This window comes from Rhinopithecus roxellana, chromosome 13 (assembly GCF_007565055.1).
Source record: "Rhinopithecus roxellana isolate Shanxi Qingling chromosome 13, ASM756505v1, whole genome shotgun sequence".
Taxonomy (NCBI): Eukaryota; Metazoa; Chordata; class Mammalia; order Primates; family Cercopithecidae; genus Rhinopithecus; species Rhinopithecus roxellana.
Genome location: NC_044561.1, coordinates 6,794,164 through 7,080,363, shown reverse-complemented (window position 1 = coordinate 7,080,363; position 286,200 = coordinate 6,794,164). Strand labels below are relative to the sequence as shown.

General features: G+C 50.4%; 1 protein-coding gene across 2 annotated transcripts; it reads left to right on the top strand.

Moving 5' to 3' along the window:
- Window positions 1-124,007: 124,007 nt before the first annotated feature.
- PHF21B (PHD finger protein 21B) lies at window positions 124,008-257,815 on the top strand. 2 transcript variants are annotated; one of them, XM_030913873.1, is made up of 13 exons: window positions 124,008-124,356; window positions 125,235-125,300; window positions 216,514-216,606; window positions 220,369-220,719; window positions 223,354-223,494; window positions 241,057-241,108; window positions 243,845-243,921; window positions 246,013-246,067; window positions 247,734-247,756; window positions 249,351-249,509; window positions 252,081-252,156; window positions 252,490-252,593; window positions 255,675-257,815. In XM_030913873.1, exons 1-13 carry the CDS (start codon window positions 124,303-124,305, stop codon window positions 255,891-255,893), a joined length of 1,470 nt encoding a protein of 489 aa, XP_030769733.1. In that variant the 5' UTR covers window positions 124,008-124,302; the 3' UTR covers window positions 255,894-257,815. The 2 variants fall into 2 exon arrangements, with proteins under 2 accessions (XP_030769733.1, XP_030769734.1); XM_030913874.1 differs by lacking the exon at window positions 124,008-124,356 and adding an exon at window positions 124,871-125,051.
- The last annotated feature ends 28,385 nt before the right edge of the window (window positions 257,816-286,200 follow it).

The following is a 286,200-nucleotide window of genomic DNA, read 5'->3' as shown; positions in this document are numbered from 1 at the left end:
CTTGGGAATGCAAGCGTACTTCAACATATAAAAATTAATGTCCTTTGGGAGGCCGAGACGGGCGGATCACGAGGTCAGGAGATCGAGACCATCCTGGCTAACACGGTGAAACCCCGTCTCTACTAAAAATACAAAAACTAGCCTTGTGAGGTGGCGGGCGCCTGTAGTCCCAGCTACTCGGGAGGCTGAGGCAGGAGAATGGCGTAAACCCGGGAGGCGGCGCTTGCAGTGAGCTGAGATCTGGCCACTGCACTCCAGCCCGGGCGACAGAGCGAGACTCCGCCTCAAAAAAAAAAAAAAAAAATTAATGTCATACACCACATTAATAGAATAAAGTGGAAAAAAACTATATGATTATCTCAATTGATACAGAAAAAGCATTTGATGAAAAAAAACTAATAGCTTTTCATGATAAAGACAGACAGCAAACTAGTAACAGAAGGGAATTTTGTCAACCTGATAAAAGGTCTGAAAAACTCACAATGAACATTATACTGAGTGTTTTCACCCTAAGATCAAGAACAAGACAAGGAATTCCGGGCACTCTTGTTACTTCTCTGCAACACTGTACTGGAATTTGTAGCCAAGACAATGAGACAAGAAAAAGAAATAAAAGGCAAGATTTCAATGGGGGAAAGAATAGACTTTTCAACAAATGATGCTGGTACAACTGGATATCCACAGGAGAAACAATGAAGTTGAGCCCCCACCTCCCACCATATACAAAAATGAACTCAAATGAATCAACTAAATGTAAGAGCTAGAATCACAGACGTCTTAGAAGAAAACATAGGCATAAATCTTCATCGCCTTGAATTAGGTTATGATCGCTTACATATTTATAACACCAAAAACACAAGCAATAAAAGAAAAAATTAGACTTCATCAAAACTCAAAACTTTTGTACTTCGTAAGATACCATCAAGAAAGTGAAAAGATAACCAAAAGAATGAGGGAAAATATTTGCAAATCATATATCTGATAAGGAATTATATATATATGACATGTTGGGACCAGGAGTGGTGGCTCACACCTGTAGTCCCAACAATTTGGGAGGCTGAGGTGGGAGGATTACTTAAGGGAGGGAGTTTGAAACCAGGCTTGACAATGTAGTGAGACTCCATCTCTACAAAATATAAAAAGTCAGCCCAGCTACTTGGGAGGCTGAGGCGGCAGGATTACTTAAGCCCAGGAGTTCGGGGCTGCAATGAGCTATGATTGTGCCACGGCACTCCAGCCTAGGTGACCAATTGAGAGCCTGTCTCTTTAAAAAAAAAAAAAAAAGTGTATAACTCAACAATAAAAAAGACAAAAAGCCCAGTAAAAATGGGCAAACTACCTGAATAGACGCTTCTTTAAAGAAGATATACAAATGGCCAATAAGCATATGAAAGATGTTCAACATCATTAGCAGGGAAATGCAAATCAAAACTGCAAAGAGGTATCACTTCACACCCACTATATGGATATAGTAAAACAGACAACAAGTGTTGATGAAGTAGAAAAATTAGAACCCTCATACATGGTTGGGGGTAATAAAAAATGGTGTAGCCACTTTGGGAGACAGTTTGGTAGCTCCTCAAAATGTTAAAAAACAGAGTTATGATATCATCCAGGAATGCCATGCCTAGGTATACACTCAAAAGAGTTGAAAACATGACCATAGAAAAACTTTTACACAAATATTTATGGCATTATTCATAATTACCAGAAAGTAGAAATACTAAAATATCCATAAATGAATGAGTGGATACATGACATATGGCATGTTCATACAATGGAATATTATTTGCAATAAGTAGAATGAAGTATTAGTACATCCTACAACTTGGATCTACCTTGAAAACATGCTAAGTGAAAGAAGAGAAGACCAGTCACAGAAGACCACATATTGTATGACTTTGTTTATATGAAATAGCCATTATACAGAAAAGCATGGAGATAGAAAGTGGAGTAGTGGTTGCTAAGGGCTGCAGGGAGGAGGAAATGGGAAGCAATGGTTAATGTGTTTGAATTTCTCTTTGGAGTGATAAAAGTATAGCATTTGATAGTGGTTGATGATTGCACAAGTCTGTGAATGCATTAAAATCCACTAAATTGTACACTTTAAAGGGTGAATTTTATGGTTTGTGAATTATATCTCAACAAAGCTGTTATTAAGAAAAAAATACGATGGGACTTGAAAGCAGATTAAGGAAGTATGTATTCTTTGTAATTTTCCAACATGCTGTTTGTTAGAGGTTCACTTCAGAACTACTCGTTGTGTTGGAGGGATAAATTGCAAAGATCTCTGGTGTTCCTTCATTTGTGCTTCTAAAAGCTTATTGAGGACAGGAACCACATCAGTTTTGTCTCTGTTTTCTAAGACTTTGGGAGTCCTGTGACATTAACCAAGAGTCTGCAATTACCCCTACGAGCCCCAGATGCACAAGTCATTAAAGACCAAGTCCTCACATCCTTCCTACTACAGCACCACTCACCAGGTTCTTTTTATCTGCCTTGTTTCAGTCAGACTGGATTGCTTATTCTCTATGTTGTTGTTACCACTATTTCTTTGTTCAGGCTTCTGTTTCTACCCAGAATGTTTCTCTGTCATCTCTACCTGTTAAAATCCTACCTACTATTCCTTATATCATCTCTTAATCATATGTTACTATTGTCTGGTATTATCATTTTTTATGACCTTCGTAGACATGATTATTCTTTATATTACCAATGTTTATTTATAGTTGCCCACACATTTATTACTTCTTTTTTTCATCTTAGAACTTCTAACTGGGAACTCTTTTCTAATGCCTAAAACACGATTTGTACTATTTCATTCAGTGAGGATCTACTGATACAGACTCTCAATTTTGTTTGTTGAAACGATTCTTATTTCATTTTAATTCTTGAAAATTTTCTTGGCAGTTATTTTCTTTGAGATGATTTCTTACACTGTCTTCTGATTTCTCTCACTGCTGTGGAAAATCAATCTAATCATCGCTTCTTTGAAGGGCATCCCCTCCATACACACTTTTACAACTTTTTTATTTGATTTTTTTTTTTTTTTTTTGAGACAGAGTCTCGCTCTGTCACTCAGGCTGGAGTGCAGTGGCGCAATCTAGGCTCACTGCAACTTCTGCCTCCTGGGTTCAAGGGATTCTCCTGCTTCAGCCTCCCAAGTAGCTGGGATTACAGGTGTCCGCCACCAAGCCCAGCGAATTTTTGTATTTTTAGTAGAGATGGGGTTTCACCATGTTGGCCAGCATGGTCTCGAATGACTGACCTCAAGTGATCCACCCACCTCAGCTTCCCAAAGTGCTGGGATTACAGGTGTGAGCCACGACACCTGGCCCTCTATGTTTTTATGAGTGGTATTATTTGATATCATTTTATGATTTTAAAATTTATACTGTGTGTACCTGTTATTCACCATTTTTACATATTTTTTAGGTTTATCATATTTGATATATTTAGGTCCTCTTTATCATTTTAATAGTAGTAGTAGGCTATTCTGTTTATCGATTTTATTTCTATTTATGCGTTCATCCCCCTATACAACCACTGGTGTGTAGCAAGCACTTAGTAAATGTCAGTTGTTGTTGATGGACATTTAGAAACAATTGTTTCTATTTGTTTTTATAAACAGTGGTTGGTTAACCATCCTTATCAGTGTCTTGGTTCCCATATGGAGCAGAGATTTTCTAGCACAGGCTCCTGGAAGCCAGATTTCTGGCTCCCAGGACAGACATTCAGACTTCACTACGTTTTGCCAAATTACTCCCCGAAATGGCTATTCCAATGTATATTCCCAGCAGCAGTTAAGAGTTTCTTTTTCTGAAAATCCTCACTGGCACATGGCATTACCAGACTTCTTTTTAAAATATGAAATATTGAGTACATAAAGACACGTGGAGGGCTGAGCGTGGTGGACTTCCCCTGTAATCCCAGCATTTTGGGAGGCTGAGGCAGGCAGATCTTTTGAGCCCAGGAGTTCGAGACCAACCTGGGCAACATAAACCTCTACAAAACAAAACAAAACAAAAAACACCACAAAAATTAGCTGGGTGTGGTGGCACATGCCTGTAGTCCCAGCTACTTGGGAGGCCAAGGTGGGAGGATCACCTGAGCCTGGGGAGGTCGAAGCTGCAAAGAGCTGAGATTGAGCACCACTGCACTCCAGCCTGGACAACAGAGCAAGATCCTGCCTGCAAAAAAAGAAAAGAAAAGAAAAGAAAAAGACATATGGGGAGTAAGATAAGGAGTTTCCATATTCCCTCTATCGAGCTTCAGAAATAAAACTGCAAATACAAATGGAGTCCTTTCTGCACCCCCTGACTTCATTTCCCTCCTTTGCCCTCACCGATGAATCATCCCAAGTTTCATGTTTTTTATTCCCAGGCAGATTTCCTTAGTTTATATCATGACACATGTATCTATCCATAAGTACGCCTTACAATATTGGCAAAATGATTTTAAACTGCATCAACTTTATGCCAGTAATAACACACCCTGCACAACTTTCTGTTGATTTTTTTTTTACACTGAACTTGAGCTCTTGAGGTTTATCTACGCTGATGACGATGATGACAATGATGATGTCATCCAACACTTACATAGTGCCTGGTATGCCAGGCACTCCTTGTCACAGCTATTAATCATGGTCCATCAAATAAGGGCACCACTGTTGATCTATTTTAAAATCTTTGCCATCATATGTAATGTTGCAGCGAGTGTTTTCTTGTCCATATATCCTTGTGGAAGTGTTTGGGTATATACCTACATAGAGTTGCTTGGTTATGTGGTACCAGCATCTTCGTCTACCAACTCTGTCCAAATGGTTACCCCAAGTGTTTGTATGACCCTGTCAGTATGTGTGAGGGTTTGTTACTCCACATTTCCTCCCAAAATTTTTTTTTTTTTTTTTTTTTTTTTTTAGATGGAGTCTCACTCTATCACCCAGACTGGAGTGCAGTGGCGCGATCTCGGCTCACTGCAAGCTCTGCCTGCCAGGTTCACACCATTCTCCTGCCTCAGCCTCCCAAGTAGCTGGGATTACAGGCGCCCACCACCATGCCTGGCTAATTTTTTGTATTTTTAGTAGAGACGGGATTTCACCATGTTAACCAGGATGGTCCTGATCTCCTGACCTCATGATCTGCCCGCCTTGACCTCCCCCTGCCTTTTTAATTTTTTTTTTTGAGACAGAATCTGGCTCTGTTGCCCAGGCTAAAGTGCAGTGGTGTAATCTCGGCTCACTGCAACCTCCGCCTGCTGGGTTCAAGCGATTCTCCCGCCTCAGTCTCCCGAGTAGCTGGGATTACAGGTGTGTGCCACCATGCCCAGATAATTTTTGTACTTTTAGTAGAGACAAGGTTTCACCATGTTGTCCAGGCTGGTCTCGAACTCCTGACCTCAAGTGATCTGTCCACCTCGGCCTCCCAAAGTGCTGGGATGACAGGCATGCGTCACTGTGCCCAGCCTCCTTGGAAACTTGATTGTGTCCAATTTAAGTTTTTCCTTTCTCCTAGGTATGAAAGGGAACCTCATCATTTTCATTTGCATTTCCTTGATTACCAGTGAGGTTGATTTTCTTGGCCTTTTTTTCCCTCTTCTGTCAAATGCTTATTTATATTTTCCCCAATTTTTCTACTGGAGTTTTTGGCCCTTATATAGACATATATGGATTATTATATATACATATATATTAGTTATATGTTATATAATTGTTATATACATATATATACATGTATCATATATCATATATATGATATGTATGCATAATTTTTTTAAGTTTTTTTTTTTTTTTTTTGAGACGGAGTCTCGCTCTGTCGCCCAGGCTGGAGTGCAGTGGCCCGATCTCCGCTCACTGCCAAACTCCGCTTCCCGGGTTTACGCCATTCTCCTGCCTCAGCCTCCCGAGTAGCTGGGACTACAGGCGCCCGCCACCTCGCCCGGCTAGTTTTTTGTATTTTTTAGTAGAGACGGGGTTTCACCGTGTTAGCCAGGATGGTCTCAATCTCCTGACCTCGTGATCCGCCCGTCTCGGCCTCCCAAAGTGCTGGGATTACAGGCTTGAGCCACCGCGCCCGGCCTAAGTTTTTTTTTTAATAGAGACGAGGTCTCACTATGTTGGCCAGGTTGGTCTCGAATTTCTGGCCGCAAGCAGTCCTCCAGTCTGGGCCTCCCAAAGCGCTAGGATTACAGGTATGAGCCACCACGCCTGTCCTTTATTCCTTCTAAACATTCTTTATATGTTTTGGAAGTGAATCCTTAGTCAGTTGTATGTATTGTGTATGTCTCCTGCTCTATAGGCTGACTTTTATCCCAGCAACGGTGACTTTGGTTGTAACAAAGTTTTATTTTTTTTATATCACAAACTTACCAACCTTTCCCTTACGGTTGATGTGTTTTGTCTATTCAGACCTTTCTTATCCTTGAGAACATAAGAATATTCGGTTTTCATTCCATTCTTCTATTTCAAGTTTTGCTATTTTTCTTGTCTCTCTCTTTCCTTTGATTTCAAGTTTTGCTTTTAGGTCTTTAATCCACCTAGGATTTATTTCTGTGAATGGTATTAGGAAGCAGTTCAATTTTTTTTTTCGTATAGAAAACCAACTGTGTCGAGCCCCATTTGTTAAATCCTTTTCCTTTTGTAATAACAGCTATCATATATTATCATACATTGTGTTTTCATATATGCATGAGTTTGCTGCTCTCCTTTTCAAATTTAATTTTTAATTCATGTATAATGTACATATTTATGGGGTAGAGTCATGTTTTGAGATGTATAATGTATAGTGATCAAGTCAGGTTTATTAGCACATTCATTATCTCCAACATGGATTATTTCTTTGTGTTGAGAACATTCAATATTCTCCTTCTATCTATTTGAGACTATGTAATATCTTATTGTTAACTACAGTTATGCTACACTGACATAGGACCCTAGAACTTCTTCCTCCTGTCTCCTTGCTAGTTGTAATTTTGTATCCCTTAAAAATCGACTCCCATTGCTCCCCAGTGCTCTCTATTCTCATTTACCGTATATTTATCTCAGTATCAATATCTTAACTTTAAGAGCGTCATAGTAAGTTTTGATAACTGGCAAAGGAAGCCTCACATTGTTTGAAATGTTCTTAGTCGTACTTGACTTCTTGCTCTTCCATATACATTTTGGAATCAGTTTACAAGTTCTTCCAAAAAAGCCTGTTGAGATTTTGTGCGAAACTGCGCTTAATATTAATATTTAATATTAGTTTTGAGAGAATTCTCCTCTAAATGGGAGGTTTCTCATCCATTTATGTTATTCAAGATGTGTTATAATTTTCAACATAAAGATTTTATACATCTTTTGATACATTCCTAGGTACCTTAAATACTTTGTAATTCTTTAAAAATGACAGTTTTCAGCCATTCGTTGTGAGCATATAGGCACACAATTGATTTTTGTATATTCATCTTATATCCTGCAGCCTAATTAAATTCTTTTCTACCTATGCCTTGCCTTTGATCTTCTTTTTTTGTTGTTGTTGGAGTCTTCTGCAAATAATGACAATTTTGTTTCTCCCTTCCTAGTGTAGTGTCTGTATATGTGTGTTTGTGTGTGTTGTCTCAGCATTGGTCAGGAGCGGGTAGTGTGGCACCATTGAGGGGATATTCTAAAACATTATTCCATCCTAAATGATAGTTGCCAAGTTTTTCTTTGACCCATGAGTTATAGTGAAGTTTATTTTTTAACTTTCCAATTGCATGGGCATGTTGGACTTATTTTCTGTTAATGATTTCTATTTTTATGAAATTGGATTTGAGAAATTGGTTTTATCAATTTTTGGTATTTGTTGAGTTTGACATTATAGCTTAGTATGTGACCAATTTTTGTAAATGTTCTTGGGAAAATGATATGTTCTTCGATTTTGATGTGGATTTGCCAATTTCTCCTTGTAATTCTGTCCATTTTTGGTTTATGTTTTGAGATTATGTTGTTAAGTTGAAAACAGGTTCAGAATTTTTATACTTTTGTGGGGAAATGCTCCTTTTATTATAGTCTCTTATTTCTGATGATACTTTTTCTTTCCTTTTTTTTTTCTGGGAATACTTCAGCCTCCTGAGTAGCTGGGACCACAGATGTGCACCACCACACCCGGCTCGTTTTTATTTTTATTTTTTTATAGGGAAAGGTCTCACTATGTTGCCCACCCTGGTCTTAAACTCCTAGGCTCAAGTGATCCTCCTGCCTTGACGTCCCAAGTGCTGGGATACGGGAGGGAGTCATCGCACCCAGCCCAACAGATTTTCAATGTATATGAAACAACATTATACTGCAAGAATATGCTATCTATTAACAGGACTTTTTTTTTTTTTTTTTTTTTTTTTTTGAGATGGAGTCTCACTCTGTCGCCCAGGCTGGAGTGCAGTGGCCGGATCTCAGCTCACTGCAAGCTCCGCCTCCCGGGTTTACGCCATTCTCCTGCCTCAGCCTCCCGAGTAGCTGGGACTACAGGCGCCCGCCACCTCGCCCGGCTAGTTTTTTGTATGTTTTAGTAGAGACGGGGTTTCACCATGTTAGCCAGGATGGTCTCGATCTCTGACCTCGTGATCTGCCCATCTCGGCCTCCCAAAGTGCTGGGATTACAGGCTTGAGCCACCCGCGCCTGGCCTTTTTTTTTTTTTTTTGAGACGGAGTCTTGCTCTGTCACCCAGGCTAGAGTGCAGTGGCGCAATCTCGGCTCACTGCAGACTCCACCTCCCAGGTTCAAGCGATTCTCCTGCCTCAGCCTCCCAAGTAGCTGGGATTACAGGCGCCTGCCACCACACACGGCTAATTGTTGTATTTTTTAGTAGAGACGGAGTTTCACCATCTTGGCCAGGCTGGTCTCAAACTCCTGACCTCATGGTCCACCCACCTTGGCCTCCCAAAGTGCTGGGATTACAGGCGTGAGCCACCGCCTAATAGGACTTTCATAGCTAGAAAGATAAGTCAGTGTTTGGCTTTGAACCCTCAAAGACAGGCTGACTCTCTTTTTAGGGGCTAGCGCAGCTGGTGACTTTAAGTTAAAGGCTGGGTTCATTTACTATTCCCAAAATCCTAGGGCCCTTAAGAATGATGCTAAATCTACTCTGCTTGTGCTCCAGAAACTGAACAACAAAGCCTGGATGACAGCTCATCTGTTTATAGTGTGGTTTACTGAATATTTTGAGCCCACTATGGAGACCTAATGCTCAAAACAATTCCTTTCAAATTATTACTGCTCATTGACGATGCACCTGTCACCCAAGAGTTCTGATTACAGAGCTGGGATTACAGGCATGAGCCACCGTGCCCAGCCCTTGAATTACTTTAGATCCTACTTTTTAAGGAAATATCTGGCCGGGCACAGTGGCACACACCCATAATCCCAGTACTTGGGGAGGCCGAGGTGGGTGGATCACCTGAGTCCAGGAGTTAGATACCAGCCTGGCCAATATGGCGAAACCCCATCTCTACTAAAAATACAAAAATTAGCCCGGTGTGGTGGTGGACGCCTGTAATCCCAGCTACTCAGTAGGCTGAGGCAGGGAGAATCGCTTGAACCCAGGGGGCAGAGGTTGCAGTGAGCCAAGATAGCGCCACTGCACTCCAGCCTGGGCGACAGAGCAAGACTTCGTCTTAAAAAAAAAAAAAAAAAGAAAGAAAATATTTGATGTTATTTCTGAAATGTATATGGTTTACAAATAAAGTTTACAAATGCTTTTACACTCCTTCTAGGCCACATTATTTTTCTGATCCTGAGGGGTGTGTGTGTGGATGTGGATGTGGATGTGTAGTTAACTCGTTATGAAAGAGAAGGCGCTAAAAGACAGCGGTCCTTAGGGTATGAAAGCAATACTGGCATTGATGAGAGAGGAGGCAAATGGAAAGCACCAGGTAATTCTGACAATCTCAAGGCAAATGAAAGCTAACTAGCTTGGAAAAGCCACCATCAATTTCGAGTGAGATGGTGAAGCTTTAAGGCCCAGGAAGTCTGCCAAAATGAGGGTGTTATGATGGCATTCTGAAGTCTCCGTGTCTGAAGCCACAGGCAGATCATTTCTGGGGCCGTGCAGGATCCAGAAGATTCCAGGTGGTGGGTAGATACTCGGTGCTTCTCCTCCTTCCTTCTGGCCTCCTTTCTCCCTTTTCACTCAGCCTGCTTCCCCCCAGTCTGTCACTCTCTCAGACACATACACATACGCTCACTTTTGTATTCAAAGCCAGGTTCAGGCCAGGAGCAGTAGCTCACACCTGTAATCCCAGCACTTTGGAAGGCCGAGGTGGTCAGATCACTTGAGGCCAGGAGTTCGAGACCAGCCTGGCCAACATGGTGAAACCCTGCCTCTACTAAAAATACAAAAATTCGCTGGGTGTGATGGTGCACACCTGTATTCCCAGCTACTCGAGAGGCTGAGGCTTGAACCCAGAAGGCGGAGGTTTCAGTGAGCCAAGATCACACCACTGCACTCCAGCCTGGGCGATAGAGCCGGACCCTGTCTCCGGATTAAAAAAAAAAGTCACTGGAGAATGGTAAGCCAGCCAGGGAGACTGAGGACAGCCAACTGAAGATAAAGGAAGAGAACTAAAAGGAGGCGTTTAGTGTTTCAAGGAAGGGAATGATTGGGGGGTCCCAAATGTTGCTGAAAGGGCAAGTAAGATGAAGATTTTACAGTATCTGTTGGGATTCAGGAAAAAGAAAATTGGTCATTGGTGACCCTGGAGAAGGCCATGTGCAGAAGGGAGGGTTGGGTTGGAGCCTTTTGCAATGAATCGGGAAGCGAGGACAAGAGGAACTGTAGAAATCATGAGTAAACAACTTTGCAGAAGTTTGGAAATGCAGACACACCGGATGTGTGGCAGTGGGGGCAAGGGGAGGGAGAGCATTAGGACAAATAGCTAATACATGCAGGGTTTAAATCTAGATGACGGGTTGATAGGTGCAGCAAACCACCAAGGCACATGTATACCTATGTAACACATTCTGCATATGTATCCCAGAACTTAAAGTAAAAAAGTAAAAAAAAAAAAAAAAAAAAAAAAAAAAAAAAAGTAAAGTAAAAAAAAAAAAAAAGAGAGAAATCTAGGATGAACAATGAAGGTTGAAAATTAGAACCTTAAGCTCATTCCTTAAATTTTTTCGAGACTGTATCTTTATGCTTTCCAGTTGTTCAAAACTTGAGGGGAAAAATTGTCATTTTTAAAATTTATTTTTATTTATTTATTTTTTTACTTCTGATCGTATTCTGCTTAAGCAGGAGATCTTAATCATTGAAACGAGCTGGGTGCGGTGGCTCACACCTGTAATCCCAGCTGGGTGCGGTGGCTCACACCTGTAATCCCAGCTGGGTGCGGTGGCTCACACCTGTAATCCCAGCTGGGTGCGGTGGCTCACACCTGTAATCCCAGCCGGGTGCGGTGGCTCACACCTGTAATCCCAGCACTTTGAGAGGCCGAGGCGGGCTGTTCACTTGAGGTCAGGAGTTCAAGACCAGCCTACCCAACGTGGTGAAACCCCGTGTCTACTAAAAAGAAAAAAAAAACACAAAAATTAGCTGGGTATGGTGGCACGTGCCTGTAATCCCAGCTACTCGGGAGGCCGAGGCAGGAAAATCGCTTGAACCTGGGAGGCAGAGGTTGCAGGGAGCCAAGATTGTGCCATCGCACTCCAGCCTGGGTGACGAGTGAAACTCCATCTCAAAAAAAATATATAGATAGATAGATGTCTCAGACTTCAAAAGCTTGGACCCCTGATCTCCACCTTTGACTCTGCCTCCCTTGTCTGCTTTCTTGGCAGTCTCTCCATCTTGGTTAATGGCATCCCCATAATACATACACACACACACACACACACACACACACACACACACACACACACATAATTAAAACCTCATTACCACATGTCTATCCAAAAAAAAAAAAAAAAAGTTTGAGAACAGAAGTTTACAAACTGGAAGAAAACTGGAGGGGGCTGGCCTGGTGCAGTAGCTCACGCCTATAATCCCAGCACTTTGGGAGGCTGAGGCGGGCGGATCATGAGGTCAGGAGATGAAGACCAGCCTGGCTACCACGGTAAAACCCTGTCTCTACTAAAAATACAAAAAAATTAGCTGGGCATGGTGGTGGGCGCCTGTAGTCCCAGCTACTTGAAAGACTGAGGCAGGAGAATGGTGTGAACCCAGGAGGCAGAGCTTGCAGTGAGCCAAGATCACACCACTGCACTCCAGCCTGGGCGACAGAGCGAGACTCCGTCTCAAAAAAGAAAAGAAAATTGGAGGGGGCCGTGGGGTGAAAGGGTGAGTTGTTTCATTTTTGTTTAAGTGGGAAACCCCTGGGCATGTTAAAATACAGAGGGGAAGGATCTAAGGAGAGGTCAGAGATAAGGAAAAGGGAGGCATAATAGAAAGAGTGCAGTTCTTGAAAAGGTGGGAGGGTCTGGGACCCGAGGCACAGGCAGAAGCGTTAACCCAGGAGGGCAAGAGGCAAGGAAGCTCGCAGGTGCAGGCGAGTTCAAGGAACAGCATTCCTTTCCTTCATGCCATGAGATGTTGCTACTGTCCTGTTCAGTTTGACTCATCAGACACTTGCTTAACCTGTGAGCTGGTGATACAAGTGGGTATGAATCTAAGGTTCTTACAGCATTACAGAGAAGTCGGAGAGATAAATAACCATGATCACAGCTAACATTTATGGAGCATGGACTCTGGGCCATGCAGCCATAGCATTTAGTTCTCACAACAACCCCAGGAAGTGGGCAGGAGTGTGATTCTATTTTAACATGAAGGAAAGGAGGTGAAGAGAAATGAGATGACTTGTCCTAGGTTAGAACTGCGGGACTAGAATGAAAACTCCGGAAAAGGACTCTGGGGGCTGTGCTCGTCGTGGAGACGTCACGCGCTTGTTCTTGTTCACAAACCACGTCTCTGAGAAACGACTGGCCATAATGCCGTGTGCCTGGGTGGCAGCAATTTTCCAGGGCAATTCTGATTTAGTATCACTTTCATCTTTTTAGCGAAGGCGATTCGTTAACTTTCCCTCCAGCCTCTCTTCAGCTGGCAGGCTCCTGCTCACCCCTCACCATCTAGCCTGGGTTAGCCCGCAGCCTCCTCTGCAAAGCTCATCTCCCTACACTTTAAGCCCTCTCGCGTTTTAATTATAGTGATTTCCCACATCCCAAACTGGGGCACAAAGGATTTGTTTTAATTTAGGAATTGTGTGGGAAATCTTACAAAAGGCTCATGGAGAAGATGATATGAGCTTTTTATCCAACCGGAGCCTCTCCCCTAAACTCCAGATTCATATATCCAGCGGCACCTCTATTTGGATGTCTAATAGATGTCTCAGACTTCAAAAGCTTGGACTCCTGATCTCCACCTTTGACTCTGCCTCCCTTGTCTGCTTTCTTGGCAGTCTCTCCATCTTGGTTAATGGCATCCCCCTATTTCCAGGTGCGTGGAGACAAAATCTCTCCTCCTTTCAGATCTCCTTCTCTCCTCCTCTCAGTGCACCCTGTTAGTTCTTCCTCCAAGCTATGCGTGTTCATGATCCAGCCATGTGACGAATGTTATGTGTCAACTTGGCCAGCAGTACCCAGATATTCGATTAAGCACTAGCCTAAATGGTACTGTGGAGATAGTGCTTTTAGATGAGATTAACATTTAAATCTGTGGGCCGGGCATGGTGGTTCATGCCTGTAATCCCAGCACTTTGGGAGGCTGAGGCGGGCAGATCATTTGAGGTCAGGAGTTCAAAACCAGCCTGGCCAACATGGTAAAACCTCATCTCTATTAAAAGTACAAATATTAGCCAGGCGTGGTGGGAGGTGCCTGAAATCTCAGCTACTCAGGAGGCTGAAGCAGGAGAATCGCTTGAGCCCGGGAAGCAGAGGTGGCAGTGAGCAGAGATCACACCTTTGCACTCCAGCCTGGGTGACAGAGTGAGACTCTGTCTCGAAAATCAATCAATCAATCAATCTGCGGATTTTCAGTAAAGTGGGCAATGTGGGTGGGCCTCACCCAATCAGTTGATGGTCTTTAAAAAAAAAAAAAAAAAAAAAAAAAAAGACTGACCTCTCAGAAGGAAAAGGGAGTTCTGCCAGCACATTTTGTTTGAACTCCAGCTGCAAACATCATCCCTATCCTGTCTCTCCAGCCTGTTGGCCTAGCCTGTAGATCTGGGATTTGCCAGCCCTCACAATCACGAGAGCCAATTTCTTAAAATAAAATCTCTCTCTGGAGAAAAGAAAGTGCTCATGACAGTGACAGCCCTTGGTTCTGTAACTGGGTATGTGGTCATGGCTGGTACATATAACTACCTTCTTCCACCACCCATTCTGCATTCCCAGGGCCCTCAGCAAGCACTGGCTGTGGTGCTTTACCTGGTGGGGTGTCCTGAACCCTCATTCCTAAGGGGTCTGGGCCATTCATAATCCTGCCTGGATTGGATTGTTTTGTTTTCCATTGACTTTAATCACAAGTTACGGTAATCCTAAGAGATAGCCTAAGGGACCTCCTGTCTTCCAGATATTGTCTTCCTTGCCTCTGCTGTGGAGTAGTCCAATATCCCCTTGGTAGTCAGGATCAATCCCTCCAGCCAGCACGAGACTTCCCTTTTTGCCTGTTGATTCAGTGGCACGAGGAGCCCAAAGTGACTGGGCAGTCTTAATTTCTATTCAATAGAACCACTGTTGTGTCTTCTAATGGAAGGAAGCATTCCTTCCTTTGGACCAAGACCTCTCAGCAGACCATAAAGCCGCAGGGACAGGAAGCAAAAATTTCGCTAGTGAGTCACTAGGGGTAATAGTGGGTAGTGCTACTCCCATCTTCACCTGTTGGTGCTAGACCTGTGAATGTGGCTACTAGGCCACCAAGGATCTGCTAACACATTCCATTGTTCTGTTTCTGTTTTCTTTTTGAGACAGAGTGCTGGAGTGCAGTGGTGCAATCTCAGCTCACTGCAACCTCTGTCTCCTGGGTTAAAGCTTGCCTCAGACTCCTGAGTAGCTGGGATAATAGGCACCTGCCACCATGGCCGGCTAATTTTTGTGTTTTTAGTAGAGATAGGGTTTCACCATATTGTCCAAGCTGGTCTTGAACTCCTGAAACTCAGGTGATCTGCCCGCCTTGGCCTCCCAAAGTGCTGGGATTACAGGTGTGAGGCACCGTGCCTGGCCTCTCATTTTTTTCATGAGCCTAGCCATGCATCTAAAATAATACTTTTTATGTTTAATATAGAATTTTAGGTGTTTTTAATGGAAGAGTGTCAAGGATAACTTGACCACAATTTTGCAGGACTGGAAACCTCTTGCAAAGCTTCTCCATCTTGTTTGCTGCAAAGAGGCACATTTCTTCTCTGAGCATTCTTTTATGACCATCCCCTCACCCCAAAAAAACCTGTTCCTTTCTGTGCAATTTATGCATCCAGGAAATAAGAAAAAAAAAAAAAAAAAGAACCAGTGTTTTTTCCTCCCCTTTGCCAGCTTAGAATATAAACACTTCAAGGGTGGAAATTTCCTTAGGAATGCTTTGTGTAGTGAGTAACTGCTCTTTTTTTTCTTTTTTTAAACAGAATCTTGCTCTGTTGCCCAGGCTGGAGTGCAGAGGCGCGATCTTGGCTCACTGCAAGCTCCGCCTCCCGGGTTCACGCCATTCTCCTGCCTCAGCCTCCCGAGTAGCTGGGACTACAGGTACCTGCCACCACGCCAGGCTTTTTGTGTCTTTAGTAGAGATAGGGTTTCACCATGTTAGCCAGGCTGGTCTCAATCTCCTGACCTCGTGATCTGCCTGCCTTGGCCTCCCAAAGTGCTGGGATTACAGGAGTGAGTCACTGCTCTTAATCATAAACTCCCATTTGTTTCCAATTGGCGAATTGGATGTTTCCTACTTGACTATGCTTTACGTGGACTGGGGAGCTGAACTACTAATTTAAAGGCATCTTTTATTGACTCCTTATTGTATACTAAAGGGCATGCTTTGGTTGAGTAAAAGTGCTTTGGACTGAATGTTTGTGTCTACCCCAAATTCATATGTTGAAACCTTAACCCCCAATGTGATGACATTAGGATATGGGGCATTTGGGAAGCAATTATGTCATAAAGATGAAGCCATCAGGATAGGATTAGTGCCCTTAGCAAGAGACAGGAGAGAGTTGGCTCGCTCTTTCTATGTGAAGACACAGCAAGAATGTGGCTGTCTACAAACCAGGAAGTGGGCCCTCCCCACATACTGAATCCGTAGGTATCTGGATCTTGGACTTCCCAGCCTCCAGAACTGTGAGAAACCAATGTTTGTTGTTTAGGCTACCCAGTCTCTGGTACTGTTATAGCAGCCCAGATTGACTAAGACAAGTTTTACAGATCATAAGAAATTTTGCTTAAAGTTTCTTATGATCTGTAAAAGGGATACTCTTGGAATTGCTCAACTGTATATGGATTTAACCAGTAGAAGATCGTATTAGTCTGTTTTCACGCTGCTGATAAAGACATACCCAAGAGTGAGCAATTTGCAAAAGAAAGAGTTTCCACGTGGCTGGGGAAGCGTCACAATCATGGCGGAAGGCAAGGAGGAGCAAGTCACATCTTATGTGAATGGCAGCAGGCAAAGAGAGTTTGTGCAGGGAAACTCTGCCTTATAAAGTCGTCAGATCTTGTGAGGATTTTTTTTTTTTTTTTTTTGAGACGGAGTCTCACTCTGTTGCCCAGGCTATAACACAATGGCGCAATCTCGGCTCACTGCAAACCTCTTCCTCCCAGGTTCAAGCCATTCTCCTGCCTCAGCCTCCCGAGTAGCTGGGATTACAGGTGTGTGCCAAATGCCCAGCTAATGTTTATATTTTTGGTGGAGACATGGTTCCTCCGTGTTGACCAGGCTGGTCTCGAACTCCTGACCTCAAGTGATCTGCCTGCTTTGGCCTCCCAAAGTGCTGGGATTACAGGTGTGAGACACGGTCCCCGGATGTCAGGTTTATTCACTATCACGAGAAAAGCACTCCAAAGACCTGCCCCCATGATTCAATGATCTATCACGGGGTCCCTCCCATAATACGTGGAAATTATGAGAGTACAATTCAAGATGAGATTTGGGTGGGGACACAGAGCCCAACCATATCAAAGATATTCTGTGGAAGTCTCTGTCATTATATTATTGGTCAATACGATGGCTCTCTCAAGTAACCCAGCAAGTATTGTCTGAATGAAGGGGATAAAGTCAGTTTCACAGCCTCATAGAAGCTGCCTTTTGCCTGTTGTCTTCAGCCTGAACAGGCTGCTGACCACATCAGGCTCACTGGCCAGGCAGGAAGCCACTGCTGCAAAGTCCAGTGTGGTGTGGCAGGAGGGTGAGGGGGCAATTGACATGCTTTGTTATCCTTAAGGGAACAGCTACTCATCACTCCTGGTTACTTCCAGGAATAGTCACCCTCCCTCATTTCTTTAAGTAACTAAGAGAATGCTGTCAGTGTGGAAAGCGTCCCAGCAGCATTTGCCATTTCACTGCATCATCCTTCTGGAAAGCACCACCAGCCTTTAGCTCATTCCTTCTACAGCAAAGACACTTGTTTACAGAGAGCAAGCGCTTCACTTGCCTGTGCCTCCCTGACACAGGCAGTGCATAGAACTCCCGGAGATGATGGGCAAACCCAGGAGCCCCATGAACAACAGGCCACAGAATTACTTAGGGAATTAGGAGTTGGAGAGGAGCTAAATGCTTCCAAGGCTTTGCAAATCATTCTCACAGACCTACAAAAGACAGCTAAAAGAGCTTCCAAATGAGAGTGCATAAAATAGTAAAGAACGAGATCAGAATGAATGGAAATGATCACGGCGGCCTTTCATTTTTGGAATCCTTCAGAGCTGCTCATTGCCTTTGTCAGAGCCAGGGATTTCAAGCAAAAGGTTCCCAGTTGCCAATTGTTCTAAGATGTTTAAAAAATGGATCTCGTGTTTCAAGGGTTTTTTTTTTCTTTAAAAAAAAAAAAAAGGCCCAACAGGGTTTTGATTTTGTCCCATCTTTATGTTATTTCTGAAAATCTAAGACCATTTAGACCTCGTGCAAGCACAGCAATTCTCACAATAACATGTTCGTCGGCGGAGCCAGTGGTGAGAGTAGCGGTCAGGCTGTTACCATCCACTAATCCAAATGATGGTCTTTAACAAAGCCGCTCCTCAGCTGCGCTTCTGATCCCTGGGTGTTGTTTCTTCTGCCTCCTTGGAGCATCTGCATGTGGAAAGCACCCTGGAGCTGCCTTTTCAGTGCACAGCACTTTCTGTCTTAATTAATGTACCCCATGTCTGTTGGGAGGCAGTGTCCTATAGCATCTGGCAGCAATGATACGGGTCACAGTCTAATTTCAAGCAGTTAAATGTCAGGAAGGCAGAGGCCAGCCCATTTTTTGTTCGTTGACTTTGAAGACGGGTGTTGTTGCCAGGCTTCCTCATCCCCCTTCCCGTTCCCTGTGGATTCTAACAGAAACCATCCCACAGCTGGAAGACATCTTAGCACATCATGGCAGTTTTCTTTTACTCCCTCGGGCAATGCAAAAATGTAGCGATCATAGGTTGTTTTTCAGGAATCAGTTCCTCCTGGGCAGAGACAACTAGGAAAAGGTTGAACTAGACCTTGAAATAGGAGAAAACATCAGGTGTGGAGAAGGATGTTTTCAGAGGGTTCTACTTCTGGCTGTGACAAGTACCTGAGAATAGACCAACTTTCCTAAAAAATATTAGCCAGGCGTGGGGGTGTATGCCTGTGGTTCTAGCTGCTCAGGAGGCTGAGGTGGGAGGACAGCTCGAGCTGGGGAGTTCGAGGCTGCAGTGAGCTATGATCACGCCATTGCACTCCAGCCTTGATGACAGAGCAAGACCCTGTCTCTTAAAAAAAAAAAAAAAAAATTAAAAAAAATATAGACCAACTTTCCTACCCAGACCCATCACAAAACCTGAATAATATTTCAAAAACACCTGTTTGAAGGCATTAGAGGCCAACCAAGTCAGCCAGGCTATCACCATTGTTCTCTTCAGGGCATTTGCTGATTTGTGCATGGAGTTCAGAGCCAGAGCAGAAGTGCTGCCCAGAGCTTTTCGCTCTCTCAAGATGCTGTGGAGAGTACTGGAGTTGACTGCCACTAAAGCAGTCAGGACAGGATGAAAGATTGTGGATGGTAAGCGGTTTTAGAATTCTGGTTTTAAAATTCAGTTTATCATTAACAATGAATGAGCAGGCCAGGCGCGGTGGTTCAGGCCTGTAATCCCAGCACTTTGGGAGGCCAAGGCGGGCGGATCACCTGAGGTCAGGAGTTGGAGACCAGCCTGGCCAACATAGTGAAACTTCATCTCTAATAAAATACAAAAATTAGCCAGGCATGTTGGTGTGCGCCTGTAATCCCAGCTACGCAGGAGGCTGAGGCAGGAGAATCACTTGAATTCGAGAGGTGGAAGTTGCAGTGAGCCAAGATTGCGCCATTGCACTCCAGCCTGGGTGACAAGAGCCAAACTCCGTCTCAGAAACAAAAAACAAAATACAAACAAAACAATGACGAGTGAAACTGTTCAGTAAAATCAAATTCTTGAGCAGTAGACTATACCTTCTCCCCTCTGGACAGATAAACCCACTCTTCAAGGGAAATCAAGTTCTAATCAGAAAGTTACTTGATGAGTTAGGGAATCAGATTATGGGGGTAGAGTTTGAGGCTGCAAGAAGCTATGGTTTAAAAAAAAAAAAAAAGAGTTGGAGGCTTCCAGTCTGATGCAGCCAGCCTGACGTGAGGGCTGGGTCCTCTGGGAGGGGCAGCTTGAATCCTGGAGCAGGACACCCTCTTCCTGGACAGTGCCCACACAGGGACCACACGTGTTGAAGGGACTAAATGCTCTGTGTATTTTATCACAATTTTTTTTTTTTTTTTTTTTTGAGACGGAGTCTGGCTCTGTCGCCCAGGCTGGAGTGCAGTGGCTGGATCTCAGCTCACTGCAAGCTCCGCCTCCCGGGTTTACGCCATTCTCCTGCCTCAGCCTCCCGTGTAGCTGGGACTACAGGTGCCCGCCACCTCGCCCGGCTGGTTTTTTGTATTTTTTTTAAGTAGAGACGGGGTTTCACCATGTTAGCCACGATGGCCTCGATCTCCTGACCTCGTGATCCACCCGTCTCGGCCTCCCAAAGTGCTGGGATTACAGGCTTGAGCCACTGCGCCTGGCCAACCATTCCTCTTTTTTTTCCATGATCACCTGTCTTTTAGTTTGCAGAGAAATCCTTCCAATGATTCCTTCCAAAGAAACCCAATGATTAATTGGGTTTCTGCTACTAACTTACACTGGTACTGCAGTCCCATCTTTTTAAGACTCACGAGTGTGCAGGAGCCAGCTCATGCCAGCTGGGGAGAACTGAGGGTACACGTCGCCCCCCCAACTCTTCATTCAGTTTTGTCAAAAGGGTAGCTTGATTGGCCATGGTGGGAGTGGTTACACCATGGAAACTGCCAAGCACGATGAATCAGGACTTCTTCCACAAAGAGCCAGTTGTTAAACATTTACCAGCACATCACCACCCAGACTTTTTGAGTGGAACTTGAGTTGAGGGTGGCAGGTTGGGGGTGGAGGCAAAAATGTTCCAAACTCTTGGGTCTCACTTTCACCGAAATTCCCAGGTTACTCCTGCAAATCATTAATGTCATCATTGTCCAGGGATTTTAGATAACATGAACAATCTTTTTTTTCTTTTTTTGGAGTTTCACTCTGCCACCCAGGCTGGAGTGCAGTGGCTCGTTGCAACCTCTGCCTCTCGGGTTCAAGTGATTCTCCTGCCTCAGCCTCCTGAGTAGCTAGGACTACAGACGCCTACCACCCACTTGGCTAATTTTTTGTTTTTTTTAATAGACACGGGGTTTCACCATGTTGACTAGACTGGTCTGGAAATCCTGACCTCAGGTGATCCTCCCACCTTGGCCTCCCAAAGTGCTGGGATTACAGGAGTAAGCCACCGTGCCCAGCCAAATATCTTGGAGAGCAATCTAATTTCCCTTACGTCTGGGTTCCATGGGGGGCACATTTCACTTCTGCCCCATGTACCAGCAGAAGACCAGGCTGTGACGCCTTGAACGGCAATCTAAGAAGAGCAACAAGGGAAGAGGAGTTAGAAAACCATCGTATCATTTAGCTGAAAGGTAGCAGAGGCCTGAACTGGCCATAATAGCTGTTTGTGGGGTCAGCTCATCTACCACCCAGAATGCAATTTCATTTGAGAGTCACGTTTCCATTCTATTAGGTTGGTGGGGCAAAAGTAATTGTGGATTTTGCCATTACTTTTTATTTAATTTTTATTTTTTTGAGACGGAGTCTTGCTTTGTTGCCCAGGCTGGAGTGCAGTGGTGCAATCTTGGCTCACCACAACCTTTGCCTCCCAGGTTCAAGCAATTCTCCTGCCTCAGCCTCCTGAGTAGCTGGGGCGTGCCACCAAGCCCGGCTATTTTTTTTTTTTTTTTTTTTTTAGTAGAGGTGGGGTTTCACCATATTGGTCAGGCTGGTCTTGAATTTCTGACCTCGTGATCCACCTGCCTCGGCCTCCCAAAGTGCTGGGATTACAGGCATGAGCCACCATGCCCAGCCACCATTACTTTTAATGTAGGAACCATCGCACAGAATAACTAAGGATCTCAAGGACTCTCAGAGTGCGACTACATATCAATTTACAACACATCTCTTTATTTATTTTTTTTTTTTGAGACGGAGTCTCGCTCTGTCGCCCAGGCTGGAGTGCAGTGGCCAGATCTCAGCTCACTGCAATCTCCGCCTCCCGGGTTCTCCTGCCTCAGCCTCCCAAGCAGCTGGGACTACAGGTGCCCGCCACCTCGCCCGGCTAGTTTTTTGTATTTTTAGTAGAGACGGGGTTTCACCTTGTTAGCCAGGATGGTCTCGATCTCCTGACCTCGTGATCCGCCCGTCTCGGCCTCCCAAAGTGCTGGGATTACCGGCTTGAGCCACCGCGCCCGGCCACATCTCTTTATCTTTCAATTAGTCAGCCTTTGCAGGGTTCTTGAATATCAGGAGATAGACATTTTCAGAAGCAGGCCCTTGGGTTTGTTAGGTCAAAACTAAGTAATATCAACCATTGGGAGGACTGGAAGCTTAAGGTCATGGAATAACAATTTAGCTGTTGATGAGAAGAATTCATGGTTTTATTGCATCTCTTTCTACAAAGACATCTCATATATTCTCATTAATATATATTAAAAGTCTATTATGTGTAACCTGAGATTTTGACTCAAGTACTGTAATGACTGTGTTCAGAACAAGCAAGGGTTTTGTTTGTTCTGTAACCCAAAGTAGGGCTCTACCAGAACTGTAGACAAGATCTTCCCTGAGTAATTATCTCAGTAAGCGCTGGTGGGTTGTGATTTGTAACAAACAAAAAAGAACAGTGGTTCACGCCTGTAATCCCAGCACTTTGGGAGGCCGAGGCGGGCGGATCACGAGGTCAAGAGATCGAGACCATCCTGACTAACAAGGTGAAACCCCGTCTCTACTAAAAAACACAAAAATTAGCCGGGCATGGTGGCGGGGCGCCTGTAGTCCCAGCTACTCAGGAGGCTGAGGCAGGAGAATGGTGTGAACCTGGGAGGCACAGCTTGCAGTGAGCTGAGATTGCACCACTGCACTCCAGCCTGGGAAACAGAGCGAGACTCCATCTCAAAAAAACAAAACAAACAAAACAAAACTATCGGAGACTGAGTAATTTATGAAGAAAAGAGGTTTAACTGACTCACAGTTCTGCAGGCTATACAGGAAGCACGGCTGGGAGGTCCTCAGGAAACTTACAATTTTGGTGGAAGGTGAACCGGAAGCAGACACATCTTACCACGCTGGAGCAGGAGGGAGAGAGCAAAGGCAGAAGTGCTATACGCTTTTCAACAACCAGATCTCGTGAGAGCGCACTCACTATCACGAGAACAGCAAGGGGGAAATTCTTCCCTGTGATCCAATCACCCCCCACCAGGTCCCTCCCCCAACACTGGGGATTACGAGTCAGCAGGATCTTTGGGTGGGGACACACAGCCAAACCATATCAGTTTCCTTTGAAACACGTAAGTTTTAAGTTTTGTTGAAGTCCAATTTATCTAATATTTTTTCTTTTGTTGTTTGTACTTTTGGTGTCATATTTAAGATACCAGTATCTAACCCAAGGTCACAAACATTTAACCTATTTTTCTTATAAGGGTTTTATAGTTTTAGTTATTACTTCAGAACTTTGATGTATTTTTTTCTATCCTTTTTTAGTTTTAAAAATTGTGATAAAAGGCCGGGCGCGGTGGCTCAAGCCTGTAATCCCAGCACTTTGGGAGGCCGAGATGGGCGGATCACGAGGTCAGGAGATCGAGACCATCCTGGCTAACACGGTGAAACCCCGTCTCTACTAAAAAAAAATACAAAAAACTAGCCGGGCGAGGTGGCGGGCGCCTGTAGTCCCAGCTACTCGGGAGGCTGAGGCAGGAGAGTGGCGTAAACCCGGGAAGCGGAGCTTGCAGTGAGCTGAGATCCGGCCACTGCACTCCAGCCTGGGTGACAGAGCCAGACTCCGTCTCAAAAAAAAAAAAAAAAAAAAAAAAAAAATTGTGATAAAATACACAGAGCATTTAGTCCCTTCAACATTTGGAAGTGTATGGCGGTAGCATTAAGCACATTTACATTGTTGTACAGCCAGTCACCACCACCAATCCCGCAGAACTCCTTTCATCTTGCAAAACTGAAACCGTTAAACAATACATTCCCCCCTCCCCAGTCCCCGGAGATCATCATTCCACTTTCTCCCTTGGAGTTTTCAGTACTCTAGGGACCTCATATAGGTGGAGTCATATTTGTCCTTTTGTGACTGGTTTATTTCACTTAGTTTAATCATGTCATCAAAGCTTACCTATGTTATAGCATGTGTCAGAATTTTCTTCCTTTGTAAGGCTGAATAACAATCCATTGTGTGGATATATTACATTTTTGTTTATTTATTCCTACATTCACAGACACTTGGATTGGCATCTACTTTTTGGCTATTGTGAATAATGCTGTTATGAACATGGGTATACAAATAACCTGTTCAAGACCTTGATTTTAATTATTTTGGCTATATGTCCAGAAGTAGAATTGCTGGATCATATGGTAATTCTATGTTTAATTTTTTGAGGAACCACAATACTGTTTTCCATAGCTGCTACACCATTTACATTCCCACCAACACTGCACGAGGGTCCCCATTGCTCCACATCCTTGCCAACACTTGTTAGTGTTTAAAAAAAATTTTGATAGTTGCCATCCTCATGGGTTTGAGGAGGTATCTCGCTGTGGTTTTGATTTGTGTTTCCCTGGTGAGCATGTTTTCATGTAATGATTGGCCATCTGTATATCTTTTTTGGAGAAATGTCTATTCAAGTTGTTTGCTCATTTTAAAAATTAAGTCATTTTGTTGTTGTTGAGCTGTAGGAATTCTTTATATACTGTGGATATTAATAACTTATATGATTTGCAAACTTTTTTTTTTTCTGTTCCCGGGCCATCTTTTCACTCTGTAGATTATGTCCTTTGATGAACAGAAGTTTTAATTTTTAAGTTTTATTTTGTTGTCTGACTTTTGGTGTCATTTCCAAGAAATCATTGCCAAATCTAACATTATGGAGTGTTTCTCCCATATTTTCTTCGAAGAATTTGATAGTTTTAGATCTTATGTTTAGATCTTTGATCCATTTTGAGTTAATTTTTTTTTTTTTTTTTTTTTTTTTTTTTTTTTTTGAGATAGGGTCTCACTCTGTCACCCAGGTTGGAGTGCAGTAGTGTAATCTCGGCTTACTGCAACCACCACCTCCCGAGTTCAAGCGATTCTCCTGCCTCAGCCTCCCAAGTAGCTAGGACCATAGGCATGTGCCACCACGCCCAGCTAATTTTTGTATTTTTTGGTAGAGACAGGGTTTCACCATGTTGGCCAGGCTGGTCTTGAACTCCTGACCTCAAGTGATTTGCCTGCCTCCTTCATTTTTGATGTAAGGAGGAGCTTACACCTTACGGTGTAAGGTAGAGCTTGGTTGCATTTTGAGGTTTTTTTGTTTTTTTTTTTGTTTTTTTGCTTATGGTGTGAAGTAGTAGTTCAGCTTCATCCTTTTATATGTGGATATCTAGTTGTTCCAGCACTGATTGTTGAAAATACCACTCTTTCCCTGTTAAATGGTCTTGGCACACTTGTTGAAATCAATTGACCATGAATGTGAAGCTTTATTTCTGGACTCTTAATTCGATTCCATTGATGTACATGACTATTCTTCGGTCAGCACCACACTATTTTTGTTACTGTAGCTTTGTAGTATACTTTGGAATCAGAAAATGTGGCCTTCCAAGCTTGTTGTTATTCAAGATTGTTTTGGCTATTCTGGGTCTCTTGCATTTCTGAATGAATTTTAGGTTCAGCTTGTCAATTTCTGGAGAAAAAAAGCAGCTGGAATTTTCACAGAGGTTTCGCAGTGAATCTGTGGATGAATTTGGGATACTCCCATCCTAACAATCCATGAACACAGCTGTCTTTTATTTACTCAGGTTTTCCTTAATTTTTTTCCAACAATATTGTAGTTTTCAGTGTACATTTCTGTTATTAAATGTTATTTCTAAGTATTTTATTTTTATCAATGCTATTGTAAATTGAATTTTATTCTTCATTAATCTTCAGATTTTTCATTGCCAATATATAGAGATAAAATTAATTTTTTTTTTTGAGACAGAGTTTATCTGTGTTGCCCAGGCTGCAGTGCAGTGCCATAATCTTGGCTCACTGCAACCACCATCTCCTGGGTTCAAGCTATTCTCATGCCTCAGCCTCCCAAGTAGCTGGGATTACAGGCACCTGTAACCACACCTGGCTAATTTTTGTATTCTTAGTAGAAACCAGGTTTCACTATGTTGGCCAGTCTGGTCTTGAACTCCTGACCTCAAGTGATCTGCCTGCCTCGGTCTCCAAAAGTGCTGGGATTACAGGCGTGAGCCACTGAACCTGGCTGAGATACAATTAATTTTTTGATATTGATCGTGTGTCCTATAATTTACTGAACTTCTTTAATTAGTTCTAATAGTTTTTGTGGGTTTCTTAGGAGTTTTTTTTTATTAGACTTTAAGTTCTAGGATACATGTGCACAACGTGCAGGTTTGTTACATATGTATACATGTGCCATGTTGGTGTGCAGGATTTGCTATATACAAGGTCATGTCATCCATGAATACAAATAGTTTTACTCCTTTATTTCTAATCTGGATGCCTCTTATTTCTTCTTATTGCCTAATACCCTGGCTACAATCTCCAGTAATGTGTTGAATGAAAGTAACAAGAATGGATATCCTTGTTCTTGATCTTAGGGGAAAACCATTCAATGTCTCATCATCAAGTAGAATGTAACTGGGCTGGGCACAGTGGCTCACGCCTGTAATCCAAGCACTTTGGGCAGCTGAGGCGGGTGGATCACTGAGGTCGGGAGTTCAAACCAGCCTGACAAACATGGAGAAATACCATCTCTTCTAAAAATACAAAAAATTAGCCAGGTGTGGTGGTGCATGCCTATAATCCCAGCTACTCGGGAGGTTAAGTTAGGAGAATTGCTTGAACCTGGGAGGCGGGCGGAGGTTGCAGTGAGCCAAGCTCACGCCATCGGACTCCAACCTGGGCAACAAGAGCAAAACTCCGTCTCAAAAAAAAAAAAATGTAACTGTGAGTTTTTCACGTATTATCAAGTCGAAGAAGTTTCCTTCTATTCCTCGCTTGCTGAATGTTTTTATGAAAAGGTTTTGGATTTTGTCAAATGCCTTTTCTGTAGCTCTTGAGATGATCATGTGATTTTTGTTCTTTATTCTATCGATACATTACATCATACTAATTTTTGGATGCTAAATCAAACTTGAATTGTTGGGATAAGAATATCATTTGATTCCTGGGATAAATCCCCATTTGGTCACAGCATATAATCCTCTTTATATGTTTCTGGATTTAATTTGCTAATATTTTATTGAGGATTTTTTGTGGTATATTCAAAAGAGATATTGGTCTTTAGTTTTCTTTTCTTTTCTTTCTTTTTTTTTGAGACGGAGTCTCACTCTGTCACCCAGGCAGGAGTTCAGTGGTTTGATCTCGGCTCACTGCAACCTCCGCCTCTTGAATTCAAGCGATTCTCCTGCCTCAGCCTCCCGAGTAGCTGGGATTACAGGCATGGACCACCATGCCTGGCTAATTTTTGTATTTTTAGTAGAGATGGCATTTCACCATGTTGGTCAGGCTGGTCTCAAACTCCTGACCTCAGGTGATCTGCCGACCTTGGCCTCCCAAAGCGCTGGGATTATAGATGTGAGCCACTGCTCCTGGCCTAGTTTTCTTTTCTTGTGATGTCTTTGTGTGATTTTGGTAGCAGGGTGACACTGGCTTCAGGGAATGAATTGGCAACCCTGTCTAGACACCATATTTAAGTGTATTAAGTGTATTAAGTGTAAGCGTACAATTCAGTGGCATTAAATAAATCACAATGTTGTGTCACTTTCAATTATCCACTCCCAGAACTTTTTCATTATCTCAGAGAGAAACTCTGTATCCATTAAACAACTCCCCAGCCCCCTCTCCTCAGCCCTGGCACCTCTATTAGACTTTGTATCTCTGTGAATTTGCTTGTTACTGATACTTTACCTGTGGAATCATCCAGCATTTGTTCTTTTGTACATGGCTTATTTCTCTGCATTCTTTTCTGTTTTTCCATGCCTGAAGGGTTTGTTTCATTTGAAAGTTACAACTTCAAAAAGTATTTAACTCACACATAGTGTAGTATTGCACCTTTGAACAAATTTAGTTGAAGATGCTTTTGAAACTAGTTTATCTTGTCTTTAATTATTACTTATAGGGTCTTTTGATATTACAGCTTTAAAAAAAGATATTTTATCACTACAAATGAGGTGCTTGGCAGAGTCTTTATTTTTATTTTTTTATTTTTTATTTTATTTTATTTATTTTGAGGCAGAGTCTTGCTCTGTCGCCCGGACTGGAGTGCAGTGGCCGGATCTCAGCTCACTGCAAGCTCCGCCTCCTGGGTTTACGCCATTCTCCTGCCTCAGCCTCCCGAGTAGCTGGGACTACAGGCGCCCGCCACGTCGCCCGGCTAGTTTTTTGTATTTTTAGTAGCGACGGGGTTTCACCGTGTTAGCCAAGATGGTCTCGATCTCCTGACCTCGTGATCCGCCCGTCTCGGCCTCCCAAAGTGCTGGGATTACAGGCTTGAGCCACCGCGCCCGGCCTATTTTTATTTTTTGAGAGAGAGTTTTGCTCTTGTTGCCCAGGCTGGAGTGCAATGGCCTAATCTTGGCTTACTGCAACCTCTGCCTCCCAGGTTCAAGCGATTCTCCTGCCCCAGTGTCCCGAGTAGCTGGGATTACAGGCATGCACCACCACACCTGACTAACTTTTGTATTTTTAGTAGAGACGGGGTTTCTCCGTGTTGGCCAGGCTGGTCTTGAACTCCTAACCTCAGGTGATCCACCTGCCTTGGCCGCAAAGTCTTCAATATAAAAGAAATGTATGTGACTTTTATCGGTAATTTGTATTTTCTTTCTGACCCTAGTATGGTTTTAAAATTTGTTTTAAAAATGTTTTCTCTCATTCACACCACCATCAGATTTACCTTTTTTTTTTTTTTTTTTTTTTTTTTTTCTGTCTTTCAACTGCTTTCCAATCTTAGCCAGTCAGAGCTCGCACGGTCTGTCAGAAAAATCAAATCCGTTCTCCCTCTTCTGAAGCCAGATCCAGTTAGCTGAGCATGGAGGCACTGGGTTGGCCACAGGCTGTAGGAGGGTGAGAGGCATTGAGGACAGAAAGTCCCCAGTGGGCTTGTTCATCCTGGGCTTAAAGAATGGCTCGGAAGAGCACAGAGAAGTCCATTCCTCAGCATCCTCTTCCCACCCCTTATACAGCCCCCACCCTGTTCTCTGAAGACCAAAATCAGCTGGTCCCCTGACTTTGCTCTGTGTGAAATAAAAAGAATAATCCCACATGCCTCTTGTCTAGAATGATAGGAAATTACCTCCCGCTTCTCATTGTATTATTATTATTATTATTCTCATCATCATCATCATCATCATGAGATGGAGTCCTGCTCTGTCACCCAGGCTGGAGAGCAGTGGCGCAATATTGGCTCACTGCAACCCTCCACCTCCTGGTTCAAAAGATTCTCCTAGCTCAGCCTCCTGAGTAGTTGGGACTACAGGTGCCCGTCACCACGCCAGGCGAATTTTTTTTTTTTTTTTTTTTTTGAGATGGAGTCTTGCTCTGTCGTCCAGGCTGGAGTGCAGTGGCGCTGTCTCAGCTCACTGCAAGCTCCACCTCCCGGGTTCAGGCCATTCTCCTGCCTGAGCCTCCCATGTAGCTGGGACTACAGGCGCCCGACACCACGCCTGGCTAATTTTTTGTATTTTTAGTAGAGACGGGGTTTCACCATGTTAGCCAGGATAGTCTTGATTTACTGACCTCGTGATCCGCCTGCCTCAGCCTCCCAAAGTGCTGGGATTACAGGTGTGAGCCACCGCGCCCGGCCCCCACTTCTAATTTTAAAATCAGCTTGAACTCAGCAGTCAGATTGGTTACTCCTGGACCCTCTCCCCCTTTCCCTGCTGGCCATCCTTCCTGCTAGGAGGCCATCAGGGCAGGGTCTGTGCCACTGTCCTGATGATGACCATGATTCTAGCTAACACTTACGCCTCTCTACCTTTACACGGTAGCTCATTTCTTTCTCACAACAACTCTAAGTGGTTAAAGAAACTGAGACATGAGAGATCAAGCAGTTTGCGCAGGTCACAAAACTAGTGTTCTTCCTGAGCCTGTGCCCTGAGCAGGAGCGAGCTCTCTCTGGGGCTTGTCCTACCATCCAGCACTCAATCTTGGTTTAATGGCTGCCTGAGCCAAAGTCCTTAAATATCATTCTCTCTCACTGGGAAAGAAAGGAGCCACTGAGGCCATTTGAGCATTAGCACATTTGCAACGACTTCAGGTGATTTTCTTTTTCGTGATTATAGCCATTTTTACACGATCAGTCCATGTCATCTACTTACCATGACCCTTGAATCCATAAATAGAATGCATCAAATGCAATAAAAATAAACACAATATATCCAAACAATGTTGTAAATGAACAGCGTATTTAAACAAATGAATACAATGACCAAGGGCCCCTAAGTGGATGCTCAACCTGGTTCTAGGGCATTCTCTAGTTTCAACACTTTCCTGGCAGAAAGTCTGAGAAGGAAGGAGCCAACATCATGTTTTTATTTCAATTCCTGTCATACTTTCTCTGTGCTTCCAAGAAATTTCTCTGAACGTCTCAGGCCCCCTTTCGCTCCCTATTGTATTGGAGTTGTTTATGTGCTAACTTCATTCCCCTGTTCCTTATACAAAACACCTGCAGGGCAGGCTGGCTCTTTGATTCACCTGTCTGTCCTCTTCCTCCTTTCCACCCACTGGCCTCTCCCTTCCCCAGACAGTGTCTAGCGCCACGTCTGGTCCATTGGAAGGGCTCAGTACATATTTAGTGGGTGAATGAGTGAAGTCTTCTTGTTGACAGCTGTTGTGAGAACTCAGTTCTTGTCTTCTTAGTTTAAAAGAATTTAAACAAGAGACACAGTGGAGGAGATGCAGTACGAAGTAATTTATTACAAGAGTAGAAGAATATTTTGAGTGCTGAGTGCAGTGGTTCACGCCTGTAATTCCAGCACTTTGGGAGGCCGAGGTGGTCAGATTACCTGAAGTCAGGAGTTCAAGGCCAGTCTGGCCAACATGGTGAAACCCCCTCACCTCTACTAAAAATAGAAAAAATTAGCCGGGCATGGTGGCAGGTGCCGGTAATCCCAGCTACTCGGGAGGCTGAGGTAGGAGAATTGTTTGAAACCGGGAGGCAAAAGTTGTAGTGAGCTGAGATCGCACCACTGCACTCCAGCCTGGGCAACACAGTGAGACTCCGTCTCAAAATTAAAAAAAAAAAATTTTTCAAGTGAAGTGCAGAATAGACATACCCTGGAGAGAAAGAGAGAGAGAGAATGCAGGGCGGGCTGCTCATAAGGATGAGACAGCATTGATGATTGCTGGGGAAACCCCTTTTGTGGGAGTCTTACATGGTTATTCATAAGGAGTTGGAAAGAGGTGTTACTAGGAAACATGTTCTGGGTGGTCCTCTGGGTGCGCATGCGCAGTAGCTGTACCTACTTGGTTGTACGTGGCGTGTCTCATTAGCATGTTAAATCTCCACCCAGGGGTGTGTTTTTTACTATTATAATGAGCAGAGGGTTGGTCTGAGGACAGGTAAAATCAAAATGCGCGTGTTCCCTACAGGGGAAATTCCCTGCGTGACATAGCTTTGCTTGGATGAGCTGCACTGCAGCGCCAGTGCTGGGGCTTATTGTGTTGAGGTCTGGTTGCCACAGTTGCCATGTCCCGAGGTCATGGTTACTTTCTTTCTTTTTTTTTTTTTGAGACGGAGTCTTGCTCTGTAGCCCAGGCTGGAGTGCAGTGGCGCAATCTCCACTCACTGCAAACTCCGCCTCCCGGGTTCAAGCCATTCTCCTGCCTCAGCCTCCTGAGTAGCTGGAACTACAGGCGCCCACCACCGCGCCCGGCTAATTTTTGTATTTTTAGCAGAGACGGGGTTTCACCATGTTAGCCAGGATGATCTCGATCTCCTGACCTCGTGATCCACCCGTCTCGGCCTCCCACAGTGCTGGGATTACAGGCCTGAGCCACCGTACCCGGCCTACTTTCTTGACTGTTTATTCTGCCTCATTCTTCCTAAGACATTGCCTGGTGGAAGAGATCCATAGACGCCCACCCATGCTTGTTCCCATGGTCCACATGAGAATTGCTCAGGATTTCCCCACTGAACTTTCATTTAATCAGAAAGGGCTTTTATTGTGTTATATTGTGTTTTATTGAGGTAACACAATTATGTACAGTAGAGTCCAAGTGAGATAGTCATGTGGTACAGATATTTGAAAGAAGACATTTAATTGGAACAAGAAGGATGTGGTTCTCGGTTCCACCACCACCACTCTCGAGTCCCTGCAGGCTTCCAGGGCCTCAGCGGCCATGAGGTTGTCTCCAGGGCCCCACCTCCTTTCCCATGTCTCTGTCTCCTGGAAGCTTGCTGTCCCACAGCCTCAGCTCTGAATGATCTGAAGCTTATGACACACAAATTTCCACCCCACGGGCTGATAAGTGCATTTTCTGCAGGAAGGTAATATTATCTCTCCATTAAAGCAGTAATGATTTATTACTTGATTGAAATTAGGACCGAATTCTGGACAGGAAGGGAAGGACTATGGTCTCCACCTCAAGTTTATATTCTCGTATTTTATTTTTGAGACAGAGTCTCACTCTGTCACCCAGGCTGGAGTGCCAGGTTGCAATCCCTGCTCACTGTAGCCTCCATCTCCTGGGCTCAAGTAATCCTCCAACCTCAGCCTCCTAAGTAGCTAGGACTACACATGTGCACCATCACACCCAGCTATTTTTTAAATTTTTTGTAGAGACAGGATCTCGCCCTGTTGCTCAGGCTGGTCTCCAACTCCTGGACTCAGGCGATCCTCCTGCCTTGGCCTCCCAAAGTGCTACGATTACAATCGTGAGCCACCACGTCCAGCCTCTCAAGAATATTTTAGAAAGAAGAGTAGAAGTTAAAGAGCAGCATGAGTTCCACAACGGTAGAAGGCAACAACGCAGGATATGTTCTGAATAGGACATGATGAGCTCATGAATGACAGGCCTCTGAATCCGGAGAATGAGGAAGTGACTCTGGGCAGAGCTGGCTTGGGAAGGCTCTACCCAGAAGAGGATGACCTTGTACGGCCATTACTAGTGTGCGGGAGGGCACCTCACTCTCACAGCAGCAGCCAGGCCACTGGTCAAAGACAACAGCAGGCTGGGCTCTGTTAAGCCCAGCATTCATGGACACACACATAGTGGAAATAGATGTATGGGATGATTTATACTTTCTATCCTCCAAACTAATTCCTTCCTTCCTTCCATCCTTCCTTCCTTCCTTCCCTCCCTCCCTCCCTCCCTCCCTCTCTCTCTCTTTTTCTCTCCCTCCCTCCCCCCTTCCTTCCTCTCTTTCTTTCTTTCTTTTCATTCTTTCCTTTTTCTTTTTTTTTTTTTTGAGACGGAGTCTTGCTCTGTCGCCCAGGCTGGGGTGCAGTGGCCGGATCTCGGCTCACTGCAAGCTCCACCTCCCAGGTTTACGCCATTCTCCTGCCTCAGCCTCCCGAGTAGCTGGGACTACAGGCGCCCGCCACCTCGCCCGGCTAGTTTTTTTTTTTTTTTTTTTTTTGTATTTTTTTTTTTTTTTTAGTAGAGACGGGGTTTCACCGTGTTAGCCAGGATGGTCTCGATCTCCTGACCTCGTGATCCGCCCGTCTCGGCCTCCCAAAGTGCTGGGATTACAGGCTTGAGCCACCGCGCCCGGCTCCTTTTTCTTTCTTTCTTTCTTCCTTTCTTCTCTTTCTTTTCTTTCTTGACAGGGTCTCGCTCTGTCACCCAGGCTGGAGCGCAGTGGCATGATCTCAGCTCACTGCAGCCTCAACGACCTCCTGGGCTCAAACAATCCTCCCACCTCACAAACTAATTTCTTTCTATTTCTTATTACTTGATGAATGAATCTATGAACTAATTAATAGCTATTACTTCATTCTCAGTAGCTTAACCTGCTGCTGAAAATTATGACGATGTTAAAAATGAACAATTGCCAAGATAGACTAATTATGTCTCAAGGGAAGTGCCCAAGATATTTAGATGAACTTTTTGCCACCATCATCACCTTCCCCTAGTGATTATGTTTGCTCTAATCACTTTTGAAGAAAGAAGTTACATTGTGATTTTAGCACCTGGGGGTCTGTAGTTATCAGAGCTAACAGCAGGATTCAATTTTGTTAGCAGAGTGGCAGTTTTTCAGATGAGACGTGCCAAGGCCTGACTCATTTTCATTCTCATAAGTCAGGAAGGATGCTCTCTGACATTGGTGAAAGGGGTAAAATCGGGCAGGTGGCTGGACTGGTACATGCATCCCAGCCCCTGATTCACAGCATCAACTCTTTCAACTCAAAAGGAAGAAGGTGAGGTGGGAGAAGCAACTGGTGGGCCAGTAAACATTTGGAGGGCCCTGTTTTTGGTATCAGTCGGCCAGTTTCTGTGCCAGGACCCCGCTGTATCAGAATCACTTCATACCATACAAGTGGCCACATTTAACATTCTGAGTTCATAGTGTAGGATGAAAAACCTTGGGTGGAACCCATGTGGATCCGATTTCTCATATTTTTGTTCTGATTTACTGTAAATAGAATTACGCTGAGTCTGTTGAAGTGTGTGACTTCCTACCTTATGCCTCAGCCTGCGTCTCTACATGCTGAGAGCTACTTCTCACAAGCACCTGTGTTCTGAGGCCCTGTTTTATGGCTCTGAGACCATGCTGGGTCTGGGCATTGGGCGAGGTGAGTCGGAAGTGCAGAAGAGTCAATGCCGGCCTGGTGCGGTGGCTCACGCCTATAATCCCAGCACTTTGGGAGGCCGAGGCGGGCGGATCACAAGGTCAGGAGATCGAGACCACGGTGAAACCCCATCTCTACTAAAAATACAAAAAATTAGCCGGGCGTGGTGGCGGGTGCCTGTAGTCCCAGCTACTCAGGAGGCTGAGGCAGGAGAATGGCGTGAACCCGGGAGGCAGAGCTCACAGTGAGCCGAGATTGTGCCACAGCACTCCAGCCTGGGGCACAGAGCGAGACTCCGTCTCAAAAAAAAAAAAAAAAAAAAAAGAGTCAATGCCCTGGAGGCCTCTGTCAGCTGATGATGGTTGGGGAGGAGGTGAAAAGCTCAGCTTCTCAGCCCCCATCCCTGCTCAGGGTTGGAGCAACTATGAGATGCGTTCTGTGCAGCAGGACTGAGCCCCAGTCACCCCATGGGTGACTTGCTTGATAACACTGTGTGTTGGTTCCTCTCTTTGCCACCCCATGTCCCCCAACCACCCCCACGGAGTTCCCTGGGATCACCTCCTATTTGGGGTTGGATTGTATTCCGCCAAAAGATATACTGAAGTCCTAACTCGTGGTACCCATGAATGTGACCTCATTTGGAACCAGGGTCTTTCCAGATTTAATCAAATTGAGATGAGATCATCCCAGAGTAGGGTGGGCCCTAGTCCAATATGACAGTTGTCCTTATCAAAAGAGGAGACCCAGAGACAAACACGCAGAGAGGAAAAGTGAAAACGGAGGCAGAGATTGCAGCGATGCATCTACAAGCCAAGGAGCGCCAAGGATTGCTGGAGCCACCAGGAACTGGGGAAGAGGCATGGCACAGACCCTCTTCCAGAGCCTTCAGAAAGAGCACAGCCCTGCTGACCTGGAGGTGGTCTATTTCACAGTACCATGCACCTGCTTCCCAAACGCATTTTGTGCCTTCGTGCCTTTGCTTTTGCACATGTCAGTTGTAATTCCTGAAATGTTCTGCCCTCTAATCTAAAAATGTCTATGTCCAAGCTGGGCACAGTGGCTCACGCCTGTAATCCCAGCACTTTGGGAGGCTGAGGCAGGCGGATCACAAGGTCAGGAGTTCGAGACCAGCCTGGCCAATATGGTGAAACCCTGTCTCTACTAAAAATACAAAAAATTAGCCGGGCGTGGCGACATGTGCCTGTAGTCCCAGTTACTTAGGAGGCTGAGGCAGGAGAATCGCTTGAATCCGGGAGGCGGAGGTTGCAGTGAACCAAGATCACACCACTGCACTCCAGCCTAGGCGACAGAGCGAGACTCCATTTCAAAAAAAAAAAAAAAGTCTATGTCCAAAACAAGATGCCACGACACACGTATTAGAATGGGCAAAATCCAGAACACTGACGATGCCAAACGCTGGCGAGGACGTGGAGCAGCAGGAACACTCATTCATTGCTGGTGAGAATGAAAAATGGCACAGCCACTTTGGAAAATAGTTTGTCAGTTTCTTACAAAGCTAAACACACTCTTACCTTATGTACCGGGAACCACAGTCCTTGGTATTTACCCAAAGGAAAACTTTTAAACTTACGTCTGTGCAAAAACCTGCGCATGGATATTTATAGAAGTTTTATTTGTAATTGCCAAAACTTGGGTTGACCTTGGTCTTGTTGGCCTGCCCTGTGGTCCTTCCTCCATCCCATCCCATTTCCCACTCCCTTTCACAGTAATCATGCTGGAGGTTTTCAGTCGGTATTTAGGGATGAGGTTGGACCTTTTAGATTTCAGGTTGAGACAAAAAGACTGAAGGTTGCCAGCCAGTCTGTTGTTTTCCACCTGTCCAATGGTTGGTTGGGTTTGCTGCATAACTGATCCATTGACTTCTGTGGCGATTGGCTGTGGGGTGGAACCAGCTAGACCATGAGCAACCCCACAGGTGTGCCACTAGGAAGGCCTCAGAGAAACCGCCTGTGCCTGTTAAGATGGGAAGCAGATATTGGCCAGGCACGGTGGCGCACGCCTGTAATCCCAGCACTTTGGGAGGCCGAGGCAGGCGGATCACCTGAGGTTGGGAGTTCGAGACCAGCCTGACCAACATGGAAAAACCCCATCTCTACTAAAAATACAGAATTAGCTGGGTGTGGTGGCGCACATCTGTCTGTAGTCCCAGCTACTCGAGAGGCTGAGGCAGAAGAATTGCTTGAAACCAGGAGGTGGAGTTTGCAGTGAGCCAAGATTGCACCATTGCATGTGAGCCTGGGCAACAAGAGTGAAATTCCGTCTCAAAAAAAAAAAAAAGAAAAAAAAGCAGATATTGATCTGGGCCAGTGAATCTCCATAGTGGCAAAGCTTGAGGGAGTCTCCATCTTCCTTCCTCAGGGACCTGCGGAGCTTCTGGCTCTTGGATCAGCTGTGGGGCTTTCACCAGTATTTCTGTGTGGGAATATCCATGTGGCCTTGGCACTAATGGGATACCATCAAGTACCCCGGGAAACATCCACACCCACCCACGGATGAGGAATGCCCAGGAACTGAAGTCAGCATATTGGGGCTGGGGTATGGCTTAAACCCTTTGTAGAATGAAGCAGAATACATCGAATAATAGGAGATTAGAGCTGGAGGAAGTCGTAGAAATCAAGTATTGCAATAATCTCATGTTGTAGATGATACCTTTAGCCTGCATGGATGAAGTAATTTGTTAAAATCTATAGTGCCAGTTAATGGAGGATTCTAATGAGAACTAAGAATGATTCGTGTTTGTGCGTATGTGATCAAGCTAGACAAAAATATATGATAAGACCTTTTTTTTTTTTGAGACGGAATCTTGCTCTGTTGCCCAGGCTGGAGTGCAGTGGTGTGTTCATGGCTCACTGTATTCTTGATCTCCTGGGCCCAAGTGCTCCTCCCACCTCAGCCTCTGGAGTAGCTGGGACTACAGGTGCTCACCACGCCCAGCTAATTAAAAAAAAAAACTTTAGAGAGAGGGTCTTCCTATAGTGCCCAGGCTGGTCTTGAACTCCTGGCCTCAAGTGATCCTCCCACCTCCACCTCCCAAAGTGCTGGGATTACAGGCGTGAGCCATCACACCCAGGCTGTGGAGACAATTTTTGAATAGTATCCTATTTTTTAAAAATGTATATTTTTAAGAATTTGATAAAATGATAAAATTTCACCAACAGTCATTCAACATCTAGCAACTGTTTGTTAATGGTCTACTTCATGCTTGGTACTGCTTTGGGTGCCAGAGATACAACAGGAACGGAGATGAAGTTTCCGGTCTTCTGAAGTTTACATTCTCATCACAGCAGAACCACAGTCATCAATCATAACAAGTTCATGGCAGACGATGATAAGCATCATAAAGGTAATAAAATAAGATCCGCTCTTGGTTCTTTCATTCACTTGACAAGTGTTTATTGAGCTTGGACTGTTTGCTGGGCACTGCCTTGGACCCTGGTGAAATGGTGGGGACAAGACAGAACAGGTGCCTGCGCTCTTGGAGATTTGCTTCTGGTTGGGAGTGATGCAATGATGCACAAGTACAAACAACCACTGCGGAGGAAGCTGCTATGAGGGAAGGAATGGAGGGATTGGTGTGATGGAGCAAACAGGGATTGGGAGATGGTGGGGGTTCTGTGGTGTGGATGGGTGGAGTGGGAAGATAGAGTGCTTCTTTTCAAGAAAAAATTTAAATATATAATAAAAAAAAAAAATAGAGATGGGGTCTTGCTGTGTTGACCAGGCTGGTCTCAAACTCCTTTCCTAAAGCAATCCTCCCATCTCAGCCTCCCAAAGTGCTAGGATTACAGGCATGAGCCACTGCACCCAGCCAAGCTTCAAGTGCTTCTAACAGCAGGTGCAAAGGCCCTGGGGTGGGAAGGGACTTGGCAGGTTTGGTGGAAAGGAGGCCAACATGGCTTCAACCTGGTGAGTGAGGGAGAGAGGGGAAGGAGATGTGGGAGCCAGATCATGCAGACCCTCATGTGCTGGGGAAGGGTTTTGATTTTTTTTTTTTTTTTTTTTTTTTTGAGGTGGAGTCTCGCTCTGTCGCCCGGACTGGAGTGCAGTGGCCAGATCTCAGCTCACTGCAAACTCCGCCTCCCGGGTTTACGCCATTCTCCTGCCTCAGCCTCCCGAGTAGCTGGGACTACAGGCGCCCGCCACCTCGCCCGGCTAGTTTTTGTATTTTTAGTAGAGACGGGGTTTCACCGTGTTAGCCAGGATGGTCTCGATCTCCTGACCTCGTGGAAGGGTTTTGATTTTATCCTGAGAGCAGTTGTCCAGGGAGCCCTGGAGAATGTAAGAAGGAGAACATCAAGGTATGATGTTTGTCTTTAAAAGATTGCAGGCTGCTGTGCGGGAAACAGGGTGGCTGCTGTGGGTGAGACTGGAAGCTGCCATGGAGTCAGGAGTCCCTAAGAGCAATCCAGGCAAGACACGGTGGTGGCCTGGACCTGGGAGTGGATGGTGGACGTGGTGAGCAGTTGACACATGGAGCAGATATTCTGAATGTTCTTCCTGGTGTTGCTGACGCTTCCAGCTCAGCCCCTGCCCTACAGCCACAAGAGCTTGGAGGTGGGACACTTGCCCATGGCATCTGAGTCACCTGGGATGGAACTGGAGAGGAGGACCCCCAAGCCACCTTGGCTGCCACCCTGTGCTCTGAGGGGACAGAGCAGCCTCTCCTCACAGGTGACAGCTGGGTTTCCAGGATGAAGTTGAGGAGCAGTGGCCAGGACAATCATAGGCTACCCGGGGTTGGCACCCACCCCAGTCTTCCCTTGCTTTGCTCCCCGCTAGCCTCCAGCATGCTCGTGACCATGCAGCCTCCTTGGCTCCATCAGCTCGGGCTATTATGACAAAAATACCACAGACTGGGTGGCTTCAACAACTGACATTTATTTCTCGCAGTTCTCAAGCCTGGGAAATCCAAGAGCAAGGTGCCGGCAGATTTGGCATCTGGGAAGGGCTCCCTTCCCGGTTTGCAGATGGCCATCTTCTGGCTGTGTCCTCATGGGGCAGAAAGAGCTGGAGAACTCCCTGGAGTCTTTTTTATAAGGACACCAATTCCACTCATGAGGGTTCCACCCTCGTGACCTAATCATCTCCCAAAGACCCCGCCCCAATACCATCACATTGAGGATTAGGGCTTCGACAGAGGAGTTAGAGGGGGGCACACACATTCAGTCCTTGGCATCCTCTAACCTCACATGGAGCACCAACCCAGGAGCAGAAGGCATGGGCTGCAGTCTCCACATTAACCCCAGCTGCCTTCATGTCTCGGGGGCAAGCTGGAGTATATTCATGGTAGAATGGCGAACAGAGTAAATGAATTCAGACGCCAAAACCTGGTGGGTATCACAGGCTGGTTCATCCACTCGCATTTCTACTCAGCAAATACTAACTCAACATTCATAGTTTCTGAATGCTGATGGGTGCTGGGATTGATGGTGAACAGGACCCAGGCCCTGCTGCCCAGCTGTCCAGAGGGCAATAGAGACCATGGCCACTCCCTGTGATCAGTGCTTGGATATGGAGGTGGGGGGACCCTGGAGGGGAACCCCACCGCGCTTTGGAGTCAGGGAGGCTCCCGAGGAAGTGACACTTACTCTGTGTTGGAAGAATGGGAAGAATGGGAAGGAAGGAGGTCTTTCTTCTCCCGTGACCACCCACTCAACACCAGGGCCCTTCAGTTCTCGCTCCCAAATGCCTCTCATCTCTCTCCTTCGCTGTTAGTGTCCACTGCTACCCCTTGCTTCAGACCCTCATTGTTTCTTGCCTGGGTTACTGCAGTGGTCCTGCCTCCTGCCTCCCAGTCCTTTTGCTTCCTCACCCTCTACGTTGTCTCTCGAATAAAATATACAGAACAACATCTGATACATCCGTCCTCTTAGTCCAACCATTCGTGTAGGATAAGTTCTGCTTGTTTTCCTTCTAGTACTTTACTGGTCCAACATTTAAATCTACCTACAAGTTATTTTACTATTTTAAATAACAACTTTATTGAGCTATAATTCACAAACCATAACACTCACCCTTTTATACATACAGTCCAGTGTATACAATTTTATAGATAAAGTTCCATGTTTGTGTATTCAGACTTATATAGTTATCACCACTATCTGAACGTTTTCATCAGCCCCCAAAGAAACCTCACGCCCATTGGCAGTCACCCCTCCTCCTGCCCCCACTCCAGCCCCAAGCGAACAGGAATCTGCTTTTCATCACTTCGAATTTGCCTATTTGGGACATTTTGTATAAACGGTCTTTTGTGACTGGCTCCTTCCGCTTAGCATCGTGTGTTCAAGATTCATCCATGGTGTGGCGTGTATTAGTGCCTCGTTCCTTTTTATTGTCAAATAACATTCCAACATGTGGCTAGACCACGACTTGTCTGTCCACTACCGAGGTGCTGGATGCTGACATTTGGACTATTTCTGCTCTTGGGCTCTCATGAGTGATGCTCCCGTGACCATCCCTGTCCCGGCATTCTGGTGCACACATCTCCAGTTCTGGGAGGATAACACTTTTGAACGATTCATTTTATTTTTCTCTCCTCAGTTCCTTTTGTTTACTCTTCCTCCTACTCAAGCAACTACGCAATCTGGCAGCACTGTAGCAAATGGATGCCTTGTTTTTCTCACTGCCTCCCATAGGGTGGGGCTTGGTCTTGATTTGTCCCTTGATGTTTACTTTGATCGCTTGACAATGGTAGTGTCTGCCAGCATCTCTTTTATAGAGTCATTCTTTCTTTCTTTCTTTCTTTTTTTTTTTGAGATGGAGTCTGGCTCTGTCACCCAGACTGGAGTGCAGTGGCACCATCTCGGCTCACTGCAACCTCTGCCTCCCAGGTTCAAGCGATTCTGGTGCCTCAGCCTCCCCAGTAGCTAGGATTACAGGTGTGTGCCACCATGCCTAGATACTTTTTATTAGAGATGGGCTTTTACTACGTTGGCCAGGCTGGTCTCGAACTCCTGACCTCAAGTGATCCACTCACCTCGGCCTCCCAAAGTGCTGGGATTATAGGCTTGAGCCACCGCGCCCGGCTAGAGTCATTGTTTTTTCATGTTCTCTGCCATTCTGTGGGTAGGTACTTTGAAACCCTGCAGATATCTCCATTCCTCACCAAATTCTCAGTGCATTCATTTATTGTTTATATCTGTATGGATTCTTGGGTTCCTGTTATATTCAATAGATCATAAATTTTTGTGACTATAATTTATTTTTATGTTCAGATTGTCCTGGATTTGGCCAGTGGTCACCTTTCCGAAGCAGCTTCTTGGTTTTTGACGCGTCCTTATTATGGTTTGAGCACTTCCTTCCTCTCTAAAGTCTCTCTCCACATGGCCTCTCATCTTGACCTCAAATTCTGGGATCAAAGAGGACAGAGTGTCCATCAAGTGTGTGTGATGTGCATGTGTGTGTGTGTGCGTGTGCATGTGTGTGCGTGCATGCATACATGAATGCGTGTGTGTGCGTGTGTGCTTGCATGCGTACATGAATGCATGTGTGTGTGCGTGCATATGTGCATGAGTGCGTGTGTGCGTGTGTGTGCGTGCATATGTGCATGAGTGTGTGTGTGCATGTGGGTGTGTGTGCATGCATGCATACATGAATGTGTGTGTGTGTGCTTGCATATGTGCGTGTGTGTGTGCGTGTGCACGCATGTGTGCGCACGCGTGTGTGTGTTTAATGCGCTGCTGGACCTGTGGCTAAAGCAAGTCACATGGTTCAGGCTAGTGTCCATATGGGCAGGGCCACAGAGGGACCCAGGTGGCCTGATCCACCGGGGCCACCAGTCCTACCTCTCACCACGCCATTGTTGGCAGAGGCGTAGATAAAAAGAAAATACTTTCTCCTATAAAAAAACAAGCCCCCAAAATTTTACAAATGCCAACTGAAACCCAGCTTCAGCTGGGTTTCTTCAGAAAATAGAGAGTTGTAGGGAGCTGGCAGGGAATGAAATGCTCCAAGCCAAGGTGGCAGCCCCTGTGTAGCCCCCGCTCGTTGTTGCTATGTAGGACATAGGACCTAGACCCAGCATTGCCAGATCTTCTGATTTTTTTTTTTTCAGAGAAACTGAAACTCTTAAGAGTTTGAGATGAAATTCAGATATTAAAGTATGGGCTCAAATGTTTAATCCTATGGGAGCCAACAGAGCCCACTGGGGCTGGCATGTGGCTGGCATGTGGCTGGCAGGCCACCATTGGCTCCCTCTGGTTTGTGCTTCCGGCACTTCCAGGCAGAGCCAGCCCCATACAGCCCCAGAAGGCTTCCGTTGCAAGGGGGCAGAAATCCCACCCAAGCTGGGTCTGAAATAGAAGGAAAGTTATCATTCAGTAAACAGTAACTGCAAGGGGCCGGGGCTTTACAGCATCATAGGAATTGGGAATTTTATTTATTTATTTATTTTTGAGACGGAGTTCCACTCTGTCACCCAGACTGGAGTGCAGTGGCGCTCTTGGCTCACTGCTCCCTCCACCTCCCAGGTTCAAGCAATTCTCCTGTGTCAGCCTTCTGAGTAGCTGAGATTACAGGCACCTGCCACCACACCTGGCTAACTTTTTTTTTTTTTTTTTTTTGATACAGAGATGGGGTTTCACCATATTGGCCAGGCTGGTCTCGAACTCCTGACCTTAGGTGAGCCACCTGCCTTGGCCTTAGCCGAGGCCAGCACTTTGGGATTACAGGTGTGAGCCATCTCTCCCAGCCAAACTTTTTTTTTTTCTTTCAGAGGCTGGAGCTGGCTTTGGCTATGCTGATGCTCAAGTGACATCCCAGGCCTCAGTTTCTCCATCTCTTTGCTCTGTTTTCTCATTAGCTGGCTTCATTCTCAGACAGACTTTCTCTGTGCAACATGGCAGCTCCCGGCTTCCGTGACCCTCAGCGCTTGAGTGGCCCAAAGGAGAGAAATTGCCTTTCCCCAAGTGTCCAGCTCTGCCAGGCTGCCATCTCCTCCCCACCCCATCGGGCACTACATCTGTGCTTTGGGGTCTGCTCAGGAGCCTGCCTGACCTGGGGGAAGCAGGGACATCCATGCCGAATTACACAGAGCAGGACAGCAGTCGGCACCAAAGGAAAGGGGAAGGAATCCAAGCAGGGAGAAGTAACAAGTATCAATCATAGGAGGTGAGACCAGCTTTTGCCTGCAATCAAGGGATGTGAATATTGAAATTCTAGGTCAGCAAGTGACTTGCTTTAGCTCTTACCTATAGGACAAGAACTCAAGAATCTCTTCTACTTCTTCACTCTGTGCTCTTTTTCCTGCCTTCCCCAACCTCCATCTTTTTTGAGATAGAGTCTTGCTCTGTTGCTCAGGCTGGAGTGCAGTGGTGCAATCTCAGTTCACCGCAGTCTCGACCTCTCGGGCTCAAGCTATCCTCCCACCTCAGCCTCCTGAGTAGCTGAGACTTCAGATGCATGCCACCATTCCTGGCAAATCTAAAAAACATTTTTTTTTTTTTTTTTTTTTGTAGAGACAGGGATTTCATTATGTTGTCCAGGCTGTTACTGAACTCCTGGGCTCAAGCGATCCTCCTGCCTTGGCCTCTTAAAGCATCGGAATTACAGCCACTGTGCCTGGCCCCTGCACTTTTTACTGAAATCTCTTGATGTTGTGAAGTTGCAGTCCTGATGGGACTTGGCCATGGCTTTCCCCAAGGCGTTAGTTTTGTTGCTAGAACTTGGACACATTGTCAGAGTGGAATCTTGAGAATTGTTTTCCTTTGTAAGATCTTATATTACTATTATTACTTTTATATTCATTGTAGAAAATTTTAGAAAATACAAAACCTCATAATCCAGTCTCTGAAAGGTAGCCACAGCCAACAGGTTGGCATATTTCTTTCTTTATAACTGGGTACGCTGGTGCTGTATGTACAATTGTATACCTGCTTTCTAAACTAAAAATCTCAAGCTCCTCAAGTTGCTAGCTTGATGACTGGCCTGGGACTTCTGAAGTTCCAGCCCCAGGATGGGCCAGGCCAGCCCGGGGCTGGATTAACTCTCCCCTGAGGATCCTGGGACTCATCCATGGGGAATGGAGAGAACAGGGCAAGGAGCCAGGCAGGTTCTGCAGCATTTTCAAACAGCCCAGCCATTGCAACCACAATGGTGCTTCTCTCTAAGACCATAACCCTGGGACCAGGTCAGCTAGCAAGGGGCACAGATGACTTCCCATTTCTGCCTGACTGTATGGCTCCTGATGCTTGGGCTCAGTCTGCAGATGTGACGGAGGAGGAAGGACACGTGCCTCCTTGCTCTATCTGCTCTCCTTTTCTCCCTGTGCCAGTCGGTGGCAGATGAGCAGGACATCCACAGTGTCCTTGATGTTTAGGTGCATGACCCCGACTCCCCACCCCCCCACCCCCCTCCTCAACCCCCCCGCCTCACCATAGAAGGATTTGTGAAGATGGCTTCTGAGTGTTCGACGGCCCTCTAGGCTGACAGCGGTGGGTCCCCCGCGACGGTTCTGGCACACACCCAGCCCATTTACGAAACGCATGCTGTTTACTCCACCGCGCTGAGTGGGCCCAAGGGGCTATTTTCCTCCATTGGGTAAATCCAAGCTTAGAGAAGTTTAGCGCACACCGATTATGCACTCAGCCGACTGAAATGATTTTCTGTTGCGATTACAGTCAATGATGAAAATCGCACACATCACTTTGTAAAGTAAATTATTTTTCACTTGATAGATCCTAATAGCTCTCCAGAGTAGTTAAGGCCTAACCAGTCCCTGGAGAGTTTGGGGAGCTAGGCGGGTGGGAGGCAGCGGGAGACGGAGTGGGTGAGGGGGAGGGGAGAAGGGGAGTCTCATCATTCCAGAAAGCAGGGCACAGGCGGACTGGCATGCACTTTTACTGGAACTCCAGTCCTTAACCACTTCTGTATTTAATGGGCTCGTAAATATCACCGAGTCCTTTTCTGTATTTCCGTGCACAACTTTCTGTTTGACTGATACCCACCTCTCACCTTTTCTGTCAACCCGTTGTCATGCATGTAAAAAACAGAGGATAGTGCCTGCTGTGAAGGTCATCATCGTGCACAGCTAGCTCCTACTCTGCTTTGAGGTTTAAATCAAGACCCACTTCTTGGTGAAACATGACCCTCTACAACCCCCTTTCCTCTGAACCCTGATGATGGTGGCCATGATGATTATTATGAAAGCAATGATGGTCATGATGACAATCAACACCCATTGGCCACTGTCTGTGGACCAGCACCACCTTCTTCAAGACCCTATTCTGAATCCTTTATTCTTTTTTTTTTTTTTGAGACGGAGTCTCGCTCTGTCGCCCAGGCTGGAGTGCAGTGGCCGGATCTCAGCTCACTGCAAGCTCCGCCTCCCAGGTTTACGCCATTCTCCTGCCTCAGCCTCCCGAGTAGCTGGGACTACAGATGCCCGCCACCTCGCCCGGCTAGCTTTTTGTATTTTTTAGTAGAGACGAGGTTTCACCGGGTTAGCCAGGATGGTCTCGATCTCCTGACCTCATGATCCGCCCGTCTCGGCCTCCCAAAGTGCTGGGATTACAGGCTTGAGCCACCACGCCTGGCCGAATCCTTTATTCTTATCAATCAATTTAATAGATGGTGTGTCAAGGGAAGCCAGCTGATGTTATCTCTGTTATATGAATCAGGAAACTGAGGCAGGAGAGGCTGAGTAACCCTCCCCGGTCAATATGGCTAGTCAGATGCAGAGCAAGGATCTGAACTCAGGCCCCAGGCCCTAGCGGGCGAGGCTGCGTCTCTAGGGATCATAGCACTTGGTTTGGCACTTGTACCCCTGCAGGAATTATAAGCTAACTGTCTCCACTGCTAATCTGCCTCTGAGTCTCAAGGCTAAAGAAACCCTCATCCCCAAAGTGTAGGTAGTAAACGCTTAACTAATGTGCAGCAGCTGGCAAAGGCCCTGGGGGCCGATAGGGAAGTGCTTTCATTTCACAGTAACAGGCCCTCCTTGGACTCCAAACATGTAACGGGAACTTTGCAGCCACACCCCAGGTCCTGCTGAACACTGGAAATCTGGAGATATCTGATCGGGAGGAACGGGGTGGACACACACATCTAAGGGAAGAGGGCAGGGATGGGTGGATAGATTGAGGCCCAGGCTGGGTCACTGGAGGAGACTTGATATGTTCAAAAGTGCATTTCGATTCTTCTCTCCCCAGACTTGCACCTCTTTCTGTCTTCCTCATCTCAGTAACTGAGCAGCTCCCTCCTTCCACAGTCTCAGGACAAAAGCCAAGGGCTTGGGAGTCGTCCTTGACCCCTCTTTCTCTCATCCACACCCAAGGCATCAGAAAACCCCATGCCTCCTCCTCTGGCACAGACCCAGAATCAAGCCCTCCTCACCAGCCGCATCTGCTCCTTTATCAAGCTCCCATCGTCTCTGTCTGGGTTTTGACAGTGGCCCCAACTGGACTTTCTATTTCTTCCTGTGCCCCTGAGTCCATCCTTTCAGAGTAGCCTGGACGACCCCCTGAAATTCGAAGTCTGATCATGCCTTTGCTCTGCCCAGGCCCACCTGAGGCTCTCATCTCACCCGTGGGGAAAGCCACTGTTCTCACAACGGAGAGCAAGGCCCTGCGTGGTCACTCCTGGCCGTCTCTCTGCCCACTCTGTCCTGCCTCACCCCGCCCCAGCACTCAGAGCGGGGTCCCCCTCCAGGGCCTGTGCTCCCCTTCCCCAACACCCAGGGCTCACTCCTTCACTGCCTTCACCAATGTCACTGAGTCAGAAAGCTCTTTCCTTCTGTTCCTATTTAAAATAACAGCACACATCAGCCAGCTACCCCTTGTGGGCAAAGGCAGGGCCACTTCTGAGGTCCTCCCTCAAATTTCCATTGTGTGACCTGGTGGGGGATGGGAGGAATCTTTGCACCAGAGACGTCCCAACTTTGCCCCCTTTGCCCATCAGCCATTTGCCATCACCCTCAAACAGCTCAGCTTCAGGGATCCGGGCGAGTAAGGGGAGGGGCCTCCCCCAGCACAAACAAGGAGCAGCTAGAGACAGGGTCTCTGTGCCATCATTCCCGGCTCCCTTTTCCCTTTGGGGGAAGAGGCTGCAGGAATACTTCAGCTTTTCTCTCCCCCGGGCAGATGGCAGAGGAGCACCCAGGGTCTCCTTTGCATATAGGGGGAGGGCTCTAGGTGCCTGCAATGCCTCCCTTGTCTCAGATGATGTGTCCAGCACTCAGATTGTTGTAAAGTTTTGTTTTGTTTTTGAGACAGAGTCTTACTCTGTCACCCAGGCTGGAATGCAGTGGTGTGACCTTGGCTCACTGCAACCTCTGCCTCCCAGGTTCAAGCAATTCTTCTGCCTTAGCCTCCCGAGTAGCTGAGATTACAGGTGTCCACCATCACACCCGGCTAATTTTTGCATTTTTAGTGGAGATGGGGTTTCACCATTTGGCCAAGCTGGCCTCAAACTCCTGACCTCAGGTGATTCACCCACCTCGGCCTCCCAAAGTGCTGGGATTACAGGTATGCCACCTTGCCTGGCCAGATTGTTGTAAACTTTTGTTTTGTATGAACAAAATTGTCTTTACTAAACAGATTTGATAGTTAAAAATAAAATAAAATAAAATAAAATAACAGCCCCCTCCCTCTGTTTTTCTCTACAGCAGGTATCATCAGCTGCCATATTAGATATTTAATTGATTTGTTGGTTGTTGTTGGTCTGTAGGCTCTGCCAGGTCAGGGAGTCTTGTCTGTTTGGTTTGATGTCAGATTTCCAGTGCCCAGAATGGTCCTTGGTATGTCATGGTGTCAGTGTTTGCTGGCGGATGGGTAAATGAATGAGTGAAAAACAAATGACCATCCCATTCCGGGGTGTGATCCTCAATTCAGTCTGACTCGGCACTTTGGACCTCACACCCAACTCTTCCTCTTTTTAGATCGTGATAAAATATACCTGACATAAAATTCACCATTTTAAGCAGTTTAAAGTGTACAGTTCAGTGACATAAGTACATTCACTTTGATGGGCAACCATCACCACCACCCATCTCCAGAGCTTTTCCATCTTTCCAGACTGAAACTCGGTACCCGGGAAACGCTAACTTCCTGTAGTCTTCTCCTGCCCCAGCCCCGGTAAATCTCAGTGCTACATTCTGTCTCTATGAATTTGACTATTCTAGGTACTTCATGTCTTAGTGTGTTTTGTGCTGCTATAACATATAGCAGAATAGCATAGATTGGGTAATTTATTTTTTTATTTTTTTATTTTTATTTTTTTTTTTTGAGACAGAGTCTCGCTCTGTCACCCAAACTGGAGTGCAGTGGCCGGATCTCAGCTCACTGCAAGCTCCGCCTCCCGGGTTTACGCCATTCTCCTGCCTCAGCCTCCTGAGTAGCTGGGACTACAGGCGCCCGCCACCTCGCCTGGCTAGTTTTTTGTATTTTTAGTAGAGACGGGGTTTCACCGTGTTAGCCGGGATGGTCTCGATCTCCTGACCTCATGATCCGCCCGTCTCAGCCTCCCAAAGTGCTGGGATTACAGGCTTGAGCCACTGCGCCCAGCCAGATTGGGTAATTTATAAAGAACATAAATTTGGCTGGGTGTGGTGGCTCACACCTGTAATCTCAGCACTTTGGGAGGCTGTTGGATCACCTGAGGTCAGGAGTTTGAGACCAGCCTGGTCAACATGGTGAAACACTGTCTCTACTAAAAATAAAAAAAAATAATAAAAAATAAAAAAAATTAGCCAAGTGTGGTGGTGTGAGTTATCTCAGCTACTCAGGAGACTGAGGCAGGAGAATCGCTTGAACCCAGGAGGTGAAGGTTGAAGTGAGCTGAGACTATGCCATTGCATTCCAGCCTGGGCTACAAGAGTGAAAGTAAATAAATTTATATCCTCACAGTTATGGAGGCTGGGAAGTCCAAGATCAAGGTGTTGGCATCTGGCAAATGCTTTTTGTTTTAGTCCGTTTTCACACTGCTAGTAAAGACATATCCAGCCGGGCGTGGTGGCTTATGCCTATAATCCCAGCACTTTGGGAGGCTGAGATGGGCAGATCATCTGAGGTCGGAAGTTCGAGACCAGTCTGACAAACATGGAGAAACCCCATCTCTGCTAAAAATACAAAAGTAGCTGGGCATGGTGGCGCATGCCTGTAATCCCAGCTACTCAGGAAGGCTAAGGCAAAAGAATCGCTTAAACCCGGGAGGTGGAGGTTGCGGTGAGCTGAGATCATGCCACTGTGCTCTAGCCTGGGCAACAAGAGCGAAACTCAGCCTCAAAAAAAAAAAAAAAAAAAAAAAAAGACATATCCAAGACTGGGAAATTTATACAGGAAAGATGTTTAAAGGACTCACAGTTCCACATGGCTGGGGAGGCCTCACAATCAGGGCGTAAGGCAAGAAGCAGCAAGTCACATCTTACCCGGATGGCAGCAGGCAAAGAGAGAGCTTGTGCAGGGAAACTCCTCCTTATAAAACCATCAGATCTCATGAGGCTCAGTCACTGTCACAAGAAGAGCAGGAAAGACCCTGCCCATGATTCAGTGACCTCCCACTGGATCCCTCCCACAACACAATGGGAACTGTGGGAGCTACAATTCAAGATGAGATTTGAGTGGGGACACAGTCAAACCATATCTCTTTCTGTGTCATCTCAAGGCAGAGGGTGGAAAGGTGAGAGAGAGAGAGACAGAAGGAGAGAGAGAGAGAGCAAGTTGGACTCATCCTTTCATAAGAAACCCACTCCAGGCCGGGCGCGGTGGCTCACGCCTGCAATCCCAGCACTTTGGGAGGCCGAGACGGGCGGATCACAAGGTCAGGAGATCAAGACCATCCTGGCTAACACGGTGAAACCCCGTCTCTACTAAAAATACAAAAAATTAGCCAGGCGTGGTGGCGGGCACCTGTAGTCCCAGCTACTAGGGAGGTTGAGGCAGGAGAATGGCGTAAACCCGGGAGGCGGAGCTTGCAGTGAGCCGAGATCCCACCACTGCACCCCAGCCTGGGCAACAGAGCGAGACTCTGACTCAAAAAAAAAAAAAAAAGAAAGAAACCCACTCCCACAATAACAACATTATCCATTCATGAATATCTTCACGAATGTATTTGTGAGGGGCAGGGACCTCATGGTCCAATCACCTCCCATTAGGCAGCCCCACCTCCCAACACTGCTGCATTGGGGATTATATGCTTTTTGCTAAACACGCTGAAACCATAGCACCTTATGTAAGTAAAATCACACAGCGTTTGTCCTTTTGTGACTGGCTTATTTCACTTAGCGTAATGTCCTCTGGGTTTGCCCATGTCAAAGCAAGGGTGAGAATTTCCCACCTTTTTAAGGCTGGATAATGTTCCGTTGTGTGGATAGACCTCATTTTGTTCACCCATCCATCTGTAGATGGAGCTACAGTTGCTTTCAGCTTTTGGCTATTGTGAAGAGTGCTGCTCTAAACATGGATATGCAAATATCTGTTGGAGTCCCTGCTTTCAATTCCTTGGGGTATTTACCAAAGTGGGATTGCTGGATTACATGGTATTTCTGGGTTTAATTTTTTGAGGAATCACCACACCTAACTCTTTCTCAGTAAAATACTTTGTTTTAATGTGAATTCCTACCTTTCAAGTCCCACCTCCTTGGTGACAGTTCTCTGACCATCTCTATTCCCTGGAACCTCTTATCTGAGGACTCTCCTCCATGTCCTGCTGCCTCCCAGCCATCTCTAATGCTCCATTGGTGTGGATTTGTGACAGTTTAGTCCTTCCTGACTGCGAAAAGCTCTGGTGGCGCCTCTCCCTGTCACTAGATGGCACTGGAGAGTAATTCGGGTTTGCTTCCTCCTGGAGAAAGCCCTCTCGTTTTCTTCTAGGCTGGGGTTGTGATTCCTCATGCCAGGCTGGGTGGGACTGCTTCTCAGCAATCCCTGCCTGGGGTCACATTGCCTTGAAACTTGGCCGTGGCTTGGGTTTCTATGTCTTTGGTTAGGGACACCTCCTCTAGCCTCTCTGAAAGGAGTAGTAGTACTGGGAAAACATTGGTACGTTGGAAAGAACATTGGATGGGGTGCCACAAGGACCTCCATCTGAGTCCTTGTTCATCGAGAACTCTGTGTGGCTTGAACAAGCCATTTGGGCTCTCCCAGCCTCAGTTTCCCTACTTGTAAAACCACGGTGTTGGATGAGTCAATGACTCTCACTTCCGCCAGGCCATGAGACTCCCCGGGGGAAAGAATATCAATGTGGGCTGAATCAGAAGCTCCAGGCAGAGTGCTTGTCAAAGCTCCCCAGGTGATTCTCATACAGCATGGTGGGGACTCCCTGGGTTCCATGGGCCCTGAGATCCCTTCTTGCTGTACAAGGCTCTGTGCCTTCCCAGCTGCGTGACATGGAGCAAGTAACTCCTTTAAGCTCCTGTTTTTTCATCTTATAAAATGGGAATAAAAATGGCACCTATCACCACTTAGGGTGTGGGGATCAGAGGTGAGGTGAGCATAGTGTCTTACACGTGCCCGGCACAGCCAGCGCTCAGAGGGCAGTGGATCTTCTAACTCCTAGATCGGCTCTTCTCAGGAAGTAGGCAGCAGGGGTGCAGCAAAATCACCTGGAGAGTTTTTCTCAAGACACCTGCCTGGGGATCCACATCCTGAACTTCCAAATCAAGGGAACTCATTCCAATTAGAGGGCCTGGGTAGATCCAGGCTCTAAGTTCTTTGAAACAGCACCCAACACCTCAGCACACTGCCTGACACTCATGAGACGCTTAACACGTTAGGTTAAACAGGTCATTTCACTAAGGGAAGCTTCTAGAAGAAAGTGTCCCTAGAGGCTGTGCACGGTGGCTCTTGCCTGTAATCCCAGCACTTTGGGAGGCCAAGGTGGGCAGATCACCTGAGGTCAGGAGTTCAAGACCAGCCTGACCAGCATGTTGAAATCCTGTCTCTACTACAAATACAAAAAAATTAGCCAGGCATGGTGGCAGACGCCTGTAATCCCAGCTACTCAGGAGGCTAAGGCAGGAGAATTGCTTGAACCCGGGAGGCAGAGGTTGCAGTGAGCAGAGATGGTGCCATTGCACTCCAGCCCGGGTGACAACAGTGAGACTCTGTCTCAAAAAGAAAAAAAAAGTGTCCCTGGAGCTGAGTTTTGAAGGCCAACGAGGAGTTAGCAAAGAAGGGTGGAGAGAGTTTTCTCACCAGAGGGAACAGTGAGTCAGATGAGAGGCTGAGGCAGCAAGGACTGAGTTTATCCATTCACGTGTCTTTCAGACCGCTGACCCTGCCCCAGGTTCTGGACAGAGAGCCAGGTGGGTGCATTCCCTGCCCCTGTGGAGCCTACATTCCAGTTGGGAAGCTGTGGGACATGAGACCCAAAGCCATATACTGAGAACGCAGAAGTCTGAGCTCTGTCCTGAGAGTTCTGAAGAACCCTGAAGGGTTTAAGGCAGGGGCTTGCCAGGGTCGCATGGCTTTGCCAGAAGCTCATGGTCCCAGTGGATGTTGGATTGGAGCCATGAGGGTAGCGGGGGAAGAGGGAGGAAGGAGATCTGTGGGGAGGTCACCATGGTAATCTAGGGAAGGATTGCTGGGGCAGTGGTGGTGAATGGAAGGGGCGAGGGGCTCAGTGACTGCATATGTCTGGTGAGGAGGAGGAGAAGGAAGAGGAGGAGGAGGAGGGGGAGGAGGAGAGGGAGGAGGAGGAGGGGGAGGAGGAGGGGGGGAGGAGGAGGGGAGGAAGAGGAGGAGGAGGAGGAGGAGGAGGAATACTGTGGATCCCACTCAAGCCAACTAGTATGGAGCTTGTCATCCTGCCCCGAAGGCAGTTCTTTTCCAGGCTTTTTGTCTTGGTGAACTGCTTCATCAGCCAGCTAGGTGCCCTGGCCTGAAGCCCACCACACCCTCCCTTATCTGCTCCCAGCCAGTCTGTCCCCAGCTCTGTGAGAACTCTGTATCCTCACCTCTCCCATCCATCCCTCCCATTGTGATTGCCTTGGTGCAAAGTCTCCATCATCTCTTCCCTAGACGAGCTCAACAGCTGGTCTCCTAATCACAACCCCACTACTCCTCCTAATCCATGTTCTAGAAGGAACTTTTCTTAACTGCAAATTCTCATTATCTATGAGAAAAACCAACTCTATGCTCATCTGCAAGGCCCAGGTGGCCCTGCAATATCCACCCTTCTGCTTGTCCTGTCCCGACCCTGGCTGCACCTGCCTGCACTTAGGGTGGAAGGACCCAAGGCCTTAGACTGTCCTCGGGGAACTGAATGTCCAAGTTATTGACTGCTCACAAACAACCCTACAACTCATCAGCTCTAAACAGCTGTTCTTTTCTCTTGAGTCTATGGCTCAGCCAGGTGGTTCTTCCGTTTATGGCTGGGTTCTCTCATCAGTCTGTGGTCAGCTGCAGGTTGAGCAGGTGGCTTTGCCTAACTTGTCTGGTCTCTTTCATGCCTCTGGAGCCTAGACTGGGACAGCTGGGCTGATTTGGCCCCGTTCCATGGGATCTCTCATTCCCCAGCTGTGTGACTTTGGACAACTCCCATAACCTCTTAAGCCTCAGAGTGAATAATGATGTCCATCTCATGGTTAGCCAGGCTTGTTCCATGGAGGTGGCAGGGTTCTGGCAGGCTTGCAACAGACACATGGTCACTTCTTCAACATTCTATTGGCTAAAACAAGTCATATGACCTACCTAGGGCAGTGTGGCAAACGGATTGTACCTCTCAATGGGAGGACAGCAATGTGCCATTGCAAAGGGAAGGGTGAAGAAATGGGGCATTTCTGCCAAACACCCCACTGAGGGATCTGAGAAGGGCTGTCACTTTCTCTCCTGTCTGACTCTTTCCAAAGCTACTGTTAAGAATTATAGAGGCAAATACAGTGAGTCAATTCGTAAAACAAAAGATCATCATCATTTCTGGGAAGAAGTTTTTGCAGTCATGACTGAGTCACCGCTGCCTGTGCAGGGGGGCAGGAGGGAACAGCTTACAGCCCCCCAGAGCCAAGCATGTGGCTCTGTTTTAATTTCACACCATGCACAGCTGTCTATGCCACTGCTGCTTTCTATTGAGCCAGTGGGTTGGAAAGGGAGGTTGGTGCCAATGTGACTAACAATTCTAAATTCTCTATGTGAGAGTCATGGAGAATAAAGCGCAAGGCATCACTGTCAAAGTTTTTTTTTTTTTTTTTGAGACGGAGTCTCGCTCTGTCGCCCAGGCTGGAGTGCAGTGGCCGGATCTCAGCTCACTGCAAGCTCCGCCTCCTGGGTTTACGCCATTCTCTCGCCTCAGCCTCCCGAGTAGCTGGGACTACAGGCGCCCGCCATCTCGCCCGGCTAATTTTTTGTATTTTTTTTTTTAGTAGAGACGGGGTTTCACCGTGTTATCCAGGATGGTCTCGATCTCCTGACCTCGTGATCCGCCCGTCTCGGCCTCCCAAAGTGCTGGGATTACAGGCTTGAGCCACCGCGCCTGGCCCACTGTCAAAGTTTTGAAGAGCATCGCTTTGGGTATTGCTATTGACTTTCGTGCCTCTACCACATGAGGTCTGGCCTTGTGCCAGGCAGAGCTGAGCTCTATGCGAACAGTATTTACTCCTACACAACCTCCTGAGATGGGCATTAGTGTTTGTTCTGAGGCTCAGAGAAGTCATGAGACTTGTCCAAAGCCACACAGCTGAAATGCAGAACTCTTGTCTGACCCCAAAGACAGTTTCTTTAACTTCCAGTGGAATGCAGTTTTGTCTCACCCTGGGCGCTGGACAGAGATCCATCTATTTGCTCAGACTACATTGTCAAATCAGTGGATGGGTTAATAGTATTGGGCATCTATAATGTGACAGGTCCTATTTGAGGCCAGGGAGAGACTAAGCTCTCAGAACAGGACATGCCTTCAAGAGGCCAACATTCTAGGTGGGGGGAGAAAATAAATGATTGGATGAAGCAGTTAACACAGACATTGATCCTGCTGTAAGGACAGTGAAACTAGGTCTGTGACAGGTGAGCGCTCTCCGGGTGGTCCAGCTGGTGCAACCTGGGAAGGCTTCTTGGAGGCAGTGACAAGGCCACTGAAACTGAGGACTGACCACGAGGCAGCAGCACAGCATAGCAGGCTGCAGTGGCCAGGACTGAACTTGCCTTCCTGGCTCCCTGACAACGTGGCTCAGCACTCTCTGCTTCCCTCCCGCTGTTTCCTCTTGGTCTCCTTTGCTCTCAGTCCCGCCCTGTCCCTGATTTCCATAATCTGAAATGGCACTGCCACTCATGCAGAAGCACAAGACCTTGGGGACCATCTTTCCCTCATCCCTGGGATTTTTTTTTTTTTTTTTTTTTTTTTTTTTTTTGAGACAGGGTCTCACTGTCGCACATGCTGGAGTGCAGTGCACTGGGGCAACCTTGACTCACTGCAACCTCTGCCTCCTGGGCTCAAGCCATTCTCCTTTCTCAGCCTCTCCAAGTAGTTGGGACTCCAGGTGCATGCCACCATTCCCAGCTAATTTTTGTATTTTTAGTAAAGATGGGGTTTCACCATGTTGCTCAGGCTCGTCTGGAACTCTTGAGCTCAGGTGATCCACCTGCCTCGGCCTCCCAAAGTGCTAGGATCACAGACGTGAGTCACCGTGCCCCACCTCCCTCATCCCTGGAATCTAATCCATTGAGTCCACCCCGATCCCTGACTCCCTTCACTTCTCCCTAAACTCTGCCTCTGTCTCTGTCCAAACTGCCTTCATCTCTCACCCGGGTCTCTACACCTGACTCCACTCCCAGGCTCTGCCCATGCCTTCCTGGGGCCCTCTTTGAGGCATGAACGGAATCATGTCACCCTCCTGCTTAACCCTCCTATGACTTCCCTCCAACTTAGGATAAAACCTGTGCAGCCTCCATCCCTCTCCCCAGCTAGTTCCCCGAGCTCACCCTACTCTACTGTTCTCAAGGTGTATCTGTCTGTCCCTCAAACACGCCGAGCTGCCCCCTCCCTTGGCCTCTGCACCTGCTGTGCCCTCTCCCCAGCATGCCCTTCCCCCAGATGGTGCCTTTCAACGCTGCTCCTCAGAGAGGCCTTCCCTGGCCTCCAAGCCAAAGCTTCCCCACCCTTGCTCTCCCTGACACCTGTTTGAGTTTCTTCCCGGCTCCATTGCCCACTGAGGTGTGTTGTTGGCATCCTCACCCACCCCCTCACTCTCTGTTAAACTAATAGCTCCATGAGAGCAGGCCCTGTTAGTGCTGTGCCCAGATGCACCCCTGCCAGTTATGGCCGTTCTATGATTATTTGTTGAAAGAAAAAGCAATGGACCTCAGTTTTCTCATCTGTGGAATGAGGAGTGTGTCCTGTAAGTCGTAAATGTCATCTAAATGTTAGTTAATACAATTAACCTGCCTTGTGTGAGACTGTTCCATACTCAAAGAAGGACAGGTGGCACTGTCGCCCAGCTGTTAAGATTCCAAGCACATGAGCTCACAGACCTGGCTGAGTCTCCACTTCATCTATCACAAGAGGTCTGGTGACGGTCTGGCCATTTAACCTCTCTAACCCTCATATGAAAAAGTAGAGATGGGGCAGGGCATGGTGGCTTATGCCTGTAATCCCAGCAATTTGGGAGGCTGAGGCAGGAGGATCGCTTGAGTCCAGGAGTTTGAGACTAGCCTGGGCAACATAGTGAGACCCTGTCTGTACAAAAAAAATTTTTTAAGTGGCCGGGCACGGTAGTTCATGCCTGTAATCCCAGCACTTTGGGAGGCCGAGGCGAGTGGATTACCTGAGGTCAAGAGTTTGAGACCAGCCTGCCCAATATGGTGAAAACCCATCATATTGGTGGGCGCCTGTAATTCTAGCTACTCAGGAGGCTGAGGCAGGAGAATCACTTGAATCCAGGAGGCGGAGATTGCAATGAGCTGAGATCATGCCACTGCACTGCATACTGAGCAACAAGAGCGAAACTCCATCTCAAAAACAAATAAATAAATTACCAGGTATGGTGGCACATGCCTGTAATCTCAGCTACTTGGGAGGCTGAGGTGGAAGGATCACTTGAGCCCAAGAGGTCGAGGCTGCAGTGAGCTGTGCTTGCGACACCGCACTCAACTTGGGCTACAGAGCAAGACCCAGTCTCAAAAAAAAAGTAGAGACAATAACAGTTATTTACAGAGTTGTTCTCGGAATTGAATGAGCAAATGTATCTAAAGTACTTGGCATAGTCCTTGGCACTTGGTAATCTCTTAAGATGTTATAGCTAGTATTATTTCATTATTGTTGTGATGATGATGATGATGATGATTTGGGTCTAGAAAGGTGGCAAAGCTGAGGACGTCTCCATGAGGTGGTGGCATTTGATCTTAACCTTGGACAACTGGATGGATCAGAACGCTATTTCATTTTCAGAATAGTAATGCTGCTGTCAGTTGTCTGGTATCCACCAAAGGCCAGAAGCAGGGAGGTCATATCACCATCTTACAGTCAAATAAATGGAGACTTGGAGTGTTTAAGTAATTTGCCCAGTGGCAGAACAGGGACCGTTCTTGGGCCCATGCTCTTCCCACATGTGAACATTTTCTGTTTGGTGATTTGCTTCCCTTCAGACTGGAAGCTGTTAGAGGCAAGGCTGGCCCACACCATTGTTTGCACGACTGGTGTCCACATATACCCACTGCCTGTGTGCTGAGCTGAAGAACTGGGCCCCCCGGAGCTTCATCACTGGCCACATCTGTCAAATGATCATGATGACATCTACCCCCCAGAGTGACTGAGAATAAAGTCAGATCATGATTATGAAGATGGCTAGTACGGTGTGTGTGTGTGTGTGTGTGTGTGAGAGAGAGAGAGAGAGAGAGAGAGAGAAGAGTGGAGGAGAGAGAAAAACTGGGGCAAGGCTGGACTGTGGAGGGCCAGGTGTCATGAGCCTCCAGAACTTTGCACGTGAGCCTGTAGGCAATGAGGAGTCACTACAGTTTTTAGAATTGAGGTATAGCATACACACTGTAAAGTGCATAACCTGACCCACTCTTAAATTGACATGTCGATGACTTTTTACCTATGTGTTCACCCATCTAATCATCATCAGCTCACGATGTAGAACATTTCCAGCACCTAGAACGATTGTTTCTCCTCTTTCCCCATCAACTACCCTCTCCACAAAACGCAGCCGCTCTTCTGACCACTGTCATCATCGACTGCTGTGGCTTGTTTTATACTTTCTGCAAATGGACTCATGCTGCCTGCTCTCTTCTGGACTGCCCTTTTTTTTTTTTTTTTTTTTTTTTAAACAGAGTTTTGCTCTTTTTTGTCCAGGCTGGAGTGCAATGGCACAATCTTGGCTCACTGCAACCTCTGCCTCCCAGGCTCAAGAGATTCTGCCTCAGCCTCCTGAGTAGCTGGGATTACAGGTGCCTGCCACCATGCCTGGCTAATTTTTTGAATTTTTACTAGAATTTTACAACAGAGTTTCACCATGTTGGCCAGGCTGGTCTCAAACTTATGACCTCAGGTGATCCACCTGCCTTGGCCTCCCGAAGTGTTGGGATTACGGGCGTGAGCCACAGCACCTGGCCTGAGCTGCCTTTTTTGCTTGTCGTGACGTCTGGGAGATCCATCCAGTTTTTTGCATGTAGCGGTTGACCATTCTTTTGTATGCATGATGTTCTATTACATAGATGTATCACACTTTATTTTTCCATCGATAGGCATCGAGTTTATTTTCTTGGCTATTATAAACAAAACTGCTATGAACATACTTGTGTCCGTCTTTTTGTGGACACATGTGCTCACTTCTCTTGTAGAAAAACACCCGAGTGGAATTGCTGGATCATGGGCTAGGCGTATGTTCGGCTTTCGTAGATATTTTCAAACGCTTTTCCGAAGTGGTTGAACTGCTTTTTTGCTCCCGCCAGCAGTATATGAGAGTCCCAGGGGGTGACAGAGCCAGTCTCTAGCAGCTCCTGGGAGTGGATTTGGGGATTAGAAATGGAGACAGACAGTGGTGGTCTGCATGGGGGACTGGCACATGGGGACCGCCCCGAGGGTGGCCCCATTGGCTTTGCTGAAAGCCTCCCAGGATGGTGCTTACAGAAACCCGAAACCCGTGGATGCTTCTCCCACCACAGTCAGAGCCCCACCTGCCCCAAGGTGACAAATACCCAGTCACACCCCTGGGAAATTCTGCTTCCAGAGGTCTGGGGTGTGGATGTAGCGTCAGATACTGAAGAAGCAATGCATGTGGTTTTGTGCACAACTGCAGGGCTCTGACACCGGTTAAACCCGCGGGCCGCCAGCCCCGCTCCATCCGCTCTCTGTTCTGATGCTGGTTAAACCCGCGGGCCGCCAGCCCCCCTCCATCCTCTCTCTGTGCCAATGGAGAACTGGGAACTTGCTCAGCCTCTCCCTCCCCAGTCCAGGAATGCGGTGGGTGGGCTTGGGTTGCCTGATGACCCTAGGTCTGCCCGCCTCAGTCTCCCCCGGCTCCACACTCCCAGCTTTCCTCGGGACCACCTGCTCCCAGGCCCACTCTGCATCACTGCTCCCATTTTTCACCCGAGGAGGCTGAGGCTTGGAGGTGAAGCTTGTCCCACTACCCTGCTGGTCCAGGGCAGAGCTGGACCGGAGCTTCTAAGCTGGAGGCCTTCTGCTGCCGTGCATGGGGCTTGTCCCTCTACCCCCTGCTTTGATGGGAAGGTGAGTTCTGCCCTGTATTCTCTCTGCCTTCTTTGCTCCTGGTGATGTGGGAGCCCCTGGGGTCACCGTGTGGCTTCAGCCTGTCAGACTGACCACAGTCCAGGCTGTGGCCACGAACTGACTTGAGTGAGACCCAAAGGGACCGGAGAAGGGCTCCAAAGCTAACTGGGGCTGGGGAGGCTGTTGGCCTGGGTGGGAGGGTGGGAGGGGCTTCCTTGGAGCTGGACGCCCCCACCCCTCGGTCTACCGTCTGTGCCTGGGATGGGGGCCAGTGGAGCAGCTTCTCAGGCGGCTCTGTCAGCTCTTTCCTCGGCAGGAAACCACACTGCAGCGATTGTTAATCCCCACTCATGTGAAGGAGACGAATTAAAACCACCGTCGGGCTGCACAAGTGGCTGCAGCCAAGAACACAGCCGCGTGGGGCATTTCCAGATGGCTGTGAGGGGAGAGGGGACAACGGCACGGACAGTGGACCTGGAAGGGGCCTTCTGAGCATCTCGTCCAGGGATGACGTCACAGCAGAGGGACGCTGAGATCCAAGGAGTCTCAAGGGCTCTAGGTGGGACCAGACACAACGAGACTGGGATGTTCCCCAAGACCTTGGAGCTCCAACACTCTCCACTTCTCCATCCCTGGTGCCCAGACACTAAGCCCAGGTGACATCTGCTGTATCTCAGAAATGCAGAGTGAGGGGACCATGCCCTTAGCAGACCTGCTGAGGCTGCTTCCAACCGCAAGCTAGCTCATCATCATCAGTGTCCTGGGGTGCATCCTCCCAGCCACAGTGTCCCCATTAACCATCCTCCCAGCCACACACTGTCCCCATGGTTCATATTCGCATCCACACACTGTCCCCATGGTTCATATTCGCATCCACACACTGTCCCCATGGTTCATATTGCCATCCACACACTGTCCCCCATGGTCCATCCTCCCATCTACACAGTGTCCCTGTGGCCCATCCTCCCAGCCACACAGAGTCCCCATGGCCCATCCTCCTCCCAGCCACACAGAGTCCCCATGGCCCATCCTCCCAGCCACACAGTGTCCCCATGGCTCATCCTCCCAGCCACACAGTGTCGCCATGGCCCATCCTCCCAGCCACACAGTGTCCCCATGGCTCATCCTCCCAGCCACACAGCGTCCTGTGGTCCATCCTCCTCTCCCACACTATGTCATGTGCAGAGATAGAATGCAGATAGACAACTACAAAGATCTATGTTGGGGACATGAATATCCTTGTTAAGGGGGTTGTTGGGCTGGTGACAGAACTTATCCCACAGAATTGTCACTTCCTTTTTGGAATTTAGGGGATGCTAGCCAGGCCAGATCCCAGATCAGAGTCCAGAGCCGGCTCTGGTTCGTTTCCTTGCACTGTGGGGCCCCGGGGGGAATTCCACTGCAGCTGCTTGGTCCACCTGGAGAAGCAGCCTCGAAGCCTGCAACATTCTTCTCTGCTGGGTTTTCTTCCCTTTGAGCTATCAATGTTACACTCTCCCAGATATAAGCTGCAGCCTGCATAGCTCTGGAATGGGCAGGGCCTGCTTGGTCTTCTGGCCCCTCCCTCCCAGGTGGAACCGCCTCCCTGCCCCAGCACGGCCTCTTGCTCCCCAGGTGAGATGGGGAAAGACTAGTTTTCTCGCAAGGTTATTGTGAGCACAAACTGAGTACCACAGCGCGTGGGGCTTACACTCCTGTTGGGTGCCCCTGGCTCATCCAAAGCGCTCCAGAAACGTGAGCTGTCAGTCTTGGGAGCCTCCTGTGTTTTCTTTCTCTTTGGCTTTGCCAATCCAATTTGCCAAGACAATGAATTTGTCTACCCTATCCTCTAGATTCCGATCCTTCCAAACTCTCTGCTTCTCCAAGCTCTCCCCATCCCAGACCCTGACAGGCCCACAGCACCCTTCAGGGAGGCAGAGGGTACTCCCTGCACACTCCGCCTTCTGGAAGCTCTCCCTAAGGCACATCGAGCCTGCAACAATGTGTGGATGGGCACCCGCCACAGTGAGGTAAATATTTCTCTTTAGTGAATTCATTCATTTGCTCACTCACTCATTCATTCTCTTCCACCTCCCTACTCTGGTACCATCTCTACCAATAGACGACCATGCTCAAGTGTTTAAGTCTTTCTATGCCTAGGAAATGGGTATTGCCATGTGCATGCCCCTATTTTTAATTTACGTTCATGATGTCATGTTATCTACCTCATTCATTTTCTTGCTTTTCCACCAACCCTGATGTTTCTTTGCCACCCGTGTTCCTATGTGTATATCTCATTTGACTTTTTCTAGCTGCCAAACCACCCTGCAAGGTGTGTGTCCACCAAGACCCACCCTCCCAGTGCTGGGCATCCACTTCGCGCTGCAGTGAGCAGTTGGGACCTGTGTGAGAGTGTCTGGGGGGAGATGTTGTTAGGAGGGGAACTGCTGCATCTCAGTCCTGCACTTCCTTCATCGTACGAACACACCTGGAGGCCCTTCCCAAGGGCCACCCAGCCCACCCTCCCAGCAGAGTGAGGGAAGTCTCCTGTATTACATCATCTAACTGTGACATCACCAAGCTTTCAGACTTCTGCCAGCCTAAAGGTATAAAGTGAACCTTCACTGTGATTTTAATTTGTTTTCTCACATTAGCAATGCTTTTGAGTGTCTTTTCTTCTGTTTGTTAATGTCTTGGATTTCCTCTTCTGTAAATTTATACCCTTTGCTCTGTTTTCTTTTCTTTTTTTTTTGAGATGGAGTCTCGCTCTGTCGTCTAGGCTGGAGTTCAGCTGTGCGATCTCGGCTCACTGCAACCTCTGCCTCCCAGGTTCAAGCGATTTTCCTGCCTCAGCCTCCCAAGTAGCTGGGCCTACAGGCACAAGCCACCACACCTGGCCAATTTTTGTATTTTTAGTAGAGACAGTATTTGACCGTGTTGGCCAGGCTGGTCTCAAATTCCTGACCTCAGGCCATCCACCTGCCTTGGCCTCCGAAAGTGCTGGGATTACAGGCATGAGCCATGGTGTCCAGCCCCTTTGCTCTGTTTTCTTTTTTTTTTTTTTTTTTTGAGACGGAGTCTTGCTCTGTCGCCCGGGCTGGAGTGCAGTGGCTGGATCTCAGCTCACTGCAAGCTCCGCCTCCTGGGTTTACGCCATTCTCCTGCCTCAGCCTCCCGAGTAGCTGGGACTACAGGCGCCCGCCACCTTGCCCGGCTAGTTTTTTGTATTTTTTTAGTAGAGACGGGGTTTCACCATGTTAGCCAGGATGGTCTCGATCTCCTGACCTCGTGATCCACCCGTCTCGGCCTCCCAAAGTGCTGGGATTACAGGCTTGAGCCACCGCACCCGGCCTTTGCTCTGTTTTCTATAGAACTGCAGTCTTTTCTTATTAAGCTATACCTTTTTGAAATGGATTTTTCTTTTAACTTTGCCATTTTAAAAATATTTTAAACCAGTCATGGTGGCTCTTGCTTTTTATTCCAGCACTTTGGAGGTGGAGGCAGTAGGACTGCTTGAGCCCAGGAGTTCGAGACCAGCCTGGGCAACATAAGGAGACCCTCCCCCCGCCGCCGTCTTTACAAATAATTGTAAAAATTAGCCAGGCATGGTGCCACACACATGTAGTCCCAGCTGGGAGCCTGAGGCAGGAGGATCACCTGAGCCTAAGAGGTTGAGGTTGCAGTGAGATGTGATTGTGCCACTGCAGTCTAGTCTGGGTAACAGAGAGCCCATCTCAAAATAAATAAATAAAAATATTTTGTCATATATATACATTGTTTGTAATCTCAAAATCATTTTATAGGCTGTTACAGCTCATAGGGCCTGTGGCACAGTGCTAGAGATATCACTAATAAAATGTATTTGACAGTTTATGTGTTTTGAACATTTGTTTGTCAGATGCTCTTCTACAGACTTACCTAGAAAGTCAGTCTTCACACCTCCATCAGGTAGATATCATTGCCACGACTATTTCTATCTCTCTTTCTCTATTACTGTGACTTCCACTGCCTCTGTTACTGTTATCCCGCCTGACTTTCCCAACGTGGCCCTGAGGCATGGAGTAGCCGGTTCCTAGGCAAGGCCACTGGGCCTGGCAGAATAATGTCCCCTGCCCCCACCTAGGATGTCTGCACTCTAATCCCTGAAGCATGTGAGTGTGTCACCTGACAAGGCAAAGGGACTTTGCAGAGGGGATTAAGGATTTTGAGATGAGGAGAATACTCTGGATTAGCCAGGTGGACCGAATATAATTGCAAGCGTCCTTATAAGGGAAGAAAGGAGGCAGAACTGTTAGAGTCAGAGAAGGAGATGTGACCGGAGAGAGAGAGATTAGAAGATCCTGGGCCACTGACTTTGAAGACAGAGGAAGGGGCCATTAGCCAAGGAATGGGGGCGTCTCTGGAAAGGGATCCTCCCCTAGAGTGTGCGGAAGAAACCAGCGCTGTAGACACCTTGATTTTAGGACTTGTGACCTCCAGAATGGTAAGAGAATTAATCTGCGTTGTTCTAAGCCCCCAGGTTTGTGGTCATTTGTTGCAGTGGCCACAGGAGGTGAGTTAGGCCACACAACCAGGGATGTGGCAGAGCTGGTGTGCAGCCCAGGGATGGCCCCAGCACAGCTCCTGCCCGCCATGGCGGCCGTGGGGAAGTGGCCCTGACCGGGCAGGAAGCTTTCCAGGTCTTGCTCAACAGCGTGTCTCTGAGCCTTGGCCGCAGGCCTGGAAGCTTCATTTCTGTCTCCCCAGAATCTTACTGAGCAACCTGGCAAACATTCACAGTAGCAAGGTTTGATAACCTTTGCAATTTGCAAAGCAGCAAATTTCATGGCTAAGACCTTGGCTCTCAGATCTGGCTGGGCATGTGAGCACAAGGAGTTTTTAAAAATCCAGGTGCCCAGGGCCCCAGCCCTCCAGGTGTGAAGCAGGTGTCTGAAACAGGATGGAATGGCTTCTGATGTGCTGTGTGGCTGACAGCAGCTCACTCAGGGCGGCCACTATCTCCTGGCCTTCATGGAAGTTTTTACCACTGAGATCACAGCTATGATCGGCTCTGTGGGAAAAGCATTTTACCAAAAATAATTCTGAGGCCACTTTTTAGCCAAAATGCATCTAGTCCACACACTGATGGTCTCTGCCAGGGCATGTATGGGCTCGCCCGTTCATTCATTTTGTGCCTAGTGTGTAACCAGCCATCCAGACATCGGGCCATGGGCAGGCTGTGCAAAGCCCTGCCCCCGTGGAATTTATAGTCCAGAGGGGAGATAGTCCAGGAATCCCAAGAGCAATGCCACGATGTGACGAGGAGATGGAGAAGCAGGTGCGGTCCTATGCAGAAGTGAAACAGGGAGACCTAATTTCCATTTGGGGCTCAGGGAGAGTCTCTGGGAGTGCTGGCCATTCAGGTTATGCAGTGCCTGTGACTGTGCTGGGCCCACAGTAGGCCTCAGGGGCCATTTGTGAACCAATACAGGCAGTGACCAGATGAGGCTGGAAGTGGCTGAGCCCTCAGGGCTTTGCAGCGAGAGGCCGTGGGAGTGAACCTTTCGAATCTCATCTCAGCCTCTTACTGACTGTGTCCGTTGCCTAGTTTCTTTACTTTCCAACCTCAGTTTTCTCACCAATGAAATGGGGGTGCTCACAGAACCTACCTCCCAACGTTGCTGTAAGGATTTGAAAAAAAAAAAAAAAAAGCCATGTGTAGAACGTGAGTGAAAATGGAGAGACGAGGGCAGACTGGTGCCAAGGTCGAGGAACAGCGAGTTGGACAGAAGGGATCCTGTGTGCAGAGGCCTGGCGATGGGTGTGGGGTACCCTCGGGACTTAGTGGAAAGTCTAAGCCTCTAAAACACAGCCTCACCTGCCCAGGATTCCTCCAGGAGTCTCCTGGCGGCTGTGGGGACGGAGGGAAGGAAGCAGGCAGATTCCAGATGCATTTAGAGGGGCAGTTACAAGATTCTGGGAGCTGTGGCAGGGGAGTAGGTGGACTTGTCAGGGATGACTCTGGTGTGAGTAATCAGGTGGGCGGTGCTCCATTTACTGAGGTGGGAAGACCAGGAGGGAAGCAGAGACCAGCAAAATACGGCAAGGTTCAGTTTGCGGCAGTTTTGGAGACAAGCGCATAGAAATAAATGAAACGACATTTGGGGCGGGGGAAGCTCTGGAATTTTTAGGATTTGTGGCTTAGGGCCTTTGGCTCCTATAAATGTGTATACGGGGTGGGGGTGGGAGGGAAGGACGGGATCCCTTCCCAAAGGGTTCCCGTTTATGCAAAAAGGGCTATAATTGTGTTCAAGAGAGGAGCACCTAACTAAGACTTTGTACAGATGCCGCCAGAAAAACCGAGAGCACTTGGGAGGGAATTAGGGACATTTGCGTGTTTGGAACAGAGCCTATCCCTTTGGAACCCGGTGCTGAGGACAAGGGGACTGCAGAAAGGATCAGTGGAACTGTGGGGCTGGGAATGGGAATTGACTCTGCAGGAGAGGAGGCAGTGTGGTAGGTGCTTTTTGTGAAAACCACCAGGCCTGCAGGTGGACTGAGTCGAGGCGCAGTCCCCCTGCCCCGCCTCCGCCCCCCACCCCGCAGAGGGGCGAGTTTTCTTCTCTTGCTCCTCTTGGCCGCTTCACGGCAGCCCTGAGCAGTGCCATGCAGCCAGGAAGAGGCTTTTGCAGCTGCCGCTGCCACCTGTCCCTGCGTATCTGGCCAAAGAGCACCTTCCCCAGAGTGCAGTGGAGGGGGAGCCACCGGCTCAGAGGCTGGAGGGGAGGCCCACCCAGCCACCAGGAGGCCACCAGGCACAAGGCTGGCATTCCCGCTGCCCCCAGCCCACCAGGACAAGGGAGCACGAAGTCTTCAGAAAGTCACCTCCCCCTCGCCTCCCCACCTCTGCCCTGCCTCCTCTCTTGGCCCTCCCACCTTCTCCCTTGCTGTCCTTTCCTTCTGGTGCCCCCTGCTCCCTCTCCTTGTTCTACTCTCATTCGCTTCTTCTGTCCCTTTCCAGGTTCTTCTCTTCCCTTCTGTGTGCCCTACCTGCTCTCTCTCCACCTCTACCTGGCCCGTGGCTCCCTCATTCATGCACTGTTAGTAAATACCTAGTGTGCCAAAATACCAGGTGCCCTGCAAGGTGCCAGGGACCGGGGCCGTGACAGCAGACACAGTGCCTGTCCCCGCAGGGCTGAAAGTCTAGGAGAAGAGACAGTAATCAAACAGCAATGCCAAACAAGGAAGAACAGCAACCTGGAAGGATGATCAGGAGGAGGGCACAGACCCAGGGAACATGCAACAGGGGTCTGACGTGGGCTGGGCATCAGGGAGGAGTTCTCTCCGGGAGCTGCTCGTGTCAGGAGGGTACAAAGAGCTTGATAAGGTGAACAGGGCCCAGGAAGTGGGAATGTTGGTGTGCCTGAGGCTCACAGGTAAGGCCTCTTCCTAAACCAACAGAAACACGCTGGGCTTAGAAGGCGGTGGGAACTCCATCACAATGGCTTTTGGAGACAGGGCTCAGGTGAGCTGGCTGTAGGGGAGCCCTGGGGTAGGAGCAACATAGAATGGACCAGCGGTCTGGACCCGGGCCCTGCAGGTGGCAGGGCCACGGACAGTGAGGTCTGAGAGGCACACAGGAGTGCCATCTAAGGCGGGACTCACTCTCAGGGCTGTCCCGGGCGGTGAGGTCTGAGAGGCACGCAGGAGTGCCATCTAAGGCGGGACTCACTCTCAGGGCTGTCCCGGGCGGTGAGGTCTGAGAGGCACACAGGAGTGCCATCTAAGGCGGGACTCACTCTCAGGGCTGTACAAGGCCGGGGGTGCCTCCTCTAGTGCTGGCCCAGAGTGAAGGTTAGGGCACGGGTGGGGAGACCCTGGGGCCGGGGTGTAAAGTGACAAGGAGGGGCGGTGAGGCAGAAGGCAGTGTCCTGGGGGTGTCTAGGCCTCTGGCTTGAGAAACTGCAGAGAGTAGGCAGGACTTCTACGTGTGGGGTGCTGGTGACCTGAGGGGCTTTCAGGAGGCCCCATGGGGCAGGGGCAGGGGCAGTGACAGGGACCCTGAGGCCCTGGGTGTCTCCAGCCCTCCGCTGTCTCCTCCTTCCTCTGGTCAAGTTTGCTTCTGGAAGTCCAGGTTCAGAGGGATTTTGGCCTGGGGACAGCACGAAGATCATGAGCCCTGGGGGCAGGACAGGGGCTTCCCGCCCAGGCCCTTGGTTGCTTCTCCCCACAAGCTAGGCCCCACCTGCTGGAATCTTCCCCAGGACCTTGCCAGTTGGCTTCCCCTGGCCAACCAGCCTCTGTGCTGGCAGGGATGGTCCAGGCAGGGCGAGCCTCAGCCCCAGTTGCTTCTGCCTCGTTCTCTGCATGACACACTCCACTTGGAACCTTAGAGGGCCGCGGCCGGGGGCAGAGGAGGCAGATCAGGCTGCAGGGGTTGGGGTGTGTGTTTCAAGGAAAACTTTTCTGTTGAGACAGTAATACACACTCACCTCCACCCCTGCCCCGTCCTCCCCACATCGCTGGTGGAGGATGACTCCGTTAACAGACTCTCTACCGGAAAGGTTAGCAATACCTGCCCCTCTTCACCCAGGCCTACCGCCGGCCTCCACCACCAGCTTCAGCTTCACATGCTCCTTTCCCATGAGCCAGTCTATCTCTGCCCAGGAGGAGTCAATGACCGATTGTGGGGAAGACAGACACAAATGCAGGAGCCCATCACTGTTCTTTCTTTCTTTCTTTCTCTCTTTCTCTCTTTCCTTCTTTCTTTCTCTTTCTTTCTTTTCTTTTTGAAATGGCGTTTTGCTCTGTTGTCCAGGCTGGAATGCAATGGCACGATCTTAGCTCACTGCAATCTCCGCCTCCCAGGTTCTAGCGATTCCCCTGCCTCAGCCTCCTGAGTAGCTGGGATTACAGGTGTCTGCTACCACGCCTGGCTAATTTTTTGTATTTTAGTAGAGACAGGGTTTCACCATGTTGGCCAGGATGGTCTCAATCTCCTGACCTCATGATCCGCCTGCCTCGGCCTCCCAAAGTGCTGGGATTACAGGCATGAGCCACTGCGCCTGGCCTCATCACTATTCTAATGTGGGAGAGCAGGTGCTCCGGTGGAAGTGTCTGTCTGTCTGCTGTGGGTGCCCAGAGAGAGCCCCTGACTCAGCCCAGAGCAGGGAGGGTCTCCTGGGGCAAACTTTTGAGCAGACTCAAAGCTGGAGTGAAGGAGAGGTATCCCAGGCAGATGAACAGATGCACTTACCATGAAAAGTGCCTGGATAGATGAGCTGGCAAAGGTATGGGACCTTTGCAGGTATTCCAGCATATTCCTGAATTATGGCTCATGGAAAGTAGGCTAAATGGAATACACCACTTCTGTGTCTGGACCTGACCCCTCCAGTGAGATCCTCTCTACTCTCTTTCCCCTCATCTGCTGGTTGAATGTTGATGTCTGAGATGACCTTGTTAAAGGTCCGCTGGGGTCCCTGAATGACTGCATGGAGCAGAACTCTCCTCCCCATGCTGCTACAGGTACGCCTTTATGTGAGCAGAAATGAGGTCCTCAATTTATATTGTGTTGAGCTTCTGAGATATGGGGTTATCTATTACAGTCATAGGCATTATCTTAACCTGGACAGTAGGGAAAAATGGAGTGTCACCTACCGTATAGCTTCAGAGGGATGAGTGGGAAGGAATGAGGAAGAGACAAAATAAGAACAACTGTTTGAAATCAGACTGGGAAGGACCATGATGTTTAGACAGTAGATTTGGACTTCATCCAGTGTTGGGCCCTTGAAAGGTTGTAAGTTGGAGAGTTATGTGATCAGGACTGAAGTTGTGAACTATACCTCTGTTATTAAACAAATTAAAACACATCCGTGTATCAAAATTCTCAACCATTAAAAATAACAATGTAAAACAATTGTTTTTGACCTGAAAAGATGTCTACAATCCATTACGTGAAAAAAATGTAGCTTGAGAAATAGTATTACAACATGAATATGCTTTTATTTCAAAAAGATCCACCTTATCTGTGGTGGATTACGTAACTAGCCCAGGTCTTCATCCTTTCCTGGATCCCTGCTCCTTTCCTTGTAATCTGCACTGCTCCCCAGCTGTGGGTGAGGTGTACTTCCTTGTCTCTTGGCTGCGGTGATGTGGTTTGACTGTGTCCCCACCCAAATCTCATCTTGAATTGTAGCTCCCATAATCCCCACGTGTCGTGGAAGGGACCTAGTGGGAGGTAACGGAATCATGGGAATGGGTTTTTTCCCATGCTGTTCTTGTGATACTGGATAAGACTCCAGAGATTTGATGGTTTTATAAACGGCAGCTCCCCTGCACACACCCTCTTGCCTGCTGCCATGTAAGACATGCCTTTGCTCCTCCTTCACCTTCCACTGTGATTGTGAGGCCTCCCCAGCCATGTGGAACTATAAGTCCATTGAACCTCTTTTTCTTCATAAATTGCCCAGTCTCAGGTATTTTTTCATAGCAGTATGAAAATGGACCAATACATGGGGTTAGCCATGTTAAATTATTTTATCCATAGGATGAGAGAAGTGATGGGTGTACCAGTTCTGGGAGTGGTTCCACTTGGTCTCTTTTTCTCATGAGAAGAAAATTCTTATGCTACCCACTGGTCTCAGGAGGTGAATGAGGGATACATCGTGCAGAATTAAGTCACCAGCCTCAATCAGCCAACCCACGGCCAATTCCCAAAGGAATGAGTAAGCCCAGCCAAGATCAGCAGAGGCATCCACTGAGCCCAGCCTACATCAGCCAAACTATGACAATCTGCAGCTCATAAAAATAGACGATTGTTTGAAGCCAGTAAGTTCTAGGGTGGTTTGTTACATAGTATTTTTTGTGTGTGTGGCAATTGCTAATTGGTACAATCTCTATATGTGAATGAGCATTAAAAAGCCTTGAAGAAGTTGAATTTTGCATAATATCGTTTCTTTTTGAGTATTATTTGAATTTATTTTAATGAGTCCATATAACTTTAATGAATAATAATGAAAAATAAAGTAATATTTTGAAAATATCTGGGAATGGCCTGGAGAAGAGATTAGCTGGGGAGAGACTGGAGCTAGGCAGCCCATCAGGAGGTTGGTGCATGGTTTTGCTTGTTTGTTTGTTTGTTTTTTGTCTTTTTTTTTTTTTTTTTTGAGACAGTCTCACTCTGTCACCTAGGTTAGAGTGCAGTGGGATTACAGGTGTGAGTCACCGCACCTGGCCTGTGCACTGTTTTTGTTTGTTTGGAGACAGTCTTGCTCTATCATCCAAGTTGGATTGCAGTGGCACGATCTTGGCTCACTGCAACCTCCACCTCCTGGGTTCAAGCAATTCGCCTGCTTCAGCCTCTCTAGAAGCTGGGATTACAGATGCACACCACCACACCTGGCTAATTTTTGTATTTTTAGTAGAGATGGGGTTTCACCATGTTGGCCAGACTGGTCTTGAACTCCTGACCTCAAGTGATCTGCCTGCTTCGGCTTCCCAAAGTGTTGGGATTACAGGCATGAGCCACCACGCCCAGCCTGTGCACTATTTTTTAACGGGGCTGCTGAAGGCCTGAGCCAGAGCAGGGTTCCCACTTCCCTACAGAATCACATGTCTGTGTTTCCTCTCCACACCCTCCTTCTCTTTAAGAAACTAGTTTCGGCTGGGCGCGGTGGCTCACGCCTGTAATCCCAGCACTTTGGGAGGCCGAGACGGGCGGATCACGAGGTCAGGAGGTCGAGACCATCCTGGCTAACACGGTGAAACCCCGTCTCTACTAAAAACACAAAAATTAGCCAGGCGTGGTGGCAGGCGCCTGTAGTCCCAGCTACTTGGGAGGCTGAGGCAGGAGAATGGCGTGAACCTGGAAGGCGGAGCTTGCAGTGAGTGGAGATCGCATCACTGCACTCCAGCCTGGGTGACAGAGCAAGACTCCGTCTCAAAAAAAAAAAAAAAGAAACTAGTTTCAAAGTGAGCAGTGTTGCTGATAAGAGAAATAATAAACTGCCTCTGGAAACTGGTAACCATAGATGGCTCCTTTTAGGAGCATCTGCATTTTAATAGGGACAGGGAGCAATTCTCCAATGATGGAAGTTTGTGGGTCAGAAAGCAGAAAGATGTATTTGGAAAAGTGCTTTCTTATGCCTTCCCAGCTCATTGCATGGGTCAAAGCCAACACCGTCCCTGCCACCCACGCATGTAGCCATGAGCTCCTGATTCTCCTCTGTAACCCTGGAACCATTAGCACCCAACACAGTGCACTCCCCTGTGGTACCAGCTAAGTGGGGAGAGAGGGACACTGTGAGTCGGGAAGCCTGGGGGAGTGAGTGCAGGAGACATGACACCTAAGCCTTTCATGTCTGGGGCTAGGGCACGAGCTGACCCAGATGGAACTTGCTGGAAGGAACCAGCCTTGCTGTCCTGTGCTCTTCCCCTTGGTGGCCTGTCTCCTCACCAGAGTATAACATGCTTCTCAAAAAAAATGTTGGTTTTGGAGACAGGGTCTCGCTCTGTCACCCAGGCTCAAATTTTTTATTGTGGTAAAAGACACGTAAGATTTACCATCTTGCACTTTGGGAGGCTGAGGCGGGCGGATCACTTGAGGTCAGGAGTTCGAGACCAGTCGGGCCAACATGGTGAAACCCTGTCTCTACTAAAAATACAAAGAAATTAGCCAGGCGTTGTGGTGGGTGCCTGTAGTCTCTTCTCCTTCTCCTTCTCCTTCCCCTTCTTCTTTTTTGAGACAGAGTTTCACTCTTGTTGCCCAGGCTAGAGTGCAGTGCATGATCTTGGCTTATTGCAACCTCCGCCTCCCGGGTTCAAGTGATTCTCTCAGCCTTTCGGGTAGCTGAGACCACAGGTGCTTGCTACCATGCTTCCCAAAGTGCTGGGATGACAGATGTGAGCCACCATGCCTGGCCCTGTCATCTTTCTAGAGGAGAAAACACTCAGTGAGGCAGAGAGCATGACTGTCCTGTTTCTCACCAATACCCTTGGGACCTAGAATGGCTCCTGACACAGAAATTGCTCAGTAAATGCTGGTGAACGATCGGATTTCAATGCTACAGGAGAGAAGACAAAGCACAGCAGTGTGGTGCCGTCTGCAAAGTCACGCCGCGTCCATCCCACAGGGCACCTGAGTCCAGGGCTCTCCTTTCAGGGAGCCAAGCCACCCCCTCTGAAAAGACAAAAGGAAAAACAGAGATACCGTAAGGGAGTTTATATGCTCCTGAAACCAACATAATATTTGTGGAAATGCTTGCTTGGTGTTGGGAAATGAAGCATGAAACTACATCCTTCATGTCATTTCTTTGATCATGATCTCTGCTGAAGACTATGAAAATTTGGAATACTGGGGTTGGAAGGTACCTTAAGATTCATCTACGGTAATTACCCACTGGCTGATTTAATATTTTCTGCAGCAAGCGTGAAGGGGTAACACATTAGACATTTGTTGCTTTGAATGTGTCATATGTGAGAAACTCAGGGCTAAGTTATATTTAAAAGCAAATGCCTTGGGGTAGGGCCCCGAGGGACTTGCTCATGAGGCATACGCATGAAGCTCGGGTTTCGGTTCTAGGCCTCTATTTTGAATGTTCAGGGCCCATCTTTGCTATTCCAGCATTTGGAATGTTCCAGATGGTGCAAGGAGCTAGACCATGGGTCTCCAAAGAGGTCAGGTGTCATGATGGGGTTGGCTCCGCCATTGAGCCTACCCTATGTGTGTCTGTCTTTAATTTAGGAGGAGCCGTATGACTCCCTCTTCATGGGATCTGGAGGAGGGACACGTGTTTGTCACTTTCTTCTGCAGGTAGGAGCGTCAGCACTGTGAAGTCGGGAACCCCCAGCCCCAGGTGGTGGGAAGCTTCTAAGCTGCCCACAGTGACTAAGAATGATGCATGAAAATAGCAGCTGAAAATGTCACCACCCACCTCCCCCACTTTCCAAGAAAAAAAAAAAAAAAAAAGAAACATTAGCCCAGGGCACTGCCGTCTGTGAGCAAAACGAAGCAGCAACAGTTTATTTGCGGCCAGAGACAAGGTTTCCCTTGAAATCAGTGTTGCTCATGACCATCTTTATCTCCTGTCCACAGACAAATAGATTCCTGAATGGGTCTCTGTGGCTAAAGCCCATCCAGTTCCATGGAGTCAGGCCCACCCTCACACCCCAGGGGCGATGTGGCAGGAACACTATGGAATATGCCACTTAAAATCTGTCAGCCTCAGGGTCCTTTTTTTTTTTTTTTTTTTTTTTTTTTTGAAACGGGGTCTCGCTCTGTCGCCCAGGCTGGAGTGCAGTGGCCAGATTTCGGCTCACTGCAAGCTCCACCTCCCGGGTTCACGCCATTCTCCTGCCTCAGCCTCCCGAGTAGCTGGGACTACAGATGCCCGCCACCTCGCCCGGCTAGTTTTTTGTATTTTTTTAGTAGAGACGGGGTTTCACCATGTTAGCCAGGATGGTCTCGATCTCCTGACCTCGTGATCCGCCCGTCTCGGCCTCCCAAAGTGCTGGGATTACAGGCTTGAGCCACCGCGCCCGGCCAGGGTCCTCATTTTTAAAGGGGAGATCCTTTCTGCCCGGGCTGCCATCCAGCATGGGCATGAAATTGTACAGAGCAGTGCTGTGCGTCAGTTACCCTGGACAGCATCCCTTTATCACTGCAACCTTCTGTCCTTCTCAAGGTCTCATCTGATGAGTGGGAATCAGGGCCACCAGCTCCCCAGCTCAGGGGAGCTGAGCCAGCTGTCCTTTGGTCCTTCCTCCCTGACAGGGGCTCCCTGGCAATCACCGACCTTGGCATCAATCACTATCTTTGTGGAAAAGCACAGGAACTCCTATAAATAAAAGTTAGGCAGGGGATGTGGAAGTATACAGCATCCTGACCAGCGTGGGCCTTCATCATAAAGGGTCACATAAGTTATTGAAAAGTTGTAAATATATGACTCACAGAGCCTGGCAACCTCAGAAAAGGCGTTTGATCCACCCTCGTGTTCAGGGGTAAGGCAGGCAGAGATTATTACCCCCCAATACAGAGATGAGAAAACAGAGAACTACCCCCAAGGCCATCCTGTAACCCAGTCTTCCTCCTGGAGAAGACCCAGAAGATTTTGGCTGAGCCCCCAGACACTGACCTGTTTTTGTAAGGGCTATTTTTTTTTGTTGTTGATTTTTAGTTCACAGGATCATTTTAAGGTGCCCATGATTGGTAGTGAACCTGCAAAACCAGCCCTGCTTTAACAGCAGGGCTGTTCGAACAATCCAACAGGAGGCACATCTCGTCAGGGGTGGTACGGGACAGTAAGATTCTCAATCAGACAGGAGTGGAGAGGACCTGGCGGGATGGTGGTGGAGCTGGATGTGCAGGTGAAGAGGTTTGCTGATGGCTCTGTTATTGGTGCCTTGGGTTCTTATAATCTCTCAGGATAGAAATCAAGAGCGGTGGCTGGGAGTGGTGGTTCACGCCTATAATCGCAGCACTTTGGGAGGCTGAGGTGGGCAGATCACCAGAGGTCGGGAGTTCAAGACCAGCCTGAGCAACAGGGAGAAACCCCGTCTCTACTAAAAATATAAAAATTAGCTGGGCGTGTTGGTGTGCACCTGTAATCCTAGCTACTTGGGAGACTGAGGCAGGAGAATCGATTGAACCCAGAGTGCTGAGGTTGCAGTGAGCTGAGACTGTACAATTACACTCCAGCCTGGGTGACAGAGTAAGACTCTGTCTCAAAAAATAAAATAAAAATCAATCTCCTTCAGTCTCCTGAGCAGCTGGGATTACAGGTGCGCACCACCATGCCAGGCTAATTTTTGTATTTTTAGTAGAGACAGGGTTTCACCATGTTGGCCAGCCTGGTCTCGAACTCCTTCAGGTGATCAGCCTGCCTCAGCCTCCCAAAGTGTTGGGATTACAGGCATGAACCACTACTCCTGGCCTCTTGCCTTGATCTTTAGAATGCGTGTCTCTGTCTCTTTTGTCATTATCATTTCTTTCATTTCATTATTGTCCCCTGCATTCGCTCCTGAATCTCCTGTGTTAAAACTTCCAGAAGAGAAAAATCTCTTTTGATTTTAAAAAACATTTGTTCTTTAAAAAAGGACTTTACGTCATTCCATTCATACGAAGAAAGAGACATTTCTAACCTTGTTATTTTACGTATATGAGTTAGTTTTCATCAGCAGATTCTTTGAGTGGCTATATGTTATTATATTATTTTTCGAGGTCCATGTGCAAGAATTGTTTCATAGACACTATTTCTGATCTCAGTATGTTTTTCACTGGTTAATAAAAACCACAGCTTATAACTCAGTCATATAAATATGACATTTCCCTCAGCTTCCAGCATGACACAATGATAAATTCAGCAAGTTTATGTCTTCCTTCATTTTCCCCTTTTATTTCTTTGCCTGAATTTCCCTGGGGACAGCCCTCCAAATAATTTCTTTAGGAGATAAGGAGGACTGCGTTTCTGCCAGTTTGATTTCCATGTCGATAATGCAGCTGCAGACAGTTTCTGCTGTTTTATGTGTCCCCCAACTGTGAAGCACTATTCTTGAGTTGCCCCCACCAATACTATGTGGTTTCCATTACACTTTTTTTCTCCCCTCTTCCCCCCACTCTCCTTCCCAGTGAAGCATCTTGAATAATGACGAAAAGGGCAGAAGAGAAGAGGGATTGAGGGGTTGGAGACTCCAAAGTTGGACTCTTGGGTTTGTCACTCATTAGCTGTGTGGCCCTGGGTAGCTGCTGAACCCCTTCAGTGCTTGGATTCTGTACCTTGTGTGGTTCATCTCTCCATCTGTGTAGTGTTATGGGGACATGGAAAGTCTTTATGTAAGATGGTTGCTATCAAATACGATTAGTTAGCACTTAGCAGGTACAACAGAGACTGGAGGAGCCTCCTTGCATCCTCTCGTTGGATTGATGGGGTGTCTACTGGGTGACTGTGAGATGACTCCATGACGGTGAATAGATGGCTATGGCCAGGCACACGCCGGCCCCAAGGCTGAGTCCTAGTAGATTCCGATAGCCTGGAATCATTCATGGTTTTGCTTTTTGTTGGTTTTTTTGAAACAGAGTCTCACTCTGTCACTCAGGCTGGAGTGCAGTGGTGCGATCATAGTTCATTATAGCCTCAACCTCCTGGGCTCAAGTGATCCTCCTGCCTCAGCCTCCCAAGTAGCTGGGACTACACTGTGTGCCACCACACCTGGCAAATTTTTTATTATTTTGCAGCGATGGGATTTCGCCATGTCGCCCAGGCCCAGACTGGTCTCGAACTCCCGGAACCAAGCAATCTGTTCACCTCAGCCTCCCAAAAGTGCTGAGATTATAGGCATGAACCACTGCAGCCGGCATGTTTTTTTTTTGTTTTGTTTTGTTTTTTGTTTTTTTTTTTTTTTTTTTTTTTTTTTATATTTGTGCATCTACCAATGGCTATGATTTGCTGAAAGGAATCTCAGGTGTTCAATTATTTGATGTTTGGGGTGACTGACTGCAAAGGGGATCATCAAAGGGCTGCAAAGACAACATTGCTGGTCCTGACACACCCCGGCTAAGTGTTTAAGATGTAGTGGAAACCTCAGGACTGGATGGGAAAAGTTGTCCTGCGTAATGCATGGGTGCACACGACCTGTACCTTCCTCCTATGCTCACCTGTGTGGATGTGTATGTGCCCAGCACGCAGAGGTGCCAGGTTCAAGTCCATATGTGGATTAAACCAGGCTGTTGGCTGGGTGACGACTTTGCATGTTGTTCCATTTGTGGGATGCTGGTGGCCCTCCTGGCTCACATGCTTATGGTGATAGCCCTGACACTCAAGGGTGGTGCCCTAAGACCTGGTGAGTGTGTTCTGAGACCTGCCTCCCTGGCCATGGCTGGGTGGTCATCGTGGTGGGCATCTACCCATCACTTCTCTCCAGGTCTGTGAGGATCAACAACGTGTAGTTACTGGTCACCACTGTCCCGTTCCTTCCCAATCCCTGGGAGGATACAGGAGCATGTTACTGAGCAAGTGAAGTGTGACTTGGGTCAGACAGGGCAGATGGCGGCTGGCTTGGCAGGAGAAGGGAAGAGCAGTGAGCACTGGTGGGGTGTTCGGGAGGAGGTTGGGAGGCCTGGTGAGTTAGGCAGGAGGGGGACATTGGGGAAAGCTGGGGGTGTGGTAAGGAGCCAGGAGCTTAGAGAGGTGCTGGAAGCTTGGCTCAGGGCCCACGCCGGTGGGCTCAGCATGAGGTGGCTGAGATCTCCTTTCGAGGCCAGCAGTGTCTCTGTCCTCTTTGGACTGAGGCCTTTGCAGCTCCAGCAACTTTGGGGTGCACATGGACGACAACAGGGTTTGTATTCCAAAGAGGATCCGGACATCCTCTCACTTCTTCGTGGGGCATCCGGAAAGCCCCGTCAGCTGTCTTCTCCTTGCCTTTTACGCTGAACTCACAACGTCCTTCACCCTCCCTTCGCTCCTCTGTCAGGGAATTGGCAAAGCAGGGCCCCTGGGGTGTTTTTATTTTTCCCGCAAGCTGGGAGGACTCATCTGTGTTATGTACTTTAGTGCACGATCTTCATAAAACACAGAACTGTGTTACTTAAACCAGTTTCATTTCCTTTTAAACATGTCAAAGCTGCTGGTCTTAACTCAAGGACTCCAGCATCTGAGGTTTGATGTGGCAAAAGGGTGGTAGGGGAGGGAGAGAAGCAAATACCATTTGGAGAGACTGAGGCACAAAGGAGATGCTCGCGTGGGGGGTGGAGGGCTTGGGGGAGGTTTAGGGTTCCGGTCAGGTTGCCAAAACGTCTCTGATTTTCCTCTTAGAACCCTTTGAACAATACCCTCCCGGACCACAGCAGCACAGCGGGCTGTGCAGACTCCAGAGTCCCCTGGGATTTGCTTGGGCCGTTCCCCACCTCCCGCTCAGTAAATGTGACCTGGGCTCTCGTGATACTCACTGCATGAGGGTCCAGGTTAGAGTCTCGGGTGATCACAGCCAGGTATATAGAGTGATCTGGACTTGTTGAATCTGGGATCCCTAGATTTGGAATGCAGAGACATCGTGGCTCTTGTCTGCTTAAGAACTGGCTCCTGACCATTCAGGGCCAGCCGAGGAATGTGATCATGATTCGCTGCAGCCTCAATCTCCCCGCTTTTGCCCAAATGTTCTTCATATCTCAGACTCCTCCTGAGTACCTGGGACTATTTGGACCTTCTTCTGTTTTTTTTGTTTGTTTGTTTTCTAAGCCCAATTTCTGTTTGTTTCCACAGTACTTAGAGTAATTTGCTGCTGCTTTTCTTCTTTATTCCTTTCTCTGTTCTCCTGTGCTCCTTCCTTCATGCTGAAGTTGACCTTGGTTAATTTTTTGTCAGAGTTTGCGTGTGACAAACGGAGAAAGCAAGAGAAAGAGAGAGAAAGATCTTAATTCTGATAATAATTACCTTTAACCTGTTCACTCCCACTTATTTATGTATTGGTCTTTAATATTGTTTGTTATATAGATAAAAAAAGAACCAGCTCCTTAGCGGGGCGCTTCTGTATGGGGAGCCGTGGAACAGCTACTGTCCTGGCCTGCCCTCTCCGGGCTTCACTCTGTGCCCCCTTCTCTGTCTGGAAGTGTCGTGTGTGTGCTTGGCCTACAGCAACTTCCAGCACTCCTAGGATGAAGGCCTATCCCTGCAGCTCCAGGCTGGCCTAGGCAGCTCCTTTCCTTCTGGCCCCTCCCACCCCCTCCAAGTTCACTGTCCCAAACATGTTATAATGAAATACCCGACACTGGGTAATTTATAAAGAAAAAGAGATTTATTGGACTCACAGTTCCACATGGCTGGGGAGGCCTCACAGTCATGGCAGAAGGCAAAGGAGGAGCAAAGGCACATCTTACATGGTGGCAGGCAAGAGAGTGTGTGCATAGGAGCTGCCCTTTATAAAACCATCAGATCTCATGAGACTTATTCACTATCACGAGAACAGCACGGGAAAACCTGCCCCCATGATTGAATTACCTCCCCCTGGGTCCCTCCCATGACCTGTGGGAGCTACAGTTCAAGATGAGATATGAGTGGGGACACAGCCGAACCATATCACAGCCCAAGTCTCTATTTCACTTCTGGGCCTGTATGTCCTTTTGCTCAGAACTCCTCTTCCCTTGTTTTTCCAATCTCAGTCTCCCCTGGGGAGACCCAGATGATGTCAGGGGCCCCCAATATATTCCCACAATGCTAAGGACCTCTCCTTGGTGACATTTGTAAAGGCTATATTTAAAAGCATGCATTTTCTTGAGTCCCTTCTATTCAGCCAAGGTGTCCTTTGCCTCAGGGGCAATTAGCATTGCTTTGGGAGGAACATCAAGAGAAAAGAATCTGTGCTTGGTTTTTGCATGCAAAGTAGGATTTGTTAGGCCTAGGGCCGAATTGCTCAGCCTGGGCACTGTGGACATTTGCGGTAAGACCTTGTAGGGCATCAGCAGCATCCTTGGCCTCTACCCACGTTCAGGTAGAGAGGCCACTCCCCAGCCTCCAAGTCCAGATGATTAAAAATGTCTCCAGACACCACCCAATGACCCTGCCAGGCAGAATCATCCCCGCTGACAGCCCCCGATCTGGATTAAGAACATGGTCTTGAAAGCCAACTTTTTATTTTTATTTTTTGGGCAAGGGAAGGATCTTCCAAATTAGCAAAGCTCCCCTTTGTGAACGGAAAATAAAAACTCTGGACCCCAATTCACTTGGCCAAAAGAAAGAAATTAGGCTGCAAACTGAGTCATGCAAGAAGCTGCCTTTCCTTTTGTTCCTAAGCAGAGAGCTACAGAGAAAAGTTTAAATATCTCTCCAGGTAGCTAAACCGTGTTCACCTTATCTTTTGTAAAGTGCTGATTTACTGAGTGCCAGGCGAATACATCATTGACGATTCCCCTACCTGCTTCTTTTCCCTTGCAACATGTGGATTCAGGAACCACACCCTCCCTCTTTCTCCTCCAGTTCACTTTTCCCCTTTAAATATGGAAGCCCTCAAAATCATCTTTGGAGAAAGACGCAGACTTCTCTCTGGTGCCTGTCCTTAATCTTTGCAAAATAAACTTCTAAATTAATTGTCAGGCCTCTGAGCCCAAGCTAAGCCATCACATCCCCAGTGACCTGCACGTACACATCCAGATGGCCTGAAGCAACTGAAGAAGTGAAAATAGCCTTAACTGATGACATTCCACCATTGTGATTTTTTTCTGCCCCACCCTAACTGATCAATGTATTTTGTAATCTCCCCCGCTCTTAAGAAGGTTCTTTATAATTCTCCCCACCCTTGAGAATGTACTTTGTGAGGTCCAGCCCCTGCCCGCAAAACATTGCTCCTAACTCCACCGCCTATCCCAAAACCTGTAAGAACTGATGATAATCCACCGCCCTTTGCCGACTCTTTCGGACTCATCCTGCCTGTACCCAGGAGAAATAAACAGCCTTGTTATTCACACAAAGACTGTTTGGTGGTCTCTTCACATGGACACGTGAGACATTAATTGAAACCCATCTCAGATACTTTCTGGTTTACACCTTTATATGCCAAGAATACAGCCTCAGGAGGTCTTAAAGACATGTACCCAAGGTGGCCAGAGCACAGTTTGGTTTTATACATTCTAGGGAGACATAAGACATCAATCAAGACGTGTAAGATGAACATTGGTTCCATCTGGAAAGGTGGGATAACTTGATGCAATGGCGGGAAGGAAGCAGGGAGGGGCTTAGGTAGGTAAGAGACAAAAGGTTGCATTCTTTTGAGTTTCTGATTAGCCTCTCCAAAGGAGGCAATCAGATATGCAATTATCTCCATGAGCAGAGGGGTGACTTTGAATGGAATAGGAGGCAGGTTGACCCTAAGCAGTTCCCAGCTTGACTTTTCCCTTTAGCTTAGTGATGGGGGGCCCCAAGATTTATTTTCCTTTCACAAGCCTGATGGACTGGGCCATGCCGCTTTTCAAGAAGCCATTAGAAGCAAGGATAGAAGCTTTGTCTTCTGTTGGAGAGAAGAGAGGCAGAAGTGTTCTGCCACAGCAGGGAGAGATGAGGGATGAGGCCAGGGTGGTGAGGATGGAATGAGTGCACCTGAGAAGGGACCCAGCACTGCATTCCCCTTCCTGGGAGGCCTGGAGGGCACCTCAAAGACATGGACCTGTGGGTTGCTGTTTGAGGAGGGACCCGCAGCTGACCAAACGGAACAGAAAGACCGGAGAGTATTAGAGGCAGGGTGTGGAGTGAACAGAGGCCACAACACAAGGAATCATTGTCCTGTTTTCAGAGATTTCTGAGTCACAGCCTGGGTCTTGGGGGAGGTGACGGAGAGCTGGGGCGGGCCTTATGGGGGATGGAATCCCACAGCCGTCATCCATGCCCGATGCAGCAGGCCCTGTGCCCTGGGCTGGGGTCCTAGGCTGGTCTCTGCTCTGTTCCGCTTCTGTTCTCAAGGATGAAAACAAGACGTGAGTGGATAAGCTTGGATGTGCTGCAGGCTCTATGGTGATGGCCAAAGGAGGCACAGAGCACTCCTGCGGGAGGAGAGGCAGAGCCCGGCTTGCGAGGTGCAGGGCCTACTGAGGAGGCTTGAAGGAGGCTGGGCCAGTGCCCAGAAATCTGGAAGTGGTTCCACGAGAAATGGGGTGGACTGACATGGGAGCTATGGCTGCTGCCCAGGGCTTTGCTGTAGACAACCAGATGGACGACAGGGGAGGGGCCGCTTGGGGGAGAGGGAGTGGGGACTTCGATTTGAACCTGAGATGCCCACTGAGAGTCCAGAGAGGTGACAAGAAGGAGCTGATGGCCACGTACAGTACTCAAGGAGAGAGAGGGGGCTGAAGGGCATTTAGCCCAGGTGAGGTCTAGGGGTGGCCAAGCAGAGACCAGAGGCTTGGGGTGGGCAGAGGGGCCACCTGGCCATGGAGCCCAGGAAGGAGAGTGGGGAACAGCAGGAGCCAGGGGACCAAGGGAAGCAGGGGGCGGTCCTGGAGTTGAGTGTTGCTGAGGACAGATGGGGACCATGAATGTGGTGGCCCTGAGGTTGTGGTGGGACAGAGATGGTCAAAGCCAGAAGGGATGGGTTGGAGTGGGACAGGAGCTGGGATGGGAAGAGCCAGCACCTGGGCCTCTCTTTATGGGGTGCATTGAAAGCCTTGCACTGGGGGTGTAATGACTCACACTGAACCAATGCAGTGGGTGTCCTGGTAAGAAGTGGAGGATGCAGGGTCCTAAGCAAGGTGGGTGGCACGTCACCAGAGCCTTGGGAGGTGCCCTGTGAAGACGGCCTCAGTCGGGGCTCGTAGGGGCGCTTGGCCTCCACTTACTTACTCTCTCAGCTGCATTCCATGGGGGACACCACCTCCTCACTGAAACACTCTCTTCCAGCACCTTCCACGAGGCCACGGTGCCTGGATTTTTCACAGTACGTTCCTGGCCAGGAAGTCTTGGGGAGGCCACAAGTAGAACAAGAGAATGACAATCACGATGAATTATATTGGCACACGGCACCTTTATATCCACATTACCCTCTTTAACAACTTCTCCAGGGTAGATGGTGCAAATATGCTTGTTGTCCCCATTTTACAGATGAAGAAACTGAGTCACCGAGAAGTTGAGGGACTTTCCCAAAGACGCATAGCAGGTGATGGCGGAGGCTTGACTGGAACATAGAGGGGTCCTCTGAGTCCAGGACACTCCTCAGCTGAGCTCCTGTGTGAAAGTGCAGGGGCTGCTCTGAATAGGGGAAAGGGACAGAAGCCTCTCACAAGAACCGTCTTCCATCAGCTCGTGGTCAGAACTGTACCATGTTGAGCAAACCACCTTCTGTTCCAGCAGCTCAATGTGCAATGAACTTTCATTCCATTGCAGTCCAAGTTCAGGGCACAAAGCCACCATCTCAGGGTGCCAGTTGGCAGGAACGTGGGGCTTGTAAACTGTGCACTTCGCAGAGACTCTGATGGAATCTGAAACATGCTGATGTCCCAAGGAGAGGCAGCACTGTGTGTTGTGACATGAGAGGAGGCTGTGACACTCACTCACCCCTGGACAGAGCAGTGTTTGTCCATGCAGTCCTCCCCCATGGATAGTCTCTCCTTTATCCTAACCTGCAGGAATCCTCTAAACCGTGTTTTCCCCCTTTGCAATAGACCCCAGCCCCTGCAAATCCGGGAACTAGCTTTTTCCAGGTGGACAGAGAAAAATGGCACCTAATTAAGATTAGACGCGCTTTTGCCGTTCTTTGAAACTTATTCCCCTCTGCAAGTTAATAATCTCTATTGATCACCTTTTTCAGGGTGAATAATCCACTGGGAGATGGTGGCAGTGTGAATCGCCCCTGATTTACCTTACATGGCTTGGAACTTGTAAAATGTCTCCCTTTAACCGTGGCATTGAAACAGCTCAGAATTCCTATAATAATTGTTATTACAGCTGCTGCTTAGTTAGTCCCAGTGATGTACTAGAGAGTTCACATCCATATTCTCAGCTTCCCAGAAAACCTCTGCAAGCCTGGAATTACTGTCCCCACTAAAGAGAGAGAGGGAGAGAGAGATGTGTATCTCAGAGAGGTTGAATAACTTACTTAAACTCACATAGCTGATCAGATTTGACCTAAGATTGGGACCAGGTCTGCCTGTTCATGGTTCCTTCATTGTCCCATGCTACTCTGACTCAAGGAAGGACCTTAATCTTAATCTTGTCCCCTGCTGCAGGCTCTGCAGGTGAAGACACCCATCCTCAGAGGGGAGGCTGTAGGAGAGATGAGGATAGCAGTGAAGTTCTCAGAAGTGGGGCAGTGGCTCGGTTTCCTCCTGCGTGGAATGGCAGGTGCAGGAGTGAGGGTTGATGGCCAGTTGGGGACAGGCTAGACCCAGGCGGCCCAGAGATCCACGTAGCGGGCACCTGGGAAAGGGAATGTGCCTGTGAAGGGAACGGACTGTTGCCTAGCCCAGGGCAGCAGAAAGAGCAGAATGGCCGGGTGTCGGCCACAGCCCTGCATCACACAGTCCCTTCAGCCACCTCCTGGTGCCACCAGCCTGGATGTAACACTTGTTTACAGCTCTTCCACCAGGGCATCCACGGCAGGCTCAGCTCCTCCTGCTGGGTTTTCCAGGTCTCTGTGTTTTGCGGCTAAGTCACCCTGCAGCTGTGTGTGTCCACACAATTTCTGCTGGATTTTTAAAAACAAGCTTTGTGTGTGCACGTGTGCTTGAGCTTGTGTGTGCCTTTAATTCAGTAGATCCATCTAGAAGGAAGGGCATTGCATCCCCATCCGTGGCTTCAGCTCTCGCCTGGCCACTCGGAGCGCTCCAAATCTGTGCCTCCTGCCTCCCGGGTATCCCAAGGGCACTCAAACAGCAGAGCCACAACTGGATCCCTGAGCCTCTTGATGAACCTCCTCCCTTGTTCCTGCTGCCTCCCTGAACGGCTCCATGAACGGCTTTGCCTAAATGACAAAGCTGAAGTCCTTCATCATTCCCCTCACTCAACTCCACACCCAATCAGACAGGAGTCTTGTCTAAAGCTCTCTCATATCTGTCCCCTTGCCTCTGTCCCTCCACTGAGGCCTCTAGACAAGGCTTCTCCCTCCAAGTCTCAACCCTGGGAGCCAGAGTGAGCTTGCTAAAGTGCAAATCACAGAAACAAGGAGGAGGGAAGGTAGAGAGCTGCCACGCCTCCTTCCGCTGGGAGCAGCAAGCCTCCTGTGCCTACACAACCTCGCACTGCCCTCCACTCTGGCCCACCTGTGGGAGGGAAGGATGTGTGCAGGTGAGCAGAGAGAGAGGCCAGGAGATGTTGACTGCAGCCTCACGGCACAGCAAAAGTGCAAAACACCAAGTGTCCACCACGTGGGAACTGCTAAGTCAAGGCTGCAGGGAGAAACTCAATGCCTGGACTGTCCTGGAACAGAAAACGGGCCTTAGTGAGAAAACCAGTGAAATGTAAGCAAAAGATTTCGTTAATAATGATAAACCAGGCCAGGCACGGTGGCTCACGCCTGTAATCCCAGCAGTTTGGGAAGCCGAGGAGGGCAGAACACCTGAGATTGGGAGTTTGAGATCAGCCTGAGCAACATGGAGAAACCTCATCTCTACTAAAAATACAAAAATTAGCTGGTCATGGTGGTGTGTGCCTATAATCCCAGCTACTTAGGAGGCTAAGGCGGGAGAATCGCTTGAACCCGGGGGGAGGAGTCTGCAGTGAGCTGAGATCACGCCATTGGGCTCAACAAGGCAAAACTCTGTCTCAAATAAATAAATAAAAAAAAGATAATAATAATAATGCTATACCAACACACATTTTTAGTTTTGACAAATGTCCCACGGTTATGGCAACATTAGGGGAACTCTGTGCTATATTCACAACATTTCTGTAAATCTAAAATTATTCCAAAATAAGTCGTTCATTTTAAAAGAAAATGTGGTTGGTCATGGTGGCTCATGCCTATAATCCCAGCACTTTGGGAGGCCAAGGTGGGAGGATTGCTTGAACCCAGGAGTTCAAGGCCAGCCTGGGCAACATAGGGAGACCCCATCTCCATCAAAAAGTAAAAAAATTAGCCAGGCATGGTGGCATGCACCTGTGGCCCCAGCTACTGGGGAATTTGAAGATCACTCGAAGCTGTAGCAAGACATGATTTCTCCACTGCACTCCAGCCTGGGTGACAGAGTGAGACCCTGTCTCAAAAGAAAAAAGAAAAAAATATATATTATGGTGCATTCACTCAGTTGAATAAGATGCAAGCTTAAAAAAGAAGATAGTATCTATTTGCAGACATGGAAAATATTCCTGATTCTTGATACGTTTATAGACAAAAGCAAGTTACAAGGTGGTATATATAGTATAACGTTATGTATGCATGTATGCACAAACATCTACATTTATTCTTTAAAAAATGCTTCCCTGTATATGGAATTGGACTGGTGGTTGTGTTGTTGTTATTGTTTTAATTCTGAAATGTGATTCATCCCAAACTGAAAATGGCAGTTACCCCCGAGGAATGAGATCTGGAGAAGTCATTTCTTGGGAGGCTTTTTGGTGTCATTTTCATTGGTTATCACAAATACGGGCTGCTTTAATAACTTAGTCAGACGAATATTTACGAAAGCAAAGTTGATCATCTCACTTCCCTTAGAGTAGTCAGTGGATCCTTCCTTTATTCATCAAAGATTTATCGGGTGTCTGCTCTGTCTCAGGCTCAGTGCAAAAGTTGGAAAGTGGCCAGGGCACAGTCACTGAGGTGGAGCCCCTGGGGGAGTCAGAGGTCACAGGAACTTTTGATAGCGTCAGAGAAGTCCTGAGATGGGACAGCACAGGCTGCGCAGCCTCCAGAGGATGCCCCAGCTAAGGGGCACTAGGGCCTGGGGGGGAAGGGGGTGGGCATAGCTGACCTGGAAATTGCAGCATAGACTAGCAGCAGTTAGCCATGGGGGCTGGGCCGTGCTGAAGCCCAGAGGCTTGCGAGACTTGGGGAGAGATGTCCAGTGTGGCTGGAGTGACCAGTGAGCTGGGCAGTTGGTGAGGGGCAGCTTGGAAGCTCTCAACCCTGGGGCTGAGGAGTCTGAGCCAGGAGGGCCAAGCTTATATTTGCTGCTGGGTGGTGAATGAGTTGATGGAGGATATATGAGTCTGTTCTCGCACTGCTATAAAGAAATACCTAAGACTGGGTAATTTATAAAGAAAAGAGGTTTAATTGGCTCATGGCTCCACAGGTTGTACAGGAAGCATAGCAGTTTCTGCTTCTGGGGTAGCCTCAGGAAACTTAAAATCATGGCAGAAGGCGAAGGGGAAGCAGGGACGTCGTACATGCCTGGAGCAGGGGAAGGGTCATGTCAAGTGAATGATTGAATAAATACTTCCCCAGCCTTGCTGCATATCTTTAGCTGGACAGACCTGAGGTGCTTTTATTAGAATTTGAGGCCGGGCACGATGGCTCAAGCCTGTAATCCCAGCACTTTGGGAGGCCGAGACGGGCGGATCACGAGGTCAGGAGATCGAGACCATCCTGGTTAACATGGTGAAACCCTGTCTCTACTAAAAAAAATACAAAAAACTAGCCGGGCAAGGTGGCGGGCGCCTGTAGTCCCAGCTACTCAGGAGGCTGAGGCAGGAGAATGGCGTAAACCTGGGAGGCGGAGCTTGCAGTGAACTGAGATCCGGCCACTGCACTCCAGCCTGGGTGAGGGAGCGAGACTCCGTCTCAAAAAAAAAGAATTTGAGAGGCGAGGGCTAGTGGTGAGCGTCCCCTTGGCTCTGACTCTTCAGCAGGACAGGTTCCTGGGTTGCTTCCGGGTTTAGCTGGGATAAATCGTCTGCAAGTCATTAAACAAAAGCTTAGGCGAATTAGTGATGAGGACAGACCTATGGCAAGAGCACAACTGTATTACTCCTTCTTTCCTTCTTTCTTCCTTCCCTCCTTCCCTCCTTCCCTCTCTCCCTCCCTCTCTCTCTCTCTCTCTCTCTCTCTTTCTCTCTTTCTTTCTTTCTGAGACAGTGCCACTCTGTCGCCCAGGCTGGAGTGCACTTGCATGATCTCAGCTCACCACAACCTCCGCCTCCCTGGTTCAAGTGATTCTCCTGTCTCAGCCTCCTGAGTAGCTGGGATGATAGGCATGCACCACCACACCTGGCTAATTTTTTGTATTTTTGGTGGAGATGGGGTTTCACCATGTTGGTCAGGCTGGTCTCGAACTCCTGACCTCAGATGATCCGCCTGCCTCGGCCTCCCAAAGTGCTGGGATTACAGGCTTGAGCCACTGCAGCCTGGCCTCTTTTCTTTTTTGAGACAGGGTCTTGCTCTGTTGCCCAGGCTGGAGTGCAGTGGCACAATCAAGGCTTACTGCAACCTGTATCTCCCAGGCTCAAGTGATCATCCTGCCTCAGCCCCCCAGTGGCTGGGACTATAGACCTGCGCCACCATGTCTGGATAATTTTCGCATTTTTTGGAGAGATGGGGTTTTGCCATGGTGCCTAGTGTGGTGTCAAACTCAGGGGCTCAAGTGGTCCGCCCACCTTGGCCTCCCAAAGTGCTGGGATTACAGGCGTTAGCCATCACACCTGACATGTATTAAAATCTTTAACTGAAAAAAGAACTAGAATGTAATGGAACTGAATCTTTTTTTAAGTGGGTAAACAATGAACATGGAATAACTAAGACATACACTCGTTAAACTTTTAAAAATCTACAAGTGAATTGTCTCATCAAAAACTTCTGTTTTTAGCCAGGTGGCTCATGCCTGTAATCTCAGCAGTTTGGGAGGCCAAGGTGGGTGGATCACCTTAGGTCAGGAGTTCAAGACCAGCCTGGCCAACATGGCGAAACTCCGTCTCTATTAAAAGTACAAAAATTAGCCAGGTGCGGTGGTGCGTGCCTGTAATCCCAGCTACTTGGGAGGCTGAGGCACGAGAATCACTTGAACCTGGAAGGCGGAGGTTGCAGTGAGCCAAGATTGCACCACTGCACTCCAACCTGGGCGACAGAGCAAGACTGTGTCTCAAAACAAACAAACAAATAAACCAAAACTTTTTTTTTTTTTTTTTTTTTTTTTTTTAGGAAAAAGCTTTTTGTTATAAATGAAATGGTGTAGAATCAGGAAGCAAAGGAAAGGGCAATAAACAATTGTCCAGGTCAGGAAATTAACGAGGAAGGGCTCTCCCTTAGTTCTTGCAGATTTTAATAAGTTACCAGGAAAAGGAGGCACTCTGTGAAATATCTGAGTTTCTAACTGTTGCTTCCTCCTCTGGAAATGACTTGCCAAACTGAGAGAGCGTCTCCAGGCAGATCTCCTGAGAATGGTGTGTGGGAAGCACGTGTTGGATGAACTCTGTGTCTGCAAGCAGCAGTTAATGCCGTCAGGGGAAAATAACTCAGTTGTGCCAATAAAATGACTGCTCTGAGCTGTCAGTAATGATTCAATAAAGAGTCAGGAATAACGCATCTAGAATGAGGGAATTCTGGAACCAGAAGAACCACGTGGATGGTTGGACTTGATGCCTATTTATTTTTTGTTTTGTTGTGGTTTTGACACAGGGTCTCATTCTGCTGTCTAGGCTCGAGGGCAGTGGTGCAATTTCAACTCACTGCAACCTCCACCTCCCAGGTTCAAGAGATTCTCCTGCCTCAGCCCTGCCGATGCCTCAAAACCAGCCTAGACAACATGGTAAAACCATGTCTCTGCAAAAATTACAAAAATTAGCCAGGTGTGGTAAGCACAAACCTGTAGTCCCAGCTACTCAAGAGGCTGAAGTGGGAGGACCATTTGAGCCTGGGAGGCAGAGGTTGCAGTGAGCTGAGACCACGCCACTGTACTCCAGTCTGGGCGATAGAGCGGGACCCTGTCTCAAAATAAAATTTGAAGACTCAAGGATCTTGATGTGGGGAGATTGTCCCAGCACTTTTTGAGGCTGACACAGGTGGATCACTTGAGACCAGGAGTTCAGGATGAGGCTTGGCAACAGAGCGAAACCCTGTCTCTGCAAAAAATACAAAAATTAGCCAGGCGTGGTGGTAGAGGAGCCTGTTCCATGGTTGATGGAGATTCCTTTGCCTCATGATTGATTGGGTGGAGTTAGAGGACAAGAATACAGGAGCCCAAGCCAGGAAATGTTTTTCACACTTGCAATCCAGCAGGCAGCTCCTCAAGACCCTCAAAAAAGGCCCTGTAGGGCGTTTGGAACCCTCTTGGGGGAAGGGAAACCTTGGGGTTCTTTAGTTTGCAAAGACAGAGGCTGGTGGTGAAGGTGTGAGGAGCTGCCTGAGTGAACCCTGGGAACCAGGGGGAGCCTGCACAGCCTGGGTCCAGCCCTGACTCAGAACTCGGGGTCCTCTTGTGTATTAGTTCTCTATGGCTGCTGTAAATAGTTACCCCAAATGCAGTGGATTAAAACAGTAGACCTCTATTCACTTACGGCTCTGGAGGTCAGCAGTCTGAAATCATTTTCGCTGGAGAAAGTCAAGGTGTTGGCAGGGTTGGTTCCTTCTGGAGGCCCCAGGGGAGAATCTGTTTCCTTTGCTTTTGTCAGCTTCCAGTGGCTGCCTGCATGCCTTGGCTTGTGGCTCCTTCCACCATCTTCCAATCCCATCATTCTAATCTGTTTCCATCATCATATCATTTCTTCTTCTTTGGTCATCAAAGATCCCTCTGCCTCCCTCTCATAAGGACCCTGAGATCACAGCATGCCCACTCAGATAGTCCGGGACAGTCTCCCCACATCAAGATCCTTGATTTTTTACATTTTATTTTGAGACAGAGTCTCGCTGTGTCACCCAGGCTGGAGTGCAGTGGTGCGATCTCGGCTGACTGCAGCCTCTGCCTCCCAGGCTAAAGCAATTCTCCAACCTCAGTCTTCTGAGCAGCTGGGATTACAGGCATGTGCCACCACACAGGGCTAACTTCTATATTTTTTATGGAGACAGGGTTTCGCCATGTTGCCCAGGCTTGTCTCGAACTCCTGAGCTCAAGCGATCTGCCCACCTTGGCCTCCAAAAGTCCGGGATTACAGGCGTGAGTCACCACACCCGGCCTAGATCCTTGATTTAATCACATCTGCAGAATCCCTTTTACCATATAAGAAAACATTTGCAGATTCTGACCATTCCTGGCTAATTTCTGATTTCCCACAGTGCCCCTAAAAGGTCCCCAAGCAGCCCCAGCTAAGCACCTCTCTTGGGGCCTGCATCCCGTTCTGCCTCACTCTTCTGCTCTCCATGAAATTCGTGAAGATTCTGCATCCACTCCTGATGAACTTCAGTAACCCCTTTCCCCCGTCTGGAGTCCCCCCAGATTCCTGCATAAAAGCTCAGGGTCACACATCCGTCCTTCCCACACCTTCCCTGGGCACCCGGGTAGTGGGCGCCTCTATTCTCTGTGACTTCCCTCCATCAGCGAGCAAATCCACTCCCATCCTGCAACTAAAACTTCAGGAAACAGCCCCAAGAAAAATTTGGTTCACTCCCCATTAAACCAAATCAGTACGTGTTAGGATCCTGGAGAAGAGGTGGTTTTTTTTTTCTTTTCACCATCTATTCCCTGTTCATGCTCCTCAGGAGGGCTGTGCTGGGGATTTTCCAGAGTTGGCATTCACACTCCTCTATGCGCATGAACCCAAACACCATCCTCATCATAAATCCACGTCACCGTGATGCCTGAGTGTTGGCGGGCTCCTTTAAATCCACCATCTCAGCTGATCCTTCCAGGGACACGGCTCGGGGGGGCGGTTATCATCCCCAGCTGACAGATGAGGCAAATGAGGTCCAGAATCTGCACCGCCCTTAGAGCTTTCAACCCCTGCAAGTGAGGCCCCTGCCTCAGGGTCCTGCTCTTCCCAGTGTCTCCCTCCACATTTTCTAAGACCCCTGCCATGCCTGGGACCAACCATGCTGAGAGTGCCACCTGGCTGGGGCACCCAGTCCTGGGCAGAGACTCATTTGGAGTCTGGTCCCTTTCTCTTGCTTATGAGTCTCCCCTGTCTCACCTTCCCCCAGGCATGTGAGGGTGACCAAATGTCCCAAGGAGTTGCAGGCCTGTGTTCACAGGACCGTCTTGGGGTCCTGGGGTCGTTCTGGGTCTCCATAGTCGTACAGCGCTTCTGGCCCATGAAAGGTGCTGGTGTGTTGATTCAGGGCGACTCTCACTCACTTTGGACCCAAGACCAGTTAAGGACTCTGTACGGAGAGTTCACCCCCAAGCCTGAGGCTTGAGCCATGTGGGGGTCATGGCTTGGCATGCCTCAGCATGTTCCAGTGGGTGCCAGCTCTGGTGTACAGCACCCAAGGGGGTGGGGGCGTGGCAGCCATCCTTTACCCCGCACAGAATGGAGGTCAGGCACACTGGCTCAACAAACAGACCTGAGAAGACTGTGTGTAAATAATTTTTAATATGTTGAGGCACATTAAAAATGTATTAGGAATGTGGCTATTTAAAGGAATTCCAAAGGGAATTGTTTTCTTAAAAGGGAGAACCTCTCGTTAATCACTCCTTAATTCATCCAGTGCCTGTGTCTGGGCGATCTCGGCTCACTGCAAACTCTGCTTCCCGGGTTCCAGCGATTCTCCTACCTCAGCCTCCTGAGTACCTGGGATTACAGGCGTCTGTCAACACACCTGGCTAATTTTGTATTTTTAGTAGAGATGGGGTTTTGCCATGTTGGCCAGGCTGGTCTTGAACTCCTGACCTCAGGTGATCCTCCTGCCTCAGCCTCCCAAAGTGCTGGGATTATAGGCGTGAGCCACTGCGCCCGGCCAATAAAGACCATCTTACAAGGACATTCTTTGGCCGGTAATAATGCCAGATGAATGGTTAGGCCAGAAAATAACAACGAAATATTAACTAAATTTATGTCAGGTGTCCAAGAAACTGTGACGTATAATTTCTAGACATCTTCGCTGGAGGGAAGGGGCTATTCTCAGCCAGGACTGGCTACATCATTTGCAGGGTTCAATGCAAAGTGAGAATGCAGGCCCCTTGTTCAAAAAAATTAAGAATTTCAAATCGGTGACAGCAGAGCATTAAGCCCAGCACGGGGCCCTTCTCAGTGCAGCCCATGTGCCGCTATACAGGTCATATGGCCACAAAGCCAGCCATAGGCTGGGGGAGGGAGAGACTTTTAGCAAAGACTTTTCAGGGTCCCAATAAGGAAGTCCTGGTTTTGCTGGGAAGCTGCCTGTAGCGCCTTCCAGCACATGTCTCCATAGCTCTTCATACCAGAGTGTGGAGCAGGTGATCAATGTCCTCAGCTCTGAGATGAGCGAGTGGTGCAAGTGAACCTGAGTACTTGGAGAAGTTTTTGTTTTGTTTTGTTTCGTTTTGAGACAGGGTCTCGCTCTGTTGCCCAGGCTGGAGTGCAGTGGCTTGATCTTAGCTCACTGCAACCTCCGCATCCCAGGCTCAAGCCATTCTCCCACCTTAGCCTCCTGAGTAGCTGGGACTCTAGGCATGTGCCATGCACCCAGCTAATTTTTGTAGAGACAGGGTTTCACCATGTTGCCCAAGCTGGTGTCGAACTCCTAGGCTCAATCGACCTGCCCGCCTCGGCCTCCCAAAGTGCTGGTGTTACAGGCATGAGCCACCTCACCCAGCCTGGAGAAGGATTTTGATAAATCCCAATTGATCCTCCAAAACCAGCTTTAATGTCATCTCCCCTGAAGTGGCATTGGCCGCTCCTCCACGGCCCACCTACAGAACCATGCACACCCATCTTACCACGTTCATTCCCTCCCCTGTACCTGTGGTTGGCACACACCTGTCTCACCCACCACCTAGAAGCTTCTGCAGAGCCGGGGTCCCCAGCGCTGGGTCTGGCCCACAGAAGCGCTTAGGGAGTATTCCTTGAGAGCACTCCTGCTTGCGAAGGGCTCCCACCTAAGAGGGGTCAACTTGCTGGGCAGTGAGCAAGGAGGCAGCGGGAACTCCAGCCCAGGGAAGAGTCACAACTGCCCAGGGAGTCTAGTACCTTTTCCCAGAGCAGGGGAGATGGAGATGGGACCTGGAGGATGCCCTGCAGCCGGCCAGGTGGGCCGTGGGAATGGGAATTCCAAGGAGAGGAAAGCTTGTGAAGCGTACTGAGGTGTGAGAGTGACTGGGGACTTTAGGAAGAGGCCAGGGGTTCATGGGGGAGGAGGGAAGAGGCCCGTTGGTGCTCGTTCAAGGAGCAAGGCCATCCTGAACAGCAGGGAGAAGGGGAAGGTCATCATCAGAGCCGTGCCCTGGAAAGATAACCTTGGCCACAGCAGGAGAACAAGTCAGAGTTCACAGGCCTGGAACTGGGAGTGGCTATGAGGGGGCTGCCATGTCCCCAGAGACTTGAGCATGGCAGGGGTGCTAGATGGGGGTGAGGGGTTGGTTGGGGGGAACAGGCTCAAGAATCACCTGTGGCCAGGCACAGTGGCTCATGCCTGTAATCCCAGCACTTTGGGAGGCTGAGGTGTGCAGATCACGAGGTCAGGAGTTCAAGACCAGCTTGACCAACATGGTGAAACCCCATCTCTACTAAAAATACAAAAATTAGCTGGGCATGGTGGTGCACGCCTGTAATCCCAGCTACTCAGGAAGCTGAGGCAAGGGAATTGCTTGAATTCAGGAGGCAGAGGTTGCAGTGAGCCAAGATCATGCCACTGCACTCCAGTCTGGGTGACAGAGCAAGACTCCATCTCAAAAAAAAAAAAAAAAAAACAAGAAAAAAAATCACCTCTGCAGGAGTATCAGGCTGGGGACAGAGGGATGGAACCAGGAGGATGAGGGAGTTGAGAACAATGGCCAGATTCCAACTTGGGCAACAGGAAGAAGGGCAATTGTTGAGGGCTGAATCTGTCCCCCAAAGTTCACAGGTTGAAACTGAACCCCAGTGGGACGGCATTAAGAGGTGGGGCCTTTGGGAGGTGAGTAGTCATGGTGGGGGGCCTCATGAATGAAATTTACGCCCTTAAGAGGCCATGGGAAGCTGCCTCTCCCTTCCATCGCGTGAGGACACAGCTGTCCGTGAGCTGGAAGCTGTCCTCACCAGACACTGAATCTACTGGCGCCTTGATCTCAGAATTCCAGACTTCACAAATGTAAGCAATAAATTTCTGTTATGTATAACCCCCACCCTCCCCTCCCACTGTCAAGTTGATGGTATTTTGTTACAGCAGGGACTGAGATAGCAATCAACGGACACAACCAATGAGAACATTCGTGGCGACCTCAGTGCCATGTGCAGGCCTTTGCATGCATCTCCCTGTGTGACCCCAACACTGCTCCTCATTCACAGGCTCCGAGTTAATTGTGCAGAAACGCACACAACTCACCGCACGTCTGGCTGGCCCCAATCCCTTGTGTCTAGCCACAGTGACCTCTGCCAACAGAGAAGCCCTGGCTTTCTTGAGCAGGAAGTGAGGTGAGAAAATAGCAGAAGAGAAGCCCTTTAGAAAGATCTTTGGCAGGTGTGTCTGCTCCTGGGCTCCTTTCAGCAGGGGCTCATCTCACAAGCTCCTGTTTTCATTTCCTGTCACTGGGAGATCGGCTGTCAGCCCAGGTGTCATCTCAGCACTCAGTGCAGCCTCCAGCCCAGCCAGCTGTGCCCCAGTCACACATGGGGTCTGCTGTGCTGTAGACAGGCCATGGCCTCGGCTGTGCCGTTTACTCTTTCGGCCCCACTAACTCTCCCCTGCTGGGGCACATGTCACCACCTGGCTCATCACCCACCAGTGGAATGCTGTCACCCCATGGAACAGTGTCACCCACCAATGGAACACTATCACCAATAGAATGCTGCCACTCTCTCATGGAACACTGTCACTTGCCAATGGAACACTGTCACCCGCCAATGGAACCCTGTCACCCACCAATGGAACACTGTCACCCGCCAATGGAACACTGTCATCTGCCAATGGAACACTGTCACCTGCCAATGCAACACTGTCATCCACCAATGGAACACTGTCACCAATGGAACACTGTCACCCACCAATGGAACACTGTCACCCACCAATGGAACACTATCATCCACCAATGGAACACTGTCACCCGCCAATGCAACACTGTCATCCACCAATGGAACACTGTCACCCACCAATGGAACACTGTCACCCACCAGTGGAACACTGTCACCCATCAATGGAATACTGTCACCCACCAATGGAACACTGTCACCACCAATGGAACACTGTCACCTACCAATGGAACACTGTCACCCACCAATGGAACACTGTCATCCACCAATGGAACACTGTCACCTACCAATGGAATACTGTCATCCGCCAATGGAACACTGTCACCCGCCAATGCAACACTGTCATCCACCAATGGAACACTGTCACCTACCAATGGAACACTGTCACCCGCCAATGGAACACTGTCATCTGCCAATGGAACACTGTCATCTACCAATGGAACACTGTCACCCACTAATGCAACACTGTCACCCACCAATGGAACACTATCACTCACCAATAGAATGCTGCCACTCTCTCATGGAACACTGTCACTTGCCAGTGGAACACTGTCACCCACCAATGGAACACTATCACTCACCAATAGAATGCTGCCACTCTCTCATGGAACACTGTCACTTGCCAGTGGAACACTGTCACCCACCAATGGAACACTGTCACTTGCCAGTGGAACACTGTCACCCACCAATGGAACACTGTCACCCATCAATGGAACACTGTCACCTACCAATGGAATACTGTCACCCACCAATGGAACACTGTCACCCATCAATGGAATACTGTCACCCACCAATGGAATACTGTCACCCACCAATGGAATGTTGTCACAATGGAAAGAGACTGTTTTTGGACGTGCTGCTCTTGTCCCTCAGGACATCCCAGCAGAGAGGAAAAGTTGGCCTGGTGATTGGAGGCGGCTGGCGCGAGACTGACCATGGAAGCCTTGGCTGAGCTGTGATCCCCTAGGCAGAGGGTGTAGGGTAAGAGGTCCCCGGCCCAAGTGTTCAGGGGCCTGAGAAGGAGCAACAGAGTGTGTGGGGGAGGGCGCTGTTCCCGGGTCCTCACTGAGAGCTCAGGGCCGGCAGGCCTGACATGTGAATGGAGACCACTGTTGACTCCTCAAGAGGAAACGGGGTAGCATGAGGGAGTGGCAGACACTACAACCAGGAGTGCCCACCCCACCGTGCCCACAGTCACAGGGTGCTGACTGTGAGTCATGTCTCTCCCCACAGTCCCTAACCTGGATCTGGTGGAAATGTGCTTCCTCTCTCCTCATGTTACAGTCTCAGAGAAGGAAGGGAGCAGGTCTGAAGTCACCCAGCAAGGTGGGTGCAGAGACAGAAGAGCACCTGGCTTGGGGTCAGTCCCGCTGCCTTCGGGGGAGGTATTTAATGGGCCTTGATTGGCAGAAGCTCAGGGTGGTTCCAAGCTGCACCTCATACTTGTCGGGACCTGTGGCAAATCCTTTGCACCTCCTTAAGCCTGGTGTCCTTACCCCAAGATCAAGGACCACAGGACCCTCCGGCTCTGTCTCCTTCATCAGGTCCATATGAAGCTCAAACCCAGCGAGGCACCTGAACTGTCTCCATGAACATTCCAGGCTAAAACCCACGCAGAGCACACCCTGGGGGCCAGCTTTGGACACCGGCCTGCCTGGACAGGGCACAGGGACTGGCCGCTTCTTCTGCTAGAAGTGACTACAGGAAAGAGAAGGGGGCAGGGGGTGGATGTGCGTGTCTGTTCCCAAGGGAAACAGGTCTCCCTGCAGATTGGAGCATTCGCTTGTCTCCAAACTGTACCAGGTCACGGAGACCCAGGAGGCGCTGCCAGGCAACTTGCCGGTGTGACAAGCATCTGTGGCCAAAGAGGAAAAAAGCATCTCAGTGTTGCCCAAGATCAAGGCTATTCATGGGTGGGCCTTGGATGGCGGCCAGCATGCACCAGCTGAGAACCGTTCCTCTAAGCAGCCTCAGATTCCACAAAGGCTGGAGGGGGACTGCCCGCGATTGCAATGTTTTGACTTCCATTTGGGAGATTCGCGGAATGTGGACAGGAGACTGACCTTCTAGAACAAATGCCTTTCCTTCTATGGACCGAGCAGAAAGAGCGCTGGGCTTGGCGCTTGGCGAAGGGAGTTTCTGCCCCAGTTGCTGTGTAGCCCTGGGCAGGTGTGGGCCTTGGCTCCCCAGGTGCCAGGTGAGAAACACAGTGTGAGGTCCTATGGGGTCTGGTCAGGACACAGTCCTTACAAATGCCCATGAACACAGAGCCTTTCTTAGGGCACCGTGGCCTTAAGCTGGACCAGGGTCCAGCTCTTGGCTCTATTTCCTTCCCCTTCCATACCATCAGGGCGTGGATTCAGGGTCTGCTTGAGATTTTTGGCTGCCATGGGCTTCGGCGGTTCTTTCCCAAAAAAGGAAAGGGAGCTAGCATTTTAAGGAGTCCTTATAGGTACTGTTCCCCGTTTAGTTCAGTGTTGCAGACAGGAACTTTGGGGCTGGGAAGGTGAAGTCACTGACCCGGTTTGCCCACCTCACTGGGAGAGGAGCCAGTGTGTGGGCCCAGGTCTAGACCCCAGGCCTGGTCCCACCGTCAGCCCACAGCAAACAAATCTTGGTGCCGTGGGTCCTCTGTGCCCTTGCCAGAAGAAGGAAATAAGGATTCCAGGTCCCCGCCTCACGGCGGTATTGGCGACTTTAGCAAAAACGAGGTCACTGCTGTCTTAGGACCTCTTGGTTTCCAAAGTTCTGTTTCACTTCAGTGCTCGTTGTCATCTGTGTGTGGGAGGCGGCAGGCATTATCACCCACCTCACTTCAGAGGCAAGGGTGGTCAGGGAAAGGCCAGCCAGCCAGTCAGCTAGCCAATGTGCAGACCAGTCCCAGTAGGGGCCAATGATGGGCCCCGCATGACCCTCCAGGCACATCACTTCCAGGCCTGCCACTGGCAGGAGTTGGCCTCTGACGGTAGTGCCTCACCCCTACCCCACGCTGCCCCCCAGGAGGGCACATCCTGGCACCACCACATACTGCTGTGTGGCCTTGGCCAAAGTCTTTGAGCCCCTGTTTCATCATTTACAAAGTAGGGAGAAGACTGCTGACTGGGGGGTGGGGGCTGTAGGGAGAAGATGAATCAAAACACCTGGCCCAGGGCCTTGGGTGGACCAGCCTGGACCACATGGCGAAACCCCATCACTGTTGGCAAAGGTACCGCCCGATGTGCATGCTGCAGGCCGACAGCGTCCTGGCTACTCAAAGGGTGTCTGCTACCTCGTGCACACCCTGCCTCCCTCCTTTCTCATTTCCTCCCTGTTTCTGCCTCCCTCCCTTTCTTCCTGCTTTCATGCGTGTATTTGGAATTATACCCTGCCAAATTGTAAAAAGGAGTGAATATTTATTAAAACTATTTATTATTATTAAAATATTAAAATATTGCTATATTTATTAAATATATCCTATATTTAATAAAACAAATATAGCATAACCACTAACATGGGGGGAAGGGCTGGGTGTGTGGCTCACATCTGTAATCCCAGCACTTTGGTAGGCTGAGTCGGGATGATGGCTTGAGCCCAGGAGTTCAAGACTGGCCTGGGCAACATGGTGAAACCTTGTCTCTGAAAAAAAAAAAATTTAAAAACTAGCCAGGCCGGGCGCGGTGGCTCAAGCCTGTAATCCCAGCACTTTGGAAGGCCGAGACGGGCGGATCACGAGGTCAGGAGATCGAGACCATCCTGGCTAATACGGTGAAACCCCGTCTCTACTAAAAAATACAAAAAACCAGCCGGGCGATGAGGCGGGCGCCTGTAGTCCCAGCTACTCGGGAGGCTGAGACAGGAGAATGGTGTCAACCCGGGAGGCGGAGCTTGCAGTGAGCTGAGAGCCGGCCACTGCACTCCAGCCTGGGCGGCAGAGCAAGACTCCGTCTCAAAAAAAAAAAAACAAACAAACAAACAAAAAAACAACTAGCCAGACATGGTGTTGTGCGTCTGTAGTCCCACCTACTTGGGAGGCTGAGGTGGGAGGATCACTTGAGCCAGACAGGTTGAGGCTGCAGTGAGCCATGATGGCACCATTGCACTCCAACCTGGGCAAGAGATAGAGATCCCCATTTCAAACAAAAGCAAATAGGGGGAACGAAAGAAGACAGAGGTCAAGGGAGAGGGTCAGCGAGTGAGTGATGTCGTCTTCGCTTATGAAGGACCACATGAGGCATTAGAGCGTGCGCCCTTTCCATGTAAAGTCTTTGAATGCAGGACCTTGTTGCCCTTGTCATCCACCGGTGGAGCCAAGGTTCCCAGGATGGACCTGCTCAGTCTGGAGTTCTAGAGCTGGGAAGACTTTTCAGGATTCTTAAGATCATCCCATCATCCCTTCTATTTTCAGATGGGGAAACTGAGCCTCAAAGTCAGGGCATGGCATGGCATGGCAGAAATAAAAATGAAAGCTGTGAGAAGTCTGACCTGTCAGATGCGTAGGGTATATCTGCCTCAGTGGGGCTGGGAGAAGCACGGTGATAGGTTAAGAAAACCTTATTTCTGTGTGATGTTTGTTCTGCAGGGAATCTGCTTTGGTGAGATTTAAAGTTTGAACGCCTAGAGAATAGCTGACTGTTAGTGACGGATTTGCTGCTCTTGAGCACTCTCGGGGCTGAAATTCACACAGTACGTCCTAGCATCACCCATTTAGAATAAGACTTTGGGTAAATCATGCTTAATGTGAACCTCAGTGGGGGTTTTCCAGTAAAATATCAATAATAACACTTCCCGTCTCCTCATAGGACTTTTTTTGTGAGCTAAACAAGAAAGGTGTTAAAGTACTTCTTTTTTTAATATAGTTTTTAAAATTGTAAGAGATGGGGTCTCACTATGTTGCCCAGGCTGGCCTCAAACTCCTGGGCTTAAGCAATCCACCTGCCTCGGCCTCCCAAAGTGCTGAGATTACAGGCGTGACCCACCTCACCCAGTCTTAAAGTATGCACACTTCTTAAAGCATAAAAGTGCCACCCAAGGGTGAGGTGTGACCAGGCTCAGTCACCTCGTAGCAGAAGCTGCCTGTGGGTCTGAGGGCTCCTTCCCTGTGATCACTGAGGGGTGAGAACACCTTCAGATCTGGTCTCCCCTGACAACCCTTCATCCTCGAGGTTGGTCTTGTGATTCTTCTATCCCAGGTCTCCTCTCAGAGATCTTCAGGATGTGTCTCTCTTGGGAAACCCATCAACACCTCATCTGGCTTATAAACACCTCAACAGCAGCTGCTTCTTGTGGTTAAGTGAAAAGCCGACTGCCTTCCACATTGTGGTTTCTCTCCTCTCGGACTATGTATCGCGTATCCTAATACCATACAGGGAATATTAAGCTGAAGCTAGGGCTTTAAATAATTTAAGAACTGCCAAACATCTTTGCTCTCATTTCTTTTAATAAACAAAAGTTCTTTCCTCTCTACTGAATATAGCGCAGAGAATATATCCCTTCCCATTCATCTTGAGTAAGGAAAAAAAAAAAACCCAACAACTCTGCATATGATTCTCCTTTTAAAATGTTCTATTGGCCAGGCACAATGGCTCACACCTATAATCCCAGCACTCTGGGAAGCCAAGGTGGGAGGATTGGTTGAGCCCAGGGGTTCAAGGCCAGCCTGGACCTCGTGGCAAAACCCCATCTCTGCAAAAAATAATAGTAAAAAAATTGGCCGGGTGTGGTGACACATGCCTGTCGTCTCAGCTACTTGGGAGGCTGAGGTGATAAGATCACTTGAGCCAGGGAGATGGAGGCTGCTGTGAGCCAAGATCACGCCACTGCACTCCAGCCTGAGCTAGAGAGTGAGACCCTGTCTTAAAAAAAAAAAAAAAAAAAGTTCTATCTTGTACTTCAGGGCTACTCCTCAAATTTTTTTTTTTTTTTTTTTTTTTTTTTTTTTTTGAGACAGAGTCTCTCTCTGTCGCCCAGGCTGGAGTGCAGTGGCCGGATCTCAGCTCACTGCAAGTTCCGCCTCCCGGGTTCACGCCATTCTCCTGCCTCAGCCTCCCGAGTAGCTGGGACTATAGGCGTCCGCCACCTCGCCCGGCTAGTTTTTTGTATTTTAGTAGAGATGGGGTTTCACTGTGTTAGCCAGGATGGTCTCGATCTCCTGACCTCGTGATCCGCCCGTCTCGGCCTCCCAAAGTGCTGGGATTACAGGCTTGAGCCACCGCGCCTGGCCTACTCCTCAAATTTTGATCATGAGTCTTGGAATTTGCTGCTAATGTCAGGTTTAGCAGTAGTTGCCCACGTGGTGGGAACCTAGGATCATAAGCCCCCATCATCCTGAAACAGACCTGCCCTACCTGCAGCCTGTCAGAAAGACCTGAAAAGGAAGGGGTAGATAGGACGTGCAGGCTTCCAGTCCTGGCTGTATAGCGCTAGCTTTTGGCCTTCAGCAAGTTAACACTTGTGTACCGCCAGGGTAACAGTTGTACCTGCTGGGCCTTGGTGTCATCATCAGAGATATCCTTAGGGTTAATCCTTAGTACAGCACCTGGCCCATGACAGAAGTCCAACATTATGATACCTGAATTCTATTAGAATACCTGAATCCACTAGAATACCTGAATTCTATTGAAATACCTGAACCATTAAAATGCCTCAATCCATTAGAACACCTGAATCCCATTAGAATACCTGAATTCCATACCTGAATTATATTAGACCACCTGAATTTATTAGAATACCTGAATCCATTAGAATACCTAAATTCCATACCTGAATCATTAGAAACACCTGAATCCATTAGAACACCTGAATCCATTAGAATGCCAGAATCCATTAGAACTCCTAATTCCATTAGAACACCTGAATTCCAGTAGAATGCCTGAATCCATTAGAACACCAGAATTCCATTAGAATATCTGACTCCGTTAGAATACCTGACTCCATTAGAACGCCTGAATCCATTAGAACACCTGAATTCCATTAGAATGCCTGCATCCATTAGAACACCTGAATTCCATTAGAATGCCTGCATCCATTAGAACACCTGAATTCCATTAGAATGCCTGCCTCTATTAGAACACCTGAATTCCATTAGAATGACTACATCCATTAGAACACCTGAATTCCATTAGAATGCCTGCATCCATTAGAACACTTGAATTCCATTAGAATATCTGACTCCATTAGAATATCTGACTCCATTAGAACACCTGACTCCATTAGAATATCTGACTCCATTAATAACACCTAACTCCATTAGAATACCTGAATCCATTAGAACACCTGAATTCCAGTAGAACGCCTGCCTCCATTAGAACACCTGAATTCCATTAGAATGCCTGACTCCATTAGAACACCTGAATTCCATTAGAATATCTGACTCCATTAGAACACCTGACTCCATTAGAATATCTGACTCCATTAATAACACCTAACTCCATTAGAATACCTGACTCCATTAGAACACCTGAATTCCAGTAGAATGCCTGCCTCCATTAGAACACCTGAATTCCATTAGAATGCCTACACCATTAGAACACCTGAATTCCAGTAGAATGCCTGCCTCCATTAGAACACCTGAATTCCATTAGAATGCCTGACTCCATTAGAATACCTGAATTCCAGTAGAATACCTGAATCGTTAGAATAGCTGACTCATTAGAACACCTGACCCATTAGAATATCTGACTGCATTAAGAACACCTAACTCCATTAGAATGCCTAACTCCATTAGAACACTTGAATTCCAGTAGAATACCTGACTCCATTAGAACACCTGAATTCCATTAGAATGCCTGACTCCATTAGAACACCTGAATTCCAGTAGAATACCTGACTCCATTAGAACACCTGAATTCCAGTAGAATACTTGAATCCATTAGAACACCTGAATTCTATTAGAATGCCTGCATCCATTAGAACACCTGAATTCCAGTAGAATGCCTGAATTCCAGTAGAATACCTGACTCCATTAGAACACCTGAATTCCAGTAGAATACCTGAATCCATTAGAACACCTGAATTCTATTAGAATGCCTGAATCCATTAGAACACCTGAATTCCAGTAGAATACCTGAATCCATTAGAACACCTGAATTCCAGTAGAATGCCTGAATTCCAGTAGAATACCTGAATCCATTAGAACACCTGAATTCCATGACTATCTGAACTTTTGTTTTGGGTGTGTACTAGTTTCCTGGGGCTGCGGATGATAAGTGACCACAAACTTGATGGTTTAAAACAGCAGAAATATGTTCTCACACAGTTCTGGAGGCCAGAAGTCTGAAGTCAAGATACGCTTTCTACATAAGTTCACATTCACAGATTTCAGGAGTTCGGATGTGGACACATCCTTTGGGGGAGCCACCATTCCACCCACTGCAGGTGCCATGTTCCAATCTCCTTCTGTCGACTGTGTCTTACCAGGTGCTCACCTCCCCTCCCTGGGCCTCAGTCTCCCAGGTGTAAAACAAGGGAAGTTCCCAAGAGCTTCAAGTCTCTGACACTGTGACTTTGAGTAGTCCCAGCTTAGCCCCTGGATCCCTAAGATCATTGACCAATGGTTGTTCCTCTGTGCCTCAGTTTACCCATTGTGAAATTAAGAAGCTGGATGAGGCCAGGCGTGGTGGCTTACATCTGTAATCCCAGCACTTTGGGAGGCCAAGGCAGGCGGGTCACCTGAGGCCAGGAGTTCAAGACCAGCCTGGCGAACATGGTGAAACTTCGTCTCTACTAATAATACAAAAATTAGCCGGGTATGGTGGTGCATGCCTGTAATCCCAGCTACTCGGGAAGCTGAGGCAGGAGAATTGCTTGGAGGCAGAGGTTGCAGTGAGCTGAGATTGCACCACTGCACTCCAGCCTGGGCAACAGAGCAAGACTCCATCTCAAAAAAAAAAAAAAAAAGCTGGATGAGATCAGTGATTCTCAATTATAAGTTGAAGGTGCGAATTACTTGGGACATTTTCAAAGTCTAAATGGCCATGCCCTGCCCTGGGTCTCGTGAATAGTGTCTTCTGGGGAAGGGTTGAGTCCCTTCACCAGCTGGTGCCACAGGTTTACCCAGTGTTAATGCTCCCTGGGCTTTACTGACTTTGTTGGGCGGAGGCACCATGGCAGTCAGCTACTCCCTGGTTACGTTGGTTACTTCCGCACCATCCCTTGTTTTATCAGGAAGGAAATGGGAGAGTTTTATGGAAAGGGAAGTCTAGGAATATAGACACTAGAGACCTGAGCGACCGTTTAGAGCTGGCTGTGATTTTTCACACCACTGATTTCATGTAGAGTGAAAAAATTGATTTCATGTGTGTGGCATGAAATCAGTTTGGTGGTTCAGATCAATGTATAAAAGAGAATAGAAACTATCACAATGCATAGATACTTTTTCCATGAAATTCATTCAGTTGGCCAGGCGTGGTGACTCATGCCTGTAATCCCAGCACTTTGTGAGGTTGAGGCGGGTGGATCACTAGGTCAGGAGATTGAGACCAGCCCAGTGCGGTTGTGGGCGCCTGTAGTTCCAGCTACTCGGGAGGCTGAGGCCGGAGAATGGCGTGAACCCAGGACGCAGAGCTTGCAGTGAGTGGACATCGCGCCACTGCACTCCAGCCTGGGCAACAAAGCAAGACTCCATCTCAAAAAAAAAAAAAAAAAAAAAAGAAATTCATTCAGTTGCAGGTATGAACATACAAGGTGTGGGTCCTGGGCTTCTATGTACAATTTGTTTCTTACTGTGGGTCCAGGTCAAACAGTGTGAGAGCCACTGCTCTCTAGAAAAAAAAACCTTCAAAGAGAGAAGACGGAGTCCCAGAAGTGTCCTCTCATCTATGGCAGAGGATCCTCCAGGCAGTTTCCCTCCTGAAGTCTCCAATGTTGTGCTGAGCCCAAGGGCTCTCTGGCTATGGCTGGCATTGCAGACACTCAGGGACCCCAGAGGCAGTACATGCTCAGGGGACAGCTAGGAAGGTGGGGGGTCCAATTCAAGTTGACCAGTTGGTAGTGGCTGCCTGGAAAGCTGTGTCGATAAAGATTTGTGGACCATGTTCAGGCTCAGCCAGGAAGAGAGCTATGATTGATTATTCATGTCTGCCTTGGGAGCGGGAGAAGCAGGGTGGCATGCTTGCCTCTTGGGTGCTGTCTTTGTCTCAGGAAAGGAGAGGGTGGTTGAGGTTAAAATCCTCCTCCTGCCTCTGACTTGAGATGTAATTGATGTTCTCTGAGCCAACCTTCCTTCATCTATCAACTGAGAGAATGAGCAAGATGACTATCGCTTCTAACTTTGAGAGTTTAATTGGATTACATTGGAGGGTCTGTCTCCATTTGAGTCAGGGTGTGTGTGTGTGTGTGTGCTTAGAGAGAGAGAGAGAGAGAGAGAGAGAGCAGGGGGCAGAACACTGAGAGGAGTCCCTGCTGCTGCTCTGGACACATTGGATGGCTTTCTTTGGCTTAAACGTGGGAAGCTTTGTCAGGGCCAGAGACTCAGAGAACCAGGTGGGGGTGACAAAGGCAAGTGACTTGCACCTGAGGTGGAGTCCAGTCTCCCTGTTCTCTACTTATCCCAATAAGGTTCTGCACTTAGTCAACCATGGACCAGCACATATTGAATGCCTACTGTATACCAAGGACACCTTAGTCCACACCCACAAAGTAATTTACAAATAAGCCCTGGAAGATCCATTAAGCAGAGGTTCAGAGTGGGTGTAGGGTGTGGCTGGGGACCTGGGGCACAGGGCAGGTGGTTCCACTTACATCTGGCTCATGCTCCTGAGTGGTCGAGTTACATAGTTCAGTTCGATCACCCTTGGTCACCTGGACAAGGGAAGATAAACTGTTTGTTTTCTATCTGCCTCATGTTCTTCTCAGAGGTGTTTTTATCCCTCAGACTCTAAAAGTCAGATGTCACTTCCACACTTAGCACTGCAAATGTTCCCACACCTAGGACTCCTCCCCGGCCCCCTCTTCACTCAGGCCAGTCCAACAGGGCTTAGAGGGTGGCCCACAGCAGGGTCTTGGGCTGAGCTCCGTGGAACACAGGTGGGGATAGGACGCTGTCTTTAACCCCAGGGAGCTTTCCTGGGTGAGACAGCCAGACAACAGACCCAGATGATGATGGCACGAGGTTGAGGGAACAAAACCAACTGTGGCTGGGCCCAGAGGAGAGCAGAGCTCATTACTATGGGGAATTATTAGTCCAGCAAGCATTGACAGAATGCTGGTGTCAAGACAGTTACAGAGAGACCACAGCTCCAGGTGGCAGGGGAGACAGGCCAGTCTCCCTCTTCTCTACTTATCTCAGTAGGGTTCTGCACTAAGTCAACCATGGACCAGCACACATTGAATGCCTACTGTATACTGAGGACACCTTAGTCCACACTCAGAAACAGAGCCAGGACTGGGAACACAGTTCCAAGGGGGCAGAAGGGTGGGGTGCGGAGTACCATGAAGGCCTAGGATCTTTCCACTTGGCTGTTTTCTCTTATTCTCTAGTGATATGAGCAGGCAGGAGCTCTGGAGCCGGGCTGCCTGGAGCTGAAGGCTGGTTCCATATGCTACTGAGTACCTGGGAATGAGTTACCCAATCTCTCTGTGCCTCAGTTTCCTCATCCAAAAATGAGATGTATTCATCTGCTAGGGCTGCCATAACAAAATACTGCAGGCTTTGTGGCTTAAACAACAGAAGTTCATTTGGAATGTGGAAGCTCAAGATCAAGGGGTCATCAGGATTGGCTTCTAGCGAGGCCTTTCTGGCTTGCAGACAGTTCCCTGTCTCACTCGGGCCACTCACACGGCCTTTCCTCTGGGAGTGCCCAGAGAGACCGCAGACTGGGTCTCTCTCTCTCTCTTTTCTCTCTCTCTTTTTAATTTATTGAGATGGAGTCTTGCTCTGTTGCCCAGGATAGAGTACAGTGGTGTGATCTCAGCTTACTGCAACCTCTGCCTCCTTGAGTCCAAGTGATTCTTCTGCCTCAGTCTCCTAAGTAGCTGGATTACAGGCACACACCACCACACCAGCTAATTTTTGTATTTTTAGTAGAGATGGGTTTCACCATGTTGGCCAAGCTGGTCTCGAACTCCTGACCTCAAGTGATCCACTTGCCTCGGCCTCCCACGTGCTGGAATTACAGGTGTGAGCCACCGCACCTAGCTCTTCTTCCCCTTCCTCTTCGCCTTCTCCTTCCCCCTCCCCCTTCCACCTCTTCCTCCTCTCTCTCTCTTTTTTTTTTTTGAGATGGAGTTTTGCTCTTGTTGCCCAGGCTGGAATGCAATGGCACAATCTCAGCTCGCTGCAACCTCTGCCTTCTGGGTTCAAGCAATTATCCTGCGTCGGCCTCCTGAGTAACTGGGATTACAGGCATGTGCCACCACGCCCGGCCAATTTTGTATTTTTAGTAGAGACGGGGTTTCTCCATGTTGGTCAGGCTGGTCTTGAACTTCTGACCTCGGGTGATCTGCCTGCCTCAGCTTCCCAAAGTGCTGGGATTACAGGCATGAGCCACTGTGCCGGGCCCCTCTTCTCTTCTTATAAGGACATCAGTCCTATTGGATTAGGGCCCTACTCCTGCAACCTCATTTAACCTTAATTCCCTCCTTAAAGGACCTACCTCTAAAAACAGTCACATTGCGGGTTAGGGCTTCAACATATAGATTTTGGAGGGAAGCAATTCAGTCTATAACATGCCATCCTCTGGCCCATCAAAACTCATGTTCCTAACACGTAAAAAATGCCTTCACCTCATCAGTCAGGCATGCCTGTGTCCCAGCTACTAGGGAGGGTGAGGTGGGACGATCACTTGAGGCCAGGAGTTTGAGACCAGTCTGGGCAACATAGCAGGATCCCTGTCTCTACAAAAAATAAGAAGAATTACCATGCATGTGCGTACGTGTCTGTAGTCCCAGCTATTAGGGAGGCTGAGGTAGGAGGATTGCCTGAGCCCAGGAGTTTGAGGTCACAGTGAATTATGATCATGCTGCTGAACTCCAGCCTGGGCAACAGAGTGAGATCTCATGTTCAAAAACACACAAAACAAAACCAAAAATCTTCACCCCATCCCAACAGCCCCAAGGGTCTTAACTATTCCTCAACTCTGAAACCTAAAGTCTCGTCTAAATATCACTTAAATCATGTGTGGGTGAGACTCAAGGTATGATTTCTCCTGAGGCAAAATTCCTCTCCAGCTGTAAACCCATGAAATCAGACATATGTGCTTCCAAACACAATGTGGGGACAGGCATAGGACACGTTCTCATTTTTTTTTTTTTTTTTTTTTGAGACGGAGTCTCGCTCTGTCACCCAGGCTGGAGTGCAGTGGCCGGATCTCAGCTCACTGCAAGCTCCGCCTCCTGGGTTCACGCCATTCTCCTGCCTCAGCCTCCCGAGTAGCTGGGACTACAGGCACCCACCACCTTGCCTGGCTAGTTTTTTGTATTTTTTAGTAGAGACGGGGTTTCACCAGGTTAGCCAGGATGGTCTTGATCTCCTGACCCCATGATCCGCCCGTCTCGACCTCCCAAAGTGCTGGGATTACAGGCGTGAGCCACCGCGCCCGGCCCACGTTCTCATTCTAAAAGAGAAAACCAGGAAGAAAGGGCGGATGGCTCCCAGGCAAGTACAAGACCTCGCAAGGCAAAGTCCTTTGGATTTTAGGGTCAAAAATAAATCTTTGGCTGGACAATTCTTTGGGAGTTCTGGGCCCACGGGGGCGGTTGTCCCTTCCCCACCCGACAGCCCTGGGTGGTGACCCTGCTCAGGTATCTCTCTGTGGCAGCCCCACTCTGGAGGCTCTGTGTGGTGGTTCTATCCCTCCGGCACTAGACAGGTGCTGCCTGGTCTACTGCAAGCCAGGGGTGGAAGCTGCGTCTTCTGGAAATGAAGAGGAAACAGCCTTGCTCCCTGGGTCTGTGGTGGGAGTGGCAGCCCCTGATCTATAAGTTGCCTTTGGAGTCATTCTTTCCCTTTTCTTGAAAGATAAAGTGTGTTCACCATCACATTATTCTATTGTCCTGTCCTGTAGAGCCCCAGAAGTCCAAAAATGTTACTTTATTTCATCCCATCTCTGTCCCCTTTGGTCCAAACTGGCAGTCTGTGCAGTATGACCCATCCCTATTCCTGGCTTCTGCTGAGATGGGCAATTAATGCCATGGGTAATCTCTCATGGAGTGACTTTCAACCCTGCCCCAGTGTTGTCTCCAGAACACCTTTCTCATTTTATGCAATAAAAATTTCTTCTGGCCGGGCACAGTGGCTCACGCCTGTAATCCCAGCACTTCGGAAGGCCAAAGTGGGCAGATCACTTGAGGTCAGGAGTTCAAGACCAGCCTGGCCAACATGGCGAAACCCCCGTCTCTACTAAAAATACAAAAATTAGCTGGGCATGGTGGTGCATGCTTGTAATCCCAGCTACTCATGAGGCTGAGGCAGGAGAATCACTTGAATCCAGGAGGTGGGGGTAACAGTGAGCTGAGATTGCACCACTGCATTCCAGCCTGCGTGACAGAATGAGACTCCATCTAGGAAAAAAAAAAGAGTCTGGTTATGAAAACATGGGATGATTTAACTTTTAAACATTTTTTTTACTATACTTTAAGTTCTAGGGGTACATGTGCACAACGTGAATGTTTGTTACATAGGTATACATGTGCCGTGTTGGTTTGCTGCACCCATCAACTCGTCATTTACATTATCCAGCTGTTATTTTCACCCAGACATACCCTGATAAAATTTAAGATCTTGACTTCATCTCACATGTACATTCCCTTAACAAAAAAATAGAAAGCCTTGATCCGGTAGCCGCTGTGGCTCTTCCTGGCTGCACAGTAACCTCTGGGCAGGTGTAAAGCAGATCTAGAGGCATGGGCTGGTAGGCCAGAGGTATAAGCAGAGACACTCACAGTTCAGGATAATGGAGGGAGATTCTTTGAGACTTGTTCTCATGTGCATCATATGCTTTTCCTATGTGTAAGAATATCTAGGCTCCAGGGCTGGGCTGCTTCCAACATACACCCAGGTTTGCTGCTTCTGGAACTGGTCAAGGTCAATCCTGCAGCCCCTGGGACTCGGTGGACCTGACTGAGGTTAATGGAGAAGCTGGATTAACAGTACAGAGATGAGGAGCTGTTAGCACTGCACCTGCTTGACATTGTTTCCTATCTCTGGTTCCAGGTCCCTCCCGAAATCTTTGTGAGGCGGGATGGGCAGAGGCCATAACTTCACATTCGCAGATGAGAAAGCATCTGTCAGATTTTGCAAACTTGGATTGTTTGTAGTGCATGGTTTCAAACTGGATATTTCACAACAGATCACCAGTGTATGTGGCTTTCCAATTGTTAGCTGGTTTATTTAGCACTGGGTTGAATCTGAATTTCATGCAGAGGCATACACATAAACACACACACACACACACACACACATACACACATGGTGTGCAAGTGCACACAAACCAAAGCCTCCATCAGCCTTAACCTTAACCTAAGGGGAGTGAGGAGCGGAGCCAGTGGTTGGCTGGAAGAAATGCCTCAGGCTTGACATTCATTTACAATGATACCACTAGCAAAAACAACAATCATGACAACATCTATTAATATAAGCACCCACTCTGGGAGACACCGTTCTGGGCACTAGGGTAGCAGGCAGCAATGGGGATGGACAATGGCCCTCTGGTCTGTCCTTGGGTTTAGCTTGTGTTGCAAGCTTGGTGTCTAAATTGCTACCGTTTTAGCCTGGAGAGATTGATCCTAGGGTCAAGCTATCTTGGGTTATTTTTTTATTTTTATTTTTTATTTTTTCGCATTTTCAGGGACTCAGATTTCAGCAGCTGTCCCAGGAGGGTATGCTTGGGGAAGCAATTGTTTTCAAATTCTTCTCTGACTGCTCTCAGACAGACATCTGAATCTTTAACTTCACACGTTTTCTCACATACTTGTCTAATACGTTCCTTCCTGATTCACAAACCTTGAGTCATTTTCTAACTCCCTAATAAATTAGTAATTATTCCAATTAGCACTTCTTCATGGCACCTTTCATTATAATAATGATCTTCATTTGAAAAATTATGTGTTATTAATAACTCATAACTCGCCAATGACTGCCACATGGCAGTTGAAAGATTTTCTTACTTATGGTCCTCCCTAGAGGGTGATAAAGCAGAGCTACAAGCCCAGCCTCCAGTCTCCTCATCTGTAATGTCCACAGGCCACAGTGGGCAGCCCCTTGGTCAGTGTTTGTTAGGCGTCTTTTGTGAGCCCAGCACAGCTTCCATGTAAAAGATGGCACAGCAGGCTTCGTCCTGAGTTAGGCTCAACGTCAGAAACAACTGCTTACCAGTTTTGCTCTTTTAGGTAAGTCACCCCGTGTATATTGGCCTCAATTTCCTCACCTATACAGTGGGGTTCAATTATAATACCTACTTTGACGGGTTTTGTGAAGGATTAAGATGAGGGAACATGAAAAGCCCTCAGCACCATGCCTGGAGTTGAATTCTACAAACATCAGCCTGGCCCTGCCGCTGCTGCCGACGGTGATAACGTCAAAGGACCACCGTGGTGCCTGACACGTGGTGGGTGCCTAAGAAATGCTCCTTCACCCGGAATCTGCACGCCCCAATGTGAAGCAGGGAGGTGGGCGCCGGTGAAACCGGAACCAGTCACCTGATCTGTTCGGTTCTGCTGCTTTGGCATCCAGCCAACCAAAATGAGAATAAAAGGATTGTTTCCAAAGTCCTTGAAAGGTTTCAATGAACTCTTGAGAAAAAGTAGGTGCTGATTATGTAAATAAATAATTAAACTTGACTGTGCCTGCAAACACAGGCCATGGAAGGAAAACTAACAGGATCTGAGAACAACGAGCCCCAAGATGCAAGACTGCGTCTCCCATCGCCAAGACCAAAGAGAGACGTTAGACCCAACCTGCTGGAGTGGAGGGTGAGCACTTATGAAGGCTTGGGTCTGTGGGAGGTGGTAGGGAAATGCTAATTAAATAGAAGAATCTGGTGCTGCTTCCACTGTCCCTCAAGTAAGGAGACTCAGGACTTTGATCACTGTGGCTTGGAAAAGGAGATGGAGTCCAGAAATAAGATGAGGCTTGGCCAGGCGTGGTGGCTCACACCTGTAATCCCAGCACTTTGGGAGGCTGAGGCGGGTGGATCACCTGAGGTCAGGAGTTCGAGACCAGTCTGACCAATATAGTGAACCCTTTTCTCTACTAAAAATACAAAATTAGCTGGGTGTGGTGACGGACGCCTGTAATCTCAACTACTTGGGAGGCTAAGGCAAGAGAATTGCTTGAACCCAGGAGGCGGAGGTTGCAGTGAGCTGAGATCGTACCCGTTGCACCCCAGCCTGGGTGACAAGAGTGAAACTCCATCTCAAAAACCAAAAAGATGAGGCTTGGCCGAGGAAGAAGAAGAAAAGGAGCATATTCGTTTCCCAGGGCCGCTGTAACAAAGTGCCATAAGTTGGGCAACTTTAAACAACAGAAATGTATTCTCTCACAACTCTGAAGGCTGGTAGTCAGAAATGAAGCTGGGTTTTGAATTCTGCCTTTGAAAATTGTACTGTTGTTTGCTGCGGAAATAAGAAAACGTATCTGGGAATAGAATAACAACCTTCCAGGTCTGACTCATGCCTGTAATTCCAACACTTTGGGAGTCCCAGGTGAGAGGATTGTTGAGGTTAGGAATTCGAGACCAGCTTGGTCAATATAGTGAGACTGCCGTCTCTACAAAAAAAAAATAAAAATTAGCCAGGGGTGATGGTGTGCACCTGTAGTCCCAGCTACTAGGGAGGCTGAGCTGGGAGGATTGCTTGTGCCTGGGAGGCAGAGGTTGCAGTGAGCCAAGATTGCACTACTGCACTCCAGCCTGAGTGACAGAGCCAGAACGTGTCTCAAAAAAAGAAAAAAAGAAAAACAACTTTCCAAAAGGCCTTTTGGCTCTGAACTTGTAATAACAGCAGGATGGATCACACCTAGACACGGAGGTGGCCAGGGCTAATAGGAGAAAAGTCACAGACCTTGTACTCAGGCTCCAGTGTAAATCCTGACTCTAGCCCATAGTCAGGATTTAGACAGGAGACTGTCTGAGTACAAAGACTTGGGACAAATTATTATCTTCTGTGTGCCTTTTGTTTATTTATTTTTTATTGAGACAGTGTTGTCTCACTCTGTCTCCTAGGTTGGAGTGCAGTGGTGGGATCATAGCTTACTGCAGCCTCAAACTCCTGGACTTAAGTGATCCTCCTGCTTCAGCCTCCTGAGTAGCTGGGACTAGAGATGTATGTCTCTCTGGGCTTTAAAAAAGTCCTTTAGTGGTGGCTCATGCCTGTAATCCCAGCACTTTGGGAGGCCAAGGGAGGTGGATCACCTGAGGTCAGGAGTTTGACACCAGCCTGGCCAACATGGGAAACCCCATCTCTACTAAAAATACAAAAAAGTCCTTTAGCTAAAGTGAGTACCATGGATCCTCCATATCTGCAGCTTCTGCATCCATAGATTCAACGAAGCCTGGATGGAAAATCTCTCGGACAAAAAAAAAAAAAATTAAAAACAATTAAAAATAATACCAATAAAAATACAGTTATAACAGCTATTTGATAGCATTAACATTGTGTCAGGGATCATAAGTAATCTACAGATGATTTGAAGTACATGGGAGGATGTGCATAGCTTATATGCAAATACTACATCATTTGATATCAGGGACTCTAGCATCCATGGTTTTTGGTATCTGCAGGGGGGCCTGAGGTCAATGCCTCCATGGGAGATTGTACTTACAGCTGCCTCTTGGGTGGGAGGAGGCACAGAGATTTAGTGAGTCATGATGTGAAACAGGCTCCCAGCCTGGGCCGGGCACACATGCTGACCAGCACTGGCCACACCGGCTTCCTTCCTTGTGCTTTCCCTCTCAAGTGTTCAGGAGCCTCAGGCTGGGCCCAGTATCCTCAGAGCCTCCACTGTGCCTTCCTGCTGTGTTAAGGGGGTGCTACCCAGCCCTTAGGCATTCACTCTGCCTCCAGGCAGCTTAGCAGAAGACAGCCAGGGTTTAGCAGGACCATAGCTCTCCCGCCTGGTGACTGGGCCCACCCTCAGTCCCTTCACTAGCATAAACTCAGGTGTGACCTCAAGGGGCGCCTTATGAAGAACAAAAGACAGTCCTATCCCTAAGACAATAAGGGTTTTAGGAGCTTGGGGACAAAGACCAGATCCATTTCCTATCATACCACAGGAACACCAGGGCTGTAGTGCTACGGGGTGTGAGAGAGGAGAGGATGGCTCCCGGTGCAGCTGCCTGGGAGATGCAGAGCGCTGGGCCAGGGTGCTGAGCTCAGACTGGGGCATGTTGACTGGAGGTACCGAGGAACATCAAAGGAGATGTATGGGGCTGCTAGGCTGTAGGTCAGAGCCTGTTGGTATCTGGCAGATATGTCCCAACTCTACCGTGGCTGAACAACGCCTGGCCACCTGCTTTGCAGGAAGCACAGTGACAGTCTGTGAGGCTACAGTCGGCTCTGTGGCTTGACCCTTCTGAGACCTGAGCCCTCTGCACTGGGATCCCAGTCTCCAGATGGTGCCACTCCTGACCTTGGCTACTGTCATAGACCAAGGGCATAGTGCCCGTGTAAGACAAAGTGAAGAACTGGGAAGAGAGTAGGCTCTGGAGTCAGGCGGAGTGGAGGGGAATCCTTCCTCCTCCAACCCTACGACGGGCTGACCATAGACTTCATCCAAGCTGGAACCCATTGAAGAGTGTAAGTGGGGCCAGGCATGGTGGCTCACACCTTTAATCCCAGCACTTTGGCAGGCTGAGGCAGGTGGATCACCTGAGGTCAGGAGTTCGAGACCAGGCCTGGCCAACATGATGAAACCCCATCTTTACTAAAAATATAAAAATTAGCCGGGCGTGGTGGCAGGTGCCTGTAATCCTAGCTACTTGGGAGGCTGAGGCAGGAGAATTGCTTGAACCTGGGAAGCGGAGGTTGCAGTGAGCCGAGACCATGCCATAGCACTCTAGCCCGGGCAACAAGAATGAAACTCTATCTCAAAAAAAAAAAAAAAAAAAAGTGAAAGAGGCACTATTCAATATTACCCGGACAAGAGGCCTAGACGGGGCTGTCCTATGACCCTGATATGGGTGTGTACCCCATTTATAGCTGTGCAGCTTGGGAAAGTTACTGAACCACGTTGAGCCTCAGTTTTCTCATCTGTAAAGTGGGGATAAATATACCCACCTCCACAGGATCAAAAGGCATGAAGAAGGCCTACTACAGAGGGGAGAGGGAAGGCTCTCGGTAAGTGGCCCCTGCAGCAATAACACTAAAGGTAAACTTGTGTCCCCAACAGAGAAGTCGCTCATGTGGGTGAACCACGTGCCACAGGTTCAAACCCCTTCCCGACCCCCAACCTCCACTTCCTCTGTGCTGGGGCCTTGGTGGCTCCAGAAATCTGCACTGGCCTCCTCCTTGTCTCCTCCTCCCCAGTCTCGAGAAAGGTGCCTCTCTCACTGATGATGGCCCGCATCTCCTGACTGGCCCCCACGTCCAGTTTCCACCATGTCCTTCACATTACCACCAGGTCATCTCTGAGCAGAGACCTGGTCGTGTCTTATACCCCTGTGCAGAAACCTTGGGCAGGTCTCCCTGTCCACATAACACATTTAAAACCCAAGCATGGCGATGTAGGCCCTTGGGGTCTGGTCCTGCCATCTTTTCTGTCCTGTTTTTCCCCTCCAGTGACCATTGCAGGCCCCCTGAGATCCCTCCTGCAGCCTACCCCAGGCCCATGACTTATGCCTACTCCTCTCTGGAAGCAAATCCATCCTCAGCCACTGGCCCAGCTCTCCCAGCCCTGACGAGGAAGAAGCTACACATCTATCCAGGTATCTGCTGCCTGAGTCTGTGGGTCCAATTCCAGGCAACAGAGCTTGTAAGTAACCTAATGCCCTGAGCCTGAGTCCTTTAACCTGTAAAATGGGGATACCAGACCTACCCCTGGAACTCAACGAGGGCAGAGAGACAACAGGTATGAAGAGTACTCTGTGGATGGTAAAACTCAGAACAAACAATATTACTACCTTCTCAAGACTCTGCTCAAGTTACTTCTTGATAAGACCCTCTCAGACCACCCCTCTCAGAATGAACCCTTCCTTTGCCTGTCAGTCCTTTCTCGCACTCTATGTTTAACACAGGGCTGCTGTGTCTCTGCTGTCTCTGTCAGATCTTTTGCTACACCATGATCTCCAAGGCCTGGGACACATCCAGTGGAATGTCTATCGCCTGCCAACTGGGGTAGGCCTGGTACATTATAGGTACACATTAAATGCTTACTGTGGTTAGGTGCGGTGGCTCATGCCTGTAATCCCAGCACTTTGGGAAGCCGAGGCAGGCGAATCACCTGAGGTCAGGAGTTCGAGACCAGCCTTGCCAACATGGTAAAACCCTGTGTCTACAAAAAATACAAAGCCGGGTGTGGTGGCATGTGTCTGTAATCCCAGCTACTTGGAGGCTGAGGCAGGAGAAGGTTTGAACCTGGGAGGCAGAGGTTGCAGTGAGCCAAGATCACGCCACTGCCCTCTAGCCTGGGCTACAGAGTGAGACTCCGTCTCAAAAATAAATAAATAAATAAATAAATAAATAAATACTTACTGTGCTGCTTTTTCAAGATTCATCTCGGCCTTTTATATAACTCTTTCATGCAGGAGAGAAACTTAAAACCTATTCTTTCTCTCTTTTTGTTTTCTTTGACAAGGTCTCATTCCATCACCCAGGCTGGAGTGCAGTGGTATGACCCTGGCTCACAGCAGCCTAGACCTCCCAAGGCTCAGGTGATCCTCCCACTTCAGCCCCCTGAGTAGCTGGGACTTCAAGTGTGTGCCATAACACCCAGCTAATTTTTTTTTTTTTGGTAGAGACAGGATGTCTTTATGTTGCCCAAACTGGTCTGAACCTCCTGGGCTCAAGTGATCCACCTGCTTCCCAGAGTGCTGGGATTATAGGTGGGAGCCACCACTCCCAGCCTAAAGACCAATTCTGTTTTTTCTGACGGAGTTTTGCTCTTGTTGCCCAGGTGGGCATGCAATGGCTTGATCTCAGCTCACTGCAACCTCTGTCTCCCCGTTCAAGCGATTCCCCTGACTTAACCTCCAGAGTAGTTGGGACTACAGACGTGTGCCACCACACCCCGATAATTTTTTATTTTTAGTAGAGACAGGGTTTCACTGTGTTGGCCAGGCTGGTCTCGAACTCCTGACCTCAGGTGATCCGCCCACCTTGGCCTCCCAAAGCGTTGGGATGACGTGAGCCACTGAGCCCGGCTAATTCTTTTTTTTTTTTTTTTTTTTGACACGGAGTCTCGCTCTGTCGCCCAGGCTGGAGTGCAGTGGCCAGATCTCGGCTCACTGCAAGCTCCGCCTCCCGGGTTCACGCCATTCTCCTGCCTCAGCCTCCCGAGTAGCTGGGACTACAGGGGCCCGCCACTTCGCCCGGGTAGTATTTTGTATTTTTTGGTAGAGACGGGGTTTCACCGTGTTAGCCAGGATGGTCTCGATCTCCTGACCTCGTGATCCGCCCGTCTCGGCCTCCCAAAGTGCTGGGATTACAGGCTTGAGCCACTGCGCCCGGCCTGCGCCCGGCTAATTCTTTAGACTGAGAATATTCACTAGGATTTTGAATGCTTTCTAGTGTATCCCATGCATTCTCATGAGAACCCTGTGGGATGATAGTTTAGCTATTCTGCATCTTAGCCATGGGCTCCTTAGAAAACACAATTTTATTTTATTTTATTTTATTTTATTTATTTATTTATTTTGAGATGGAGTCTCCCTCTGTCATCCAAGCTGGTGTGCAGTGGCGTGATCTCAGCTCACTGCAACCTTCGTCTCCTGGGTTCAAGCAATTTTCCTGCCTCAGCCTCCTGAGTAGCTGGGACTACAAGCATGTGCCACCACATCTGGCTACTTTTTGGATTTTTAGTAGAGATGGGGTTTCACCGTGTTAGCCAGGATGGTCTCCATCTCCTGACCTCATGATCCGCCCGCCTCGGCCTCCCAAAGTGCTGGGATTACAGGCATGAGCCACCATGCCTGGCCAGAAAACACAAGTTTTGAGGTGCAATGGCAGGACAGCAAAAGTGAGGGCGAAAGGGAAGCAAGGCCAGGAAAGAGGGATAGCAGCACCAAGGTGATGGGTTATCCGGTTGCCTGCTTTTTATTGTTGTTGTTGAGACAGAGTCTTGCTCTGTCGGCCAGCCTGGAGTGCAGTGGCGTGATCTCAGCTCACCGCAAGCTCCTCCTTCTGGGTTCACGTCATTCTCCTGCCTCAGCCTCCCAAGCAACTGGGACGACAGGCTCCCGCCACCAGGCCCGGCTAATTTTTTGTATTTTTAGTAGAGATGCGGTTTCACTGTGTTAGCCAGGATGGTCTCAATCTCCTGACCTTGTGATCCGCCCACCTCGGCCTCCCAAAGTGCTGGGATTACAGACGTGAGCCACTGCGCCCAGCCTGGGCTGCCTGCTTTTTAAAATATACAGGAGGGTGTGTGAAAGAGCGCCATTTGCTCGGTGGTATGGGCTGTTTTGCAGGAGGCCGGTCAGGGTCCCTGGGCCCTGGGGCATTCCAACCAGTCAAGGAAGTGGGAGATATTTGTTTGCTGGCTCCTTCCTGAATCCTGTTTGTAGCTGGTCGAAGTTCATTGTATGAAGCATGACCCCCCCTCTGGATTTCTGAGTTGTGTTGAGCCTTTGGCCACTGGAGGCCAGATCTGTGCCCCAGGACACTTTACTCAGAAGCTGGAAGAGCAGGGAGCAGCCTACTCCTCCATGGGTCCACAGGAGTGGCTCTGGGTGCTTGAGCTGACACAAACTCCCCCACTACAGGCATGCTGCAGAGGCGGGCTGAAGGCTGGCCCTCACCTTCAAGCAGGCCAAGTCACAGATGGACAGCGATCGAGGCTCTCCACTGAGCAAGCGGCCAACGTCTGGGGCAGGAGGAGCCGAGTTGATCTGGGAGTAACTGTAGTTAGTTTGATACATTCCAACCTTATATTCAAAGAAAGGAAGGCTAGGAGAGCTTGAGTAACCTGCCGTAGGTCATGAGGCTGTTAAGGGTGGACTGAAGTCTCAAAACCACACCTTTAAGCCCCACTCCCCTCCACCCCAACCACTTGACACCATGTAGGTGAGCAGAAATGTGGATGTTGAGATTAGCTGCAGACACTGCTCATTTCTATGATCATTACCAACAGTCCCACCTTCCCCACAAATGGAATGTATCTCTCAGTATTCATTCATTCATTCACTGCCTCACTCACTTATTCATCCAGTAAGCACCCACTTAGCTCAAGGCACTCTGGGACATCATTTAACACACAAACACCGTACTCTGCCCACAAGAGTTGGCTCCGGCTCCAGTGGGGAAGAAAACAATTGCCTTCATTAGGGGACAGAATGCCTCCTCTGCTACAGGAGTTCTTCATTGTCACTCACCATCATCGCTGTGATGATGGAGGAAGGATAAAGAACTTATGCATAGAAAATAGGGGAATTTTCCCAGAAAAGGCACTCGGAGTGCATCTTGGAGGATGCAAATGATTTTCATAAACCTTAGTTCTGAGAAAGGGCATCCCAGACAGAGGGCACAGCATGGGCAAAGGGAGGCCTGGCGCACAGGATGTGCTCAGGAAAATCCACGCTTGCAACGTGAGTGCAGAACTCCTGGGCTGGTTCACAAGAACTTCCTCTTTGACTAAGCATGGTGGCTTACGCCTGTAATCCCAGTACTTTGGGAGGCCAAGGCAGGAGAATTGCTTGAGCCCAGGAGTTCGACACCAGCCTGGGTGACATAGTGAGACCCCATTTCTCAAAAAAAAAAAAAAAAAATTAGCTGGGCCTGGTGGTGTGCCTATGGTCCCAGCTACTCGGGAGGCTGAGGTGGGAGGATTGCTTCAGCACGGGAGGTGGAGGCTGTGGTAAGCCAATGATAGAGCCACTGTGAGCCAGCCTGCACAGACTCACTCAGGAAGGGAGTATGCAAAAAACAGAAGGGCATGTAGATGTAATTGTAACCCAGATTAGTTAACAGAAACTTGCAAACAGTGCTTTAAGACTCCATAGTGCGAGCCACTATCCTCCAGCCAGCATCAGCCTGAGTCTGTGTGGGCTGAAGACGACCTGAATATCCTCTGTTGATTTAATTACCTACGTGGCTGATAAAATTACTCTGAATTTTTACCAAGAAGCCAGTGGCATTTACAGAGATTACAGTAGGAATCCTCTTTCTGCACGCTTTCTCTCTGGCTCTCCAAGCACCGGTCTCCAGGGCAGTCCACTTTCCTGGGCTGGTGTTCAGCCTAGCAAAAGCACTAAGGAGGGAGGCCACCACCCTGACCCAGGCTAAACCCAGAAGCGGGAGCAGTGGGTACCTCTTGCAGCACCCCAAGTCAGCATCTTTGTTTTGCATTTGAGGAACCCTGCTTCTCCCTGCTTGGGGCAAAACCAAAGGGATCACGACCACTTCAAACACGGGCTAGTTTTGCATCCACATTAACCGGTAATGGCTTATGTGCCTGTGGTCCCAGCTACTTGGGAAGCTGAGGTAGGAGGATTGCTTGAGCAGGGGAGGTGGAGGCTGTGGTGAGCTATGATTTCACCACTGCGCACTAGCAGGCATGACAGAGTGAGACACACACAGGAAGTGAGTAACTATGCAAAAAAACAGAGGGGCATGTACATGATCCTTACCATAATCCATGTATTAACCCACATAATTAAATCAACAGAGGATATTCAGGTTGTCTTCAGCCCACACAGATTCAAGCAGATGCTGGCCGGAGGGTGGTGGCTTCTCCTGTGGAGTCTTTTCTGTTCGTTTTTTTCCGAGACGGAGTCTTGCTCTGTTGCCCAGGCTGGCAGTGCAGCGGTGCAATCTTGGCTCACTGCAACCTCCGCCTCCCAGGTTCAAGCAATTCTCCTGCCTCAGCCTCCTGAGTAGCTGGGATTACAGGCTTGCGCCACCACGCCTGGCTAATTTCTTGTATTTTTAGTAGAGACGAGGTGTCACCATGTTGACCAGGCTGGTCTCAAACTCCTGACCTCGTGATCTGCTCACCTCAGCCTCCCAAAATACTGGGATTACAGGCGTGATCCACGGCTCCGGCTAGCCTCCTGTGGAGTCTTAAAGCGCTGTTTGCAAGTTTCTGTTAACTAATTTGGGTTAAGGTAAGGATCATCTACCTGCCCCCCTAGTTTTTGCATACTCACGTCCTGAGTCTCACTCTGTCGTGCTCTGAAGGCGGGGTGCTGGGTTATGGGATGAGGGGCCATCTGTGTTTGGGGGTCCCAAGCACATAGTTTATGATAAATGCCCTAACAGAGAGCACAACAACACTGGGGTCCTCACTTGAAAAAAAAAAAAAAGAAAGAAAGAAAAGAGGGAATTCCAATAACTTCTGCCAACAAAAGAAATGTGTGACCTGTTGGCATACGTTGAAAGGGACATTTGTCGATGGTGCTTGCTTGGGTATTTTTTGTGCTGCCGGAGAGGAATCTGAAGTTAAAACGACTTAACAGCTTAAAAGTTTACTTTGACTTATGAAGGCACCCTTTCTCCCCAGCGTGTTTGAAACGTGCCAGTTTGCTGCCAGCTGGGCACCGGCACTCCGACCTGAATGAAGATGGCAGCCCCGAGGTGGTTGACAGTGACTCTGGGACATTAACCTCCTGGCTGCGGGGCTGGGGGTTCTGAAACGCGATCTCCGCAGCTGTAGTTACAATTGTTTTAGGTCGCATTGACCTGGCCTGTTTACGACTCTTAACAACAGTCTTAAAAAGTCCAGTGACATCTGTTGAGAGTTTAATTGTGAGTGTAAAAAAAAAAAAAAAAAAAAAAATCATTAAAGGAAGAGCCAAGAGATCAATTTTCTTGCTGTTTAAACAACACGGAGGCGATCAGGCGGCGGGGGAATGTTGCGACGCGACTAATTTAATCTCCCAAGTCTCGGCGCTGGTATGGACAGGAGGGGTGGAAGAATTTAAATAAAATAGCAGAGGGAGGCGGAAGAGCGGGGAAAGGAGGGAGCCCAGAACCAGACAGAAGAGAAATGGAAACACGGACTCGCAGCCTCCCAGCGGAAAGTGTCCTGAACTCGGCGTTACACGGCGCAGGGGGTGAGGGCACTGCGTCCCCCGGGATGGACCTGGGGACAGAGAGAAAGACCCCGCGGCCGCCCCTCTCCGAGCGCCGGGCCCGAGCGGCCCCCGGAGCCGCCGAGCGTGCATCTCTGTCCGCCGCCACTTTTGTTCTCCGCTGGGGGCTCCGGGCCGCGGCGGGGCGGCAGTGCGCAGGCGCGGGCGGGGCGGGGGCGGAGCGCAGCGGGCGGAGGGTCCCGGCACCGCCCCCCGCCGCCCCGGCCCGCTCCATCCGGGCACTGCCGAATTAGCATCGTGCCGAGGCACAACTTTGCCGAGACCCAGCGAGATCCAGGCGCGCGCGCTGGAGGAAATATAGTCCCTGCCGGCTGGAGGCTCGCGCGGGAGGCGGCGGCGGCTGGGCGGGCGCGCGCGGGGCTGCGCGGGGCTCCCGGCGCCGGGGGGCCATGCGCCGGGCCGCGCCGGCAGCCCGGGGACCCGGCGCAACTTGCCGGGCAGCCTGAGGAGTTGGGGCAGCCGCGGGCTCGGCGCCGCGGCGCCCGGAAGCCTTTCTTCCCCCTCGCCAGCCCCCTTCCCTTTCGGCCGTGGGGGAGGGGGCTCGTGTCCCCCCCCACCGAGCCCGGAGGCAGCGTCCGCCCGCGCCCGTTCTGGCTCCCGCGAAGCCGCGCAACTTCCCGGGAGCCCGGGCCAAAGTGAGCGCAAAGTGCTGCCCAAGTTGCCGGGATGGAGCTGCAGAGCCGGCCCGAGGCGCTTGCCGTGGAACTCGCGCGCCACCAGGTAGGTGGCCGGGGGCCGGGCTCCGGGCCTGGGACTGTGTTGTGGGGCCAGGGGGTTGGGGGACCCGAGCCCATCGTCCTCTCTTCCCGGTCTCGGGATCTTCCAGGCTGGAGTTTGCCCCGGGGCGGGGGGCGAGGGAGTGAGCACACGTGCAGACCCCCTTCTGGGCTCCCCTTCGCCCGCCCCCTGCGCTGTCCTGCACGGTTTGGGGGATCGAGGGCGCGTGGGACCCAAGCCTGGCGTCTTCTCTTAAGCGATGTAGGGTCTGCATGACTGGGAGGGTGCCTGGACGGGGCCCCTTCGTGAGCCGGCCCAGGGGAGGGGAGTGCAAACAGCCCCCCTTCCGTCCTCCCCTCGGGCCCCGCGCCCGGGGCGAACCTGCCGGGTGGGCGTAAGTAGTTTTGGCGATCGCTGCTGGCGAGTGGCGGCGTGGCGGCCGGAGCCTGAGCGGGGCTCGGCGTGCGCGTGTGTGTGTTGGGGAGATTAGGACGCGACTTGAATATTTATGAGCTTTGCTCGACACGGACTCGCCGTGTTTACTTGGCTCTTTGTTCCTCCCCCCTCCCCCGGCACACACTCACACTCACTCGCACACGCACCCCGGCCTGCAAACTTGCACGGCTCGGGGCGCGCCGCCGGGTGGCCTCGGCCCCCGCCCCGCCCCGCGAGGTGCCCCGATGAGGCGGCAGCCACAGGTAAGCGGCCCCGCGCGGCACTGCCTGGCCGCCGCGCGTGCGGGACGCGGCCCGGGAAACTTGGGGTACGCTGCGGCCGGGCCCGCTCGCGGGGCTCCGGGCGGGGGGTACCGCGGCCCGCGGGGCTGGGGCGCACCTGACCCCGGGCGGCCGGCTTGAGCCCGCTCCTCCGTGTTTCCGCAGAACGGCGACCTCAAGAAGCAGCTCCACGAAAGGCAGCCGCGGATCGCCGCGCTCAGCGACAAACAAGTAAGCGAGGGGATCGCGGCCCCCCCGGGATGGGGCGGGAGGGTAGCCGGGCACTTTGGCGGCACCCTAAAAAGTGCCAGCCTGGGCGCCGCACGCTCAGACTCCCAGAGGGGTCTGCCTCCAGTTCTCAAAGTTCCCCACCCCTCCCCTTTCCTGGAAAGAAAGAGTCGGGTTCTCTGAGGCGGCGGGGAGAGCCGGCCCGGCGGGGGCCGAAGAGAGGAGCTCACTTAAAAGGCGGCGCGCGGCCCGGCGTCCATTTTGAGGTGGTGGACATGTTTTTGGAACGCGGCGATTTCTCCCGGCTCGGAGTCCCCCGCTTTGCGCTGAGGCGGCTGTGGGGGCGGAGGGGGGCGGCCGTGGGGGCCTGGACACCAAACTCCTTGGAAGCGATTTCTGGGTTCCGTGGCAAACCTCGTTTTGAAATCGTTTTCTCGAGGCTCCCCCCGACCTTGCACTTCCCCAGCTTCACTTTTTATTCTTGGAACCTGACGCCAGCTCCCGGGGAACAAAAGAAAGGCGCCCCCGGGACCCCTCAGTTCTGCTCCAACTTTGGGCTCTGGGCGTTAGGTGTAGTTGGGGACACCTGAGAAGCTCCCCCGCGGCGGGGGCGCGGCCGCCCACCCCCCTCCCGGCCCCCACCGGGGAGGAAAAGTTGTCCATTGTGACTTAGTTGCGCTGAGCTCAGCGCTCGGGGTTTCAGTACCACGAACAGATGCCGCCGCCGGAGCCCGGCCGGCCGCGCGCCCCCGCCCCCTGGCTCCCGCCCCTCCCCCGCTGCCCCTCCCCCGCCGCGCCCCCTCCCCGCACTCGCACGCCCGCCCCTTGCCCGCGCAGCCCGGAGCCGAGAACTTTGAGCGGCGCAGCCAATGGCGCGCTGGGGGCACCGCGCTGGCGGGGATGGGGGCGGTGGCGCCCCTCCCTCCGCTGCCCCCTCCCTCCCTCCCTCCTTCTCTCCGCGCGCCCCGCCCCCGTCCGCGCCGCGCCCCCGGCCATCGATCGTGCTTCCTTCGGAATGCCGGCCGCAGCCGCCTGCGCCAAACTTGGACAGCTCTGGGCCCGCCCCCGCGCGCCCCCGCCCGGGCCGCCCCATCGGACGCCCCCTCCCCCGAGGGATTTTCTGTCGTAGGGGAGCGAAGTGGAAGAGGTTGGAGCGGCTGTCGGTGACCCTGGCGAAGGAGAATTCGGAGGCCGGGCGTTCGTGTCGAGTCTTTAAAGTTAAAAAGTGATGGGAGGGGGCGTGCGCGAGTGACGGGGGGGCCCGGGCTTGCTGAAAGGAAGATGGCAGTGCCGCGGGCCGGCGCCTGTTCTGGGCCGCCGGGCTGGACGGGAGGCTTGGGACGAATGCACTAACCCCTTTCTGTCGGTGCCGCGGCCCCCCCGCACCCGGCCGCGCGCCCCCGTCCGGGAGTGGAAGCTTCCATTCCCGCCGGAGGGGGGGGCCCGGCGCGCGGCCCCGGCGAAGTCGTGGAGTTGGCGGGGGGAGGGGACCCAGGCCCGGCATTACCATTTTGATTGCTTTGATGCCATTTTTGGAGGGGGAGGGGTCGGAAGACCCTTTTCCGCAGAGCACAAAGCTGTTTAATCACTGTGTAGAATCAAATCAGATACTTTCTTTAAAAAAAAAAAAAAAATCCGCCGCCAGATCTGGTCCAGTGTGATAGCTGAGGGTTACTAAGCCCTTTTTTCACTGGCTAAAACGGCAAGTTGTTGACTCCGAGTAGAAGATTTAGAAGAGAGAGAGAAAAAAATCCAGTAAATCCAGTAACCTAGGAGCTTTTATTGGAACAATGTCTCTATGTTTCTGCGTGGCAGTAGTTTAACTATTTGGAATGACTCTTCTGAGCTTGGGTTTGATCATTTCTTCTGTATTGTAGGAACTATTTCAAGGCTGTTTAAATTTTTATGATGATAGTAAATGAGTCCCTATTTATTATCTGTCATGCCGGAGTTTAGATAAGCCGAAAGAAACATTCGAAAATCCTGTTTGAAGGTTGCAGCAGCTTCGGGAAGGAGCTCTCCGACTCCGGGCTGCCTTTGCCTTTAAATTTGAACTCAGGGAAGGAGGCTTGCTTGCGAACTGACCTCCATCTTTTTGTGTATGTGAGTGTGTGTTTAAAAAGAAAGAAAACAAGGAAAACTTTTGTTCTCCGGCCTTTTAGAAATGTTTCCCTTTTAAATGACTAAAAATAACATCGGGTAAGCAGCCAGGATTTGGCTGGCCATTGGAACTTGTGTCTGTAACTGCAAAGGTGTTGTTTTTCCATTTTCCTTTGTGGCATTTTATATAACAAGGGCTCATAAAAGAGGGAGGGGAGGGGGCTGCAGCCGTGGTTCAGCATGCTAATAAAGCCGCCTTGTCTTTCCCGGGCTCTGCGTTGAAATCTTTCAGAGATCACCTATGAAATGAGTTGGGTAGACTTAACATTTACTCCCCTCTCCCTCTCCTTGGGAGAGTTTGGTGGTGATTGGCAGCTAAGCTGGGGAATAGTCGATGAACAAGCGCTTTGGAGGTGACTCTAGGCTGAACTAGGGTTTTGAAGAGGCTCTGCTTGGTCGCCCCAGAATCTGCCCAGAAGGGCCGAAATGGGGGAGTGGAGATGAAGAGGCAAGTGTGTCACAGTTTGTTTATTTAACTCAACAGAAAATTGAAGGCAGAATTCTTTGAGAGAGTTGCTTAGGGAAACGCTCATACTGTCTCCACCTCCAGAGACGTTTTCTGTGCTGGAACATCGGATACAAAGGTTAAGTTTCAATTAAAAGTGCACATGTGGATGATGAACTAGATAGTAAAATGAACAGATGACCCCATTATCCTGGTCTGTTAGCAGTACACCAGCAGCGGAATCCTGTCTTTCAGGGCCCAACATCAATTTCTCATTGATGCCCTTAGCACGACGTTTTTCTCAGTTACTTTAAGAAACATGGACAAGTGCGTAAAGGTGTTCAGAGGACTCATAGTGGTAGCTTATTGGTCAGAGTAGATAAATACAAATTTTCTGTGTAACTGTCTAGTTTTTGTCCTACCATTGGGGGACTAGGGAATAAACAGGAAGTGAGTTTTCATGGGACCTTGCTATTTGAAAATGAAGTTCATATTTTCCACTAAAAAAAAAAAATGAGGCATAGGATAGTTGTTGAGAGCTGATGAGTTGTGGCCCGGCCCAGGCCAGCTAAGCTGCCTTCCCAGGTGTGGCTGCACCTCGCTGCTGAGCTGTGATTCGGATAGCAGAGGTCCCTCTTTAACAAGATACTATGTGTGAAGACTCCATTAGCTGCTCCAATGGTTTATGCCATGAGTTTGTAGCACATGCAGAGAGGCAGTAACATTTTTATCTAAATTGTCAAGCAACAAGCCCTTCTGTGTAAATAACAGACCCAGCGTAAATACTGGGTGGGTGGGGGTCCCCTCTTTGGAGTTCCGAGTGCAGCATGTAGATACCACGTGTGAGCTGGCATCTCCAGACCTGAACTTAATGCAGGTTCAGCTTTACAGTGGGATTGGAAAGAGCCTTCTGTTTGAACCGCAGTCCATGCTGCTCTGGTGTCACGAGAAAGACCCCGGAGGTGAGCTTGGGACCATGTGCACTGTACCAAAAGTCCATGGAGTTGATGAACTCTGGGTTCTGAGGGGCTGTCCCCGAGTGCAGTGGTAAAAATACGTTGTCTTGAAAGGTGTCGTGTGTGCGCCCAGCGCTGAGATGTGTCTTCATGATTTACCAGCTGTGTCCAGCACTGGGGATTCCACCTGAGAAGCAGCCACCGAACGAAGCTGGGGGGTTATCCACAGCCCCGCCCCACACTGTTTGCAGTCCTTTGGTACCAGGACTTTGTGTTTTCCAAACTCTCCTCCCAAGCTTACTCTCCTCCAGAAAGGTGCATTTTAATCTCTCTGACATAAAGTGCCAGTTCTCATTGTTGAAACAGTATCATTATACATTGCAGAAAAAAATCAGTGCAACTCCAAAAGCTCCACACTTCATACTGCCAGGGGAAGATTGTGGGAATGGAACAGCAAGGCCAAGCCTGATTTTACCCCTGGTTAGCCTGGCTACCACCTGTGTGGCCTTCATCCCCCACCTCTCACACCCGCACCGCACCCCCTCCAGCCCCAACACACAGCTGGAGTTTCCTGGATCCCTCCATCCCTTCGTCGCCCTGGGCCCACCCACTGCCATCTCTTACCTGGAAGATAGTGATAGCCCCTTCACTGCATCTACTTAACAACAGTAACAAAACCGCTTTATTGAGATATACTTTCCATACACTCTTCACCTATTTGAAGTGTGCCATTCAGTGGTTTTTAGTACATTCACAGATCTGTACAGCCTTCACTACCATCCATTTTAGAATATTTTTATCGCCTACCAAAGAAACCCCTTGGCTGTCACTTCCCTTCTCCCCTTTCCCCCTTCCCCAGCTTTAAGCAACCACTAATCTACTCTGTCTCTAGAGTTGCCTGTTCTAGGCTTTCATGTGAATGGAGTCATACTACGTATGTGTGTATATATATGTATGTGTGTGTGTATATAAAATGACTATATAGTATGATTATGCTATGTATATAGTATGATTCCACTTATATGAAATAGATACATTTAAATCTTTTCGTGACTGGCCTGTTGCACTTAATGATTCAGGCTTCATGCAAGTTGTAGCACATATCAGTATTTCACTAGCTTTTATGTCAGGACTTACCGCCATGTAGAGAGAACTCATCTTGTCCAACCGTTCATCCACGAGTGGACGTTTGGCTTGTTTCCACCTTTTCCTGTTGTGAGTGGCGTGCTGTGTCTACTCTTTTGCCTATCGTGAGTGGCATGCTGCATCTACTCTGGGCCCTTCGAGTACATTCTTCCCCAGAGTCAGTGTCTTAGAATGTGAATGAGGTCACAGTGCTCCCTGGCTCACAACCTTACGGTGGCTTCCCCTTGCTCTTGGGATGAAACCTAGGGGCCTGCAGAGCCACAGGGATGGCCCTACCCACCTGCTCTGCCTCTGCCCCAGAAGCTCCGCCTCGCTCCTGTGGGGCAGCTACAGACACCTGGAGTGCTTTCCTGCCTCTGGGGCATTCTTAGCTTTGCTTGTGTAGATCTCCCTAGATCAGCTCCTGTGCTAGACTGTAAGCTGCCTGAGGGGTGCCTGCTGGGCTCCCTTCTGCCTATTCTCAGGGCAGTGATGGTGTGAAGATAGGCAATGATTTGTTAACTGTCCTAGGGGAGCCCCTAACCTGCAGTAGGCCTGGAGCAAAGGGAAGATTTTGAAATCGTGTGTGTTGAAATGAGTGGACCCAGAGATAAATGAAACAAGCTCTCTGCCCTTGTAAACCTGACAAAAGAGTGAGGTGTGGAGAACAGTTTCAAGGAACTTCTGGAAAAGGGCTGTGAAAATCATGCTCCGGGAACACCTGCATCATTGCTGGCCTGGAAACTGAGGACAGCTTCCAGAAGGGGGTTGCCTGGGAGATGTGTCCATAAGGCCTCCTGGGGAGTGGACGGGCAGGGATGGCAGCCAAGCTTGTCAAGGCAAAATGGCCCCAGAGAAACCCACAGTGGGAGGTAAGGACCCTACTGAGTTTTCTGGCAGTAAAACCATGAATGAGGAGGAGAGAGAGGGCAGAGAAGGCCAGCTGGGGCAGTGTAAGGAGGGTGTCACATGCGGGGACAGAGGGCCTAGAGTTGATACCGTAGCCTTTTGCTGTGCCCAGTGGCTTCTAGGGCACGAGGCAGGAAGGTGTGTGTAGGAGTGCAGGGGTGCTGAGGGCAGGTCAGAAGGGAGGAGCGCGAAGGATGCCTGGGCTCCCCAAGTGCATGAGATACTTAGGTGTTTGTCACCTGCGTGGGGAGCCTCTTGACAGGCCCCATTGTTGTGGGAAGCACGAGATTGGTGCTGGACCCAAAGCCCTGGGTGACCTATACATAAACCTGGCCTGTGAGGGTGGGGGTTCCAGGTGACCCTCCCCCAGACTTCACCAGAGGTTCTTAGAGCCAAAGAATTAGTGGGGAACACTTCTGGAAGCCCCAGAAGGCAACTGAGTGGGTAACTCTGCTCGGTTGAAGAAGAGTGTGTGTGTGTGTGTGGTGTGTGTGTATGTACATAAATGCAATTTATAATTACATGTTTACCAGTTACATTTTTATTTCTATTGATTTAATTTTCTTGGCCACATGTATATAATGACAAATATTTATGTATTGATATATGTCAATACAACATTATACATATAAAGCCTGTGTAATGTGTATAAAATAGTTACCATTTTGTCTGTTACCAAAATGAGAGGAAGGACTTGTTTTTGAAGTCAGGAAAATAATTACCATTCTGCTGAAGTAAATTTTACTAAGGAAGGTGGTGATCAGCATTCTGTCATTTTGGTGACATTTAGGAGATAAAGAAGAATTCTGCTTTTTAAAGATTTTTATTAGAAAAGCAACACATGCTCATCGGGAAATGGCAGTGTAAGTTTGAATATCGTAAAATGCAGGTCTCACTTCTTCCTGCCCCACTGTATCCTTGGGCAAGAGCCGCGGCCTCAAGGTGTGCCCATCAGAGGTGTCGGCAGATGCGTCTATGATGTTGGATAAACACTTTCTCACACAAGTCCATGCACCAGGCATCACTATTCCGAGACCTACTTTTCACACCAGACATAGTATTGTGGACGTCTCTTGGGAACAGCTCAGGTTAATTCCACGAATACTAAAGGAGTTTCCACCAGAAATAACTGGGGATATGGAAGTGGTGGTGGAGGGATATGTTGTGAGTGACGGTGACATCTCACTCTATAAGGCTCTACACTTGCCGAGGGCTTTCACTTGATGTCTGCTCACAGCCCACAGCTGTTTTCACATGCAGTTGGGGAGGCAGGTGCGTCCATAGTCACCTCTCGAGGCTCAGTGAGATATCTGTGTGAGGTGTCTGGCCACCAGGCTCACCCAGGGGGCAGATGGGACGATGTGCTGTGCTGGGGGGTGTGGGGACAGCTCCAGGGAGGTGACATGTGCACTGGTAGAGAAAGTGGTGGCAGATTGCACACTCGCTGCCATGGCTGGCTGTGGCACTGTCTTCAGTGCGCCTTCTCCGTCCTCCTTGATAGACGTCTTTTTATTTGATTGTCAGGATAATCCTGGGACTTGGGTTGGACTGGGCTGGTGAATCTTCAGGATGGATCAGAGGAGGGCAGCTTTCCGAGGTTGAGCCGCTTGGGACTGCCGTGAATGGAATTGTCAACTCTGCCCCCTAGCCGGGGTGCCTCCGTGTCAGTCCCCTGCTCGTCTCCAGCTGGTCTCCCATGGTGTAGGGTATAAGGTGATGTAGCCAGAAGAGCAAAGGCCTCAAAGTCAGCATATGGGTTCACGGCCCAGCTTCCTGCATCTCAGCTGAGAACCTTGGGCAAGCCATTCTGCCTCTCTGAGCAAGCTCCGTTTGCCAGCTGTGAAGTGGGGATGGGAATAAGACCCACTCACCCAGGTGATTGAGATGAAATCAGCAGATATGAAAGTGCATTTAGATGCAACGTGAAGGTGTTAAATGTAGGTCTGTTCCTAGAGATGAGGGTTGATTTGAACCACAGGAACCACCCCCTGCCCCGCCCGGGCTCTGACCTGGGCCCTTTTGTCTTGTTACGTGTCGCCATTGGAGGCGATCTTTCCGTGCGAGGGTGCCATGTTGCTTGTTGCCCCCGTAAAGGTTGACGATCACTATGCTGACTCTGCCGCCTGCATCAGCCACTCCAAAGAGTCCGCTTTGATATCTTAGAATCTTAAAACACCTGCTGTCGGAACTGGACAACTGATTTCAATTAACTTTGAATTTTTTCAATGAGATGACTCTGATAATAACTTTGGTAGTCCCATGATGCCTCATTAGAGCTGCTGGCTATGATGATTAGTCTTGTGATTTAGCAAGTTTTTCTTCCAATGCCTTTGTCTCTTCAGGAACCGAATCATGGGCGGTGTCTTTGATTTCACTTGTGTGAGCAGTGAACACACGAGGCTGCTACTCGCCCCCATCTGCGGACACACCGCTGATCCTGAGGGCGCCACGCTTCTTCTTCAGCAGCTGAGGCGCTTGTGTGGGGCAGCATCTTGGGGAGGCTCTGGTCACCTCTAGGGGGTTAAGGAGCTTTGAGGGTGTCCGGTGGCCCAGCTTTGGAGGCTCTGCCCCCAGAATATCCTCCCGAGTGCTGTGTAGAAGGCTTTTAACTGTCTCCGAGAGGCACGTGACAAAGTGGTTTACAGTGCAGGCTTTAAAACTGGACAGACTGGAGTTCCAATCCCAGCTCCATCCTTTGCCGGCTCTTCCGCCTGGGGCAGGCTTTGCTGCTTTGGAGGCTCTGGTTCCGTAGTTATAAAAGGGGATTGATGATAGTTCATGGCCAGCCAGGTAGCAGAGTGCCTGGCGCTCGGTGAGCACTCAAGAAACAATTTCGAGAGGCCACAGGATTAGTGAGGGGTGCATTAAGCTCTGGGCCCACAGGAAGTTCTCACGCAGCGGGACTGAAGACGGGTTCTGACACGTCCTGGCTTTCCTGTGGGGCGCTGGCTCTGAGCAGGTGCCTTCTGGTTCTCTCTGTGGACTGGCTTGGCCCAGAGAGGTTGAGTGCCTTGTTGAGATCACGCAGCTGGTGAGTAGAGAAGCTGTGGTCCAGTTCTGGACCATTGGGTGCCCAGCTTCATGACCTTAACCCCAACACTGGCACGTGTAGGGGGAGAAATGACAGGGTAATGTCACCAATATGAAAAGTGAGGTGTGGACTGTTACTCCAGGGCACACGGTCAGATAAAAATCAGTGGAGTTATGATGTTGGAGACGATCCCCAGCAAGTTAGTAGCCGTCCCGGTGACCGCGAGTGGAACTTTCGTTCCAAAGTAGAAGTCATGGAAGCTTCCTGAGGTCTGGGTCTGGGTCTGGTCTCTGCATCTCCCGGGAGCCTGGCTCTTGGCTTAGCACCAGGGAGTGTGTGGCTGGTCGGGGACTTGGCGAGGATTGCGGATTGTGGGATTGCGGGGTTGCGGGGTTGCGGAGAGGAGTCTGCAGCGCAAAAGCCAAGCCCTTCGGAGCTGGGTGGTTTCCTCCTCCTCCCTCTCACTGGCTCGTGTGCTGCTCTCCTTTTTATTATTATTGATGTTGTTATTTTATACTTTAAGGTGGAGACATCTCATTTTGAAATGGTCTCTGTTCTCTGAAGGAACAGATACGCTTTCTGAAGATTGTTCTGTGTTGTTTTTGGTGGTGACTTCCTGTTCAGTAGTAGCAATCCCAGTGTGAGGAGAAACTGCTGATGCAGCTTTGCTCAGGTTACAGTCCCTGACTGCCAAGAGCGGGCATCCCTTGGCAGCTCTGATGGGCTGTACTATATGGTTTTTTACTTTGGCTTGGCACTTGTGCTGGTCTTCTTAAAATATGGCAGAAAAGAGGGTATCCATGGGAGATTTTTATTTTTTTGCCCAGGGTTGAGTCAAACCCTCATTCTGAAGAGGGATGCGAGGGGCAGGCCGGGCTGGGTCCTGGTCTCAAAGTGGGGGTGTTGCAGCCCCTCTGGCAGCGATGTCCCGGGGACGAATGGGGCGAGCATTGTACGCATTGGGCGCTATTCCTGAGGCGCAGCCAGGAAATGAGTAGAGAGCGCTGTTGTCAGTACTACTGTATTAGCAATAATGGAAGAAACAGAAGGCCAGCAGGACCCCAGAGACATTATTGCTGTTGAAAAGCAGGGAGGCATCTGTGGCTTTTTGTTGATACAGAAACCTCTGAGTTGCTTTTGGTCTTTGGACAGGTGTGCGCAGATCTGGGGTCGGCTCCTGACTTGGGAGTCTGTTGAAATTGAGGGGACGTGCCCCCTGCCGTGGCCTGATGGCTTATGGCTGAAGCTAAAAGCATAGAATGTGAGAACTAAGGGGAGCACCTCGGCCAAGCCCCTCATCTTACCCGAGGGAAACTGAGGCCCCAGTGGGGATTGGGGATTGCACCCAGGAATCAGATTGAGCCCCTGTGACTCCAGGTGTTCTGATCACTGCGCTTCGCCCATGCAAGAAACCTGTTGTGTTTGTTTTCACAGTTAGATTCTCTTCACCAGAGTTTTCTTTCTGAAGCCGCTGGCCCCAGAGGGCAGCCTGTGCGTGAGAGTTGCTGGGTCCTGCACGGATGACCTTATGTGTGGACACCAGGACTGCCAAGAAGGGACCCTCAGGGCACCCAGATGTTTTGAGGACGGTTGCTAGACTCTCCGAGTAGTTGACTTCTGAATTGCCTAAGCAAGAGACAGGCAGCTTTGGCAGGGCACAGTGTGTTCCAGAATGGTCCATGCGATGAAACTTAATCAGATTGGCTGCAGATCTGCAGGTGTGGGTAAGTTTCTTCACCTTCTGTGTCCCTGGAGAATCAGGAGTCCCTGCAGCCGTCACCTAGCCCAAGTTTGCATATTTCTGTTTTCAGAGTCTACATTTGAGGGTAGGGGTCAACTGTGGGCTTGTTAGGGAAGAGATATTCCCCAGAATAGGAAAGGAGCTGAGAGATGGTGATTTGGAAGGGCGGGCCTCTTGAGTGGAGGCAGCGGTTGTGGAGGCAGCAGTTATGCGAAGCGGCAGCAGAGGGGTCTGTTGGGACCTCCCTGAGGGGACAGCCTGCAGGCTGCCCCTGGGTGAATTTGGGGAGAGGCTTTTTACCCCTGGAAAAAGAAAATGGCTGGAATGAGGCAGGAAAGGAGGGGAAGGGAGAGAAAGAGAGGGAGAAGTGTTTCTCTTTGATGTCATTCAGGCGGAAAGCCAATCTGCACATGTAAATGAACTTGAAAATGTAATTAAAAATATATACATATTAGAGACGGTGATCCAGAATTTAATGTGAGATGCAGCTCATAAAGTGACAGGTAGCATTTCCTACAATCAGCGATACTGAGTCTCGGCTGTGATTAATGTGTCTCAGTGGTAATAAATGCACCACAGATAAATGCGGGAATTATTTGTTAAACTCCAGGTTGACAGCCCCATTGAATGCAAAGCTCTGTTTGCCCAAAATGCCCACGCCCATCTCCTGCAGCCAATGCAGGAAGGTCCCCCCAAGAGCCTGGAAGGAGAGGTGACAGAGCAGTTATTGGGGCCATTGTGGACTGAGGCCAGAGCCCTCAAGGTCATTCCAGCCATGGGCATGGGGAAGTCGCAGAAGTGGGCACCTCACGGGAAAGCCGCCAGGAGCCACCTGTGGCTGCCGTCTCCAAGTAGGAGCTGGGACTCGGTGGCCCAGGACCTTCAGCGTAAGGGACTGGAAAGGATGAGGGTAGTGGAGCTGTCTGTGTCTGAAGCCTTTTTGGGTATTCTCCGGGGTGTGACCAGATCATGATGCTCAGCTGGGAGGGCCCTGCACCAGGCTCGTGAGCAGTGGGCAGAATAGGTCCTTGTGGTGCTCACAGAGTTGGCGGGGAGACAGGTGATCAATGAGAAACACAATGCATGACATATATGACATATGGAGTGGGTCGGAAGGTGGCAGGTGTTCTGGTGAAAAGTAGAGCAGAGGAAGGTATGCACATGCGCGTGTGTGTGTATGCGTGTGTGCACACGTCTGTGTATGCTTGTGTGCGTCTGCGTGTATGCACGCGTGTGTGCTTGTGCATGCACGCGTGTGTATCCGTGTGGGTGTGTGTGTGCGTGCATGTGTGCATGCATGTGTATATGTGTGCATGTGTGTATGCATGTGTGTGTGTATAGGACAGTTGGCAGCTTTCGAGAGTGGTCTGGAGGGGATCAGAGAGTCAAATGGGGTGGGGACCGTTCCTCTCAGTGTGATTGACCTCAGCCTTTGAATCACCATCTGCTGAGTGTTTGAGAGGGAGCACCCCTTTCATGGGGCAGAATGTCGACCACAGATTGGAAGTTAGGTGAAGGCTGATTTCTGCCCTCAATCTGCAGGAATTCCCTGATGATAAGAGCTGTCTGGACTAGAACTGGTTGTTTAAGGCCTTCGTCTGCCAAACCATCTCTCAATCAGTGAAGGAGAAGCGGAACCAACCAGCAGTTGTGCGGGGAAGCCTGGCTGATGCTCCCTGACTCTGAGATTCTGTGAATCAGAAATCTTGAGACTCATCAGGGACTCTGTCGCTGTGTAATTACAACCTGAGGCTCCCGACCTTGGCAGGGATGGCAGACACCAAAGCTGTGGGCCGGCGAGTGGTCCTGCCGAGGGCTGAGCATTGAAGAGACCGAGCCCCTCAGCTGGGGGCAGCATGGCCCAGCACCCCCCTGTTGTCATGTGGCATGGGCCCTGTGCCGCCGGCTCCTTGGATTTTTCAAGAGAAGCCAGAAATGAATTGTGATGTTTGGAAGTAGGCAGTGAATTACAGCCTTTCCACATATCCCCGGACAGAAGGGATGCCCCTGCAGATCGAGGTGACCGTCGCCTCTGCGACCATCTTTGAGCCTCTTGCCATGTCCCCTCCGCTGTGTCCTCGACACCTGGCTCCTTCGTCTGCATTGTCTGGGCCCCGGCGGAGGTGGGCAGTCACCCTGACCTCAGGGACAGTCTGTCTTTCCCTTGGGTAGCCCTGTCACGCGGCAGCGGTGGTGGTGGGGGTAGGGGTGTCATCTAGTAATTTCTTCCCTCCCTCATCTCTGTCGCCACTCAATATCTCACGAGGTGCCGACAAACCGAGTGCTGAATGCAGTGACTGAGTCAGACTCAACCCATTGAGATTCTAGAACCTTAGCATCTCAAAATGCAAAGAGTCTGTATTGGTGAGTCATGAGATTCGAGACCTTGGTTCTACAACGATCCAAGCTCCCAAGGTTTAGCGACTCTGCAGTCCCAGAGTGAGCCCCAAACTCCTGGAAGGGAAGGAGCCGATCACACCACCAGAGTGCCTCGGGGCTCCTCAAGGGTGTGTATCTCTCATTTAGATAAGTAAGTGGAACACAAATGCATTTCTGTAAATAGACTCGTCCCCCAGCCCCCCACATGCTCCAGCCCCAGCCCACTGCCTCGTTGGAGTTATTTTATTAACGTGTTCTGCTGAGTGGACTTGAATGGGGAACGCAGCTTCTCATATTGTGGATCTAATTATAAGCACGAGGGACGGTACCAAAGAAGCGGCTTTGAAGGGAGAAGAGTCTGGCAGCTTGGTTGAAAGTGTCCTTTAATGAACTTCTGTGGCACTTGTATCTTAGCAACACATTTTATTACATCCTGGTGCAGCTGGACTTGCTATACAGTAATTCATTCCCCCTACACCTCCCCCCGCCAACCTTGGCGACTGGAGGGAGGGATGTGCCCACCCGCTTCCCCAAGGCAGTGTTTGCACCTCTGCTGCTTTGTTTAGTTGATGAAAAAGGCAAACACAGCTCTGAGAGCCGGGGACCTGGCTGGGGACCTGGCTGGGGACCTGGCTGGCTGAGTAGAGTGTATGAGCTGGGCTGGAGGGGTTGGGCGGTGGGCGGCCTCTCAGCCTGACCTGCTACAAGTTCAGATGCCACCACTGCAGGCTGCCGTGCAGGTCTGCTGATTCTCGCCCTGGCGCTCCCCAAGTTTGGGTATTTTTATCTGGACTTCTTTCCCATAATGACACTAATTTGGATACTGCGGAAGTGGGGACATTGGCACATCTTTCATCGCAATCAGCAGCCTGTATGTAAGTGGGGGTGGGGGAGTGTTGCTGAGACAAAGTGGGCGCCAGGGGAGGGGAAAGTGGGTCTGAAGCTCTGGGCCAGGCTGCCCCGTCCGGCCGGGCTCAGCTGCGTGTGAGCCCAGGGGTTGCGGCCGGTTGCTTTTCTCTGTGAGCCTTAGCTTTCTTCTCTGATGCGTGAGTGTCCTGTGGCCGCCGTAACTGATCCTCACAAGCTGGGCAGCGTAAAACAGCAGAATTCATTCTCTCACTGTTCTGGAGGCCAGAAGTCTGAAAGGAAGGTGTCAGCAGGGCCATATTCCGTCTGGAGGCTTGAGGGGAGGCCCCTCTCTTGCTTGTGCCAGCCCCTGGCGGCTCCTGGCAGTCCTTGGCTTGAAGACAGCCCTCCAGTCTCTGCCTCTGTCTATACCTGGCTCTCTTAACCCCGGGGCCTGTCTGAGAGTCTTATAATTCGCCAGTCATGGGATTTAGGGTTCACTCTAAGGCACAATGACCTCAGCTAACTAATTACATCTGTAATGACCCTATTGCCAAATAAGGTCATGTTGCAAGGTTCCAGAAGGATCTGAATTTGGGGGGACACCCTCCAACCCAGTACCTCCGCCAGCTGAAGCTAGTCCTGCCTACCTCAGATTCAGGTTGTGGGGGTGCCCCGGGCTGACCCCGCATCAGGTGCCTTTGGCCCAGTACGTGGGTCCACTCCCTGTCCTTCTCTCACAGCCAGGAGCTGAGATGGACAGACTGTGAACCCGTACTCCATCCCGAGCGGTGGGATGGCAGGATCTTCTGAAACTGTGACCGGGCAGGTGGTTTGAATATTTGAAATCAGGACCATCTCAGAAAAGCTGAGGTGCATCATTTACTCTGGTTTCTGACTCTTCACAGGCAGAAGGTTTGACATTAGGTTGTGTGTGTAGTTTTGAAAACCAGCCAGCTGAGAGTTTCACCCTGATTTGTTTTCATCCAGTGGCGAGGGAAGGATGCTTTAGAAGCACAGTGGACCTGATAGGGATGCGCGTTCTCCTGGGTGCACACACAGCTTCCTTGGTGCTGTTTGGCCTGCAGGAAAGTGAAGAGTCCCAAGTTGCTCGTCTCCACCAACCTCGATTTTTCTTATCTGTAAAGTGGCTAAAATGAAGGCCCCTGTCTCCAGGACCTGTGGTGGGGATTAACTGCCTTGAGGAGAAGCATGTGTGTAAACTGCACCTTGCCGTGTGTGTGTGGGTGGTTCTGGACTCGCTGTTCTTGGCTGTGGCCTATTCTCCGGTTGACCGGGAGGCTGGGGTCTGTTTCAGCCTCCCCATCATCTGGGCTGTGGGAGAGCCCTTGGGTATGGGAGGATGGAGCTGGTACCGCTGTGGTGGGTGAGTGTGGACAGGCCTCTGCTGCCTTCACTTTCAACAACACGGAGGCCTGCCATGATCTGCCTTTTACCGAAGAGGACACTGAGGCTGGGCAGGGTGTGCTGGCTCACCTGAGGGCTGGTCTCTGAAGCTGGAGTGTGAACCGGCTTGGTCTGGGTCCCGTGTCCCTGTGTTGTCTATATGTTAAACTGTATCCCAGCCAGAATGGAGCCCAGCCCGCCCAGCCAGCAAGTCCTGCCAGGGATCCCAGCGAGCTGCCGGCCCCACCCCGAGATGCCACACATGGATGTGTCTTTTCAGGTTTACGTGGCTCCTGCCTGGACCTGATGCCTTGCGGTCCCCAGCATCTCAGGGAGTGGCACAGTGGAGTTATCCCTTCTGACCAAGTGTGAGGATGCAGAGTCCTGTGCCCTGTTGGACTTGGTGGATTTGGGTAAAGCTCAGATCTTTCTGAGTCAGTCTGCATCTGTAAAATGGGGACGAGGCTCTACTGCCTGCTTTAGAGCGGGGTTGCAAGGCTGAAATGAAGAGAACAAGGGAGACCTGGGATGAGGCCAACAGGATCGTGTGAGCAGGGCGGGTAGGATCCCAAGAGCCTGTCTGTGGGGTCATCGTCAGATCGCCACTCTTGTCCTCCTGTTCCCCACCCCACCACGTCACTCATTTTTATGCCTACTGTGTGCTGGGTGCTTTACACGTTGTTCGGTCCACAGAAAGTGGGGCTGGAGCTCTTCCGTGGAGGGGGGCGGCCAAAAGCCAGAGCCGGCCTCAGGCTGAGTTGGTGGGGACCCTGGCTCTGCCGCCCACACGTGCACATGTAGAGGTTCAGTCCCGCATGTGGAAGACACATATCGCCTCTGCTCCTGCCTCTGAGGTGTGTTCCAAGGTTTGATGTGGGTGACGTGCTCGGCGGTCGCCTGCTGTGCTTGGCATCAGCCAGCAGTGGAGCAGGACTTGGAAGGCCGGCCTGGGACACTGGCTGGTGGCTCAGGTAGCCCTGACACCATTCTCAGTGACTTGCTCCGGTTGCCCTGGCATTGAGTGCGTCCACGCTGCGGTGCAGCCACAGCACCGCGTCCCTGTCAGTTCCTCCTGCGCATTTCATCGCCCAGCATCCCTGGGCAGTGGCAGCCTCTGCAAAGTGGCTTCAAGGGGGCTCTGTTCAAACACTCCAAGGGTCTTCCCCTGGCAGGGGCATGAATGGTGCTTTCTGCAACTTCAGAGAGCGTGGAGAGAAGGGATTAACACAGAACTGAGTTTCTGCTGAACTTAGAGAACTTCTAAGAATGCACTGAGAGAACAGTCTGCCCTTGAGGCAGTGCGCTCCCTGTCACTTATGTTGGTCAAGATAAGGGACGTGGCCGGGCATGGTGTCTCACGCCTGTAATCCCAGCACTTTGGGAGGCCGAGGCGGGTGGATCACGAGATCAGAAGATCGAGACCATCCTGGCTAACACGGTGAAACCCATCTCTACTAAAAATACAAAAAATTAGCCAGGTGTGGTGGCAGGTGCCTGTAGTTCCAGCTACTCGGGAGGCTGAGGCAGGAGAATCACTTGAATCCGGAAGGCGGCGGTTGCAGTGAGCCGAGATCGTGCCACTGCACTGCAGCCTGGGCGACAGAGCAAGACTCCGTCTCAAAAAAAAGGAGAAGGGACGTTTGCATCTGGGGTGAGACCTGGCCAAGTGTGCTCCCCCCATGTCCGAGTCTGGTTTCTTTAATGCCCCCAAATAGTTCATCTTGTGACCCAGCCAACAGCTTCATTAAAAAAGCTGTTTCTTAGGTTACACAGTTGACTCATTTACTAAATGTGTTTTTGGAGGAGACCAGAGAAAGCGAAGACAAGAGTTCTCAGCAGCCCCTTCCCCCTCTACAGCCAGCGAAGGCAGCCATTGTCCCCCATGTCACCAGGTGAGTCCTGCTTATGGCGCTGGACGGACCAGCGGAGCTGAGAGGTCTGGCCAGCAGGCCAGTGGAGGGAGGCCAACCGGACACAAAACAGAGGTGGAGACAGTGGCCTCCACAGGAGCCCCCCAGCTGGGCACAGGGTGACCACCCCAAGGTTCCCTGAACTCTGTAAGAGGTCCCCAAGGTCCTCTGCATGGACTGACCCTCCATGGGTGTCCTGTCCCCACAGAGAGGACCACAGCATCACTCGCCATCTGGGGGACGCCAGGCCCGTCCCTGTTCTCAGCCTCTCCTTGGGTCTCCTGGGCCGAGGCCGTGTGAGCCTCTGCCTCCTTCCCTGGGGGAGGACGCTCAGTGGGATCGTCTGTCGCAAGTCCACCTGTCGTCTTGGTTGTTTTGTGTTCCATTTGGCTGACGTCACTGAAGAAGGAACCACTGCACACTGTGGGTTTTCCAGGCACTGGAAATCCCTTCCCCTTTGCACGGATCCAGCACCTGGGAGGTGGGAGATTTGTGCCGCACGGTGGAGTAGCCAGGCTGCCTTTTCTTTTACCCATTTTAGGGAATTCTTACTAATGTGCACATCAAGCTTTTTTACCTTCTCGAAGAGGGTTTCCTCGTTTGAACTTGATCCCCTTGGTGCACAAATGCTAAAATTACGAGTGTTAATGACTGAAGGATGCCCTAACCTAGATTAAAGCCCAGGTTGCATTTCTCTGGATGGTTTTGGAGACTGCCCTGCCCGATGTGGATGGGACCATCGTGGCAGCTCAGGAAGGTGGATGGGGCGGGGCTTTGATTCCAGCCTCATGGGCCTGGGCATGGAGGAGCCAAGGCAGCAGGGCCCACCGTTGATGACTACACCTTCCAAGGTGGTTCAGGGCTCCCCCTGGCCACGCAGTTGGCAGCTCCTGCCTTTTTTCCTCGGTCACACTCCTGGCTTTATTAAATAACATTGATCCAAATTTTTATTGCGGTAAAATGGACATAACATAGAACTTACCATCTTCACAGTTTTTAAGTGCCCAGTTGAGCAACATTAGATACAGTCACGCTGTGTAGTCATCACCACCATCCATCTCCAGAATTTCCTCATCTTCCCAAACTGAAACTTGGTACCCATTAAACAATTATCCTATTCCCTTCTCCCCCAGCTCCTGGCAGCCGTCATTCTACTTATGTAAGTGGAATCACAGAGTATCTATCTTTGTGCAACTGGCTTTTTTCACTTAGCATAATATACTGAATTTATCTTTTTGCCTCTGGCTTTTTTCACTTAGCAGAATATCCTGTTACTTAGCATAATTCATGCAGGTTGTAGCTTGCGTCAGAACTTCCTTCCTTTTTCAGGCTGTGCAATATTCCACTGCTTGCATGTACTCCATGCTGTTTATCCATTCATCCATCAGTGCATGTTTGCGTTGTTTCCACCCCTCGGCTGTTGTGAATAAAGTTCTTAGGAACTTGGGTGTGCAAATATGTTTGAGTCCCTGCTTTCTGTTCATTTGGGTATCTATGCGGAAGTGGAATTGATGGATGGGCCTTGTGCTTTGCTTCCTGGGCAAACCCTCAGTGGCGAGAAGCCTGAAGGGTTGCCTGTGTCATCCTCTGGGGACATAGTCCAGGGGTGACCGTGTTCCATCAGACCTGTGTCCATGACTGTGGGAGCCATGGTTTTGACATCACATCCTGCCAGGAAATTTGAGTGCCTCTCTGCTGACTTCCCCCAGCCCCTGATAGGCCTCTGTCCAGGGGACATGGGCACGGGTGGAAGTGGAGGCTGCGGCAGCATTCATGGAGCCCGCTGGCCCCTTCGGTGTGCACTTTCCGAAGGGCATGCCTGTGCTCGAAAGGAATTCTCCCGCTAGAGATTTGCATTGGCATTAAACACATGGACACCTAAAAATGTAGCTCACGGCTGGGCATGGTGGCTCACGCCTGTAATTCCAGTACTTTGGGAGGCCAAGGCAGGTGGATCACCTGAGGTCGGGAGTTTGAGACCAGCCTGGCCAACGTGGTGAAACCTGTTTCTACTGAAAATACAAAAATTAGCCTGGTGTGGTGGTGTACGCCTGTAATCCCAGCTGCTCGGGAGGCTGAGGCACGAGAATCGCTTGAACCCGGGATGCGGAGGTTGCGTGAGCCGAGATCGCACCACTTCACTCCAGCCTGGGTGACAGAGTGAGACTCTGTCTCAAAAAAAAAAAAGTCCAGTTCTGTTGGCTTGTGTAGACTTTATATTATTATTATTATTATTATTATTATTATTATTATTTTTTGCGACGGAGTCTCGCTCTGTCGCCCGGGCTGGAGTGCAGTGGCCGGATCTTAGCTCACTGCAAGCTCCGCCTCCCGGGTTTACGCCATTCTCCTGCCTCAGCCTCCTGAGTAGCTGGGACTACAGGCACCCGCCACCTCGCCCGGTTTTTTTGTATTTTTTAGTAGAGACGGGGTTTCACCATGTTAGCCAGGATGGTCTCGATCTCCTGACCTCGTGATCCGCCCGTCTCGGCCTCCCAAAGTGCTGGGATGACAGGCTTGAGCCACCGCACCCGGCCCGACTTTATATTATTATAGTGATTTGTTTTTTCTCTCTCAGGATGATTAGTCAGCAAGGGACCAATTCCCTCGTTCCTCATTCATTAACAATAACTAACGTTTGTATAGCAGCATCTCGGAGTACTGGATATGGGTATTGCCACTTAACATTAGCCCATTGGATTCACATTTCATGGGTTTAAAAAGCGAGGTTTGAGGGCTGGTGGGCCTTTTCCATGGCACCCACAAATAAAATCCAGCGTTTTCTTTGGAGGAGGCCAAGCTGAGATTGGAGGCAGCCTCCTGGAGCCCGCCTCATCACTCGCGCACCACTGCCACTTCCAGCTTGTTCTTTGAATCCGGGGTTTGAGAAACGTTCATGTCCCCCGAGGTCTCCCGACCAGCCTGCTTTATCTGTGGCCCTTCAGACTACGGTCCTGTGATCCGCCAGCCTGCCCTGGGCTGCAGAGAGTTAAGCAGCCAAGGCCTGAACGCTGTGCCCTCCCCAAAGTACATACCTTGAAACCTCACCCTGAGGTGATGGTATTAGGAGGTGGGGCCTTGGGAGGTGATTAGGTCCCAAGGGCTACACCCTCATAAGTAAGATTAGTGCCCTTATAAAAGAGGCTGAGGGTGTCTGTCTGCCTTCGTGAGCACATAGCAGCCAGGCACCATCTTGGAAGCAGAGAGCAGCCCTCACCGGACACTGCATCTGCTGGTGCCCTCCACATGGACTTCCCAGCCTCCAGAACTGTGAGCAGTAGACTCCTGTTTGTAAATTACCCCATCTAGTCTTTTGATGTAGCAGCTCCAAAATGACCACAGCATATGCCATTGCTAAACTTCCACAGTACTCTTCTCTCGATGTGCAGGGAAAAAACACAACCTGCAGACCTTTCTCAATTAAACTTTTTTTCCCCTGGCATTCATATTTCCTCAACCTTTGGTTCTCAGGTTCTAGCAGAGGACAAAATGACATAATAGGCATCAGACGAAAGTTTACAGTTGATTATGACTGTTTTGAAGACTTTGGTGAACTTCTAGTTATTTTTTTCACATGTAGCTAAATGAAGTTATATTTTTTTCTTCCTTTCATTTCCCTTTTTCCTTTCCCTTTCCTTCTGACAGGGTCTTGCTCTGTCACCCAGGCTGGAGTACATGCAGTGGCATGATCTTAGCTCACTGCAGCCTTGATCTCCAGGGCTCAAGCAATCCTCCCACCTCAGCCTCCTGAGTAGCTAGGACCACAGGCCCATGCTACCACACTCGTCTAATGATTTTTTGCAGAGACGAGGTCTCACTAGTGATGCCCAGGTCGTAATCTTCAACTCCTGGGCTCAAGCTATTCTCCTGCCTCAGCCTCCCAAAGTGCTGGGATTACAGGTGTAGGTGAGCCACCATGCCTGGCTTGGAGGTGATATTTTCTATAGTAAAGTTTTTCCTTGATTGTATCATGGGATTAAATATTAGTTTATGGTATTCTGCAAAGATGCTATCCCTTGGCTCTGCTTCCTAAGTAAGTTTGACAAATGCTGACCAAATACTCCAGGGATTCCCTGTTAGTCATTCTTACTGGTTGAGTTCTTTGTGTGACGGGGAGCTCACTATCTCCAAAGCAAGTCCACTCCAGGCCTGGACACCGTGGATCTTCAGAGTGGCCCACCTTGTTTTGGGATCCGTCAGTTCCTGTTCTTCCATCCATCTACCCACCTGCTGGGGGAGACCTTTATAATCTATGGCCTGATAGTCAATGAGGGGTGAAGGGTGAGATAGAGAGGAGAAGGAGGGGTGGGGGAGAGGAGAGGAGAGGAGAGAGAAAGAGAGGAGACGAGAGAATGTTGGGGGCTCCATGGATTTAAGAACCGTAAACCTCAATGCCTGCCCTCAAAGGGTTCCTTGTCACCATGAGAAACAGCTGGGGTCCCGATGTAATGACCATAGATGGTGGCTGCCAGTGCTCTGGGTGCTCAAAGGACCATGGTATTTCTTGCTCTGAGCTCTAACCCTGTGCACAGCCTCCCCAACTTCACCTCTCAGGTCCCACGTTGGACCCTTGTTAGTTTCGTGAGCTTGAGCCTGTTATAAGCACCCTTGCACCTCTGTGCACTCACGTGCAAGATGAGATAATCGAGTGTACGCCTTGTAGACGTGGAAGTGTGAAGCAGAACCGTGACTGTTACAGCTTAGCGTGGGGCCTGGTGCCTCTCAGCTTGGCCATTACCTTCTGCTGCTGGCTTCAGAAACATCGGTCTCCCTGGGGGTCCCACTGGCCTGCCTTCTCATCTCTTTGCTAGTTCCCACCCTCATCTTGCCAATCTCACCTCCTAAATGTTTTCATTATTTTTTCCTACTGCTGCCACTATTCCTTCACCCCGCAGCAGCTTTCACTGGAAATAACACAGCAGCCCCCTGGCTGGTCTCTTTAGTTCCAGCCTCTGTCCACTACACCGTGACCAAAGTTGTTTGTCTCAAGTTTAACTTTTATGTTACTCTTCTGTGCGTAAACACAAACTTTCATTCCCCTTGGCCAATGGCAGTAGTTTCTAATGTCTTCTTAGCCTCTCTCCCAGCCATGAATCTGATAGACAAGACCTGCTTGGAGCTGGGGCAGGTGCAGGATCCTAGGACCCCACGTGCACCTACCCTCTGCCCAGCTCCAGGACCCCACCTGCACCTCCCTCTGCCCAGCTCCAGGACCCCACCTGCACCTCCCTCTGCCCGGTTATAGGAATTCACCTGGACCTGCCCTCTCCCCAGCTCCAGGACCTCGCCTGTACCCGTGCCCCCCCCCCAACACCTCCAGGACCCCACCTGCACCAGCCCTGTCCGCACCTCCAGGATCCCCAGCTCCAGGAACACTGGCATGTGGGAGGCATCTGGGCTCTAGCGAGCACAGTGTAGAAGCAGATGACTTGAGGAATAAAATTCAAGACTTCGTTGCAATGGACAGATGGGGGCTTTTATTATCTTGCCTCAAATCCCTTCTTCAGCCTCATCTCCGGACTCAAAACTGAAGACCATTTCTCAGATAATGTAAACACATGGGGATCACTGAGCCTTTGCTCTCCTGCTTGGGTTGCCCTCTTTTTTTTTCTTTGAAATAAGATCCAGCCCATCCACCAATACCCAAGGCCTAGAGCATCTCCTTACCTTCAAAAAAGGACCTTTGGATTCATCTGGATTGGAGCATGCAGTTGCAAGTGGTAATGAGGATGGTGGTGGTGGTGGTGGTGCTGCTGCTGGTGATGGGTGTCATGGTGATGGTAGTGCTGCTGCTGGCGATGTTGTCATGGTGATGGTTGTCATAGTGATGGTGATAATGGTGATCATTGTGATGGTAGTGGTGGTACTTACGGTGGTCATGCTGCTGGTGATGGTTGTTATGGTGAGGGTGGTGGTTGTCATAGTGATGGTGATAATGGTGATCATTGGGATGGTAGTGGCAGTGGTGCTCATGGTGATGGTGATGGTGATGTTGCTGCTGGTGATGGTTGTCATGGTGATGGTGGTGCTGATGGTTATAGTGATGGTGATAATGGTGATCGTTGTGATGGTAGTGGCAGCGGTTCGCATGATGATGGTTGTCAGTGATGGTGATAATGGTGATCATTGTGATGGTAGTGGCGGTGGTGCTCACGGTGATGGTGGTGATAGCTACGGTGATAACATCAGTGGTGGTCATGGCAGCTGTCATTTACTGACCACCTCCTATGGTGAGTAAAAGTGTTTTCCATGTTGCTTTGCCATCACAACACATCCCTGTGAGGAAATATTATCTCCACAGTGGAGGGAACAGAGACTAGAGTTGTTTTTCTTTTTTCTTCGTTTTTTTTTTTTTTTTTTTGAGAGATGGGGTCTTGCTTTCTTGCCCAGGGGTGGAGCTCAGTGATGCAATCATGGCTCAATGCAACTTCCAACTCCTGGGTTCCAGTGATCCTCCTGGTTCAGCTTCCCATAAGTGGGACTACAAACGTGCACCACCACACCCAGCTAATTTTTTTTGGGTAGAAACAGGGTCTCACTGTCGCCTAGGCTGGGCCTTTAATTTTTCATATATCAGGAGCTAGAACTTGCAAGTGTTGGCCTTGCTACTTGGTGGCAAATCAGACCCTGTGAATTGCAGTTTCCTCTTTAGTAAAATAGATGTAGTGAAAGTCCTCTCTGTTCTGACAAGAGATTCAGGTGTGCAACAGTTAAATTTTAATGCACAAATAATGGGTGTGGAAGTACCTTACAAACTGTAAATGATATTGCTGTTAGATTATGTTCTTAAAAGACAAGATGCTTGTGTGTGTTTAAAGCAGGAGCAAAAAAGTTTTCAAAGTCCTGGTCACTGAAGTCGATACCCCAGCAGTGAAGTTCCTTGTGTTCCTGGAGGATGCCCTGCTAAGGAGCCCCTGCAGAGTTAACAGGATAACAGACAACCCACAGGGTTGCCAACATCACTTTTAAAGACCTTGACACGGAGGTAGCATATTCCAGGGCTAGTACCTCCTGTTGCTTTTGCAGAGTCTTTGTGACATTGGCGGTCACTTGATAGGTCTGACAAATCTCAGGTCAGGCCCAGGGTGCCGTCCGTTCCTCTTCTGCGGGCTTGCAGTTGTGTTGGCCACCGGTGGGAAATACCGAGGTTCTGGAAGGAAATAACAGGAATAGAATTTCTAGCAGTCCTAATATGACTTCTTTTGAAAAATAAAACTTTCCATGAAATAACAGGATAAGCAGTCCTAACACCCTACAAATTAAATTCATAACTTACAGAGCAGGATTAAAATACAAATAAGCATGTATGTCACACACTTTCATTTTCATGCTGAGCAGGCGTTTTCTTAACTCTCAGGTGTGCTTCCCAGCTACAGCATTGCCAGGCTTTACACAGGGACCCTCAGAGCCAGCCCCTTGACTGCACCTGAATCCCCAAGTTCCCTTCACCTGCAGAAGCCTGGTGCCTCCCCATACCTGGGGAATCCACAACTGGGTCCTGGAGTCTGTGTATAACATGCTTCCCACAGGATTCGGGATCCCCTGAAGTTTTGAGAACCAAGGCTCTGGGTGAGGTTAACCTTTTCCCTGGCCACCTGACCAGATGCAAAGGTGTGAAGGTCATGCTTCTTCAGCTCTTATTGGCCCTTTTGTGGTGGTGATGATGATGGTCATGGTGATGATGGTGATGATGATGGTGGTAATGATGGTGATGGTGGTGATGACGGTGGTGATGGTGATGATAATGGTGATGGTGATGATGTAGTGAAGAAGGTGATGGTGATGGTGATGATGGTGGTGGTAATGATGGTGATGATAATGGTGATGTGTTGATGGTGACGATGATGGTGGTGGTAACGATGGTGGTTATGGTGGTGTTGGTGACGGTGATGATGGTGATGATGATGGTGGTAATGAGGGTAATGATGGTGATGATAATGGTGATGGTGGTGCCGCTGGTGCTGCCTGGTGGCCTGGTGGTGGTGCTGGTGGTGCTGGTGCTGCTGGTGGTGCTGGTGCGGCTGGTCCTGCGGGTGCTGCTCCTGGTGCCGCTGCTGTGCTGCTCCGGTGCTGCTGGTGTTGGTGCTGGTGGTGGTGCTGGTCGTGGTGGTGGTGCTGGTGGTCCTGCTGGTGGTGCTGGTTGCTGCTGGTGGTGCTGCTGCTGGTCATGCTGTCGGTTGGTGGTGGTGCTCCTGTTGCTCGTGTTGGTGTTGGTGCTGGTGCTGTGATGGTCCTGCTGGTGCTCCTGGTGCTGGTGTTTTGGTGCTGCTGGTGGTCCTCCTGCTGGTGCTGTTGGTGGTGCTGCTGGTGGTGCTTGGTCATGGTGGTGATGCTGGTAATGCTGCTGGTGGTTCTGGTGCTGGTGGTGGTGGTGATGGTGGTGGTGATGGTGGTGCTGATGGTGCTGGTGGTGGTGCTGGTGATGCTCTGCCGGTGGTGATTGTGTGGATGATGGTGATGGTGATGGTGGTCCTGGTGGTGGTGATGGTGATGCTGGTCGTGGTGATGGTGATGCTATGATGGTGGTGCTGATGATGTGTGGTGGTGGTGGTGTGGTGGTGTGCTGTGCTGGTGGTCATGGTGGTGATGCTGGTGTGCTGGTGATGGTGGTGGTGGTGCTGATAATGACGGTGGTGATGACGATATGGTGTGGTGCTGGTGGTATGGTGTGGCTTGGTGATGATGGTGTGATGCTGGTGTGGTGATGGTGATGATCTGCGGTGGTGATGACCCTGATGGTGGTGTGGTGGTGGTGATGGTGCTCTGACGGTGGTGATGACATGATGGTGGTGGTGATGGTGACTGATCTGCTGGTGGTGATGCTGCCGATGGTGGTGGTGGCTGGTGATGCTGGTGCTGCTGCTGGTGCTGGTGGTGTGCTGCTGTGGTGGTGCTGGTTGATCTCCGCTGGTGGTGCTGCTGCCGCTGCTGGTGGTGGTGATGGTGATAATGACGGTGGTGATGATGATGGTGGTGGTGATGGTGATGATAGTGGTGATGGTGGTCATGGTGGTGATGATAGTGATGATGATGGTGGTGATGGTGGTGGTGATGGTGATGATGGTAATGATGGTCGTGGTGATGGTGATGATAATGACGGTGGTGATGATGATGATGATGATAGTGGTGGTGGCTGTCATGCCTTGCTAACCTCTGGGAAAGATTGAGGACATCGGCGTGTCGGAAAGGGGCCCAGCTCCGGTTCCTCGAAGTACGTGTCTTTAATACTTGGGCATGGAATCTCTCCAAACTTCCCTTTTCCCACCTGCAAAATGGAAATAATATCTGTGTCAGCTATAAAGGCCTATGCAAATATTAGTGATTTTATTATTATTCAGAGGATTACTCTGGAGTTTAATCCTGTGAATAAAAAGCAGGAGGAAAAAACTGTAACAATTTGTAAACAGTCTGTGATGTTAGATTGTTTCCATTGAACATTTTATGTGATTGGTGTTTAGACGTTTATTTTCATCTGCATTGGTTTTTCTTAGGTTAGATTTTCAAACTTTTGTCTTTTAAAATACTTCTTAAAAATACAAAAAGTACAGAAAATGATGTGCTAAGCCTCCCTTTCCTGCCCTTTGGTGTGGTGTTTGTGATAGCCTAGGGCCCTGCTCTTCCAGGCTTGTCTGCTGATGCTCACAGGGACCCTTCCCTGTAGTCTTTGCTCCAGTTTTCTCAGGGCTTTTGCCACTCGTGGGGGTTCATGCTGCAGCCTCTGCCTGAGGTAGCGAGTTCTCCTGGGCCAAGTGGCTAGGGATGACTGGACCTCCCTGAGAGCCACCAACAGCAGCAAACATGCCAACATGTCTGCAGGTCAGTGGCTGAGAAGCAAGAGGAGTCCAACTCGCTTCCCTGTTTTAGGTCATTCACTAGATTTCCCTCTGGTTTTGCCTCCAAATTCATTTTTTTTTTTTTTTGAGACAGAGTCTCACTGTGTCACCCAGGCTGGAGTGCAGTGGCATGATCTCGGCTCACTGCAACCTCCACCTCCTGGGTTCAAGCAGTTCTCCTGTCTCAGCTCCCCAAGTAGCTGGGATTACAGGCGCCCGCCACCATGCCCGGCTAATTTTTGTATTTTTAGTGGAGACACGTGTGGTCCAGCTGGTCTCAAACTCCTGACCTCAAGTGATCCTCCCACCTTGGCCTCCCAAAGTGCTGGGATTACAGGCATGAGCCACTGCGCCTGGCCCTTTGCATGCATCTTGGTCCACATCAGATTCTGTCTTGGGGAGCGTCATTTCATAATCCTGCTGGCTTTGAACTTGTTGTCACAGTCCAGACGTCTTCCTTCTTCTGGCTCCTCCTGATAGCCCCAGGTGCCTCCTTCCTGACAGAGCCTGCCGCTCCCGTAATACACACTCACCCCTAATGAGCTACTTAAAAATAATCAATGATTTCCAGATAAAAATCACCATTAATTTTAAATGCCCTCTGTAAACTTTGTTACAAATAATTGCCAGAAACACACAAAGTCTGAAATTAATTAAAATCGACAGCCTCATTTGACGGGAGTTGAGCTTCTGGTTTCTTGGTTATGTGCTGTCTCTTGCTCGGGCAGAAGCAGTGGCTGCGAGATGCGAGCCCGAGGGGGAGTTTGCTTAGGACACGCCGAGCACCTGGGCCTGTGGAGGAGTGGGGAGGACACGGGCTTAGAGTCCTGCATACCTGGCTGGCCGGCCTGTGCCCTCTTAGAGTAATCAGATGACCTTCCGAGCCCCAGGTTTCTCATCTATGGAAGGCTTTGGTAGTGCCAGCTGCCCAGGGTTGCACGTAGGTGATGGCAAGGGTGTGCCTGTCCCAAGTGGATGCTCAGTCATGATCTTGTCTTCTTTCCTCTTCTCTCTCCGTGTCCCAGACCAGCCTTTGCAAAGTACTCATACTGGGTCATTCATTCACTCATTCACTCCTGCAGTGAGATACACAGAAGCTGGTAGGAAGCAGAGGTGGCAGAGACACCGGGTTCCTCTCATCTGAAAAAAACACTGAGGCTGAGAATGGAGAAGTGACTCTAGGCCAGTCCTGGCAGAACCAGGAGAGAACCTGCGTGCCATGACCCCCTAGCCCAGTGCTGTTTCTACCACCACACCCCCATTCCCTGGGTGCTGGTAGGTGATGGGGAAACCACATTTGCCAAGGCAACGGGAGCCACCGAGGGCTGGGGCTGGGAAGTTCTGCGATCCCCTGACCCTAGGGTGGCACGAACCCCTTTCTCAGCAGTGGGGTACGTGTGCAGGCACCAGCCAGTTCTTCAGCTGGGTTGCCATAGTAACTGGATGCACTTCTGTTACTTTCCTTTCATGGTCAACCTTTTGTCAGTTTCCATTCCGGAACTCTCAGAATCACCCCAGCGCGTCCTTGAGCAGAACACCTGCGTGCCGCTGTAGCTTGTCACGTTTATTTGTGGGTCTCTGTGTAGCTGTTGTTAAGGGGTACAGAAAAGCCAGTGTCCCCTCCCTCCCCTGCTTTCTGAGAGAGCACAGGTGAAGGGCTTGTCCAGCCAGGAACGAATTCTCAGGTCCACTTTTCACTGATGCACAGATGCTAGGCAGTCACTTAGCATCTCTGAGTCTTGGTTTCCTCATCTGCAGAATCAGGAAAGTCACATTTCCCTGATCACTCGCCTGTTCATTGAGCCAGGGCTTCCCGAGCACCTACTGCCTGCCAGGCCTTGGGTGAGGTGCTGGGTTCATGACAGCACAGGGTCCCCGCCTTCGACAAGTCCACAGCCAGGTCTGGAAACAGATCAGTGTGCCCCAACTTGAGGAGTGAAGTGGGGAGTGCAGAGGTCTGAGGGGGTCACAAGAAGGAGCTACCAGCCCAGCCAGGGGCTGCTGGAGACAGTATCCGAGGAGGGTAGAGCTAACGCAGGGAAAGTGTTGAACAGATCGTGCCACTCAGGACAGTTTCTTGCCTCCTCCTCCCTCTACCTCCCAGTCTCTAGGTCTTTCCTCCCCTCCCCTGTGTCTCCCTCTTCCTCCAACCTGATGGGAAGCTTTGGACAGTAAAGGCCGTTTCCTCATCAGACTTCTTCTATGCCCTTGGTCCCAGAGACATGGCAACCCCCACGCCCTACCCTAAGTCTCTGCAGACAGCAGCTCCAGAGAAGAGAACAAAGCTTGGGACTTATTTATTTCCCGTTTTGCAGAAATGTTTATTTGAAAGCAGCGCAGCAAGGTGGAATGGTTTGATTTGATTAGCAAGTCTAAATGTATTAGCAGCAAGACAGAAACGATATTACAATTAGCAGTAATTAGCTGTGTGATGACTCTGGGTGGCGGTGCCGGGTGACAGATGCTGCTTCCTGGTCCTGGGTTAGACGGAAAGGGCACATTACCCTTGTGAAGGGGCTCAGCTTCCTGGGGTGGGCAGAGGACCCTGGCCTCGTTGTCAAGGCTGAGTGACAGCTAATTGTCCCTTGGAAGAGACACAGGTGTCGGCACCCACTTGTGTTGTGTGGAAAGTGACTTTGCGGTGTCGGGGGAGGCAGTGGCTTGACTTGTACGGATTTGGAACCTTTGCAGCTGCCCTGAATTTGCCTCTGATGGCAGTGGCTTCCTTTGTACCACTCATCCCTTTTCCGACGTTTGTCACACACAGCTCCTCCAGACCCCCTTCACTGGGTTTTACTTATGGGCTGGCTGTGTCACTGAGATGTGGCCTGTGCTGCATCCCTAGGTCTCCCAGGCCTGCAGTGTGGACGCCCTGTGTGGTGGTGCCCGGTAACCCTGCAGGGTGCTGGACATACACTCAAGAGACTCTGGGAACCATGTGTCCACATCTCTACACGTTACCTACTTTAGCGTGGGTGAGCAGTGACTGCAAGCCATTCTGAGGTGTAGATAGAGACACCTGAGGCCCTGAACCTGTTTTCTAGGAGTTCAGATCTTCCACTGGGGGCCGGACATGTTGACATCCTGCAGAAAGAAACCAATGCTCTTTTTGGAGTGGTGAAAATGTCCTGGAACTTGGCAGGGGTGGTGGCTGCATAGCCTCGCAAATGGACTAAATGCAGTGGCCTCGTAGGCTTTGAAATGGTTACCTTTTCTTTTCTTTCCTTTTTTTTTTTTTTTTTTTTTGAGATGAAGTCTCGCTTTGTTGCCCAGGCTGGAGTGCAGTGGCGTGATCTCAGCTCACTGTAGCCTCTGTCTCCCGGGTTCAAACGATTCTCCTGCCTCAGCCTCCCGAGTAGCTAGGACTACAGGCACTCGCCACGATGCCTGGCTATATTTTGAATTTTTAGTAGAGACCAGGTTTCACCGTGTCGGCCAGGCTGGTCTTGCACTCCTGACCTCAAATGATCCTTCTGCCTCAGCCTCCCAAAGTGCTAGGATTACAGGAGTGAAATGGTTACTTTTATATTATGTCGATAGTTTTATCTCAATGAACAGAAACAAGCAAGACAACAAGACATTTTGAAAGCCCAAACACCATGAACTGGGCACAGCTTAAAGTGTCTGAGCGCACACAGCCGGTAAATGGAGATAGTCACGGACACCAGGTCTCCCTCTGAGCAGGGAAGGAGCTGGAGGAGCCAAGAGGGGAGAGGCATAGCTGCTGAGACGCTGGCCGTGTCACAGGCCGGAGTTGGAGGAGGCTGGAGAGGACACTGGGCAGAGATGAGACCACCTTTCATTTCTGCCACTGGCTGCAGGAAGGAGCCAGGGTCTGCCTTCCTATGTCTGAGAGGAGGCTGGCAGCCCCGCCTGTCCGTAAGACTGCTTCCTGACTGCTCTTGCACGACCTCGGGTGCCCGTCAGAGACCACGACAGCCTCTGGAGTGCTGGCTGCTCTTTCCCTGGTGTCACTGGTGAACTTGGCCTTGGCCACTGTGTTCATCAGGTAGCCAATACCAAAGGACCAGGGCTGCTCAGAGGCGGCCCCCAGATGGCAGCTCCTCCCTGTACCCCACTGCCCCCAAGTCAGCAGGAGGATCCTCCTACTCTAGATCTGTGCCAAGCACTGTGGGTGCAGGAGCGAAGGAACCAGATGTGGTCTACCCTTAGGGGGCTGCAGCTGGAGCTGCTTGAGCCACGCGAGGTCTAGGGGTGCTGGAAAGGGACAAAGCTGGAAGAAATGTTTTCTGAGCCCAAAGTGCAGTTTCATTGCAGGGGATTGTTACTGGGGGTGAGGCTGTGAACTGGGAAGACGCCCTGTCCTGAGTTTTCTCCCCAGGACTGGTGGGCCTGCCTCACCTGGGATCTCCAGATGCAGGGGCTCCACGCAGAGTCTCCACAGAGCAGTGGCCACCTGGTTGCCCCGTGGACACATCCTTTGTTCCTCAGAATGAAACCAACTTGTCCAGAGTCTTCTATGGGAGCCAGGAAATTGGGCAGGTGTTGTAGAAGAGGAAAAAAGGGTGATCATTCTACATGTGGGAGGATGCCTTACCCGAATCAGAGAAATGCTGATGAAAACCACAGGGAGGCTGGGCATGGTGGCTCACGCCTGTAATCCCAGCACTTTGGGAGACCAAGGCGGGTGGATCACTTGAGTTCAGGAGTTTGAGACCAGCCTGACCAACATGGAGATACCCAGACTCTATAAAAATACAAAAATGAGCCAGTTGTGGTGGTGCATGCCTATAGTCCCAGCTACTCAGGAGGTTGAAACAGGAGAATCGCTTGAACCTGGGAATCGGAGGTGGCAGTGAGCCTAGATCGTGCCACTGCACTCCAGCCTGGGCATCGCAGGGAGTCTCCACCTCAGCAAACAAAACAAAGAGAAAAACCAGAATCACAGGGAGAGTCCTTTTTGTTCCTTCCAGATGAACACCAACACCGAAGGAGAGTGGCGACGGTGTCGGGGCTCCTGGGTGTGAGGAGTGCTGCTGGGTGGGAAGTCGGAGAATTTGGAAAACAATTCAGAACCATCTAGTAAAGATGAAGGGAGACGTACATCTCCTGCAAATCAGAGACCCCACTTGTAGGTATTTCCCTTAGAGAATTATTACACACGTGTCCCGGGAGCCCTGAATATTCCTAGCAGCCAAAGTGAGATAAAACAGAATGTGGCTGCCGCTGATGGATAATGGATAAATATGCACATGTATGCACTGTGTCTATGGCAAGGAAAAGGAATGAGCAAGTCCACGTGCAACAGCCATGACTCTTGGGAGCTTGGAGTTGAAGTTTTCTTCAAAAAGTTGCAGAAGAAAACTTCATATGATTTCATTTAATTAAAGTTTGAAACATGCAGGCCAACTGCAGTGGCTCACACCTGTAATCACAGCACTTTGGGAGGCCATGGTGGGAGGATTGCTTGAGGCCAGGAGTTCGAGATCAGCCTGGGCAACATGGTGAAACCCCATCTCTACAAAAAAAGTGAAACATGAGCTGGGTGTGGTGGCGTGCATCTGTAGCCCCAGTTACTCTGGAGGCTGAGGTGAGAGGATCACCTGAGCCCAGGAGGTTGAGGCTGCAGCGAGCCATGATTATGCCACTGCACTCCAGCCTGGGTGACAGAGCAAGACCCTATCCCAAAAAACAAACCCAAAAGACAAGCAATACTTTTTTTTTTTTCTTTCTGAGACAGCGTCTCGCTCTGTCACCCAGGCTGGAGTGTAGTAGTGGTATGATCTCAGCTCACAGCGATCTCCGCCTCCCAGGTTCAAGCGATTCTCCTGCCTCAGCCTCCCAAGTAGCTGGGATTACAGGCACTCACCACCACACCTGGCTAATTTTTGTATTTTTAGTAGAGATGGGGTTTCGCCATGTTGGCCAGGTTGGTCTCAAACTCCTGACCTCAGGTGATTTGCCCACCTCAGCCTCCCAAAGTGCTGGGATTACAGGCGTGAGCCACCTTGCCCGGCCCGATACACTTTTTGGTATACATGTGTGGTTAAACTATTAAAGAGTCAGGGAATGAAAAATACAAAATAGTAGTAGTTACCTGTAGCGAGTGGAGGATTTCAAAGTGAATGTTTATTTTATTTTTTCCTTCATTCGTTTTTTCTTTCTTTTCTTTTTGAGACGGTGTCATTCTGTCATCCAGGCTGGAGTGCAGTGACATGATCACAGCTCACTGCAGCCTCGCCCTTTTGGTCCCAGGTGATCCTCCCACCTCAGCCTCCCCAGTATTAATAGCTGGGACTACAGGAGTGTGCCACCTTTTTGTATTTTTTGTAGACACAGGGTTTTGCCATGTTGTCCAGGCTGGTCTTGAACTCCTGGGCTCAAGCGATCCTCGCACCTGGGTCAGTATCCTAAAGTGCTGGGACTGTAGCTGTGAGTCCCTTCCCGGCCCTGACCATTTTCTTAAGCTGAGTGCTATGTACATACATGCTCCTGGTGTTGTTATTCTTCAAATGTTACACGTTTTAGAACTTTTAATCTCTCTTCAGTACTTAATAAAACACTTGTATGTTTTTAAATGGGCCTGTGGGTGTGGGGCTTCCTGCCTCAAATGTGAGATTCTGTGCTTTAGTACGGGCAGATGGGTCTGGGCTGTCCTTGGCCATGCAACCTCCAGGGACAGGACACTTCCAGCTCCCCTGAGGCTGAAACTTGTATAACTTCCAGAAACAAGACAGAACGGTCAAAAGTGCATGAAACCAACTGTGTAAATTGTGAAATGTGAATTGCAATTTTGCTTTTTTCCTTCTAAAATGGCATGAAGCCCCCATTTTAAAAGTTTGGATAGGGAGAGATTGGTCAGTGGGTACAAAGTTACAGTTAGGTGGGAGGGATAGTTCTGGTGTTGCATTGCACAGTAGGGTGACTGTGGTGCTAACAATATGGTATTAGGTATCTTAAGACAGTGTAAAGAGAGGATTTTGAGTGTTCTCACCACAAAGAAATAATAAATGTATGAGGTGATGGATATGCTAAATACCTTGATTTGATGATTATACAATATGTACATGCATGAAAATATCTTACTGTACCCCATTAATATGTAGTTATGTGTCAATTAAAAACAAAATTTTTTCGGCCGGGCGCGGTGGCTCAAGCCTGTAATCCCAGCACTTTGGGAGGCCGAGATGGGCGGATCACGAGGTCAGGAGATCGAGACCATCCTGGCTAACACGGTGAAACCCCGTCTCTACTAAAAAATATAAAAAAATTACCCGGGCGAGGTGGCGGGCGCCTGTAGTCCCAGCTACTCAGGAGGCTGAGGCAGGAGAATGGCGTGAACCCGGGAGGCGGAGCTTGCAGTGAGCTGAGATCTGGCCACAGCACTCCAGCCTGGGCGGCAGAGCGAGACTCCGTCTCAAAAAAAAAAAAAAAAAAAAAATTTTTTTCTTGAGACAGGGTCTTACTGTGTCGCCCAGGCTAGAGTGCAGGGGCGCAATCATGACCCACTGCAGCCTCAGCCTCCTTAGTAGCAGGCACTACAGGTGTACACTACCATGCCCGGCCAAATTTTTTGTATTTTTTGTAGAGCTGAGGTTTCACCATGTTGCCCAGGCTGGTCTCGAACTCTTGAACTCAAGCAATCCATCTGCCTTGGCCTCCCAAAATGCTGGGATTACAGGCGTGAGCCACCGTGCCCGACCCAAAATTTTTAAAATAAATTTTTTTTTAACTAAGATAAATTCTGGAAATGAAGCAAAACTGACCAGCGCCCTCTCCTGGGCGAGGTGGAAGTGGAGCCCTGGATGGGAGGACCCGCTGGCCCCAAGAGCCCTGCTGGTTCAGCACCACGGACAGCACTCCGAGCGGCCTCTTTCCTGGGCGTCGCTGTGGGCTTCCCTCGCTGATTTGGCGGCAGCTTTGGGGAAGAAAGTGGCAGGAGCCTGGGTTCCCTTCTGCCTTCCTCGTAGGCTGAGATGAGCCGGCAGAAGCTCATGCCACAGTGCTCAGCATAACTTGGTGTTCTGTAAATGCTTAGAAAATCATCTTTGCTGTCAGGGCGGGAGGACGTCCAGCGATGAGACTTGCTTGCGACCCATGAGGGGACCCCATGAGCAGTGACGGATGTCACCAGGCCAAGAGGGACGCCTGCTCTCCATACACTTTCTAGGCTGACTGGAGGGAGGGGAGGGACAGGGGCCTCTTGTGGCTCTGTGAGACACCCACCCAAAGGCACTTCCTGCTCTGAAACAGTGTCATGGTGGCCAAAGGGGGAGTCCAAGACCAGGCAGGTGCTGGTCACTCCTCGGGCTTATCCCAGGGTGGGGCTGGCGGAGGGAGCTGAAGTATCTCAGCCAGGAGCTTGAAACCTTGATTCTGCTTCCCTGGAGAAAAGGTGGGTTTGATGTAGAAGGGGTGAGAGGAGGATGGTGATGGGGGCTTCAGGAAGATTCTCTGCTCTCTTCCCTCAGCCAAGGGTGCAGATTGGGGAGCAGGTGGAGGGAGAGGAGAAGGTTGGGTCAGTGTCCAGGACAGGCTGTGGCTCCATGCTGGAGGAGAGACAGAGACCAACAGGAGGATCTCGAAGGATTCTCTCAGCTTTAAATTCAAGAATGTTTGTTTCTTATCACAACACCCATGTGTTAATTCACATTTCATTTTTATCTGCTTGTTCAATGATCGGATACTGAATGGTATTAATATGATCAGAATTTTCAGTAACAGAGGAAACATTACGCTGTTCATTGAAACAAATTGGTTGGCATCTGTATCTCCATATACCACCCTGGTCTTATTAGATCTAAATCATATTCACACTCAGCAGCTCTGATTTGAACTGTAAACCCAGCATGGGAGGCGGGATACCTGCTGTTTGAAAAGCTCTCTCTCTCCCCTCCAATATCTGGTCTGATTGGACACACTGTACAGCGCCAGGCTGCATCTATGAGCAGGTCAGGTGGTGACTAGGGCCCGGAAGTGACCCGCTGTGGTCACAGTGGATTTGCCTAGTGTTAAAACTCAATGTAACCTGTGTGGATGTAGGACTTTGTGCAGTGTGGTACCAACACATGTGGGCATGTCAGCTCTTTGGGTGAAAATGTAAGCATGTGTCATGTCGGGATGTGTTTGTGCAGACATCTGTGTCCTTAAGCATATGCTTTTTTTTTTTTTTTTTTTTTTAAAGACAGGGTCTCTGTCGCCGAGGCTGGAGTGCAGTGGTGCAATCACGGCTCACTGCAGTCTCAACCTCCTGGCCTCAAGTGACCCTCCTGCCTCAGCCTCCCGAGTAGCTGGAATTACAGGCACCCGCCACCATGCCCAGCTAATTTTTCTATTTTAGTAGAGACAGGGTTTCACCATGTTGGTCAGGCTGGTCTTGAACTCCTGACCTCAAATGATCCACCTGCCTTGGCCTCCCAAAGTGCTGGGATTACAGGCGTGAGCCACCGTACCTGGCTGCATATGCATGTGTGCCGAATTTGGGCATTTTGGCCTGTTGTGCGTTTTCATCGTTTTGTTAAAGAAGGGAAAAAACCTGAAAAGCCAAAGAAGCCGGAAACTGAGTGTTGGTGGACACAGCTGCTCAGTGCAACGAGGAAGCCGTGGACACAGCTGCTCAGTGCAACGAGGAAGCCGTGGACACAGCTGCTCAGTGCAACAAGGAAGCCGTGGACACAGCTGCTCAGTGCAACGAGGAAGCCGGTGCTGGCTCTCCTGGCCCACACTGTGAGTGGAAACTCCTCACGTACGTTGGCGTGGGGTGCTCTGGGCAGAAGCGGGCATCGTGTGGGTGCTTGAAAGCCCTCACTGAGTCACACACAAACACTCCAGGCAGAGAATGGGACTGATAGTCACACCTGTCTGCTGTGGCCTCAGCCCAAGGCTTTTAGTGCTTCTGAGCAAGGAGGAGTGTCAGCCTGGCCAGGGTTGTCTCATTGGTGTCCAAAAGCTACGCCCCAGTGTTGTTTCTGCTAATTCTGCCTACATTGTCCTTACCTGCCTCCTCTTCTGGCTAATTCCTGCTAATTTATTAAGAATTGACTTGTCACCACCTCCTCCAAGAAGTCTTCCTTGACTTCACAGTGCTGGGCTAGGTCTTGTTCAACTGGTTGCATAGCTTCTGGGGGCAAAAGCCACAGTTTCCCCTCCCATGGCAATCCCACCCTTACACTGCCTCGAGAAAGCTGGGAACACAGTGGGTACTCTGTATATGTTAGTTGTGTTTCAGAATGGTTCCTTTCCCCCTGACCCCAGGCAAGCACAGTGGGATTCTTCTCCAGTATTCACTTTGAGACCCTGGTGGGGTTTCTGAAGGTAAGCCCCACAAAAGTGTGCCCCTCACCCCCACGCTGGGCCCCTAGGTTTTAAGTCTCGAGGTAGCCCCCACTCAGCTTCCAGCAGTTCACAGAGGTTGCCTTTTTGTTCCTCCCAGTTCCTGGCTCCATTAGCCTGTCCTCACGGTGAGCTGTGGTTCTCTGTCTCTGCCTGTCTCTCTAGTTTTAGGGTTGGCTGTTTGTCCTGTAACCTCAATTATCTGAGGATTCTAAGAAAAGTCGCTGATTTTCAGTTTGCTCAACGTTTTTCTGGTTTCAGGTGTGGGAGCGGACATCTGCCAATCTGGAAGTTGATGTGCATAAGTTGAGTGCACTTGAATCTTCTCTTTGTCTCTTTGGCGGACCCAGGGTCCAGAGATGGGGAGGAGACAGGATGGAGACCAGCAGACCCCGTTTTTTCTGGCTGGGGCCTGAGGACCTGAAGGGAGTGCAGCCTCTCGGGGACTTCTGTCTGTATTAAATACAGAAACAGACTTCACCGGGCTATGATGACTGGAGATGGGGAGTCAGCCATAGTATTTGCACTTAATTTTGACAACAAAGCTGAGGGTTATCAGAGCCTGGAGTGGGAGTTTGTTAAAGTGACAGTCACCTGGTGTCATTCTCACAGCTGTGGACCGCCTGCGTGGCAGGGAGGTTGTGTCTCCTCATCTCTGAGTGCCCTGCCTGCCAAACTCCCTCTCCTGCCCCTACTTCCTTTGCCCACTGGGCACCAGGCCTGTGCCAGGGCCCAAGTTGTCTGGCAGCAAAGGCGCAGTCCCTGTCTGTAGGGGGACGGACACACAGCTCCTTTGCACACAGCTTTGGGACAGGGAGGGGGGCAAAATCCTATTTGTCCTAGGAGAAACTCAGCTCCACCAGGGCGGGGCATGCAGCAGGTGCTGTGTTTGTTGATTGACTCAGTGAGGACTTTCGAGCACCCACACGATGACCGCTTCTGCCCAGAGCACCCCAAGCCGACGTACGTGAGGAGTTTCCACTCACAGTGTGGGCCAGGAGAGCCAGCACCGGCTTCCTCGTTGCACTGAGCAGCTATGTCCATGGCTTCCTCGTTGCACTGAGCAGCTATGTCCACCAGCACTCAGTTTCCGGCTTCTTTGGCTTTTCAGGTTTTTTCTCCTCTTTAACAAAATGATGAAAATGTACAACAAGCTGAAATGCCCAAATCCGTCACTCATTATGCATTTTACCAAAGAAAAAAGAAAAGTCCTCCTTAATCACCTTTCATATTTTCATTAGCAACATCAAAGCCATTAGGTCTGGAAAAGCTCATCTGAGTCATCGTCTCTGGTAAGAAGTTGATGAAGAATGCAAAGGAATTTGAATTTCAAAGCCAAGCCTTTATCTCTCATTCATGTTTTCTGCTGTGAGGGCTCCCCCAAGACCTAGCCCTGTCGTTCATTAGGGGAGGGCCAGCGTGTCTGAACAGTGTTGCCTACTCTAAAGCATTCGGTGCAGCCGGTATGGGTGACCTTGTCCTGAGCCCACTGGAACCCTGATCTCTCCCCTCAACTGCAACCCGGAGATAGGAGTTGCTTAACCTCCCTGAGCCTGTTTTCTTATGTGTTTATTAGCAGCTGTGGGGCGCCTGCTTCATGCCTGACTTTGTGCTGGACCAGGTGGGGTTTGAGGAAAGACAGACATGTCTGTAAGGAGCTTAAGGCTGAGCTTGGGAGACAGACCCAGCAAGTGTGGGAGGGGTCAGCAGGTGAGTCTCCACACTCTCCTGGTGCTGCTGGTCTGGCCACCACACCTTGAACACCGCTGGGTTGGAGGAGTGAGTGCTAAGCTGATTCTCATCCTTGCCAGACCTTAGGAGGTGAGTGGTTTCATTTTACAGATGAAGAAATAGAGGCAAAACAGACAAAGAGCCACCCCCCACTTTCTGCTGGTCAGAATGTTATCAGCGTGTCATGACAAAGCCATGTCAGGGCATGCAGTGACCCAGAGGAGAGATTGGCTCTACTGGGCACACCCAGGAGGGTTCCATGGAGGTGGAGGCACAGTATGTCTTGATGGGTTGTGGGACGGCTAAGTTTTCTGGGGAAGGGAGGGACAGAGCCGCCCAAGGGCCAGGCCCTGTTGTCTCAGCAGCCCCAAGGCACTGGAAGCCCTAGAATGGACGGTCGTGTTGGGGAATTCAGGCTTCTGCAGGTACCAGGGAGGGCAAAGGGTGGACACAGCGTAAATTGGCCCCGAGTCACCCAAAGTCCAAGAGTGGAAAGTGGAGACCCCTTCTCAGTATCTCCCCAACTCTTTGCACAGTACAGGTGGTCTCGGGTGCACCCTTTCTGCTGCCAGCCCCGAATGGCCCTGGGTAGGGCTGTTTACCAGGCAGCAGTGCTTTATCACCTGAAAAACACATGGCAGAAAGAATTCAAGGGAGGACGGAGAAAACCCAAGGATACCTTGTCAGGTGAGAGGAGGGCTTCAGAGTCGCACCAAACAGGCTTCATAGCCACGCCGGGGATCCGTGATGGTGATTTACAGGGTCCAGCTGTGAGTGAGGAGCCCTGTGGTTGAAAGACACAGGGTGTGGGTAGATTAAAACTCCTTCCAAAACACAGATTATTGAGCCTTTCCTCCCAGGGTTTTAGATTTAATCACTCTTGGGTGGGCTTGAGAATTTGCATTTTGAGGCGAGTCTCCATGCTCTGCTGGTGCTGCTGGTGCTGCTGGTCTGGCCGTCACACCTTGAGCACCGCAGGGTTGGAGGAGGAGTGCTAACTGACTGCTAAGCTGATTCTTATCCTTGCCACACCTTAGGAGGTGAGTGGTTTCATTTTACAAATGAGGAAATGGAGGCAAAACAGACGAAGAGCCACCCCCCACTTTCTGCTGGTCAGAATGTAATCAGCATGCTGCTTGAAGGACGTCTTGAATTTTTATCCCTTGCCACTTATCCCCCCAGTCTTTCCTGGCTGTATAGACTCCGAAGAGCTTAGAGTTAAAATTGGGGCAAAGAGGGAACCCTAGGAGGTGAGGCTGGAGGGGGCAGGACCGTGGTTCTTTGTGCTGGACTGGATGAGCAGTGCTACAGCAGTTCAGGGAGCTTTAACCACACAGACCCACCTTGACCCTGAAGTGAGGTTTCTAGGGAGGGCTGAGAATTGGCCTGGGAATTGCTGCTGTTGAAGGTAAGCAGATGTGGTTAGGGTCATGCTGGCCTTGCTACCACTGCTGAGGTGGTTAAGGGGAGACCTTGGGGAGCCACTGGTGGCTCTGCAGCAACAGACCTAGAGGGGTGGGCATGGGGCTGCCGCCTGGCGCACCCAGCCCTACCAGGTCCCACCCTCCCCTGGCACAGGTGCTGCCTTTGGTGGTGCAGCTGTGCTTGACCAGCATCTGCCCAATGGCTTTGCAGCATGAACTAGGAATTCCTGGAGTCTCGAGCCTACAAAAATAGTGTGCAGAAAAGATCCCCCCCTGCCCTTCTGTGCAGAGCAGGTCACATGGCCTGGCCAGCCCGGCTTCAAGGGATGGGGAGATATCCCTCCCTTCAAGACATTTTTAGTCTTTCTTCCTAGTGGGAAGCATACTGGCCTGGGAGCGAGGGAGGAATGTCAGGCGTCTCTGATAAACCAGCTCTGTGGCCTTGGGCTGGCTGCACAGCCTCCCTGGGCTCCCCCGAATGTCAGCGCTAGCCTAGAGCTGTGATCTTGGTTGACCACCTGTAGTTTCATGAGATGGCTGCGCTGCTGGAGGATGTGAGGATGATAAAGTCAAGAGCTTGAAGGTTGTCCAGAGTGCATGGAAAAATGAGACAGTGTTCAAATCTCAGCCCTTAGTAGCTGGATGTCCTTGGGCCCATTACTTAACCTCTCTGTTCCTCCATTTCCTCATCTGTAAAATGGGACACTATAGGCTCTTACAGAATTGTGGCAAGGATCGGGTGAGATAGCAGAAAGTCTGCACTCAGCCGTGTCTGTCGTATGCTAAGCCAGCTGGGCCCTCAGACTTTCACACACCTGATCTGCAGTCCTCAAATAGCTTCATTTTTCTTTTTCTTTTCTTTCTCTTTTTTGAGACTGAGTCTCGCTGTATCACCCAGGCTGCAGTGTAGTGGCGTGATCTCAGCTCACTGCAACCTCCACTTCCTGGGTTCAAGTGATTCTTGTGCCTCAGCCTCCCTAGTAGCTGGGATTACAGGTGTGTGCCACCATGCTCTGCTAATTTTTGTAATTTCAGTAGCGACGGGATTTCACCATGTTGGCCAGGCTGGTCTCGAACTCCTGACCTCGAGTGATTTGCCCGCCTCGGCCTTCCAAAGTGCTGGGATTACAGGCGTGAGCCACTGCGCCTGGCTGGCTCCATTTTTCAGTGAGGGAAGTGGAGGCCTAGGAGTTGAACCCCACGCCCTCCTGACTCCACAGCTCAAGCGCCTTTCCAGGCCTCTGACTAAGAGCTCGAGGGTGGAAGAACCAGGCAGCTTGCAGCAGCTGGTTTTGGGGTGTCCTTTGTGATGAAAACACCCCTTCTTTCAGGGAGCTCCTGCAAACTGATGCCAGCAGGGGCAGGCGAGCATGGATCACGTGGACACGGGGTCCCTTTGTCCTGCTTTGTAGGTCCAACCCTGTGCCAGTGAGCTCCACGAAGCAGGGAGGCCTGTGGAGACTCTGGCCACGGGAAGTGTCAGTATCCTTTGGTGCAGCTGTCGATGGTGCCCAGGAGCTGAGCGTCTTGTAGTCCCTGAAGGTAACAGCAAAAAACAGAATGATGGGACCCTCTTGTCCAAGCGACACAGAGCCAAGTCAGAGAGCCCCCAGTGGCCACAGCTGGAGCAGTTTGAGCTGCACAGTCAATAAAGTAGGACAGGTTGAGTATCCCTCTTCCAAAAATCTGAAACCCCAAAAAGTCTGCTCCAAAACCTGACACTTCGAATAGTGATGGGACACTCAGAGGAGGCGCTCGTTAGAGCATTTTAGATTTTGGATTTTGGGAGGCTCAGAGGGTAAGTAAAATGCAAGTCCTTCAAAATCCAAAAAATGTAAATTCCAAAACACATATGGCCCCAGGAGTTTTTTTTTTTTTTTTTTTTTTTTTGAGATGGAGTCTCGCTCTGTTGCCCAGGCTGCAGTGCAGTGGTGCGATCTCAGTTCACTGCAACCTCTGCCTCCCAGGTTCAAGTGATTCTCCTGCCTCAACCTCCTGAATAGCTGGGATTACAGGCACCCGCCACCACGCCTGGCTACTTTTTGTATTTTTAGTAAAGACGAGGTTTTGCCATGTTGGCCAGGCTGGTCTCCAACTCTTGATCTTGCGTGATCTGCCCACCTCAGCCTCCCAAAGTCCTGAGATGACAGGTGTGAGCCGCTGTACCCAGCCTTGTCCCAAGCATTTTGGATAAGGGATAGTCAATATGTATTGCATCATAGACCAACCACAGAGTAAACATTTCTTAGTCCCTGCTGGTGCAAATAAATGATTCAATAAATGAACGAAGATGAGACAAATCTTCCGTGCAGAAGAGCTTCAAATAATTTATGTAGCTGCTCCGCCCTCGAGGAGGGAGGGATAACTCCTACCCCTTAAGGGTGGGCTGGGCACAGTGGCTTCCTCCCAAAGGCCACAGTGTGGAAGGAAGGAAGTAGAGTAACTGCAGTGAAGACACCTGACAGTCACACCTCAGCCAGGTGACCAAGGTCAACACCAACAATGACAAGCCAGGTCAACAAGATACGCCCGTGATATGTGAGGGACATGGTACCACACACCTTTACAGTCTTCCTCCCCAAAGCCCATAACCCCAGCCTCATCATGAAAGAAACAGACACATCCCACTGAGAGGACATTCTGCGAAATTCCTGACCCGTCCTCAGACTGTCCAGGTCATCAATAGCAAGGAGAGTCAGAAACTCTCCCAGCCCAGGGCAGCCTGGGGAGAGTGACGACGAAATACCATGTGGGATCCTCGTTGGGATCCTGGGACAGAAAAGGACATTGGGAAAAACGAAGGAAGCCTGAACACAACGTGGACTTCAGTTAACAAACTATGTGCGTGACATTGTTTCCATAGTGGAGGCAGATGCACCAGGCTGGTGTCAGACGTTAACAGTTGGGGAAACGGCGTGGGCTACTTGGGAATGCTCTGTGCTGTATCTTCATAACTTTTCCAGAATCAAAAACTATTCTAGAATAAAAAGTTTATTTTTAAAAAAGTAAAAGACCTCTTCTGTCATGGCCCACCCCCTGTGCCCCTGGTCTCTGTGCAGGGCACGTTGGTGGCCACCTCCCCCGCTCCCTGAGCAAGAGGACTCGGTGGTTGGAGAATGTTCCTGATTCAGCTCCACGTGGCTCTCCATGGAGAAGCAGAAAGAGAATCGCGTTTTCTTGCAAAGGCATTGAGATGTGGTCACCTTTACCTGTGTTTTTTTCTCAACCTGCACACAGGGGACTTGGCCAGTGGGCTCTGGGGGAGATTCCATGTTGAATGGAGAGGCTGGGGCGGGGGGGTGGGAGACAAAGATAACTTAAGCCTTGCAAAGTCTGTCAAGAAAGCATAGCTCTATCTCTATAATGCACTAAGTCGAGCTTGGGTGCTGTTCTGGGAGCCTCTGCAGCGATGCCACCTTTTCCATCTTGGACTGGACATCTCACTCCTCAGGTTTCAAAGCCGTCGCCCATCATGACTTTTCTTGGTCTTGATGGGTTTGCTGGAGGTTACTGCGGGGGCCACTGCTACCCCATGCTGGAGCCTTGATGTGTGTGGCAGCTGGCAGGGTCAGCCTGGCCCCGACCTGTGACAGACAGATGGAGGGACCCAGGCTCTGAAGGCAGGACTCCTGGCTTCCTTCACTGCACCTGCCTGGCCTTGACCTGTGGTCTCCCTGCCTGCCCGGGAACTCCCTGGGGACAGTGGCTGGGTCTCTCACATCTCCAGTGCTGGGGCCTGTCCTTCTCATGGGGACGCTGCAGTGGCCCCAGAGCTCCCAATAGACACTGGACTGCCCAAGGGTTGTGTGGCAAGGGCTGGGCTTGGGGTTCCAGCTTGTCTGCTTTGACCTTCATGCAGATTGTGTGACCTTTTGCAAATACCTGCACCTGGCAAGGCTCTAAAAGGGGCTGGAGACTCCAGGTTTTCTGAGGCTCAGTTAGCAGCAGGGCTCACTGCGTGGTTGCGGCTGTCCCTGGCTCTGCCTCTCCCTTTATGCTGGAAAGGTGGGGCGGGGCCCTGGAGCCCATCTAGGAGGCCCAGGCAGCATAGGAGCAAGGGACTGGAGGGATGCAAGGAGTGCCCGGGATGTGGGAGGGCATCTGGCAGGCTCTGGAGGGGGAGAGTTGAGCTGTGGAAGGGGCTTTCCAGGCTGGAGGGATGGCTGGAGAAACACCTGTCTCCAGAGGAAGACCCAGCCCTCCCTTGGGTGCCCGATGGGTAAGCAGGCCTGTGGGAGCAGGGTCTTTGAAAGTGGGATTTCTGGGAGGGGCTCACCTCCTTTAGGGAGGAAGTGGTAGAACAGGGGGTGTGCAGCTTTGGGGTGGGGTGTGTCCTGACCCCTTATGCCTAGGAGTCCCTGTTCAAGGCCCCTGTGGTTACATGGCTGGCACTCACCCCAGGCTGCTGGGATGGCCCCGTCTGCCTCCTTGCCTGGCATCTGGCAGTGGCTTCGGTCTGGCAGTCTGACTTCCCAGCCACTGGGCAGTGTGGGCCTGCTCCACTGTTCCCCGGGCAGATGCCAGCCGCTCAGCTCTGGTCTGGAGGGTGAGGGAGACAGACGGCCCAGACAGCCAGAGCACCTGGGGGGCTGGGGGAGGAGTCAGGGAGGAGAGGCTGCATCTGGGATGATAGCGGAAAACCCCTCAGCCAAAAACTGGGGAAATGGCTAGAACCCGGACTGAGCAGGAGGACCAGGGCCATGCAGGACGGAAAAGGTTGAAAGCGGCAGAACCTGTGGGGTGGGGAGGGTGGGGCAGGATGACTGAGTTCTGGCTGGACAGATGGTGAGCTCCGCTGGGTGCAGGTGGCTGGTGTAGTGGTGGTGGGGGGATAGGCACAGACAGACCCACAGGACCCACATCTGGAGGCTGTGCAGAGGGGAAGAGGCTGGGAGGAGTCTTGAGGGGGATGAGCATGGCCATCCACATACAAGCAGGTGTGCAGCCGAGTTGGACCAGAGGCCGCTGTGTTCAGAGGTCAGGAAGCCTGGCCTGGCAGCTGCCCTAGACAGGTGGCCTGGGGGGAACGTCCAGCAAAGCCCGTCATCGGGCTGCTGTTCAAGCCAGGTTGAGTCCCAGGCTGGAACTTAACGGTGGCTGTGGTGTTCACGCCACATTGCAGATGCCCTGCTGGGAGTCCCACCACACCACAGGGGAGGGAAAGGACATGGGCCCCTGAGATGCCCCTGCCCCGGGCACCCTGCGTGCATGGTTTTCCCAACCACCTCATCTCCAGTGTGCGGACAGAAGCTGCGGATCAGAGATGTTAAAGTACTGCCCAGCCTCACACTGCAGAGGGCAGCAGGAGCACGTTTGGCCCACACCTGCAGCACTGACACCCAGCCTGAGAGGCGGCTTCAGGCCCAGTTTACTGTGAGTCTCCAGGAGGCCAGGTGGCCAGGAGACTTGGGCCCGAGACTGGGGATGGAAAAAAAGAGGCTTTAAATCCCTCCTTGAAAAATAAGTGAATGAGTGAGTGAGTGAAGGAATGAACAGAGTAGACCCACTGCTTGTCTAAAGTCACATGGGAACTTGTGCTGCAGGCAAAAACTTTTCCCCAAAGACCTCACCCTGGGAGGCATCTCCCTTTAAAATGTAGTTATTAATCACTGCAGCTGGAATTAGCATAATCGGGTCATTTAAATGCTGAGCCACAGTGAGTAAAATCTTCTCCTGCTGAGTCGGGGGCCGTTGTTTCGCCACCGAAGATCGGAGCTTTGGGAGTGGTCCTCCTCTGCACCCACGGGGTTGCCAAATGGCCAGGCTTGAGTTGCTCAGTGGGAGACCCCAGGTTCAGGGGTGTGAGAGTCAGTGCAGGGAGGCCGGGGTGCACCACGCGAAGTCCCGTCCTCTCTCGGGCTGAGGCTGTTGGTGGGAAGAGTGGCCTAACTGTTGAGTGTGTCTCTGGGTGGGTCTGTGTTTAGGGAAGATAATGGTTAAACGGTGATGCAGGGAAGACAGAGGGTTGAGGCCTCAGTGAATATTAATATTAACGAGTGTATTGAATCCTCCGTGTTTGTCAGTCTAGTGGCAGCGCATACGTACAGATACTCGTCTGTTTCATCTTCCCCACAGCACCAGGAAACACACGCTCTTGCTCTCGTTGAGTCCACTCCAGTGACGAGGAAGCCAAGGCTTCCAGCAACCCTCCTGACACAGCTGGACGGGGCCGAGGTCAGGGCTGGAACACAGCCGACTGGCCCTGGAGCCAGTGCCCTTCCAAAGATGACCCTGAGTGCCCTCTGTGTGCCAGGCTTTGATTCATTACCAAATGAATCGATGATGATGACAATGATGACCGTGACAACGGTTGCCGAGAAAGGCCTGGAGAAACCATGGGTCATGTCATCTTGGGGCTCTCAGACCCTGCTTCATAGAAGTGAGGGCTTCATAGAAGTCACTTGATTTCTAGGTAAACAACAACAACAAAATCCTTAACAGTGAGGGCTGATCCACCCTCAGTACCCTCAAAACACAGTTCAGTGTGGCGGGTTGCCCTCCCTTACCAGCATAGTGTCTTGCCCTCAGGGCCGCTGCAGTGGTGTGAGCATGGCGGGTTGCCCTCCCTCACCAGCGTGCTGTCTTGCCCCCGGGGCCGCTGCAGTGGTGTGAGCGTGGCTGCCAGGCCAGGCCTACCATGAAGTTTCCCCTCTGTTCCCAGAAGGGAGAGCACGGAGTCCTTGTCACAACTGCAGAGTGTCCTTGCGGAGAAGCCGAGATCTTGATTCTGTTAAGAGGAGGGATCTGGGTAACAGCCCCTGAGCCCCCAGAGAGCTCAGCTTCCTCATTTCCAGATGGCAGTGTCTACCCAGGGTTGTTGAAAGAACTGGATGAGCCAGTACCTTGCAAACCATGAAATAATGCACAGGTAGAGGAGTCATGATTTGTTTTATCATCATGGTGCTTGGAAAAGAAAACTAGACCACGCGGCTCTATTCCTGGTGCTATGAGGTGTTCTTGTGCGGCCTCTACACGCATCGGGGCTGAGTCCTCTGGCCACGTCGCAAGTAAGGCACGCCCCCACCCCGCCCTAGCCTCTACCCCCATTGTTCCGTGAGGCACCTGCAGGCAGCTTTTCATTCAGGCATGCGTCCATCCAGTACCCGGAGGCACCTGCAGGCAGCTCTTCATTCAGGCATGCGTCCATCCAGTACCCGGTGTTCCCTCTGAGCAAGACACTGGGTTACGTGGGACCCAGCTTTTTGTCAAGAGTTCCCCGGAGAAGCACAACCAGTAGGATGTGTGGTGTACAGATGGTCCCGGACTAATGATGGTTTCATGTACTATGCTTTTGTGACTCTATGATGGTACAAAAGCAATATACGTTCAGTAGAAACCATACTTTCAATTTTGATCTTTTCCCAGGTTAACGATATTCAGTGTGATACTCCCTTGCAATGCTGGGCAGCGGCTGTGAGCTGCAGCTCCCATCAGCCACACCAGTGTGAGGTGTTCTGAGCACATTAAGTTAGGCTGGGCTAAGCTATGATGTTCAGCAGGCCAGGTGTATTAAATGTATTTTCAACTTAGGATATTTTCAACTTACAGTGACTTATCGGGATGTAACTTCATCGTAAGTTGAGGCGCCTCTACAGATCATTAAAAAGTTATGTGAGGCTGCAGAGAAAAGGGAATGCTTATACACTCTTGGTGGGAATGTAAATTAGTTCAGCCACCATGGAAGGCAGTTTGGAGATTTCTCAAAGAACTTAAGACAGAGCTACCATTCGACCCAGCAGTCCCGTTACTGGGTATATATTGGAAAGAAAATATATCATTCTACCCAAAAGACACATGCACTTGTGTGTACATCTCAGCATTACTCACAATAGCAAAGACATGGAGTCAACCTAAGTGTCCATCAATGGTAGATTGAATAAAGAAAACGTGGTGCATATGCACCATGGAATACTACACAGCCATAAAAAAGAATAAAATAATGCCCTTTACAACAACATGAATGCAGCTGGGGGTCATTATCTTTATTTATTTATTTATTTATTTATTTATTTTTGAGATGGAGTCTCACTCTGTCTCTCAGGCTGGAGTGCAGTGGCACAACCTCGGCTCATTGCAACCTCTGCCTCTCTGGTTCAAGCGATTTTCCTGCTTCAGCCTCTTGAATAGCTGGGATTATAGGGATGCACCACCACGCCTGGCTTATTTTCATATTTTTAGTAGAGACTGGGTTTTTACCGTGTTGGCCAGGCTCGTCTTGAACTCCTGGCCTCAGGTGCTCTGCCCGCCTTGGCTTCCCAAAGTGCTGGTATTACAGGCATGAGGCACCATGCCCGGCCTGAAGGCCATTATCCTAAGCAAATTAATGCAGGAACAGAAAACCAATTACCACATGTTTTCACTTGGAAGTAAGAGCTCAACATTAGATTCACAGGGATATAAAGATGGCAACAGTGGACACTAGGGACTCCTAGAGCAGAGAGGGGAGGAGGGGAGCAAGGTTGCAGAACTGTTGGGTACTGTGCTCACTACCTGGATGACAGGATCAGTTGTACCCCAAATCTGAACATCATGAAGTGTATCCATGTAACTTGCACCTGTAGCCCCTGAATCTAAAATAAAAGTTGAAATTATATAAAAAATCAGGCTGGGCACGGTGGCTCACACCTGTAATCGCAGCACTTTGGGAGGGTGAGGCAGGTGGATTACGAGGTCAGCAGATCGAGACCATCTCGGCCAACATGGTGAAACCCCATCTCTACTAAAAATACAAAAATGAGCCGGGCATGGCACGTGCCTGTAATCCCAGCTACTCGGGAGGCTGAGGCAGGAGAATCGCTTGAACCAGGGAGTCAGAGGTTGCAGTGAACCGAGATCGTGCCACTGCACTCCAGCCTGGGTGACAGAATGAGACTCCATCTCAAAAAAAAAAATCAACTCATGTGATTTTGAAGGGACAGATCCTCAAGTCCCAGAATCTGCAGTGGACAAGCTGGAGAGCCTGGAGAGTCGATGCTGTAAGTTCCAGTCCAGAAGGAGGCTGGAGACCTGAGAAAGGCTGATGCTTCAGTTTGCCTCCGAAGGCAAGAAAACCCTGGTGTCCTGGCTGAGTGCGGGCAGACAGCAGGACTTACTGAGACCGTTTGCTTTGTTCAGGCGTCCGACTGGTTGGATGAGACCCTCATTCACTGGTGAGGGCCACCTGCTTTACTCAGGCCACCAATTCCGATGTGAATCTCATCCAGAAACATCCTCGCAGACACCAAAGTAACGCTTGCCCAGATGTCTGTGCACCGCGTGGTCCAGTCCAATTAACACAGTCACCATCACACAGCTCTCGGGGAAGACAGACGTGGGAAGAACAAGCAGCCAGATCACCCATGGCCCCTTAATATGGGTGCAGACAGCAGTGACTTCCAGCTGGTGGAGAGTTGGCGACGATTTGGGAAGCAGGTGACTGTAGTTGTTGAGGGACAGGAGTCGGGGGCTTTGCCTGGTGCTGCCAGACTGCAGTGTCCACCCAGAACTTTCTCATTTTTCAGGCAGTGAAGGAAAAAAGAGATAGTTGTCTTCAAAGCCACCATCCGACACTGAACTCAGGTAGCTGTGGAGGGCAGGGGGTGTCTCTGCAGAGCCAAAACAACTGGAGATCAGCAGGAAATAGAAAAATAGATCCAGCAGTGGGTCCCGTGGCTTGTGGAGGTGTCCAGGGGTTTCCTGGGATGGTTGTCTTTCAGGCGGATGTTTACTTAGCATCTACTGGGTGCCAGGCCTTGTGTAGGCATTGGGTGTGCAGTGAGGAATGCTCAGGTTTCAGCCATTAGAGAGTGATGCAGGACTAGAGACACGTCCGATGCTGAGGTCACACAACGGAGGGCCCGCTCTCTGGAGTGCAGACTGGCCCTGCTCAGAGCGCTTCCTGGAGGCGCTGCCCCGACTTCTCACGAGCTGGCCGGGCTCACTTTTGCTGCCTTACGTTTGGCTCAGCCCCTGCCCTTGCTGTTGCTCCGGATGGGCCCCGTGCTTGCATGTTCTGAACTCCTGGGCTTCTTTCATAACTCTAGTCTCAACTGAAGCCATTTCCTCTCCTGGGATATCTTCCCTCCTGTGCACCTGTTGGTCGTCTCTTTATTGTTTTCAATGATCAGCTCCTCCATGAAGTCTTTTCCCTCATGTAGCACTGGCTCCCTGTCATTGGTGCCTCTGCTGTGCCCAGCTCAGACATCCTCTGCAGCACCGCAACCACCTGGGTGCATCTGAAATGACCTGCCCATCTTCCCCATCACTGGCTTCGTCTCCATGGTAGGAGCAGAGACAGACTGGTCTCCAGGTCAGAGCCAGGGGCAGCCAGGTGTGAATGAAACCTGCTGAGCACGCAGACACTTTTCTTGAGGCCTTGGGAGAGCACTTGGCTAGAACGGGTGTCTACCGATCACCTGGACCAGTTAGAAAGGAGGAGGAAGAACCCAGGCAGGGGACAGACAGCAGGAGCAAAGGCCCGTGCAAGAGCAAGGCACAAAGAGGCCCAGAAGTGTGAGAAGTCCCACAGTTAAGGCGTGAAGCACAAAGTGGAGAGTATGAGAAGACGAGTTGGGGGAAAATGTCATCATTCTCTAGGTGTTTGTTATTCAGGGTCACCAACACACCAGGCCCTCCAGAAGGCATGCAAGCCTCGTCCTGAGATGGGAACAGATCGCCAGTGGTCTCAGGACATGCCAGAGGAGCTTCCAACAAGGAAGAGACCAAGACAGACAGAAACCGGATCTGAGAGGGAGAGGAGGCCATGCAGGAAGCAAAAGAAGGCTTCCAGAACTCTCTCATCCTCTGAGAAATCGGGCAGTAGAACACTCGTGAATCAGAACATGCACTCCAGCAGGGACCGGCCATGGAACCAGCAGGAGACATTGGAAATAAATGTAGATCGTGCAGTTAAATAATCAAAGGAAGGGCCAGGTGCGGTAGCTCATACCTGTAATCCCAGCATTTTGGGAGGCCAAGGTGGGCAGATCACCTGAGGTCAAGAATTCGAGACCAGGCTGGCCAACATGGTGAAACCCCGTCTCTACAAAATACAAAAACCCTGTTTCCACAAAATACAAAAATAAAAATACAAAAATTAGTCAGGTGTGGTGGCGGACGCCTGTAATCTCAGTTACTTAAGAGTCTGAGGCAGGAGAATCTCTTGAACCTAGGAGACAGAAGTTGCTGTGAGCCAAGATCACGCCACTGCACTCCAGCCTGGGCGACAAAGTGGGACTCTGTCTCAAAAAAAAAAAAAGAAAAAAAAGAAAAAAAAATCGAAGGAGGGCTGGAAGATGAAGCTGAGGAGATCACTCAAAAAGTAGAATAGGATGCTAATGAAATGGGACTAGGTGAGAAAAATTGAGAAAATTGGAAATGTCCAACTAAGGAGTTTCAGATAAAACAGGGGCATTGACGGAGAGAACCGCATGGATGGAATGTGCACATTCCTAATCAAAGGACACAGGTCTCTGAGTTGAGAAAGCTCTCGGAGTTCTCAGCACAACTAACAGGAAAAGGTCCACACTGCAGTGCACACCATGAAATTCCAGAGCACGGGGTTTGAGCAGACCCCGACTAGACCTTCACTGTATAGGGAGAGGGGCAGTCCGGTTAGTCACGAAGGAGTCAGGGAGGCAGCAGGCCCGGATGCCAGAAGCCAGCAGAGCCGTGCACTCAAAATGCCCAGGGATGGTGACTGGGCGCAGTGGCTCACACCTGTAATCCCAGCACTTTGGGAGGCTGAGGTGGGCAGATCACCTGAGGTCGGGAGTTCAAGCCCAGCCTGACCAAATGGAGAAACCCCGTCTCTACTAAAAGTACAAAAAATTAGCCAGGCATGATAGCACACACCTGTAGTCCCAGCTACTCAGGAGGCTGAGGCAGGAGAATTGCTCGAACCCAGGAGGCGGAGGCTGCAGTGAGCCGAGATTGCACCGTTGCACTCCAGCCTGGGCAACAAGAGTGAAACTCCATCTCAAAAAAAAAAAAAAAAAAAAAAAAAAAAAAAAAAATGCCCAGGGTGATCAGGTCTAGCTAGAGTTCTGCTTTTAGACATGCAAGGCCTAAACGGGTTTAGAATGCTTGTTTCCCCTTTCTCAGAAAGCTACTGGGCAAGGCATTCTACTGAAATAAAGGAATTAAGCCCAGAAAAACAGTGGATCTAAATTCAGGAGAGGGGGCCCCAGCAGCCTGGAGAGAAACCTATTTAGGTGAGCAACAGGGAACTGGTGCCTGGTGTGTTTGCACAGGAAAGGGTTTTATAATTCTATCAGGGAACTTAGGAAAAATTAGCAGGAGGAACACGGAACACCAAACAAATGGGAATTCAAGGCAGGAGAAAAAAAGCAGTGCTAGAAGACAGAGAGGGCTGACTATTGATTCCATGCAGACATTATTTAAATACGAATAAAATGGGCTTCAGAACTCCCTCTGGAGGCAGCATGAGGACAGGCAGTGGCAAACCCCAGAGGAAGGCTGTGAGGGGTCCGCACACTCGCCCTGCACGGCAGCCCGGGTCTCTCTCACTCCTACAGTCAGTTTGGGAACTTGCTTTTGTACCTTCAGAGGGTTTTTCATTCAAAGGATCAGGGAAAAAACCCAAACAACTTTTTCCGGAAGAGCTAATTGTTGTAAAGTGTACTCTCCGGTGCCTGACCCTCTGAGGCTGGGTGAGCACTGTGCAACTGTTCTCAACCTGGCTTTCCAAGACTGCGGTCCCCTGCAGAGGCTGTGGGCCCACAGCAGTGGCCGAGGAGTGGACACGCGGGGCCGGGAAGGCCACAGGTACAGCAGAACGTGCAGGACAAGAGAGCTGTGAGCTCAGAGGGAGGAGGGAGGGGGCCGTGCTGAGGTGGGGGTGGCCGTTGGACCGCCATGTGGGCAGTGGCCTCTGGGTACAACTCCCACCACCAGCAGGAGGGCTGGGACGAGGACGGAATGCAGGACTGAGACATGACGGCTGCCTCCTCTTTCCCTGTGGTTGGTGAGTGTATGTTTCTCTTCACTTGATTGGCTCCTGAATGCTGCAGGCCCAGCCATGAGCATCTGGGGTACAGCTCTGATGAGAAGGGAGGGAGGTCAGAGGAAGAGGGAGAGCCCACCGCTCGGAGGGGCCCCTGTCCCTTAGCCCTAAGTTTTCTGTTTCCAAAGTGGATTCCAGAAACAAAGCACTGCCTTGAGTGGGCCCAGCAAAAGGTCCCCCGGGCCTTTCCGGCGGTCAGGCCTCATGGTCCCGCTGGCCTTGGGCTTCAGACCTCCCAGGGCCACTTGTGGAGGGTCCCTCGAGGTCTCCCTGGGCAGCGGCCGCCTCGTGAAGGAACCTCGGCAGCTCTGCAGTCCCAAAAAGTGTGATAAATCCCAGTATTTGTGCCATTAAACGATATTGTCACAGGGCTGAATTGCCACCTCCAATGAGTAAATTAAATATTGACGATTTCATTGATGGTTAGATTTAATTTGGAGCCATCTTGCTGGGGTCGTAATGGGGCTGCCGATGGCTTACTGTTTCATCCCGTCTGTCACCCCGTTAAGTGTTGAGTAATGAGGAAAAGATACACTCCTCAGTGTAGGAAAACACTGACTCTCGGGCCCCTGGGTTGAGCCTCCGCCTCATAGGTTGGGTGCCCTAGCACTGGGGCCGCTGTCCAGACAGCCTTCCTCTTCCTGCTCAGCTTTGCCCCCAGGCAAAATCCCCCTCCCCGGAGAGCCTCCTCCCTTGGTTCCCTTATATCTCTGACCCGTCGAGGCCAGCCTGGTGGGATGTTGCTTGTGCAGAGCACACAGAGCATCTCCCCTGTGCTCCCACCGCTGTGTCGTCAAGCTGGAGTGCTCAGCCGCCTTCCTCTCGGGTTGATGGCTGGACGTGGGGTGAGAGGGGACGGAGCTGCGTTGTTTATCGCTGTGCCCAGGACAAAGCACGGTACCTCCCTGTCGTGGACCAGGGCTCATATAGAACTACCAGGAAAGTGTGTACCCTCAGCCTCCCCACGCATCTCTGTCCTCACCTGTAATGTGAAGGAAGTGTCTTTGAGCGCTGATAACAGCCTGACTCAATTCTAAGCACCCACATCCGTCAGGGCTCACCAGAGAGCAGAACCAATGGGATACAGATGGGGGTGCATACAGGGATTGATCATGGGAGCCTGCAATGGTGGAGGCCGAGAAGTCCCATGATCCGTCACCTGGAAGCTGGAAACTCGGAAACGCCAGTGCTGTCATTCAGTCCAAATGTGAGGCCTGAGGGCCTGGGGGTAAGTCCCAGAGTCTGAAGGCCTGGGGACCAGGAGCTCTGAGGCCTGAGAGCAGAAGGATGTCCCAGCTCAGGAAGAGAGAGGCCATCCTTCCCTGCCTTTTTGTTCTATCTGGACCCTCAGTGGATTGGAGGGTGCCCACCCGAACTGGTGGCATGGATTCTCTTTCCTGGTCTACCTGCCCACATGCTGATCTCTTCCGGAAACGCCCTCACAGACACACCCGGAAAGCGTATTTACCAGCTGTGTGACCCCTTAGCCGGGTCAGGCTGTCATGTGAAGTTAACCGTCACAGGACCATAAGCGCATCTTCTCACTTTGAGGTCACAGCACCCCTGTGAGTACAGGTGGTGTTTACCCAGATGAGGAGGCTGAAGCCCAGAGAGGTTCAGGGGTCTTCCCGAGGTCAAACAGCTGCAGAGTGGCTCTGTGTGCTCCTCCCGGGTGCTGCACCGGTTCTTGTCTGCAGTGGGGCTGGTGATACTGCTCCGAAGCCTCCTCTGAGGCCGGGACTCTGGGTGCCTGGGAGACACTCACAGCATGACCGCTGACTTCTTTTTAGCCGGCCATTCCCACCCTCTGCCCACTCAGGCTGGACACAGCTGCACCGCTGGACGTGGTCCCTAGTCTGGTCACTCTGGGCTTTGCTTGATCATGGCTGCTGGGCTGGAAGCTCCACCTCGCCTGCCACCCCGAGGTGCTGTTGTCCTTCCCTGCTCCCAACGTTGCCCATCCTGCCTTCTCTCCCCCATTCCTTCTCCCTGGAGGACTGTCCCCTGTGCCACCTGGCAAGATTTGCCTCTTCCTTCAAAGCCCGACACTGGAGCCCTGCCCAGAGCCTGTCTTCCGGCAGGGCCGGACCGTTCCTCGGTTAAAGTCCTGGGAGTGTGGGGTGGGAGGGACTCAGGTGCATCAAACCCGGTCTCTACAAACGTGATACACTTGGTGCCTGGAGATGGGTGTTGGTGCCTTTGGTTAAAGGATGGTTTTATGATGTGAATAATTACTGCTTGGTGAATCTGTAGACCTGAATTGCTCAAGACAGGCCAGATGGTTTTATTTAGAGAGGCAGGTAAAATGGGATGGAAGATGGTAAAATGCAGACAGGGCTTCATGCAGAAACACTTTGTGTGTTGCTCAGGCTGGCTCGGCTGGTGTGAGGTGGCTCCACGCCACAGAAACCTGCCAGGGTGGAGCAGCTGGACCATCAAAACCGGCTGTTTCTTCATTCACTGTGGCTGTTTATCCAATGACTTCCTCAGATGTGGCATTGGGCACCAGGCAGGGAGAGAGGAATCTGGCAAGATGCATATCCAGGATCCCCGAGTGTGGGAGGGCCTGGAGGAAGGGCAGCCTGCGCTGGGTCCCCAGAGAGGGAGGGGGTGATATGTCCCAGTGACTGCAGATTCTTTCAGAAGCCTGGGAAGTACCAGATAAGCACTGGGTGCTTGCAAAAGCATTTTCCAAGGGTTTTTTTTTTTTTTTTTTTTTTTTTTTTTTTTTTTAACAATAAGAAAGAAACTAAACGTACAATGCATTAGTAAGAAAAGGACCTCGGCAGTGCTATTTCTTGTAGCTGCATCAGCGGGTCACTTTCCTTCCCCGTAAACCTGGATCCTCTCAGGGCCCGAGGAATCACGGTGGGCCACACCCCACTGGGGGTCTGCTCTGAGCCGGGAGAGTCTCCGTACGAAGAGCCGGGCAGGTTGGTGGTTCAGGCCAAGGGCACGCTGAGCTGCCTTCCAAGGCCGAGCCTGGCTTCACCTCTCTTGGCAGGGTGGGCTTGGGCAAGTTACTTCACTGCTCTGTGCCTCAGTTGGCACAAGTGTTGGATGGGCGTGATCATACCTTTCCATAGAGTTGTTTTGAGGATTAATTAATGCTTAAAATAGTATTTGGTGCCTAAAAATCCGTAAGGTGTTAGGTATTGTTTTATAAGTCATGCTTGCTTGTAATACTAATGGGTGCATTTGGGTCTGACAAAGTCCAATGCATTCCTCGAAATTCTGCTCACCCACACCCCTGGAAGCTGCAGGTCTCAGGAAGGAGGGCTGGGGCCTCCCCTGGGGAGTCTCCATTTTAGCAGGAAGCTCCCTCTCCACTCCCCCACCGAGACACACTGCAGAGAAAACATTTAGAGCTGTGCCCAGTGTTGAAAGATCCGCTCTGGGGCTGGGATGGTGTTACAAGCAGAGAGGCTAATTAATAAATTAGAGCAGGAAAAATAAAACGAAAGGGAACGTAGAAAATTAGCGGTGATCACACCACAGAAACCCAGTGGAACCTGTGGCTGGTTGGTTTGCATAAGACTTGCAGGGAGGGGTAGGGAGGGGCAATCACGGGAGCTTCGAAGACAGGAATTGCTGCAAGTTCTAATTTCCAGTGTGATGCGCCAAATGGGTTGAGTTTCTGCTTTTAAAAAAGCCGGGAATTTGTACCCCAGCTAGCTAGTGCATCCTGCCCAGGACTTGGGAATCAGACCTGTGAAAGCCATTTCTGCCCCAGCTGCAGGCCTCAGTGTCCGAGAGAAGAGTCCTGTGGGGACCTTCTTCTTAGTGTTCGTGGGCACCCTGGGCCTCAGAAGGAAGAAGGTGCCGCTCAGGGCTGAAGCCATCCTAGCAGTTGGGCTTCTGATGCCTGGCCCACCCCAGCCCACCTCGGGCTACTATAGAAGAGACCCAGGGGTCTGCGGAATGGGGAGGTGTTAGGTCAGCAGGGCACAGGGCAGCCCAGCACACAGGGCTCAGCATTTCTGAGGGGGACCGAGGGCTAGGAGGGTGCTCGATGCAGGGGCTGAGCCCTGCCTTTTGCCCTGAGAGCTCTCTCTGTCACTGAGAATCTGTGCCTAGCACCCCGTTCACATCACTGAGGGCTGCCAGGGTCTCTGAACCTCTGGGGTTATTTAGAGGAGGTTCATAATTATAGGCTCTTTAAAAATCATAGAATCTTGGAATCAGACTCTTACACTCTTCTCTTTTTCAGCTGTAAACATATTCATCGTAGGAGATGCGGAAAGTATAATATTCTCCATGAGAGGCAGTCACTGAGTGATTAGATGTAATTCCCATCAGTCGAAAGCCCAAAAACTCTGTGCATCGTTCAGTCCACTTGGAACTTGACGTTTTCTTCGGTTCTGCCTCCTCGTGCTCCCTCCACCCCCAGGATAGACAGGAACCTTTTGCTCATGTCGAAACCGTTTTCAGTGACTATACGCCATTCTGTTGTGGAAGCATGCCACGGTGAACTTAACAGTTTCTCTCACGTTGCATACATGTTGGTTCTATTTTCTTTTCTTTTTTTCTTTTTTGAGACGAAGTTTCGCTCTTGTTGCCCAGGCCAGAGTGCAATAGTGATCTCGGCTCACTGCAACCTCCGCCTCTCAGGTTCAAGCGATTCTCCTGCCTCAGTCTCCCAAGTAGCTGGGATTACAGGCGTCTGCCACCACACCCAGCTAATTTTTGTTTTTTTTAGTAAAGATGAGGTTTCATCATGTTGGCCAGGCTGGTCTCAAACTCCTGACCTCAGGTGATATACCTGCCTTGGCCTCCATAGGTGCTGGGATTACAGGTGTGAGCCACCGCACCCGGCCAGTTCTGTTTTCTTAATTGTATACATAACACGCAGTGAGCACCATCACAGAGAAGTTCAACCATAGATCTGAGAATCATGGAATCATTTCATCATAACCAGTGTTACTCAGAATCTTTATTTCACTCATGTTCACCACCTCTTTTTTTTTTTTTTTTTTTTTGAGACAGAGTCTCACTCTGTTGCCCAGGCTGGAGTGCAGTGGCACGATCTCGGCTCGCTGCAAGCTCTGCCTCCTGGGATCACGCCTCCCGGAATTCTCCTGCCTCAGCCTCCCGAGTAGCTGGGACTACAGGCGCCTGCCACCACGCCTGGCTAATTTTTTGTTTTTTTTTTAGTAGAGACGGGGCTTCACCGTGTTAGCCAGGATGGTCTTGATCTCCTGACCTTGTGATCCGCCTGCCTCGGCCTCCCAAAGTGCTGGGATTACAGGCGTGAGCCAGTGCACCTGGCCTCACCACCTCTTTCTAAAAGGAATTTGAAGTAATAAAGGACAAAAGGCAAGGAAAAGTGAGATGGGAAACGCTCAAAGCTAACAATCCACTAAAGCTAAACGTGCACCTATCCCGTGACCTAGGAGTTCCACTCCTGGGTGCACACCCACCAAAAATGAGGGCCTGGCTCACCAAAAAAAAGGTGTTCAGCATTAGCCATTCTTTATGATAAACCCAAACTGGAAACAACCCAAATGCCAGTCAGCAGTACACCAGAGATGTAGATTGTGGTCCATTCACAGAGTGGAATACTATGCAGCAGTGAAAAAGGACATCTTCTGGGTACAACAACTTTCACGCATCTTGCAGGTGTTAATGTTGGGCAAATGCATCAAGACCTAATGAGTGTAAACTGTGTGATCCCTTTTATGTAAAGCAGGGATTCCCATCCCCCAGGCCACGGACTGGTACTGGTTTGTGGCCTATTAGGAACTGGGGCTCACAGCAGGAGGTGAGGAGTGGGTGAGTGAGCAAAGTTTCATCTGTATTTACAGCCACCCCCCATCGCTCGCATTACCCCGAGTTCCGCCTCTGGTCAGATTAGCAACAGCATTAGATTTTCATAGGAACACGAACCTATGTGAACTCTGCATGCAAGAGATCTACGCTGCACACTCCTTATGAGAATCTAATGCCTGATGATCTGCGGTGGAGCTGAGGCGGTGATGCTGGCACTGGAGTGTGACTGCAAATACAGATGAGCATTAGCAGAGAGGTTTGACTGCACAGAGACCATAGTAAGTCAGTTGCTTGCAGACTCATATCAAAACTGTATCTGTGAATGGCAGGTGATTAAGCTGCATCTGGGGGCAGGCTTTATATTGGCAAGTGAGTTGACATACCTCAGTTGCACTGCTGCGTCTGCTGGCAGGCTTTAAGTCAGAACCTGACGCTTATTTTAGTCTGCGTATGGCCCACCTGTGATGTTATTTACCACTCTGTCCATGCCTCTTCCCCACACTGAGCACGTGTCGCAGTCACAGTTTTGGTAAGTCCACCAGCTAACCCTAGCGAAAATGAGTTAGAAAAATATCAAGCGTCTCTGGAGAGCTTCTTTGGAAAGGGGGAAAGGCCCAATGATGAAACAGCAGAAGACTCAAAGAAAGCTGCATTTAAAAGGAAACAGGGAGATCCCTGCTTCAATTACAGGTTCATTGCAACACGTGATTGACATTCCCCAAGACTGCTTTGCATAATATGTGACCACTGGCTATCCAATGAAGCCATAAAACCTTCAAAACTGCTTCGCCACGTGGTGACCAAGCACCTTGCATTAAAAGACAAGCCTTTAGAGTTTTTCAAAAGAAAAAAAACACGAACACGAAGAACAGAAGCAGTGATTGAAGGCCACCACTTAATCGACTGTGTCTGCACCGAGAGCATCACTCTTAGTGTCTGATCGCATTGCTAAAGCTTAGAAGCCCTTTACTGTAGGTGAAGAGTTGATCCTGCCTGCTGCTGCTAAGGACATTTATCATGAACTTTTGAGAGAGACTGCAGGTGGAAAGGTGGCACGTGTTCCTCTTTTGGCTAGCACCAAAGTAGATGAATTAATGAAACAGCAGAGGATATTGAGGCACAATTGTTAGAGGGGACACAACCCAGGGTTGACAAGTCTACCGATGTTGAAAACAGGGCACCAATGCTTGTTTGTGTGCAATATATTTTCAGGAGGATGTGCATGAGGATGTGTTACGTGTGCTTTCGTTGCCAACCCACACCACAGCTGCTATTCAAGTCTTTGATTACGTATCAGGAAAGCTGAATTGATCACTTTGTGTTGGTATGTGCACGGACAGAGCGACTGCCATGGCTGGACGGCTTTCTGGTTTCATTACTCAGGTCAAAGAGGTCACTTCTGAATGTGAGTCCACACACTGTGTCATCCCTGGAGAAATGCCGGCCAGCCAAAAAAATGTCACCTGAACTTAACAGCATTTTGCAGGATGTGATTAAAATGATCAATCACATTAAAGTACATGCCTTTAACTCAACGTCTGTTCTTGCAACTGTGCCAAAAATGTCACCTGAACTTAACAACGTTTTGCAGGATGTGGTTAAAATTATCAGTCACACTAAAGTGCATGCCTTTAACTCACGAGGTCTGTTCTGGCAGCTCTGTCCGGAGATGGACACAGTGCACACACGTCTTCTCTGATACACAGACGTGAGATGCTTTTTAAAGGTAGATCACTGGCCAGAGTTTCTGAGTTATGAGGGCCGCTCCAGAGGTTTCTTTTAGAAAAATAGTCGCCACTGGCAGTACATTTCAGTGACAGGATGAGTCGCAAAACTTGCTGACGTGTGCAACACGTTCAACCTGCTCAACAAACTCAGTCCGTCACTTCAGGGAAGAATGAAAACTGTGTTCAAGTTGGCAGGTACAGCGGCTGCATTCAAAGCCGAATTGGAATTATGGGGATGACGAGGGAACACTGGGATTTTTGACATGTTTCAAACATTAGCAGAGATTTTGAAAGAGACGGAGCCAGGGCCTTCTTTCACCCAGCTGGTGCGTGATCACCTGCCTCAGCTTGCTTTTTCCTTTTCTTTTCTTTCTTTTTTTTTTTTTTTTTTGAGACAGAATTTCGCTCTTGTTGCCCAGGCTGGAGTGCAATGACACAATCTCAGCTCACCACAACCTCCGCCTCCCGGGTTCAAGCAGTTCTCCTGCCTCAGCCTCCCGAGTAGCTGGGATTACAGGCGTGCACCACCACGCCCAGCTAATTTTGTATTTTTAGTAGAGACGAGGTTTCACCATGTTGGCTAGGCTGGTCTTGAACTCCCAACTTCAGGTGATCTGCCTGCCTCGGCCTCCCAAAGTGCTGGGATTACAAGCGTGAGCCACCGTGCCCGGCCCCTGCCTCAGCTTTCTAAAGAGCTTGAGCGTTACTTCCCAACCACCAGAGAACCCCAAACGGGGAAGGAATGGATCCGCGACCCATTTGTGGATGAGCCCCGTGGCTCACCTTTGTCTGAGCTACAAGAGGATCAACTGCCTGAGACCGCAAATGATAGTGGCCCTCAAAGTGTGTTGCAAAAAACTTCAGATCTCCATATGTTCTGGATGAAAGTCCAGGCGGAATAGTCACGCCTGGGATTGTCACGAGGGCACTGAGAAATCTGCTTCCACGTCCAACATCCTGTCTTTGTGAAGCAGCGTTTTCTTTTCTTTTTCTCTCAGACAGAGGCTCACTCTGTCACCCATGCTGGAGTGCCTGGCGCAGTCTCGGCTCACTGCAACCTCTGCCTCCCGGGTTCAAGCGATTCTTGTGCCTCGGCCTCCCAAGCATCTGGGACTACAGTTGTGCACCACCCCACCCGGCTACATTTGTTTTTTGTATTTTTAGTAGAGATGGGTTTTGCCATGTTGGCCGGGCTGGTCTCAAACTCCTGACCTCAGATGATCTGCCCGCCTCCACCTCCCAGAGTGCTGGGATTACAGGCGTGGGCCACTGTGCCCAGCCTGAAGCAGAGTTTTCTGCAGTGACAGCAACCAAAACAAGATTATGGAGTAGACTGGACATTAGCAACACATTTAGGGTATCCATGTCTTCATCACCCCCAGATGGGACTATCTAGTTGCAGGAAAACAAGCTCAGATCTCCCACTTATGCTACGTTATGGTGAGTTATGTGATTATTTCATTGTATATTACAATGTAATAATAACAAAAACAAAGTACACAATAAATGTAATGTGCTTCAATCATCCCAAAACCATCATCTCCCTCCCAGGTCCGTGGAAGAACCATCTTCCACGGAACTGGTCCCTGGGGCCAAAAAGGTTGAGGACCGCTGATGTAAAGTACAGAACAGGCAGCATCACGTCCGAACGGGACAACAGCGGGGAGGAGGTCCCGCGCCCTGTGCTCTGGATCCTGAACTCAGCGGTCATTGTCCGGGTGTGGATGTAGGAGGAGTTCCTCCAGCTGTGCCCTTAAGACTCACACACGTCACTGTTTGTAAGTTGTATCTGGATAAGTAAAAAAGAAAAGGAAGCACGCCGAGCAGAGCCGAAGTGACGAACTGAAACAGAGCTGAGCTTCCGGGAGCCAGGGCCACATCCTGGTCATCAGCCCTGTGCTTGGAGACCCAGATTCCACCTGACCCCTGTCCTCAGGCCTTTCCTGGATGGCAGTGGCAAGAGCAGGTACGAAAGCAGAATTCACACTGGTCCCCACAGGGTCCTCGTGGAAGGTGTGACATGACAGGAGGCAGAATTTGGTGCCTGTGCTGCCGAGCGGGGCTGCAGTGAGTGCTCTGTGCCCAGCCTGTCCCAGGAGATGCACCCAGAACCCCTGGAGGGCTCAGAGCCCTTCCCTCTGCCAGGCCATTCATGGGAGCTGTGTGGCAGAGAGGCTGTATACGTCAGGGGACTGGGCCCTGGCGCTGGCCAGGATTGGAGACCCAGCAGGCACTTCCTAACTTAGCATCCATGACTGTCAGTCACCTGCCCGTGCATCAGTCTGCTTAACAACAAAGATGGCAGAGCCCTGCCTTGCGAGATCATTTTAAATGAGATCATGAACGTGAACAGAACGCTTGGTGCCGAGTAGGTGCTCAGAATGGCAACACACAGACTGGAGGCAGCCCTTCCAGAAGCACTGAGAATCAGCAGGGCCAAGGGTGGGGGCGGGGATCTTGCCTGGGGGCTGGGACAGCTCAGCCTGCAAGGCCAGGCTTCTCATGGGGAAGGGCTCTGCCACCCACGCAGTGTGCGATCTTGGGCCACTCGCTTAACTCCGGTGTGCCTTGGTTTCCTCATGTTTAACGGGATGAATAACAGGACCTGCTGGTGGCATTGTCATTGGGCTCCAGTGATACCAAGTGGCCGCAGCCCCTTTAAACGGAGCATCTGCTTGGCCAGCCTCTACCCTGTGCCCTGTTTCCAGGTCCTGCAGAGTCACCAGAGGCTCCTGCTACCCTCCCTCCTTCTGTAGGGGGTAGCTGAGCTGGCAGGGGTCTCCACAGTGTCACTGAAGGTTCCCCAGCCACAGGCTTCTGTCTCCCCTGTTGTGTTCATGGTCTTGGGCTGGGGTGGGGACTGTGGCATGCAGCCCCTGCAACCTGGAATATTTTCAGCCCCTGGAATCCTCAGCATCCCCCTGAGAGGGAGCATGAGGCAGGAGAGTCTCCTGCAGGAAGGTGGAATTGATTCTACCCACGCATTGTCCGTCCACCCTTCCGTCCATCCACCCTTCCATCCATCCACACTTCTGTCCATCCACCCGTCCGTCCACCCTTCCACCCATCCACCCTTCCATCCATCCACCCACCGTCCCATCTATCCACCTGTCCATACACCCTTCCATACGTCCACCCACTGTCCATCTACCCTTCCATCTGTCCACCCTTCTGTCCGTCTACCCTTCCGTTCATCCACCCACCATCCGTCCACCCTTTCATCCATCCATAATAACAGGACTTCCCGCATTTCCTCTTTCCCATCCCACTCAGTGCGTGTTCACTGAGCACCCAGGATGCCAACACTCTTCGAGACATGACCTACTCCCTGTGCTCTGAGAAATGAGAGGCCAGCAGGAGGGATTGAGATTGTAGGCATGTCAGGAGGGCATAGAAGGTGATAGTAGAGGGTAGAATTGGGGTATCTGGCCTAGTTTGGGGGTGTCAGGGGAGGCTTCTCAGAGATGGGGAGCCCCTTTAGTCTCTTGCATCCCTCCCCACTCCCAGCCCCAGAAGTACTTGGTGCCTACTCTGCCTTCGGCCTGGGAAGGCGGCCTCCTGTAGCGTTCGGGGCTCTGCTGCAGTGCGCCTCCTCTGAGAAGCCCTCCCTGACCACTCTGGCTCCAGCAGGCCTCCCGGCCCCCATGCTTCTCTCGCGCAGGGCCTGACTCTCCCTGATGAGCCGGTGGAGGCCAGGGCTGTGTCCACCTGTGTGTAGTTAGCTCTGGGTGCTTGGCACACTGTAGGAACTTGGTAATTATTTGGGGAGTAAGTGGGTGACCTGGGCAAGAGGCAGGGGACAGAGCGACCCAGGCAGAAGGAACAGCACAGGTGGCCCTGAGATCACCGTCAGGAGGGAATGGTAGCATCTTCCCCATTCACTGCCTGGGGCCTGAGGCCCAAAGGGTTCTGGTCCCATCTCAGAGGCACTCAGCCCCCTGTGGAGTCCCGGACTTAGGTTCAGGCTGACCCCTTTTGCTTACCCACAGCTTCCTGTCAAGGTCAAGGTAAGCAGGACTGCTTTACACCCCACCCCCCAATTCTGCCAACAGTATTTGGGAGGAGACCGGTCAGGTGCTGGAAGATGGCATTCCTGGGGTTCCCCACCACTCCCTGTCCCCACAACCAGGACCTTCTGGAGGCACTCATTGCCCTGCAGCCCAGGTGCAGGGGATCTGAGCAGCGTGGGGATTTGGGGCTGGGGCTGGGGCTGGGGCTGGGGCCAGGGCCGGGGAAACAAGCCCCAGCTGTGTGGGCACTGTGCTGGGAAACAGGCCCCGTGCACTCAAGCACAGGTGATTCTGCAGAAAGCACAAAACCGTGTACTCTCGGTTCCCACCCAAGGATGGGAGGGTCTCAGATTTCTGGGGGCGGCTGCTTGAGAAGCACAGACAGGTGCCTCCCATGCTTCATGTCATTCAGCCGGAGTTAAATCGCCCCATTCACAGGGTGCTGGGGGAGCCTGGGTCAGAGCCCTGCTGCTCCTACCCAGAGCGAGTATGTCTGTTCCCACTGGGGAAAGCCAGGTGCCCATGGGCCTCCCAACACGAAGGAGATAGATGGTAACACACTCAAACCTGAACCAGGTCTTCAGGAAACCCAGGATTTCTGCAGCATTTTGTGTTCTCGGAGGGTTTTCCTGCTGTGGTAACCTAAGAAGCAAACCTCATTTTCATCAGTGATTTAGAGGCAGGAAATTAATACGCGAGACAGGCAAGGAGTGAGTGGGCCGTGGCAAGCACCTTCGAGGTGCAGGTGCAGCCCCATATGCAGGAATCTTGTGCTCATAAGAGGTAAGCATCGCTCTCGTTCACGGAGGAGGAAACGAAGGCTCAGGACTGTGGCAGGAAGGCGGGAGTGACAGTCAAGGCTCCGCTCTGCCTGACTGTGCAGTCGGATGCTTTCCTTCCCCACGTCCTTCCTTCCGGGCCCCTGACTTCATTAGAGCAATTCTGAACCCATGCAGTGGGCTGGGCAAAGGGTTTCTTCTTCCATTCATTCTTTCACTCATTCACTCACTCATCAGGAGCTTGGTCAGCTTATTTCTTCCTGGCTCTGAGGTTGTTCTTCTCGAAGTAGACATTCCCATTAGAAGGCCAGGGCCCCACCATCCACATCTAGCAGATAGAGGAACCAGGATGGGCCAGCGTAGCCCTGTGATGCGTCATTAGCTAGTGGACAGGCTCAGCAGTGGACGGGAGCTGGGCCTGGCCTGGAATCTTAGGAAATTCCCTAACTCTGCTGACGCCGGCTGTGGGGTTCCTAATTTGTCCAGATACCAAGGCAATAATATAAACGTGGTATTGATGGTAGGGACTGGGCAGGGCCTCCAGGTGGCCCTCATTAAGTCTCGATAGCTCCCAGAATCCAGAGGGTGCTTCAGATGACCAGAGAGGAAGAATGGACGGAAACAGACATCAGAGGTGAGCATGCCGTGGTGCCCCTCCCAGCACAGGCATCCAGCCCCTGGACAGTGGCCCCTGGCACCTTGAGGCCCCAGAAATAAGATGCACATGGAAAGGAAGCTTATTTCCTCCCCAAATTCCCATGAAAGGGCATGGTTTTCAGCTTCTGCTCTGGGCACCTTTGCCGTCAGGGTTCTCATAGCCTGACAACACATGCCATAGGTGGAAGCCACCGGATGCTGGGCACACAGTCCTTCACTGTCTACAGAACAGTTGCAGCCTTTACAGATGGAGAAGCTGAGGCTTGTGGGGCTCAGCGTCTTACCGAAGGTGGAGCAGCAGGAGGATAGAGGAGGGAGCTGGGTTGAAGCCAGGTTTTCTGACCCCAGGCCCAGTGCTGTTCCTTCTCTCAGGGTCCAAGTGTGCTGTTGAGTCCAAAGGGCTGAAGACATTTTACTGAGCAGCTGTTGTGTGCCAGGCCCAGGGGCTTCCATTTGCATGAGACCCAGTTGCCAAAGGAGCTTGGAAGCCGGGCCTGGAATGCTGCAGGTGGCTTTTCTCGGTACCCCACAAGTCTGCATGGTGCCGGGGGTGCCACTGGACTGGATGCTCTGGCTGCTGCCACTTCTTGGACCAAAACTGGCAGAGACTAAGGCGGGAGCTGAGGATGAGCGTCACACAGCCCAGGAGTCGCTGTCATGTGCTTGGCCACTGAGTGTGGACCCCAAACCCGTCCATCGAAATGTAAACCTATGTTTGGTTTACGAAGAAAGTGGGTGGGAGTGGGGCACAGCGGTCAAGGATCCTGGTATGAGCCAGCTGCCAGGACTCCAGACGAGCCTGCGGCGCCTGGAGGAAGCTTGCAGCTGCCCATGTCCCCACGAGGAGACAGAGATGTAACTGAGCCTGCTGGAGAGCCAGGCACCCCCAGCACCAGTGAGGCCTTTCCCAGAGCCCCACATGCTCATCGTTCATGAACGTTCCCTGGTACGTCTCTGGGATCTGGCTTAGATGGGGCTCTGTTCAAAACAAAAGTAGGGGCTTGGGTTTTTCTGTCCCCCCCACCCCCCAAGCCCCAGGCCAGCTCTGTCCTAGGGATTACAGCCCTGCTGTTGTAATCAACCCCCTGTGCTTCGGTGTCCCCAAGCCCCTGGCTGTGCTACTGGGGGACAGACACAGGGACCGTGTGCTCCTGGGGACAGGCACAGGGACTGTAGACAGCTCTTTTCTCCAGGCTTCTTGTGGTGGTGGGGGGGTATGTTGGTGCGAAGGCAGTAGGCAGGCAACCCCGGAGCGTGTTGGGGAAGAAGTGGAGGGCATCGTGGGCAGGAGGGGCTGGCCTTGGGGGCAGAGGCGGTGCTGAGCAGGATTCAGTCCAGATCTTTCATCTACTTTGTGTGCTCTTGGCTTTGACTTGTCAGCCCTTGTGAGGATGGGGGGGCCCTCCCCGTCCCCACCCCCCGTGGGGGGTCCGCCTGTGGGTCCCTGCCTCAGGCTTGTGTCCCTAAGTTCTGAATCCCTCTTTCTTCACTGAGTCACACGCTTCACCCTGGCCCCCAGGAATCAGCCACTCCAGGCCCACCCCATCATACAGATGGGGAAACTGCGGTCCAGCCGGGGCAAGGGTTTGCTGCTGAGCCAACTCCTGCACCCCTGTCCCGGGTGTCCTCCCAGGACTGCCACTCCCTAGAAAGCCTGGGTGGTCCTGCCCTCCACACAGCTAGCTCCCTGACAGCTTGTGTGCTGGGTCTCAGCTCAGGGGCCAGGCTGTGGGCGAGCTGCAGACACCTTCCTCCGACCCTGTGCCTTGGCTGTGTCCTCAGAGCCACAGACCTTGGTGTCCTGTGTGGGTAGCTGCTCCTAGGGCAGCCTGGGGCACACATGGGCTCTGCAGTCATTTGCCTGGGCTGGGCCAGCTTCCTCCACCTCCCACCATTGGCAGGTCACGTTTCCCTGTGTGTTCAGTGGGATGGTAATAGTGCCTTTCCACAGAGCTGGGGGGATGAAGTGTCGGACTGGCCTAGGGCGGGGTTGGTCAGGAATTGTTGAGATCCCTGCAGTTATTCTCTTGCCCCTGGGCTGTGTGTTCCAGGGTCCTGAGGCTGAGGGTGCCCCCAAGGTCCTACTGTGGCTCAGGAATCCGGCAGGGCCCATCGGCTGCCCTCCACATGGTGCCTGGCACGCACTGTCCTGGTGGCCTGGCTCTGTGTCCCAGGTCCCGACACCAAGTGTGAGATGTTGCAGGCCCTGGATTTTCTGCTCCTGTTTGGAGTCTGGTTGGGAAAAGGGAGAAGGCGGACTCTTTGGTGGTGCTGAGACAAGGGCAGATGCTAAGCCCAGCATCCCAGGCCCTTCTGGCCCCAGACTTGCTGTCCCATGTCAGGCTGTTCCCCAGGGCCGCACTCCCCCCACTGGGCCTCAGGCCATGTCGTGGCCTTTTCTTTCAGGGTCCTACTCATCGTCACCTCCTCTGGGAAGTGGCATCTCTGTGCTCCCACAGATGGAGTGGGGGATGGGTCTGTGCCCACTGAACGGGCAGTCCCTGGGAGACGCGGCTGCTTCTGACTCAGTGCTGTGTCCCCTGTACCTGGGGTGGGTGCTGCGTTAGTGAATGAATCAATGACAGGTGACCCCCCAGCCTGTGCCCCTGCCATCCTCACCTTGGCTCGTCCCCATAGCAGGTCTGTTTCCTGACCAGAATGAAGGCCCTGCCCAGCACCTAGTGGGTGCTCCTGAGCCCACATCAAGGCAGAGGCTTAGAATGACGGTGGCCTCTGCCCACCCCCGCCCCATTCCCCCTGCTAACGTGGGAAGTGGGGTTGGTGGCATCTCACAGTTTTGCGTTGTGCCCACCACAGCATCAGAGAAACAAAGTGATCCAGCTGGGTTGGGATCTGTGATTTTCAGGTCTTTCTGGCCCACCTCCCCCACCCTCTGTTACCCAGAGCAGTGGAGATGAAAACCAGAGCTGAAGTGGCCTCAGGGGAGGAGGAGGAGACTGAGCTGCCTCCTGAGGTGTGGGATTGAGAGGCCCAGTCACAGAGGGACAGACTGGCCTGACCCACTCCGGGGTAAATAGTCCTGGAAGCGCACAGCCGCTGAAGTCCCCACTGAGCTGGTGGCACTGCCGGGACCTCTGGATGTCTCTGGAATCTCGCTCTGGGTGTTGCCAGCTGGTAGCTGGGTGGTCTTGGGCAGGTCACTCAACCTCTGATCCTCCATTTCCTCAGGTGTAAAGGGAATGGTTATTGTGAGCTCACGCAGCATTCCTGAGTAGGTATGGATGTGGGTCGTTACTGTTCTCGAATCCCGCTGCTCATGCAGCGAATGTTTGTTGAGCCTTTAAAAATTGCAGTGAGTTGGAATGTTTAGAAGTTGATCTGTTGGCTTGGCGTGGTGGCTCACGCCTGTAATCCCAGCACTTTGGGAGGCCGAGACGGGCGGATCACGAGGTCAGGAGATCGAGACCATCCTGGTTAACACGGTGAAACCCTGTCTTTTCTAAAAAAATACAAAAACCTAGCCGGGCGTGGTGGCGGGCGCCTGTAGTCCCAGCTACTCGGGAGGCTGAGGCAGGAGAATGACGTAAACCCGGGAGGCGGAGCTTGCAGTGAGCTGAGATCTGGCCACTGCACTCCAGCCTGGGCGACAGAGCAAGACTCCCGTCTCAAAAAAAAAAAAAAAAAAGTTTATCTATTAATGGAAATTAAAATTACATTCCATGAAACAGCCCTCCATGCACCTCCACAGCCCCACCCCAAGCTTTGGACACCTTCACATGAGGAAGGGGGTGTTGGCACCCTTCCCCTGTGCCCATCTCACACACTCCTGCCCACATAGACCAAGAGTTTGCCTCTGGTCCCTGAGCCTTGTCCAGCTGACCAGGGCTCTGGAAGGTCCCAGCTGCTAGGGTTAGCTCTGCCTCTTCCTTCAGCCCCTTCACCTTCTAGGTGGGGAAGCAGGTGCTTCACAGAAGTCTCTCCCTCCCAGTTATTTTTATTTGTCCACCAAAGTCTGAGCGCAGCGTTCTCTCGTCCTTTCCCCGTCCTTCCCCACCCGCCACTGTTTTTCGGGAGGCCATTTGGGCAGCCTCCTTCAGCCCCTGGGATCGTCCCTGACCCCTTTCAGTTGTGCCTCATAATTTGAGACCCCAAAATCTGAAATTAAAATCCTTCTCCATCCTGTGGGCCCCCGCTGCGCGCCGAAGCCTCATTATTCCGGCTTATTAACAGGAGGACAGCGTGGACAAGGGGTGCCTGTGATGGGGCTCGCAGCGGGCGGGCAGGAGATTAGCAATGCTAATGCTGGTAATTAGGGACGTGGCGTTGGCGCTGGGTGCAAGCTTGCTGGCGAATTTAGGGGCCAGATTTCCTGTTAGGAGTGTGGGAATAAGGTGGCTGGAGGGTGTGGACAGGCTTGCCGAGCTAGGTTCAGGCCCTCTTGCCAAGATGAGGCGCGGAGAAACTGGTGATCTAAACCTGCGGCACCTGCCCTGGCGGAGATGCGGCATCTTAAGCACTTCTGCATTTCACAGATTGCTCCTTTTTACAGAAGGGGAAACTGAGGCTCAGGGTGGCAGTGGCTTGCCTGAGTCCCCACCCCACTGGCCCCGGCTGTATTTTGAGGATGGGGACTTTATTGTTGTCCCCACCACCTAACTGTGGGCTTTTTCTGAATTTTTCATAGATACATCACTCTCCTGCGTAAAGTCCAGAGCCCGACCATGTCTCTCTCATCCTCACCTCCCTGGGCCTCTGCAGCCTCCTCCTGGTCTCCCTGCCTCTGTGGGCAGCCTCTTCTCCATCTTGCATTACTGGGCAGCTCCTGGACTGCTGGGCTCCCACCTCTACCCGACTCCCTCTTCCTCAGACCCACCCTCCCGCAGGTGGCCTTTGCTGCCTTCGGCCCCACCCCTTTGCCCTTCCCTAGCCCTGCTCCCACCCATCCCCTGTGACCGTGACTTCTCATCTCCTCACTGATGCCGGGATGGGCTGGGTGTCCCACGGTTACCCCCGCCCCATGTCTGGGAATCGTACTTACCCTCCAAGACAGTGCCAGCATCTCCTTCACCCCACTGTGCTCACAAATGCGTTGAGCCCCTCTGCTGTCCCCACCTGGGAAGCTCATGGGAGGTCTGGGGAGATCCTTGGTGTTTGCTCCGTGCTCAGTGCTTCCTGCATTTCATTGAAACTTCGTGGCAACTTTGCAAGGTGACAGGTGAGGCCTCAGGTGGGGACACCAGTCACACATGGCAGTCCTGGGGCAGAGCTCAGACATGTTCTACCCACAGCCCTCTCTCCTTCTCCTCTTACCTCACTGCACCCTGGAGCTGTGGCATCTCCCCAGCCGTGGGTGAAGGAGCGTCTTCTGCCTCTATGGGTCGTGCAGCTTCCCCCAGTCCCTGGCTCATCACAGCAGCCTGCTTTTGGCTCAGCGGGAGTCTCCCTTTTCCCCAGCCCTGTCTGAGCCGATCTTGAGTTTTCTACTGGAGGCTCCTAAAGGGCCTTGGCAGAAGGCAGGAAGGGCCTGCGCTTGTGCAGGTGCTGCAGATGGTCGGTGCTGGCTCTGAGCTCACGCACTGGAGGTGCCAGGTGGGTGCAGCCCAGCAGCCTGGTGGAGGTTTTGTGAAGTTGTTGGTCTTTTTCAGTCCTCAGCTGGCTCCTGCCTCTCTGCAGGTCCAGGTGCTGTCAATGCATAGCAGAGAAGTGACACACAAGTCCTTCCTGCATGCCTTCCTGGTCATCAGGCCACAGTGCATTTATTCCCATAATGATGCATCCAGATTTCCTGCCTCATATTCAGTGCCACTCAGAACCTGTTCCTGATTGGGTTCCTGGGTCTCCTTCTAGAGATGGCACCTTATTTTTCAGGCCCTCATTGACATAACTGTGAATATTGACTCCATTCCAGATGAAGCAGCTTAGCCATGCAGCTGCCAAAATGAGGGGTTATCAGTGCTGCCCCTGAGAGGGCATAGGTCTGTGCACCAGCTGGGATCCTCCAGCCGCTCCCTTGGCCTTGCCTTTCTACGAGGGCTTGAGCTGCAGCTCTTGTTCTTAAAATATATAGATTTTTTGGCCAGGCATGGTGGTTCACGCCTGTAGTCCCAGCACTTTGGGAGGCCAAGGCGGGCGGACCACTTGAGATCAGGAGTTGAGACCAGCCTGGCCAACATGGAGAAACCCTATGTCTCAACATGGAGAAACCCTGTGTCTCAACATGGAGAAACCCTGTGTCTCAACATGGAGAAACCCTGTGTCTCAACATGGAGACACACAAAAATGAACCATGTGTGGTGGCGGCGCCTGTAATCCCAGCTACCCCGGAGGCTGAGGCAGGAGAATAGCTTGAACCCAGGAGGCGGAGGTTGCAGTGAGCCGAGTCCACACCACTGACCTCCAACCTAGGCAAGACAGCGGGACTCCGTCCCAAAAAAACAAAAACAACAAAAAAACGGGGCATGGTGACGGGCACCTGTAATCCCAGCTACTCAGGAGACTGAAGCACGAGAATCGCTTGAACCTGGGAGGCGGAGGTTGCAGTGAGCCGAGATCGAGCTACTGCACTCCATCCTGGGTGACAGAGCGAGACACTCTCAAAAATAAAATACGTAGATTTTTAAAATTTGAGGTAACATTTGCATACATTGAAATTCACAGATTTTAATTGTACTGCTGGATGAATTTTGACAGTTGTGTACACCCAGGTAACTTATACTCCAAAACAGAGTATTTGCATCACCTCCGAAAATTCTCTCCTTCACCTGCCCGATCCGTTCTCCCAGAGCACCCACGGTTGCGATTTCATCACAGTGGGTTCGTTTTGCCGCTTCTTGAGCCCCACGTCCGGGGAGGCCTGCGGTCTTTGTGTGGGCTTCCTCCGTGCCGTTGCGAGTATTTGTCATTCCTTCCCTGCGTGTTTCTCAGTGGCATCCCGTGGCGTGGGGGGTCCCATGAGAGGTCTGTCCCCTCACCGGTTGATGGACATTTGAGTTGTTTTCCCTTTCAGGGGATTATGAATGAAGCTGCCCTGAATTTCATGCACACGATGTTTGGGGGATCCAGGTTTTCATTTCTCTTGTGTAAACACCTAGGAGTGAAATTGCCGGGTCAGAGAGCACAGGTGTGTGTTTAATTTTGTAAGAAATGACCCAACGGCGTTTTGAAGGGTTTGCACTGCCTCCCACTCCTGCAGTGCTTTGTGAGAGACCCGGCTACTTCTTGATAGCCCAGCTCAGCCCACTTGGGTCTCCGTCCTCGGTAGCCTGCACCTGTGCTGAGTGTGCACCTGTGTTCACACCTGGCGGCCGCCTGGCTGTGATGTCTCCCTCTCTGCCCGGCCTTGGAGGCTCCTTTCTCCCTGGAACTTGGGCCTTCAAGGCTTTCTCGTAGTCACTACTCTTGGGGATGAATAGGATTTTTATTTTGTCCGGGCGTGTCTTGATGTTACCATGGAGTTAAAGTTTCTCATCCTTCCACTTCCTCAGCAGAAGGGAATGTTCAGCCGGACGCGGTGGCTCACGCCTGTAATCCCAGCACTTTGGGAAGCTGAGGCAGGTGGGTCAGTCACTTGAGGTCAGGAGTTCGAGACCATCCTGGCCAACATGGTGAAACCTCATCTCTACTAAAAATACAAAAAAGTAGCCGGGTGTGGTGGCGGGCGCCTGTAGTCCCAGCTATTCGGGAGGCCGAGGCAGGAAAATCCCAGGAGGTGGAGGCTGCAGTGAGCTGAGATTACGCCATTGCATTCCAGCCCGGGCAATAAGAGTGAAACTCCATCTCAGAAAAAAAAGAAAGTGGATGTCCACAACTTTAGTCTTAACTTGTAAGCTTCCTGTAGAACAGCATTGTCTAATGAAAGCACAGTGAGAGCCGCATGTGTAAGTTTATATCTTCTGGTAAGCCCCAATAAAAAAAGTAACAAGAAACAGGTGAAATTAAAGTAGGGGGATGAAAATCATTTTGATAATTATTTTATGTAACCCAATATGCCCAAGATATTATTTCAGCATGTACTTCATTTTTAAAATATTAATGAGATACTTTAATACCTTTTCATGAGTCTTTGAAGTCCCACATGTATCGTCCACTTGAAGCGTGTCTCAGCTCAGGTTGGCCATTTGCAAGGGCTCACCAGTAACGGATGGCAGGAGGCGGTCCTGTCTCGAGGGGATGCTGAGGCATCCAGGTGGGATGTCACATGCAGATCAGGAACTGGAACAAGAGGGGCTGGGGACAGGAGGCCACGGGGCTGCTGGCAGACAGGGAGAGATGAGGGTCACAGGCTGGGAGCCGACATTTCTGCTGGGCCAGAGAGACAGCCTGAGGTGAGGCCTCTCTACAAGGAGCCACCTTCAGAACCAGGTGGGACCTGCAGCTTCCCGTGTGCCATCCCCACCGGACCTGGCCAGGGAGGAGCGCTCCGGGGCTCATGCAGGTGACAAGGCAGACCCACAGCCCCGTTCCATAGCTCTCCCGGTAGGGGAGCTTGGCCCATTCATCCCAGGAGTGAAGACAGCAGCCAGGTTCTTCAGGACCCTCCAGAGAGATGTTCTCCACGGTATTCGGAGGACAAGGAATGTTTCCCCCTCTCCTAGTCCATTTAAGTCAAAATCGAAAGCTTATTTTCAACACGTTATTTGCACAGTTAGAAGTGCTGTTCCTTCTAAAAAATACCCCAGCAGAGAGAACAGAATGTGGTGTGTCTCCTGGGCAGCACGGCGCTCAGTGCCGGGCTCAGCTCCGGGCCCTAGCTCAGAGTGGGTTCCTACGAGGTCGGAGCTTCCCCGAGGAGGGCAGAGACGGGGCAGAGCCACCCCTTCTTGAGCTGAACGCTTTTCTAGTCTCACTAACTCTGCTCCCCCTGTGGAGCTGGCATCAACGTCTCCATCTTATAGATGAGGAAACCGAGGCTCAGGAGGTTAAACAGCTTCAAGTCACAGTTGCAGAAGGTCGTGTTGCCCTCTCCCATGAGACCTGCCAGTTTCTTGGGGCCTCCACGGTGCCAGGTGTGTGCCATGTGCTTCCGTTTGAACTGTCGGGGCAAACCTGTGTGAACATTAATTCTCCCTGTTTACAAAGGAGGGAAACTGAGGCTTGGGGAGTTTGAGTAACTTGTTCAGGGTCTCATAACCCCTAGGTGGCAGGACCGGGGTTTGCTCTCAGCTCTTTGGGCTATGTTCCTGAAGCTTCCAGTTAGACGCAAGTCAGAGGGAGTGTTTGTTGGGGATAGGGGTGACCACTGGACCGATTGCCGCAATCTTTTTCCCCTTGATGAAAATGAATATTTATACTGCGTGGGTGTGTGTGTTTAACCAGCCACGGAGATGTCAAAGGCCCTGGGAGCTGCCTCCGGAGCAGAGCAGGGACTGTCCTTCTCTCCAAAGCCTAGTGCCTTATGTCTTCTGTCTCCATACCCCTGGCGGGTCTCAGCAAGGGCTGGGACAGTTCCCAGGGTGGCCTGGTGGGGACTGCTGAGCTTACGGTGGGTCTGGAGTTAAGTAGCCAGACCATAAAAGAGTGAGGACCAGACAGGGATGGGGGATGTGACCATCCCAGATACTTTGCAGAAGGGGGGGCAGTGGGGACTTTGGACGAATCAGAAGCTTCTGGCTGAGGGGGGCCTTCAGTTCTTCTAACCCCAGACTCGGGGGCTTCAGGACTCCCTACATCCTCCAGTTATGGGCCCACGTGGTGTTCCCCTTAGCTTGGAAACTCCTGGAGCCCCAGTGCCTACCTGCAGAATCGAGACAGCTTGATGGGTGTGACCTGTCCATGTGCTGCTGCCTGGCCGTTCCCAGACGGACCCGACGCCCTGGCAGGCGAGGGCTCCATTCCTGACCACGCCGTCCCGGTATACCTCTAGATTGTCCCTCTCTGCCTGGGACGATGTTGTCCCTTCTTGGCCTGAAAAAATTCCTGCTCGTGGGAAGTCCCTTCTGTTGGATGTGGACATCTGTAAGGAGCTTCATTCACGTTTGTTGTGATGATGTCATCGCTCCTCCATGTGCTTGTCTGTCTTAGGTCGCGTGTGGTGATGGGTGGCTGGGTACCAGGCTGTTCTAACATCCTCACCACCACCCTCCGGGACAAGGGAAGCAGGTGGGCGAGGTGCAGGTGAGGGCCGGAGGCACCTGGGAGTCAGGAGGAAGTGGCCAATGGGACTCTGAGCCCTGTGCAAAGGCCCCCTGCCTGGTGGCAGCCACTAGGACCACCCTGTGGGTCAGCAGTCCCCAGGAGGGGAGGGGCTGCCATGCCCACGTCAGAGGGGAGGAAGCAGAGGTCAAGAAGGGCCCCTCTGGTCTTCTGGTTACACATGCCAAGTATTTTCTTGTTTGTTTTCACCAGGAAAACCCCCTCCAACTGCATGGGAAAAAAAAGTGCCCTCCGACTGCATGGAAATGCAGTGACTGCTGAGCGTGGCAGGATCTCAGTGAACAGGCAAGGGTGCTCCATGAGCCCGTGGCCTGTCTCCCGGGGACTGCCACAGCCTTCCCTGTGGTTGTGTGAATCATTTGTGTTCAGTTACTGTGCCCAGAAAACCCTTCTTCCGCGGTGCAGGGTACATACAGATTCATTCCTCACTTGCCTGGGGCAGTCGTCTCTCTCTCTTTCTCTCTCTCACACACACACACACACACACACACACACACACACACACCCCTGCACGACGGGCTCCAGATACTTATCTCCCAGAATGATGGAGATGAGCTAGGCACGGAGGTGCATGACCAGCCTCAGGTGACTCCCGCACCCCGCTTACCACTTACCCCTTCCGTGTAGGCGAGACCTTCCCATGGACTTCCGTGAGGTCGCGGGCAGCACGTTCTGATGCTCCCTTCTGGTCTGTTTCCCCAAACCGTGGGCAGAACCTCTCATCTGTGCACAAGGGGCCCAGCACAGGGTAGGTGTGCAGTGAACACTTGCAGAGTTTAGTCAGTGCCAAGGGCTTCAGGAAATAGAAGAGGCTGAGCACAGTGGCTCACGCCTGTTACCCCAACACTTTGGGAGGCCGAGGCGGACGGATCCCCTGAGGTCAGGAGTTCGAGACCAGCCTGACCAACATGGCGAAACCCCATCTCTACGAAAAATACAAAATTAGCCAGGCATGGTGGCGCATGCCCTGTAATCCCAGCTACTCGGGAGGCTGCGGCAGGACAATCGCTTGAACCCAGGAGGCGGAAATTGCAGTGAGCTGAGTTGCACCACTGCACTCCAGCCTGAGTGACAGAGCGAGACTCCGTCTCAAAAAAAAAAAAAAAAAAAAAAAGGAAATAGGAGAGATCTTGGCTGTTTTCCCAGCGAGGCGGGAGCATTTGCCAATCCAACCAGAAGCCCGTCCCCGAGGCCAGGACCCGCTCTCCTTGCTTGGCGAGTGCCTTGTTAGAATGTGGGGCCCCTTTGAGGGGCTTGCGGGCACCCCTAGGATTGCTAGAATGTTCTGCATCTCGGTCTGCAGGGTGGTTACTTGGGTGTAGATGTCTGTCAAATCCAGTGAGCTGTGGTCTCAGCTCTGTGCCAGTAGAATGTAAAAGTAGAAGTAAGGCCGGGCACGGTGGCTCAAGCCTGTAATCCCAGCACTTTGGGAGGCCGAGACGGGCGGATCACGAGGTCAGGAGATCGAGACCATCCTGGCTAACACGGTGAAACCCCGTCTCTACTAAAAAATAGAAAAAACTAGCCGGGCGAGGTAGCGGGCGCCTGTAGTCCCAGCTACTCGGGAGGCTGAGGCAGGAGAATGGCAGGAACCCGGGAGGCGGAGCTTGCAGTGAGCTGAGATCCAGCCACTGCACTCCAGCCCGGGCAACAGAGCGAGACTCCGTCTCAAAAAAAAAAAAAAAAAAAAGTAGAAGTAAAATGGGCCCTTACTCTGGAGGGCCAGGGGCTGGGGATAGGGTAACTGGGGTCCACCCACCCTTGCATACCCGCCCACACCGCGGCTAGCTCCAGGAGGCCTCTGCAGAGAGAGGAGCACCTGCTGGGCCGTCATCGGCATTCCGTGATGCAGGTGCAGACGTGCGCCCTCAGTTAGATCCCAGGCCGTCACCGGCGTTCCGTGGCGCGAGTGCAGAGGTGCACCCTCAGATTCCAGGCTGTCGTTGGCATTCTGTGGCCCACCCTCAGTTAGATCCAGGCCATCGTCGGCGTTCCGTGGCGCGAGTGCAGAGGTGCACCCTCAGATTCCAGGCTGTCGTTGGCATTCTGTGGTGCACCCTCAGTTAGATCCAGGCCATCGTCGGCGTTCCATGGCGCGAGTGCAGAGGTGCACCCTCAGTTAGATTCTAGGCTGTCGTCGGCATTCCGTGGTGCAGGTGCAGAGGTGCACCCTCAGTTAGATCCCGCTGTCACCAGCGTTCCATGGCGTGGGTGCAGAGGTGCACCCTCAGATTCCAGGCCGTTGTTGGTATTCCGTGGTGCACCCTCAGTTAGATCCAGGCCGTCGTCAGCATTCCGTGGTACTCCCTCAGTTAGATCCCAGGCCGTTGGAGGTGGGGATGATGAGGCTGAGGCCAGCGGGACTGCATGAGCCCATCTTATGTGGGAATTACATCTTCTCAATGACCGCCTATTTTGCGAGATCTGGAGGTCGGTGGGGACAGGCAGTTAGAGGCACTACTATCAGTTGGATTTTACTGCTTCCAGTTACCCTATCCCCAGCCCCTGGCCCTCCAGAGTAAGGGCCCATTTTACTTCTACTTTTTTTTTTTTTTTGAGACGGAGTCTCAAGATTCGTGCCTGGCGGTTGTGGCCCCTCCAGATCCAAGAGCCCAGGAAGGGGGTTCAGGGCCCCCTGGCTAGGAGGGAATAAGGACACTCTGATAGTGGGTGAGCAGTCTCTGGGGACACAGGGACGAGTAAGTACCAACCACTTGTGTTTTTCTCTTACCCCAGGCCCAAGGGAGGCAGCGCCTCTCCTCTCTGGGGTGGGGCATTTGCCCCCCAATCTGCCCTCTCCTGGCAGCCCTTGCAGCAAGCCCATGGCCCCTCTTAAAGATCAGATTTTGCTCCATCTTTAGGAAACAGATGACCACAGGGAAAGCTAACCTCCGGGTCTTCCCAGTGGAGGTTCAAGGCCTCCAGCCTCTGCCCCAGGTCCTCTGTGCAGTAACATGGCCTCACCCACCCTCTTCAAGGCCTCAAGTCTGCATCTTTCCCCGTGCCCTGCCTTCCTTCCTGGGGGATGTGGCTTAGAGATGACCGCTCCTGTCCAGCCCCTCCCTGGATTTTGGACATTCCCAGCAGGCTGCTGGCTGTGCCAGTCCTTCTCCGAGAACAGGGCCCACGGTGGGAGGGATCGCACAGGAGGCTCCTGGTAGGCTCCTGGGCCCCTGGAGTCCAGATCTCTTCCAGATGGCATGTTTTCCAGTTGAGTAGATGCATATGTGGCCGTTTTAGCTTGTCTCACGGACACCCTCCACGGCAGAACTAGTGTGATCTCCGAGGCTGTCACTTCCGTGCAGAAGTTTCCAGAATACACCTCTACACATGCACCTGTGGTCACTGGGGACCTCGCAACCATTTTTTTACAACCCCCATCCCCAAGATCACAACCGCCAATCCTTAGTACATGATACCATTCAGAGTGTGTGTTTTTTGCTAAATAGCATAAAATTACATCCTTTCAACTTAATCAAACTGCTCTGCAACGCCGAGGGCCGCTGAACGGGTGTTTTAAATGTCAGCATACGGTAGCCACTTGTATTGTCTGGCACTTTTTGATTAAAAGCAGCTCCCCGTAAAGGCCTCTGCGATTGGTTAAGTGGCCCTGGGCAACCTGCCTCTGCCAGCCTGGCTTTAGTCAGGGTCACCGAGACCAAACCGGGTGGGAGCCGCCTGTGCCTGGCAGCCGGGCTACAGTGGCCACATATCTTTGTTCCCGCAGTGCTCTCAGTAAACAGAATTGCCTTGGAGCAATACATCAGCAGCATTCTGGAGTCAGAACTTTAGAAAATGACTCTTCGTGTGGTCAGTGTGGCTCATGCCTGTAATTCTAGCAGTTTGGGAGGCCGAGGTTGGGTGGCTTGCTTGAGCCTGGGAATTCGAGGCTGCAGTGAGCTACGATTGCGTCACTGCACTCCAGCCGGGGCAACAGAGCAAGACCTGGTCTCTGAAAAGAAAGAAAGTGACTCCTTGTGGGGCTTGCTGAAGCTGGCTTTGGAAGAGGGTTCCTGTTTTAAAGCCCAGCATTGAGGTCTCCTGAGAGTCCCCTGGGCGTAGCTCACCTCTCCGGAGCTGCTGGGTATCGGGGCTGTCCCCAAGCACCCTGGGAGAGAGCAGGATTCAGGGTGGGGAAGGGCTGCAGGCCCCGGACAGCTGTTCCTGGCAGGAGACGATACCGAGGTCCAAACAGGCCTCTGCACCTCGGGGTTGGGGGAGGGGGATGCCGCCCTGTGCCCTGCCCTTTCAGGGAATTGGCCAGTAACCTGTCGGAAGAGGTGAGAGCCCTTCTGGTGCTTGCCCCAGACTCACACTCAGCTCCTGGGCATGGATTCAAGGCCCCCGATGACCGGGCCTCCACCTGCCCCTTCTCACCTCCTTCACTGCCCACCTTTGGGAGCTCTGAGCCCCTTGGCACACTTGCTGCTAGTGCCTCTGCCCCTCCCACCACCCTCCTATCCCGCCTCTCGACTCCTTTGTGCTTTCCTGACTGCCCACTGGTAACGTTCCCGTCCAAATTGCAAAGTCCCACTCAGACACCCCCTCCTCCAGGGAGCCTTCCTGCTTCCAACTCTAGACAGAGCTCCCTCTGTCTCCTTTATGCATATTTATTTATTGTAAAATATGCAGAGGGCCCTATAATAAGCCTCCACATGTTCTCCACCCAAATGGGTAAACAAGGAGGTTGGGCAGTTTGCTTCCGATCACTTTCTTAAAGGCTAGAACACTGTAGAGGCAATAGGCATTCTCCAGCTTCCTCCCTTCCCTCTCCCCTCCCCAGGGGCAGCCGCAGTCATGAGTTGGGTATAGACCCAACCCTGGTTGTGTGCGTTTATGGGACACCAGCCGGCCACACCCGCCGCGGTGCTGGCTCTGCCTGAGTCAGGCTGTGGGTTCGTGTTCTTCACCCCAAGGGGTGTCTTCCACACTCTTGGTGACCGGGGCAAGTCTGGTTTCTTCCCTCTAGCTGCTGGGAAGTTTTCCATTGTATGAGAACTTTCCGGTTCCTCCTCTCTCTCCTAGTGACAGTGGGTGGATTCTAGCTTTCCTAGTTGCAGCTGCTGCAGGGGCTGTCCTGTGGTCAATAGAGTTGCCCCGGCTGGAACTGCAGGCCTGGGCTCACTGCCTCACGTCATCTGGCGACCTGTCGCCTCCCCTCCCTCCAGCCCTGTGGACCCTTGCATCTCCGTGGGTCCCTCAGGCCTACCACCTCATGCTGCATTGCTGTAGGTGTGCGTTGGCCCACAGAGGTGCCCAGGACTGAGAGGCAGCAGCACCACTGGAACGACTCAAGTGCCACCGGCCGGCTGCTGTTAGAGCACTTGTGTTCCGGGCATCTCCTGGCACAGGGAACTCTCCTCTGGCCCTTGTAACAGGGACAGCAGTGCTTGCTTTCTTTCTTTGGAGATGTGGGGAGCAATGCGTCTGGCATGACCAGGGCCAGTCCAGGAGTGAAATTCAAACGCAGGCGGGTTGGCCAGGTGGTCTTTGTCGCAGATATGCCGGGCATAGTGGTAAACGCACGTGGGCTGGAGGAGGCACGGAGCAGCCAGCTGAGACAGGAGGAAGTGGCAATTTCTCTGGAGTTTTACATGCACTCGCCGTGGCCCTTGCTGTTCTCTCCTGGATGAGCTTGGGGTTCATGAAGGCAGGATGTCTGAGTGAGAGTGGGGGACATCAAATGGGGACATAAAGGCCAAGCCTGACCACACACTCATGCAGCAGCAGCGGCCCGTGAAACCGGCTCGTTCGTTCCTGACAGTGATAAAGGCCGCAGTTGGATTTCATCTGTGAATAATGAACTGGTTTCACATGACAGTGAAAGTGGTGCTTATGTTCTATTAATATTTATTAGCGGTTATTGATGTTGGAACTGACTTGTTTTCTTTGCCCCACATCACAGCAGTTCTATAAAGATGCAAGGAAAATTGCAACTCAAGAAGCAATTAAATCGCCGTGCTCTGTGGCTGCGCGTGGCGGCTGGGCCATGTGGAGAGGAGAGCAAGGCCGCTTTCCATGGGGGCTTCCTGGGGGCTTCTGGGAGGCCTGGGGCTGCCTCCCCACTCACCTCCCCAGCCTGGTGAAGCTCAAGTGTCCGGAGGCCTGTGGGTCCTCAGCCCCAGCAGTGGAGCCTCAGTGGTGAAGGGCTGGGGGCCTCTCAGCCCCAGAGCCTCGATGGTGGGTGAAGACTGGAGAGCCTGGTCTTACCCTTGTCCAGTGAGGGTCTCCATGGGAAACACAGCCCACTGCGAGGAAGGAGCCACAGAAACCCCGTGCCTTCTGTAGACAATTGTCCTGGTTTCTTTAAAAAGTTCCTTTAAGTCGTGTGTGTTGGCTCACGTCTGTAATCCCAGCATTTCGGGAGGCCGAGGTGGGCAGATCATTTGAGGTCAGGAGTTCGAGACCAGCCTGGCTAACATGGCGAAACCCCGTCTCTACTAAAAACACAAAAATTAGCCAGGCGTGATGGTGGGCACCTGTAATCCCAGCTACTCGGGAGGCTGAGGCAGGAGAATCACTTGAACCCGGGAGGCGGAAGCTGCAGTGAGCCGAGATTGTGCCATGACACTCCAGTCTGGGCGACAGAGTGAGACTCCGTCTCAAAAAAAAGTTCCTTTCATGGGAAGAAGGGGTGCTGTGGGGCTGTTCTAAATGGAAAGAAGCAGAAGAGGCCCACAAATGACAGGGCTTGTCCTGGACCAGGTCCTGCTTTAAATAACAGGACAGTCAGGGAGTTAGACTGTGGCCTGGCAGTTTGAGGACGGCGGGCATGAGGCTGGTTCTGCTGTGTGGGGTGGGTCCTGGTGGTACGTGCTGAAATGGGAGCAGGAAGAGCTCAGGGGCCCTGCACAGCTGATGTCAGTGCCAGTGCTGGAACCCCTCTGCTCTGCCACAGCTCCACAGCCAAGTGCCCAGAGTGCTCAGAAACGTTTATTAAAAACAGATTTTTCCAGAGCCACGTGTGGCTTTTGACCTGGAAGGTTGTGGGGTCTGTACCAACACCTGTCTCCTCCCCCGCGTTTGAGCTTCTTGGAGATTTCCCCAGCTGCCTGCACCCCCACACACACACTTAGCCACGGCAGGTAGAATTTGAAGTTATCTTTGACTTTTTATGGCCCCTTTTCCCCGCTATTAAAATGCTTGGAGCTGTAAACGCAGTCACAAGCTCGTTGATCTTGAATAAAGTGCAGCTGTAAAGTACCAGGTGCTGGCGAATTCGCCTCTGAGATGACTGTTTCCGCTGGTGTCGATAAATTCCAGCTTGGAGCAGAAAGGTCAGCCCTTGCCAGATAAAATGGCTTTCAGCTCGCTAATTAAACGTTTGTAGGGAAGTGGAAGAACACACTCAGGTAGGCTTGGAGCGAAGAAAACACGTCGAGATGGGAGAGCCTGAAGCCAGCTTAGCGTTGGCGGAGAATGGACGGTTGTTGGAAGGGGACGGCAGTGTTCAGGAAAGAACCCACCGTCCCCAGGGGGTTGAGGAGGGGCCTGCGAGGCAGCCTGTTTGCAGCCAACTTCCCCAGATCATGGGACTTTGGGCTTTGCCTCAGAATCATGTCTCCCTTGATGACAGGGGCTGTGGGTCTGCGGTTGCAGAGCCTACTCCTTTTGCCGACCTAGCTCAGGGTGCTGGGTGCTTGAGGGTACCCCATCCTTGGTGCTCCCTGAAGAGCTGCAGGGCACCTCGAGTCCCAGGCAGGGGCACACACACCGCGCTGAGGTTGGTTTGGAGTTTTGGGGGAAGCGCGTGGCCAGGCACTGTTTGTTCTGCCGGCCTCCCGCGGGTGTGGATGTTTCCCCAGGGTAGGTTGTGTCTGTTTCTTGGTAACTGACTAGGGAAGATCAAGTGGAAATAGTCTCCCTGTCATCTTCTCCTCACCTCTCTCTCGGGACCCTGCCTCTCCACCGCCTCCATCCCTCCCTCCCCTGTGGGTCTCCCCTCCTTTCCCTGCCCCCGGCTGTGAACCCCTAAAGTAGGGGGACAGGAGTTGCCAGGGTCCCAAGTCAGGAGGGAGGGTTGAGCCTTGACAGAGATAAAGGCTCAGAAACATAGACACAGAGCCAAAGACGCTCCAGAGAACAACTCATGTGGAAACACAGAGCCGTGCACACCCAAGTGGGTATTGGAAAAGACAGTAGCTACTTACCAGCAACATCCGGACAGATACACAGTCACCCCGGCCCACACGACAACACCCGAACACAGACACGGCCACCTCTGGCCCACACAGCAACAGCTGGACACAGACATGGTCACCCCCGGCCCACACGGCAGCACCCAGACATGGCCACACGGCCACCCCCGGCCCACACAGCAGCACCCAGACACAGACACAGTCACCCCTGGCCCACACGACAGCACCCGGACATGCCACCCCCTGCCCACACGGCCACCCACAGTCCACGTGGCAACACCCGGACACAGACACACAGCCACCCCCGGCCCACACAGCAACACCCTAACACAGACATATGGTAACACCTGGACATGGACACATGGTCACCCCCGGTCCACACAGCAACACCCAGATACAGATACGGCCACCGCCGGCCCACATAATACCCAGACACAGAAACGGCCACCCCCAGCCCACATGGCAACACCCGGATACAGACACGGCCACCCCTGGCTCACGCAGCAACACCCAGACACAGACTCATGGCCACCCCCAGGAAACACAGCAACACACAGCTACCCGTGGCCCACGTGGCAGTACTCGGACATGGACACATGGCCGTCCCAGCCCATACGGCAATCCCTGGTCCGCAAGGCAACATGTACAACACACATGGCTGTCCTTGGCCCACCCAGAACCGTCTGCAGAAGCAACTTGACACAGCAACCCTGGAGGACTCAGGCACACGTGGGCTTGGAAAACATGACAGTACGCACCCACCTTGCCTGGAGGGCCACCCCATAGCTCCTCACGGGCTGGACCACGCCTGGAGGCTTTATCTGGGGCATCTGAGTGAGGACGGAAGCCCTAGCAAAGCAGGTTCTCTGGCATCTGTGGGATCTGCTGGCCAGCCCCACCCATGTGGAAATTTCTCCTCCCCCGGGCCCCATGGCCTGCCCCTCATGTACCCACTTACGGTGAACCTGCCTCAGGAATCTGCTGCAGGGACATGCCGTGTGGGCCTTCCCACCACAGAATCTGCGTCCCTGGGAACCCACATGCTGCGTAGGCCTTCATGCCACAGCACGCGCTTCCCTGGGAATCCATTGCAGGGACATGCCTCATGGGCCTTCCCGCCACAGAACCCACTTCCTCGGGAATCCATCGCAGGCCGGTCCATGTAGGCCTTCCCAGCACAAAACCCACTTCCCTATAGGAATCCACCACAGGGACGTGCTGCGTGGGCCTTCCCAGCACAGGACCTGCTTACTCTGGGCCTGCAGCCCCAGGTGGGTGGGGTCACCTGGAAGCTGGCTTATCAAATGGCTGCTCCTGCTAGCCTCCCACCCCCAGGGTCTGTGCTGGCCTGGGGCCCCGACTGTGGACCAGCTGGGTAAATGGCACTGGCTGGCAGGCCAGGGTTGGGGAGATCAGAGCCTTCCACACACCTTGCTTTGTGGAAGTTGGGGGGACACTGGTGGTGGAGTTGAATGTAATGGGGAGGACAGTCCCCATAACCCCCATCTTTGAGACATGCATTTGGGAAGGTGGGCATCAGGTGGCACCTGAGGTGGTCTCGGTGCTGCCCACCAGGGTGTGCCGGCCGAGAGCAGCAGGCGGTGTTACAGATTGGGAGCTGCCTCATCAAGTGGCTGAGGCTGTTTGTCATGTGCTCCACATTGCATAGAAAGCTCTGTTTCAACAAATGTCCAGAGTGAATATCCAGGGGAATGTGGGTCATTTGGTTCCATGCAGAGAGGCAGGCAGCTGGCTCAGAGGACATGAGCCTCTCAGAGTTTTGACCCCATGGGGCAGGTGGCAAAGAGGAGGCAGGAACCGTCCGAGCATAATCAGAGAAACAGCTCTGTGCATGGGGCCTGAGACCCTCTGCCATGTCATTTGAGGATGGATGATATTCATTCTAGGGGTGGAGAGATGTTGATAAGGAGAGAAATGGGGAGATAATTTTTAATAGCTTTGTGGAGGTATAATTGATATACAATAAGCTGCACGTATTTAGAGTGTACAATATAAGTTTGACAAATGTAAACCCGTTGCCACAATCAAAATCGTGAACACATCTTTCTCCCTGAAAATGTCCTGGTGTCGTTTTGTAATCCCTTCCTTGCATCCCTACACCATCTCCACAAAACCTGGGATCTATTTTCTGTCACTTTGTTTGCAATTTTCAGAATTTCGTATAACTAGCATCATACAGTATGGATGTTTTTTGGAGTCTGGTTTTTTTTTGGCGGTGTTATTTTGTGATTCATCCATATTGTGTGTGTCAGTAGTTTGTTCCTTTTTATTGCTGAGTAATACTCTTGTCGTGTGAAGATACCGCAGCTTGCTCATCCATGTACTTGTTGGTGAGCGTTTGGATTGCTTCCCGTTTAGGCTGTGACACCAAGAGCTGCTGTGAACATTCATGTACAAGTCTCTGAACACGTGCCTTCCCTTCTCTTGATGAATGCTTAGGAATAGAATGGCTGTCTCATATCAAAAATGTCGTCGTCTGCCCAGGCTGCCGTAACAAAAATACCACGGACTGGTTGGCTTAAGCAACAGAAATCAATTTCTTATGGTTCTGGAGGCTGGGAAGTCCAAGATCAAGGTGCCAGCAGATTCAGTTCCTGATGAGGGCTCTATTCCTGGTTTGCTGATGGCCACCTTCTTGCTGTTTGCCCATGGCAGAGAGAGAAAGAGGATGAGAGAGAGAGGACACAAGCTCCCTCATGTCTCTTCTTATAAGAGCACTGAGGGCTCCACCTTCATGACCAGATCACCTCCCAGAGGCCCCATCTCCGAATACCATCACATTGAGGGTTAGGATTTCAACATTTGGATCTGGGAGAGGACACATACATATGTTCTGTTCATTGCTATACATATGTTTAACTTTTTAACTGCCAAACTGTCTTTCAAAGTGTATCATTTTATGTTCCCAACAGCCGTGATTGAGAGTTTAGTTGCTCTACAGCCTCACTAACATTTGATTTGGTCAGTCTTTTTAATTTTAGTCATCTGAATAGGCTTGTAGCAGTATCTTATTGTGGTTTTAATTTGCATTTCCCTAATAACTAACTATGTTTAGTATTTTTATTTGCTTATTTGCCATCAGTAGTTGTTCTTCTCCTCCTTCCTCCCCTGTTCCCTCACCTTCTTCCTCCCCTCCTTCCTCCCTTCCCTCCTTCCTTCCCCTCCCTCCCTCCCTGCTTTCCTCCTTTCCTCATCCTCTTCCTCTTCCTCCTCCTCTTTCTTTTTCTTTCTTCTTCTTCTTCTTCTTCTTGGATCTCACTTTGTCACTCAGGCTGGAGTGCAGGGGTGCGATCATGGCTCACTGCAGCCTCAACCTCCTGGCCTCAGATGACCCTCCTGCCTCAGCCTCCCAAGTAGCTGGGACTACAGGCACTTGCCAGCATGCTCAGCTAATTTTTAATTTGTTTTTTTTTTTAGAGACTGTGTTGCACAAGCTGGTCTTGAACTCCTGGCCTCAAGTGATCGGCCTGCCTCAGCCTCCCAAAGTGCTGGGATTACAAGTATGAGATACCACCTGGCCCAGTATATCTTCTTTTTTTTTTTTTTTTTTTTTTTTTTTTTTTTTTTTTTTTTTTTTTGAGACGGAGTCTTGCTCTGCCTCCCAGGCTGGAGTGCAGTGGCCGGCTCTCAGCTCACTGCAAGCTCCGCCTCCCGGGTTCACGCCATTCTCCTGTCTCAGCCTCCCGAGTAGCTGGGACTACAGGCGCCCGCCTCGTCGCCCGGCTAGTTTTTTGTATTTTTTTAGTAGAGACGGGGTTTCACCGTATTAGCCAGGATGGTCTCGATCTCCTGACCTCGTGATCCGCACGTCTCGGCCTCCCAAAGTGCTGGGATTACAGGCTTGAGCCACCGCGCCCGGCCAGTATATCTTCTTTAGTGGAGTATCTGTTCAAATATTTTGTTCATTTTTAATTGAGTTTTTTGTTTTCAGATTATTGAGTTTTGAGAGTTCTTTCGTATATTATGGACAAAGGCTTTCATCCGATAGGTGATTGGTATGTGTTTGTTTTCCAGGGTGTGGCCACTTTTTGCATTTTCCTAACATTATCTTTCCAACCCTGGGAGTTTCTTATTTTGTTGAAGTTAATTTATTATTTTGCCCTTACATCAATTATTATTTTGCCCTTGTATCTAAGATTCTTTGCCTGACCTGACATCCCAAAGATTTATCTTACATTTCGTGTAGCAGTTTTATAGTTTTGGTCCCTACATTTAGATCTCTGATCCATTTGTTCTTTTTTTGTTGTTGTTTAAATACGGTATGTGGTACGGACTGAAGTTCTTTTCTGTTTGATTTTAGTATGTGAGTATCTGCTTGTTCTAATACCATTTTGAAAAGATTATCTTTTTTGTACTAAGTAAGTTACTTTTTTGGGCTTTGCTGAAAATCAGTGGACCTTATATGTATAAGTCTACTTTGGACCTCTCTTCTGTTCCATTGATCTATTTATGCATCTTCACGCCAGTACCACACTGTCTTGATTACTGTAGCTTTATAACAGGTCTTGGAGTCAGATGATGTTAAATCTTTCCCTTTGGTTGTTATTTTTGTTTCTTTCATGGGTGTTTTGGCTATTCTAGGTCCTTTATACTTTCATATGGTTTCTAAAATCATCTTGTCAATTTCTTTTTTTTTTTTTTTTTTGAAAAAACTGGCTGAGATTTTGATTTGAGGTTGTGTTGAATCTGTAGATCAATCTGGGAAGAACTGAAATCTTAACACCTTTGAGGCTTCTGAGTCATGGTTATGGTATATCTCTTTCTTAAGTCTTTAAAAATTTCTCTCAGTGATGTATGGAAGTTTCTAGCGTACAGGTCTTATATAGCTATTGTCAGATTCTTCCCTATTTCTTATTTTTATTTCTTGATGCTATTGCAAATGGCATTTAAACCTTTTTGAATTTCTAAATGTTGGTGGCAAGTATGTAGAAACACAACTGATTTTTGTGTGTGTTTTTTTTTTTTTTTTTTTGAGACAGAGTTTTGCTCTTGTTGCCCAGGCTGGAGTGCAATGGTGTGATCTCAGCTCACCGCAACCTCTGCCTCCCAGATTCAAGCGATTCTCCTGCCTCAGCCTCCTGAGTAGCTGGGATTACAGGCATGTGCCATCACGCCCGGCTAATTTTGTATTTTTAGTAGAGATGGGGTTTCTCCATGTCAATCAGCCTGGTCTTGAACTCCCGACCTCAGGTGATCTGCCCACCTCCGTCTCCCATAGTGCTGGGATTACAGGCGTGAGCCGCTGAGCCTGGCCCACAACTGATTTTTATATATTGTTCCATCCTGCAATCTTGCTAAACTCATTTATTAGTCCTAACGGCTTTTAGAAAAATCTGTTGAGGCCGGCATACGCTTTTTCTTCATCCATGTGTTATTTTAGCAAATTACACGGACTGACTTTCAAATGGCAAAGCAGCCTTGCAGTCCTGGGATAAACCCAGCCTGTTCATGATGTCTTATCCTTTTTGTTATTGTTAGAATTGATTTGTTAACATTCTGTTAAGAATTTCTGCATCTGAGTTCAAGAGAGAACCTCACTGGTCCCTGGCCACTGATGGTTTGGCTGGATCTGAGCAAGGGGGTCCCTCTTTCCCTGTCGGGCAGGCTCATGGGGTACAAATGTGGCCATGTGGAACTGCTCCAGCAGGACCAGGCACAGTGGCTCACACCTATAATCCCAGTACTTTGGGAGGCCGAGGTGGGTGGATCACCTGAGGTCAGGAGTTTGAGACCAGCCTGGCCAACATAGTGAAACCACATCTCTACTAAAAATACAAAAGTTACCTAGGCGTGGTGGTGGGTGCCTGTAATTCCAACTACTCGGGAGGCTGAGGCAGGAGAATCACTTGAACCCAGGAGGAGGAGGTTGCAGTGAGCCAAGATCACGCCAGTACCTTCTAACCTGGGCAACAGAGCGAGACTCCATCTCAAAACAAACAGACAAACAAACAAAAAAAAACTGTTCCATCAGGGGCTGTGGGTAGTGGTAGTTTCCACAAAAGGAGACTTAGACAAGTGGGTACCCCAAAACACATCTCCTATACGTGTGTGGGCCTGGAATGGAAGGGTACCATCTCCCTTCTTACCCTGAATGCCCACCCTGCTCCTGGTGCTGCCATCCCATCGTGTTTTGGCGAGACCCCCATATTGGGCTGGAATTTGGGGGGCATGTTGGTGCACACCCAGGCCGTTCCCCCTCCTGAGGGACCCAGTGCAGATACGCACCAAGGGCCTGAAAAATATTCCTGCCTTTTGGTCCATGCATCCCTGTATTCAGACTCTCCTACAGAAATGCTCCATGATGTGGAAATGGATTTATCCACAAAGATGTTCGCTGCAGCATTGTTTATTCACTGGAAAAAGATGGGGCTAGAACTCAAATTTCCAAGAGTAGAGGATTGGCTGAGGAAATGCCATTATGTCTGCTGAATGGAAGATCCCATAGCCATTAAAGGAGTGATTTATGAAGATTGTAGCGACATCACACCTTGTCCTTAAGTTAAAGTAGAAAAATAGGTTACAACATTCTATATACAGCTGTATGCAAAATTCACTGAGAAGAGGAAGCCGACGTGTAACAAAGGGTAATTGATTTCTGGGCAGTGCTACTCTTTTCCTCTCTCTAGTTTCCAAACTTTCTGGAAGGAATGTCGATTACTATTGTGATATTTTAAAAATCATAATTAAGAAAGGGAAGAGTAGCATTTGCTGTCTCCAAGGCAGCTGCCCCCTGCTTGGCCAGGCTGAGGGCGACGGATTCGGTCTCAGCTGCTTGTCCCGTCTCAACACTGACCTTCTCTATCTTTCAGGCTTTGGGAACGATCACTGCAGTGCCTGTCACGGGTCCTCAGGTCAGCTCCTTGCAGAGGTTGGCCGGGCAAGGAGCGGCAGTGCTACCTCAGGTAAGCAGCCCTTGGGCGGGCCCTGGGGTATCCATCTGTCTGTCCCCGCAGTCTCTGTTCCTAACCCTTCAGCACTGAGGTTTCTGGTGGGCACTGGGCCAGGCAGAACCCATGCCCTCTCAGCTGCAACTTCCCCTCTCACCTCTTCTATCTGTTCTTCAATGGAGACCTTTGGACCAGATACATTTTTTCAGCAAGGAATTGGGAAATCAGTTTAGTGGGTCATGACCAGAATTTTTTTAAATGGAATAAATGAGGCCAGACTAAAATAGATGCATCCTATGCATTGTTTCTTGAACAACTTGATTACAGACTGGGTGACTACGTCATGTATGTTTTTGACTATGGGTTATGGTCAGGAAGTTTGAGACACTCTGGATGAGGGGATTCATTTCAGGGGCAGCTCAGACTCTGGGCCAGGTGCCCTGGTTTCTAGTCCAGGGATCCCCCGATTGGACTCCACACTTGGCCCCGGTCACCTGACCTCTCGGCCTTCCTGGGCCGAGGCTTCTCACCTGCAGAGGGACTGGTGCCGGCGCCGGCTTCCTCCATTGGTGGCTGTGAGGGCTGAGTCAATGGTGGCTGTAAGTATTGAGTCAGGAGAAAACATTTGTAACCATGCCTGATACAGAGCAAACGCCAGGTAATTATTAACCACTTCCCTTACTACCACAAGCTCAGCTTTGTTGAGCACCTGCTGTATACAGCATACTGGGCCAGGGGCTGCCAGTGTTGAAGACCAAGATGACCCCTGCCTGTCATGGGACTTGGGGCTGGACAGACTCCCCCAGCTCGAGGATGGCAAGAGGTGGCTACCCTGAGCTCCTCTTCTATGTGGCAGCTTTCCCCAAGTGCCCACTTGAGCTGAATCAGAGTCTAAAGCAGGGGTGGCCAATCTTCTAATCTTTTGGTTTCCCTGGGCCACATTGGAAGAAGAAGAATTGTCTTAGTCCGCACATAAAATATACTAACACTAACAGTAGCTGATGAAATAAAGGGGAAAAAATGTAAAAAAAGCTCTCATAATGTTTTAAGAAGGTTTGAATTTGTTGGGCCGCATTCCAAGCCATCCTGGGCCGCGTGTGGCCTGTGGTTTGGACAGGCTTGGTCTAGATGGAGGACAGACAAGGAAAAAGATACTGTGAGTCCAGGGTGATCAGGGTGATCGGGCCTTGCCAGAAAGAGGCACAGGGGTGACGGGAGACCTGAGAAGGCTTGCCGTACACCTGGGCGTCAAGGAAGGCCTCCTGGAGGAGGCAGTGCTTGAGCTAGGCCTCAGGGTGAGAGGATATTGCAGGCCGAGGTGGAGTTAGGCCCCAGAGGGAGCCCCCCAGGAGGAGGGTGCAGGGTGAGAAACAGAGGCAGAGGTGGTACGGAGACACCAGAGTCCAAGCACTGAGGGAGGGAGGATGGGGCAGTCCTGGAGGTGGAGAGGCCACTGGGGCCCCTGGGGACCTTAGAGTCGGGCTTCCCCTGTCAGTGACCTGTGGGCAGCAGGGAGCTATGCGAGGCCTCAGAGCAAGGCAGGCTCCAGGGAGAGGCTGCAAATCAAGGCCAGTGCTGTTTCCCTCTGCCCCACACCCACCCTTCCTCCTCTCTCCTTTCTGCCTCCTGGACCTCTGTCTCCATGTTTTTTCCTTGCTGTCTCTGCCCCACAAATGTCTGCACCTGCTGTTGGCCTACTGGCCTCCAGGACAGTCAGCTAAGGCCAGAAGGTGTCCAGTGCATGCCGGGTCCGGCTGTCGGCTGCTGCTGTTCCAGGTGGCGCACAGGGAACAGAGTAGGCAGCCTGTGATGGGCCCAGCCTCGCGGGGTGACCGCAGACCTGAGAAAGGAGAGAGGGTGGGGACAGGGTGGACCCAGGGGCTTCCTGGCCTGGGGCTGCACGCAGGCCCGGAGACACAGGCAGAAAGGCTATAACCTCCGGGTCCCTCGAAGGTGTTCTCTCTGGGGTGGCTCAGGCCAGACCCTGAGCTCCCAGCTGAGCTTAGTTTCTGTGTCTGACATCTGTGATTGACGCCAGCTCTCCCATGTCCAGAGTCTGCTTATGTAGGGTGGGCGGCCAGGGTCAACCGGAACAGGTGTGCAAAACCCAGATGACCAGGGAGGAGCCAACAGAACACGGAACGGCCACTGCCACAGCTGAGGTCCTCACTGACCACCATGGGGGCATCCATCCGCCCCCACACCAGTCCTCTTCAGAGGCGGAGAACAGCATTTTTCCAACGGGTGACTGTCTCCAGCTGAGGGCTGGCAGGAATGAGGAGGATTCTTTAAAGCCTTTGGTATTAGAGTTTGTGTTGGGCTGTAAGCCTGGCATGGTGGGACAAAGGCCCTGACCTCTGGTGCCAAGGACAGAGTGGCAGGCTTACCTGAACCCAGGCTAGCCACATCGCCTCCCCGTGGTGTGGCCAGGGCCCTGATGTGGGAGGCTGGGCTCTTTTTGCTTAGCACCCAGCATGGCAGGGAACACAGAGGTCACTAGACTCAAGGGCCAGCTCTGTGCCAGGCACTGGCAAGGAGCTGACAGACATGATGCTGTCCAACCGAAGAGCATGCTGTGCCTTGGTGACCTGCCCAAGGCCACAGGGCCCTGTAGGAGCCACCCTGGACCACTCTCTCCACATGCACCACTGGACACAGGGTAGGAGGAGATGGGCGGGGCAGCACAGCACTCTGTGCCCTTCACCGATGCCAGGCAGGCCCTAATGATAACGACTGTAGCATCATTATTACCCGTGAGTCTCCACTGCACACCTCAGTTTGCTCATCTGTAGAATAGGCCAGGACGGCCACCCTGCAGTGCAAACGCAGCGGGGCTCAGGTGAGAAGGCAGGTCGTGCCCCTTCTCCTCGTCCCCTTGTCTCTCGGAGCTTGATACTGGCCTGGACCTCCCAGGGTGGGCGTGTCCTCATGTGGGGCATGTGGCGCTCCTGGTTCCATGCATGGGGCCACTGGTGGTGGCTCTGATGGGAATTTCCACCATCAGAAACATTGCTGGGTGTGGGGGCGCTGGCGACAGCCCCCAGTCAGGTACACCCAGCACTTCCTGCGCATTTTCTTTCTTCCAACCCCTAGTAAGTCAGTCTCATTACCTCATGCAGATGAGGGACCTGGTTCAGTTCAGGGGTGTCCCTAGGACCCCAGAGGAGCCAGGATTGGGCACAAACAGTCTGTCCGGAGCCCTGGCCTGAACCACCCGGTGGCTGCCCGGCTGCCCTCTGCTCACCTTCACTGTCATTTGAGCCCCGCAGCAGCCACGCAGGCTCTGCTCTGGCTTTCATGGGAGCACAGCAGCAGCCCCCACCCAGATTGAGAAGCAGAACTGGGCAAGGCCCAGGAGCCCTCGCAGCCTCTCCCAGACCCTGCCGAGGGGCAACGCTTTCCAGACTTCCAAAGCCAAAGGGGGCTTTGCCGCTTGGGACTCGATCTGCAGGGCGTCACACTGCACAGACTGTCCCCTCGCATCCAGGCGCTGCCTTCCCATCCTCCCCACTGCTCCTCACCATCTTCTCTGAGTGCAGCTGGGAGGGCCTTGGGTCCAGAGCAGCCACTCCTGAGCCCCATGGCCAGTCGGTGCAAGCTCAGGAGGTAGGAGGCGTTGGGGTCGAGGTCTCACCCTCTGTGAGGCCGAGACGTGCTCTGTGCTCTTTCTGATGCTGCCCCCTGCCTTGAATATAGGAAGTCTTGGAGCCAGGGCGGCCCCTCCCCTGTGCTCCTGTATGTCTGCCTGTCTGACCACACACCCGTCCCTTCTTCCAGGTTAGGCCAAAGACTCTGATTCCAGACAGCCTCCCCGTTGCCCCAGGCCGGGACCGGCCACCCAAGCAGCCCCCAACATTCCAGAAGGCCACTGTGGTCAGCGTCAAGAACCCTAGCCCAGCCCTCCCCACCGCCAACAACACTGTCAGCCATGTGCCAGCGCCCGGCAGCCAGCCCCAGGCCCTTGCCGAGCCCGCCGCCCTTGCCTCTCCACTGAGCAGTGCCGGGGTGGCCTACGCCATCATCTCCACCTCTCCCAGCAATGCCGCCGCCATGGCCCCCAGCACCGCCGTGTCTGTGGTCAGCGACAGCATCAAAGTCCAGCCCCTCCTCATCAGTGCTGACAACAAGGTAAGTGCCCACCAGCAGGCTCCGGAAAGGGTGTGCGGCCGCATACAGGAGGGAAATCTTACGGGAAGGACCAAATGAACAAGCCGAGGCAGAGTGAATGACCAGAAGGCAGAATGATCAAGTGGCCAAATGAATGAATGGGGCAGAAACAGAGGAGCGAATGAATGAATGGAGTGTGATTAAGGGAGTGAATCAGTGCCTGAACAAATGAATGAATATGTGATCCAGAGACAATGTGGCTGAATGAATTAATACCAGTGGAAAAGGAGTGATTGGTCAATGAATGAATTCATTCACATGATTAACCAATTAATGACGTGTGGCTGAATGAGTGACTGGAAGAGATATTGATTCTCCGTCTCTGCTGGTGCAGTTGGACGGTCAAGAGCTGTTTTTACCCCACTGCCCAAGTGTACAATCTCCCATAATTTTTGCCAAGTTTTAAAACTAAAACTAAGGTCCTCCCACTGCTCCCCTCCGAGCTTCTGGTGGTTGTGCTGTTTGAGGCCTTCGGGGCTGCCTCATCCCTGCTGTCCCTGTCTGTGGCCTCTCTGTTCCCCATTTGGGGTCTTCCAGGCCGCCCCTCTCTTGCTTCTGGCTGCGGTGCCTTCTGCTTCCCCGGCCTGGATGACGGCCAACCCTCATGTGACCTGGTGCTGTTGCACTCAGTGCATTCCCGGGAGTCCCTTGCTTCCAGGCTCTCCTGCCCACTGAGGGCCCCTCAGAGAATTTGCAGTCTGAAGAGTTGTCATGGGCCATGGCAGGATGGCAGGTGTGTCCCAGGAGGGCACCTGATCCAGACAAGGTGCTTAGCAGATGTCGGAAGGAGCATGTCTGTTTCACTGCAACTGCACCAGCATTTGATGTTGGCCATTTAAACACTTCTTTGTCCATTTACTAGACACACACAGATGCCTCGTTGTTGAAAGTTGAATTCCCTTGGTTACTGTTAAGCTTGAATGTTTTTCTTAGACTTAAGAATTCTATCTTCTGGTCGGGCGCGGTGGCTCAAGCCTGTAATCCCAGCACTTTGGGAGGCCGAGACGGGCGGATCACGAGGTCAGGAGATCGAGACCATCCTGGCTAACGCAGTGAAACCCCGTCTCTACTAAAAAAAAAACAAAAAAACGAGCCGGGCGAGGTGGCGGGCGCCTGTAGTCCCAGCTACTCAGGAGGCTGAGGCAGGAGAATGGCGTAAACCCGGGAGGCGGAGCTTGCAGTGAGCTGAGATCCGGCCACTGCACTCCAGCCTGGGCGACAGAGCGAGACTCCGCCTCAAAAAAAAAAAAAAGAATTCTATCTTCTCATGGGTGACTTGAGAATGTTCTTTGTCTTTTTTCCTATTGGAGATCTTAATATTTTTCTTCCCATGAATATAAAAAGGAACATTTTTTTTCCATACAGAGATTTGGGGATTTTAAAAATGTGATACAAAGAGGAAGACAGAGCTTCCCTTAAGCCAGCAGAAAAATGGGACATATTTTCTCTTTGTGCTCAGAAGCCTCAAATTCGTCAGACAGTCACCACCTGTGCTTAGGGGAAAACAAACCAAAAAAACCCCCAAGTTCAAGTAATTCCTCTTTTAAACCAGACTGTGACTGATGGATCCTGGAGAATTCCTCTTCTTGGAGCCATGAAAACTAACAATTCTTTCCCAATTTCCTGTCCAAAAAAATAAAATGGTGGTGCTAGAGATGCAGCGGATCCTGGCCCAGGGAGAGGCTGGGCCGGATGGGTGGATTTCAAGCTGATTTTCAGCATCACACCCTTTCATCAAACCTGAGCATCCCCTGAGCCCCGAGGAAGGCTGGCTAAGGGGGGCCGGCGCAGGGTGGTATCTGAAGACCCCCTTCCCCTTCCCCATCCACCACATGAGGGGCCTCATGGCAGTGAAAAAACTAGAACGTTATTCCCACCTGTGTCCCCAAGCCAGGCTTGTGTGTCTCAGGCGCTGTGGTGTGGGGAGGGAGAAACGGAGCCAGGCCGACCTGAGGGGTTCCCAGGCCCTCTGCCTCCTGACTAGATGGCCTCAGGCCAGGAGCAAGTCTGAGCTCTCGTGGCCTCAGTTCATCGCACCTGAGATGGCATGAGAAGTCCTCGCTGCCTGAGGGTGCATGGCCTCCCTGGGGGGAGGTGTGGCTAGTTTTCACTGATGACCAACCTGACTTTCAGAAGCAGTGACTCCCCTGAGGCTACACAGCTGGGACGTGGTGGGGCAGGACTGGAACCCAGGCCTTCCCAGTTCCTAAACCAGTCTGGCTTCTCATGCAGACCCTCCCCATGGTGAAAAAGGTGTGTCAGGAGGGGCAGGTGCTGGACACACAGGGGTGCAAACCACTCAGTTCCCGGGAATCCTCCCTCCTAGGATGGCCCAGCCCAGGCTCTGTGCTCTCCAACCCCTGCCCTGTGCCCTATCAGCTACCTCCCCAGCCCCCTTCACTCTTCCATTCCTCCCCGTGCCCCTCACCCTCACTCTCCAGCCTCCTCCACCCCTCCTCTCTTCCCCTCACCCCTCCCTCCCCATCACTGTCCCCTCTGCCTCTCCTCTCTCTCCCTCACCCCTCCCTCCCCTCTCTCTCCCTCACCCCTCCCTCCCCATCACTGTCCCCTTCACCCCTCCATGGCTTCTTCCAGGTCATCATCATTCAGCCTCAAGTGCAGACGCAGCCCGAGAGCACGGCAGAGTCGCGGCCGCCCACAGAGGAGCCATCTCAGGGAGCTCAGGCCACCAAAAAGAAGAAGGAAGACCGGCCTCGGACCCAGGAGAACCCCGAGGTAGGGCAGCCCTCTCCAGAGGGCCCAGGCCCTGCTCAGCCTGCAGGTGCCGTCTGAGGCCGCTGTGTGTAGCAGGGATGGCCTCACTGTGGGGTGGTGCCGACAAGCCACGGGCACAGCTGCCCTGTGCAGTGGGCAACCAGGATGGGGCCTTGCCCAGCAAGCCCAGGTGTCAACTGTTCTATCTCAGGGAGGCACTGACTGAACGGCAGTGTGGGGCGGTAGTTAGCACAAATTTTAGAACCATTCTGCGTGGGTCCTGCACTGCCGATTTCCAGCGGTGTGACCGTGAGCAGCTCGTGTCTGTTTGCTCATCTGTACGGTGGGAATGGCAGGGCCTCCTTCCTCACAGGGCTGCTGAGAGGATTCTGCGAGTTCATGTTTGCTGAGCCCCTGGACAGCACCTGGTGGGGACTTTTGGTCATTACACCCCATCCCAGGGGCCCCGGCTGTGGGCCCCTCCGTCCTGAGTCCAGGAGGGAAAGGGGCTCCTCTGGGCAGCACATAGCCCCGAAGCGGTGCCTGCCTCTTCTCTGCCATGGCCAGTCCTTGGCGTGTGCAGGACCCTAGGCACTGTAGAAGTAGCTGTGCCCCAGGCTGGCATGAGAGGTGCAGATGTCTCTGGAAGGTGCCTGGAGAACTTGCCAGAAATTGCCTATATCTCCACCTCCCACACACACCCTCTGAAGGAGGCCAGATAAATAAGCTCATATTGAACCATCCAAATACATAGTGGACATGCAATCCCTGCACTGATGGTGGCACAGGGACAGCAGCTGACTCAGGGCCATCCTTTGCTGAACTGGTGGTGGCAGCAGGTGTACTGCAGCTTGGTCCTCGGCATCCTAGGCCAGCACCAGCCCCGCATCCTCTACTCTGGGTCTTTTCCATTCAACCCTTCCCACCCAGGTTCCTTTTCTTTTCTTCCTTTCTGTCTTTTTTTTTTTTTTTTTTTTTTTTTTTGAGATAGAGTCTCACTCTTTGACTCATGCTGGAGTGCATTGGCAGCATCATAACTCACTGCAGCCTCAGCCTCCCAGGCTCAAGTGATCCTTCCACCTCAGCCTCCCAAGTAACTGGGACCACAGGTGTGCACCACCACTCCTGGCTAATTTTTTTTTTTTTGAGATGGAGTCTCGCTCTGTCGCCCAGGCTGGAGTGCAGTGGCTGGATCTCAGCTCACTGCAAGCTCTGCCTCCTGGGTTTATGCCATTCTCCTGCCTCAGCCTCCCAAGTAGCTGGGACTACAGGTGCCCGCCACCTCGCCCGGCTAGTTTTTTGTATTTTTTTTTAGTGGGGATGGGGTTCACCGTGTTAGCCAGGATGGTCTCGATCTCCTGACCTCGTGATCCGCCTGTCTTGGCCTCCCAAAATGCTGGGATTACAGGCTTGAGCCACCGTGCCCAGCCCTGGCTTATTTTTTAATGTTTTGTAGAGACAGGGTGTATTAGTCTGTTTTCATGCTGCTGATAAAGACATACCCAAGACTGAGCAATTTACAAAGGAAAGAGGTTTAATGGAGAACTAACAGTTCCACGTAGCTGGGGAACCCTCACAATCATGGCGGAAGACAAGGAGGAGCAAGTCACATCTTACATGGATGGCAGCAGGCAAAAAGAGAGCTTGTGTAGGGAAGCTCCCGTTTTTTAAACACATCAGATCTTGTGAGACCTATTCACTATTACAAGAACAGCCTGGGAAGGACCCGCCCCATGATTCAGTTACTTCCCACCAGGTCCCTCCTACAACATGTGAGAATTCCAGATGAGACTTGGGTGGGGACACAGCCAAACCCCCATATCCTTTTGCCCCTGGCTCCTCCCACATCTCATGTCTTCGTATTTCAAAACCAATCGTGCCTTCCCAACAGTCCCTCAAAGTCTTATCTCATTTCAACATTAACCTCAAAAGTCCACAATCCAAAGTCTCATCCAAGACAAGACAAGTTGCTTCCGCCTATGAGCCTGTAAAATCAAAAGCAAGTTAGTTATTTCCTAGATACAATGAGGGTACAGACACTGGGTAAATACAGCCATTCCAAGTAGGAGAAATTGGTGAAAACAAAGGGGCTACAGGCCCCATGAGAGTCTGAAATCCAGTGGGCCAGTTAAACCTTAAAGCTCCAAAATTATGTCCTTTGACTCCATGTCTCACATCCAGGTCATGCTGATTCAAGAGGTGGGCTCCCACAGCCTTGAGCAGCTCTGCTGCTGTGGCTTTGCAGGGTACAGCCTCCCTCCTGGCTGCTTTCACCACGTGGCTTTGAGTGTCTGCAGCTTTTCCAGGTGCATGGTACAAGCTGTCGGTGGATCTACCATTCTGTTGTCCAGAGGACAGTGGCACTCTTCTCATAGCTCCACTAGCCAGTGCCCCAGTAGAGACTCTGTGTAGGGGCTCCAACTCCACATTTCCCTTCTGCACTGCCCAACCAGAGATTCTCCATGAGGGCTCTGCCCCGGCAGCAAACTTCTACCTGGACGTCCAAGCATTTCCATACATCCTGTGAAATCTAGGCCGAGGTTCTTAAACCTCAATTCTTGACTTCTGTGCACCTGCAGGCTCAACACCATGTGAAAGCTGCCAAGGCTTGGGCTTCCACCCTCTGAAGCAACAGGCTGAGGGGTACCTTGGCCCCTTTTAGTCATGGCTGGAGCGGCTGGGACGAAGGGCACCAAGTCCCTAGACTGCACACAGCAGAGGGACCCTGGGCCCAACCTAAGAAACCATTTTTTCCTCCTAAACTTCTAGGTCTGTGATGGGAGGGGCTGTTGCAAAGGTCTCTGACATGCGCTGGAGACATTTTCCCCACCGTCTTGGTGATTAATATTTGGCTCCTCGTTACTTATGCAAATTTCTGCAGCCAGTTTGAATTTCTCCTCAGAAAATGGGATTTTCTTTCTATCGCATTGTCAGGCTGCACATTTTCTGAACTTTTGTGCTCTGTTTCCCCTTTTAAAACTGAATGCCTTTAACAGCACCCAAGTCACCTCTTGAATGCTTTGCTGCTTAGAAGTTTTTTTCTGCCAGATACCCTAAATCATCTCTCTCAAGTTCAAAGTTCCATAGGTCTCTAGGGCAGAGGCAAAATGCCACCAGTCTCTTTGCTAAAACGTAACAAGAGTCACCTTTGCTCCAGTTCCCAACAAGTTCCTCGTCTCCATCTGAGACCACCCCAACCTGGACCTTATTGTTCATCTCACTATCAGCATTTTTCTCAAAGCCATTTAACAAATCTCTAGGAAGTTCTGAAGTTTTCCACATTTTTCTGTCTTCTTCTGAGCCCTCCAAACTGTTTCAACCTCTGCCTATTACCCAGTTCCAAAGTCACGTCCACATTTTGGGGTGTCTTTTCAGCGACATCCCACTCTACTGGTACCAATTTATTATATTAGTCCGTTTTCATGCTGCTGGTAAAGACATACCTGAGACTGGACAGTTCACAAAGGAAAGAGGTTTAATGGAGAACTCACAGTTCCACGTGGCTGGGGAAGCCTCACAATCGTGGCAGAAGGAAAGAAGGAGCAAGTCACATCTTACATGGATGGTGACGAGCAAAGAGAGAGCTTGTGCAGGGAAACTCCCATTTGTAGACCCATCAGATCTTGTGATACTTATTCATGATCATGAGAACAGCACGGGAAAGACCTGCCCCATGATTTAATTACCTCTCACCAGGTCCCTCCCACAATACATGGGAATTCAAGATGAGATTTGGATGGGGACACAGCCAAACCATATCACAGGGTCTCTACATGTTGCCCAGGCTGGTCTTGAGCTCCTGGCCTCAAGCCTCAAGTGATCCTCCTGCCTCAGCCTCCTAAAGTACTGGGATTACAAGTGTAAGCCACCAAGCTCAGACTCGGTTCCCTTTTCCCTCCCTGCTGTGCCCTTCATTCCACGAGATTGAGATGAGACATGTGGCCCCCCAGGAGTGGTTTCTGTCCACCCTATCCCCACCTGCAGCGCCCTGCCCCAGACCCCCTGCCCCCCTGCAGCTCCCAACGATTCTTCCCATCAATGTACTGTCGTTACCAAAGGAAACCCGTTGTGCATCCCTTCACTCTTTCCTTTAGTTGTTCAACACGCCTTTGAGTTTGCTCCCTGCCAGGCTCCGTGCCAAAGGCTAGGGACGTCGGGATGCTGGCAGCCGTGGTCCTTGCCCTTGGGAAACTCGCTTCCATGGGTAAAGACAGAGATGGCTACAAAGGACTCTAATGGGTTCAAAAACCCATGTGTCATGAGAGAATTCTAAATGAAGCGCTACAGGAGATGAGGGCAGAGGGAGAGAGTTGTTTCCTCCTGGAAGGACTGAGGAAGGCTTTGGAGAGAAGGTACATGGTCTACAGGGGTAGAAGAGTTGCCAGGATCCAGCAGAGAACAGGAGGCAGAGGGATAGCTCACCAGCCGGAGGGTACTGCATAGGCAGTAGCACAGGAGTGGGAAAGGACTCCACACACCCAGACTAGTCAGCTGGGCTTTCGGACTGCAGTAGAGGGTGAAGACAGACATTGGAACCTGGTCCTGGAGGGCCTGAATGCAGGCTGCCAAAGTGGAGCTTTATTCTTAGGTAATGGGGAGCCATGGAATATCTTTGAGCAGAAGAATGACTTGATTATTGTCCTTCGACACGTCTAAAAAGCCAATGAAATCAAGTAGCTGCTAAGTGAGGCTACAGCGTGAAGCACGTCTCCTCTGTGGCCTTGGGCCTAGTCGTCTCAAGAAAGTCTGTTCCATTCTGTGGCAGTGTCTGCACCTACGTGTGCACGGTGAGGTCCTGGCCCAGCTCACAGCCCAAGGCTCCCATGATGACCCTCCTGTCCTCTCTTGGGGTTCAGCTGCACCCTTAATATTGGGGAAAGTATTCTGGGTGGGTTCTCTTTGTTGTCTCAAAGTATTTAATATATCTTATTGTGCATTTATACAATTAGTATAATTACATCTGATTACATAATTAGTGTAAACATATGCGATGACTTAAATAGATAGAACTTGCAACTACAGCATGTCCGGAGATAAAAAATCCTTATTAAAATTTATTTTAAAAGAGGACCAAGGCTGGGCGCGGTGGCTCACACCTGTATTCCCGGCACTTTGGGAGGCCGAGGTGGGCAGATCACTTGAGGTCAGGAGTTCAAGACCAGCGTGGTCAAATGGTGAAACCCCATCTCTACAAAAATACAAAAAATTAGCCAGACATGGTGCCACATACCTGTAATCCCAGCTACTTGGGAGGCTGAGGCAGGAGAATCACTTGAACCTGGGAGGCGGAGGTTGTGGTGACCGAATATGGCACCACTGCACTCCAGCCTGGGTGACAGAGCGAGACTCCATCTCATATACATACATACATACATACCAAGAAGAGCTGTGCTGCACAGACTGCTGGACCTTGAACCTGTCAATGAAGTGTCTGAGTTAGAGCCTGGAAGCCGGACAGCAGCACCTGTCCCTAGAAACGTCACGGGATGAGCCAGGGTCAGGCGGGTAGGGGTGTGGATTTTTGTGAACAGACATGGGTGGTGTTTGTGCAACTCCACTGTCACCGCATCTCTCCAGAAAGTGGCACTCGCCCTCAGCAGGGCACATGTGGGACGGCCAGCCCGAGGGTTGCTCAGAGCCACGCTGAATGGCAACAGAGGCTGCAGCAGAAGGGGACGTCGAGTCCAGCAGTGTTCCAGAGTGACCCGTGCACCATGGGGAGGAATATTTCAGTAGCTCTCGGACTCCACAAGGTCCATGCAGGGAACGGCAGAATGAGATAGGACCACCTAGGAGAGCGCTAGCTGCTGCCTGTCCGTGCTCAGCGTGCATCAGTTTCAGGCCTCACAGGAAGGGACTGTTGTTAGTCCGTGGTACCGATGGGGACGTGGAGGCCGAGAAGCACCGATCCTCCTCAGAGGTGGGAGCCACCCCCAGGCATCTGACTGCAGAGCCTGCGGTCTGTGCCGTGAAGCCTTGCCCCTGTGATGCCGCCTGTGCCTTTGGTCAGGCTGAGTGGAGGTCAGGTGTGGGGTCAGAACCGACTCCCTGGGACCCGAACTGCTCAGTCGTGAAGAGGCTGTACGGTACTTTGGATTCTCATCCTTCCCTGATTTTCCCACTTGCAGCTCACAGCTTTTCCTCCATATAAAGATTATGGGTGTGAAAAGGGCCACATTACCAGCCTTCCCAGGGGGCCACAAGGCTGGCCTCACCCAGAGCCCCTGCACTTCCCAGAGATTCCAGCAGGTCAGTGGATGGTGGGATTGTGTTCCTGGCCCTACATCCCTCTTTGCTCTGGCTGCTAGGGAGCTCACAGGCCAGTCTATGTCCCACCACCTCTAATAATTGTTAGGGCCTATGACATGACTTCACCTTACTTTCCTAGGTTTACTATCCTTTCTCCTTTCTTCCTTGTTTACTGTCTGTTTCAGCACGTTGTACAAATGCCCCACAAAGCCTTTTCCCGGAATCAGGATGGATATCAGTAATGACCGCTTACCTTTTAGCTGTGTTCCGCCCTTCCTGTGACCAAGGCCAAAACCTCCTGGAAGGACCTGCCCTTTTATGTGTGGCTGAGACTGCCCTGCTCATTCCTGAGGACACTTGCGCATCTGCTCTTCCAGGTCACAGCCAGGGAAGCCAAAGTCTCTCGTGACCCTAAGCCCAGGGCTCCCAGACCGTGCGCATCCCACGCCCCACTCCGCACCACGCACGTGCAGGACGCTGAACACGGCTGGGCTGTTCACCCCACACAAGCACACAGAGGTGGATCGTGTCCCCTTTAGGACTGGCAAACCACAGGCTCGGAGCGACTTGCCCAAGGTCGTAGCTGCAACTGAGCTTGAGCCAGCCAGGCCGCGACCTCACATCTCCAGCCTTTCTGTCATCCCTCAGATGCCTCCTGATTTCAGCCATAACAGAAAATGACACCTACAGCAATACACAGAGAGTGGGGACCCAGGAAGCAACTCAGAGTGGAGGTGGAGGCTGGGGGTGGGTGGGGCCACCGTCAGACTGAGGTTCCCCGGCTGCCAGGCTGCCCTGGGGTTTCTCACAGCGAGGGTGAGGTTGCGGCACGGATGTGCTTCCTAGCAGGCTCCTAGCATCTGCGATGCTCTATAACCCGTGACATGCGTGCACCCACAGGTGTCAAGGTGATGGACAGTGGAAGCTCAGGGATGTGAGGTGGCAGTGTCCACTGCAGGGCAGCAACCATCACCTCATGCTCATCACCACTGAGCCTCGCGACTGGCTCTGCTTCCCCTTGCTTCTCCCCCTGTCTTTACGGCAGCTGCACAGTAGACGGGGCAGGAATTACGAGGTTCATTTTACAGATGAGGAAGCTGAGGCTCAGAGCTAAACCACATGTACGATCACGGGGCTGCATGCTAAGTTCAGACAGAACCTGGGCTTCTGGCTCCCGACCCGGGGCGCTCTCTGCTCGCTCCTGTCCCAAGGCCTACAGCCTTCCTTAGGACAGAGCTGCAGCCCTCTGTGTGGCCACCTGTTCTGGCCTCAGCCGGCATCTGAATGAGTCTGGCTGCCCTCAGATCAGCACAGGCCCTGCAAAGGGCAGTCGGAGCAAGGTCTCAGCCCTGCAGCTCTCTGGGCAAGCCCTGTTCACACACACGTTTTGGCCCTGTGTCCGGCCCTCCTTCCTGTCTCATATCTGCCCAGGGCTACTGCAGTGGATCCCGGCCGGTCTCCCTGCCCCTGGTTGGCTTCCTCCCTGTCTATCCACCCAGCAAATGATCTTTCCAATATTCAGAAATAACTAAGTCACTCCCTCTCTTGAAATCCATCCAAGCACCCAGTCCATCAGGAAGACCCTGGGTTCTCACGTGAACGGACACCTCTGTTTCAACCCCAGATACAGTGGAGAGGGAGAGGATAATGATGGAGCTGAACGTTGCTGTGTCCCTAAAACATGGCAGCCAGGGACCCACACCCTTGGCTGCCGGGCTCCAGGTTCGGAGTTGAGCAAGGGTGACCCTGAGGGTGGGCAGCTCACACAGGGCAGTGAGTTCCAAGAATTCCTTGGGTAAGAGACGAGTGGACCAGGCTCCTCTGCTGGTCTGGGCCACGAGCGGACCTGGGGAGCTGGCCAGCACTGAGGCAATTGCAAACTTGCTGAAAGGGAAAGGTGGGTGTAAGGGAGAGAAAAAGAAAAACATTGTGCCCAGATGAGTCTTGACAGAATTCTCACATATACGAGATCTCACGCCAAGGGTGGTGATCAGTGAAATCAACATTTGGAACATGAATTTATTCCAGATGAAGTGAACTGTGCTAAACACTCTAGCAACAGCTTTTAAATAAGTGTGTTTAGGATGCACAAAGGAGTAATATCTAGAAATAAATAAGGAATAATGAAGCAGAAAAATCAAGGAAATAAAGCAAGATTAGATGAACATACAAATTCGAAAATCTGATTGAATTTCTTAAAAAGAAATTGAATTTTCTTAAAAAGAACAAAGGATATATAAAACTAAAAGAACTATTTTTTGAATTTCGTATACTTTTTCCCTTTCTGCCTCTGGTGTCCCTTACCATGAAAAGCATGGCAATGAGATGACATTTGAAAAGCTTACTAGACAGCAGGAACAGAGATAATTAGTGCTTTTGAACAGGACACCATGCATGGGGCACAGAGATGCAAATATGTGAAAGAAAAACTGTGCAGGAGCAGGCAGGGACAGAAAGCAAGTGGGGAAACCTTGCGTTCACCTCCTGGGGCTTTCAGCAGGAGGGAGTGGGTGTGGGGCAACGGGGCAGGTGGAGAAGCAAAGCTGAAGAATGTCCCACGATTGAAGAGCATCAGTTTGAGTTTTTAGATCAAAAGTAGACTCCATCTCTCAGGTGTGATTAATAAAACCAAATCTAGGAGGCTAGAAATTCATGTCAAAGAGAAAAATCATAAAAAACGACCAGGGCAAAAACAGCGGAATGACAGATGTGCTGGGGGCCTCCAGCAGCCTCAGCCAGACGACCACGGAGCAATAAATATCTGCAGACTGCCAAGGGAAAGTCGCTGCCAGCTCAGTATTTTATACCCAGTTAAGTTGTTTTTCAAGAGTAAGGGCAAAAGACATTTTGCACATAGGAAGACTAAGGGTTTTATCACCCACAGACCATCCTTAAAAGAACTGTGCTTTAGCCAGAAGATAGATGAAGCCAGAGACAGCCAGTGGGTGTAAGAAACAACTGAGTGTATAGACTGTTAAATTACAGGTAGATGTATTTAAGTGTAGACTGAAAAGAAAAATCCAGTTTTGGTTTACAAAGCAGATGAAAGGAAAATTATAGGCAACAAAAATTGGTTGGAGGTGATGTTTTGGAGGGAGAACATGCCAAGAGCAGTGTAATTTGGGGAAGAATAATAAAAATATTAACTCCATCCTTCATTAGAAGAGTGTATAGTTAGAAACATGTGCTCAAAACATTTAGGCTAATCAGTGAAAACAATGTAACGCCACCTATAATTTCTAAATCATCAGAGGAAAAAAGTGAATGTGGAGCTTTTTTTTTCCCCCCAAGAAGTAGGAAATGAAAAAATAAAAAGGATACACTGAAAATACAAATAAAGTGGAGGAAATAAGTCCAAATAACTCAGTAACCATAATACATGCAAATGAAATCTTCCTACTTTTAGAGAAATGAAAACAGGCTTAAAAACAACCCAATCCAGTTGTATGTTGCTTGTCAAAGGCATACCTAAATAAAAAAACACCAGAAAGGTCGAAAGGAATGAAAAAGACATGTTAATGTGAATAGCAAAGGTGGAACATCCATCAAGATAATTTAACAGTCACAAACGTACGTGCACCATAGCAGCATCGTTTGGGATATGTATTTGGTGCAAACGTATTGCACAATTACTTTGCACCAGCCTAATAGCAGAATTGTAAGGCAACAAATTTGACAAATCCACAGAACACAGTTTTGAACACATGTCTATCAGAATGAAGCCAGTCGATCCCACAGGGCAAAAAGACTTGGCTGAGCTTCCAGTAGGAACAGAGCAGCTACTTAGAACTGAGACTCTCCCTGCATCCCATATAAACTAATAGCAACAAGATTTTTTTTCTTCATTTTGCGGATTTCAGACATGAGCAGAGCATCAGCAGACTGGGCAAGAGGCGTTAGTGTCGTCAGAAGCAGCAGAGGTCAGGGCTGGGCAGCAAGCTGACGGTGCAGTGAGCAGTGACCAGGAGTGGTGTAGGAGACTCTAGGGAGGGCCAAGGAGCCACAGGCTGCAGAAGAAGTCAGTGGCATGTACCCCCTGAAGATCAGAAGTCCATCTTGAAGTGCAAAAGGAAGGAGAGTGTGTGAGCCGGCCTTAGCTTAGACAGGGCCGGGTCAGGCGAAAGCTGAGCCTGAGATAATATAGAATGTGCTGGAGGAGGGAGTGCTTGGTGTTGTCAGGTCTTAGAAAGTGCCAGGCAAAATATGCCTCCTGGAGGGATTGCACCTGCAATCTGTAAGGCATCCAGGATCAGGGAAGGTGGCAGAAACGCTCTTTGACCATGAGGGAGAGGCAGAGGAGGCGTGGTTAACCGGAGAATCCCACTGAGGGATGAAGAATGAAGTCAATTGCCTCAGCAGGAGAGGCAGAGCCTTTGAGTTGCTTTTAGAAGGCTAATGTAATCCCTTTCCCACCTGCTACAAATCTCCAGTGTAGGAAAATTCAGCTCATTTAGTTATGTTTAACAACAAAACATCAATATGAAGCTGCTATAAGCAAAAAATACAGGAAAGAGAAGCTATTTTTACCATAAGATAAAGAATACTAGGAAAAAAATTTTGATCTTCTGCTGTGATTATTTTTAAAAAAGAAACTTAATAAAGCAATCAGCACTAAGAAGGAACCTACACAGCTAAGATACACAGATTTATGGAAGAGATAGCTAAGTGGCTAAATTACTGGAGAGAATGAACCATGAGCTATAATTATTCACACAAAATAATAGTAAAACCACCCCAGAAATGGATGCATAGCTGAATGAACACAGAGGGCCATGGATACAGCAGAAGACATGGTAAGGGACACCAGAGGCAGAAGGGGGAAAAGTATATGAAATTCAAAAAATAGTTCTTTTAGTTTTATATATCCTTTGTTTAATTAGATTCTTCTTAAGAAATTTAGAACACCAATTTGTGAGGATAAATTCCATTCATCAGGGCAAACGCAGATCTCAGGTAGCCCTGGAGCTGAGGAATAAGTGTGATATTCGGTAAAATTTGTGAGTCCACAGCTTTTTGATGATCGATCTTGCACTGCCCTGTAATCTTCTCTGTTTCTGTGTCGAAGAGCTCACCTTCCTGGTATCTGGGGTTCTGCAGCTGCCGCTGCTTGAAGTAAGCGTTAGTAAGGTGTATTGGGATTTTCACATTGCTGATAAATTTTGGTTGAGGTGGCAATGGCAAATTCCCAGTGTGTCCTCAATTGAGGACTAGAGGCCCAGACACAAGTAGCAGCCACTGCCCAGCTCTGCAGGAAAACCCCCTGCTCTCTTGCTTCTGTGGCACCCAGTGAGGAGGATCAGAAGGTCCTGGGGTGATGCTGGCTTGCAGTTTTCTCCCATGATGACTGAAGGCTTTTTGCCATGACTCAATAGCTTCCAAGGCATATCTTCAGTAGGAGAATAGGCATTTTGTGAAGTTGAACCACACGGATACCACCGTTTTTGTCACCACCAACTGTTTGTAACAGTTGTAAGAACCTTCTCCTTTTTCTTTTCAACCTTGGATTTAGCGGCTGAGTACTTCCTCTTGTGCATGGCCTTTCTAGAATACATAGCAGATTGGGAATATCTGCCAATTCCTCTGACAAGGATGGGATTTCAACTTCAGTGGGGCTTCCCCCTTCTTAGGCTTTTTAGCTTTGAGGTTCCCCCTTTTCACCTTGCCACTAGCATCAGCCTTCTTGGCTTTGAGTTTCTTCTCCTTAGTATCCAACTTCTCACCGTCTTGCAAGACAGGAAAGAGAATAATGAGTTTTTAAGTTTCATAGTAAGTGAAACCTATGGGAGGTAAGCAAAGAAGATACAACACATGTATAATGGGAGACATCAAAGAAGGAAACCAGAATGACGAAGTCATGTCCATGATTTCCTGCAATGAGGTGAATTTGGCTGTCCTGTGGTTGGCATTGGCTCCTGTTTCCTGTTCATAACCTGTCCTCAAATGAGTGTGGGTGAAGGGGGACTCGGGGAGAGGAAGATGGTGTGAGGAAGCAGAGGCACCACATTCCCAGTGTTCTCCCAGCCCAGCCTTCCCAGGTTAGGCAAGTAGAACAGCTGCCAGCAGCTCAGGACATCCTAGAGTCCCTGCCACTGTCCAGTTGGTTAGACACAGAGTCCAAAGGTGATATTGGAACCAGGTGGCACCAGACTGCTGCCAGACTGGTACTGATTGGCCGAGCTGCTGGATGGTCCCAGAATTCCCAGTCAGGCAGCTCTGCAGCCCCCTCAGTCACTCCAGTGGTCTTCCATCTGTGTGAGTGCACACCTCACAGGATTGAATTTGACGGACCCCACTTTTCATGGTATGGTGATGCTTCACTTTTTGAAATACAATTCAAGGAAAATGTCCTGAACTTTTAAAAAGATTTATAATCTGCATCTTGAAAGGACACATTGGATCCCAGGGAAAGCTGATGTGTGCTCCCTGGGGAAAATGTGCAATGCTGAGACACACCCAGTGAAGTTACTGACTGTAGAGGGAAAGCAGTTAAGCTGGTGTCTGACTTTTCCACCACCACGTTCAATTCCAGGATACACTAGCGTAACATCTGCAAGACAAAGGAAAGAAAGAATGAGCCAGGGATTTCATATGCAGCCAAGCTGTCCAAGTTTTTAGGCTACAGATAAAAAGTTGTAAATCTAGCCGGGCTCAGTGACTCACACCTGTAATCCCAGCACTTGGGGAGGCCGAGGCAGGCGGATCACTTGAGGTCAGGAGTTTGAGACTAGTCTGGCCAACATGGTGAAACCCTGTCTCTAACAAAAATACAAAAATTACCCGGGTGTGGTGGTGGGTGCCTGTAATTCCAGCTACTCAGGAGGCTGAGGCAGGAGAATGGCTTGAACCTGGGAGGCAGAGGCTATAGTGAGCTGAGACTGCACCACTGCACTCCAGTGTGGGCGACAAAAAAACGTTGTAAATCTTTGGAGAACTCAGGAAATGTTCCGTGAGCCATTTATGAGAAACTGCTGGAGGCCCAAACCCAAGAAACCAAGAGACACGGGGAAACTTTGGTACCAGCGTTGCGGTGAGCATCAAATGTATTTAACTATGGGTGAGGATGTCAGAATAGAATTTAAATATGATGTGCTCCGATAATACATAAAAGATTCATTTAAGTAAAATTGAGAGAAGGAGGCAAAGAAGGTGGGAAGTGGAAAGAGTGCTCAGATTAGCTTATCTGTAGTAGTTGGGACTTGAAATGAATCAGAAAATACCCTTTAAAGCTGAAAAATTAAAAAACTATCTTTAACAACATAGAAGTAAAAATCAGAAAGGAGTAAACCATTTGAGATGATCTGGAAAACCCAAGAGAATTGCTGAAAAAGCTGCAGACAATAAGAGAATTTGGCATTGCAGCAGGGTGTAAAATTAATGTAAAAATATCACTAATCTTCACAGCAACACAGCAACCTGTTAGAAGCTTTATACACAACCCCATTTATGATTGCAGCAAAAAGATTAAATGCCAGGAATAAACATAATATGAATATTCAATATCTATTTGAGGAAAAATTTAAAACCCCTTAAGACAGAAGAAAAGAAGGAAAAGGAAGGAGAGGAGGAGGAGGAGAAGGAATGAGAGGAGGAGGAGGAGAAGAAAGGAGAAGGAAGAAAAGAGAAGAAGAAAGAGGGAGAGGCTGGGTGTGGTGGCTCACGCCTGTAATCCCAGCACTTTGGGAGGCCGAGGCAGGCAGATCACCTGAGGTCAGGAGTTTGAGACCAGCTTGGCCAACATGTTGAAACCCTGTCTCTGCTAAAAATACAAAAATTAGCCGGACTTGGTGGCAGGTACCTGTAATCCCAGCTACTTGGGAGCCTGAGGCAAGAGAATCACTTGAACCCAGGAGGTGGAAGTTGCAGTGAGCCAAGATTGTGCCATTGCACTCCAGGCTAAGTGACAAGAGCGAAGCTCCGTCTCAAAAACAGAAGAATAAGAACAGAGGGGCATGTCATAGCTTTAAGTAGAAAAACTTAACAATATGAAACTGTCATTATGCCCAAAGTTAATTTATAATTTTAACATTCCAGCAAATCCACCAACTGATTCCCTCATTCTCAGAACTCCCTAAGATGGTTTCTAAATTTCACATGAAAAAATAAGAAGAGCCAGGAAACTGAACAGGAAAAACAGTGAAGGGATATTCTAATCCTCCCGGCTATTAAAATAGACCCTAAAGCCTTGAGAACTGAACGTGTGGCAGGAGCTCCTGGAGAGGCAGATTTAAGGAACAAAATAGAAGACCCAGAAATAGACCCAAATAAATCTATGATAATTTAGTGTATGATTAAAGTGGCTCCTTAAGTCAGTGAAACATGGAAAGGTGGAATTTTCAGTAAGTGGTATTGGAACAAATGGTAGCCATACAGAAAGCAGTGAGCCCCCACTTCCCACCGTGCACACCAGGATCCCGTTCCAAATGGATCAAAAATTTAAATGTAAAAAGTGACACTATAGAGACTAAAATTATTTTATTACCTCAGCACCTCTAGCCAGGATCCAAAAAATAAAAACACTGCAAAAGAAAATATTGATAAATTGTATTACAATTTAATTTAAAATTTTAAAAATTAAAAATTGGTACATTTTAAAATTTTAACTACAATTTAAAAACTGATACTGTTTTAAAAAATTATGGAGATGAATGGCAATGAAATGAAAAAAAAGCCCAGCCTGTCCCAGCACTTTGGGAGGCCGAGATGGGTGGATCACAAGGTCAGGAGATCGAGACCATCCTGGCTAACATGGTGAAACCCCGTCTCTACTAAAAATACAAAAAACTAGCCGGGCGAGGTGGCTGAGGCAAGAGAATGGTGTAAACCCGGGAGGCGGAGCTTGCAGTGAGCTGAGATCCAGCCACTGCAGTCCAGCCTGGATGACAGAGCGAGACTCCCTCTCAAAAAAAAAAAAAAAAAAAAAAAGCTCAGCCTGAGTGGAGCCTGATTCCCAGCTCCTTACTGTCCATGGTGACTTATTCCCAACAAGTACAGTATGAGGGCGGGGGGCGGGCACAGAAACAGTGACTTTGAGTGGAGCTTGGCAGACACATTTCAGCCAGTGACCAGGGTCACCAGCAGTGATGAGACCAGTGGGTGGTCTGTGCCCTTGCTCTGATGTGATGAGAAGGTGTGTTACCTCTGTGGTCTCCCTCCCCAAACCCACCACCCCACTGCACTCATGAGGAAAATATCAGACAAATCCCAAGTGAGGGTGGTTCTGCAAAATACCTGACCGGTCCTCCTCAAGCTGTCCAGGTCATAAAAAAAAAAAAAAAAAAAAAAAAAAACCTGCTGAGAAACTCTCACAACCCAGAAAAGTGCAAGGAAGCATGGTTTCTAAATACCATGTGGGATCCTGGAACAGAAAAACGAAGGGCTGGGCACAGTGGCTCACACCTGTAATCCTAGCGCTTCCAGAGGCAGAGGTGGGAGGATTGCTTAAAGCCAAGAGTTTGAGACTAGCCTGGGCAACATAGCAAGACCTCATCTCTACAAAAAATTTAAAAATTAGCTGGGTGTGGTGGCGTGCACCTGTAGTCTTAGCTACTTGGGAGGCTGAGGCAGGAGAATTGCTTAAGCCCAGGAGTTTGAGGCTGCAGTGAGCCACTGCACTCCAGCCTGGTTGACAGAGTGATACCCTGTCTCTAAAAAACAAACAAGACTAAAGAAATCCAAATAAAATATGGGTTTTAGCTGATAATAATGTACTGATGTTGGCTCTTTAGTTGTGATGAACTGGGCGTGGGTATACAGGAACTCTCAGGAATGAGTCTTGCAACTTCCCTGTAAATCTGAAACTACAATAAATAAGCCAGTCCCATAAATAAAAGATAAATGGGAAAAATATATTGCAAGTCATATCCCAGACAAGGAAATACTGAGTCACGGGTTCATCAAATACGAGCACCTACTCTGTGGCTGGCCCTGAGTGAGGCTCTGGGGTTAGTCCTCTTACAGCATGGTGGCCGCAGAACTCCTGGCAGGCTCTCTTTCGAGGCCAGCAAGAGAGCCTCATTCCAGTCACCAACAGGGATCTTATGTAACATAAATGCCACAGGAGTGGTTCTAGCACCTCTTCGCCCTGTGATGTTACCTAATTCCATGGTATTTTCAGTCCTGCCCACACTCAAGGCAGGGAATGATAATGGGGTGGCTACACTGCAGGGTAGGGCCTCAGGGGCCATTCTGAATTTCTACCTTTCACCACCGAAGAATGTCCAATGAAAAAAAAAATGCCCTAGTGAGCTCTGTAGACAATACAGCATCATGACCTTTTCACAAGTCAAAAACAGGTAAGGGTTGGGCATGGTGGCTCAGGTCTGTAATCCTAGCACTTTGGGAGGCTGGGGCAGGCTTGCAAGACCAGCCTGGGCAACGTGGCAAAACCCCATCTCTACAAAAAATACAAAACTTAGCTGGGCACAGTGGTGCGCACCTGTGGTCCCAGCTCTTCGGGAGGCTGAGGTGGGAGGATCACTTTCACTTGAGCCCCAGAGATTGAAGCTGCAGTGAGCTGTGATTACCCCAGTGCACTCCAGTCTGGGTGACAGAGAGAGACCCTGTCTCAAAAAAAAAAAAAAAAAAAAAAAAAAAAACTAAGTGCCACCCTGTTTCGTAAGTGACAGAAATATATGCATGTGTATACAAAGTCAAGGAAATGGTCATTACAAAACTGGAGAAGGATTAGGATCACTAGAAATGAGGGTGAAAAGAATGAGATAAGGGGAGGAACACAGAAGAGATGCAACTTATGGGTCACGTGTCAGGTTTTGAGTTTATTAGTAGGTTTATGATGTTCAATTTATTATTAAATAAAATGAAAGCCATGAAAGGACTAATGGAGCAAAAGTGTTATGAACCAGTGACAGTGATTAGCCCAGCTGTGTGCACCTTAGCTCTTTAAAGTATGTTTGAATACATGCATCCAGTGTTTTCAGGGAGCCCCTCCAAATTGAGCTGCAGATGCTCTCTTTGGGAATCCTATTTCCCTGTGTTTCTTAGAAACTGACTTGGTGTCTGCAGTTGGGGGCCTCAGTGGTTGGGATACCCATAAGGATTAGCTCAGCTATGTGCACCTTAGCCCTTTAAAGTATGTTTGAATATGTGTATCCAGTGTTTTCAAGGAGCTCCTCCAAATGGAGCTGTAGATGCTCTCTCTGGGAATCCTGTTTCCCCATGTTTCTTAGAAACCGACTTGGCATCTGGAGTTGGGGGTCTCTGTGGTTGGGGCACCCATGAGGTATTGCCCTGCACCTGCCGCAGCAGATGTTTGTTGAGTACATGAATGAACGTTGACATTTGTGTTAATGCTCCTTTGTCTGTTCCTTCCCTCAGAAAATCGCCTTCATGGTAGCGCTAGGCCTGGTCACCACGGAACACTTGGAAGGTAAGGAAGGATCCAGGTAGCAGCAGGTTGGGCTGGGACTGACCCTAAAGCCGGGGTGTTGGGGGCCAGGCGTGATGTTGGGTGGTCTGGGCTTCAGCAGCAGCTGGTGTGGGTGGAGCATGGCCTCACACTGCTGTAGTGGGTCTCAGGATGTCTTGGCTCAGATGGCAGCATCTGTGTATGAACTACCTCCCAGGAGGTCGGCCCCAAGTGCCTGAGGCTGGGTGGCTGTCATCAAAGACACACAAGACGGAGAAACCTTCCAGGCTCGCCCTGGCTCCATGACTATGCACAAAACCCACTGTGGCACTTCCTCGTTTCAGCGGAGGGACCGTGTGGGTTCCCTGTCCTCAACACAGGGAAAGGACAAGAGGCAGACTGCCCATTCCCGCCACTTTCTCAAGTGTGAGCGGGTTACTTCTGTGTGTCTCAGTTTCTTCATGTGTAAAATGGGTAATGGCTGAACTGTCCTGGGGGACTGTTGGAAGCAGTGCCCAGCACAGTGGGAGAACTGGCCACCCGTTCGTCTGCCGTCAGACTAGCCTGCGGACTTCATGTGTGCCACCACATGTGTCCATCAAAATTGGAACAGTAGTTTATTTGAGCAGACGGGACTGTGACTCGACGAAGGAGCTGTGTGACCTTATGGAAAAGGGCAGCTTCACGTGGGCCGTGAACATCATCGCAGAATGACGAGGGCGATCTCAAGTGAGCCGTGAACCTTGTCGTAGAATCTTAGGACCTGGGAAACCTCAAAACCAGCCCCCTTGGAGAAGCCCCCGTGGGGAAACCGAGGCCAGGGAAGCTGATTCACTCACCAGTTAATACCAGGCCCAGGCTGGAATCCGGGCCTCCTAACTCCCAACCCAGAACGTTTTCCACTGCACCCATCTCACCTGCAAAGGCGTTTCATAAAGGGAAAGCACATACCCTGGTAAACCTGGATGCAGGAAGGTTCGCTAAAGTTCCTCTCCCTAAAAGCAAGAAGGAATGAAGTGAATCCCCCGCAGTGCCCGAGGCACCAGCCGTCTTTAAGGTAGTTTCTCTCCATTGCAGCAGGTGAGGGGAGGGACCTGGCTGAGGTCATACAGCTCGTCGGGGCAAGTGGGGGCAGAGCAAGCCTTCCCGAGCTCAGCAGAGCCCAGCACACGGGGACCCCAGTGTGCCATGCAGGCTCCAAGAAGAGAGCTCTGTCCCTTCATGTCGCCTGGGTCTGACTTGCTCCCTGGCAGCAACCAGGGTAGGGAGGGCCAGGGAAGAGCCCCGGCCTTCCAGATCCCTGGACAGGGAAGGCCCCTGCAAGCAACGCTTTCCCTGGCCTTCCCCACCCTTTCTGCGTGCGTGGTTGGAAGGCATTACCCTCCAGCCAAGGTTCCTTTGTAACCCTCCGTAAGAACATCTGCGAGCCCCCGCCTGATGGTGTGAGCGTGAGCGTGTTTAATCTCCGACCGAAACCACGGCACCACAGAGGCAGCATGCGGCTGTGGGAACAGAAGTCTTATGCTCAGGTCCTGCCTGTGCACTGGCCGGAGTCCCTGGGCAAGGTCCTTCCCCACTCCGAACCTCCGTTTCCTCATCTGCAACACAGGGAAAACTGCGCCTGTAAACTTTGTGGGATTGGTGAGCGACAGCGCAAAGTGCTTTCCAAATAGGTGTGATCATTCTTGGTCTTATAAATTGTCCTCATTTAGAAACCTCTCCCAAGGCCGGGCGCGGTGGCTCAAGCCTGTAATCCCAGCACTTTGGGAGGCCGAGATGGGCGGATCACGAGGTCAGGAGATCGAGACCATCCTGGCTAACACGGTGAAACCTCGTCTCTACTAAAAATACAAAAACCTAGCCGGGCAAGGTGGCGGGTGCCTGTAGTCCCAGCTACTCCAGAGGCTGAGGCAGGAGAATGGCATAAACCTGGGAGGCGGAGCTTGCAGTGAGCTGAGATCCGGCCACTGCACTCCAGCCAGGGCGACAGAGCAAGACTCCGTCTCGAAAAAAAAAAAAAAAAAAAAAGAAACCTCTCCCCAGCCTCTGCTGTGATTTCCTTAAATACTCCTTTCTTTAGACCCTGTGTTCTTCCGCAGAAGGTCTGAGCGCCTTATAGAAAACTGGCGGAGTCATATTGAAAAGGTTTAAGGAGCAAAACTAGGTCTGGGAGACAGAGACTAGAAGATGCTAGCACAGCTGCACACAGAGAGGCAGGTCATGGGTCCTACCTGGGGGTCAAAGCAAAGAAAGAGGAAAAGAAAACACCATCAGTGTGGCCGTGCCCCCCCTCACTCACACACGAAGGATTCCTGCTGGGGGCTGCACTGGGGCAGAGGCCACTGGAGAGAGGCTTTGCTTCTGGGCTTCCGGGAGCTGGGAACCTCACCCTGCAGCTCACTGGACCAGTGGTATCACCGGACCGGTGGGTATCTGCCATCCTGCAGGTCCCAAATGGCCATGGACCAGATAAGGACACACAAGGAGGACCCCATGCTAAGAGTGGGCACCTGGATTCTGGGTACCTGCCACCCTCCCCGCAATCTGTCGTTCAGCCTGAGGCCACCAAAGCTGTCCTGCCAGGGAGTCAGTGATTCCTGGAGGCCCTAACCTGCCCTGGGCCACCCTGTGGCATGGATGCTGAGCAGACAGGCTTCAGAGCAGGAGGGGATGGTGGTGCCCAGGGCTTGATGAGGAAGCACTTGGGGTTCCCAGGGCAGACAGGACCCAGTAACTGTTGTGTCTGTGCCTTTCCAGAAATCCAGAGCAAGCGGCAGGAGCGGAAGAGAAGAAGCACGGCCAACCCTGCCTACAGCGGCCTCCTGGAGACCGAGGTGGGGGACCTGCCAGCCCCATGCCACCAGGAGGGTGGGGGCTCCCAGTGCACAGCCTCCAGGAAAAGCTCAGGGCCTCTCCTCATTCGCTTTCCTAACCACCCCCTCATCTTTCCCTCCTGGGCGTGGGGCCGAGGGATGACTAAATAATACCTCTCTCATCACCTCCGAGTTCAGAATCGATTGATAGGAAGATGCAGAAGAGGAGACGTCAGTTTATTCCTAATGGAGGCTGCCCTGGGGAGCGTGGCTTCACGTGAGGTGCACCGGCTTCTAGACTCTTCACCCTGAATGATCAGGCGAATCCCCGGTCACAGGCAAGGCTGGACACCCTGGCCTGCCTGGACCACCTCACACCTTGTCTAGAGCCTGTGCAGTCGACTCATGGCTGGGAGAGGCTGAGATGTACACAGCCTGGAGCAGGCGGCACCATAGAGGAAGGCCCAGAAGCGGCTGGGTGGGCGTGGCCAGTGCCCTTCCCTTCTGTCAGTTGGAGCGTCCATCCCCAGGGGTGGGGGTGGGAAACCGAGAGCCTGCACCAAAATGGGTCCAGTGCAGCAGGGTTGGGACTTCAGGATGCCGTAGGGGAACACCAGGGCCTCTCCCATGAGCTTGTCCCCAGGGAAAAACCAGATCATAAATGATACCTTCTTGCCCTTGTAAATGACAGTCCAAAATTCTTCGGTTAAAATCCTAGTGTCATCTCCCCAAAGCCAGCTCTGCAGGGTCTGTTGGGACGTTTAGCTCCGAGGCTCAGGGCTTTCTTAGGGGCAGTGTCTTGGAGCCTTTCTCTGGAATGGAAGCTGTTTCCTTAGAGCTTCGAAGTCCAGAGCTTGGGGCAGCTGTCCTGAGGGAAACAATGTCCCCCAAGGTCGGTGCCTGGTGTGTTGCAGACGCCAGCTCTGTGAGATCTGCAGGAAGGCGAGGAAAGTGAGGTCTCACCTCCCAGGGTGCGGGCTAGTCTGGGCCACTGTCTGGAATCCTGAGTCTGGGGAGCCTGAGTTCAAGTGGGAGGGAGGCATTTGGCACAGAGTGGCAGCCAGTTCCAGGCCCTGCCATTGCCCTGTCTGTGGGGAGAGCCCACCGTGGGGCGTCCTCTGGCCTCGCCAGCCTGTCCACGCCTTTCCTGTGCTTCTGCCTGCCCTGCTCCTGTTCCAAGAACGTGCCCCACATGGGCCATTTCACACCATTCACTTCCTCTTCCTTCATCTGAGCAAGCCCTGTCCCCCGACGCGGACCCTTCCTAAGAACATCATGGAAGTGCTTTTAGCCTCCACCCAAGGAAATGGTGTGTTCTCCAGACAGTGAGGGCTCCATTCCTTTAGATTTGTTCATTCATGGAAATGCGGGCTGCTCTGTGGACAAGGCATTACCCTAGGCTCCTGAGTCTGAGGCCAGGGCCACAGACAGCGTCAGGTCAGGAGTCAACCCAAGGCCCCGCGACCTTGAGCCTGGAACAGGCACACAGCCCAGGGGCCCCTTCCCCAGGTCCACAGCCTGACCACACCGAGAGAAATGGTGTCCAATCCAGCAACACAGTTCTACAACAGCCGCAGCCAAAGCCACTTCGAACCACCAAGGTCTAGACCGGTGTGGCCTGTGGTTGCCAAAGCCAGGACTAAGGCTGCTCTTCTGGAATGTTCCAGAAACCTTTGTCCACATGTGATATTTAAGGCCACGTGCCAAGAAGTGGAATCTGCGGGAGCCAGTCTGTAACACCCATTTCTCCACCTGACTCCAGACCCAATTGAGAGGCAGGAGACAGGTGGAGAATGTGACGTGCACCGTGTGACTGATGTGCCCCACGGACGGCCCTTGTGAGCTAGATGCACCCACAGGTGCAGCGAGGGTGTCCTAGACCTGCAGGCAGAGCCTTTGTCAACTTCCCGGCCCCGCCCCACCCTCAGTCATCCCTGTGACCTTCTGCCTTGTATTTGTTCCTGTTTCTGCCCCTGGCAGGGGGTGTTCAGCCAGAGCCTGGAGCCCTGGGTGGGGACCCTGTCCCAGAATGAGTCCTGACCTAGGGTGGCATCACCACCGAGGAGAGCCTGCAGATGATGGGGTGTGGTGTTTTGTTTTCTGTCCCTGCAGAGGAAACGGCTGGCCTCCAACTATCTCAACAACCCCCTGTTTCTCACAACGAGAGGTAAGCACCAGCTTCAGGCTTTCTGCCAGAGCTGCTCAGGGCCACGGGGAGTCATCCCTGGGTGGTCCTCCACGCCTGGGCAGGGCTCCCTGCCTCCCACTGGGCAGACCTGGGCAGAGGAAGGTGAGGACGCTGTGCTGAGAGGAGCCTCCTGCCTCCCCGCTCCTCCTGCAGCCTGTCTGTGAGCTTGGAGCTGTGGTCTGGGAAAGGTCTACAGTCTGGGCCATAGGTGTGAGCATGACCGATGTGGCATCTGCAGGTGTGACCCAGCCAGGTGCTGCTGCTTCCACACTCCCCTGGAGATGACCTCTCTTCCCTGCACGCAGTCAGCCTCTGATGCTCCTGGGCTGGGCTGGTGCCTCTCAGCCCACACCTTGCCCACCCTCCTCTGCCTGCTCTGGGCATTGGAAGAGCACAGGCTGGACTGGGGTGGGGGTCTCAGCCCAGCTCTGCCTCTACCTCGCTGTGTGAGTTGCTCTTGGTGGAGGGCTCCTATACAAGGCATCGGGCCAGATCTTCAGGCTGAGACCTGGTCTGAGGCCTCTACCTGAGTGTGCAGTGCCCCTCCCTCCTCTGCCAGCCGTGCCCCAGTGCAGGACCTCAGGGAGCCACATTCCTGCATTCAGATAGCAACAGGAAGCTGCCAGTTCTCTTCAGTTAGAAAACCATAGTCCCAGGCCGGGCGCAGTGGCTCAAGCCTGTAATCCCAGCACTTTGGGAGGCCGAGACGGGCGGATCACGAGGTCAGGAGATCGAGACCATCCTGGCTAACACGGTGAAACCCCGTCTCTACTAAAAATACAAAACACTAGCCGGGCGACGAGGCGGGCACCTGTAGTCCCAGCTACTCGGGAGGCTGAGGCAGGAGAATGGCGTGAACCCGGGAGGCGGAGCTTGCAGTGAGCTGAGAGCCGGCCACTGCATTCCAGCCTGGGTGGCAGAGCAAGACTCCGTCTCAAAAAAAAAAAAAAGAAAACCATAGTCCCATGGGCAGGAAATGACGGTCAGCTTCCTGGGATTCTGTGTAGCTTTCCACATGTCACCATCCTTCCCTGGGCCTCTAGAAAGTGGGCCCATAGCTACCTGCTTCTCAGAGCTGGGACAGTGACTTGAGGGGTGAGTGTGACTGCACTTTGTGAGCTGTCGAGTGCTGTGCAGACACCAGAACTGTTCTTCCCGCTGGGTGGCATTATTTGCAGACGAATCTGATCTAGAGCCTGAAAGATACCTATGTTTGTGATCATTAAAATGTGTGGTTTGGTATCATTTAATAGAATGAGTGGATTACAGTCAAAAAAGAGTTGAAAATAAGTCACTTTGAGGGGTTCCTGGAGCAATGGTTCCTTTCCCCGGGCAGCTCACTACACCATGTCCTCAGTGAGCACAGGGCCCACATGAGCCTGTTCCCATGGTGGCTCCTAGCTGTGACCAGGGCAGAGACCCTTACTCCCATCCTGCCCAGGAGCGAGACCCCAGGTATCACAGGGCCTTGTGATATTCCCATCATGCCCTGGGGTGAGAGCCCAGGTATCACGGGGGCCTTGTGATACTCCCATCATGCCCCAGGGCAAGAGCCCTTGCCACATGAGGCCTCATGGACTCCAGTCCTGATCTGTGCTCCTCCGACGGCCACTAACGTGTTCTCCGCCCTTCTTCCCTGTGCTAGCCAATGAGGACCCCTGCTGGAAGGTACGTGTCCCCTCCCTCCGTCTTCACGCCTCAGGGGTGGAGAATGTTTTCAGTACAGTCTTTGTAGGGTCCCTCCTAGAAAGAGGGAAAGAGCCTGGGTGGTGCAGAAGGCCTTTCGGTTCTGCCCTTAGGTGCTAAGAGCTTTGTGCAACACTCAGCCAGCTTTCCAGCCTGCCAGGCAGTGTCAAGTCGGGCGTTGCCACAGGGCTCTGCTGCCAGCTTCAAACAGGAGCCCTCCCTGCTCAGAGCTAAGGATACAGAGACTGTGGGGGCCACTAAGGCCCAACTGGAAGCAGCCAGCTGGTGCCCACTGGCCTCCACTCTGGCTCCACTGGCCTCAGTGTGACCTGGGCAGAGCTGGCCCTCCCTGGTCCTCTGTGACCCGTCCGAAAAGGGGCTGGACTTGTTAATCCCCAGGGACTCACCCCACACACCCACATTTCTGTGATCCTGTGGGGCCCCCACCCCCTACCCGTGCACACACCACATCCCTGATTCCCAGAACATTGGCTGGTCATGACCTCGTTCATGGCATGGTTTCAGAATTTATTCAGCATTTTTCTTCACTGAATTTCTGATCTAATTCTAAAAGAACATTCTAGTCCCTGCATATTTGTAACGGTCAAGCCTCTAAGAAGCAGTAGGTAATGATTGCCGTCAACTCCGGTTAGGCTGTGTCATTTTCACAATAGCCCTGCAATGGCACAGGTTGGTGCTGGGGGGCCTGGTGGTGGTTGTCTGCAGACACCTTGTGCTCATCCAGGGCAGGCTTGGGGACAGGGGACACCTGGAGCCTGAGCCCTGTCCCCACAGAGCCCTCAGACTTGGGAGGGCCTCGGCTTCGAGGCAGGCAGCCTGGATGCTGGTCCTGACCCCACCTTCAGCTTGCTGTGTGACGACCGTCTTCCCCCCCGGGCCTTTGCATGACACAGAGGGTGGAGATGGGGATCTCTGAGGCCTCGTCTGAGGGTGCTGCCCCTTCGGCAGGGACATTCAGTGTCCTTGTGGCACAGGCCATCCCAGAGGAAAGTTCTCTGGTCTTTCCCAACTCTGAAGTTGGAGCATGCTATTGACACATGGATGGCGAACAGAGAGTACAGGGTCTTGAGTGGGGCCACGCCGCCCCTCCAGGCAGCGTCCACATAAGCAGTGGGAGCGGGGAGGGAGTGCTGCACGCATCGCTGGCCCCACTCCCTGCACATGGACCTCTGGTGCAGCACAGACCCTGTACCACCACAGGACACCCTAGGCCACAGCAGGACACCCTGCCTTGTCGCCCACACCTGGGATCCAGGTCTTCACACAGAAGAACCAGGTTATGGGAGTCACACCAGGCCCGACTCCAATGCTCAGAGCCCCAGCCCCTAGTAAACCTGGCCCTGTGGGTGCCCCGCCTCCTCCCAGGGCCCAGGCCTGACCCCACACTGTCGCCCCTCCAGGGTTTCTCCCTCTGTCTCCATAGAGCTGCTGGAAAACGTTGGCAGAAGAGCGGCCACACGTGGGTCAGACACAGCTGCCTGAGCCTGACCCTGGCGACCTGGCCCCTGCTGACCCGGCTTGGCTGACCTGCCCCCTGCCCTCCCTTCTCTTCCAGAACGAGATCACCCATGATGAGCACTGTGCCGCCTGCAAGCGAGGGGCCAACCTGCAGCCCTGCGGCACCTGCCCGGGGGCCTACCACCTCAGCTGCCTGGACCCGCCCCTCAAGACGGCGCCCAAGGGCGTGTGGGTGTGCCCCAGGTGCCAGCAGAAGGTATGGGAGACTGTGTGGCCCCCTCACCGGAGACTGGCCTGGAGGTCCCCACCATAGGCAGAGACAGGGAGGGCAGAGGAGAGGTGAAAAGAAGGGCTTGGGTATAGTCAGGCTTTTTCAACCTCAGCACAATTGACATTTGGGGCTGGGTAATCCTTGGTTGTGGAACTTTATCCTGTGTATGATGGAATTTTTTTTTTTTTTTTTTTTGGAGACAGAATTTCGCTCTGTTGCCCAGGCTGGAGTGCAGAGACATGATCTCGGGTCATTGCAACCTCTGCCTCCTGGGTTCAAGCGATCCTCCTGCCTCAGCCTCTCAAGTAGCTGAGGTTACAGGCGCCCGCCACCACACCCAACTAATTTTTGTGTTTTTAGTAGACAAGATTTCTTTTTTTTTGTTTTTTTTTGAGGCAGAGTTTCACTTTTGTTACCCAGGTTGGAGTGCAGTGGCACGATCTCAGGTCACCGCAATCTCCGCCTCCCGGGTTCAAGTGATTCTCCTGCCTCAGCCTCCCGAGTAGCTGGGATTACAGACGTTCACCATCATACCCGGCTAATTTTGTATTTTTAGTAGAGACAGAGTTTCTCCATGTTGGTCAGGCTGGTCTCGAACTCCCGACCTCAGGTGATCCGCCTGCTTCGGCCTCCCAAGGTGCTGGGATTACAGGCGTGAGCCACAGCACCCAGCCCGTAGACGGGGGTTTCTCCATGTTGGCCAGGCTGATCTCAAACTCCTGACCTCAGGTGATCACCCGCCTCAGCCTCCCAAAGTGTTGGGATTACAGGCGTGGGCCACCGTGCCCGGACTATTATGGGATGTTTAGCAGCGTCCCTAGCCTCTACCCATGAGATGCTGATAGTGGTCTTCTTTCGATAATGGCCTTTTAAAAACCTGAATCTTGCTTTGGGGAATCTAGTCTAAGGAAATAATCCAAATAGGGATAAAGTTTTGCGCACAGAGAAGCCCCACACCCTTTATTTACAAAAGACTAGAGGGGAAACAGCCTCTCCTCGCAGCAGCAGGAGATGGTGGAAGATCCCAGCTCTACACTCAGTGAGATACTCCGTCAGCATCCAACAGGTTTTTACAAAAAGTGTGATTCTTTGGATCTTGTTCACTATATGGAATTAAATGATAAAAATAAAAAACAGGCTTTACAGCTGCTGTATAGTTTGGGAATCAGCCATCTGAGAAAAACTGCAGAGTAAAAACCCTGGGAGAAAACGCCTGGGAGTGTGGCCCCTGAGTGTGGTGGGTGGCAGGTGGCAGCAGTGCTGGGCTTCAAAAGTGTGCCTTCCACAGATGCAGGACTTGTGTGGTCTTAGGGAGTTACCTTTCTCTCTTTCTCTTTTTTTTTTTTTTTTTTGAGATGGAGTTTCAGTCTTGTCGCCCAGGCTGGAGTGCAATGGCATGATCTCAGCTCACTGCAACCTCTGCCTCCTGGTTCAAGCGATTCTCCTTCCTCAGCCTCACAAGTAGCTGTAATTACAGGCATAAGCCACCACATCCAGCTAATTTTTTGTATTTTTAGTAGAGACGGGGTTTCACCATGTTGGCCAGGCTGGTCTCAAACTCCTGACCTCAGGTGATCTGTCCACCTTGACCTCCCAAAGTGCTGGGACTACAGGCATGAGCCACTGCGCCCAGCCCGGGGGTTTTAATACTTTATTTCAAAAAGTATTAACTATTGTGAGTTCCCATCGTCCTTGGTTCTATGGGGATCAAGGGCAGTGGATGTGGTGGGCAGGTGCTGCTGTCAGGCTGTTCCCTGTGGGGCTGCCTGCCCATCCTTTTTTTTTTTTTTTTTTTTTTTTGGTAGACAGGGTCTTGCTGTGTTGCCCAGGCTAGAGTACAGGAGCATGAGCACAGCTGACTGCAGTCTTGACCTTCGGGGCTCAAACAGTCTTCCCACCTCAGCCTCCTGAGGAGCTGGGACCACAGGTACACACCACCATGGCCAGCTAGTTTTTAAATTTTTTGTAGAGGTTGGGTCTCACTTTGTTGCCCAGGCTGATCTTGAATTTCTGGGTTCAAGCAATCCTCCCACCTTGGCCTCCTAAACTGCTGGGATTAATGCCCAGCTTTTTTTTTTTTTTTTTTTTTTTTTTTTTTTTTGCCTCTTCTTGCTTTTTTCTTCTTTCTTTTTGGTCACAACTTTTTGAGGGCATGTGGAGAGGGAACAGGATTCTGTTCCCCACTTCAGCACAGTGTAGGGGGCAGCGAGTCTCCCCATTTGTCTCTGGCGTGCCTGGGGCTGCCGCCTTCAGGTCTTCTGGACGTGGGAGGAAGACAAGTGATCATTCATTCGAGAAGTATTTGAGCCTGCTGCCTGTTCAGGGCCCTGGTGATGAGCAGGGGGAGAGGCCCAGAACGTTCCTGCTTCATGGAGCTGATCTTATCGTGTAGCCTCTGTGAGCCGGACCATAAGGCAGGTGCAGCTCCAGCTCCCGGTCTCGGGTGAGGACCCTGGGGCTCAGGGCGTGCCCTCTCAGGGTTACACAGCCAGGGTGTGGCCAGTCCCAGCAGGTCCCGGGTCTGTCCACTTTCTCATTTCCCCATCTGCTCCCCAGGCCTTAAAGAAAGACGAGGGTGTGCCCTGGACTGGGATGCTGGCCATCGTGCACTCTTATGTCACCCACAAGACAGGTGAGGCATCCTTGAGGAGTGGGAAAGGGTCCCTGCTCCCCCTCCTCCCCCACCCAGGCCTCTGGGCTCACCTTGTCCTGTGGGAGGACGGGTAGGTCCATTCCCTTCCGGGCCAGAGCACTGAAAAGTGGGACCCTGCGACCGATCCTGTGTCTGGGGCAAGTATGGCCAGGGGAGAGTGGCTCCAGGTCCTGTGCAGTTGACCACAGCCACTGGCTCCTTCAGGTGGATGACCTAGGCCTTGGTTCCATCCCTTCTGCCCCTCCCATTTACTCTACAGCCCAGCCGTTCCTTACCTGCCCCTCTCTGGGGACCTGGCCTTCTCTTTCCTAGTCAAAGAAGAGGAGAAGCAGAAGCTGCTACAACGAGGCAGTGAGCTGCAGAACGAGCACCAGCAGCTGGAGGAGCGGGACCGGAGGCTGGCGTCAGCCGTGCAGGTGTGCCCCGGGGCCTGGGGGAGGCTGACCTCAGCCCTGCAGGTGTGCCCCGGGGCCTGGGGGAGGCTGACCTCAGCCCTGCAGGTGTGCCCCGGGGCCTGGGGGAGGCTGGCGTCAGCAGTGCAGGTGTGCCCTGGGGCCTGGGGGAGGCTGACCTCAGCCCTGCAGGTGTGCCCCAGGGCCTGGGGGAGGCTGACCTCAGCCCTGCAGGTGTGCCCCGGGGCCTGGGGGAGGCTGACCTCAGCCCTGCAGGTGTGCCCCGGGGCCTGGGGGAGGCTGACCTCAGCCCTGCAGGTGTGCCCCGGGGCCTGGGGGAGGCTGACCTCAGCCCTGCAGGTGTGCCCCGGGGCCTGGGGGAGGCTGGCGTCAGCAGTGCAGGTGTGCCCTGGGGCCTGGGGGAGGCTGACCTCAGCCCTGCAGGTGTGCCCCAGGGCCTGGGGGAGGCTGACCTCAGCCCTGCAGGTGTGCCCCGGGGCCTGGGGGAGGCTGACCTCAGCCCTGCAGGTGTGCCCCGGGGCCTGGGGGAGGCTGACCTCAGCCCTGCAGGTGTGCCCCGGGGCCTGGGGGAGGCTGACCTCAGCCCTGCAGGTGTGCCCCGGGGCCTGGGGGAGGCTGGCGTCAGCAGTGCAGGTGTGCCCTGGGGCCTGGGGGAGGCTGACCTCAGCCCTGCAGGTGTGCCCCGGGGCCTGGGGGAGGCTGACCTCAGCCCTGCAGGTGTGCCCCAGGGCCTGGGGGAGGCTGACCTCAGCCCTGCAGGTGTGTCCCGGGGCCTGGGGGAGGCTGACCTCAGCCCTGCAGGTGTGCCCCGGGGCCTGGGGGAGGCTGACCTCAGCCCTGCAGGTGTGCCCCAGGTCTGGAGGACAGGCAGATGTGTCCTTAGAACCACAGGTGTAGATCTAGGCTGGCCTCAGCAGTGCAGGAAGGAGCCAGGGCCTGGGGGACAGGCGGATGTGTCCTTAGAAACACAGGTGTAGATCCAGGCTGGCCTCAGTGCCGGTGTGCACCAGGGAATTCTTGGGGAAGGCAGATGTGTCCTTGGAGCCACAGGTGTAGGTCCAGGCTGACTTCAGCAGTGCAGGTGTGCACCACACCTGCCTGTGGGGGCAGGTAGATGTGTCCTTAGAACCACAGGTGTAGATCCAGAGCTTCACTGCTCACCTATAAGGCCCAGGAAGAAGACAGAGTCACCCAGCATCCCCCAGCAAGCCAGTACATGGAGAAGGCAGTGCTGTGACTCACTCAACAAATACTTACCAAGCCATTGATAGCACGCTGGCTGTGCCCCTGCTCAGGCCCCTTGGCAGGGCCCTGACTTCTGAATCTGTTTGCTCTTGTGTAAAGTGAACATAATTCCTCCTCCATAGGATGGAGATAGACAAGATAATGAAGATGATGGTTGTGGTGGTGGTGATGATGGTGATGGCAGTCATGGGGATGGTGATGATAGTGGTGATGGGAATATGATAGTGGTGGTTGTGGCGGTGGTGATGGTGCTGATCACAGTGACAGTGATAGTGGTGATGTGATGATGGTGATGGTGATGATGGTGATATAGTGATGGTGGTGATGGTGATGGTGGTAATGATGATGGTGCTGATCACAGTGATGGTGGTGGTGATGGTTTAATGATGATGAGGATGGTGGTGGTGGTGGTGATGGTGGTGATGATGGCGATGGTGATGGTGCTGACCACTGTGATGCTAATGGTGGTGATGATGATAATGGTGATCATGGTGGTGATGGTGCTGATGGTGCTGATCACAGTGATGGTGGTGGTGGTGGTGATGGTGATGGTTGTAATGATGATGGTGATGATGGTGGCAGTGATGCAGACCACGGTGATGGTAGTGATGATAATGGTGATTATGGTGATGGTGGTGGTGGTGATAATGGTGATCGTGGTGATGGTGGTAGTGGTGGTGGTGATGGTGATGGTTGTAATGATGGTGATGATGGTGGTGGTGATGCACACCACAATGATGGTGATGGTGGTGGTGATAATGGTGATGGGGGTGGTGATGGTGATGGTGATGGTTGTAATGATGATGGTGATGATGGTGGCGATGATGCAGACCACGGTGATGGTAGTGATGATAATGGTGATTATGGTGATGGTGGTGGTGGTGATAATGGTGATCGTGGTGATGGTGGTAGTGGTGGTGGTGATGGTTGTAATGATGATGGTGATGGTGGTGGTGATGCACACCACAGTGATGGTGATAGTGGTGGTGATTATGGTGATGGGGTGGTGATGGTGATGGTGATGGTTGTAATGATGATGGTGGTGATGGTGGTGATGATGCAGACCACAGTGATGGTGATGGTGGTGATGATAATGTGATTATGGTGGTAGTGCTGATGGTGCTGATCACGGTGGTGGTGGTGATAATGGTGATCATGGTGATCATGGTGATGGTGATAATGATCACAGTGATGGTGATGATAGTGATGGTGATGATGTGTTAGAGGATGGTAATGGGTCCTGGGGAAGCTCTTTAAATGCAGTGTCTCATTTAATCCTCTCTATAATGCTATGAAGAGGCTTTGTGATTGTCCCTATAATCATTTTAGAAATCATCTTGGGGAGGTTATTTGCCCAAGCAGTATTTAACCCAGAGCAGATGGATGTGGGACTCTAGGCATCAGTCCTTTACTGCTTTTCCTTGTGGTGGTGGTATGTAGAGAGACTGGAAAAGACCACACAGCACAGCAGGCAAGAGAAAGAGCAGAAAGGCGGCCGGGAAGCGAAAGGTCTCCGAGGCTGCTGCAGGTTGGCCAGCAGGAGGAGGAAGAGTGTGGGCAGCTAGCGAGGAGGAGGAGGTCACATCACAGCCATGGGGAGGACGTTCCCAGGCAGAGGCACACTTTTTCTAGCCCTAAGTTGCAAAACAAGCATCATCTCCTGTGGGTCTGGCTGCTCTTTAATTGCATTTGTACCACTGCCTGGCTTTTGTGAAACCCTCAGCCTGGTTTCTTGCAGGCCTTTGCAGTGGAGGAGAGAGGGGCCCAGATGGTGGCTGCCCCAGGATGGCTGTAGAGCCGAATGCTAAGACCCTTTCCCCTGACCTTCTGCCCCAACAGAAATGCCTGGAGTTGAAGACAAACCTGCTGGCCCGCCAGAGGGGCACCCAGTCATCCCTGGACCGCCTGCGGGCCCTCCTGAGACTGATACAGGGCGAGCAGCTGCTCCAGGTCACCATGGCGACCACTAGCCCCGCCCCCCTGCTGGCCGGGCCCTGGACCAAGCCCTCAGTGGCAGCCACACACCCTACCCTCCAGCACCCCCAGGGCCACAACTGACCCCGAGGGACCAGTCTTCACACCCACGGAAAGTTATCGGGACCCTGCTTACCCAGCCTGGGGGTTCTGTCGGCCTTAATTCATAAACACTATGAATTTCCGACAAAAATTAACCAGACAGAGGAGAGGAGGGAGAAAGAGCTGGGGGAGAGGCCTAGAGCCAAGACCAGGTGGGGGTGCGGCCCTGTGCCCTCTACACTCACAGGAGGTACCGAGGAGCCAGGTGGGAGTACGACAGGCTGTGGCACACAGCCCCACCCCCGGCCACCTCAGGGCTGCCTGGGCCTCCGGCTTCCAGGCCCTGCTCTCCACGGCCTCCCTCTGGCCCACTGGAGGGGCAGGCTGAGGCTGTGGAGGGGACAAGCGCACTGCCCAGCATGCAGTCCCCGCTGAGGGCACCGCCTCTTGGTGTCCTGTGGGAGGGGAGCTGAGAACACACGGACTAGCTGAGTGGTAGAGGTAGTTGGGACGAGAAGCGGGGTAGCGGATCTAGGTAGTTTCCCGATGCCCCACACTCCTAGGAGGTCCACCTGGGGTGGGCGGGTGGGCCTGGGGCACCCCGTCGCCTTTGCAGAACCGCCTGGGCCCCTTTCTGTCAGTATTATTAGGGTTACGAATTGCAGCTGTTTAACTTGAAAGACATTGTCAGAGGTGAGCGTGTCTGGGCGCTGGGACGCTGCAGTGATCCCCGCCAGGGCCTCTGCCCTTCCTGCTCCGTCTCTGGGGCCCTCGAGGCTGCCTCCTTCCTTTTGCCAATCTCTTGGACTCAGTTGCCGTTGATGCATTTTCCTCATGGAGTTTCTGGGCAGGGTGGATCTGCAACCCTGTTGGGGAGGGCATTTGGCAGGTTTTCTCTTTGGGGCTGAATCATTCAACTGAACGACTGAAGCCGTTTCTTGTCTTATTTGGAAGAGCCGATAAGTATTCCACTCCTCCCTTCTTGCCAGTGCAGACACTATGCCAAAAAATGACTTCACACTTTTGTATGGCGTTTTTATTGTGAGATATTTAATGTGAACGGTGGGGGGACTCTGGCGGACTTCCTTTTCTGCTTCTAGTAGTCTCTACTTCAAGGTACAAATGGGAACGCCTCCCCTCGGGAAGCCTGGCCAAGCTGGACGATCCAGCGGGTTTTTTAAGAGCCGGGTGGAGGATTGGGGAGGAAAGAAAGGGCGGTGGCCTCAGGAGGTTCTGACCTTCGAGGACCAGACTTGCTGCCAAGGGCTTCTGCATCCAGGGTGGGCAGTGCCGGCTTGTCACCCTCGCCCGGTTCCCACATCCCGGTCCTGAGGGACTTAGCACAACAGGACAGGCGTCCAGGAGCCACGGGCTCCCACCCCGAGCATATCACATGGTGCCGAATTGCACTGAACACGCGTGTATGCGTCGCAGGCGACCACGACCACAGACACGCACACACACACACGCAGAGGTGCAGAGCGAGGAGACCGGCCAATCCCGCAGCTGCCACGGTCCCTCCTGTCATTCTCACGACTCCGGAAGAAGCTGTGCTGTATGATACAGATCTATTTTAATACACTTAACACTGGGTGAACAAGATTTTTATATTCTTTTATTGATGAACAAAGTGAACCGTGTGAGGCGCACGTCTTCTATATTGGCTACTCTGTGCCAAGTATGCATTACCGCGTGGCTTGCGGTGTCCATGTCTTCAGCTTTTCTGTTGGTTTGGTTTTCTTCGCGGATGGATTGAGTTAAATGTTTTAACAATGTAATGGGAGGATGTGAAAGGTTGGACCCGGGAGGGGTAGCTGCCAATGTGTCTTGAGATTGTTAGTTTTTTTTTTTTTTTGGACCGAGGAGGACCGTCCAGTGGGTAGTGAGGATAGAGAAAAAGTGTTTGTCTTAAATATGCCAATGTAGTTTTCCTTCTTTACAATGCATTAAAGTCGATCGATGATTTCAAAGCCTGTGGTTTTGCTGTCCTTGCCTTGCAGAGAGGCTCCTGGGAGTGCCCGGGGCAGCCAGGTGGGCATTGGAGAGGCTGGAAATCAGGGTCCTCTCCCACCCTGAAGAGGGAGGGATGGAGGGGGGGAAAGAGGAGAGAGCTCGGTGCCCTCCACTCGCTCACCCCCATTCCCAGCCCTCAGAGGCTGCGGGTGACCATTTAGGGCTAGGATTGAGGGTGGAAAGTCTCGGAAACCCAGCAGGCCTGTCACTGTGCGGAGCCCAAGGTGGTGCCCTCTGCTCTCTCATGGGTTCCTGCCTCTTGGCCTGGCAACATCACCGCTGCCTCTCTCCCCCAGCAGTGGATACATGCGCTCCTGCAGCCACACTGAGCTTACACCTTGCCCTACGGGACGTGGGGAATCAGGAAACTGGGGAATCAGCCCTCCTGAGTCCTCGCTCCTGGCATTGCACAAGGCAGGGCTCCGATTGAACCAGTGGGTCAGGGCTGACCCCTGGGCAGTCAGCTGTGGCCAGAGGCTGTTGTCTGATGCCAAAGTGGGGTCTGGTGATCCAGGGGACAGAGGTGGAGGGTGTGCAGGGCTGCCACATGGTCCAGCTTCATGGCTTACCGTGGGGAGAATAGTTTGAGGGGAGGGGAGCAGGTTTCAAATTAACTCTGCCTGAGACCTCCTGGGGGCTGCTCAAAAGACCACACTCAGTGTCCAAGCCCTCTTGGATCCTTTTCAATCCGGCTCCCCACCCCTTTGCTCCTCTGGAACACCAGGTCGGCAGTGACCTCCCAGGATCCACGGGGTGCTCCCGGTCATCACCCAGACCTCTCGGAACCAGGGGACACATTGGCCACACCCCCTGCCAAAGGAGGCTCCCGGGACCTCACTCCCGCTGGTGTGGCTGCTCCCTGGTCTCTGCTCCAGACTTGCTCCTCTTCTACCTAATCACCAAAGGCCCAGGCCCAGGTCTGTGCTCTGATCTCCCGCGGCCGGCCTCACCTGCCCCTGGCTTCTGTCTGTACCCCCAGACTCCCTGCACAGCTGCGGCTGTCTCAAGCTCCACAGTCTCCACCAGGCCAGTCCCTCCACCTCCCCATCTCAGAAGAGCTTCAGGCTGCTGGGGCCGGCACCCTGGGAGTCACCCTTGGCTCTTCTCTCCCACCCTGTATACCTGGTCCTTGGCAAATCCATCAGCTCCGCCCTCAGGACATAAGCAGGATGAGACAAGTCTCACCGCCCACCCCAACATCACCTTGGTCCCAGCCCCATGATCTCCCCTGGGTTCCTGCAGCTGCCTCCCACCTGCTCTTTCCCCCTGACCGGCTGCAGTCTCTTCTCAACCCAGTAACTAGTGTGATGGCAACACTGTTAAAACCCTGTCATCCGGGTGCCTGTAATCCCAGCTACTCGGGGGGCTGAGGCAGGAGAATTGTTTGAAACTGGAAGGCGGAGGTTGCAGTGAGCCGAGATCGCATCACTACACTCCAGCCTGGGCGAAAGAGCGAAACTCCATCTAAAAAACAAACCAACCAACCCACCCTGCTGCCCTGCATCTCATTCAGCAAAAGCTAAAGGCCTCATCCTACTCACCTTGTGCCTCCAGGGCCACAGGCCCCGCTTGCTCTGGCCTCTGGTTTATGCCCTGCTCCTCTCCTTCTTGCCTGCCTCCTCGCTTGCCCCCACCGTGCGGCCTTTGCACATGCTGTGCCCTCTGCCCCCAGCCATCTCCCTGGCCGGCTCCCTGAAGACCTGACCCTGAGCACCGCCCCCTCTCAGAGCTGCCTTCCCAGCCCCTTCCCCAGGACTCTGGCATTGCCTGTCCTTCTGCCTGCTGTTTGGTTCCTTGGGCTTCCACAGCCTGCTGTGTGCACCCCTGTAGGTTTTTGTCTGCCTGCTCAGGAAGACAGGGAGTTTGGTTGGCTTTCTTTCGGAACCCCAGCATCTAGAAGTGCCTGGCAAACAGTTGGCACCCAGCATAGATTTTGGAGAGACAGAGCTGCCAGGCCTTGGGGCTGCGCCATCCTGGTTCAGGGCCCTCCCCTGGGGAGTCCCTTAGGCCACCCCAACTGCCAGGTGAGGCTGGGCGGGCAGATGAGAAAACAGAGACCAGGAAAGCGATGGAATTGCCCAGGATCCTGCAGCTTCTGAGTGGATGTGCCCGGACTCCACTCGATCCTTGTCCTCCAATCCCACGCGATTCCACCACAGCCTCACTCCCAGCCAGGGACAGGGCTCGGGCAGTTCCTGTGACCTCCAGCTCCCGGACCATGCAGGGGATTCCCTCCAAAGCACCCCTCACTGCCCTGCTCCTCTACTTCAGCAACAGTGGCTCCCTCCCAGGGACAGCTCTGCCATTAGAAGGGGGCTCCCACGACGCGCAGACATCTGCTTGTAGTTCAGCACACCCCACCCCACAGCACCCAGGGGACCCTGCACTGGGGCAACCCTCAGTTTGGGACAGCGGTCACTCCAGAACCCCCACTCCCAGCTCCATCTGACACAGCCCCTGGAGAGCAGGGTGCCCAGCTCAGGGTGGGCTGGCTGTCCAGGCAGGCCGCCAGCGTGGAAGGAATCTTCTCTTTGGCAGATCCAAAGGGCCAGCATCCCTGCGCTGCTGCTTGGGGGCCATTGTTAAGTAGGGGACGAGGGTTGCTTGAGCACAAACACAGGGACACTGCGATGGTCGAGCTGATCAACAAGACGGTGGCCAAGTGACTCATGAGCAGGCAGCTGGACGGAGGGACGCTTCCTATCCAGGGTGGGACACTGCTTATGAATTATTTCTGGAATTTTCCATTTAATATTTTTGGACTATAGTTGACCATGAGTAACTGAAACTGCAGATAAGTGGGGATTACTGCATAAGGGTCATTGTACTGGGGGTTAGGACTTAACCCTGCTATGGTTTGAATGTGTCGCCTCCAAAATCCAGGTGTTGCTTGTATGATAGTATTAGGCGGCAGGGCCTTGACAAGGTGATTAGACCCTGAGGGCGCCTGCCTCGTGAATGGGATTGGTGCCCTTATAAGAGGGGCTTGAGCAAGGTATTTCATCTCTCTCCCCTTCCGCCTCTGGCTGTGTGAGGAGGACACAGCGCTCCTCCCCTCCAGAGGAGCCGTTGGAAGCAGAGAGCAGCCCTCACCACACAGCTGACCTATGGTGCCTTCATTTGGACTTCCCAGCCTCCAGAACTGTGAGAAAATCCGTTTCTATCCTGTGTAAATTGCCCGGTCTGTGGTGTTTTTGTTTGTTGTTTGTTTGTTTGTTTGTTTTTTGAGACAGAGTCTTACTCTGTTACCCAGGGTGAAGTACAGTGGCAGGATCTTGGCTTGACCATTAAGTATATGAATTAGTAGATAGAAAGTCCCTGCTTAGTTTGAGTTTTTAAAAATCACAAATGGTTTTGAAATTTTGTCAAACACTTATATTCATTTTTAAAACAATATGGGTATCTCCTGTATTCTGGAAATATGATGACTTATATTGATTTTCAAATGTTAAACCAACCTTGAGTTATTGAAATAAACTTGGTCACTGTATAGTATCCTTTTTCATATTGCTTTATTTGATTTGCTAATATTTAAGTATTTTCATATTTATGTTTATGAGGGATATTGACCTATAGACTTCTTTGCAATATCATCATCATATTATGGTATTAAATACGTTGAAATGTTCTATTTTCTGAAAGAAGATCTTTTTATTTGTTAGAATTCACCAGTGAAGCCATTTGTGCCAAGAGTTTTACATATGAGAAGGTTTTTTTCTATTTAAAATTTTCAACATATTTAATATACAGGGCTATTCAGATACTCAGTTTCAGGTAAGTTTAATTATTCAAGGAGTTTGTTATCTTGCTGTTTATAATATTTTCTTATTATTTTACTATCTGTAGACTCTAAAGTGATAATTTTTATTCTTAATTTCTGATTTATTTTGATCTAGGTATGTGTTCATGAATTCTGTTTATCTTTTCAAAGAGCTAATTTTTGGCTTTGTTAATTTTCTCTATTGTTTGTTTTATTGTTGTTATTTATTTCTGTTATTTCTTTCCTTCTACTTATGTGGGTTTACTTTGATACATAAATTTTGTTTTCTTAATAATAACTAGTCACTAGTCATTGATTTTAGAATTTTTTTTTTTCTTTTTTCCTAATATAAGCATTTAGATTTCCCTCCAGGTACTGTTTTAACTGTTCCACAAATGTTGACATATCGCATTAGCTTATATTCAAATTAATTTGGATTTGAATTCAGATTATTTTCTCACATCCATTATGATATCTTCTTTGACATGTGAATTATTTAGAAGTGTGGTTTCTTTTTCTTTTTTAAAAAAGAAAAAAACCTAGATATCACTTATTTTTATTTTCAATTTTATTTCATTATAGGCTTCACATGATTTCAATTCCTTTACATTTATTGAGACTTGTTTTATATTGCAGAATGTGGTATTTCATGACTGTAGCGTGTGCACTTTGAAAAGAATATGTATTCTTCTGTTGTTGGCTGTAACATTATATAAATATCAATCAGGTCAAGCTGGTTGATAGTTGTTCAGATTACCTGTGAGTTGACTTTCTGTCAAATTGATCTTTCTGTTGATGAGAGAGGGGTGCTAAAGTCTCCAACTATGATTATGAAATGTCTATCTTTCTAATTCTGTTGTGTTTTTTTTTTCTTCCTGTATTTGAAGTTCTATATACTAGGTGCATTTACATTTGATAGTTAACGTCTTCTGAATAAACTGACCATTGTATCACTATCAGAAGACCCTCTCTAACTGATGATACTTTTTGTCTTGAAGTTTATCTTATCTAAGGTTAATATAGACACCCCACACTCCTGATGCCTACTGTGTGCATGGTATATCTTTTTGTATTCATGTACCTTCAACCTGTCTTTATATTTAAAGTGAATGTAGTTCGTTCTTGCTTTTATATCCATTTTGACATCTGCCCCTTAATTTTGGAGTTTAGTCCACTAATATTAGAGATAATTATTGATGCAGTTGGTAACTTTATTATTTGTTTCCTGTTTGTCCCATTTGGTTTCTTGTTCCACTGTTTATCTTATCTTGGCTTTTGACTTTTTTTGGTTTAAGTTTTTGTTTGTTTGTTTGTTTGAGACAGAGTCTTGCTCTGTCACCAGGCTGGAGTGCAGTGGCACAGTCTCAGCTCACTGCAACCTCTGCCTCCTAGGTTCAAGCGATTCTCCTGCTTCAGCCTCGCGAGTAGCTGGGACTACAGGCATGCGCCACCACGCCCGGCTAATTTTTGTATTTTTAGTAGAGACAGGGTTTCACCATGTTGGCCAGGATGGTCTCAATCTCTTGACCTTGTGATCCACCTGCCTTGGCTACAGGTGTGAGGCACCGCGCCCAACCTAAAAAGTTTTTTTAATATTTCACTTTTAATTTTTTTGTTATCTATATCTTCTTCTTCTTTTTTTTTTTTTTTTTTTTTTTTTTTTGAGGCAGAGTCTCTCTCCGTCGCCCAGGCTGGAGTGCACTAGCGATCGTGACTCACTGCAACCTCCGCCACCCGGGTTCAAGCAAGTCTCTTGCCTCAGCCTCCCAAGTACCTGGGATTACAGGCACCCACCATCATGCCCAGCTAATTTTTATATTTTTGTAGAGACAAGGTTTCACCATGTTGGCCAGGTTGGTCTTGAACTCCTGACCTCAGGCGATCCACCCACCTTGGCCTCCCAAAGTGCTGGGATTATAAGCATGAGCCACTGCACCCAGCCAGCTATATCTTTTTGTATTATTTTTTGGTAGTTGATTCATGCATCAGAATATACATCCTTACCTTTCAGTTTACTTAAGGTTAATATTATAAGCCCTAATAATAAATTTTTTAAATTTACAGCTGTAGGTAAAGACCTTCTTGTTCCTTTCCTCTATGAGGAGTTTGGTATATCTTCTTCCCATCCACTTTAAAAAAATTCTTCATATATATATACACACACACACATATATATACACACACATATACACACACATATATTCACATATATATACACAAGAAGAATATATATATTTATATATATATGTCAATGTGTATAATATTCAATCCATGAACAACATATAGGATTATCTTGGTAGCTTCAGATTTTACACATATGGTGCCATGCTCTATTTATTGTTCTGTAGCTTTTTTCCTTCCTAACACAATATTCTGAGATCTACCTATATTGATACCTTCACTTCTATTTTGTTCAGTTTAACTGCAGGACACTCTTCAATCTTATGAATACATCCCCCAATTTATTTGTCATTTCTTCTACTGATGGATATTTAGGCTGCATCTAATTATTTTCTCTGACAGCAGTGCTGCGGTGATGTTGTTATACCTACTTTCTTGGTTATTATCTAGACTTAGAATGCTCGAGCTTCACCAGCTTGCTAAATTGCTTTCCAGAGTGGCTGTACTATTTGTATTGTGACCAGCAGTATACGAGAGTGCCCATTTCTCAAAATATTAAGAACAGGAGCTATAGATAGTCACATTCCAAGTGATTTTTCTTTTCTTGTTGTGTGTGTTGTTTTGTTTTTAGGACAGGGTCTCACTGTCACCCAGGCTGGAGTTCAGTGGCATGATCATGGTCTCAGCTCACTGCAGCATCAACCTCCTGGACTCAAGCAATCCTCCCATTTCAGCCTCCCACGGAGCTGGGACTACAGGCACAACTTGTATACCTTCTGTCATTGCTTTTTTTTTTTTTTTCTTTTTTCCCCTAAGCAGTAAGTTATTGTTATTCTAACGAAAAAGTAAAGCTTTTTGATATCAAGTCAACAGCAGAGAGGCTGGGCACAGTGGCTCACGCCTGTGATCCCAGCACTTTAGGAGGCTGAGACGGGCAGATCACTTGAGGTCAGGAGTTTGAGCCCAGCCTGGCCAACGTGGTGAAACCCTGTCTCTACTAAAAATATGAAGATTACCCAGGCATAGTGGTGCATGCCTGTAATTCCAGCTACTCGGGAGGCTGAGACAGGAGAATCGCTTGAACCCAAAAGGGCTGCAGTGAACAGAGATCGCACCACTGCACTCCAGCCTGGGTAACAGAGAGAGACTCCGTCTCAAAAAAAAAAAAAAAAAAAAAAAAAAAAATCAGCAGAACCTGCTCTTTTTCTCATACTCCTGCCATTCCAGGGACAGTCACCCTTAGTTGCCCACATTATCTCAAGTCAAAAACCAGGAGGTGTTTACGACTCTCTCATCTCTTCTGTCTCCCACCCTGCACCTCCCTGTGGCCTGCACATACTGCTTTAGTTCTTAAAAACAATTGTGCATTTACTTTCTTATATTCTCCCTAGCTATTAAGCAGGCCCTTTGAGGGCAGGAAGTGTACCGCAGTCTTCTCTGTAATTATGAGACTCGCACTGCCTGGCACAAAGCAGGTGCTTGGGAGCGCACAAGGGACTGCAGGGTGGATGCCGACCTTCCCCATCACACAAACAGAAAAGGCTCAGAGAACTTACACAGGTCACACACCCACCATGTAGGACGAACACCCAAACTGAGCCTTGTGACTTTCAACTCCCACTCCTGGGCTGAATGACTTGCCAATGGTCACACAGCTGCAAATGGTACCAGAAGCGGGGTGCCCAGTCTTTGCTCCTCCAATGACAGCAGGCTGCCTTTCTTCAGGGTAGGCTGACTACTTGGTGTGCTACAGAGTTTTATGCCTCGACAGAATTCAATAATTCATTGTAGATATCAGTTACAAGTTCTGGGCAGCCCACCTAATCTCTGGAGTCACTTAAAATCTCTGTCGTTACTGCAAAAGTGAATGTTTGGACAATTTATTCTGTGCGTCCTGTCAATAGAGACACCCTGGAGTCCTCATTTCAGCATCGCGTTTCATTGTTTTAAGCTGAAATGCGCTGATGTGCTTCCAACACATTATCTCTGTAATCACTTTCTTTTGCTGTGGAAATGATCAGGAAATTGTGCTTTGATACAAGGGAAGGGTGGCGAGGCCACGCAGTGCTAAGCTAGGATTCCACAATTAACGTTTGTGAAAGGGAAACTGTTATCAAAGAAGCCACAGGAGAACACCTTGGGGCCACCTCTTGGAGTCAGGAAATTTGAAACGTATTTCACAGACGTGCGTTTTGCTGTAAACCTCTCTGCATAATGCATGAGACTTGATTTAATGTCATTGTTAATTCTGGTGCTCACAATGCTGGGCTCTTCAGGGAGCCATCATTTTTATCTCAGTTTTTTTTTTTTTTTTTTTTTTTTTTTCCTGGCAACAGAATTCTGAGGCCATTTTAGGGTTGTTCTGAATTGTGTGAGTACAAGACACCTTCCTGGGGAGGGGCTGCAGATGCTAGGTGTGGCTTTTCCAGAGGCTGTGGCCAGGGAGACAGGTGGCTGATTGCCTCAGGCTCCAAACCGAGCCACTCTTGGGGATCCCACTCAGGCCTGGTCTCAGTGCCTTGTGCCTGGATGTGTTTGGTCACAGCTGGAGGGTTGCACTTTTTTAAAAAAAGATGAATGAGTAAATGAAAAGAAAAAGGCTTTAGGCTGGGCACAGTGGCTTATGCCTATAATCCCAACACTTTGGGAGGCCAAGGGGGGGTGGATCACCTGAGGTCAGGAGTTCAAGACCAGCTGGCCAGCCATATAAAAATACAAAAAAAGAAGAAGAAAACCAGGCGTGGTGGCAGGCGCCTGTAATCCCAGCTACTAGGGAGGCTGAGGCAGGAGAATCACTTGAACCCGGAAGGTGGAGGTTGCAGTAAGCCAAGATTGCACCACTGCACTCCAGCCTGGGTGACAGAGTGAAACACCATTTCAAAAAAAAGAAAAAAGATAAAAGGCTTTGTAGCAGAGTAGAAAAGAAATGAAACAATAATCAACTTTCAAGATGCACGAAAGAATCATTCTGGCCTAGGTTAGCTAGGAATGAGAGCTAAAAAGAACAGAAAAACAGATCATGTATGATGAAGGTGCGGGAGGGAGTAAAAACATGAATGAAGGGAGGGGGAAGGCATAGCCAGACACTGGACAAGAGACCAGTGGGGAAGAAGGAGCTGGGAGGGGAAAGGGGAAAGGGGAAGAGAAGAGTCCAGAAAGCCCCGCTGAGGCCCACAGGCCCCCGTGGCTCCTCCGAAGGCTAGGGCTCAGGGCTGGGTCCCTGCAGTCCTGCTCCCTGGAGCCCTGAAGCAGTGAGGGTGTGAGGTGCAGCCCCCCGCTCCAAGCTGGATGAGGGCTGGTGTGGAGTGAGCAGGGGCCTGGAGCCTCTCAAAGGACTTCAGAGGCTGCCTGGGCACTGCCATGCGTCTCTGTTTCCTGCCTAAACGTGGGCTGATGATGAGAGCTGACAACCCAGTGGATTAAACTTGCTGAGTCACTGCAAAAGGTGGGGCTGATCCTAGCTCAGAATGTATGCTCTCTGACTGGCGTTCTCAGAGCTGGAAGGGAGCAGGCAGTGTAAAAAGCCATTGCAGGGCCAGGTGCGGTAGCTCATGCCTGTAATCCTAGCACTCTGGGAGGCGAGGTGGGTGGATTGCCTGAGCTCAGGCGTTTGAGACAAGCCTGGGCAACATGGTGGAACCCCGTCTGTACCAAAATAAAAAATGTTAACCGGGCATGGTGGTGTGTGCCTGTAATCCCAGCACTTTGGGAGGCTGAGGCGGGCGGATCACCTGAGGTCAGAGGTTTGAGACCACCCTGGCCAAGATGGTAAAACCCTGTCTGTACCAAAGATACAAAAATTACCTAGGTATGGTGGTGCACACTTGTAATCCCAGCTACTTGGGAGGCTGAGGCAGGAGAGTCGCTTGAACCCAGGAGGCGGAGGTTGCAGTGAGCCGAGATTGCGCCACTGCACTCCAGCCTGGGGGTTAGAGCGAGACTGTCTCTAAATAAATAAGTAAACAAAAACCCATGTATAGATGGGAAGCCCAAGGCCCAGGTGCCTCTCTTTGGCTCCCACAGCTCCGTGGAAGAACATGGGGTTGCCCTGGTTCAAATCCCAGCTCTGCCACTCACTAGCTGTGTGACTTCAGGTTTATTCTCTTATTTTTCTGTCGGGGGGGCCTCTGGATTCTCATTTGCACACTGGGAATGAGAATATCAGAGGGCACACACACCCACTCCAGTGTTCTCACAGGAGAAGCCCATCCAGTGGGATTAATACTCCCGGCCTCCCCTTGCCCCCTCCCGTGGGAAGACTAGGGAATATTCTGACTGTCACTCCCCAGAGAGGAAACCAAGCCTGGTCAGCTGTGCCAGTCCTCAAGAGCCAGCTGTCTGCAGGGCCAGTGGCCGGGCCGTGAGTCCGTCTGAATCACAGTGACCAGTTAGCAAAGGTCCTCATCCACAGATCGGAGGCAGGCCTCTGGGCAGCTTTAGGCAGACTTTGATTTCCATCTGTGGGACTCCTGAAAGATCGCTTTCTCAATTTGTTACAGTAGGTAGCTAGTCAGACATGAGCGGGGCAGGGGAGGGCTCCCCCCACCCCCGCTAGGAAAGTCAGGTGGCCATCAGGTGATAGCAAGGCAGTTGTTACACGCTTTCTCTCAAATAGTAATTGGTTGCAGCCAGAGCCAGGGAAAGCAGTCTCCTGGTAGGTAGAATCACCTGAAGCTGGTGATAAGATAATAAGCTTCCCCTATAAAGAGCTCAGGAGTTGGGCGAGTGGGCTCACACATGAGCACTGAGAGACAAAATGGTGGAGTTTAACTTGTGTTTGACCTCATGGGAACACTCGACTGGTAAGGGGAAGACGCCTCAGGTGAGTATGAGCACAGCTCCCCTCCCAAGTGCTGGCAGGCCTCTGTGCGTGCCGACAGCCCACCCCAAGGGAGGAGTCAGGGGAGAAGGCACACAGACCCCAGATGCGTGCCAACACATAAAACCCTTTTTTATTTTTCTTGAGACAGAGACTCACTTGTCGCCCAAGCTGGAGTTCTGTGGCGCAATCTCGTCTCACTGCAACCTCCGCCTCCCGGGTTCAAGCGACTCTCCTGCCTCAGCCTCCCAAGTAGCTGGGACTACAGGTGCCCACCACTCCCCCAACACCCCCTGCCCCCCAAGCCCCGCCCCCCACCTGGCTAATTTTTGTACTTTTAGTAGACACAGGGTTTCACCATGTTGCACAGGCTGGTCTCGAACTCTGGACCTCAAGTGATCTGCCCGCCTTGGCCTCCCAAAGTGCTGGGATTATAAGCATGAGCCACTGCACCTGGCCTACCCTAAATCGAAGGTCAAACCACACGCTTGATCTCTCAAGTTGCCTGCTTGGCCCTCTTTCCAAGGGTGCTTTTCTATCTTTCGTTCCTGCTTTAAAGCTTTTTAATAAGCTCACTCCTGCTCTAAACCTTGCCTCCTCGGTCCTCAGTCTCCCACTTATCCTTATGCCCCTCGGTTGAACTCATTCTTTTCCTTTTTTTTTTTTTTTTTGAGTCTCGCTCTGTTGCCAGGCTGGAGTGCAGTGGCACAATCTTGGCTCACTGCAACCTCTGCCTCCCGGGTTCAAGCGATTCTCCTTCCTTGGCCTCCTGACTAGCTGGTGTCATGCACGTCCGTGTGAAGAGACCACCAAACAGGCTGTGTGTGAGCAATAAAGCTTTTTCATCACCTGGGTGCAGGTGGGCTGAGTCGGAAAAGAGAGCGAAGAGAGATAAGAGTGGGGCTGTTTTGGCTGGGCGCAGTGGCTCACACCTGTAATCCCAGCACTTTGGGAGGCCGAGGCGGGCGGATCACAAGGTCAGGAGATCGAGACCACAGTGAAACCCCGTCTCTACTAAAAATATAAAAAAAAAAAATTAGCCGGGCACGGTGGCGGGCGCCTGTAGTCCCAGCTACTCAGGAGGCTGAGGCAGGAGAATGGCGTGAACCCGGGAGGCGGAGCTTGCAGTGAGCCGAGATCACGCCACTGCACTCCAGCCTGGGGCACAGAGTGAGACTCCGTCCCCCCCCCCAAAAAAAAAGAGTGGGGCCGTTTTATAGGATTTGGGTAGGTAAAGGAAAATTCTAGTCAAAGGGGGGTTCTCTGGCCGGCAGGAGTGGGGGGGGTCACAAGGTGCTCAGTGGGGGAGCTTTTTGAGCCAGGATGAGCCAGGCACAAGATAATGTCATCGCTTAAGGCAAGGACGGGCCATTTTCATTTCTTTTGTGGTGGAATGTTAAGGCAGGGCAGGGCATCTTCACTTTTGTGATTTTTTCAGTTACTTCAGTCCATCTGGGCATATACGTGCAAGTCACAGGGGATGCAATGGCTTGGCTTGGGCTCAGAGGCCTGACATTCCTGCCTTCTTATATTAACAAGAAAAATAAAATAGTGAAGTGTTGGGGCGGTGAAAATTTTGGGGGGGTGGTATGGAGAGAGAGAATGGGCGATGTTTCTCAGGGCTGCTTCAAGCGGGATTGGGGTGGCGTGGGAACCTAGAGTGAGAAAAACTAAATGGAAGACGCAAGGTCTGTAAGAGAAGGAGAAAAAACAGGTATTAAAGGACTAAGAATTGGGAGGACCTAGAACATCTAATTAGAGAGAGCCCAAGGGGGTTGAGCATAATTACTTGCTTGGTTGGTGAGTTTTTAGGCTCTAAGTTTTTGGGGTGCAGTTCAAGTTGGTCTGGTGTCTGGAATGAGACTGGGACCTAATAAAAAGGAGTGTCCACGCAGGAACTCAAACGGGCTGGAATCTGTAGCATTCCGAGGACAGGCCTGAATTCTGAGAAAGGAAAGTGGTAGAAGTATTGTCTAGTCCTTTTTAATTGGTAACTGAGCTTGGTGAGGTGTGTTTTTAAAACCATCAGTCCATTCTATCTTTCCTGAAGATTGAGGACGGTAAAGAATATAAAGTTTTCACTGAATACCAAGAGCCTGAGAAACTGCTTGGGTGATTTGACTAATAAAGGCTGGTCCGATAGCAGACTGTATAGTGTTAGGAAGGCCAAACCGAGGAATTATGGCTGACAGAAGGGAAGAAATGGCCTCGGTGGCCTTCTCAGATCCTGTGGGAAAGGCCTCTGCTTATCCAGTGAAAGTGTCTACCTAGACCAAGAGGTGTTTTAGTTTTCTGACATGTGAGTAAAGTCAATTTGCAAGCCCTGGGCTGGGGCAAGTCCTTGAGCTTGATGTGTAGGAAAGGGAGGGGGCCTGCACAATCCCTGAGGGGTAGCAGAATAGCAGATGAAACACTGAGAAGTGATCTTGAGGATAGATTTCTAGGATGGAAAGGAAATGAGAGGTTCTAAGAGATAGGCTAGTGGTTTGTAACCTACATGGAAGAGGTTATGAAATGACGACAGAGTAGAATGGGCCTGTGAGGCTGGAAGGAGATACTTTCCTTGGTCTAAGAACCATTTGCCTTGTGTGGGAAGAGATTGACAGGTGGAAGTTGCAGCGGGGGAGGAGGTGGGAGTGGCCGATGTGAAGGAGGAAAACTGCCCTGAGGGATAGAAGTTGGAACGCTAGCTGCTTTTTTAGCTAACTTATCAGCATAAGCATTGTCCTGAGCGATGGTTGGGGGAAGAAAATAGATTTTGGAAGTTATGAGAACTGTAGACAGTTGAGCATAGTTTGTGATTTTTAGGGCCTCTAACAGTATTAAAGCGGTGGCAGCTGCTGCTCTCAGACACGAGGCTAGGCTAAGGTCAAGTTGTTTGGACAGAAAGGCTACAGGACGTGGTCCTGGCTCTTGTATAAGAATTTTGTCCGCACTAACCATGCCTAGGAAGGAAAGGAATTGTTGTTTTGTAGAAGGGATTGGGATTTGGGAGATTAGCCGGACACGATCAGCAGGGAGAGTAAGTGTGTATTTACGAGAATTATGCCGAGATAGGTAACAGATGAGGAAGAAATCTGGGCTTGACTGAAGGAATGGGGGCTGTCCGTGAGGCCTTGCAGCAGTACAGCCTAGGTAATTTGCTGAGCCTGATGGGTGTCGGGGTCAGTCTAAGTGAAAGCGAAGAGAGGCTGGGATGAAGTGTGTAAAGGAATAGTAACGAAAGTATGTCTGAGATCCAGAACAGAACACTGGGTTGTGGAGGGAAGTACTGAGGATAGGAGAGTACATGGGTTTGGCACTACCGGGTAGATATGCTAGACAATTTGGTAGATAAGGTGTAGATCTTGAACTAACCTGTAAGCCTTGTCTGGTTTTGGGACAGGTAAAATGGGGGAATTGTAAGGGGAGTTTACAGGCTTTTAAAAGGCCATGCTGCAGCAGGCTTTAATCCTTTTAAAGCGTGCTACGGGGATGGGATATTGACGTTGAGTGGGGTAAGGGTGATTAGGTTTTAATGAGATGGTAAGGGGTGCATGATCTGTTGCCAAGGAGGGAGTAGAGGTATCCTATACTTTTGGGTTAAGGTGGGGGGATACGAGGGGAGGATGTGAAGGAGGCTTTGAACTGGGGAAAAGGTGGCAATGAGGTGTGGCTATAGCCTAGGAATAGTCAGGGAAGCAGATAATTTAGTCAAAATATCTTGGCCTAATAAGGGAACTGGGCAGGTGGGGATAACTAAAAAGGAGTGCATAAAAGAATGTTGTCCAAATTGGCACCAGAATGTTGTCTAAATTGGCCATCAGGCCGGGCGCAGTGGCTCATGCCTGTAAAACCCCATCTCTACCAAAAATACAAAAAAATTAGCCAAGTGTGGTAGCACGTGCCTGTAATCACAGCTACTCAGGAAGCTGAAGTAGGAGAATCGCTTGAACCTAGGAGGCGGAGGTTGCAGTGAGCTGAGATCATGCCATTGCACTCCAGCCTAGGCAATAAGAGTGAAACTCCATCTTAAAAAAAAAAAAAGAAAAGCCTCGCCATCAATACCCACCACAGTTATGGAGGCAAGGGAAACAGGCCCTTGAAAAGAAGGTAATGTGGAGTGGGTAGCCTTCGTGTTGATTAAGAAGGGGACAGACTTAGCCTCCACTGTAAGAGTTACCCAAAGTGATGGTCCAGGAGGCTTCCGAGGCAATGGAGCAGCGTCAGTCTTCAGCCGCTAAGCCGAGAAGATCTGGGAAGGAGTCAGTCAGAGAGCCCTGGGCCACAGCTCCAGGGACTCTGGGAATGGCTGCTGGGTGAGTTGGACAGTCCGATTTCCAGTGGCGGTCCTGCACAGGTGGGACATGACTTAGGAGGAATCCTGGGCTGCGGGCATTCCTTGGCCCAGTGGCCAGATTTCCGGCACTTGTAGCAAGCTCCTGGGGAAGGAGGTTCTGGAGGAACCCCTGGCAGCTGTGGATCAGCTGTTTGGAGTTGTGTGCTGGAGATGGGGCTGGGGTTTATCTCACAGTGGAGGCAAGAAATTGCAACTCAGAAATAAGTTGCTACGTGGCTGCCTTTACTCTATTATTGTACACCTTGAAGGCAAAGTTCATTAAGTCCTGTTGTGGGGTTTGAGGGCCAGAATTTAATTTTTGGAGCTTTATTTAATGTCGGGAGCAGATTGGGTAATAAAATGCATATTAAGAATAAGACAGCCTTCTAACCTTTCAGGGTCTAGGGCTGAAAAGCATCTCAGGGTTGCTGCTAAATGGGCCATGAGTTGGGCTGGGTTTTTCATATTTGATGAAAAAGAGCCTAAACACTAACTGATTTGGGAGAGGTCGGATAAAGAAAAAGGAGCATTAACCTTGACTATGCCTTTAGTTCTAGCCACTTTTTTAAGAGGAAATTGCTGGGCAGGTGGGGGAGGGCTAGACGCAGAATGAAACTGTAAGCCAGACCAGGTGTGAGGAGGGGAGATGATCAAAGGATTAGAGGGTGGGGAGCGGAGGCTGAGGAAAATTGGGACCTAGCTTGGCCTGGCGAGGACAGAGGTCAGATGGGTCTGTAGAAAGGAAGATTAGAAAGACTCAGTGACGCTTGGGGTTGGGACTGAGGGGACAGGCAGGAGGGAAAGAAGGAAGATTTGGGATGATTGGGAACAGAGACTAGGGAGGGACCGATGTGTAAAAGAATGCCTGGACATCAGGCACCTCAGACCGTTTGCCCATTTTACGACAAGAATTATTTAGGTCTTGTAAGATGGAGAAATCGAAAGTGCTGTTTTCTGGCCATTTAGAGCCACTGTCAAGTTTGTATTGAGGCCAAGCGGTGTTGCAGAAGAAGATAAGGCTTTTAGGTTTTAGGTCAGGTGTGAGTTGAAGAGGTTTTAAGTTCTTGAGAACACAGGCTAAGGGAGAAGGAGGAATGGAGGGTGGAAGGTTGCCTGTAGGGAAGGAGGCAAGCCCAGAGAAAAGAGAGCAGAGACACAGAAGGAGTTCGGGGGTTCTTGCCCTCCAGAAAAGTGGGAAAGGGGTTGGGGTGTGGTAATAAGGGGTTGGGGCACAAAAAGAGGTTGGGGTGCAAAAATAAGAGGTTGGGGCACAAAAATAGGTTGGGGTTCTTGCCCCTCCCCCAGAAAAGCAGAGAAGGGGTAGAAACAGAGAAGGGGTTGTGGGGTGCTTGCCTCTCCCCCAGAAAAGCAGAGAAGGGGTAGAGACAGAGAAGGAGTTGTGGGGTGCTTGTCCCTCCCCCAGAAAAGCAGAGAAGGGGTAGAGACAGAGAAGGAGTTGTGGGGTGCTTGCCCCTCCCCCAGAAAAGCAGAGAAGGGGTAGAGACAGAGAAGGAGTCAGGGTGCTTGCCTCTCCCCCAGAAAAGCAGAGAAGGGGTAGAGACAGAGAAGGAGTCAGGGTGCTTGCCCCTCCCCCAGAAAAGCGGGACTTGGTGCTAAGGGTGAAGGACCAAGGCAGGCGTCCCCGCAGCGTGGTCAGACACCTCTGAAATGTGGGTGAGTCATCAGAGAGGCGTCCCTGCAATGATTAAACACCAAGGGAAGGCTGCCTTCCCCAGTCCATGACCAGCGCCAGCATTTTGGGTCCACGGATAAAACATGTCTCCTTTGTCTCTACCAGAAAATGAAAGGAATTGAAATTGAGAGAAGGGAGAGATTGAAGGGTGGCACCAAGATTGAAAGGAGAAAGACGTTGAGGGATAGTGAGAGAGGTTGGAGAAGAGAGTAAAAGGAGGCTGCTTACCCAATTTAATACTGGTGAAATGTTCGCAAGATGTTCTTTGGGCTGGTCAGTCTGAGGACCCAAGGTCGTAGGTGGATCTTTCTCACGGAGCAAAAAGCAGGAAGACAGGGGATTGATCTCCCAAGGGAGGTCCCCTGAGCCGAGTCACTGGGATTACAGGTGCTCTCCACCACGCTTGGCTAATTTTTTGTGTTTTTTGTAGAGACGGGGTTTCATCATGTTGGCTAGGCTGGTCTCGAACTCTTGACCTCAGGTTGTAGCAGGACGAGCGGCAGACAAAACTCACACCAAGTTACAGAAGGAAGGGGTTTATTCAGCCGGGGGCATCGGCAAGACTTCAGTCTCAAGAGCCGAGCTCCCCAAGTGAGCAATTCCTGTCCCTTTTAAGGGCTCACAGCTCTAAGGGGGTGTGTGTGAGAGGGTCGTGATCGAGCAAGCAGGGGGTATGTGACTGGGGGCCGCATGCACCAGTAATTAGATTGGAACAAAACAAGATAGGGATTTTCACAGTGCATTCCTATACAATGTCTGTAATCTGTAGATAACAGAACCAGTTAGGTCAGGGGTCGGTCTTTAACTACCAGGCCCAGGGTGCGGTGATGGGCTGTCTGCCTGTGAATTTCATTTCTGCCTCTTAGTTTTTACTTCTTCTTTCTTTGGAGGCAGAAATTGGGCACAAGACAATATGAGGGGTGGTCTCCTCCCTTATTCCCCCCTTTTGAGACTCTCACTCATTTTATTAGTGGGAATTCTCACTTTCATTTTCACTACCCATGTCTTCTTGCAAGACAGATTGATAGTGATTTATTTATTTATTTATTTATTTATTTATTTAATTTTTTTTTTGAGATGGAGTCTTGCTCTGCCGCCCAGGCTGGAGTGCAGTGGCCGGCTCTCAGCTCACTGCAAGCTCCGCCTCCCGGGTTCAAGCCATTCTCCTGTCTCAGCCTCCCGAGTAGCTGGGACTACAGGCGCCCGCCTCGTCGCCCGGCTAGTTTTTTTTTGTATTTTTTAGTAGAGACGGGGTTTCACCATATTAGCCAGGATGGTCTCGATCTCCTGACCTCGTGATCCGCCCGTCTCGGCCTCCCAAAGTGCTGGGATTACAGGCTTGAGCCACCACGCCCGGCCTGATAGTGATTTATATAGTACATTTGTGCTGAGGCATTTTGGTGAACTAAGGTAGCAATGAAGCTTTTTATCATTCGAAGAAGTACAGGTATCAAACAAGGGAGCAGTAGGCAGGTTCCTATTATTATTATTATAACTCCTATTATAAGAGTTTTAAATCCTCCTAGCACTGGGAACCATTTTCCAAACATGGCCCCAGGATCAAATCCATGCCACACTTGCATGGGCACATGTGCCAGTTTTGTCATATCTCTAACTATGTCTTCAACTACTTGCCCTTGATCATCTATGTGTAGACAGCAATGAGTAAGGTTAAATTTTCCACAGACCCTTCCTTCAGCTGCTAGCAAGTAGTCAAGAGCCAATCTATTTTGATAGATAGCATTTCTCATCTGAGTTTCTTGTTGGGCCAGAACAGTCAAGGCTGTGCCAGTTTTATTGGTGATTATTTCTTTTTTTTTTTTTTTTTTTTTTTTTTTTTTTTGAGACGGAGTCTCGCTCTGCTGCCCAGGCTGGAGTGCAGTGGCTGGATCTCAGCTCACTGCAAGCTCCGCCTCCTGGGTTTAGGCCATTCTCCTGCCTCAGCCTCCCGAGTAGCTGGCACTACAGGCGCCCGCCACCTCGCCCGGCTAGTTTTTTGTATTTTTTAGTAGAGACGGGGTTTCACCGTGTTAGCCAGGATGGTCTCGATCTCCTGACCTCGTGATCCGCCCGTCTCGGCCTCCCAAAGTGCTGGGATTACAGGCTTGAGCCACCGCGCCCGGCCCATCAGTGATTATTTCTAAGACAGCTTGTAATAGTATGATTCGGTTGATCATGTAAATAGGGGTCCGGTATCCCCATGAACCGTCTTGTGCCAGAGTAGCAGGCCCATAATATTGTATGATTCTCTCGGGGCCATCCACCATCTTTCCAATTTCCTATAGTTATGTTTCTCTTTTTACAGGAAGCATAGACAGGGAAGCCCAGAAGTTCATCTGTTTTTATGGGCAGTAGGAAGAAAGATGGTTTAATAGTGCCAATAACACAACTACCTGCCCACTGGTCAGGTAATCTGATGTAAGCTCTATGCCCACATATCCAATACAATTCAGTGGGGGCTGTCCAGTCCCGGTGGGACTTTGGGTGGGTCTACACGGTTTGCAACTTTGGGAATTTGCTAAATGGATTCCTCTCCGTTTGATTTGAACTCCACCAAGTGACTGTTTTTGTGGTACCATTATACAGTTTCTGTCCCAGACAGCTAAGTTGTCATACAGAGTGAGTGAATTCTTTTCCTTCTCTAGCTATGCAATATTGTCCAATAATTGAGACTTGTAGGACCCAGAAATTATCAGGGTGATTCTTTTGAGCTGGGAATTCATCAGGAACTGGGTCTGTAGGTACTAATTCTTAGGCTTCCTATGGCCACTGATCTCCTATTATAGTTCCTCTACATACATAACATGAAGTGACATTGAGAGACTGGGCTACATGCTCAGCTAATTGCAAAAACAAATTTCTTGTTTTTCCTGAAATTTCTGGTACTGGTACATTTAGTTCATCATAGAAAGTTTGAAACACTGGCTCAGGGGAACGTTTGTAAACTTCTCCTCGAACCAAGAGATTTACTTGAGGATCCAGTCTGGCCCCGTCAATTCCTAAGGTCACACACTCCTCTTTTTTCCAGCAAGGATCAAGGGGATTGGTGATTACTAGCTCTAAGGGGTTACATTGTCTCTTAGTACAGGAAGGGCCATTTTTTTCCTTTCTGAAGGTGGACTGGATCCTTTTCATCATTTTTTTTCTTTTATCCAAGTGGCCTAAATGACACAAGACCAGTATTTACATTTATTTCCACACAGTCCTAATTTATGGCAGATGTACTTATTTTCTGCCATATAGCCTCTTTTCTAATTAAGAGAATCACACCTTATTCCTAACTTCTTACTATTAATAACAGCACAGGCATCACATTTTAAGGTGACTTGTTTGGGCACCCTTTTTTTTTCTGTTTTGGCTAACACTTTACTCATATCATTTATGAGCTCCCACCAGTCCTTAGTCCTTAATCTTATTTTAAGAACTGTGGTCATGGGAGGCTCAGATGGGTCATAACACACATCAGGTTGGTCATTTCCTGGGCTATGTACCTTGTATAGAATAACATTATACAAACAGGTTCTTTTTAGCGTTCCAGTACACTTACAATAGCCATAAAATAATAGGACCGTAGCAACCTTTTGTCCTACCTCAGTGACTTGATGTATACACTGGGAACAGCCCTCAGTCTGAGGAAGGTCAGTTGAAGTCTTTACAAGTCCAAATTTTAAGGAAAATGAGTCCCGCGATGAGTTTCCTCATGCTTCAGCCGTGCGTGGACCAGTCAGCTTCCGGGTGTGACTGGAGCAGGGCTTGTCAAGCAGGGCTTGTCATCGTCTTCAGAGTCATTTTGCAGGGGTTGGCGAAGCACTCCCGTCCATGTACCGCTTACAGTCTACTGATGTTTAAGGGTTGTCTCGGAGGTAGGGCCTGCTGGAATAAACTGAGTCCAACACCTCTACACAGTTATGTTCAACTGGACTGTCTGATACCGGGAACAAGGTGGTGGGGTTTAGGGTTTTGCAAACTTCAATGGTTATGTGGGGATTTTCACACAGCAAGCTTTGGTACTTGGTTATTCTAGCATTTGTTAACCAATGATGTCCTTTGGTATTTATTAAAGTTACCACAGCGTGGGGGGCCTTTATATTCAGGTTTTGCCTAAGGGTTAGTTTTTTCGTTTTTTTTTTTGTTGTTGTTGTTGTTTTTTTTGAGACAGTCTCGCTCTGTCGCCCAGGCTGGAGTGCAGTGGCCACATCTCAGCTCACTGCAAGCTCCGCCTCCCGGGTTTACGCCATTCTCCTGCCTCAGCCTCCCGAGTAGCTGGCACTACAGGCGCCCGCCACCTCGCCCGGCTAGTTTTTTGTATTTTTTAGTAGAGACGGGGTTTCACCGTGTTAGCCAGGATGGTCTCGATCTCCTGACCTCGTGATCTGCCTGTCTCGGCCTCCCAAAGTGCTGGGATTACAGGCTTGAGCCACCACGCCCAGCCTCCTAAGGGTTAGTTTATCTGCTTCTTGTGCTAACAGGGCCTTTGCTGCTAGGGCCCTTAGACCTGGGAGCCAGCCTTTGGAAACCCTGTCTAGCTGTTTTGACAGATAGGCCACTGGTCTTGGCCAGGCCCCACAGTCCGGGTTAAAACTTCAACTGCCATTTTTTTCTCTTTCTGACACATAGAGTGTAAAGAGTTTTGTCAGGTCAGGTAGCCTCAGGGCTGGGGCCGACATGAGTTTTTCTTTTAACTCATGAAAAGCTCGTTGCTGTTGGTTGTAATAGATGTAGTTTATCTAATCTACATTTTTATTAACTGTCACCTACTAAGACATTGACTTAAATCCTGCAGCTATTTGATTTCAAGCTTTAAATGGATCTGGTATTCCTCGTGGGACTCCAGTTGCATCTAAATAGACATGAGAGTCGAAAAACTCATAAGGGGCTTCTCTCACTTTATGATGTCTTATTATTATTTTTCCCTTCTGGTTGATGAAATGCCAGGGTGAAAGGGATCGCCAACTGGACTAAAGTACAAGTGCCACTCCAGTTATTCAGCAGAGTGCCCAGTAAAGGTCCACCCCAATACCACCACACATCCACTCAGGGATGAACAAGGGCTGACTGATTGATAAGCTCTTAAAAATTCTTAAGCTCACTGCATCCTTTCAGATCTCCAAGGAATGCTAAGTTTCCTCCCTGCCGTGAGAGACACGAAGTGAACTTGGCGTTGGGAGACGGAAACTGGATGGCCCTCGGGGGTTGACCCACAGGGACTTTGGGATGTAGCAGAGAGAGCTTAGCATGAGTTATTACTCCAGGCTGTAGAATCCTGGAAAAGAGCTGCCATGCAGCCCATGCCTGGTCGACTGGAGGACCACCTTAGTGGAAGGGGGACAATCTGGGCCTCTGGCCTGCCATGTGCACAAGCATCACAATTGCTTTTGTTTAATGTGCAGATGGAATATTTGATCCATTTTAACCAGGCATTTGCATCTTGGTATCCTGTCTTAATTGCTAAAGTTTAAGTATTGAACTTCTATGATCCTCTAGTAAAATGAATGTATGGTTTTAGGGAAATTACAAAACCAGTTGGGGCAGTCCATTTTCTCTTTAGTGGTCCACAGAACGTTGGACCAACTATGGCATGAAAGCTCTATGTTGGGGGGGGCAACACTCCTGGTGGGCACTGGGGTCTTTATCGAAATCTCCCTGGATTAAACGGCCCTAGTTTACTAAAGCCTTGTCTAAGGAGAGTCGGGAGGGACAGAAGCACTTTTCTGAAGTAGAAAGCTGTCTTTGACTTGGCAAGTCCTCACAGGGTATAGCAAGGCAAGCATTAAATTCAATAGTTTGAGGCGAAATTGACTTGGTTATATTAATAACTAGATGGTCAGCAATAGAATGATGAAAGAAGAAGGAGTAATAGAATAGATGAAAAGAGTTAAATTTTTCTTAGCTTTAGTTTCGTAGGATTTTCCCCTGGGACTATGGCCCACAATTCTGGAGGGGGTGGCACTTTCTTGACTCAGGTGTGACGAGTCCATCCTTTTTTTTTTTTTTGCTGTACGAACAGCAGTCTCAGTGGTTAGCAGCACAAGGTAGGATCCCAGGTTGGCTCAAGTTTTGCTTCTTTCTACCTTTCAATGAGAACGTGATCTTCAGGCTAGTGCTGGTTTACCAGAAATTCTAGGGGTGGTACATGTGCTAAAAGACTTCATTTTTATTTTGTTTTGTTTTGTTTTGCGAGAAAGGAAAGTGGAAGATAAACCAAGTATATAATTTTTAAGAACTTGACCTTTTGTTTTAAATGTGGGGACCTTGGCAGTGGACTTCATAGACCTTAGTGCCTTTTTACTGAGAAATTTCCTTTAGCATCTATTTTTATTAGTTTTTAAACCAAAGAAAGCCAAATACCATTTTACATTTAACAATGCTTCTCGTATGATTTTTATACCAGATAAGCTAAACTTTATATTACTGTGTTATTAATGTTAAACCTAATTTTAATAAAACCTTGTAGACATATTTATTTAATTTTTAATGTTTGACCATAAGGTAAGGTTTTATAGACTCTTTTTAACCTTTTATAATTTTTGCTGAAGAGCAGTTTGGTGCTTTAAGAAAAACCTGTTGCCGGGCGCGGTGGCTCAAGCCTGTAATCCCAGCACTTTGGGAGGCCGAGACGGGCGGATCACGAGGTCAGGAGATCGAGACCATCCTGGCTAATATGGTGAAACCCCGTCTCTACTAAAAAATACAAAAAAAACCAGCCGGGTGACGAGGCGGGCGCCTGTAGTCCCAGCTACTCGGGAGGCTGAGACAGGAGAATGGCATCAACCCGGGAGGCGGAGCTTGCAGTGAGCTGAGAGCCGGCCACTGCACTCCAGCCCGGGCGGCAGAGCAAGACTCCGTCTCAAAAAAAAAAAAAAAAAAAAACCTGTTATGCTTTTACTTGAATATCCAGTTCACAGAAAAACTGGATGATACTTCTTTAACTTTAGCTAATATGCTTACACACAGAATGTTCTTTTTTTTTTTTTTTTTTTTTTTTTTTTTTTTGAGGCGGAGTCTTGCTCTGTCGCCCGGACTGGAGTGCAGTGGCCGGATCTCAGCTCACTGCAAGCTCCACCTCCCGGGTTTAGGCCATTCTCCTGCCTCAGCCTCCCGAGTAGCTGGGACTACAGGAGCCCGCCACCTCGCCCGGCTAGTTTTTTTGTATTTTTAGTAGAGACGGGGTTTCACTGTGTTAGCCAGGATGGTCTCGATCTCCTGACCTTGTGATCCGCCCGTCTCGGCCTCCCAAAGTGCTGGGATTACAGGCTTGAGCCACCGCGCCCGGCCCCAGAATGTTCTTTACAATTAACATTTTAAACTTTGCTTAAACCTTCAAAACAGTAATTTTTAACTTTTTAATGTAGGTAAGAATGTACATTCTTATGCCTCCTTATAATCCTTTTACCAAGGGTATATTTTGCTTTTCTTATACATTTTGCACATAAACTGTTTGTTTTTTTTCCCAATAGTTTTACATTCAGGAGGTCTAGTTACTTTTAAATTATACAACATATTTTGCATAAATTCTTTTTTTAACAAACTTTTTTTTATAACCTTTTTTTCTTTCACGACTTTTACAGGCAGTTTTTTGACATGCCTTAACTTTCTGACTTACTACAAACATTTCTTTCTTTAAACCAGTTAATTTATTTCAAGACAAGAATTTACCGTATAACACTCTTTTTATATAAATTCTGCCGCCACCTTTTTTTCTTTTTTCTTTTTTTTTTCCCCAAAGATGATAACCATTCTTTTCCAAAGCAAACCTTTTTTTTTTTTTATGTCTGTGGACTAGACTAAGGCCACAAGATTAGAAGTTACTATAATACATGTTACACTGTTAACTTTTAGCAAACTTTACTTTTGTTGTAAACCTTGTAAGTTTGGGATTTTAATTATCCTTTGCTGTTAATAACACCTTGTTTTGTCCAAGTTAGAATTGGCATGATGGCTTTTAAAGGAACAGGGTACGCTTTTTTTCCCCTTAACTACTTGTATATCTCTTTCTTTATCTCTTTGACTTCGTCTGTCTCTGACTTTCCTTTTGCCCCTCCCTCTCCCCCCTCCCTCCCCTTCCCCCCCTCTCTCCCCCCTTGACTCCCTCTTTCTCTGTCTCTTCCTCTCTGTCTCTTCCTCTCTGTCTCTTCCTCTCTGTCTCTTCCTCTCTGTCTCTTCCTCTCTGTCTCTTCCTCTCTGTCTCTTCCTCTCTGTCTCTTCCTCTCTGTCTGTTTGCCTCTTTTCCTCTGTCTTTCCTTTCTCTCTCTGCTGGTCTTTCCTTGCCTCTGCCAGCTGCTCATGCTGCTGTTCTCTCAACCACCATGTGGGGGGGGAGATCTAAAACAAGCAGGTCTGGGTACCCTCACTTACAGGTTACCTTGTGCCAGCCATACCTTTGAAACAAAGGACGTGTCAAGGCTTCCTTCTTTTTTTTTTTTTTTTTTTTTTTTGAGACGGAGTCTTGCTCTGTGGCCCAGGCTGGAGTGCAGTGGCCGGATCTCAGCTCACTGCAAGCTCCGCCTCCCGGGTTCCTGCCATTCTCCTGCCTCAGCCTCCCGAGTAGCTGGGACTACAGGCGCCCGCCACCTCACCCGGCTAGTTTTTTGTATTGTTAGTAGAGACGGGGTTTCACTGTGTTAGCCGGGATGGTCTCGATCTCCTGACCTCGTGATCCGCCCGTCTCAGGCCTCCCAAAGTGCTGGGATTACAGGCTTGAGCCACCGCGGCCAGCCTAAGGCTTCCTTCTAATGGCCAACCTACTTCTAATGCTGGCCAGTCTATCTTACACAAAGTTTTAAGTTTTCCTGCTGTCATAGTACTCCATAGTCTCCCTTAAATCCTTTTTTTTTTTTTTTTTTTTGAAAAATTTCAACATAGTTCCTAGTGGAGTGGGCTTACTTTGTGCCTCACCCATGTTTCCTCAAGGCAAAACACCACGCTCACACCACACGCACACCACAAAACAAAGAACAGGTAAAAAAGGCACACACACACTTCTGTAGTTGACACCAAACCAAAATCAGAGTATCCAGAAATCCAAGCCAGGTCAAAACCAAAGTATCAAGCAATCCAAGTCAAGTCAAAAACAGAAACCAAAGTGCTAGTACAGGCACACCGTGGGTGATCAGGCCACGCTTCCACTCAAATGGAGTGGGCAAGTTCCCAAGACCAATCCTGTCAAGCAATTCAAACCAAATCAAAACCAAAACCAAAGTGCCGACAAAGGCACACCGTGGGTGATCAGGCCACGCTTCCACTCAAATGGAGTGGGCAAGTTTGAAAGACTAGTCTTACCAAGTTTTAGATGTCCAGACTCCAAGCGCCCGTTCCTTCCCGGTGTTCAGCCACTGCGTTGATCCTCCACGGGGGCCTGCCACACCCCGCTCTGGTGAGGGGGTCCCACCGGGGAAAATGCCTACCCAGGAGCCTCTCAGGATCCGCGGCGCTCGGGCTGGTCGGAGTCCCTCTGAAGGGGGATGTTCCACAGGGCAGGCTTAAGCCGCCCAAGGAGCTGCCTTGACCATCACCAATCACCTCGCTTCCCGGTCAGGGAACCAAGAAATGCAGCAGGACGAGCAGCAGACAAAACTCCTCAGACACCCAGTTACAGAAGGAAGGGGTTTATTCGGCCGGGGGCATCGGCAAGACTTCAGTCTCAAGTGCCGAGCTCCCCAAGTGAGCAATTCCTGTCCCTTTTAAGGGCTCACAACTCTAAGGGGGTGCGTGTGAGGGGGTCGTGACTGATTGAGCAAGCAGGGGGTACGTGACTGGGGGCTGCATGCACCGGTAATCAGATCGGAACAAAACAGGATAGGGATTTTCACAGTGCATTCCTATACGATGTCTGTAATCTATAGATAACAGAACCAGTTAAGTCAGGGGTCGATCTTTAACTACCAGGCCCAGGGTGTGGCTACGGGCTGTCTGCCTGTGGATTTCATTTCTGCCTTTTAGTTTTTACTTCTTTCTTTGGAGGCAGACATTGGGCATAAGACAATATGAGGGGTGGTCTCCTCCCTTAAGGTGATCCACCCACCTGGGCCTCCCAAAGTGCTGGGATTATGGGCATGAGTCATCGAGCCCGGCCCAGTCGAACGCTTTCTTCTGAGGAGGCAAGGATTGAGGCTGCTGCAGAACACAGGGATTTGCCATCAGTAACATACTGTGTGACTCAGGTTCTGAGCTTGGGCAGAGAAGAGGGGTGTCATTTGGGGACTCCATCCCCAGCTGGGATGGCATGAGGCTTACCGGGGGTGTGACAGCCACTCTGCAACCCTCCCTATCCCTGTCCCCATGCCCGTGACCCTGCACCATCCATGTTCTGAAGGCAGGGCCAGCTCAGCCCCCACCAGCAGGGAGCTGCCACTGAGCCTTCCTCTCCCAGAAGGAAAATGGATTCAGCCAGTGGCTCCCACCAGCTTGGTACCCTTGTGACTCAGCCCCATCTCCTCTGCCCAGCAGCAGCTTCAAGAAACTGTAATAGGATCCATGCCCTTGGTAAAGGAATGGCTGGGCCTCAGGGGCATGGTGCTGCCACCTGAACATCAGACAGAATCGGAGTCGGAGGCTGGTTGGAAGAAAGCAGAACCCTCTCTGCCTTGCAGGCCCAGCTTGCCCTGGAGTGCGAGGTGCCCGCCGTGCACTGATAGGCGTGGGGCGGGGGGTCGCTCAGCGGCCACACAGGCCCCTCCCTTAAAGGACAGCAAGCACTAGCAGGGTAGAAAACACAGTGGCAGACAAGGGGCTGGAGAATAATAGGAAGATGCAAGTGAAAAGGGGGGAGGCCAGCGAGACCTCACCCTTCAAAGCAGAGCCCTGGGCGTGGATTTGGCCTGGGGCTGCCAGTGATTCCCTCAAGCATCCGAACGGGTACCGGGGGTCCCGGCGCAACTAGGTCAACACCCCATGCAGGCACGGAGGGGCTGCCACGGGGGCTCTGCAGAGGGGACTTTTGTGTCGTTTGCTCCCCAGAACCTCCCCTGCTTCTCCCTGCAGCAAGAGCTGGGGAGACGGCAGCGTGCGACGTGAGGGTAATCCCCTGCGGACGGCTGTCACTCCTCCCCCACTGCCAGGTCTCGGTGGGGCTTCATCCCGGGCCCGGGGGCGGGGCACAGGACTCAGGCCTAAGCCAATCAGAGCCTTCCCTGGCTGCAGTGATGGGTCCAAGGTGAGCATGTGACCTAAACTTGTCCAATCAGAATGAATCTGGGGCTTTTTTGCGGGCAACGTGACACTAAGGTGATGTATCCTCTGCCATATTTGATGGACGCACAGAACCCATCTTGCCAGCCCGAGGAGTCAGCCTGCCCGAGACTGCAGAGTCCTGTCTCACCCCAGAGCCCTGGGGCAGCTTGGCTGCTTTATTCCCAATTCTTCACCCTCCCGGTATCCTCCTCCTCTGCGGGGCCCTCCCACAGTGACTCTGGCCTTGGCCACCAGGCTTGCTTTGGCCAATGGGATGTGAGCATACAGGACGCCAGTCAAAGCATGAAAACTGCAATAGCGCTTGTGTGCGCGCCTGGGCCTATGTTATGAGAATGTGCCCTGTTTAGCCGTTGGAAGGACTTGGGACACCTGCAGGACAGTCACCACGGCTGACAGCCAGCTCAACCAGGACATGTAAGCGATCCCCTCAAAAGA

Excerpts from the sequence above, each read along its gene's own strand:
- PHF21B (XM_030913873.1), top strand. The coding sequence starts at position 124,303 with ATGGAGCTGCAGAGCCGGCCCGAGGCGCTTGCCGTGGAACTCGCGCGC. Across the intron at positions 220,720-223,353 it reads TCATCAGTGCTGACAACAAG|GTCATCATCATTCAGCCTCA; the intron begins GTAAGTGCCCAC and ends GGCTTCTTCCAG. Across the intron at positions 223,495-241,056 it reads GGACCCAGGAGAACCCCGAG|AAAATCGCCTTCATGGTAGC; the intron begins GTAGGGCAGCCC and ends TCCTTCCCTCAG.